This window comes from Eschrichtius robustus, chromosome 10, assembly GCF_028021215.1.
Source record: "Eschrichtius robustus isolate mEscRob2 chromosome 10, mEscRob2.pri, whole genome shotgun sequence".
Lineage (NCBI taxonomy): Eukaryota > Metazoa > Chordata > Mammalia > Artiodactyla > Eschrichtiidae > Eschrichtius > Eschrichtius robustus.
Window position 1 is genome coordinate 51,335,732 of NC_090833.1, and position 268,439 is coordinate 51,604,170.

The window sequence follows — 268,439 nt, forward strand, 5'->3', positions numbered from 1 at the left end:
TCTGCCTTTCCAAGTTTTGCATCAAATATCATTGTGACCCATAATTTCTCTTTTAATATTAAGCAAAGCAGAATCAAGTTTTCAGTTTAAAATGTTTTATTTCACTAATACAAGAGTCACTAAAAAGATATATTCTTAAGAAGAAAAAGAAAAGTACACAATAGTGCAGTTCCACTGGGAAGGGAAGAGCAGGAAAGAGAATGGTTAATATAATAATATTTAGTTTTAGTACTTCATTTAAAAATGTCTCTACCTCACCTTGTTTTCCTACTTACCGCTTTCTGAGCAATGGGTAAAATTCTGGTCGCTACTTCACCATTAATTTCTTATCAATCCATTGCCATTTTCCCAGCTGAAAGGTAAAACATCCTTTTAACCTTTAACTTTTCATTTTGAAACTACTTCAAAATAACTTACAAAAGTTACAAAAATAGTACAGAGATTCCCACATATACCCTTCATCCTGCTTCCCCTAATTTTAATATCTCACACAATCGCACCACAGTTATCAAAAGCAGGAAATTAACATTGACACAATGCTGTTAACTAATCTACAGACCTTATTCAAATGTTGCTCGCTGTCTTCTGTTTGCTCGCTAACATCTGTTTTCTGGACCGGGATCCAGCGTAGGATCTCACATTGCACTTAGCTGTCACATGCCCTACTTTAATCAGGAGTATTTCTCTGTCTGTCATTCCTGAACTTGACAGTTTTGAAGAGTGTTTGTCAGTTATTTTGTAGAATGTCCCTCAACTTGGGGTTGTCATATGCTTCCTCAGGATTAAATTCAGGTTATGCATTTTGGGCGGGAGTACCACAAACCGATGTTATATCCTTCTCTGTGTATCACTTCAGAAGGCATGTGATATCCATCCGTCCCTTTACTGGTGATGTTAACTCTGATCATTTAAAAGTACTGTCTGCCAGGTTTCTCCACCATAAAGTTACTGTTTTCCCCATTGCAGTTAATAAGTATCTAGTGGGAGATAATTTGAGACTATGTAAATATCTTGTTTTTCATCATACTTGTACTTTAGCCCACTAATTTTATCATCCATTATTCTTTTTTTTTAATTACAGCCTTTTTAGGGTATAATTTACCTAGCACAAAATTCACCCATTTTTTAAAAATTTTTTATTTATTTATTTATTTATTTATTTATTTATTTTTGGCTGTGTTGGGTCTTCGTCTCTGTGCGAGGGCTTTCTCTAGTTGCGGTGAGTGGGGGCCACTCTTCATCGCGGTGCGCGGGCCTCTCATTATCACGGCCTCTCTTGTTGCGGAGCACAGGCTCCAGACACGCGGGCTCAGTAATTTTGGCTCACGGGCCCAGTTGCTCCACAGCATGTGGGATCTTCCCAGACCAGGGCTCGAACCTGTGTCCCCTGCATTGGCAGGCAGATTCTCAACCACAAAATTCACCCATTTTAAGTGTACAATTCAAGAGTTTTAATACACTTATCCAGTTGTACAACAATCACCACAATCTAGTTTTAGAACACTTCCATCATCCCCCAAAGTTCCTTTGTGTCTGTTTACAGTCTTCTCTCCACCTTGGGCCCCAGGTAACCATTGATCTGCTTTGCGTCTTTGTTTATACAATACACTAATCTTTTTCTCATTATTCGTTTGCTTGACTTTTTACCCTTGTTCATCTGCATAGGAGCAGACTAGATAGTTTACGAATGAGAAAACTTAAATCTAACACATTGTTTGGTATTTGACACGGGACACTGGTCAGCCTGAAAGTCAAGAGAAATGATGAATCATTCATTGACGTCAAACTAAACATGGCCTTTGGAAATTCTGTATATTAGTAGGAGCTGAATGATCCAGATGCTTTAGATCTTCAATTAATTCATAAGTCTTCTCAATTAAATTCCCTTTCTGAATATGCTAAGTCAAAGGCACAACATTTGATATCTTACAAGTGTTCAGTAATTCTGATCTTATCACATCAGCGTGACTTGGAAAAATATTAAGGTCCGGAGGTTTTGTTTCTTCATTTTGTTTTGTTTGGCTTTGGTTTCTTAGTGTTATAGGTCTTCTTGGTTTGCTGTTTAAAAGTGTTTTCATCAGAGCCAGTTTAACTAACTCGATACAATATAATTTCAGGGCTAGTATGTCTTTCCCACACCCTCCAAGTGAGCATGAAAAAGCTTCATCATTTTAGAACTGCCAGCTTGAACTATATAGACCTACCTTACGCATCACTTCCTTGGGAAAGGTTTCATGACTTTCCAAGGATCGATTTGGTGTCTTTCGTGTGCTTTAACACATACAGAATCCTGTTTGCCTGATTAAAGCAGTGAGTATCCTGTGTAGAAATTATTTGTTTGCTTATCTATATCTCAACTACACTAAACTATAGGCTCTTGAGGACAGCGGCAATAGTCATCTTATTTATGTGACATGTCTATAGCCTAGTACAATGCCTGGCACATAGCAGGTGCTCATTAAATATCTTGTTGAATGAATAAATAAACGAATGAAGTTATACATACACCTCAGTCTGAATGAAAAAAACTTTTTCATTTAAAATAATGTTCTAGGGCTTCCCTGGTGGTGCAGTGGTTGAGAATCTGCCTGCCAATGCAGGGAACACGGGTTCGAGCCCTGGTCTGGGAAGATCCCACATGCCACGGAGCAACTGGGCCCGTGAGCCACAATTACTGAGCCTGCGCGTCTGAAGCCTGTGCTCCGCAACAAGAGAGGCCGCGATGGTGAGAGGCCCGCGCACCGCGATGAAGAGTGGTCCCCACTTGCCGCAACTAGAGAAAGCCCTCGCACAGAAACGAAGACTCAACACAGTCATAAATAAATAAATAAATAAATAAAAGAACGTGAATTTCTAAAAAAAAATAATAATAATAATGTTCTAATGACATTTTAACATATGTCAAACAGGATTTCATAAAACACACATCTTTAACACTTTACATTTACTATTCAGAATACAGATAATATTTTAACTTCCACATTTAAAACTGTAGTGTGGATGTTAATCCATGAAGTAAATGCTGACAAGTTTGCAAAATACTTATTGAATTTCATTGTAGAATTTTAAAATATGAATTTTAATTTATATATAAATTAAATGTCATCTTATTCTCAGATAGAAATCTGTCATGCTTAGAAGCCTTCTGTTTTAATTGGGGAAAAAATTCCATTATATAATGGTAAAATAAAGTGCAGGGAATAATCAGAAAAGTATTTATGATCTCCAGTTGTTACTGTGAATGGATCTGTTGCTATTTTTCTTGAGGCCTATGTGATAAACCTCTTATCATAATTCCTGAGGAAATAGAAATTCATACAACTGTTATCAGAATTTACACAAAATGTTTCCCAGAAGATGTGATTTTCCAGCTTAGACATCCTATGATTCAAAATCAGCCAAATTAAAAGAGCAGATTGATGGGATAAAAGAATGGGGAGAAGTAATAAACTCTTTCCCTGAAAGAATACAACCTTTTACACAGTCTTTTAAAAATTGTAAAGACTTCAACTGCTTTGTCATGACACCCCATACAAATCTTTACAGTGATTTGAGAATCCACCTGTGGATTCTATTTAGAATCAGGGAAGGTCTAGGAAGCCACAGTCAACCTCTGAGCTACCCTTGAGGGAAAAGAGTCATTGACCAAATATTAACTGTCCAGATATATTCATAGCATGGCCACACAGAAATGAGAATGAATGATCTCCAACTGAAGACAACAATACTGATGAATCCACAAACAAAATGTTGACCAGGCAGAAAAGCTTCCATTTACACAAACTTCAAAAGCAGATAAAACTGATATATGGTGTTAATAGGATATTAGTTGCTCTTGTGAGAACTCAACTAGGAAAGGGTAGGATGGGGGCTTCTGGAAGCTAGTAATATTCTCTTTCTTGAGCTGGGTGATTATTACATGGATGTGTTTACTTTGTACATTTATTGCTGTGTACTTATCTCTATGTCTCTTATACATTGAAAAAATTACTAGCAAAATAAAGCATCATCTGTAGCATTTTCCAATAATCTACTGCAGTCTCCAAGAGCTCCTAATCTAGGGAAGAGAATGCTCTGAACTATGGCCTTCCTAAATGTGGCTTGATGGCAGGATATCTAAGACTATAGTAACAATATGCTGAAATGTAAGTTCCACTGGGATAAACAAATACAACAAATAAGATATTCCACAACCAGATCACCATATGCAGAATTTACCTAGGAAATTCTGAGAACCATTTCCATGATTCTTGGATCCCACAGGATTTCTAAAGTGTTTTTGTTTGTTTGCTTGTTTGTTTTGTTTTTGAGAAGATTTTGCCAAGGAGAGTTCCCATTTCTGCCTGTGGGGACAGGAGACATGAATGAGGGAGGGCTGCTGCTTCCTTCCAAGGCTTCCAAGACACATTTTAGAGCTTGAAATGACAATTTTATTGCAGCTGGGAGACACAAGTATGCTGCCTGATGCCTGACCAAGGATGTTAAAGTGGCCTGGGACACAGAGGTAGAGGTTGTGTTGGTATCAGCCAGGATTGTCAAGCCAAGGAGTTGATAAGCAGTTTCAATGAATCGGATGTGGGCCACATGGAAAAGATCCAACCAAGAGTCATTTGGGGTCCCATCAAGTAGGGTCACTTAGAGAGTGGAGGACCCTAGCAGCAGGAAATTGGAGGGGAGCTGCAAAGGAGTCACAAGTAAACAGGAGGCATAGAAATGAACAAACCAAGTAAAATGACTTATAGGAGAGAAGTCTCTAGGAAAACAATCTTCCAAAAGACCTAAAAAGATCCAAGGAAAGAGTCAGCTTTGAATAATAAGGGCTTTCTTATACTCACCATTCCTCCAACCCCAAGAGGTCAGAAACTAGCTAGCCAGCTGTGGTGGGAGAAGAAAAGAAAGGAAAAATAGTGCAAAGTGGTGGGAAGAAGCCAACCATGCATTCTTCCCCTCCTTTGCCTCTGCAGGCTGCCAGGCTCAAGCATTCCCCAGCTGGGGGAATATTTGCCATTAAACATAAGGTGGAGTTTTGATCAGTATCTTGGGCTGGACATTCTGGTCTCAGACTAGAAACTATGTTTGCAACCAAGAACTTTGACCTAAGAGTAAGAGAAAAGTCATGGGACCTGCCCACATTCCCATACGGGATTGGCAAGGATTATCCCTGCTGAATGCACTTTTGAAGAGGCAGTGGGAAACCATAATAAAGATATGTTTTGTTTCCATTTATCAGTCATATATTCACTGGATGGGTTACATGGACATTTACATTAGTATACTCAGTTTTTATTTTTTTAATCTGTTTTTTAATTTTTTAACGAGGTATAGTTGATGTACACTATTATATAAGTTTCAGCTGTACAACATAGTGATTCGCAATTTTTAAAAGTGTACTGAATTTTTAAAAAGTTTATTGCTGAATGATGATCTGGTCCTGGACAGAGAACCATGTCAGGCTTCTAAATTCACAGTATGCCTGCTCATACAGGTTGCCTATACTAACTGACGTTTCTTCAAGCTATCCCTCTCAACTATGTTAAAATAATCCAAGCTAAAACTTCATCTGATAATAGTTTTTAATCTTATACCCTTTGAGGATATTTTCATTTTATTTGCTAAGTCTCAACAGCTTTGGTATATAACAGAATCATCTGGAGACCTTGGCAGACTTATGGAGGTCTATGCTTCATCCTATTTCAATGAGTCTGGGCCTCTGTGTTTGTTCTTAGCTCTCCAGGTAATTCTAATCTTCTCAAAGTTTGAGAACTATTGTCTTAAAAGACACAAATTGTTAGTGGTTGGGACATAGGTTTTGGGGGCGTGGCAGACAGAGCACCTGAATTTAACATATTCTACATATTACTCTCCACCAGCACCGTGCTGCTACACTGTTATAAGAATTGCAAAGATCACATGGTTGAATTGTGCCATAGTATGACATCCAATCTGTGGTCCTGCCCAGTCAGTGGTGTGTGAGGACCAGGGGACACTGAGTCAGGCAAATTTGGACAAAGAATCACCGTGCAGCCTGCTTTTCCATCTTTTGAAAGTGTCCTGGTGCTTGTCATGCTGCCTGAATCCTTACGGTAATATGTGGGGCTATAGGGTGGAGTGAAGTGACCTGGGAGGATATTGCAGAACACTGAAATGGGAAAAAAGCATTTCAAAAATGCATATTAAATTCGGTCTCGTGTTGACAGTCATCCAGGGCCAACAAAATTTCTAAAATTCTGTAACCTTGTCTGGTTTCTACTTTTGTCCAAATAGCTCAAGGTATTTAGGGAGATCGTAGTTCCTTAAAGAGAGAGAACCTACACTGGTAACATATTACTCAAAAGGGTGGACACAAATCAACAAGAAAAACTCTAAGGCTTTAATAGGCAAGTGGGACAAGACACAAATAGACACACAAGAAAAATACAACTGTATAATGAAATAACATGGAAAAACATTCAACTCATTTAACTAATAAACACATAATTTAAAATTTATTTTTAGTTGAGTGAACTTGCAAAAATTAAAAATGAATGCCATTGTTAGTGAGCGTATAATGAAAGAGCCTCTTCTTTTTTTTTTTTTAAAGAAGCTTTTTTATTTATTTTTATTTTTGGCTGTGTTGGGTCTTCGTTTCTGTGCGTGGGCTTCCTCTAGCTGCGGCAAGCGGGGGCCAGTCTTCATCGCGGTGCGCGGGCCTCTCACTATCGCGGCCTCTCTTGTTGCGGAGCACAGGCTCCAGGCGCGCAGGCTCAGTAGCTGTGGCTCACGGGCCCAGTTGCTCCGCGGCATGTGGGATCTTTCCAGACCAGGGCTCGAACCCGTGTTCCCTGCATTAGCAGGCAGATTCTCAACCACTGAGCCACCAGGGAAGCCCTGAAAGAGCCTCTTATGCATTGCTTGTAAGTTACCACAAACTTACAAAAGCCAGAATTATGTTTGTAATTTTTATTTTTTTATCTTCAACTTTTTATTTTGAAAATTTTTCAAATTTACAGAGCAGAAACTTCTACATACCCTTCATCTAGATTTATTTAGTTAATTTATTATTATTTACAATTTTATTTTAGTATTATAAACGTTATTATCATTATCATTGTCGTCATCATTGATGACCATCTGAGAGTAAGTTGCAGACATCATACCATTCTGCCCTTTAGCATAAATACGTCAGTGTACATCTCCTAAGAATAAGGCTATTGTCTTTATTTTCTTATGCAACCACGGTGTAAGTATCAAATTTAGAAAATGTAATTTTGATACAGAGTCAAATACAGAGTCAATTGGCACATGTTGCCAATTGCCTCAGTAATTTTCTTTAGGGTGTTCTTTTCTTGATCCACAATCCACTCCAGCATCCCTCATTGCCTTTAGTTGCTCGGGCTGTTTAGTCGCTTTTAAGCTGTACCAGCTCCTCAGCCTTTCTTTGTCTTTCATGGCACTGACTTTTTTAAAAGATTGGCAGTTGTTCGGCAGAATGTCCCTCAATTTAAGTTTGTCTACTATTTCCTCATGATTACATGCAGGCATTTTTGGCATAAGATTATAACTTTTGACCTAACAATTTCCACTTCTGGGAATCTATTATGAGGAAATAATAGTAAAGATGTAAAAAAACAATTTAAAAAACAATTTTAATGTTGTATCTACATGAGATGATGGATGTCCACTAAACCTGTTCTGGTAATCATTTTGTGATGTGTGTAAGTCAAATCATTATGTTGTACACCTTGCATGTATACAGTTCTGTATGTCAATTATCTTGCAATAAAACTGGGGGAAAACCCCAATTTATGGCTCCAAAGCAATACAAATGTCAAATAATAATAAAATCATAGCCCACATGTTCTGAGAGTGCATACTCGATAACCAGCAGTATGTTCTGTCGTTTATGTGCTTCGTCTTATTTAATCTCAATGAAATGAGTCTGGCAGCCTCTGTTCACTGCCTATCCAACAGTTACTCTCCCCTTTGTCCCTCTTCTGTTTTTGCAGCTCAAGAGAATGAATCAGAGTACTTCTAAGCCAAACATAATCACCCACTTCTGTTTCTAGATATTCTTTCCCTGCTTCCCATGCAGCCGAGGAGCAGCATTTGACCCATCTCTGGCTAGTGACTTCTCATGGCAGGTTTCCTGGAGGACTTCTGGGAAAGGCAGAGTTTCTCATGGAGAAAGCCTTAGCCTCTTTCTTTCTCTCTTCTTGGGGTGCTGGTGTGTGCTGTGGCTGATTGGAGTCCTGACCTCATGGCTACAAGTCCAGCTTGTAGCCATGAGGTCATAAGAGGGATAACCAACATGACCAATGGACTGAGTATGGCAGAGTGGAGGGATGGAAAGAACCCGGGCGCTTGATGGTGTTGTTGAGTTACTGACCTAGTTCCTTCCTCCGGTTTACTAGGGTAATAAAGATTAAACTACTTTTATTTAGACTTTTAGTAATTTGCTTCTGTAGACATTTCAAATAGTGATAATAATAGGAATAATTATATGTCACTTACTGTGAGAGTTTTACATTATTTAATCTTTGTAACAATTCTGGAATTGGTACCACTATTAACCACATTTTACACGTGAAAAATGTCAGCTGCAGCCTAGAATAGAAGCCCACCACTAAATCCCCCCAGGCGTGGATCAGAACCCAACTTTTCCCCCTGCAGGGACAGTGGAAACTAGGGGAAGGAGAAAGCGCAACATTTAGTGGATGCCTGGGAAATTGCCCAGACATAACAACAAACCAAGGGATGGGTAACTGATTCTTTAGGGAGAAGATGGTAGATTGATGGGAAAGTGGGTAAAGAGGCAGTGACCATATTCATGTGGGGCACTCCAATGAGGGGCAGAGGTAACCAGACCAGAGGACCAGCACCTGACTTTCTGTCCCCCATAAATCCTCCCTCTCTCCATGCGATATGACTTTGGGGAAATTGCCTAAATCCTGCTGTAAAGAACAATTTATTTCTTCATTACTGTCCAGTGTATGTGTGCTTAGGTTGAGGAAGATGGGGATGGCAATGCCAGATCTGGGAGACATAATCCTTACCACCCTGTGTCTATACTCTACGGGACAGTCCTTATCATGGATTGCCAGGTGGCAATGACCTTTATAGAAACAGCAGTCCCTTTCTGGTGGTTTTCATAGCCTTTGGGATAAAGTCTGAATTCTTTAACAGGACCCTCACATTCAGGTCCTGCCCACCTTCCAAGCTTCATTTCTTGACACCTCTCTCTGCACCCCTGGACTCCATCATACTTTTGACTCCTGGGATGGGCACTGGTGTCTCCTGGCTCCCTGCCTTTGCATGTAGTGCCCCTTCTGCCTGGAATATCCTGAATGCGCTCTTCTCTGCCTGGCGAATGCTTACTTGTCATTTAAGACCAGTTTCCATGTCACTGGGTCAGTAAAGTCATTCTTCCTCAGCGTCAATTTCTCCGCCAACACCCTCTCCACAAGAATAAATCATTTCCTGTCTGTGCTTCCTCACTCTCACGGAGTTCTGTGCAGGAAAACATTCCTGCATTGTCCCATGCAATAAGTCTCTTCTTTCCTTGGTAACGTGTATCTTGTTCCTAGATCGTGAGTTCTGGGAAGTCAGGGAACAAGTATTGTTAACGATTTTGCCCCTAGTATCATTTAGTTCAGAACCTGACGTATGGGAACCACTTGGTAAATGTTTGGGGAATTAATGGAAGGCACATAAACGATAATGAGAGAATTTATTCATTCATTCATGAATTAATCCAAGGTCCTTCTAGGTATAAAATGCTATAGTATGAATATTCCTATTGAATATGAAATAGCATTGTACATTAGAATATGGCCTAACTCCTACATTTAAAATACTAATGTACATAGTAAAGTAACCACATAAGATACATGTATATAATATGTGTGTATACAGTAGTACCCTGTTATCCAAAGGGGATATGTTCCAAGACCCTCAGTGGATGCCTGAAACTGTGGATAGTATTGAACCATATTCATACTATTTTTCCTAAACATACATACCTATGGTACAGTTTAATTTATAAATTAGGCACAGTAAGAGATTAACAATGACTAACAATAAAATAGAACAATTATAACAATATAGTGTAATAAGTTATGTGAATGCAGTCTCTCTCTCTCTCTAAATATCTTATTGCACAAATTCAATGCCTTTTCCATATTAATAAGCACATATCACATACCGTGGTCATAACTTTTGCAGTCTGAAGTGTGATAGCAAAACTAGTATGAATTTCTTTGTCCTTCTTCACAATTTCACGGAGAGAAGATTCATTCTTACCATAGATCTTAGCAAACTCAACATATGATATTTTTTCTTTCCTTATTAATTTAGGAACTTTCACTTTTTCCCTTAAAAGAAGCGCTTTACAGCTTCTCTTTGGCATATCTGGATTCCAGGTCACTACTGTTGCACTTTGTGGCCATTATTAAGTAAAAAACATTGCTTGAACACAAGCACTGTGATACTGCATATATAACCAAGATGGTTATATATATGCATACGTATAACTGACTACTGGGCAGATACACTGGACAAAGGGATGATTCACGTCTGTGGTAGGAAGAAGCAGGACAGCGGGAGATTTCATCACACTACTCAGAACAGTGTGCCTTTTAAAACTTATGTTTATTTCTTGAATTTTTCATTTCATATTTTCAGACCGTGGTTGACCGAGGGTAACTGAAACTGTGGAAAGTGAAACCATGAATAAGGGGGACTAATATATACATATTAAGGGAAAGTTTCTTAGTTTTATTCTTCTCATATTTACAGATCTCTTGTGACAATACGAGGAATGAAGTGGAGAAAATTAGAAACTCCAAATTCTAATATCTGAGCTATGGCTGGATTTAAATACTAGCACACAAATCTTTCTATATCTGTTCTCAATTACAAGATGACAATAGAGAGATCTACTTGCTAGTAATAATCTTATGTGCTAGTTTGATTTCTCAACCCAAGACATAAATACAAAACAGAGCTGGAAGATATTCATAAAAAGGCACAACTGAAAAACTCAAGAGAGTAAAAAAGGCTCTAACGTCCTTCTGAAAGACACATGAACTTGGCCACTCCCATTCAAGTTCAATTTAACAAATATTTATTGAGTGTCTGCTTTGTGTTCAATACTGGATCAGCTTTTCATCCATTTATTCAACAAGAACTTATGGAACACTTACTTTGTACCAGGCATTACGCTAGGTAATAGAGATAGAGAAAGGAATAAAACAAAAATCCCTGCACTCAGGGAACTTATATTCTAGAAGCATGAGCGATAATAAACTTGCAAATAAATAAAATATGTAGTATGTCAGATAGTGACAAGTGCTATGGAGAAAAACTATGCTGTGAAAGTTGGAAAAGGAGCTAGGGAGGGTCAGGATTAGGGAAAGGGGCATTGCGATGTTAAGTAGATGGTCATGGAAGGTGACATTTGAGTGAAAGCTGATGGAGGTCTTGAATGGCTTGCAAAATAAGGAAGGAAATGCACAAATGTCACCCTTTTCTCTATAGTCCTATGGACCTTGCATTCCACTAGGCTGTGTTTACTGGTAACGACCTATTTAACTAAACAAAGGGAGCTGTCAGACTGAATGAGACACTCCTTTAGGTAGAGGTGGAAATTGACAACTTGACTCAAACTTTAAAGGATGGGGAGAGACTGGATGTGATGTCTAGTGAGGATGGCAGGAAGAATGACATAAGCAAAGAAGGCCCCAGGCAGGAAGAACACCGATTTCTCTAGCTGAAGATCTTCCTTGCTTCAACAAAGAGGTAAGGGATAGAGTTAGTTACATGACATGGAGAAGCCACTATAAGCCAGTTGGAGAAGGTCGGACTTGGTCATAGAGGCTATAGGAAGCCACCAAAGTTAATTGAGCAGGGAAGTAACATGATGAAACGGTATTTTAGTAAAATTAATACAGTGGTAGAGTCAGATTGGATTGGAATAAGGAGAAGCTATAGGCAGGGAGCCATTTAAAATCTTATTTTTTGTCATCCAGACATTAATTTATAAGGGCTGGGTCAGAATGGAAGCAGTGAGAACAGTGATATTTATAAAGGAGTGATGTTTATATAGAATAAATGACAGGCCTTGTTAGCTGATTAGATCTGAAGGGTAAAGAAGGGGAAGAAGTCAGAGCTGACACATTATAAAGAGCAGAGCAGATGGGGTCATTCTATGACTGAGAATTCTGTGGTCCAAACAGGGTGTGACTCGCTCAGGATCACATAGTTAGTGAAAACCTGAAGCCAGAACCCAGATTTCCTGCTTTCCCCTCCATTAAATGATTCCAAAGCTTTTAACTGGCAAGTGGGAAATAGTGCCACCAACAGAAATGAGTGATTATGGAGCGACAGAAATCTTATACAGTTGGGTAGAGGAGATGGAGAGTTTCAGTTTTTTGTTTGTGGAGTTTGAAGATATTTAAGTGGAAATATCTGGGCGATTGGAAATGCCCCGTACTAGTCTGTGATCTCGGGCCAGTCTCTTAACCTCTCTGAGCCTTGGTTTCCCCAGCTGCAAAGTGAGGATAATGTTATTACTTAAGGGTTGTTATTAATTAATTAATATTTGAAAAGGGCTTGAAACAGGCCCTGGTACAAGGTAAGTGTTATTTAATTGTCTGTTGTAAAAAATAAGTAAGACGCAATGTAAAGAAAGAGACTGGCTTTCTGAGAAGGTAAGAAGAAGATATGGAGAAAACTACAGGAGAATTTGGGATAATTGATATAAGGTCTGTCATAGAAGGGAGGAATTTTATAAAGGTGAGAAACAAAATCAAATGACACAAAGATGCAGAGAAAGAGGAAGGCCTAGAGACGTCACATGGTGTGGAAAGAAGGAAGCCTTCCAGAGTGGGCTTTGGACAGAGTGGCAATTAGGAAAGAAGCCCTAGAGGGAAATTGGAGGGAGTGAGAAATGAAGCAAGGCACTTAGCTATTTTTGAAGTTTGCCAGCGATCTGTGACTGTACCCAAGAGCAGATAGAATATTTAAAAATAGGCATTTGCCTAATTTAGTGGATAACACACTCATGGTGAATTACCAAAAGGCTGTTAAGGAAATCTGGAGTCATTTCTAACCATCATTTCTAACTAAGGAATTGATGGGATGGAGGTTAATGATGCTGGCCTTACTTTCATAGTTAGGTACCAAACGCTAAGGTGAATGAGTTGAATGCAGCATGAGCTGACATAAGATGGGAGATTTTAAGATTCCTCCCCCCCCTCCCCACACACACAAAAGTTTTCCTTAATTGCAAATTCTGAAAATTTGAGATACTCTCATTACATTTTATTTATGTCTGTGTGGACACCAATAAATTTTGCTCTGTATGAAAGTGTATGTCACAAACATTCAGAAACTAAGAGAAGCCCATCTGAAAGGCTGACTGAAGATTCTAGTGTAAAACAATTTTCTACAAATCATCTATTTGTTCCCAGTTTGAAGAAGTATTTAATTGTTATTATTGAATTGTTCTCTTAGTATTTTTCTATGTAAATCTTTGCTTATAAATTCCAGTGTGGTAAACATACCTGGGAGAATTTTGAAAGTCAGAAACTCCACATTTCAAAAAGTTTTCTTTTCTTTGGATCTCGTTTCATAGTCTATGTAATGTTACACTTATGACCTGTGTCTTATACTATGCTTAAAGCCATTGATATTTGAAGTGGGGAGGGGGAGGAGAGTTACCTAACCAGCTCTGAAGAATTACTAAACTACCTGAGATAGCTGAAACCAGAGAAAGAAAGGCAGTGGGCAAGAGACAGAATTCACTTCTCAGGCACTTTAATATTAGGTCACAAACTAGGTTCTATTGAACCAGCACTATCCAACAGGAATATAATGTGAGCTACATGTGTAATTTTAAATTTTCCTTAATGAGAGCCACATTCTGAAGAGGGAAAAACAAACAGGTGAAATTCATTTTAATAATATTTACCTAACATATGCAAAGTATCGTTTTAACATGATCAACATAAAAAATCATTGACAGGCTATTTTGCATCATTTTTTCTGTACTGTGTTCAAAGTTCGGTGCGTATTTTACACAGCACATCTCAATTCAGACTAACTATAATTTCAAGTGGTCCATAGTCACATGTGGGTAGTGGCTACCTACCGGACAGTAGTACAGCTTTGAACCAAACGTATCTCGATTTCGTATTTTTTTTTAAGGGTCAACTGACAAACAGAGGCATTACATACGGAGTGCTCTAGCAGAGTAAAACTTAGAGCAAGTCGGTAAACACAGACTTTTCCACTACAGTGAGCACTGGGAGTTTTCTGATTTTTTTCTTGAGTTTGGGGCTGAACTTCTTTGTACACTTCTCGGTCTGAAGCTGAAATAAACAGGCTTGCAGCATATGCTTGAATCACAGGAAAGTGCTGTGCACTGTTTCTCCAGAGAAAAGCATTTATCTCCAGGTTTTAAAAAATTGTTTATTCCTTGCATGGACTCGTTATATTTATTTAAAGTCACCCCAGTAAGGATGACGGACATACCATTGGCGAAAGTTGGTATGTCTCCTGAAGTTTCCACCAACGTTTTTTTTTTTTTCTTTTTCTTGTTAAATTTAAGCTGCCTGCTCCAGGGCATGGTGCGAACACTTAACAAGGCCTAGCGCAAAGAATTCCAGGGTAGGTTTCCCGACCTCGCCAGCTGTGCGGGGCGGGCGGAAGGCGCGCGTTCCCAACTCTTGCCCACAGGCCCTGGCAGCCTCGCAGCTTCGGGCAGATGGAGTTTCCGGCCTCGCTCAGTGGTCGCCGGGTCATCCGCCCGAGCTCCTTTCTGCCTGAGGTCAGGGCCCCGGGAAGAAGCGCGCCGGCGGTCCGAGCATCCGGAGGGCAATTCCGCGGTGGGTCCACACCCTCCTCGCGCGCCGCTCCCTGCGCGCCGGGCCGGGCGCCGGGTGGCAGGGCTGGCCGCCGCAGCTCTGAGGTTGGGCCCTCCCCCGGGGTGATTTCAGCGCTGAAGGTGGAAATGCGGAAGTTTCCAGCTGCGACTGACAGATGAGGCTCGCGTCCCGCTCGGCACGTGCTGCTGCAGCCCTGCGGCGCGCCAGGCCCCCGCTGGGCGCCTCCCCAGACCCTACAGGCCGAAGAGCCGGCGGCGCGCCATGGCTACGCTGCCGAGCGCAGAGCGCCGCGCGTTCGCGCTCAAGATCAACAGGTAAGAGGCGCCCCGCGGCGGACTCGCGGCCGCACCGCCTCAGCTGGTGGAGTGCGGCGCCTGGGCCGCTCCGAGGGGTAGGGGTGGGGGTGGAGGTTGCCGCCGCCGGAGTCCCTGGGAGTCTGCGGGGGGGAGGGCGGGGAGGGCGCCCGAGACACGGGCCCCCGGGGCCCCGGGGCCCCGGGGCCCCGAGGCGGCTGCGATGGGGCCCTTGAGCGCGGGATGGCCCGAGGGCTGGGCTCAGCCAGCTGCTCCCCGAGAACCCCAGTCCTCCTGATGGTCCTGTCACCAGTGTCTCTTCCCGGAGCCACCTCCCCAACCCCGCCTCGCCCGCGCCACCCTCGGGGTTGACAGGTGGCCGGGCCCGGGTAGTGTGAAGGACACAGGGTTAGCAGTGCTGGGCACGCCACGGAGTTGCTCATAAACTGCGCCTTGCTTTGAGGCTGCTCCGAGAAGGGGCGAGAGAAGAAGTGGTTGAAATGAGGAGAGTTTTGCTTTGAGGCAGCTGCTTCAAAACTTCGGTTGTTCCGAGGAGGACTCTTTCCCCTCTCGTTTTATTTTTCCAGAAAAAAGTTTGGCTCCTACTGACATCGCTATTTTTATTCTCTGGTCCAAAGGAGCCATGAAGTGGAAAAAGTGATTTTTTAAATTCCCCGTTTAAATAAACAAAAAGGAATTGCCTGTGGCTGACATTTTTACATTTCTAGCACTCCAGCAAAGAACTAAGGACATAGATCCAACCCACCGTCCAATTCATAATCAAAATTGCACAAACTAAATGTAAGCACATCTACTGCTCAAAGCTCTCACTAAAGGTGCTTTAACTGCAGTTTTTCCTCCACTGAAAACTGCTGACAAGTGTTTGGAGACCGTTTTGTCGTGCCCTGAGAAATCTAGACTGTCTGGTTAAAAGATAATATGAAATTCATCCTGAAGGGTCAACTTATTATTTTACTGCCCCCATTGCTCTAGGATTGGTTAGTCTTCTTTTAGCTGAGCCTGTGAAAGGCTAGTTCCACAGTCCATTTTTGTGCTGCTAGACTGCGAAGAGGTTTCAGCCACGGGGAATTAGAAGCCCGGAATAATAAGGTGGTAAGGTCTTGCAGAGGGCATATTGAGCTTTACTGGCCATTTTATTTCCACCTGTTGTGTAGCTGTGAGCAAACCATTTCTCTCTTTTTTTTTTTTTTATGATTTTTTTTCCTCCATATTTTAAATTTATTTATTTATTTACTTATTTTTCGTTGTGTTGTGTCTTCGTTTCTGTGAGGGCTTTCTCTAGTTGTGGCAAGCGGGGGCCACTCTTCATCGCGGTGCGCGGGCCTCTCACTATCGCGGCCTCTCCTGTTGCGGAGCACAGGCTCCAGACGCGCAGGCTCAGTAGTTGTGGCTCACGGGCCTAGTTGCTCCGCGGCATGTGGGATCTTCCCAGACCAGGGCTCGAACCCGTGTCCCCTGCATTAGCAGGCAGACTCTCAACCACTGCACCACCAGGGAAGCCCCAAACCATTTCTCTTACCTTACTATTTCTTCATCTTTAAAATGAGTTTAATTATTATTGTGTACTGTGTATTAATGTTGGAGGCCGAAAGGTAGTAGTCAAAAGGCATAAAGTATATCAGGGATTTCCCTATGGGGATTTTTTTTCTGCATCGGGTTTTGTGCCTGTTGCCATGCAGGAGGGGCAGTTCGTTTGGGGGCTGAGGGAAATCAAACTGAAGTTCCTGATGGATGTACCACTTGTCATAGCTGCTGCTCTTCTATCTCTCTTCTATTTCAGGTCAGGTGGTATGACTCTGACAGAAATGTTAAGAGACTTGGGGTTGGGTGGAATTAATCTGAGGAGAGCAATAGGACCTTCACTAATCCCTATAAGGCAGTCTTGAAAGCAGCAGTGGGGTTGGTGTAGCCTGGGGGTTCAGAATAAAGGCCCTTTCTGACTTAACTTAAAATGGCATAGATGATCCTATTTGCAAAGCAGAAATAGAGACACATAGAGAACAAATATATGGATACCGAGGGGTAAGTGGGAGGGTGGGAGGAATTGGGAGATTGGGATTGACACATATATGCTGTTGATACTATTTATAAAATAGATAACTAATGAGAACATACTGTATAGCACAGGGAACTCTACTCAATGCTCTGTGGTGACCTGAATGGGAAGGAAGTCCAAAAGGGAGGGCATATATGTATATGTATGGCTGATTCATTTTGCTGTACAGTAGAAACTAACACAACATTGTAAGGCAACTATACTCCAATAAAAATTAATTAAAAAAAACAATAATGGGGCTTCCCTGGTGGCGCAGTGGTTGAGAGTCTGCCTGCCAATGCAGGGGACACGGGTTCGAGCCCTGGTCTGGGAAGATCCCACGTGCCGCGGAGCAGCTGGGCCCGTGAGCCACAATTACTGAGCCTGCGCGTCTGGAGCCTGTGCTCCGCAACAAGAGAGGCCGCGATAGTGAGAGGCCCGCGCACCGCGATGAAGAGTGGCCCCCACTCGCCGCAACTAGAGAAAAGCCCTCGCACAGAAACGAAGACCCAAGACAGCCATAAATAAATAAATAAATTTAAAAAAAAAACAAAAAAAACCAATAATACCTGTGTAACCATGACAAATACTAGTCTATTAATCCAACAAAACAAGATAATCAAAACTGAAATAAAAACAAAGATTCTAAAAAAAAAAAAAAAAAAGAATAAAGGCCCTGGCTGGAATCACATCTGCTTACCGATTGGCTCTCTGCACCAGACTAACTGTGTGACACTGGGCATGCTATTTAACCTCTCTAAACTTTGAGTTTTTATATGTTGAATGGGGATATTCATCGTAATCAATACCTACCTTGTATGACTGTTGAGAGGATTAAGGGAAATAATATACACAAAGCGCTTATAGTGCCTGGCTCAGAATAAATGTTAAATAAATGCTAGCTGGCTTCATCCACATTACTATCGGCTTCATCATTGTCGTCATCATCTCCATTGCCACCAACTTGAAGATCCTAAGAAAGAAAGGTAGGAAGGAAAGCTGAAGCTGGAGAACTTCCTGTGCAGAGACCAGTCTGGGCTGGGAACAGTGATGCCAGTAGCAGGTTGGAGCCCCCTTGGGGTTGATGTTCTTGCTCATATGTCTTCCATCTCTGTGCTGAGGATACCAGACACACCCAGTGGAACAGAATGTGTGATGCAATCTGACCAAGAAAGGCCCCACTCAAGTTAAATAAAATTTAAAAGTTTCCCTAATCCTCAGGCAAAAATAAGGATTGGATATTCCTGTTTAGGGGGTTCTATTTTCCCTTTGGAAGCATTTTGTGTACTGGGTAGAGAGTTATGCAGAGGAGCTTGGCAGAAATTATTGTTCAAAGGAATGGATTAATAAGGGCCCACCTAGTATTAACATAATGTTAAAATGCACCATTTATTGATCATTTACTATGTCCCAGACACTGTGTTATGTGCTTAACGGATTATATTGTTAGATTCTTACAAAAACCCTATGAGACTCACCTGACGTCTCATGTAGAAGAAGAAAATGAAGCTTGGAGATGTAGTTGCACAGGCCATGTAATTTGTTCAAGGCCATGCAAACATCAGAGGCAGAGCTGGGATTACAAACTGCTCCAAAGGCTGTGTTCTTAATTGGGCATGTGCTATTTTGATCCACATTTCTTAAGAATTTCCTTTAAAAGCAAGCAAGTAATTAATTTTAAAAAACACATCATTTCAGTAGCAGCATTGCAAATTGTTCTGATCAGTGTTTAACATGTAAACAAACTAAGTGTGATGTTTTGCAATTTTGAAGTTGGAAAAGAAAATATTTTCCCTTGCACGCCTGTGTACTATTCTTTTTTTTAAATAGATCAACTTACAAAAGTAAGGCAATGTTGAAATATGGCCATCAGTACATTCAGCATGGGTTCATATTTTTTCACCTTTCTACCCTGAATGATACAAACTATCATTAAAAAATGTTTGTGGGGTTAAATCAATGTGCTTCCTGTAAAGGAAATACTCAAATCTGATATATTAAAAATTTTACTTGTAAAAAGCTGAGTTCTGCCCATACCAGCCTAAAGAAAGAGTGAGCAGACTACCTTACAGTAGGAAAAGAATGTTCCTCATTGTTCCCAAATTCTTTGGCTTCCTGCAAGCGGCATTGCCCAGTCTAGGGGCAGGACCAAAGTGAAGGAGGAACCTGGGAATGCCCACCAGTGCCCATTCCCCCATGATTGCCCTGGCTCTTTCATATTCTTATGAAGCCTAAATTTCCATGTGTTGGAAATCATCATAGGATATTTTTTTGTTTCATTTTGAGCACCAAGTGTAATTGTATGATGTGATCGTATGATGTGTTACAGTTGAACATCTCTCTAGAACCCACAGCTTGGGGAGATACAAGAGAAAAGATCTACCACTGAATTTTTCTAAGCTGGAAGAGTAAAATTTAATTTCTTATAAGTGTTAGATATTTGTCTTCGTTTCAGTTTAATTGTCACTAACTTCCTGTGCACAAAGGAAAGACTACATCTGAATTAAGCAGTTCATAATTATGTTTGCGTTGGGGAATTCAGGCACTGCTGCATTAAGTGTCATAATACATTCCTTGTATGAGCACCAATTCTTATCAACTACCTTTCTTTCTTAGTAGCATTTAGGGCTTTCATGTGTTATAAAAATTATTATTACTATTCTGAAAATTCATTAAACAAAATCTTAGTTTCTTTCAAACACAGGATATAGAACTAGATCAAATATGAAAGTAATGTAAGGACCTTGGGTAAAGAGAGGAAAAATGCACAATGTAGAAAAAATATTAATGATCCTCTGGACATTAAGGATTGAAAGGGGTAAATAATAATGACTTATGCTTGTGTAATTCTTACTGTATGGCAGGTATGGGTCTATGCATATCGTAACTCATTCACCCCTGTGATGTAGGAACAATTACTATCTCCATTTTACAGATGGAAAAACTGGGCACCAAGGACTTAAGAAAATTGTCCAAAGTCACAAACATCTAAGGCCGGAGCTGGAATTCAAATGCAGGCAGCCTTGCTCCAAAATCCTCTCCCTAAACCCCTATACACCATGCTACTGTCTCAGTTTTATTATATTTATTTATTTTTAAAAATTTTTTGCTGCACTGAGTAGCATGTGGGATCTTAGTTCCCTGACCAGGGATGGAACCTGCGTCCCCTGCAGTGGAAGCATGGAGTCTTAACCACTGGACCACCAGGGAAGTCCAGTTTTATTTTAAAATAATAATAAAATAAGTAATATTTATTGGCTACTTACTATGTGCCTAGTATTGTGTTGTGAACTTTACATACCTTCATTTCATCATTGTAGAAAAGGAACAAAATGTGATGCATAATAATTATCATTAGAGAGTGATTTTGTGTAAGATAAAAACAAGGGTCCAAGAAGACAGATTGCATTTAAGAACAATCCCAATAATCTTAGAAAAAAGATACAAATGAACTTGTGTACAAAACAGAGATAGACCCACAGACATAGAAAATAAACTTATGGTTACCAAAGGGGAAAGGCAGGGAGGGATAATTTAGGGGGTTGGGATTGACATATACACACTACTATATACAAAGTAGATAACCAACAAGGACCTACTGTATAGCACAGGGAACTATACTCCATTTTTTTGTAATAACCTACAAGGGAAAAGAATCTGAAAAAGTATATATATATGTGTATATATATATATATATATACACATATATATATACATATATATACACACACACATATATATATAAAACTGAATCACTTTGCTGTACAAAGTGACATTGACATTGACAATGTAATGAGATCATAACATGACATTGTAAATCAAGTATACTTCAATAAAAAAAGAACAACCCCAATAATTTTCGGCATAAAGACCAGAACAAGAAGGAGGCACTGAGCTGTTCCTGAGAAGTGTTTGCTAATTTTGTCTGCAAAAATGATGCAAGCATAAAATATATGTATTCATATGTCTAAATGCACGTCTGCAGTGAAACAGTGCTATTCTCTAGTAGTGACGGCAGAGCAGGGTGTGGTTGCTTTCAGAAATTGCTTCATTTGTCGGATGTGTTCTAGACCAAAAACCATGAGAAGAGGCTTCAGGCAATTGAACTCAGAATTTTGGTCTTTCACATTCAGAATCATTTTTTTTTTTTGGATTCTTGGAAAAGCTCCACTTGAACTTCAGGCATCTAGTGCAATTGAAAGAACCTTCTGCCAGGGTGAGCTTTTCAATTGGAGTTCTTTGAGCTCTGACAATTCACATGTATATGTAAAGTCAGTGTTTACTTCTACATGGCAAAGAAAATATAATTATGTCATGTGGTTACCTAGGGAGAGAGGGAGAGCTCAGGGGACCAGGTCTCCCATCTCCACTCCCCACACAGAGCTAGTGATGGAATGAGATGATGTTAAAAACGCCTCAACCTTCCATCCTCTGTAACAGACAGGGATGTGACTACCCAGACTTCTTGCCGGAGGAGGCTAAGGAAAAAGAGTGCTTAGTTCTTTTCAATGGTGAACACCAGGTGCTTATTCATGTTTTGGTCAGTAATAAGTGGCTAAAGCAACAGGGATGTGCTATTCCTTTTCCCACGAATGTTCAGTCTAACTTATTACCAATCAGCAGCTATAAAGGTTCTCTAGGCTCTAGGAAATTACAACAGAGTTTATGCAGTTGTGGTTAAGTGTGGTCCCTGTGCTTCTAGAGTTTGCACTTTAGTAGTATAGTTTGCTGTATTGACAACTTGGGGGTACGCAGAATAAAAACAGAATGATATCTCTGAAAGTATATAGGAAGGCATCTGTATGCAGGGTGCGGTGAAATCAAACAAATTGGCAAAGTTGGCCTAGGGTATAAGACCATTATATTACGTCCCACTGTGTTTAGATCAAATGCAAGATTAGAAAAGCAGAAATGGCAATGGCAGAACTAGTGTTTCATCCACATTCTATTCTTTCATCCATGTTCATCATTAAAAGTGGGAAAGTACAACAAGCAAAAATTTCTATTGCCCATAAGTTATAGCTCTTAATATTTGGATGTACATCTTTCCATTTTTAGAAAAGTGAGATCACATTGCACATGTTTTATGCTGTACTTTTTAAATTTAGAAATATGAACTCTCCATGTTCATCCACATAGAGCTACATTATAATTTACATAGGCTGTATAAAATTGTGTTGTTTAGATATACAGTGATTTATTGAATTAATTCTCTATGATTGGGTCTTAAGATAGTTTCTAATTTTTTATAATAATGTACAGAGCTTGATGAACAGTTTTATGCATATATCTTTATGTGTTAGTGCAAATATTCCCTTAAAATTTCTAGAAGTGGAATTGCTTGCTTAAAGGAAAGAAACATTTTTCAAGCTTTTGCTACACATGGCCAAGTTGTTTCCCAGAAAAGTTATACCTATTTACACTGCTGCCAGTGGCCCTACAAGTTCTCATTTCCTCACATTCACACCCCCACCTGGTTTTATCATTCTTTTAAAACTTTATTAGAAATCTTGACCCCTTCTCTTCAATGTCTCTTACCTCTTCCTATTCAGCTTCTCTCCCAGATCCCTGTATGACCTCTGAAGTCATTCTTTAGGGATTAAAATAGTTGTGCAATATATATACTACCAAATGTAAAATCCTTATGGGGATATTTGGGGCTTGGTAAAATTGAATGGTTGGGCTGATTCTCCCCTGTTTGATCAGGGAGATGTAGTTCCTCTATTGTACCATACCTCAAATTAGACAAACTGGGAAGAATGGCCATGGATAGAAATGTTTTTCCCCAAATCTCTGCTTTGCCTTGTTGCTACACAGGGCAGTACTCAGCACACAGCAGACATCTTCTTTGGTGGAACTGTTTGAGTTCTCGGTAGTCAGTTCTCTGCTGTGTACTCTGAACACTCAAGAGAACTTGGGGTCTCATCAAGAAGTTACCCACCTGAGGCCCTGGATTGTTAGGGAGGCAAACTAGAGTTGCCTAAGGGGTGCTAGTCCTCATGCAGTAATTTACACCAGAATGACCATCCCCTTTCCCTTATGCTAGTGGAAAACTTGGGTTCAAAGTCCACTAGAAATGCACTTTATCCTGCTATTTACCATAAATGTTGTTTCAAGGCAATGCTGGCCATCTGTTCTCTATGGGAACAGGATTGCCTCTGGTTTGCTTTACCTACTGGTATTTTACTCTTTGATTCTAAATCACTACCTGTTCTCACAGTATCCCTTTAGAAGGGGTATCCAATTTGCCAATTTTTTAAAATTAATCTTTATTGGATTATAGTTGATTTACAATGTTATGTTAGTTTCTGCTGTACAGCAAAGTGAATCAGTTATACATATACATATATCCGCCCTTTTTTGGATTCTTTTCCCATATAGGCCATTACTGAGTATTGAGTAGAGTTACCTATGTTCTGCAATAGGTTATTATTAGTTATCTATTTTATATATAGTAGTGTGTATATGTCTCCAATTTGCCTATTGTATCTTGTTCTCTACCCAATAATTTCAATCAACTCACATGAATTTTTTGATTGCCTATGATTTTCTCTAGGCATTATGAAAAACAAAAAACCCCCCAAACTCCCAAAACAACAAGTTTATCCCCCAGAATTCAGCTGGAGTGAGCAGATTCACATAAGTGAACACAAGAGATGGTGTTTGGTTGCATGGCCAGGTGAGGGTTAAGGGCAGGAATGAAATGTTGACATAACTCAGAGGGGAAGGAAGGAGTAGCAGCCCTAGAGGGTGAGGAGGTGAGGCTTCAGCCAGGCCTGAAGGACAGGGAGGTGACTGACAGATGAAACTGGTATAGTGTGAAGAATGGGTTGGAGGGGGCTCCATGAGAGGGGTAAGGAGGCAGTTGCAGTCATTCCGATGTGAGGTGATGTCTGGGATTAGGCTGGCGTAATGAGCATGGAAAGAAAAGGGTCTGCGTCAACAGATACTTCAAGGGGAATCAGCTGGACTTGAGAAACAACTAAATATTTATTCATTGGCTCATTTCATGAATATTGATTGTAGTCGACTATGTGCCAGGCAGTGTGTGTTCTAAGAGGTGAGGATAGAGCAGTGAATAAGCAGACAAGGTTCCTGTCCTGAAAGAAGTCATTTTTCCAGTGGGAAGACAATAAAGAAATAAACCAGGAAATGAAAAGGAAATATCAGGTAAGATACGGTGCTATGTAGAGAATGTAAAAAGGGCCATGTCAGGTGTGTGGATACCTTAGGATAGAATGGTCAAGGAAGGCATCCCTAAGGAGATGAGCTCCGGCCCGGACCAGGCAGGGGAGCTAGTTAGCAAGTCCCATACCCAGGGCAAAAGTAAGGCTGATGTGTTGGAAGAAAAGAGAGCCAGTGTGTCTGGACAGAGTGAGTGAGGGGGGTGAGTGGTAGAGATGAAGAGAAAAGTAGGCAGAAAAGAAATCATAAAAAGTCCTTAGAAGCCGAGGAAAATGTTCAAATGTTATTCCAAGTGCAATGGGAAGGTTTTGGGAGCAGAGGCACGATGTGATTGACCTCTGTGTTTAGAAGATCACTCTGGCTCCCCTATGGAGAAGAAAAGAGCAGAAGCAAGGCAAGGTGAGAGGTAGTACAGGGTCCACGGGAAAGGTGATGGTGGCAGGACTGGGGAGCCGAGAATAGAGGGAGAGAAGCCGTCGGCTCTGAGACATATTTTGGAAATTGGGTTGATGGATTAGACGTGGCATGGAGGACAATGAGAGAAAAAGAGGAATCAAGATGTCTCTCAGGTTAGAGTTATGTGTGGATGTTGATGCTTTTAACAGATAAAAAAGACTGGATGAAGAACAGGCTTTCAGGCTGAATCACGAGTTTAATTGGGGACACACTAAGGTGCATATTAGAAATTCAACTGGAATTACCTACTACGTAGTTTTATTCGGGAATCTGGGGCTCAGGGGAGAGGTCAAAGCTGGATATTTAAATTTGCACATCATTACCATATAGATGATATTTTAAAATAATGGGGAGAAAGAAAATATTAGAGTTATCTTGGTAAGTTTTTTAACAGCCACAAAGCTATATGTATAGTATGATATCTTTTTTATGGAAAAGTACATATGTGTGTATCTCCCTACAGAGATTAAATAGATTGATACATGTGATAGGGAGGTGAGCGGAAGGACATGTGCTAACATGTGATAAGTGTTGGATAATACCTGGGTGTTAGGATTATTGGTGATTTTTGTTTCCTTGTATGCGACGTGTGTGGATGTATATTTGACAAGTTTTCTTCAAAGAGTGTTTTTGCAATTGGGAAAACTAAAGTTTATAAAAGAGGTAACACTAAGATTTCCATCCTGGGGAAATTGGATAAAGAGGATGCCAATGAGAAATTATGAAAATTAGGACCTTGAGTTGGTTTAAGGAGGATGATTTTGTACTTCTCTTGTAGAGTTTTGTTTAAGAGAATATAGTAGATTTCACATTTCCATATATTTGCTCTCCCTCCCTGTCAGAGGAATTTACTTTTCACCTTGTTGAAAATGATGTGGTCACTTTGAGGTACGCTTTCAGAGCTGGCCTGCCCTTTGTCATATCATTGCTTCCTATTCTATACAACCAGCAATGCTCCAGACAGAGGCTGATCTGTCAACCTGTGTCCTAGAGTAGAGACAGTTAGAGCAGAGCCACAATTGCTCTCTGGAAGTCTTTGTTTTTATAAGCCACTAAGATTTTTGGATTATTTTTTATCACAGCAAAACCAAGCCTACCCTGACTAGTACAGATGAGCATAAAATATACAGCATTTCTAATGGGCAGTTTGAGATACAAACTTGCGGCTTGAATGATAGGTCAGGATGGAAAATATTGATTAGGAAGTCATCAATAAGATGGGGCTGGGAATGAAGAATGGACACATTTTCTAAGTAGGGATGTAGACTGGGAAGAGAAAAGGAATGGGCCTAGAGGGTCACGGCTAGTTGGTGCAAGAGAAGAGCTATACAGAGAGGAGGAAGAATTTGACTAAGATGTAGCAGACTGGGGTGCTATTAGAAAAGGGAGGTAACAGGGCAGTTAAACAGGTCAGATGCAAAATTATGAGGACAAAGAAAGAGGCATCAGATTTGACTTGATGGTGATCAGTGTGAACCTCTGAGACAGCAGTTTTAGTGGAGCTGTGGGGAAGGAAGTCCGATTTCACAGGTTATGAAGGGAGTCAATGCAGAGGAAATGGAGGAAGCTGGTAGAGACCACTCCTTTCAAAAGTTTGGATCAGGCAGAGGAGAAGTGGGGCAGCGGTAACCAGCGGCTCTAACAAGGCTTTGACTTTCACACAAATATCACATGCAATGCTAACAGAGGATTCTTTCATCTTAGAGAGAAAGCACACAGTTTATTTTTTTTTCCCTATAAAATAAGTCTTACATGTGACTAAAGATATTTAAAATACCTGATACTGTCTAATATATCATAAATTTTGCTGGCACTAACAGTAATTAAAATAGTCAACTTAGATATTTTCTTCCTGGGAGATTTTGAAACTCAGTGGCACTGTTATATATTATCTTTAAGAACATGGTTATCCTTTCTGTTTTATTTTGTTTACATTTATCTTCATATGTTTGAAGTACAAAAATTATAGGAAAGAGTACCAATATTAGCTACATGTTAAACAAACCACGTGTTGTGCGTTGAGTTGTGTCCCCCCCAAAAGTTTCCTAAGTCTTTGTGAACGTCATCTTATTTTGGAAATAAGGTTTTTGCAGATGTAATCAAGTTAAGATGAGGTCACACTGGACTAGGGTGGACCCTAAATCCAATCACTGGTGTCCTTATGAGAAGAGACACAGAGCCACACAGAGAGGAGGCCATGTGAAGACAGGCAGAGATTGGAGTTATGTCACCACATGCCAAGGAACACCAAGGTCTGCCAGCAACCACCAGAAGCTAGAAGAGGCAAGGAAAGATTCTTCCCTAGAGCCTTCAGAGGGAGCAGGTCCTGCTGACACCTTGATTTTGGACCTCTGGCTTCCAGAACAGCGTGAGAATAAATTTCTGTTGTTTTAGGCCACCAGGCTCATGACAATTTGTTATGGCATCCCTAGGAAACTAATAGAGTACCTCAAAGTTTATTCACTTAAAACAACAGCAGTTTAGTGTTTCTCATGATTCTGTGGGTTGGCAGTTTGGGTTGGGCTCAGCAGTTTGGTTCTGCTGGTCCTGCTGTGGGCATCATGTGGCTGCAATTCCCTGGTGGCTAGATTGAAGCTGGAGCATCTAAGATGGCCTTACTCACAAGTCCAGGGCCCTGGGGGGCTGGCTGTCTCTCTGAACATGGTCTCTTTTCCTTCAGAGGTCGGCTCCATATTCCTTACATGGTAGAGAGGACATTCTAAGAGGATGAAGGTGGAAGCTGCAAGGCTCCTTGAGGCTTAGTCTAGAGTTCCTACAACATTACTTACGCCACATTCCTTGGTCAAAGCAAGTCACACGGCAACCCAGCTTCAAGGGATAGGGAAGTAGGCTAAGTCTCTTGATGGGAGGAGCTGCAAAATATTTGTCCATTTTAATCTATTACAGTCCCCAACAAAAAAAGTGATCATATCCCATTTCAAACTGCACATATTTAAGCCAAAGGTCTTGTCATTCTCTGTTCAGATCACAATACCCATTTCACTGGCAGAGAAACTGGGAACAGATTAAATCAGCTCCTTCAAAGTTACCAATGAGTCATGCTTTGTGAGAGACTTTTTTGGCCCATGGAAGACAGCTATATATCCAGAAGAGCTAATCACAGTCCTGCCTGGAGGCAAGTGAATAAACTTAATAACTTCCTGGGTTTCTCTTAAATCCCATAATTACGTTGATGGAGCCCAGATTGCAGAGCTCTCTAGTCCAGAGATGAAGCAGCAGTTTGAGGATATCAGAGAAAGAAGGTGCTTGAAAATTGCTATGTGTTGTTCAAAGGAGCAGGATTTGAGGCTAAATTAAATGACTAGCAAAAGGGCCAGTGAGCTCTTTATCCTCAAGAGTTACCAAATGGGCTTAGAAATTCAGTGACTGCTCTGGTCCAGTGTATGTTCTGGGCTGGGAAGAATTAATGAGAGTAGAAGAAAAGAATGGTGCAGAGAAGCAGAGAGATCAACCTGTTAGGAAGGTATATGCTGTGGTCTGTCTTAGAAGGTTCACCCTTTTATGAGTTAGGATTGCTTTTAGCTGCTGCAAGGAACAGACAATCCCGCTAAACAGTGGCTTAAATAAATCAGGGGTTTACTTATTTTTCTTGAGTAGGAAGAATTCCAGTGGTTGGCAGTCTAGGCTTGGTGTGATAGTCCAAAATACCACTGGAGACCCAGGTTCCTTGTGTCTTTGTGTTCCACCATCTTTAGTGTGTGGCTCTCATCCTCATGGTCAGAAGATGGCTCTTGAAATTCTACGCATTGAAAGAATATTGAAGACAGGAAGAAGAGGAAAGGCCAAAGAGGCATGTCAGCTAACTTTGCTCTCTTTTCAGGAACTTTCCCAGAAACTCCCACAGTGACATTTGCTATATACCTCATTGATCAGATCTGTTACTCTACCTATAAGAGAGGTTGGCAAATGTAGTTTTTATTAGCCCAGCACATTGCCACCTCCAACACAACTAGGGTTGAGTTAGAAGGAAGGGGGTAATGTCTATTGATGGGCAACTTAATGGTCTTTGCCATTGCTCCCAACAGTTGCTCTGGGGACAAATTAGTGACAGAACTTCCATTGTGGCAACATGGTGCTTCCATCCCGTTAATACTTGTAGCAGATTCAAGCTCATCTAATTCCAGGACCCTGGCCTAATGAGGAGGGATATCCAGGCTTATAGGTCTAGTATTAAATTAGCTGTTGTAACAAATAATCCCAAGATCTCAGTGGATTAACCCAACAAAATCTTATTTCATATTCATGTCATAGTCTGATGCAGGTCAGGTGGCTCTCCTCCAAGCAGTGACTCAGGGACCCAGGCTGCTTCCACCTTATGGCTCTGCCATAAGAAAAACTTTCAGGTTTTTCTGATAACATTCAGCTGTTGGCCAGGAGGAAAAGAGAGTGAAAGATTGTGCCTCCAGTTCTTAAATACCTCAACTCCAAAGTGGTCCACATTGCTTCCACTCACATCCCATTGATGAGGACTACTTAACAAGTCCATTGATGTGCAAGGAAGGCTGGGGAAGATAGTTCTTGTCCAGCAGCTACTTTCCAGCAACAAATCTTCACTGCAAAAGGGGAGCATGAATCTTTGGGGGTCAACTAGCCATCTCTGCTACAGGATCCCAATCACAAAGGAGGGGCCATTAACAAAATATCAATAAATGTATGTGTAGGCCTGGTTTGCTGTGCGTTTGGTTGATAGATAAAAGCCACGTGGTCTCAGTCACAACAGTATGAGAGTGGAGGCTGTAATGGAAGCAAACATGAAAAGCAAATGCTGAAAGCACCTGAGATTCTAGGAGGAGATAATAAGAATACAAGGCATAATTATCGTTTAAGGAAGGTGACTGATAGTTAAAAAAAATTTATTTTAAATCTAATTGCAGTCAAGGACACCAGAAGTGCTATGTACAGCTGAACACTTATTGGAAACTCTGCAGATTGACAAGGAGCCAAGTTGCTCAGCCATTTTTTTTTTTCCTGAGAACAATCAGTTTTAACACACTTTAGGAAAAACCACAAGATGAAGATATTTTTAAAGCTTTTGAGTGATTAACTTAGAATTAATATTTCATATGACAGGAAGTAAGATGTTTCGGATGTTAGAGAAAGAAGCATTCGAAAACTTTGCATTCCCACTGAGGAGAAACAATGTCATAGTCCAATCTCCACTCTGTGACAGGAGAACTTTGATGAGAAGCTGAGTCACTATACTTTTCGTGACTGGTTCCCTTTGGGTTGGTTGAATTCTCTTGTTTATTTGCCTTTTAATCGTTTTAATAATCTGTGAAATCAGTCTTCCTTATTCATGTTAACAGTTGTAGTAATAATAATAACAACCCACAGAGCTCTCACTGCAGAGAGAAAACAGGTTAAACCTTTGAGTCAGGATAGGAGGAGGCAAACAAGTCAGATTCCTGTCCCAACCCCACTGATTCCCAACAGGAGCATTTTTCAAAAGTTCTTTAACTTCCCCGAGTCTTAGTTTTCTCATCTGTAAGACAGAAATATTAATAATACCAACACCAACAGGGTCAGATGAAATAGTATCTATGAAAATGCCACATAAATCAGAGAGCACTGCACGCATTTTAATAAAACATCTGTAAAATGGGAATAGGTGCCTTGTTTCTGTGATCAGTCGATGAGGTGACATATGTCATACACCTGGCACAGGGTCTCACACTTGGTCACACAGGATCTCAGAAAAGAAAAATAAAACACATCACACTGAATATTTGAGTCACACCAGGCTCCAAATGCCCATTTTACCACTTCCTAACTAGCTGTGAGCAAGCTACTTAACTTCTCTGGGCCTCAATTTCTTTATCTGTTACATAAAAAGATAATGTACTATCCTATAGGGTTGTTATTAGAATTAAATGAGACTATGCAGAAATTACCATATACATGTTTGATAAATGTTAATTTCTCTTTCCTCTTCTCCTTTGGAAAAGGAAAGTGATTTGGTATAAATAGTTGAATTCTCATTTGCGATTAAGAAATAAGCAAATTATTTAATCCATATTAAAGGAATTGTTTTGTTTTCTGAGCAAAGTTAAATAGCAACTGCTCCTCTGCAGTTAAAAAAATTTTTTTTAAATGTTAAAAAAAAATTGTTTTGTTTTCTGAGCAGACTTAAATAGCAGCTGCTCCTCTGCAGAGAAGGGCAGCCTGAGCCTCCGTATCAAGTAGTCCTGGTGATTCAGGTTTTCTTTTGCCTGAACACAGCTGTCCTGGGCTGCTACACACACCCCGCACGGCCTTAGAAGAATTCACACATTTCAACTTTCTGGGTCTCAGTTTCTTCAAGATGGAGTTATAATAGATGATTTCTAAAATCCCTTTCAGAGCTAACATGACTTTGTTTGTTTATAAATGCTTCCCCCACTAGATCCACTCAAAAGGATGAATGCCAGGTCCCAGACTGTCCTTGAGAAGAAATTTGGGACCCAAGCCAATAACAAATGACAGCAACTTAACTATGACTTTTTTTCAAAATTCTGTTTTACTGAGAAGTAGACAGATCAACTGTATAATTTGTCTTCATTGACAGAGGAAGACTGTCAATGAGAAACTGAGAAATCAGTGGTATATTTCTTGTCACATCAGAAGGAAAGAGATAGACACAATATGATCAATGACTATTATTTTTAAAAATGAATTCTTGCATTTTTTGAGCACTTTTACCATGTCCTTCACATGTGTTACCTTGTATAATTCTCATAACAGCCTAAAAGGTTAAGGGTGTTCTTATTATCCCAAGGATGTAGATTTGGAAACTGAGGCTGTGAGGTTATACAGTTTTCCCAAGGATATAAATAGTAAAGCTGTGGTGGAAACACAGGTCTAGCTGAGACCAAACCCGTGCTCTTCACCGCTTGCTTCTTGTTACTGCCAAGCATTGCTGCCAGCAAGCCAACTTTCTTGCTGAAATAAGTTTTCATCGTGACCTTGCCGTGGAATTTATCAAGATTGTTTTTTCCATATGCCATAATATGTTTCGTTTCGCCTCAGACGAGTCAGAGGATTAACTTCCAAGAGAGACAGACTGTGTCCACTCCAAACACAACTAGAGGTAGCCTTACAGCATCTGAAAATCCTGTGCTGGTGTCTCTTCATCACAGCTTGAATATGATTTTATGGACTTTTTTCTATCGTTCCATTAGAGTGGACCAAAACAGACTTGATTTTTTTCCCTGAAATTAGCTATGAACAAAGGTGCATTTTCAAACTAAAGAGTCTTTTTTTTTCCTCCTCCATGTTATCAAAACTAGAAACAGTCCACTAAAAGCACTGCCCAGCCTCAGGGGCTTAATTAGCTCAGGGGTATAATGGATGAAACTTGATTTTTAGAAGGAGGAGAGAATGTTTGGGATGTTGGGAGGTGTCGGGAGACCTCTTTATGTTTTGGTGTAACAAACACAGTTCCATTCACATCTGGCCCCTTCAAACCGATGCCCATTCCCGTCCCCGAGTGCTGCTGACGTTATGAACTGCACCACACCCACAGATGGAGAGTCAACTGCTGTGTTCATTCTCTGGGAAGATGTCATAGTGTGGAGAAAGAGATGCCACCCTGGGGATCAGACTTGGGTTCTAGTCTCTACCACCAGTGAAATTCGAGTTTCAGATACAAAGAAGAAAGATCTGATTGATCCCCTGACAGTTCAATATTTACTAGTTGATGCGTGCTTTGTTTAATGTCAAGATTCTCAGGGTGCCCCAGTTTGAACAACAGCTGTGTTCCCAACTGCAGAGCTGTTTTTCTTTCTTCCCTACCCTTCCCCTGAGGCCTCAAGTGGCTCCAGATGAAATGGGGTGTGTGGAGGGAGGGGGAAGGGGGATGGAGTTATTTCATTTATCTCATTGCCCAAATCTAGACGACTCTGACCACAAAAGTATTTTCCATCCTACCCTCTGGAAGAGTATGTCAGTGAAAGGGACTGCTTGGTCCACAGTCCCCCTTTCTCTCCACAACTCCATCATCCATCCTCAAAGATGATGGTACCTACTACTCCAAAATCTTAACTTGTTCTTTAATACTAGCTTTCAAAGTTTTTTCACCACTGCCCACAGAAAGAAATACACGGTACATCACAATCTCCCCCTTTCATACACACAGAGCACTCTTCTCCTTTCTAGCATGTATCACAATTTGTAATCCTAAATTTGTATGATTGTTTATTTCATGCCCCTGCCGCCCCACCTGCCCCTAGTAGACTGGAGGCTTCAGAAGGGTAGGTTTTGCTAACTTTCCAATGTTTAGAGCTTAGCATAACTCCTAGCATATAGTAGATGTTTAATAAATATTTATTAAAGAATTAATAAACTAATTTATGTGGCCAGCCTTCCCCAGGTCTTCAGGGTTCCTCCATAGAATTCCATCACTCCTCTCAAGTCTAATGTTAGCTCCCAGCTATGGAGGTTTGAAGTTCAAAATTATTGGAGGTGCTTCCCCACCATAGCCCCTGAAGGCCCTACTCGTGTTTTCTTCCTAGTCCGTCTATGGTCGCTTATGACAGGTGGGCCAGTGAATTTTGAAGATGGCTGGCTGCTGCCTCACTGAGTTCTTGGGGGCAGGTGCATCCCTCCAAGGGAGCTGATGGAAGGGCTGTCCAGGGGCAGGGCAGACCTCTGGATCCAAGTCACAGGACACCTGGGTTTTCTGACTGCTGGCCATTTGTTTTGCCCACATCAGATTATCATTCTAGGTCACCCACCTTCTGAGGCTGCTTTGCTGATTGCTGACTTCAGGTCCTAGGCCCCTAAGGCCTCTCTCAGCCTGCTGTGTACAGCGTAGTAAGCCATCTTCAGCTAACAGCATGGGTAATTTAGCCTTCCAGGGTACTTGCTTTTTTAACAAAGGCAGCTCTCAAAGTATTTATAATACATCTCTAATGATGAAATCATTAGGCATCTTGAAAAACAGTGAAGAAACTGAAGGGTTCTCTCCATAGGACCCCAGTGAGGCTGACCCTACCCTACTCCTTGCCATAGGTTGGCTCCATTTGCTGTATTGCTGTGACTAAAGAAAGAAACTGGTATCTTGAAGCATCTACTCTGTGCAAAGTATCAGGCATTTTCCCAAGTATCTCTGATACTTACACAATTCCAGGTCATTGGCAGAGAAGCCAACATTCGTTGGCTAGCACCAAGATGTGGATGTTAAAGCTTCAGACTCACTAGACCAAGTGATATGGGACTTTGAGATGATTTTTCAGACAATTTAGGCAAGCAAACAAAACAACTAAAAAGGGCACACAAAAAAAGTGTGGTTTTTTGACCTACTTTTTATCTGACAGAGGCAGGAGAGGCAGAGGAAATGGACTGTAGGAATACTTAAGGGATTATTTCTTATGGTGGAAGGAAGGACAAATATATATTTGAAGCCTTTAGAATATACCTATAAAATGATTCCACTTTTCTAAGTGGTCTTGCTGTTGAATCCCGAGATTGTGGACATGTAATTCACAGGTAATTTACCAGTTTTAAAATAAGACCTTCAACAAGTCCAAGTAAGTTAGATAAACTAGATGGTGGTGCCACAGAAAAAAAAGAAATTTACCAGTATTTTTTCTCTTTGAGCATTCAGTTTAGCGTCTCCTAATTGGTGTTGAAGATCACATGTGAATATTGAGTATTTAAAAGGTTTTATATGACCTGAATATTTTCCTTTTGATGCTTAATAAAAATATTTTTATACTTACAACCAAAATAGAATATAATACTGCATAAATTAATTGTCATTCACACCTGATGTATAGAAAGAAGTACATTTCCTTATTTATCATACTATTAATTTGAATTTGCTGTTTGTTTTTTATTTTCTTTTTTAATTATTATTTATTTATTTATTTTTAACATCTTTATCGGAGTATAACTGCTTTACAATGGTGTGTTAGTTTCTGCTTTATAACAAAGTAATCAGCTATATATATACATATATCCCCATATGTCTTCCCTCTTGTGTCTCCCTCCCTCCCACCCTCCCTATCCCACCCCTCTAGGTGGTCACAAAGCTGATCTCCCTGTGCTATGCGGCTGCTTCCCACTAGCTATCGGTTTTACATTTGGTAGTGTATATATGTACATGCCACTCTCTCACTTTGTCCCAGCTTACCCTTCCCCCTCCCCGTGTCCTCAAGTCCATTCTCTAGTAGGTCTGCATCTTTATTCCTGTTCTTCATGACCATTTTTTTTTCAGATTCCATATATATGTGTTAGCATATGGTATTTGTTTTTCTCTTTCTGACTTACTTCACTCTGTATGACAGACTCTAGGTCCATCCACCTCACTACAAATAACTCAATTTCATTTCTTTTTATGGCTGAGTAATATTCCATTGTATGTATGTGCCATATCTTCTTTATCCATTCATCTGTCGATGGACAGTTGGGTTGCTTCCATGTCCTGGCTATGCTGTTTGTTTTTTAATGTCTCTTTGTCAGCTGGAGAAACAGATTATGAATTGCTATTTTATATCTTTTCACTGCTTCCACAATTTGAAAATTAATCAAATACAGCAAGCTAATGAGCCTGTAGAATTTACATGAATTTTCTAATCTTTTAATCAAGAAGGGTATTTCTGACAGGAGATCTTTTATGGTGCCTATTTGTCATTTTTAAAATATTCAAACTTGTTTTATGGCAGAGAAATCTTTGTTTCAAAAGTGTGGCAGTCTCTGGGGAAATAAATTTTTCCAAGCTTAACTTCTGTTGATAGTATTATTGTTTATAAATAAAATATTTCTAATTCCATTCTGTAGCCTCCATGTAAAGTATATTAAAAAGTTCTTTTCTGTTCCCTATAAATTAAAAAAAAAAAAAGAAACAGAGTTGAACAAGCAATCTGTGCAGACTTTGTGTTGAAGTTCTTCAGTACCTTCAGGAAAAAGAGTCTTGTGTTTGGTATAGTAATCTGGTGGACTGGGGCCTCAGGTGAGGTGGCTTTTCTGGGGGACACTGACACTGGGGTGTTACATGCTGCCACACTCACTCTCCCCCCTGGGCTTGTGTCCCTAGAGCCCCAGAAGGGAGCGCTTGGTTCTCTTGCTTGGCTATTTTTCCCCATGCTTTCCTTGACCTGTGCCTTTTATACAAAACACTAACATTGCCCATTCTATCATCTTATGGCCTGACTCATTACCAGATTTACTTGGTCAGTTTTATATTTCTTCCTTTCAAAGAAATACCATTCACTTACATCAGGTGCTCTTTTTTTCCCCTTTTCTCTGATTCAGTTATCAGGGCCTGAGGAAAATTGAGACATAAGTTATGTTGGTTTAGATTGTCCACCTTCCTATTCCATCCCTCCCTGGCTCCACCCACTTCTAGCATGTTCTGAGATTCTTATCCAGACATGGTCTGCAAGGGCTCTCTCTATCTGTACCTGTCTTTCTTCTTCTCCCCTAACCACCTTCAAAACCATCCCTTACCTGATCCGTCCTTCAATGTGAATTGGTTTGTGGCTGGTAAGCATGCAGTGGGTTATTGCTTATAGAGTTAGTTGCATTTTTACTGAGATAAAGTTATTAACAAATGCAGGGTCACTGCCTGGGGAAGCAGACCTAACTCTGGAAAATGGGACTTTCCAGAAACATCATAATCTTATGGATGGGCTTTTGTGGCCTGATACTGTTACTTCATTCTAAAGGACAGAATGAGGTGAGGGCAGAACTGAATGCAGTTTATACCTCCACTCTAGGCAGGTAGCAGGGAGGTCATGCCTTCCCAGGTCGGACCCAATGCCCCATCTTCTCATTTCTCTCTTTGTACCTGGTTGTGTTTGTAACTGTTGTCACTGCTGTATACACTTCCCTTACCTGGGACCTCACAGGATGGGGTGAAGGTGGAGGCAAAGGACTGCTGGGAAGTTGCCCAGGATCTTGGGCCAGTGCCAGGAAATGGCAAGCTTTCATGTCCAGAAATAGCCCTATGGCATGACTTTTGGGGATAGAACTGCCTACACCAGAGTATTCACATCCCAAATTTGTCACGCTGAGTTTTACTCTCCGACAGTAGCCTCTTTAAAGCAGTACAAAGATAAGTCACCATCCAAGTCTTAGCCTGCCTCTGACTGCCGTCTATTTCTCCACGCAGGTAAATGAAAAAAGAGCAGTCAGTGATGTTTTATATACTGTCAGCACGAATCTGACAGCCTCAATAAACGTCCCTTCAAAAACAATATATAACATCAAACCTTTCTTCTCTGTTCCTGGCTGGTTAGAGTGTATCACATCTGCCATGCCATTTTTGGCCTTTCTAAGTATATTCTATTACTTTTAATTATAGCATCAAAACAATTCATAACACCCTGAAAGCTTGATAAAGTTGCCATTGGCCCAAAGGCCCTCTCTCTTATTTTAGAACATGGGCTTTGTAAGGAGGAGCCACAGCTTGTGACCATCTGATCTTCCTGACTGTATTCCACACACTAAGGATCTTTTAAGTTGTCATTATGTCCTGACACAAGCATTTACCATATCTTTAGGAGCATGTGCGGTTCAAGATGAGAGGGCAAGAGAGGGCTGGGTTGTTTATTATTAAACTGACAGGGAACAGTCAAGGCTCATGCGCTACTGCTTTCAGTTGGGCAAAAGAGGAGAAATTGATTGCTTTATAGAGATTCCTTTCTGCATTCTTTAGGGAAAAATTTTCCATGTGGGCCAAATGATCAAACTGGACAATTTTGAGCTCAACAACTTTGACATTGGCTCTTGAAGGAATGAAACAATTAACTGATTTCCTTCGAGAAAAGACCATTTAGTATAATCTATCTACTCTGCAGAAAATATTCACAATAGACTCATCACAACAGGACCCTCTAATACCACATAACATTGGGGTTTTCATTGCTGGGATTCTTCAATTTAATGCTTCCCCATATTTGAGGAATAAGATTTACTTACCTGGACCGGCTGCTGATCCTTTTCTTCTCAATCCCAAATTTATTCAAGTACTACCAGTTGGGAATTAACAACATCTAAAGGACAGAAAGGGGGAGGAAAACCAGTTTAAAAAACTAATGACATTTGGCTCGGAGAGTTGGTAGTATGTGTATAATTCCAGGGAGGGGTTTCATGAAGGATGGAGAAGGTCAACAGTGTGTGATGCAACAGAAAGGTCAAGTTAGAACAGGACTGGAAAGAGGTCAGTGGCTGCCCAGTGTATCAAGGGCAGCTTCTGCACAGAAGCCTGGGAGCCCTGGATTAAGGATGGGAGGGGGTGGCGGAAGGGGAGGCTGGGTGGTCAGGGGAAGGGGAGAGATAGGGAGCTTGAGGATGAAGGGAAGGTTTTCTTTTCTGATGGAACTGAGTTGAGCAAGTTTCTAGGAAGTAGTGAGGAGTTGGGAGATGGAGAGTGCTGGTTAAGATCGTATATGGATCATTGATGAGGAAAGATCTTGAATAACATTTCTGTTCCAGGTACCTTTTCTGCCTTCTCCATTCCACATCCCCCCAAAATATTTAGTGCATTAACAGATTTTGGATTTCAAAGGGCTTCACTTTTCATGTGCTTGAGATTTGTTCCTTGGTGAAACATGAAGAGACAAAACTCTACACAAAAAAAGAGAATCATAGTTGATGAAAAATCAACCTTCAGTAGTTGCTCTTAAATCTTTTACCATTGCTAATATGGGTATTTGAATTACATTTGGAACGTATTCCAAGACTACTTACTGTGGAAGGATTAATGATGTTGGAGCTGGGTTCAAAGTCTCAATGACAAGCTAAAACCTGTTCTCTTCAGTAGTCAGATGTAAGGTTTAATATCCCTTCTTCAGAAAGCTTTCACATGCTGGGCTTTCCATTGCTAAGCTGCTGGAACAGGAAAATGCCAGAAGTTTAACTCTTATAGCAATTATGTTATGCAAGTTTCTTAACGTTTGTTGGCCTCAGTTTTCTAATTTGTAAGGTGAAGATAATACCCATCTCATAGGGTTGTTGTGAGGATTAAGTGGGCTAATTAAAGCAGTTCCTGTCAAACAGTAAGCCCTCAATAAGTGTGAGCTAGCCTTATAATTGTAGCGATTGTAGGCTTTTCTAGGTTACAAGGATTATGGATACTAATTACCTCTGGTAATGGTGAATGACCAAGTTACCTGTTAATATGAATTATTTTAAGGATACGACACAAAGTAAGGAGAACAGGAAACTACTTAGCACATTAGGTCGGCAGATCCAAGGGAAATGTTTTTGTTTTTGTTTTTCTCTTGCCAATACTTACAAACTGTAGATTTCATATGAAAATTCAGATTTCCAGTAACACTAGGCATGTTACTCCAATGATGGCCTGGAGCAAAGTAGTCCCTCACTTCTCCAGATGGGTCTGTGATCTCAGGTTTGCCAAGGTTAGTGCCAATCCCCACTACTAGTTACGGGCCCAGGGCCTCCATGTAAGGTTGTTCAGGTTACCCACCGCACAAGACACCTAGCTATGGAGCCAAATAGGGGCTGAATTCCTACAACCTGCAAATGGCATTTCTTATAGCCTAACAGATTTGGGACTCAGGGTATCCCTCTTTCCTTCTTTTCTTTATCCGCTCCTCCTTCCTCCTCTACTAGAACCACTGACATCTTTTCATTTCATGGCTTCTGCTCACCTATGGCTTCTACTGCTTTACAATTTCTGCTTTTGGCCTCCTCTTTGTCTCTATACCTCTGCCTACACCACCATGTTTAGAACGTCAACTAATTTGCCCCAAATCACACAATTAATAGGTGATGCAGCAGGATTTGATCCAAGGTTATCATTTGTTAGAAAATGATTACTATATAAGTTAACATGAGGATATTGAAGGTAAATTTCTTATTAGTTTTTTTATTAAAAAAAAATCCTATGTAGACTTCCTCGCAAAAATTAGGGCAAGGCTTATCGTTGACTTTTATTCCTAGCCAACATGCATTTAAACTACCTTGTTATTTCCTAATCTAAGGAAAACTGGAAAATGGACAAAGTTGATCCTAGAGTGCCCCCAAGGTCTTAGAGTGTCCCAGTGTGCTTTGTTCTGTCCCTGGGACAAGGGTTTGATTTAAAATGCATTAGTCTGAGACTAGCCTTGAAAACCTGATTTTTGCCTTTACTCTCCATCCCTCCTGGAAGAGGACCGGATCCCCCAGTCCCACCATTGCTTTTTGGGACTCGTTATCTTCCTCAGTCCCCTAGGCCAGCGGTCCACAACCTTTTTGGCACCAGGGACTGGTTTCCTAGAAGACAGTTTTTCTGCAGCTGGGAGGTAGGGGGGAAGATGGTTCAGGCGGGAACGCGAGCAATAGTTCAGGTGGTCATGCGAGTGATGGGGAGCGCTGGGGAGCGGCAGATGAAGCTTCGCTGGCTCACCTGCTGCTCAACTCCTGCTGTGCAGCCCGGTTCCTAACGGCCCTGGGGTTGGGGACCCCTGCCCTAGGCCCCCATGGGATGGTCTGGGCTCCATTTCCTCAGTGTCCCTGTATGAGAGTAGAGGAAATAGATTAAGCCAATATAGGGACCTGACATAATAGTAGGTTTCATTTATATATTATTCTCTCAAGTGACTAATCAATTCAACCCAATGAAACACTTCCTATAATGCTTTAGAAGTGGCGGAAATTACAAGTACAGCAAGTTACAGTTGGTCAGGTATTTTTGTCCCCTTTAAATCATAACACATTGATGTATGCCCGTTGTGCCTCCTTAAAGCAACTTTCTTAAGAAGAAAAAGACCACAGCTGACTTTCTTGAGCACTAAGAGAACTGAGTTCTCGTCCCAGCTTTGCTGCTTGCAAGGCTTGTTAGCTTTAGCCAGTGGATTAACCTCGCTGCTTGCTGACTTGTCCCTTAACTCCCTGAGTGTTGTTGACTGGTCGTGCCTATAAGCAGTGAGGCTTTGGGCAGGGAAGGTGAGCCTTAGAAAGGCTCTAAAAGTTGTGCCAAAATAAGATACTAGCAGAGCTGGAGACATGTTCAGCAGGCTTCTTGTGGGAACACCTTGCTCTTGACCAAAAGGGATGCTACAGGATGGGCTGTGTGATTTTGGCTCTGTGCCCATCACGTGGCCTCTCCGCTAGGTGCAGTGGCTTCATGTCAGAAACTTGTTTTAGATATTTTGTTTCCAAAATCTCATTCATGTTAATTACCATGTAGTAACTTCCCCCCTACCATGTTTTGTGCAGTCATCTAGTACAAAGGCATTTGAACACTTTCAGGAATTATAAATACATACTCATGCTTTGAGCAAAGAGGGTGGGTGTGGCCAAGATTTTGAGATGTGTTCAAATGCAAGAGACTTTTTTTTTGGCTGTGTTGGGTCTTCGTTGCTGCGCACGGGCTTTCTCTAGTTGCGGCGAGCAGGGGCCACTCTTCGTTGCGGTGTACGGGCTTCTCATTGTGGTGGCTTCTCTTGTTGCAGAGTACAGGCTCTAGGCACGCGGGCTTCAGTAGTTGTGGCACGCGGGCTCAGTAGTTGTGGCACACGGGCTTAGTTGCTCCACGGCATGTGGGATCTTCCCAGACCAGGGCTTGAACCCGTGTCCCCTGCATCGGCAGGCAGATGCTTAACCACTGCACCACCAGGGAAGCCCCCAAGAGACTTTTAAAACACAAAGTGTTCTAGAACTGTAGGAAGTTAAAGCTAAGAGTTATTCCTTTGTCGAAGTTCAAAAGTAAAGCTATTTTCAGGAAAATGCTTTTCCTTGTGTGTTTAATCACTGGGAACTGCATAGGAGAGCAGTTTAATAGGAACCGTGGCATCAACAGTAAGATACTTCTTAATGTAATAGCCAGACCCAGAGTAGAATTTGCAAACCCTTGGCAGACATAGGGGTGACTGAAGAAGAATTTGGTCATCAAGAATCTCACTGAGACATGCAATTCCATGCCATCACTTGGTATGGATTGAGATTTCTGAGCAAGATCATCCTTTTAAATGCTCATGGACTCTGCAGAAAATATGAGGCCAGAAAATGAATGATTCCCAACTCTTACTATTTGGTTACTGGCCAATATTCTGGCTTAGCTGAGTACATGCCTTCTGAAGCAGACCCTGTAATTATGCAGCATTTACACTGCAGTCCATCCCACTTACGTGAGCCATATAACCTTTCTGTTATTTTTTTTCCTGTAAAAAATCCTCCTTTTCCATCGTTCCTCCTTTCTCTTTTCTCTTTCTTAAATTTTGTAATCTAAAGCCCTGAACTTGTTTACATAGAGTGAGGAGGAAAATATTTACTTAGGTTATCCTGGGAACCTTGACCTTACTGACTTGTGGATAAATCATTCCCCTGCTGGAGGAAGTGGGAAATTACAGATTGGACCACAGAGACACACATTCTCCTCCTAGTTCTGTCTGAGTGAGCACCAAGTATGTATTATTACCTGAGATTTAGTGGTTGGTCTAATAGCAAGCTAAGTTTCTCTGTCAGGTTTTCCATTGGCTTTGAGGTCATGAGGCAGTCCTTCTTGTTCTCAAAGTGTGCCTAGAGGGACAGCGTCTGAACCCCTGCGACTGTTGAAAGTGCAGATTCTGGCGTTACTCAGACTCATGAATCAGAATCTCTGGAGCTGGGGCCCAGACACCTGCGTTGTTTACCAGTTTCCTAGCTGATTCATATGTACACTTAAGTTTGAGGCTCACAGCTGGAAGAAAAAGGATTCCAGGACAGAGCCAGCAAAGGAGGTGTTCAGTTTGGTCAAGTTAGCCTTGTTTTTATGTTATTAACTTGAATACCAGAAGATTTTTTTATTAAAGTTTTCTAAAAAAAGAAAAAGAAAAAAGTCTCAATACATAAAAGGAAAGATTGTCACATATGTGCCCAATTATAAATATTTTGCATAATTTTCTAGGCGTCTAAACAGAATGTCTTTAGGTCATCCTTATTATTTTGAGACTCTTTGGACTGTTTTGATTTTAAGACAAGTAATAAGAAAGAATCATCAATTAACGGAGGAAGAAAGAAATTTCTTTGTATACAATCCTTACTTTTGCCATTTGTCTCTTTAAAAAAAGTTCATGTAACTTTACCATGCATGTCCTCTAGTCTCTTCTTATTTCTCAGTATTAAGAATATACCCAGTAGTATAAATTTTGCTATACTTTTATACGGTAAGTATAGTATCATTGTTCTAATATTGCACATGGGGGAAATACCACATAAGAAACCTCTTCCCGGGAATTCCCTGGCCATCCAGTGGTTAGGACTCCACGATTCCTGGTTGGGGAACTAAGATCCTGCATGCCACGTAGCGCGGCCAAAAAAAAATAAAAGAAATCTCTTTCCCCCAAAATTAGATGAGCTAGTGTTTTTAGCCAGTATTCTTGACTTAAAATACTTCTTGGTCCATAACTCAGGCTTTGCGATTTTGACAAAGCAAATACTCTAATAACTGTCATTTTAAATAACTGTTTAGTGCACAGAATATGCTCGCAATTATTAGGAAGTAATTTTTTTTTTGAGGGTGAATACAAATATTTATTTATTTATTTTTGTAATAATTTTTTTTTAACATCTTTATTGGAGTATAATTGCTTTACAATGGTGTGTTAGTTTCTGCTTTATAACAAAGCAAATCAGCTATACATATACATATATCCCCAATTAGGAAGTAATTTAAGGGACTTTTACTTCTGCATATATCACACTAACATGACCAACACTTTAGTAAGGGATGAATAAAAACTTATTTTTCTAACTACATAGAAATTTTATTAAGGATACATCCTCAGGATTTTTATGGCAAATAGTGGATGGAACACAAGAACGAGGCTCTTTCTACCTGAGGCCAGCAGGAAAGAATATTTGCAAATTGATAGAGGGCATGGTGGTTTCCTGGAAAATGATGGCAGAAGACTGGGCCTTGCTTCCGGAATAGGATGACTGCTAAAGCTAAGTGAGTGTAAAAAAAAAAATTAAATTAAATTAAAAAAAAAAAAAAGCTAAGTGAGTGTAAATATGCCCATTCAGCAAGAAAAAAAAAAACCTGGGAGAGGAAGACTTGACTTTTTAGGTCAGAACAGGCTCTGCATCAGAACTTGACCCAGTCACCCAATTCTTCTCTATTTCAGTGTCCTTTTCTGTAAAATGGGGGTATTACTTATCCCATGGGAGATGTGTTATGAGGATGGATTTGGCTTCATAGAATATACACGATACTAGGAACTTATAGAGAAATAAAATTTAGAAGCCTCCTTTGCTTTCTGAGTGGCTAAATTGGCTTAGTTGAGATGAGACTGGTTACCTTCCCTTTTTGAACAATTTCCCCTCATTTTGGCCGTCTCCTCCCCTCCCATGAAGGCACCCAAAGATTCCCTTGCCTCAGACACCTACTGTCATGAAACCCATGAGCTGAAAAATCACTGAACACGGCAATGCTTGGTACCCACTAATGGTGCAGAAGCTCAGGTATCACTACACATTCAGATATCAGCTTCTTAAGGGCAGGGACTTTTGTCTGCTTCCCTCACTGTAGAACCTTGAACAGGTAGGTACTCAATAAATATTTGTTGAAAGTATTAATCAATGTCGGACTTCTGGGCTTACATCTCATCTTTCCTTTCTACTCTTCTCAACTAAGAGATTCTCTTCATTCTGCATCTTTCCTCACCTTGCTCTTTCTCCAAAACATTCCCCCTTCTAGTCTCCACTGCCCCTCGATTCAGAGCTTTTTCCTAAAGTAAACAATAGTTCACTATTAATAGCTTAATAACTTAGAAATAGTGCAGTTTCTTTGGTTTAAGAAGCACTGTTCCCATCCTCCAATCTAAAATAAATTTTGAGGAGATGGTTTAGGACTGGGGAAGAAGGGACTGGGGAAGGTGATTATTTTGGGGTGCATTAACAATTTGTATAAAGTGGCATGTTTTAGTTAAATCTGGCTATGTAGGAATTTAAGCATCATTAAATGAATGTCTGTTAGAATCTTGATCTTCAAATTAACTAGCTAGGCAGAGTTAGTTAGACTGAGGAAGGGGGATCAGATGGTAAAGTCCAAATTCTGAGGGAGGATGAGTACAAGGCAAGGGAAGGCTGGCAGGTGGTGCTGGGATTTGTCTGCTTCAATAGACCTGCGGTTCTCAGACCTGAGAGTGCATCAGAATCACCTGGAGGGCTTGTTAAAACACAGATTGCTGGGCCCCACCCTGGAGTTTAGGATTCAGTAGATCTGGGATGAGGTCCAAGAATTTACATTTCTAACAAATTCCCAGGGGAATGTTTTTTGGTCTGGGGACCACACTTTGCGAACCATTGCAATATAGGGCACACAAGAAGATACAACCAATCTTACAGTCCGTTTGTCCAGCACAGGTTGAGGCCGTGCTCAAGGGCAAACCAAAACTTTCTCTCTCAGTCACCTCAATAAATTAAACTAAATTCCACTTAACGTAGGAAACTCACAAAAATGGAGGGAGTTAAAATCGCTCCATTTTATCTTATGGTAAAAGGCATTTGAACTTCACAGCTGCAATTACCTTGGGTAGCAGAGGCCAGGGGGCTCTCAGGGTCTTACTGAAGGAACTGGGGCAAATAACAGATAAATCACAGATCAGAGTGGAGAAATGAGGTGCTTTTTTAACCAGTGGCACCCAAAAAGGTTTGTTGAGTTTAATTGAATCCAGATAGATCAGGAAGTGGATACAAGGGCTTAAACAAAGTGTACTGAGAACACAGTTTTATTTATAAATTGCAGGAGACTTAGAAACAAAATAATAATGGTGAAGGGGGCCCTCAAGAGACTCTTAAGATATTCAGGCTCATTCCTGTGTGTCTCAGCGGAAGAATTTACATTACTCAGTAAGTTGACACATGGGAGGTTAAAAATGTGTGTGTGTGTGTACATGATTTGTTATAAGGTTATGGCAACCACAGTACAGACACTTTGGAAAAAGAAAAGAGAATAGGGGGGAAAAACCTTTATTATCCTGCCTCTCTAACACAACTGTAAATAGTATTTCCTTCTAGTGGTTTTTCTTCTATATATTTTTTAATAGTGCACTTAAATTTAAATACATTTTTTGAGCTTACATAATCATAGTGACTAAGAGCACAGTCTTTGCAGTCAAATAGCCTTGGTTTCAAATCCTGACTCCAGACATTTCCAGCCCTGAGTTTTGCATTTGTTAAATTTGCGAAGATAACTTCAGTTTAGAGTGTTGCTGTGTGGATTCAATGGGATGGTACGCATCAGTGCTCAGCACAGGGCCAGGCATCGCGCAAACACTTGATAAATAGTGGCATGATTTTCTGTTCTCACTAAAAGGCTGTGTCAACTTTCCACAGTCCTAATAATTGGGAAGTTTTTCTCAACATTTAGAACCATATCTATTTTTATTTCATGAGTTTGGCAAAATTTTATTCCATAAATTCTTCTGTGGTTCAGACACTGCTTTGAGGATCTTTTATGAACAGCATGTTGAGAGCCCTTATTACCTGGGTTTTCTCAAAGAGTAGAGTCATCAAAGAGGACTCAAAGCTAAAACATAAGGATGACTGTTTGTGCTTGAACTGAGAGGTTGGTTCAGTTGCTCTTTAGCTAGGTCGTGTGGCTTCCCTCCAGGACCACAGATTCTGACCACACCATTGCAGGTACCACATACAGCCATCTAGGTGATGGGTTGCTAGGGAGACGGGTGAGAAACCGTAGGTGGAGAAGTATAGATCTCTCACTCCTACTGGAAAAAGAACCCCTAGCTCAAACATGGCCAAATTTACATCTGCAACCTGACCTATCATTTCTGCTCCAACCTGATTATCCAGCTGCCAACTTGACCTCCACTTGGAGTCCTTTTCCTTGGGACCACAAACTCAGTATATCTAGACCAAATCTTCAGCCTGATGGAAGGTAACCAACCATGTAGTCCTGAGTTTTACAGTTGCCCTGTAAACGAAGGGATTAACTTTGTTAGATGACAGCTTCCTGTCCACAAAAGGCAAAAAAGCTCCTCATTGAAGACCTTGGTTTTGTTTATCACATAAACAGATCTTGACTCTACAGGATAGTTACAGATAACAATAGGCAGAATAGCCAATTCATTCATTAATTCCTTAAATTTGATGGAACCATTCTGTACGTTCTCTTATATTGCTGGCTAGAGTATTAATTGGTAAAATACTATGAAGGACAAACACACAAACCCTTTGACCCAGCAACTCCACTTCTAGGACTATATTCCACAGATATATTTATAAACGTATGAATTAACACGTGCAATTTACTGAACGCCATTTGTGTTGGCAAAAATATAGGAACAACACAGGAATGTAAATTGGTGTGGCCAATTTGGAACACAGTATGGAAGTCCCTCAAAAAATTTTTAAATGTTGCCATTTGCAACTACATAGATAGGTCTCGAGGGCATTATGTTAAGTGAAGTAAGTCAGAGAAAGACAAATACCATGTGATCTCACCTATATACGCAATCTAAACAAAACAAAACAAACCATAGATACAGAGAACAGATTGGTGATTGTCAGAGGCAGTGGGTGGGGAGTGAGCAAAACTGGTGAAGGGGGTCCAAAAGTACAAACTTCCAGTTATAAAATAAATAAGTCATGGGGATATAATGTACAGTATGGTGACTATAGTTAATAATGCTGTTACATATTTGAAAGTTGCTAAGAGAGTAGATCTTAAAAGTTCTCATCACAAGAAAAAACTTTTTTGTAACTACGTATGGTGACAGGTGTTAACTAGACTTATTGTGGTGATCATTTTGCAATATATACAAATACTGAATCATTATGTTGTATACCCGAAACTAATATAATTTTATATGTCAATTATACCTCAATTTAAAAAATTGGAAACAACAAAAATATGTTAAACAGACTAGTTGAGAAATTATTGCCAATCTATATAATAGAATACATATGCAACTGTAGAAAGAATGAGGCATTCTTATGTTCTTACCTATTAAGTGAAAAAAGGCAAATGCAGATCACCAGTGGATGATAAACAGATGATGGATAAACAGATTGTGGATGGGATAAACAGATTGTGGTATGAATGGATAAACCATGAATGGATAAACAGATTGTGGTATATCCATACACAATGTAATACTCCATAAAAATAAGAATGAACTATTGGTCCACACTACAACTTAGATGAATCTCAGGTATTATGTTCTCATTTGTGTAAAGAAAATGGAGGAAAGAATATATACATGTATTTGTGTGTATACTCTATATGCACAAAAGGTACACAAGAAACTGTTATGTGGATTGTCTATGGGGAGGGCACCTGCATAATTGGCAGACAAAATTATGAGGGAGACATTTTACAGTGTTCTTTTAAAATATTTTTTATATTTAAAAATACAAAATGTTACATACTCAAAATAAAAATAGAATAGTTTATAACTATTGCTATGTCTAGGTATTATATATAATTTTTCTCTCTTTTTTTTCTTTTTAGTTTTTAATCAGTTTTGAAAAATCCATTTACTCAGCCTATGTGCAGAAACATAAAGGAGATGATGCTTAATATTATGCCATTGGCAAAAATAAGCAAATATTTAGAAAGCTAGTTTGTTTTCATTGATTTTTAGTTTAATTCCACTCTGGTGTCAGACTACCTGCTCTATATGATTTCTGACCTTTGAAATTTGTTGAGATTTGCTTTATGGCCCAGTATGTGGTCAACTTTGGTAAATGATTCACTGTGCACAAAAAGAATGTGTACCTTGTCATAAGATGTTATGTTTTCTATATAAGTCAATTAGATCAAGTTTATCATGTTCAAATCCTATATATCTCTAATTTTTTTAAATCTACATGTTCTATTGCTTACTGAATGAGGTATGTTAAAATCTTTCACTATAATTGTGGATTTGATATTTCTCCTCTTACTTCTACAGTTCTTGTTTTATACATTTTGAACCTTTATTACTTGGTACATACATATTTATAATTGCTATATCTTTCTGGTGAATTGATCCTTGAACATTTAGGAAATGTCACCTTTATAGTCATGTGTCTGCCTTAAAGTCCTTTTTGTCTGGTATTACTATAGCTACACAAGCTTTCTCTTGGCTATTTTTGCATAACTTTTTCCCACTACTTTATAAACAGTTCATCTAGGCATTTAGCCAAGAGAAATGAAAGACTATGTTCATATAAAGACTTACACATGAATGTTCATAGCAGCTTTATTTGTAATAGCCAAAACCTGGAAATAACTCAAATGTGCATCAACAGGTGAATGGATAAACAAATTTTGGTATAGTTATGCAATGAAATACTCCTCTGTAATGAAAGGGAACGAACTACTGATATACACTACAGCATAGATGGATCTTAAAATAATTATGCTGGGTGAAAGAAGCCAGACAAAAAAGAGATATATTGTCTGATTCCATTTATATAAAATTCTAGAAAATGCAAACTAATCTATAGTGACCAAATGCAAATAGGTTACCTAGGGGGAGGGAGTGGGAAAGATTAAGAAGAAGCATGAGGAAACTGTGATTGCAGTGATAGTTTCATGGGTGTATATCTACATTAAACTTATAAATAGTACACCTTAAATATGTGCAGTATATTGCATGTCAAATATACCTCAATAAATCTGTTAAAAAATAAAGTATAACTCTTGTTAAGTATATAGTTAAGCATATAGTTTTTTTTTTAATTGGCATATAGTTGATTTACAATGTTGTGTTAGTTTCTGGTGTACAGCAAAGTGATTCAGTTTATATACTGTTGTTTGTCTAGTTTATATATAGTAGTTTGTATCTGCTAATCCAAAACTCCTAATTTATCCCTCCCCAACTCCCTTTCCCCTTTGGTAAACATAAATCTGCTTTCTATGTCTGTGAGTCTGTTCTGTTTTGTAAATTAGTTAATTTGTATCATATTTTCGATTCCACATGTAAGTGATATCATACATTTGCCTTTCTCTGTCTGGAGTACTTCACTTAGTATGATAATCTCTATGTCTATCCATGTTGCTACAAATCGCATTATTTCATTCTTTTTTATGGCTGAGTAATATTCCATTGTATATATGTACCACATCTTCTTTATCCATTCATCTGTCAGTGGACACTTAGGTTGCTTCCATGTCTTGGCTATTGTAAATAGTGCTGCAGTGAACATTGCGGTGCATGTATCTTTTCTAATTAGAGTTTTCTCCTGATCTGTAGCGTATAGTTTTTTTTTTAATGTATTCTGATGGTGTTTGTCTTTTAATTGGAGAATTTAACCTAGTTATATTTAATGTAATCACTGATATGTTTGAATTATTTTCTTTTTCTTGAGCCTTTTCCTTCCTAAAACTTAGATAACTTATCTCAACTATGAGGGTAATAAAGCTTATCTACCTATTTCCCTAGGTTATTTTGAGGAGTAAGTGAGATCATTATACATAAAAGTCTCAGTATGTTATAAATCATTACAGTTTTCAGTTTCTTTCCTGGTTTTCAGAAATGAGCAAGATGAATCCCAGGTAAAATTCTGAAGTTGATGTCCATTTCCGTTAAAAACAGAAAGGTTTATACTTATGCAAATCACCTGGCACTGACCTAACAACATTGCTATACTTTGAAACTGGGTATGATGTCCTATTTCTTTAACTGTTTGACCCCCTTCACCCATTTCTTTCACCCCACACCCACCACTGGCACCACTAATCTGTTCTCTGTATCTATGAACTTGGTTGTTTTGTTTGTTTTAGATTCTACATATAAGGGAGATCCTGTGGTCTTTTCTTCTCTTTCTTTCTGACTTATTTCATCTAGCATGATGCCCTTGAAATCTGTCCATGTTGTCGCAAATGGCAAGATTTCGTTCTTTTTTATGGCTGAATAATATTCCTCTGTGTGTGTGTATAATTTCTTTTTTTAAAAACATCTTTATTGCAGTATAATTGCTTCACAATGTTGTTAGTTTCTGCTGTATAACAAAGTGAATCAGCTATGTGTATACATATATCCCCATATCCTCTCCCTCTTGTGTCTACCTCCCACCCTCCCTATCCCACCCCTCTAGGTGGTCACAGAGCACCGAGCTGATCTCCCTGTGCTATGCAGCTGCTTCCCACTAGCTATCTGTTTTACATTTGGTAATGTATATATGTCAATGCCACTCTCTCACCTCGTCCCAGCTTACCCTTCCCTCTCCCTGTGTCCTCAAGTCCATTACCTACGTCTACATCTTTATTCCTGTCCTGCCCCTAGGTTCATGAGAACCTTTTGTTTTTTTTAGATTCCATATATATGTGTTAGCATACGGTATTTGTTTTTCTCTTTCTGACTTACTTCACTCCGTATGACAGACTCTAGGTCCATCCACCTCACTACAAATAACTCAATTTCACTTCTTTTTATGGCTGAGTAATATTCCATTGTATATATGTGCCACATCTTCTTTATCCATTCATCTGTTGATGGACACTTAGGTTGCTGCCATGTCCTGGCTATCGTAAAGAGTGCTGCAATGAACACTGTGGTACATGTCTCTTTTTGAATTATGGTTTTCTCAGGGTATATTGCCAGTAGTGGGATTGCTGGGTCATGTGGTAGTTCTATTTTTAGTTTTTTAGGGAACCTCCATACTGTCTCCATAGCGGCTCTATGACTTTACATTCCCACCAACAGTGCAAGAGGGTTCCCTTTTCTCCACACCCTCTCCAGCATTTATTGTTTGTAGATTTTTTGATGATGGCCATTCTGACTGGTGTGAGGTGATACCTCATTGTAGTTTTGATTTGCGTTTCTCTAATGACTAGTGATGTTGAGCATCCTTTCATGTGTTTGTTGGCAATCTGTATATCTTCTTTGGAGAAATGTTTATTTAGGTCTTCTGCCCATTTTTGGATTGGGTTGTTTGTTTTGTTGATATTGAGCTGCATGAGCTGCTTATATATTTTGGAGATTAATCCTTTGTCAGTTGCTTCATTTGCAAATATTTTCTCCCATCCTGGGTTTGTCTTTTCATCTTGTTTATGGTTTCCTTTGCTGTGCAAAAGCTTTGAGGTTTCATTAGGTCCCATTTGTTTATTTTTGTTTTTATTTCCATTACTCTAGGAGGTGGGTCAAAAAGGATCTTGCTGTGATTTATGTCATAGAGTATTCTGCCTATGCTTTCCTCTAAGAGTTTTATAGTGTCTGGCCTTACATTTAGGTCTTTAATCCATTTTGAGTTGATTTTTGTGTTTGGTGTTAGGGATTGTTCTAATTTCATTCTTTTACATGTAGCTGTCCAGTTTTCCCAGCACCACTTATTGAAGACACTGTCTTTTCTCCATTGTATATTCTTGCCTCTTTTATCAAAGATAACGTGAGCATATGTGCATGGGTTTATCTCTGGGCTTTCTATCCTGTTCCTTTGATTGATATTTCTGTTTTTGTGCCAGTACCATACTGTCTTGATTACTGTAGCTTTGTAGTATAGTCTGAAGTCAGGGAACCTGATTCCTCTGGCTCCGTTTTTCTTTCTCAAGATTGCTTTGGTTATTCGGGGTCTTTTGTGTTTCCATACAAGTTGTGAAATTTTTTGTTCTAGTTCTGTGAAAAATGCCATTGGTAGTTTCATAGGGATTGCACTGAATCTGTAGATTGCTTTGGGTAGTATAGTCATTTTCACAACATTGATTCTTCCAATCCAAGAACATGGTATATCTCTCCATCTGTTTGTATCATCTTTAATTTCTTTCATCAGTGTCTTATAGTTTTCGGCATACTGGTCTTTTGTCTCCTTAGGTAGGTTTATCCCTAAGTATTTTATTCTTTTTGTTGCAGTGGTAAATGGGAGTGTTTCCTTAATTTCCTTTTCAGATTTTTAGTCGTTATTGTATAAGAATGCAAGAGATTTATGTACATTAATTTAGTATCCTGCTACTTTACCAGATTCATTGATTAGCTCTAGTAGTTTTCTGGTAGCATCTTTAGGATTCTCTATGTATAGTATCATGTCATCTGCAAACAGTGACAGTTTTACTTCTTCTTTTCCAATTTGTATTCCTTTTATTTCTTTTTCTTCTCTGATTGCCATGGCTAAAACATCCAAAACTACGTTGAATAATAGTGGTGAGAGTGGGCACCCTTGTCTTGTTCCTGATCTTAGAGGAAATGGTTTCAGTTTTTCACCATTGAGAACGATGTTGGCTGTGGGTTTGTCATATATGGCGTTTATTATGTTGAGGTAGGTTCCCTCTATGCCCACTTTCTGGAGAGTTTTTATTGTAAATGGGTGTTGAATTTTGTTGAAAGATTTTTCTGCATGTATTGAGATTATCATATGGTCTTTATCCTTCAATTTGTTAATATGGCGTTATCACATTGATTGCTTTGCATATATTGAAGAATCCTTGCATGCCTCGGATAAACCCCGTTTGATCACGGTGTATGATCCTTTTAATGTGCTGTTGGATTCTGTTTGCTAGTATTTTGTTGAGGATTTTTGCATCTATGTTCATCAGTGATATTGGCCTGTAGTTTTCTTTCTTTGTGACATCTTTGTCTGGTTTTGGTATCAGGGTGATGGTGGCCTCATAGAATGAGTTTGGGAGTGTTCCTCCCTCTGCTATATTTTGGAAGAGTTTGAGAAGGATAGGTGTTAGCTCTTCTCTAAATGTTTGATAGAATTTGCCTGTGAAGCCATCTGGTCCTGGGTTTTTGTTTGTTGGAAGATTTTTAATCACAGTTTCAATTTCAGTGCTTGTGATTGGTCTGCTCATATTTTCTATTTTTTCCTGGTTCAGTCTCAGACGGTTGTGTTTTTCTAAGAGTTTGTCCATTTCTTCCAGGTTGTCCATTTTATTGGCATAGAGTTGCTTGTAGTAATCTCTCATGATCCTTTGTATTTCTGCAGTGTCAGTTGTTACGTCTCCTTTTTCATTTCTAATTTTGTTGATTTGAGTCTTCTCTCTTTTTTCTTGATGAGTCTGCCTAATGGTTTGTCAATTTTGTTTATCTTCTCAAAGAACCAGATTTTAGTTTTATTGTTCTTTGTTATCATTTCCTTCATTTCTTTTTCATTTATTTCTGATCTGATCTTTATGATTTCTTTCCTTCTGCTAACTTTGGGGTTTTTTTTGTTCTTCTCTCTCTAATTGCTTTAGGTGTAGTGTTAAGTTGTTTATTTGAGATTTTTCTTGTTTCTTGAGGTAGGATTGTATTGCTATAAACTTCCCTCTTAGAACTGCTTTTGCTGCATCTGATAGGTTTTGGGCCGTCATGTTTTCATTGTCATTTGTTTCTAGGTATTTTTTGATTTCCTCTTTCATTTCTTCAGTGATCTCTTGGTTATTTAGTAGCATATTGTTTAGCCTCCATGTATTTGTATTTTTTACAGTTTTTTTCCTGTAATTGATACCTAGTCTCATAGCGTTGTGGTTGGAAAAGATACTTGACATGACTTCAATTTTCTTAAATTTACCAAGGCCTGATTTGTAACCCAAGATATGATCTATCCTGGAGAGTGTTCCATGAGCACTTGAGAAAAAAGTGTATTCTGTTGTTTTTGGATGGAATGTCCTATAAATATCAATTAAGTCCATCTTAATGGACTTTATTGTATCATTTAAAGCTTTGTTTCCTTATTTAGTTTCATTTTGGATGATCTGTCCATTGGTGAAAGTGGGGTGTAGAAGTCCCCTACTATGATTGTGTTACTGTCCATTTCTCCTTTTATGGCTGTTAGCATTTGCCTTAAGTATTGAGGAGCTCCTATGTTGGGTGCATCTATATTTACAATTGTTATATCTTCTTCTTGGATTGATCCCTTGATCCTTATGTAGTGTCCTTCTTTGTCTCTTGTAATAGACTTTATTTTAAAGTCTCTTTTGTCTGATATGAGAATTGCTACTCCAGCTTTCTTTTGATTTCATTTGCATGGAATATCTTTTTTCATCCCCTCACTTTCAGTCTGTATGTATTCCTAGGTCTGAAGTGGGTCTCTTATAGACAGCATATATACGGGTCTTGTTTTTGTATCCATTCAGGCAGTCTATGTCTTTTGGTTGGAGCATTTAATCCATTTATTTTTAAGGTAATTATAGATATGTATGTTCTTATTACCATTTTCTTAATTGTTTTGGGTTTGTTTTTGTAGCCCTTTTCCTTCTCTTGTGTTTCCTGCCTAGAAGAATTCCTTTAGCATTTGTTGTAAAGCTGGTTTGGTGGTGCTGAATTCTCTTAACTTTTGCTTTCCTATAAAGGTTTTAATATCTCCATCGAATCTGAACAAGATTCTTGCTGGGTAGAGCAATCTTGGTTGTAGGTTTTTCCCTTTCATCACTTTAAATATGTCTTGCCACTCCCTTCTGGCTTGCAGGGTTTCTGCTGAGAGATCAGCTGTTAACCTTATGGGGATTCCCTTGTATGTTATTTGTTGCTTTTCCCTTGCTGCTTTTAATATTTTTTCTTTGTATTTAATTTTTGATAGTTTGATTAATATGTGTCTTGGCATGTTTCTTCTTGGATTTTTCATGTATGGGACTCTCTGCACTTCCTGGACTTGATTGACTATTTCTTTTCCCATGTTAGGGAAGTTTTCAACTATAATCTTTTCAAATATTTTCTCAGACCCTTTCTTTTTCTCTTCTTCTGGGACCCCTATAATTCAAATGTTGGTACGTTTAATGTTGTCCCAGAGGTCTCTGAGACTGTCCTCAATTCTTTTCATTCTTTTTTCTTTATTCTCCTCTGTGGTAGTTATTTCCACTATTTTATTTTCCAGGTCATTTATCCGTTCTTCTGCCTCAGTTATTCTGCTATTGATTCCTTCTAGAGAATTTTTAATTTCATTTATTGTGTTGTTCATCTCTGTTTGTTTGCTCTTTAGTTCTTCTAGGTCCTTGTTAAACGTTTCTTGTAATTTCTCCTTTCTATTTCCAAGATTTTGGATCATCTTTACTATCATTACTCTGAATTGTTTTTCAAGTAGACGGCCTATTTCCTCTTCATTTGTTTGGTTTGGTGGGTTTTTACCTTGCTCCTTCATCTGCTGCATATTTCTCTGTTTTCTCATTTTGTTTAACTTACTGTGTTTGAGGTCTCCTTTTCGCAGGCTGTAGGTTCGTAGTTCCCATTGTTTTTGGTGCCTGCTCCCAGTGGGTGAGGTTTGTTCAGTGTCTTGGGTAGGCTTTCTGGTGGAGGGGACCGGTGCCTGTGTTCTGCTGGTTCGGGCTGGATCTTGACTTTCTGGTGGGCAGGACTGCATCCGGTGGTGTGTTTTGGGGTGTCTGTGAACTTAGTATAATTTTAGGCAGCCTCTCTGCTAATGGGTGTAGCTGTGTTCCTGTCTTGCTCTTTGTTTGGCATGGGGTGTCCAGCACTGGAGCTTGCAGGCTGTTAGGTGGAGCTGGGTCTTAGCGTTGAGATGGAGATCGCTGGGAGAGCTCACGCTGATTGATATTACGTGGGGCTGGGAGGTCTCTGGTGGTCCAATGTCCTGAACTTGGCTCTCCCACCTCGGAGGCTCAGGCCTGACACCAGCCCGGAGCACCAAGACCCTGTCAGCCACAAGGCTGTGTGACTTAGGATAGTTGGTAAATAATTCTGAATTTCAGTTTTCTCACCTGAATAAAGAATATCTGATATGCTTTCAGGGTGCAGTTCTGGGTATCTGTATAATTGCTTTATCCATTCAGTCGTTGATAGGCACTTAGGTTGTTTCCATATCTTGGCTATTGTAAATAGTGCTGTGGTGAAAATGGGGTTGCATATATCCTTTTGAAGTAGTGTTTTCATTTTCTTTGGATAAATATCCAGAAGTGGAATTGCTGGGTCATATGGCAGCTCTATTCATAATTTTTTGAGGAAACTCCATATTGATTTCCATAGTGGCTGCATGAATTTTCATTCTTACCAACAGTGCGCGAGGGTTCTCTTTTCTCCACATCCGTAACAACACTTGTTATTTGTTGTCTTTTTGATAACAGCCATTCTAACAGATGTGAGGTGCTATCTCATTGTGGTTTTGATATGCATTTCCCTGATGACTAAGGATGTTGAGCATCTTTTCATGTACCTTTCTTTTTTTGGGAAAATGTCTATTCAGATCTTCTGCCCATTTTAAAATCAGATTATTTGGGGTTTTTTGCTGTTGAGTTGTATAAGTTCTTTATATATTTTTGGATATTAGCCCCTTTTCAGATATATGATATGCAAATATTTTCTCCTATTCATCAGGTTGCCTTTTCATTTTGTTGATAGTTTCCTTTACTTTTCAAAAGCTTTTTGGTTTGATGTAGTCCCACTTGTTTATTTTTGCTTTTGTTGCTTAGGCTTTTGGAGTCAGATTTTAAAAATCATTGCCAAGACCTATGTCCAGGAGCTTATTACCTATGTTTTGTTCAGGACTTTTATGGTTTCAGGTCCTATGTTCAAGTCTTTATTTGAGTTTAAATGTACACTTCTACATTTTTTTTTTCTATTTTTTCAATCTGTCTCTTGTTTCCATAGAGGTTACAATACATACTTGACTTAATAAAATTCTAATACTAGTGTTTTTTATCATTTTATAGACAATGCGGGAACTTTAGAATATATGAACTCCATTTACCCCTCCCACCTTTTATATAATCGTTGATGTATATTTTAATTTTATGTATATTTTAAATTCCACGTTATTATCATTATTTTTTACAGTCATTATCATTTAGATTTACTCACATATTTACCCTTTAGATGCACTTCATTGCTTTCAGCACTTCTGTGCTTCCAACTGGGATCACTTTCCTTCTGCCTGAAGAACTCTCTTTACTATTTCTTTTAGTATGGCTCTGTTGGTAATAAATTCTCTCAGTTTTTGTTTTTCTGATGAAATCTTTATCCTTTATTTATGAAGGATATTTTCACTGGGTAGAAAATTCTATATTGGTAGTTGTTTTCTTTCAAGACTTTAAAGATTGACATTGCATTGGTTTTGGACTTTACTTTTTCAGTTGAGAATTCAGTTATTACTCTTACTGTTCCACTTCCAAGGTAGTGTGTCCTTTCCCCAGATGTTTTTTAAGAGCATTAAAATTTCTCTTTGGGGGACTTCCCTGGTGGCACAGTCATTAAAGAATCCACCTGCCAATGCAGGAGACACGGGTTTGAGCCCTGGTCTGGGAAGATCCCACATGCCGCAGGGCAACTAAACCCATGCACCACAACTACTGAGCCTGCACTCTAGAGCCTGCAAGCCAAACTACTGAGCCCGCGAGCCACAACTAGTGAGCCCATGCGCCACAACTACTAGAACTTTACATACGTACGTCTTGGTTATTTTTGTCAGCAAGTTTTCTTTAAATGTTACTTCTGCTCCTGTTATGTCTCTCTTCTTCTTTCGGGACTTCAGTTTACATATGTTAGATCTGTTTCTTTATGTCTCAACACATTTTTCTGGAGAACCCCTTTTTAACAACCAGTTACAAATAAAAAGCACTCAGTATTTATAGGTGTTCTTTTAGGTGATTATGCTGCCTCACTAGTAGGTGGTGATAATGGCAGGAGCAAAACTAACTTACAAGGTGATATCTGGGGGCTGGGAGAAGGAGATCGCTTAGAGAATCACTGAAGACACTGAGTAATCCTTCTTCTCTAGGCTTGCTGCAGGAATCCTCAAACACTGCAGTCATCTAATAAATATTCTTCTGTATGCAGAGGAATTTTCCAAGTGAAAGGGATCTGGGACTCCCCTGTGAGGGAGAAACAAGTTCCACAGCTTGTTAATAGGGGCAAACTTCTGTTTGTAGTCATGTTTCCACCTGTTGAATCATCTTTACAGAAGTTGTACATTTATGGCATGTCTGTTTATGAGAAGAGATGGAAAATATGAGGAACTCTAAAACTTGAAATATTTATTTTGAAACCTCAGCATGATGAACTTCTGAGGAATTCATTGCTCAAAATGTATGCATGGGGCTTCCCTGGTGGCAGAGTGGTTGAGAGTCAGCCTGCCAATGCAGGGGACACAGGTTCGAGCCCTGGTCTGGGAAGATCACACATGCCGTGGAGCAGCTGGGCCCGTGAGCCATAATTACTGAGCCTGCGCGTCTGGAGCCTGTGCTCCGCAATGAGAGAGGCCGTGATAGTGAGAGGCCTGCGCACCGCGATGAAGAGTGACCCCCGCTTGCCACAACTGGAGAAAGCCCTCGCACAGAAACGAAGACCCAACACAGCCATAAATAAATAAATTAAAAAAAAAAAAAATTAGTGAAATTTAAAAAAAAAAGTATGCATGTATGTATATGCAAGGATGGAGATAGATAGATATAGAAATAATATATAATATTATTTATAGATATATAAATAATGTATATTATTAATACATATATAATATAATATATAATATATCTATAGCTGTATATTATATATTATATAACATTATATATTATATACTTATAGATTTTGCCACAGAAATTCATTTTGTAGCCTCTTAAATTTAAAGATGTACTTCACTAAAAGTATCTGAGGATGCATCTCACAAAAAGCCTTAGATCATTTGTATATGGTCAACTCCAGGAACTACTCACTCTTGAGCCAGCTCTGTGTTTTCAGACGTTATCCATGCCCCAAACTGTGATCCAACCCTGTGTTATTTACATCATTCAGAGCTAGTTTTTCTACATACATACAGCAAATTTTAAAAACTTTATTATGGTTTTTATACAGCACTGCCCTAAACTTATAATTCAGGAAGTTTGGGGGGTAACATTCTTTCACCATTTACTTGGTGTAAATCATTTCTAGTTCTGAACAGTGCCTCTTTGGCAAGGTTTAATTATACAGTGTGCTTGTGGCTACATGCATATATATGCCACCCACAAATCTCTCTAATTATTATTTATTACCAGCTGTGTACTTTACACTTTGTAGTTGTTGAGTGTTTTATAGTCAGTTGTTAGTTACTAAGAGTAACTATATGTAAACTAAGAGTGAATTATATGTTTGCTTTTCTTTATTTCACTCCTTTCACTATTGTTTAAAACATGTCAGATTCAGGAAAACCCTAAACCTCTTTAAACACTTATAGACAAGGTTTTTTTCTTGAATCAGTTTTAAAATCCTCCCAACCATTTTGGCTGCTGGCCATACCAGCATACAGTGTGAAAGAATTTTCTTTTAGGGATGAAAGCCAGAGAGAAGCCTTCTGGGGCTGTTCGGTTTCCTAGCAGAGCTGCTGGTGTAGATGACGGTGCCGATTGTTCCCCTTGGAGAGGCTTAAGCGTCTTTGCCAGTTAGAGCTGGAAAGGTGCCCAGGAGATCGTATAGCCCAGCCCCTTCATTTTACATGTAATGAAACTAAAACCCAGCTTGGTTAACTGATGTACTTGAATTCAAAACAGCTGGCAAATGGCAAAGCTCAGGACCAAGTCACTGAGTTCACACTCTTTTTCTTTGCTCTTCTAGCTATGTCTGTTGTAAAGAAACAGGGCAGCCCAAATACTGCCCTGTTAAAATGCAGGGTTAAAATACTTGAAGTAGGAGTATAGAAACCTAATGTCTAGATGTCATGAACTGGTTAAAAAAAATGCTTGAAATGCATTTTTTTTTTTCCAATCAGACCTGTTCCTACTGATTTTTTTTTTTTTTTTCCAAAATATGGTTCCAAATTCCCCTTTTCCTGGAAGCCTCCTAAGCATTCCGAGACTGAGTTAGTAACTCCCTCCTCTTTGCTCACAAGGCACTGTGCACATTCCTGTGTATAATACATGCTTATCATATTGTATTATAATTATTCAATTATCCATCTGCCCTCCGCCCTCCCACCTACTGGACTGAACTTCCAGGAGCAGCAGCAGTGTCTTCTTGGACTTCAGTCCCTAGCACTTGGCAGAGAGTCTGGCACTGTGTGTGCCCTCAGTGTTTTTATGAATGAATGGCTCAACCAACCACTCTCTCATAGACTTGCCCCATCAGTGAATCCTATGATTTCTTGGACATAAAAATCACCTGGAGGTGCTGGTTAAAAATGCATTTTTTCCAGGCCACACCACAAGAGTGGGGCAGGGTCTAAGAATCTGCCTTTTTACTAAGCAGCTGATGATTTGATGCAAATGGTCCAGAGGCCACACTTAGCAAGCTCTGCCCAGTCATTAATTCCACTGATACTTAGTTCCAACTGTATATATCACAACAATCTGTCCATCTGAATAAAAACATAGAGCTTTGCTACCTACCCCATTCTACCATTCTGACCCCAGAGTAGGGGTGTCGACATTTGCAGAAATAAAGAAGATAATATTTATAAAGCATTTCAAGTTATTAGAAGAAGGCTATCTTAGCTCATCAGGGAAATATGATATAAATCTAGTGTCATGAAAATTATCTTAGACATGTTGAATTTGATCTGAGACTCAAATGCAGAGGAAATAAACGCCCATGTAATACCTGCATGGACACCACACCTATAGGAGCTCTTTCCCTGGTTGGGTTCTCTTATTTGTGTTCCATATCAGTAAATTTAATAGCTGATGTTTACATACTTTTTAAAAATCCCCAGTAGTGCATCTATGCCTGCATGGCACTTTATAGGTACACACTATTTTTTTAAATGATGTCTTTAAGCAACTTTGTAGGAGAAAGAGCTGAATTGGGGTAGTTACTAAACTCCCTCTATATAACCACCAGAAAGATTTCTGAACTTTCTGGTATATTTATTTATACATATATTGTTGAATATTTGTATTCAGTTCCTCATATTACTTTTTATTTGTAACTTCTTTCTTTATGTACATTTCCATACAAATATTTAAATGGTAAAATCATATTTCATGTATTTTATGCTGTTATGTACTTAGTGTTCTCCCTGATGTTGGATGCATTGGTTATTTTCAATTATTTGCTATCATATACAGAGTTCTTATGTTCATTTTTGTTCAAATTATATTTTTGTCTGTATGAATTCCATGGGGTATATTCCCATGAAAGAGTAACGACAGTTTTAGAGTTCTTGTCACATGTTACAGTATTATTTTCCAAAGACACGACACCAATATACAACCCCACAGGGGTTTTCCCACAGCTTGACCAACATGTAATTTTATCATTCCAGCCTATTTTTGCTAGTTTAAATGTGCGTAGGGCCTCTCCAGAGCTATTTTATTTTGAAGTTCTTTAAGTGAATACAAAGCAATTCATTCCACGTGTGATGATTCAGTGTTTTCATTTTAAGGACAAACAATTCATCTCCTTATTTGACAGTTTTGAAGGGACAGGTTTAATTGCCTTTTGTAGGATTGATTCTGTAGGGATAGGAAATAGGCTTGGGGCAGGCTTGACATGTCAGGGAAAAAGATGAGTTATATAGCTCTGAATCAGGAAGCTTATGTGAAGGATTGAAACAGGAACTCCAGCTGTTTATGAAGGGTTGGGGAGCAGGAACATTCTGATGGCATGATGAAAAAAGTATTGCAGCTTTGTTAGCCGATTTTACTTCAAAATGAAAACAAGAACCTGTACCTCCTGCCATTCTATGATTCTCTCACGATGCCACTTCATGTTGGCATGTTCACTTTCATGAACGTTTTCAGATATTCCCAATTCAGGTAGACCCCTCTGGTCTATGACAGGAAAGGCTTGAGAATGGCCAGAAAACTAAAACTCATTATTTGAGAGGCCCTGGGGGGAAGACCTGGAAGCAGAAATCACAGGAGCAGTCAGTCTTATCTGTGAAAAGTCAGCTCAGTCACAGAAAATGACCTTTGCTTGGATGTCTCTGCCCTTCGTGACTATGGTCACCTTCTGAAATAAGCAAATAAGTGATTGCTCTGCTGGCTTGGGTTCCTGTGATGCCAGAAACAAGATACAATGTGGTTTATGCAAGATGGGCCTTTTGTTTTGGATAGTTTTCTAGGCTGTTGATTTTTTTAGAAATGGTGACTGCCAAACTTTTCATGAAAATGAGCCTATTGAGCACTGGGGATCAAAATCTGCAAGTTTTCCTCCATTCTTGGTCATGCTAAATTCTTGCCTTCACTCTTGTCTCTGTAGAATACTCACACACACACACACACACACACACACACAGAGCACACATTTATATCTGTATCTATCAGCTTTATTTAGAAATAATTCAGATACCACACAATTCACACATATACACAATTCAATGTTTTTTAGTATATTCACAGAGTTGTGCATCCATCACCACAATTAATTAATTTTAGAACATTTTCATTACCCCTGAAAGAAACCTCAGTCCCATTACTCTATAGATTTGCTTATTCTGGACATTTCATGTAAGGAATTATACAATATGTGGTCTTTTGGTTTAGCTTCTTCAACTGAATGTAACGTTTTCAAGGTTCATCCATGTTGTGGTATGTATCAGTACTTCTTTCACTTTTTTATTGCTGAATAATAGTCCATGTATGATATACCACATTTTGTTTATCCATTCATCAGTTGATGGACATTTAGGTTATTTCCACATTTTGGCTACCGTAAATAATTCTGCTATGAGCATTTATGTATAAGCTTTGTGTGGAAGTATGTTTTCCTTTTTCTTGGATATAAACCTAGGAGTGGGTTTGCTGGGATATGTGGGAGCTCTATGTTTACCTTTTTGAGGAACCGCCAGACTGTTTTCCAAAGCAGGTACACAATTTTACATTCCCACCAACAATGTATGACTGCTTCAATTTCTTCATGTCCTCACCAATACTCATTGCTGCCCATCTTTTTTTGGTTTATCCACCCTAGTGGCTGTGAAGTGGTATCTCATTGTGATTTTTTTTTTTTTTTTTTTTTTTTTTTTTTTGGCTGTGTTGGGTCTTCGTTTCTCTGTGAGGGCTTTCTCTAGTTGCAGCAAGCGGGGGCCACTCTTCATCGCGGTGCGCGGGCCTCTCACTATCGCGGCCTCTCTTGTTGCGGAGCACAGGCTCCAGACGCGCAGGCTCAGTAGTTGTGGCTCACGGGCCTAGTTGCTCCGCGGCATGTGGGATCCTCCCAGACCAGGGCTCGAACCCGTGTCCCCTGAATTAGCAGGCAGATTCTCAACCACTGCGCCACCAGGGAAGCCCCCTCATTGTGATTTTGATTTGCATTTCCTTGATGGATAATAGACTGCTTACTCCTTATCCTAGTATTTTCTCATACTTTAAAAAAATAGAGAAAGAAAGTACTTCGGGAAATGAAGGAGTACAATTACTACGGGCTGCTGTAACTTCTCTGGGGTTTCACGTCTCATTGCATCATAGTGTAAGGGGCCACTGCTGACAAGAATGTGCTCCAGCCATTTTCTTCCATTCTTATATCCATTCATCATTCAGGATCCTGGGAAGGAGAGAGAATTGTCTTACGTTGGGTTATGTGTCCATCCCTTTGATTTGTGGTTATACCTGTACAACATGAATGTGCCAATCCTGAAAGGAAATTGAGGTGCTCTTGGGCTGGGAGAATGGATGCCACAGGTGTGGCCAGGACAGGTTTCCTGCCTCTCTGGATGCACCACATTACTAAGACTGGGAGCCAAGCAGGTCATGTCAGAAACCTCATCATGCAGAAAAATTAATAATTCTGTCCTAGCATACTTTATAATGGAGAAAATATAATAAGATTTATTTATAATATTTAAATATTTTATTTTAAGTTATAATTTTAAAAATGTGTATATCTCTTTGTTGGACATGCAGCATGTTTCAAATAGGGTCTCATTTGATCCTCAATAATGCCAGTTTCTAGTTATTTTCTATAGTGGCCTCATTGTGGTTTAAGTACCCTTTTGTGAACTAGGCTAAGAATCCAGACACCAAAGACTGACTTAATGAGAAAATGTGTTCTGAGTTACAAACAAACGACCAACAAGTGAGCGCACAAAAGTCAACCCGCTCATAATCCGGGATATCACTTGTCGGTAACTCCTGCCAGCAGGTGTGCATAGACAGTGGAGAGCGACTCTCCTCTGCTCGGTTCCCGGCTACAGGGATGTTGTCTGAGGGCTCAGCAGTGTCACTGCGGCTGACTCAAAGGATCACTCACTAGGCGTGGTTTGGAACAAATGCAGTCCTTGGAATTCCAGGTAGCATCTCAGGTGCCTGTGGGGAGGTAGAAGTGTTCGTATAACAGGTCACTGACGTTTTCTGTGAAAGCAGGCAGCGACCATAAGGGCTCAACTGCTTGAAAGGAGAGTGACTGGTTCAAAATGGTGGCTTGGGGTTTAAAGGACTCTCATCAGAGGCCAGATGTCCTCATGGGGAGAAAATGCCTTTGAATGTCCTGGGAAGAAAGAGCCAAGTGCCCTGGATTTTTTCCTTGGCCTGCAAACTCCTCCTCATGCTGTCATCCTTCCAGTATTGGGCAAGAGCCATAACTGCAGGCGTCCTGGCTTCTGTGAACTTCTCAAGAGTGTATATTATCACCCAAAAGCTCTAGTGTCTACCCACAGGCCACTGAGGACATTTTAGTCAGTTCTGCCAGTCACCCGGCTAAGGAATAAGTTGGTTTTTTTTGTTTTTGTTTTTTAATTATTTATTTATTTATTTATTTATTTATTTTTGGCTGTGTTGGGTCTTCGTTTCTGTGCGAGGGCTTTCTCTAGTTGCGGCAAGCGGGGGCCACGCTTCATCACAGTGCGCGGGCCTCTCACTATCGCGGCCTCTCTTGTTGCGGAGCACAGGCTCCAGACGCACAGGCTCAGTAGTTGTGGCTCACGGGCCTAGTCGCTCCGCGGCATGTGGGATCTTCCCAGACCAGGGCTCGAACCCGTGTCCCCTGCATTGGCAGGCAGATTCTCAACCACTGCGCCACCAGGGAAGCCCAGGAATAAGTTTTATAACATGCTATCAAAGATTGTATCTATAATTGTGATGATGTTTTAAAATAACGACTTCATTTAGATTTTTCTGTTTTAACCCAAGGTATTCTTCTGCGGAAATAAGGAAACAGTTTACCCTCCCACCAAACCTTGGCCAGTACCATCGACAAAGCATAAGTACCTCTGGCTTCCCCTCTCTTCAACTAGTAAGTATGAGCTACAGGTTTGCTTAGAGAATGGTCAAGGGCTGAAGTGCCCAGCATATACTTTTGCTTCCTGAGTCTTAGATTTTCCCACCGATACCTTACATCACCAACCGCCAGTTCCTGGTTCTGCTCTGCTTTTTGACATCAATTCCCCTCTCTCCCTCTGTCCACTAGGGCTGGGAATACAAAGTGGATCTCCAGGGACTCTGATTCTGAAGTCTCTGGACTCAGGGGACTTCCAGGCTATTTGATTTCACCCAAATTATGATTCATATTTTGGGGAGGGGAAGAATTAGCCTGGAAACTTAAAACCATTTGTAACATGCTTTTATCAGAAAAAAATGTATTCCCAAATCTGAAAAGCCAAGTTATGAACCTTAAGCTTTTTAAATAATTTTTTTGGAAGTGTAATTTACATACAATAAAATTTCACTCATTTGTAGGTGTTTGAGGAATTTGGCCAATTTATAGTTAACCTGTACTCAGTCAAGATATAGAACTGTTTCTTTACCCTAAAAAGCCCCGTCATTCCCCTTTGCAGAGGGTCTCCTCTCCCAGCCCTCAGCCAGCAGCCCTGGGCAATCACCGATACACTTCTGTCGTCATAATTTTGCCTTCTCTGGAACTTCATGTCTGTGGAATCAGACAGTAGAAACCTTCATTTTTAAAACACAGTCCCCCTTTCAAGTTGAAGATTGCCTACATTTTTATAGTAACGCCAGTTGTTGAGTGTGTATACATATGTTATGTTATTTGAGGACTAAATGCGAGGCGTGTGCCCGGTGGGTTAAATCTGACTTAAATGAGATAGTTTATAAAACCAGAAGTGAGTCTTCACTTCCTTTGTGAGAGAGCTGCAGCCTCCACTGTACTCACTTCCCCTCACAGCACAGCCCCACTTTCTTGCTCCTTCTCGTGGTTATCTTAAGGAGGTTAGGTTATTTTTTCTTTCTCACTTATTACTTCAAAACCACTTCTGCTCTTAGAAATTTTGTAACCTTCCACTCGGTTTCCTGTAGCCGCCATTTTGTCTCCTGTAACAGTTTCCACGCCGTGTAACTGTGTATCTTTTAAAGGTATGTTTACCGGAGTGATTTGTGGTTCTTTCAGTAGGATAATTTGTGTGTTGTGTCACTGATGAAATAGTAGTACTAAAAAATGTATAGCACCTTTTACTGCAAGAGGTAACTTTCGATGACAGTTCTTTAAAAAATCTACTTATGACTTCGGTGGCTTGTTCAACTGCCCTTTTTAATTGTACTTTTCCTGTCTGTTTCAGAGTCACAGATTATAATAAAAGCACACCAAGGGCATAATGTCCGTGCTTTCAGATGTATGAGATACGCTTTAATCCAAGATAAATTAGATATGCTTTTTGGTTTCATGTGGTGCTGGTATAGATTTCATTGAAAACCCAAAAAAAATTTTTTTTCAAATTTCTGACTCAGATTGTCTTCCAAAATATGCAAAATGCAGTTAAAAAGTGACTGGATACATTTTAAAATCTTAAACAAGGTGGGGGAGGTGGGGTTTGGTGCTTTGCTTCTTTGTAAATTCAGACTGCAGCTTTCTGCAGTAGTTGTCTTGAGAAATAGTGTGGGCCTCACTATTAAGAGGCTTTAAGAAAGTTTAACTCACAGGCTTTAACCCCTTAGCTACACACCAGCTGCAGCCTGAAATTTCTTCAGGAGAAATCTTTTTTATTTAAAGTCACAAATTTTAAAAATTGTTTCTTATTTTTTTTTTTTTAAAGGTGGGGGGCAGACATTCTAGGGGAAGGGGGATGGGAAAGCCATTAAACAAGATGAAGAGGATTTTTTTTTTTTTAATTTATTTATTTTATTTATGGCTGTGTTGGGTCTTCGTTTCTGTGCGAGGGCCTTCCCCAGCCGTGGCAAGCGGGGGCCACCCTTCATCGCGGTGCGCGGGCCTCTCACCATCGCGGCCTCTCCCGTTGCGGAGCACAGGCTCCAGACGCGCAGGCTCAGCAATTGTGGCTCACGGGCCCAGCTGCTCCGCGGCACGTGGGATCTTCCCAGACCAGGGCTCGAACCCGTGTCCCCTGCATTGGCAGGCGGATTCCTAACCACTGCGCCACCAGGCAAGCCCCCCCTCTTTTGTTTTTTTTAAATGCAAGGTCTGCTCAGGAAATCCCAGCACCCTAATGTTTACCTGCTGGTCTTGTTGTAATGTCAGAATGAAGTGGCTGTTCTTTCCCTTGAGTCATCTTCCCGAATGAAGGTTCCTCCAACAAAAAATCATCCACTTACATGGTGATTTCCCTTTCCCTTAAAATAATTATTTTGTTTCATAGAAAGATAATGGGACAGTTCAGGAAGATTTATTTCTGGCAAGGCAGCGGAGTAGTTTATCACCTAAAGACTCTCACCCTGAAGCACCTTTAAAAAAACTTTTCTTAAATGAGAAGCCGTAGACTGTTCATTGTATGATTTTAGACAATTGGAAAATTTGATTAAGTACGTTTTGACCTTTATTTCCCTTACCTTTGTTTATAGAACCACCATTTCAACTATCCCACATGCTGATATAAATGTTTAATTTTTAAAAGTATTTAATTGGCACCACATTATTTATTTATTTTAATTTAATTTTTATTTTATATTGGAGTAGAGTTGATTTACAATGCTGTGCTAGTTTGAGGTGTACAGCAAAGAGATTCCATTACATATATACATATATTCATTCTTTTTCAGATTCTTTTCCCATATAGGTTATTAAAGCATATTGAGTAGAGTTTCCTGTGGTATACAGTAGGTCCTTGTTGACTTTCTATTTTATCTATAGTAGTGTGTATCTGTTAATCCCAAACTCCTAATTTATCCCCCCACCCCTTTCCCCTTTAGTAACCATAAGTTTCCGAAGTCTGTGAGTGTGTTTCTGTTTTGTAAATAAGTTCATTTGTATCATTTTTTAAGATTCCACATATAAGTGATATCATAGGATATTTGCCTTTCTCTGACTTACTTCAGTTAGTATGATAATCTCTGGGTCCATCCATGTCGCTGCAAATGGCATTATTTCATTCATTTTATGGCTGAATAGTATTCCATTGTATATATGTACCACATCTTCTTTATCCATTCGTCTGTTGATGGACATTTAAGTTGCTTCCATGTCTTGGTTATTGTAAATTGTGATGCAGTGAACATTGGGGTGCATGTATCTTTTTGAAGTATGGTTTTCTCCGGATATATGCCCAGGAGTGGGATCGCTGGATCGTATGGTAGTTCTATTTTTAGTTTCTTAAGGAACCTCCATACTGTTCTCCAGAGTGGCTGCACCAATTCACATTCCCAACAACAGTGTAGGAGGGTTCCCTTTTCTCCACACCCTCTCCAGCATTTACTGTTTGTAGACGTTTTGATGATGGTCTTTCTGACCAATGTGAGGTGAAACCTCATTGTGGTTTTGATTTGAATTTTTCAAATAATTAGCAATGTTGAGCATCTTTTCATATGCTTTTTTGGAAACTGGCACCAAGTTATTTAAAACCCAATCAATTATACCTTGTTGTTGTTTTGCAAGAGGCTGGAACTTGCAGTCAGCTGGATCTGGGGTGGAGCATAACCGTCACTTATTAGTTACGTAATTTGGGGCAAGTTAAGTAACCTTGATGAAGGCTGCAGTTTCTTCATGTGCACTATGGGCATAGCAATGCTACCCCTATTAGGGTTAATATAGAGTGATAAAATAGATGCTGTGTACATAGAAGCTAATGTTGCTGTCTATGTATTTGGCACTGTGGAGACACTGTGGGAGATTTCAGGAAGATGAATAGGAGATGGTTTTGCCTCTTAAGGGCCTTATAATATATTTGGGAAGGCAGAGAATACAGAGAATCCATGCTGGCTTTGGGTGTGGTAGGTGTTCAGAGGAGAGAAAGATCCAAGATAAAACAGAAGGTAAAGGCTTGAAGGGGGAGGTTGAGAAGATTTAGAGGAGGGTTCTCAGACCTGGCTCTCATTAGAATCACCTGAGACCATTAGAAACATACCTGTGGCCTATCATAGAACAATTACATCAAAATCCCTAGGGTTGGGGTCCAGGTACCAGTATTTTAAAGTTCCATGGGACTTTAACATGTGGTCCAGATTGAGGATCATTTAAAGAACCTATATGTTGATAGATAGAAGTAGTCCAAATAGGAGGAAGAACATAAGAAAGGTAAAGTTTCTTTTGTTGTCCTGGTTGCTCTGAATTTCAGAAAATGTAGTAAGCGAGGACTACTTGCTAATCCTGTGAATATATTTTTATATAAATATAGCAGATTCTGTCATAAATCTGATAAATCAAATGAGAGGAAGGTTGTGTTTGATTCTGTGGGTATGTGTGTGTGCATGTGTGTATGTGTGGTGTTACTGGGTTTTTGTTTTTTTAACCCTAATTGTAAATGTTAGCTGTGGTGATTGTGTAAACATGCATTTTCAAAGTAGATAAAATATTTTAAAGTTTTGCATTTTTGAATATGAAGAGGATTCACCATTTAGAGTTGGTTTTATAAAACAAAATGCAATGATTACAGACTTGCCCTGGGTCTTTTTGACACTCCTAATTCTCCCATCAGAGTCCTTTGTGGCCAGTGCCAAAGAGAGGGGCTTGTGAATAGAATCACCTGTGCATCACCCATTGGCCTTGGAATTCTCCATTGCCTCAGCTATGTGAATAGGTTGGCCAGACCCCCTCTGATGCCAATCATCTATAAAGGCAAACAACTATATATTAGTTGTCTTCATTAAGATGAAACTGTAAAATATTAAAACTATTTTTCTGATTATTCAAAGTAGAAAGGAGAGTAAAGCGTACAAGAGAAGAAAGGTAGGTCTTCTTTGCCCTAAGTTAGAAAGGATTTGAGATACTGTGTGCGTGGTTAATAACTTAACTTACATTTTTATAGAGGGAAAATTGTTGTTTTAAAAAGTGAGAATAGAAAAACTTTGAAATAAAATGGAATGAATCAGCTGGATCATAACAGCTCTGGCTGAAGAGAAGGATGTAGAAAGCCACATCCTGGATATAAATCAAAACACCATGGTTACACAACATGTTTGTATATAACAGTTACGGGGGAAAGAAAAAAGGAGGTCTCATACCTTAGAAAGCATTCGTTTTTGTTTCGTGTTTAAGCTTCTCTGCAATAAAACAACCTTTTTTTTTTTTTAACCACTAAGGATGATCTAAATGGTGGATCACTTGATAAACGTGGTCTTTTTTATTTTTCTTTTGTGCTTCATCTTTCAAAGAAGTTGGACTATCCTTAGGTTTCATTGATTTCACTGGAGGGGACATGATGGAAAATGAAGATTTCATTAAAATTTTCATGCAAATTCACAGCGGAAGGCAAAATGAAAGAGTGCCACCCTGCACGCAGAGCATGAATTTCATTACTGTCACTGTAAAGCAGAGGAATCAAATCAGTCTTGGTAAGATGAGATTGATGTCCATTATGGCATGTCAGTGTCTTCCATGCCGTGGCATCAGTGGAAGATTGCCATTGGTGGAAACAGGGACGTATTCCTTAATCTAAGCCAGGAAGTACTTCGAAATATTGAAGCCAGAAGAACTTTACTGCCTTCTGTCCTGTTTACTTAAAGATAGTAGAGAGCCAAGAGGATTGCTTTACATATTCATTTATTCAGGAAACATGTATTGGGTCTCACTCTGTGCCAGGAATTGCTCTAGGAGCTGGGCATACAGTAGTGAATGTAACAAAGTGTCTATCTTCATGAGCTTACATTCTGGAATGAGAGACATAGACAAATAAGTGAATGTAGAATATCTCAAGGGGTAGTAAGTGCTTTGAAGAATGAAACGTGGATAGGGAATAGAGCGTGACACAGAAGAGAGCACTGTTTTAGATTGAGTGGTCTGTGAAGGCTTGGAGGTCTGGAAAGGAGACACTTGGGAAGAATTCTGAATGAACTTAACAGGTATTTGAAGGAAGAATATTTGATTTAGAAGGAACAGCAAGAGCAGAGTCCCCAGAGCAAGAGAATATGGCATGCTCCAGAAACAGCAAGGATGCAGATGGTGAGCTGAGCAGAGTGGGCAATAGGAGATGAGATCCAAGAGGAATCAAGGCTGGGTCATAGGCCTCAGAGGCCATGGAAGAACTTTGGCTCTTACTTGGATTAAGATGGGAAGTCACTGGAAGCACAGGCTCAGCACCATCTGAATTTTTATTATAAAGGTAGCTTATAGGGTTCTTTTTATAAAGATCACTCTGGCTGCTAAGTGAAGAATAGACTGGGGTGGGGAGGGCAGTTAGGAAATTGTCACAGTAACTCAACAAAACAATGGTGGTGCTTTGGAATAGGGTGGTGGCAGTAGAAAAGGTGAGAGGTGGTTGGATTCTGGATATATTTCAGAAGTAAAGTGGATAGGATTTTCTGATAGATAATATGCAGGATGTAAGAAAAAGAGAGAAATCAACCTTGACTCCAAAGATTTTGCCCTGGGCAGCTGGTGGAGTGGAATCGCCACTTGCTGAGATGCACAGACTTGGAAAATATGGGAAGAGCAGATTGGCAGGAAAATTAAGTAATTTTGAATTTGTTATGTTGGAGAGGCCTGTTAGATCACCATGGTGCGATGTTGAGATGTAATTGGAAAAATCAACCTGAATATCAGGGCAAAGGTAGAGGCTACAGATATATAGCTATAATTTTAAAAAGAAAGGAAAAGAAGGTATTTAAAGTCATGGGCATAGATGAGATCATATGGGAGTAAATTCAGATTGGGGAGAGAAGCTCTTTTAGGACTGAACCCTAGGGCTCTGCAAAGGAGAAGGAGAACCTAGGACAAGTCGTGTCCCAAAGGTAGAGTGACCAAGTGTCTGTTCCAGTTTGCTGGACTGAGGGGTTTCCTGGTACATGGACTTTCAGAGATTGGGACACACTAGGACAGTTGGTTCCTCTCCATGTGAAGAAAGTGTTTCAAGAAGGAAAGAGTGATTAACTGTCCAGTGCTATAGATAAACCAGGAATGAGCAACAGCCACTGAATTTGGCAACATGGAAGTCTTGGGTGACTTTGACCAAGACTCGTCTCTCATAAACAGCCAAGTTGATTTGAGGACCACCCACCACAGGGATAAACATGCATGAGGGTACAAGGCCAGGGCATTTGGAAGCATCATGCCTCTTCCCCTAGCCCCACCCAAAGCGGCATGAAGCTTCCCCAGTGTTGTAACAAAGGACCCAGGTCTTTTGTGATTACCTGTGTGATTTGGGCCAAGTTATTTAACTTCTCTGTTTTTCAGTATCCTTATTTGTGAAATATTGTCCAGATTTGTTATTTTAATCATCTATCAGTGTGATGATGGCATACTATGCTGTGCTAGGGCTACATAGATTAATTTTAAACAGACATGGTTCTGATGCTGTAGAAATTTTCAGCTTCAAAACAAATTGAATCCTACCCCGTGTCAGGGGAACTACCCCTTGATGTGCATTAGGGGACAAGGAAAAACTTGAACCCTCTTCATTAAAAATGAATATTTGTCTCTGAATAATTTAAGCTTTTAGAGTATTTATACTTCTTGTGTATTTCTAGTCTTCTATTGATCAGACATCTGAAGAAAATAGCTAGAAAGAAAGACTGCACGAATCTTCACTAGAGGAGTGTTGAAAATTGATTGAGGGCATTGACTATGTCTCCTTGGCCTAGTGCTGGACTGCTTAGGACCCCAGCGAGTATTTGTTGAATGAGTGAAAGTTGGTGTATTATTCTAGATTCAACCAGAGCAGTGGAACTGGTAGGAGATGCATCTTCATGTGTATTAAGGAATTGATTACAGGGAATTGGTTTACCCACCGGTGGTGGCTAAGCAAGCCTGAAGTCCACGGGGCATTCAGGAAGGCAAGATCACGGCAAGCTGGAACTCCACAGGCATGAGCTGAAGCCTGGAGCCCTGAACTTCCAGAGAGCCTCTACCCTCTTTGAAAAGACATCCAACTGATTAAGTCAGGCCACCCAGGCTAATCTCCCTTTTGATTATCTTAAAGTCAACTGGCTAGAGACTTTAATTACATTGGTAATATCACTTCACAGCAGCACCTAAATTAGTGTTTGATTGTATCAGTAGGTGTGCGTATGCTACAGAATAGCTGCAGTCTCCCTTCTGTCCTCCAGTTCTGGCAAGAGAAAACCCCCGTAGCCAACCACAACTAGGAAGAATACTAGGAAGGGAATTTGGAGGAATGTAGCTCTGCTGACCCAGGTTGACACATCACAAAGCCATCACAATCAAAGCCTGATTTAGGATAATTTGCAGTCTTAAGTTGTTTTGTTTTTAAAAATGGGTTTTTTTTGTTTGTTTTTATTTCGATTATTTAGGGTTTTTTCTTATATTATTTTAACAAATGATAGACATGATGTGATAATTCCTTGTATAAGATGACCTTGAAATTACTTTGGATCATACCATTTAAACTAGTCTTGAGTCTCCACTGACTAGGAGGCCACATATAACTCAGTAGCAGAGAAAACAGAAATAGTAAATTTTCACATTTGGCTTTTACGCTCCCAGGAGCCCAAGGGACTGACCTCAGAACATACCCCTCCGGCCCCATTCCCAGACTTCAGCCCCCAATGAAATGCAAAACCACTGTAAATCTCTTCAATATTTGTTTACCCCTAAATGTGTGTATGTGTTAATTGCTTAATAATAAAACCTACTCTTGAGATTGACTTCAGATAGTTTAGAGAACAGAAATCTCTTTTGGTTCCTGGTTATTTGAATATGCAAGAGGAACAACTTGCTCGGAGGCCTAGATAACGGTAGTTGGCCTCTCCACCCACTTGCCAACAGCAGGACTAGTTTACATCTCTTTTGGAATGAACAGTTTCCTCCCTTGCTAGTTTCAGCATAGAAAGGGTAGTGGTGACTCGTTATTAAATGCCGGCTTATGTGTAGTGCTAGAATGATACTCAAGAATTCTATCATTATGGCTTATTGTTATCGTCTATTCAGTCCTGAAGTAGATTCAGACCGTTAAGAGTTTATGACTTTATGATCAACTGTGTCTATTGCTTTTGGCACATTGCCGCACAGTTAGTGTTCAGTGATGACACTGTATTCTTTGTCATAGCTCCCCCCTCCAAAGATAGCATTATTTTGTGTGTGAGAAGGTGGCAAGCTTCCCCGTCTCACAGTTGACTCAAGGTCTGGGGAAAGAGGCATGAGAGTAGCTTCCTGTATTCATCTTTATCCCTTAGGGCCAACTCAGTGTCTTGCATTTAGTAGATGTTCAGCAAGTAATTGAACTTGCTGATGAAGTTCAAAAATGAAAGGGTCAGCTGTCCTTTGCCCCCCGGCTCTTCGGCAGCCTATCCTGTAGGTAACAGGTGCCAGCATCAGCCAGGTTTTTCCTATCCCCTGTGGCTTTGAATTTTAGGGACATGATAAGTATAATACTTTGGCTGGACCTAAATTTTTTTCTCTCTGATGATTTCACACAAATGCCATTTCTCTGTGGAAGCTTCTACCTACTATTGGTTGGCCAAAAAGTTCCTTCAGGTTTTTTTTCTGTTAAGATGTTACAGAAAAACCCAAATGAACTTTTTGGCCAACCCAATAGTTATTAGTGCCAGTGTCACATTGTTTCAAATGTGCTTCAATATAATTTTTCAGTATATCTTTTCAATGCCTCTGCTTGAATAATTGCTATTCTTCATGATAAATTTACATTTAGTATCACTTTAATCAGTTAATTACTTCACTATTATTACTTTGAGAAGCCAATCTCCTGAGAAGTTCAGAGTGGAACTTGTGCGTGGTGGCGGATGGATTTATTTTACTCTCTTTTAAACACACTTATCACTGCCTTGTGTTTAATTATTTCTGGAAATCCAGATTCCCTGGAAAGCCTGCAAGAGAAAACAAAATTAGGAGCCTGCCTAGGTTTGAATTCCAGATGGGCTACTTCCCAGCTATGTAAACACAGGCAAATTATTAAATCTCTAGCCTTCAAAGTCCTCATCTATAAAATGAGGGTAATAAAAGAGTGTACTTTACAGAGTTCTGGTGAGGATTAAATGAGATAATGTCTAGAATGACCTAGCACAACTTCTTGGCACATAGTGCTCAACAATTTTTAGTTCAAGGGTATAAACTTCACAGTAATAAGGTTGAGTATGCAAACAGTGCAATCTCTTCATTTCGAGTTGAAGTCATTTCAGTCCCTGCCCCTGAACTCTGTGCCGTGTTGTGATAAGGAGTGGGAAAGTCTGCTTTCTCCTTTGGGGTTGGTCTTATGTAAGTCTACAGTAGATTTTTTTTGTTCTGTGCGTGGATAATGCCTGTTGTTCCCTCTGGCAGAGGTCAGCAATGTCTTTTTGCAAACTGTCCCCACCTGGCTTCCGCATAGCCTGAACTGCAGTTCTCTGAGCCCCTGATGGTCCCAGCTGCTTCATTTTGAGAGGCCCCTCTAAGGACTGTGGTCCTCTCCTTAGCTGACTTCCAGGTCCCCAGTCAGAACCCAGGGAAAGAAACTTCCTTGTCCTCAGTCACACTTTGTGGGAGCCTTGGGGAACCAAGGGGGTGTCTGTGCTCTCTCCTACTGAAGAATGTCCTGCTGCCTTCTCTTCTGCCCCTTTTGGTCCTGCTGGCATAGGGCATTATGTAAGCCAGCCACTTCAAGGATCTCAGACAAGGAGGGCATGTTTGCTCACTTCTCAGCTTCGTCCTCACTCTTTCACGTGTCACTCAGGTCTCCACCACCACCAGGGACACAAGGGTGGGAGGAGACAGGGCAAGCCACACTTACCTTCTCTAATCTTCTTGCCTCTTCCATGGCACTTTGTTCCTCTTCTCTAACCTGGAGCCTTACATCTAGCCTGGTGTATGGTTTCAGGGCGATGAAAAACCTGTTTTGTCTGCATTTCCTTTGGATCTATCCTTGTTTCAGAGCGAGGCAGTACAAGTCAAGAATCTGGGGTGTTTGTTGGACTGATGACTCCAAATAGTCTGCCATAAATGAACACCACAGAGCTGCTGTTATTATCATTATTATTGTTATTATTATTATTACTACTACTACTACCACTACTACACATGGCAACTTGATCTAAGTGATTCTTTTACTCCCTTAAGGCAGTTGGTTTCCTAAGTCTAAGTGGATTTCACAAGCTAGAAAAAAATATTTGTTGAATTGCCAACTTTTTCTTTTATCACCTGAGGAAAATTATTTTTTAAATTACCACCTACTTCTATCATTTCTTTTATACCCCCACTATGGAAGGATATAATTGAAGAGGCAAAAAAAAAAAAAAAAAAAGGCAATCCTTTTCAAGCAAGTACATTTAGCCTTATGAAAACTCAGCCAGTTGCCCTTAGTTTGCTCATTTAACTGCAGTCAGTGAAAATTCTTCCCAACCGGCACCAGGCAGTGCAGCAGCGTTTGGAAATCACTGCCTTGGAGTGTCCCAGCCACCCAGCCTGGTTCACTGTGGGCTGTGATTACGAATGAAGTGCCTTCAAGAATCAATGTGTAGGATAACTCAGGCCAAAGAAAGCACTGTACCTAAATATTCAGAAGGACTGTCGAGTTTGCCTGAATTTCTAGAAAATTGCCTCCGATTCGCTGCTTCACTGTATTTGGGTAAACATGGCCTCAGAGATTTTGCATGAGAAATTATAAAAAAGCAGCAAAGCCTTGTGATCTCATTTTGGATCTTCTCGGGAATCCTCATCAAGATGCAATTAAGCAGAGAAAAATTCTGCCTTGGGGTGTGATTTTAATTACCCACCGTGTTCTGACTTGACCTTCCATGCTGTGTTTCTTTTCCTTTGCATATCACCACTTCTGTGTTTGACAGCTTCTCTAAAGACAGCCCCATTTAGTTGTACAAGAAGAGTGAAGCACTTCCTGGGAGGAGAGGGAGGACAGGGCATGCATCTCCTGTCGCCTTAGTGCTTTTACCCTAAACCGTGTGGGAACCTCTTTTTCCTTTCCCTGCCCCCAGCCTCAGTTTTATGACCCGGTGGAGCCAGTGGACTTTGAAGGACTTCTGATGACACACCTGAACAGCCTGGATGTGGAGCTTGCCCAAGAGCTGGGAGACTTCTCCGAAGACGACTTGGACGTGGTGTTCACGCCGAAGGAATGTCGAACTTTGCAGCCCTCTTTGCCGGAGGAAGGGTAAATTGCTTTCTTAAAATGTGGATGGGATTATGATGATCAGGGCTGTTCTTGGTTAGGGAGAGATGCCCTAATTCTGGACTTCTCTTACAAGTAACATGACTCAGATCTATCAAGATGTGCAGGCTGACTACTGTGGTACTGTCGCCTACGTGTAGATAGATTTTGAACTGGTTTGACCAGAGGCTTTGAAAAGCCATGTGGGGACTAAGCCAGTTAAAGGGCTGCAGTGGAACAAAATCAACTGCTTAAGAAGAGGTGAAGAGTGCAGGCTCTGGACCCAGACTGCCCGGGTCAGCTCAGTGACTGTGGGCGAGTCATGTGACCTCAGGAGGCCTCAGTTTTTCCATTTGTAAAAATACTGATCATTGAAATGCCTCCATTCAGGAGCATTTTAATTGTTTCCATATATGAGACTGGATCAAGTCACAAAAGTAAGTCCAATCCACATTTCTTGAGCATCTACTATGTGCTGAGAACTGGGATAAAAAGATGAAAAAGGCAAAGTTCTTTCTTTTGAAGCAAGTCTTGTCAAGCGGAAAAACAATGGGGAAAGCTCTGTAGTGTGAATATGTGAATAGCTGCTTAGGGTTGAGTTTCTACAGCGGGTTAATCGATGTGTTTACAGGTGTCAGCATTAGCCCTCAGTATCAAGTGATGGAATTATATTTATATGAAACTCCTGTTATTTCCACAGTGTAACAAGCAATGTCTCTTTGGAGGTTTAGGATGAACTTTTATTTGCATTCATCTTCAAAAGCAAATTAGGATTCACATCCTCCTGAGATTTTCAACCTTCTCCACTTCCCCAAAAAGTCCTGGAAATGAGATCATGAAACACGGCCCCTGCCCTCATTACTTGGGGATATTCCAGTTCTATTTTGGATTTTATTTCATCACAGTTTAAGAAGGTTAGATGACAGTGATAGGGTATTATTTGACCCTTTGCTCTTTGTTTAGACAGTTCTCATTCATATAGAAGAGCTGACCATATGCTCTGCTCTAACATTTTGAAGATACTCACTTCCCAGAAAACAAAATCATGATGATTCTTGGGAAACATTTTTCCCTGTTGTCAGTCCATTTATTCAGATGTGACTTTCATATAGGTAACATCTATTATTGTTACCTTTGGTAGAGAATAATTTAATTTCTTTGTGTAAAATATATGGTTAATTGTCTTCAAATGAGATCAGAATCTTGGAAAAGCCTGTTTAAAATACTTATAATAAGTTTACAGGTAGGAGGATTTTGATTTTTTTTGAAATTTGATAGAAGAGGTAATTTTTTTCTTAACATCAGTTTTTGAGCATAATATTGCCTTGTCACCAGAATTGATAACTAACACATTATCTGTCTGATGGCTTTCAAATACCCTCTACTATTTCAATCGTTGCCCAAAAGTCTTGTATATAATTAAAGCCCAGGAAAGTATCATCATCATCAGAGTAAACGACAGCTGACTCCTGTTGAACCGCAGTGCCTACCCGAGAACTTGATGTTGAGTTGTGATAGTGTAGTGGGTGCAAACCTGCACTCCCAGGTGAGTGGCCTGGGGTCAGTTCCCTGCTCTTCCACTTGCTGAGTGACTTTGAGAAAGATCTTTTCACCTCATCCCTCTGCAAAATGAAAATAGTAATAGCGTCTGTTCTATGGAGCTGATTGACATTAACTGAATTCATACGTGTAGAGGGATTGCATCAGTGCCTAGTGCAGGATGAATGGCACACAAGTGTGAACTATCACAGGTAGGTCTTATTATGTGCCAGATGCTTTTCTAAGCATTTCACACACTGACTTCATCTTCATCACAGCTCTCCAAAGGAGCACTGCACGATTACTATCACCCCTTACGGTGAGGAAACTGAGGCACAGAAGGGTTGAGTGACTGGCCCAAAGTCACGTAAGGAACGGGGCTGGGATTTGAGTAGTCAGGGCCCCGGGACCACATGTCTGACTTCTACAGTATTCCATCTAAAACTAACACACAAGGTGGGTACTGTTCTTACCCTCTTTCTACAAACCAGAAAATTAAAACTTAGAGCACTTAGACCTATTTATCTGTAGTACCAACACATTTGGAAGAACAGCAAAAAAAAAAACCCAAACAAACAAACAAAAATAACCTTTGCTACTGTGGGGAAGTAGTGATTTCTAAATTTCCAGACTCCGAAGCACTCCAAGAGTTTCTCTCATGACACACTCTATGCAGTAGACAAGAGCTGCCCGAATTAATAATCACCAATCAAAGCCAGGGCCTGTCAGCTCCTCAAAGTACAACTCCTCTTCTTCATGGCTTTCAAAAAGGAAAACATGCATGTCCTAACAAGGTTACACGTGAGCAAAAAAATATGCCCAGATTACCCTGGAAGAGACTGGTATTTATACTTATTCTTCTTGTTTTGTATGTGATTACAGCTAGTTCTACCTGTCTTGTGTCGGAATGCCTTCAGGGATAGATATAGTCTAATACGATTCTATGTAATAAAGAAAACCCACAAAGCATAAAATGCCAACGTTTGTCTCATCAAAGTAAAAATGTTACTGCCTCAGGAATACTTCAGACACTTGAAAGGATTCGATAACAATGCCCTTCCCTTTCTCAGTTGATAGGGATTTGAAATCATGCTGCTCTCCTTGGTTATGATAAAGGATTGCTTTGTTGTGTTTACCTGGTAATAACATTTTTATGTTGTTTTCCACCTCATTAGGGTTGAACTGGACCCTCACGTCAGGGACTGCGTTCAGACCTATATTCGGGAGTGGCTAATTGTGAATCGGAAGTAAGTTCATTTTTTTCCCTCTTTACATATATACTTACTTTATATGGTTACCTTTTTATAACTTTTTTAAAAAAATTAATAAACTTTTTTTAGAACAGTTTAGGCTTACAAGAAAATTGATTAGAAAGAAGTACTGAGCGTTCTTATATACTACCTCCCACACACATTTCCCCCTATTATTAATATATTGGGTTTTTTCGTGTGTGTGAGGTTTTTATGTCCTTGAATGACCATGAATATTGATTTTGGGGATTCCAAATAAATTTTAGCAAGTAGGCAAATTTGCAAATGCAAAATCCGTGAATAATGAGCATTGACTGTATCTTGTATCACTCTCCTGCTCAAACACCTTCTAAGGCTCTCTATTTCCTACTATATCAAATATAAACACCACCTGCTTGCCTTTCAAGGGCTTTAATAATCTGGCCCAACTCTTATCTATTAAAACGTATTTCCCTTAACTCCTGGAGCCCCTTCCTTTCTCTGAGCCTACGGCTCTTCCTCACTGTTGCACCACATGACTGACTCAGTCCTCCCTCCACACCTTTGCTCTTGCTGTCTCCCCTCTGGGCATGCTCTCCCTTCTTTCATCTGTCTACCCAATCCTACCCGTGGATAAAAGATCATATCAAATTTCTTTTTTATTCGTGCAGCTTTCTCTGACTAATTTATCCTTTCTTGGATGAGTCTTACTTAAGTGTGGAATATTTGGTACAACTGATGAGCCAGTGTTGGTCCATTGTTATTAACTAAAGTCCATAGTTTACAGTAGGGCTTATTTTTTGTGTTTACATTCTGTGGTTTTGACAAATGTAAAATGACGTTTATCTACCACTGGAGTGTCATACCGAATAGTTTCACTGCCCTAAAAATCCCCTCTGTGCCATCTGGTCATCCCTCCCTGGCAACCACTTATCTTTTTACTGTCTTCATAGTTTTGCCTTCTTTCTCCATGTCTTTTTGTGGCTTGATAGCTCATTTCTTTCTTCGCTGAATAATATTCCACTGCATGGATTTACTATAGTTTGTTCATCCAGTCACCTACTGAAGGAGAAAGTTACATTTTAAACACAAAGAATAGAGCCCTTTTATTTCTATTCTGATGAATTCCTGGGGGGTGGGGGTGGGGATTAATGAATGGAAATTTGGCTTCAGATTCAAAGGGCACATTTAAATTTATGACCAAGAAATAAATTGCTTGCTTGCCTTCAAGTCAAAAAGGCCCTTCTCTCCTGGGTTAATTAAATGTTCTATGACATTGTCCTGAGCTTTTTGTCTCCATGCCAATGACCTGGACAGTACCCTCTAATGAGAAGCATCTACCCACGCTGGAATTCTCAACCTGTATGTGTGTACGTGTTGGGGAGCTGGCTGGGGAGAGTCTGCAATCAGGGACACACCCCACTAGAGAAACATCAGAGAATCTGTGACAACACACAAGTAGTTTGAAATTCTGATATCCTCACCTCTCCTATACTCCAGTAAGAATTACTGTTCTGTGGGATAAATGATGAAAGACTTCGGAGGTTGGGTTTTATCCAGCTCCTGGAAGTGTGCCATTGAATTTGTGCTGATGTGTTTTGGAGTAATGTCAGTATGCATACTATTTTCAGTAGCTGAGAAAGAGAAAGCTTCACTTGTATAAAGTAATTAAGAGAAAGTTAGATGCTAATCCATCATCTGTTCTAACTTGAATAGAAAACCAAGTTTGCTGGGCAGTCAAATAAGATTATACTTTGCTGGTAATAAATAAAAGATTTCAGAACAGGTTGTTCTCATGCTTTTAAATGTTATAATTAGAGGTGCTTTCTGGATATGAAGGTTTGAGAGAAATCTGAGAAGGGACAATAAATAGAAAGGTCCATTTTACTACATTTGGTTTTTATTTTCTATTTGGGACACTGCACTTTTTCATTCTTCATGGCAATTCCCATTGGAATTTCTGTTCTCTATCTTGAACAAACTTAAAGGACTCTTTTTAGAATACTCATTGTAAAAATTTTGGAGATCATAGCAAAACAAAAAGAGAAAACAAAAATCACTCAATTTCACTATAGACAGATAACCACCATTAACATTTGATGTGTTGCCTGTGAACCACTTTTCTTTGTATATATTTGTGTAAAAATTAAGTCAGATTATAATACTATTCTGCAGCATGCTTTTTCAATCTTCACAGTAAGTGGTAACTATCTCTTTGCTATTAAATATTCTTCCTCAAGACAATTTTTAATGGTTGTATAATGTATTTATAGAAAAATTTATTTAAACAATTTTAATGTTTAGATGATCCCCTGTTTTTCAGTGTTATACCCAGTATAGCAACATTCTTGTGTATAGTTATGGTTTTTTTCCTTTGGAATAAATTCCTACAAGAGAAGTTTCTGTGTATCTAACTGTATGCACAAATTTAAGGATTTGGGAATAATATATCAGAAAGATTATTAACAAGATATGCATGAATCCTCAAGAATATTGGATGTTATCTTTTAATAAATTTCCAATTTTATTTGTAAAATGGCTGTCTTTTATTTGCATTTTCTTTGATTGTTTCAATTCGGTATCTTTTTTTCCATAAATTTGTCGTCCATTTGTAAGTTTTACTTGGTGCTCTGCTTATTCATTAAATTTGTGCATCTGTATTAATGTATTTGTCTGGTCTTGTTTATCTTTAGGGCTGCTTTTATTTGGTAAGGATATTAACCCTTTGTATGTCATATAATACAAATTCCTTACCCAGGATACTCTTTGTCTTTTAAATTTGTTTATACTCTTTTAACATTCGAAATTATTTATTAGTAAAATTTATATTGACAGTTTTCCTTATGATTTATATTTTTGCTGTCATGCTTAAAATTTAATCCATAAACCTAATATTATTTACTAGGAATTTTGGATTAAAATGTTAAACTAGACCATTAGCCACTTTGATTATTGCTTCCGTTCCCTCATGTGTCTCCATTTGTTTTTATCTCTCCTGTAGGAACAGTGGTTTTTCATATATTTGTTCTATGCAAGTTTTGTATACTTTTATTTTCACAAAACAAAGCAATGTCTGTTTTAACTTTATGTTTGGCAACATACTGAGGATGGGGATTGTCATTGGCCCCGTTATCTGCGCACTTGGGTAACGGACCAGCTTGTTTCCCAGAAATTAGCTAATGGACAGGTAGACGTGTGCAACTTCGAAACTCGTTGTCAGTTTCTGGCAAGCTTTGACTAGTGTTTAACTGAGGAAGCACCTTTTCCAACCCCACTGTTCGACCTTTTGGTGCTCTAAATCTGCTACTCTAACATAAAGGCTATAATTCCTGTTGCACAGTCCTCCCAGGATCATTCTGCCCTCACGTGCGTCCATAATATTTTATTCGTGGGGAGAATCCAATACACTATTCCAGGTGCCCTTCATCTCCCAACCCTACATACATATTCAGCTAGTTGTTTTCTATGAGTTGTTTCTATGTGGTTGCAGAATGATGGTAGAAAGAGAAAGGCAAGGAAGGTCGTGGTTCTGGTGGTGGTTCATTTCAGTAAAACCTGTGAATGGCTTCATAGATAAGCCACTACAATGAAGAAGGAGAATTTAGATTTCTGACTATTATAGACATTGACTGTTCGGGGACTGGCAGGAAGGAAAGTACAAAGTGCCTTCCTCTGCATTGCCCTTTGGGGAGACAAAGTATGGTACATCCTTCTTTTTCCAGCTGCATCTGATCCACAGAGATTCCGTCTAGACTTAGGCATTAAGTTATCTGTTTTGGTGAGTTTCCATTTTTTTTCTGTGTCTTCATAGGCAGGGAAGTTGGAGAAAGTCACAATAGTGGTTGCTGACCAGTTGTTAATTAGCAATTAATGAGCTCTCCTTTGAATTTGTTATTTTATGTGCTAAATCATGTAAGCTTGTTTTGAAAGAAATCAAGTAATAAGGAGTGTATGAAGTAAAAAGCTAGTCTCTTGCCTCACTGCTCGCTTGCTCCCTGCCCTTCTCTTCAAGTCACTCTTTTTTTCTAACTTTCTTTCAGATTTATTTTTTTATTGAGGTAACATTGGTTTATAACATTATATGTTTCCCATCTACAACATTATATTTTTACTTCTATGTACCCTACAGCACGCTCACCACCAAAACTTTCGTTTCCATCCATCACCGTATAGTTGATCACCTTTACCCATTTCATCCTCCTTCTGCCCCTTACCCTCTGGTAACCACTACTCTGTTCTGTTATCTACGTTTTTGAGGGTTTTTTGTTTTTTTCAACCCACTCTTAACTGCATGGAGGTCATTGTGTAGCCTCCCAGATCTTCTTTTCATGCCCTCACAAACATACATGAATAGTCATATTTACATAAATATTTATGTATGCAAAAATACACATGTAAATAAATATTTTACATACATAAATAATATACTTTTTTTTCAATAATGTCTTTGAAATCTTTCCATATCAAAGACCTATCCCTTTCGTTTAAAATGCTGCCTGGCATTCCAGGGGTGAAGGAAAATACCATAAATTATTGACTTTCTTACTGTGGATGTACACTGCAGTTGTCTCCATTTTCCACAATATAAATGATACCACAATGAACATCTATGCACATTTGCCTCTACACATGTGTGAATATTTCTGAAGGTAGAAATGGAACCAGTGCATATGATATAGTCTAATAAGTACTGCCAAATTCTTCTCCAGAAAAGTTGTGTTAATTTACTCCATTACCAGCTAGACATGAAACTGCCCTTTCTCCTCATATCCTTGCCAAGGCTGGATATTATTGATTAAAATAAAATTTAAATTCCTCCAATCTTATTCTAGTTATAATTTTAAACCAGAAGCTACTATACCCACTTTCATAATATTGTTTTCTATCACTGGGTTTTCTTCCTTTACCTATCCTAAAATCCCAGTTAAAGATACACTTACCATACACCCTGAAGTCCCACTCCTAGGTATTTACCCAAGCAAAATGAAAATCTGTGTTCATTAAAAAATCTGTATGCAAATATTTATAGTAGTTTTATTTGTAATTTCTAAAAACTAGAAACGACCCAAATCATAGTCAATGGAGGTAATGGATAAACAAACTCTGGTACATTCATGCAATGGAATACTACTCAGCAGTAAATTGGAACAAATTATTGATACATGCAGTAACATGGATGAATAAGGTATACTCTGAATAAGGAAATAAGACTAAACATTTAGAAAAGATATCGAGAAATATTCAGAATAATTTCTGTTTTGGGATTCCTAAATGCTAGCAAAATAAGCAAAATTTAAAATATAAATCATATTATTCACTAATATCAATTAATAAAAAAGTATTTTGGGGGACTTTTTTTTTTACTGAAGTGTAGTTGATTTACAATGTTGTTTGGTTTCTGGTGTACGGCAAAGTGACTCTGTTTGGAAGCAAATGGAATGACTTTCGAGGGTTAAAAGGCCAGGGAGACTCAGCTCACAGCTCAAATCTCAGTACATCAGTCGGTAGGTTATGTTGGCAGCTTTTCTCACAACCTAAGGTCTGTGCAGTTGGTTTTTGTTCTGTGCGGAAGGACACCAGACTCACTGAGGTGGCTAAAGTCAGGGCTGCGCCCTTCTGTGTACTTGGCCAAAGGCAGCCCTGTTGAGGGAAGGAGTGAGGAACAAATATGTGTTTTGCATCAACTGCGGGCCTGGCCTGCCCTAGGCACTGGGGATGCAGCTGTGAACGAGACAGAGGCAGCGCCCTTTACAGAGCCCAGGATCTAGGAGGGCAGAAAGCACTAGATAAGAGTTGGAAGGGGAGCACTCCGTAGTGCTGTAGATGTCTTTAATTAGATGGTTTAACTTGGTCGGGGGCATCAGGGAGGGTGTCCCCAGGGAATAATAATGATAAACAACCTTTATTGTGAAAAAAATATGTATATGTATTCTTTTTTTTTTTTTTTTAATTTATTTATTTATTTACCTATGGCTGTGCTGGGTCCTCGTTTCTGTGCGAGGTCTTTCCCCAGTTGCGGCGAGTGGGGGCCACTCTTCATCGCGGTGCGCGGGCCTCTCACCGTCGCGGCCTCTCTTGTTGCGGAGCACAGGCTCCAGACGCGCAGGCTCAGTAGCTGTGGCTCACGGGCCCAGCTGCTCCGCGGCATGTGCGATCCTCCCAGACCAGGGCTCGAACCCGTGTCCCCTGCATTGGCAGGCAGACTCCCAACCACTGCGCCACCAGGGAAGCCCCAGTGTATGTATTCTTTTTCATATTCTTTTCCATTATGGTTTATTATAGGATATTGAGTATAGTTAGCTGTGCTACACAGTAAGACCTCGTTGTTTATCTATTTTGTATATAGTAGTTTGTATCTGCTAATCCCAAACTTATAATTTATCCCTACCCCCCTCTTCCCCTTTGGTAACAATAAGTTTGTTTTCTATATCTGTGAGTCTGTTTCTTTTGTAAATAGGTTCATTTGTATCATATTTTAGATTCCACATGTAGGTGATGTCGTATGATATTTGTCTTTCTCTGTCTGACTTCACTTAGTGTGATAATCCTCTGCGTCCATCCATGTTGCTGCAAATGGCATTATCCCATTCTTTTTTTGTTTTGTTTTTTTGGCTGCGTTGGATCTTTGTTGCTGCGTGCAGGCTTTCTCTAGTTGCGTTGAGCAGGGGCTACTCTTTGTTGCGGTGCGCGGGCTTCTCATTGTGGTGGCTTCTCTTGTTGTGGAGCATGGGCTCTAAGCACATGGGCTTCAGTAGCTGTGGCGTGCGAGCTCAGTCGTTGCGGCTCGCGGGCTCTAGAGCGCAGGATCAGTAGTTGTGGTACATGGGCTTAGTCGCTCCGTGGCATGTGGGATCTTCCTGGGCAAGGGATCAAACCAGTGTCCCCTGCATTGGTAGACGGATTCTTAACCACTCCGCCACCAGGGAATTCCCTCCATTCTTTTTTATGACTGAATAATACTCCATTTTGTGTGTGTGTGTGTGTGTGTGTGTGTATGTGTATATATATATATACATATATATACCACATCTTCTTTATCCATTCATCTGTAGATGGAAGTTTAGGTTACTTCCATGTCTTGTCTATTGTAAATAGTGCTGTAATGAACATAGGGGTGCATGTATCTTTTCGAATTATGGTTTTGTCCCGATATATGCCCAGGAATGGGATTGCTGGATTGTATGGTAGTTCTATTTTTAGTTTTTTAAGGAACCTCCATACTGTTTTTCATAGTGGCTGCACCAATTTATATTTCCACCAACAGTGTAGGGGGGTTTGGGGGGACCTTTTCAAACAATTCCTGAGAAGAAATAACTATTTAAAATATTTACGAAAATGATTTTGGTTCCAGTTGCTCTAAGTGTGCAAATCATAGTGGTAAAAAAAAAAAGTAGATCCATGTGTGACCAAACTTCATTTTATCTTATAATATTTATTTTCTACTTTCTAACAGAGATCTTTGAGAGAGAGCCTCACATGGGCATTCATTAAACTTGCTAGCTTCTTCAAAGTTATTCTCACCAATATTCATTAAGCAACATGTATGTGTATGCCAAATGGGTAAGCTTTTCTAGTGTATAAAATCCTTAGGGGGCTTTCCCTAAGGATTCAAATAAAAAGCTTCATGTGATCTAATGTCCTGGCAAAAAAACCACCCAACTCAAAGTAATGGAAAATATAGGCAAACATTAAGTTGCTTCCTAAGATTACACTACCCTAAATTACAACATACTGAATTAGTGAGTGTTTTTCCTGAGAAATCCGATTTTAAGGGGAAAAGTTCCCAAAGGAATTAACTAACGTTAATTTGTTCTAAGATGGAAAGAAAACAGTGAACTAAAACCCAAAATTCACACTTGCCCTTTGCCTTTCCTAGGATGTGTACACTCCAGAGGATATTGATGTCACAGGTTCAGTGTCACATACTTCTTCATAAGGAAACCTGTGTGGGCCACAGGAATAAAAATCCGGAAACAACCTAGCTTAAGACCTTATGTGTGGTAGCCTTGGAGACCAGAACTATATCTGGTCTTTAGCTTTAGCTTTAGCTAAAGCTTTAGCTTTCTTCCTTGTGTCATAAAATGCACTTATTTCCAAGAGTGTCTACTTACAAGTGAATCCACAACCCCCAGCCAATTACAGCCATGTGCCTGCTTCCATTTTCCTCAAGTCACTTCTCTCTACGCCTCTTTCTCCATCGGGTATGGTATAGACATGAGCTGAATTCTAGGACATTTCCCCCAGCTTTAAGATTTTAAGATAAAGAGTTCATACACCATATCTGAAAAATTTTATATTAGATTTTCTCCTCAAAAGAAGCTTAAATCTGGGAGAAATGAAACTTATTTGGTTATTGTTCTTTTGCTATTTTATGCAAGTGGATGCTTTCTTTTTTGTCCTCCATTTTGTTAGAATGTTTTCTGAAGTCATTTACCTGGACCGCCCAAAGACACTAACAAATGGGCATTTTTAAAAAAATGAGTTACAGAATACTGTTAAAAATTCATTTCACAACATGTATACTCTAACCCTATATCTGTGTCACCCTCAGGATTTGGGGGTTGGAAAGCGTTAAGACTAAATGTATTCCATGGCTGTGGATTTGAAACCGGAGCAAACTGTGCTCCCCTTCCTCATTCTAGATTTAACATCTACTTCCCCATTTTGAAATCTCAGAAAGTTGCAAAGCTACCTTGTGACAGCAAGGGTAAAGCTGGCTGGAGAGGAGAGGCCCAGGGTTGGCAAACATGTAAAGATGACTCATTTCAGAAGTGCCAGCCACAGAAGTCAGAAACCACCACGGGGTAGGTAGTGAGACTGCTGGCTGAGCGCCATCAGCGACCAGAGTCCCAACCTCATTACCCTACCCGGACATCTGAGCCAAATAAAGCCATGTTCCTGTTGAGCCTATTTGCAGACAAGAGAGACATGGGCAAGTAGCCAAATGGTAGAAGGAGTATTTCTCATGAAATAAACACAACCTATTGCTTCTCCAGAGAACTGTGTTCCTTTTCTTCAAACACTACTGTTACCCATTTGGGGACAGTCCAAAGACCAAACATATTTTGAGAGCATTCTCTTTAGAGGCAGTGTCATGGAGTAGACAGAGTGTAGACTGTAGAGTCTGGGACTTGGGTCCAGATGCTGGCTCCTTATGTAATGGCTATGAGACCCTGGGCAAGTGACTTAATCTCTCTGAACCGGAGTTTCCTCAAGTGCGAAATGGGGGGAAATGTTGCTCATTTTGAAGGCTTGTTGTGAAGACTGGAAAATAATAGATGTTCCTTTTCTTCTTTTTCCTCTTCCCCTTCCTATACCCTTTTCTCTTTCTTTCCTCTCCCTTCTTGTACAATTTGGTGTGAAAACCATCAGAACAAGTTAGCCATCCATGACTCAGGGTGGGGAGTAGCTGAAGAGGACCAGAATAAGGAGTTGAAGGCCAAACACAGTGAGGAGGACACACATTTAGAAGGGCTGCCTGGCATGGAGAATCAGAACCTACATGGTGTGAGGAGGGTATCTGAGCCTGGGGCAGCCTGGCATGTGATACCAGAGCAGACATTCTGAGTAGAATGAGGGGGTGTTACATGGGGGAGAAGCCTACCACGAGGTGTCAGAGCCCAGGCAAGGGACAAGGATGTCCTTGTGGGAGGGTGTCCTGGCACTAAGTGTCAGTGCAGACTGAAGAAGACATCATGCCAGAGGGGCAAGCCTGGTGCAGGGTGTCAGAGTCAGAATATAAGGAGGGCAACATGTGTGGGCATGGAGGGCTGCTGTTAGCAAGGGTTACATATAAGGGGATTAATCAAGTAAGTAAGTATATTAAGGACAGTAGGTGTTAGATTTTTCACTATCTGAGAAGGAAGTTAAAAATATGGAAAGGAAGAAAACTGGAATGGATACTGTGATGTCAGACTGAGATTGCAAGGATCAACATGAACTCCTGGCTTTCAAAACACACACACACATACACACACACACACACACACACACACACTCCATACCTAACTCTGTTCACTGAGAAGACATAGGAGGAGCAACACCTTAATAGCAATGAGCACACCCAACACCTACATCTTGGCTTCTAAGAACCATTTTCCGCTAAAAAGAATCAGAGCTTCTTGGAGAAATGACTGATTCCAGGGTTGAGGAAAGGAAAGTATAAGATCAGCCTGAATATCTTGTGGCAGAAAGCAGGATGTCATCATCAGTGACTGCTGGGGACATGTAAAAAGATGTAAGAGCCAGCTGAAGGGATTCACACTGGTCGAATTGAGGATAATTAGAGCACCAAAATAAATAATAGAAATGGATTAAGATATGTTGAATAAAATAGGAAACTGTGACTCCATATTGATACAAATCAAACTGAAAGTTTGATGAGGAATGGGGCATTTACAACAATCAAACCCAAATGGAGGGACTTTCTAAATAATGACTGGCCTATAATCCTAAGGTCATGAAAGTCAAGGAAACACTGAGGAACTGTTCCAGAGTGAATAAGACTAAAGAAATGTGACATATAAATGCAATGCATGACTTTGGACTAGATCCATTTGCTCGAAAGGGCATTTGGGGGACATTTGGTGAAAGTTGAAAGGGGTCAGAGGATTAGATGGTAATAATGTATCAATGTTAATTTTCTGAATGTGATGGTTGAATACTAATTATGATGGAGAATGTCCTTGTTTGTAGAAGTTACACACTAAAGTATTCAGGGAAAATGGAGAATTAGGTCAGCAACTTACTCTCAAATAGTTTGAGAGGGGGGAAAGGTCTTTGTACTATATTTGCAAGTTTTCTGTAAATTTGAGATTGTTTCAAAATAAAAGGAAAATAATGTATGTTAGGTGCCTGGCATTGTAATAAAGACTACAATGCCAGGCACCTAACATATAGTGGGTCCCCTTTACCGTCCCATGCATTTATCTTGCAGCTGCCGTGAGTGTAGGAGCTATTGTGCCCAGAGACATTTGAGCAATTCACTCTACCTCCCAGCCCCTTAACCTCCCACCTTGGATTGGTGGTGGTGACCAATGCCTGACTGGCACAATAGCACTGGTGCAAGGGGTTCCATAGTCCCACCTCTTGTCTCAAAGTGGGACAGTGGGACAACTTCGCAATGTGATCCTTCCAGAGCACCCTGTGTGTCGGGCCAAGAATTTATCTGAGCTCTCATCCTTAGTTGACTCCTTCTGCTTCCCTATCTCTCTTACAGGCTTTTCCTCAAGAACACGCTCTCAAAAATCACATGCACCTGAGTCCCTGCTTCAGGCTCAGCTTCTAGGGAATCTCAACTAAGACAATCACATAGACAATCACTAAGACAATTACCAGTCCAAGAAATGTTAGCTATATTATCATCAATGAAAATACCATTAGATGCAATACCAGTGCATGTATTATAGAACTAGATACCCTTATTTTGTGGATATGTTGAATTTAAAGTCTCCTAACATCCCTGTTTCTGCTAAACTGTATAATAATTTCTATATGAGAAATTTACTTTCTACCAAAACCAAAAATAGAACTCTGAAAAGTGCTCACTTTAGGATTCCACTAGTAGAATTCTGCCCCCAAACAATTGAACACCTGAATGATGCTGTTGTCCTGGTTAAACTTGTTGCATTTCACCCCTTCCGGGAAGTCTTGATGGATATCCTTTCCCAGATGTGCTGCTAAAACTATGGTTTAGATTGGATTTGGGGATTCCAGTTTTCTAATATCTTAGTAGCAATGGTTCTCAATGAGGGTAATTAATGTTTCTGTTTTTAATTGTCTCAATGACTGGCGTGGGCTACCGCGTATCACACCCTGCAATGCATGGGGCATCACGTACAATGAAGGATCATCCCAAATTCAACATCCAACACAACAATCAAATGTCCTGCTGGACATTCAGGGTGGTGAAAAACTGGTCTGTAAATATCTGAGCTAAGCCTCTATGCCATCTTACAAATATTTTTGCACTGAATTTTTCGGGAAAACAACTATCATGTAAATATAGGGGAAATTAAACTTTGTGCTGATTAGAGCTCTACAAGAGTTTTCCCCCATTTTGGAAAAATCACATTACAGCAGTGCTGCTTTGTGGTGTTTGAGTCACCCATACAACACATCTGTTGCAGTCTGCTTTTGTAGGTGTTATATTTACAACGATTCTTCCTGCAGGCGCAAACAGCTATTTCATTATGTTCTCTGGTGTAGTTGTGTCCAAGCATTTGCATATTTACATACATGCTATTTTAGGTATTATGTTTCTTTTATTTCTCATTTATATAACAGCTGGGAGATCTTATTGACTTCTAAAAATGAGAAAGTTGATGGGTTATAAAGGTGGCATTATAAAACATTTGTTACAGAGAAAGACAGTGTTGGGTCTGACAGATTTAAAAACGCTTGTGTGAGAGGAACACGATATAGATATTTGCTTGTTAGAGTTTCATTCATTCTCCCATTCAACAAATGTTTAGAAAATATCTCCTGAGAATAAGGCACCAAAGAAGATGCAAAGAGGAATACACAGGAATCCTAGCTCTAAAGGAGTCCCTGTCCTCAGCAAAGTCATAGTCTAGTGAGAAAGAGCACATATTTAGCAGGGGAGATAAAAATTTAGACAAGTAATTAGACTGTAACATAGAATATTATAAAAACTTCTAAGAGAAATACAAACAACATGCTTTGAAAATTCAGAGAAGGGAGCAGTTACTTCTGGCCAGGTTAGGGAAGGCTTGGTGCAAGTGCTGGCCTTTGAATTGGGCTTTCGTGGGAGTGGATTTATGGGGATGGGGAGTCTGTGTGTAACAAGTCAAGAGTGGCTCAGTGATTTCCACAGCTGGATTGCTCTTTGTCACTGCATAGGCTGATGAGCCTGGCTTGCTTTCCATACTTTTAGAAAGCAAATAGCTAAGCACCTTGACAGCCAGAGCAACAAATGCATGTCATAATAAGCAATTATTGATCAGGGAGACATTTTTATGGTGTTTTGGGAGTAACTGAATGATATGCACTGATGTGTTTGAATTTTAATTGTTTACCAGTTCACTGGGAGTAAAATATGGAGTAATAAAACAGATGGTACCCCATTCCTTGATATCCCAGCTCTCCTTGAGCATGACCTTCCTTCAGAATTACCTTAATCACCCAGGATGAAAGACAAAGTCTAAGGGCTTTTATGATGCTGCTCATAACACTCATGAAATGTTTCACTGTCACTATGGGTAATACACCAAGAATAAATAGCATGTAAACAAGTTTAATTACTTCAGAGTTTTACTCTCCACCAAGACACCAAACACATTCTTAAGTTATTCTCTTTAGTTCATTAAAGATAATTACAGAGAAAATAATGCTTATAATATTTACCATCACCCAAAGGATGCCAGTAAACAGCAATACATACAAAATTGTCAAAATATATGGAAATAAGATGAGATAAACAAACAACCATGGCACCGTTGTATTCATTAGATTAACGGCCATTTGCAAAAGTCATGAAGAGAAAAGCACTATGATTTTTAGAGCAAGGACACAAAACTTTGTGCTATAGACATGAAAAAGATAAAATGGAATTCATTCAAGGCATCTTCCAGTCTAAGTAACAGAGGCAAACAGTTTAAGTAGGAAAATACATTTTTCCCAAAAGGAGAACAGGACTTTGTGCTTCTGTGTAGTTTTAATCTTTCTCTACTAAGTTGAAATCTAAAACTTTCCTCTATCCTGCATGAGCAGCACTATTTGTCTGATTTAAAAGTCTCAATTATAGAACCTGAGTGGCAAATGTCCTATAGAATTATGAGAGTGGGAGGGAACACAAGTGGCCATTACTCTACTCCTCTGCCCCCTAAGTGGGATTCAAAGCCATTATCACAGATAGCAAGGACATAAAAGACTATTCCTAGGTATTATAGAGAAATGTAATATCAGCAAGGAGATAATGGAGGAATAAAAGAGCTAACTAAATCAGTGTTTGACTGTATGGTTATGGATGACAAAGACATGTCCATAGACCAAGGGGGGAAAGCAAGGGTGGGGGGGATGGTGGTGGTGGTGAGATGAATTGGGAGATTGGGATTGACATGTATGCACTAATATGTATAAAATAGATAACTAATAAGAACCTGCTGTATAAAAACAAAAAAAAAAGACATCCATAGAAAGTAAAGCGGCTTCATTAAGCATGGTCCTCCAGAGGAAAGTAGTTTTTTCCCCTGTGATGCATTAAAATATATGAGATAGAGTTTTGGGTTCATTCCTCTGACATACTAAGATAAGTGCTTTTTCTGAAGTCCTCAGAAAATCTTATTTCACTTGAAAGGAATATTTTGCATAGGTTGAATTGAAACTAGAATAGCCCTAAAGTATAATTCTTATGATTTTTCAAATCTTATCTTTATTCCATGAATACATACATTTTAGTGCCTATGATGTGAAATCTATCCTGGACCATTGCATTAAAAGAAATCTTCAACAACACTGAGTTGTACCCTTTTTTTTTTCCTTTGCTTATAGTACCTTATTCATTGGTCTAATTTGGATTATTTGTCCACTGACAGAGACAATTGGCATATAATTGAGCCATATTCTCTAATACTATTTAATAAATATCATTAAGTAGTGGCAGATATTTACTAATTTATTGCCATAAGCCAAGAAATCTTCTAAGTATTTTACATATGAGAATTTATTTATTGCATGCAGTAGAACTGATGACCTAGGTATTATTCTAATTCTTATTATCCTGATAAGGAAATTGAGGCACAAAGAAGTAGAGTAATTTGCCTTAAGTCACACAGCTTGTAAGCTGTGGAGCCAGGACTTAAATCCATTCACTCCTGCTTCAGTGAGACCACCATCCTATAATAAACCGCAGTGAAGTATCAGCCCTTATGTTGAATGACTATTAAATGTACATACTATCCTAATTAATGCCAGGCATAATCCGAAACTGTCCATTGATTTGGAGGTAATTATAATTCATCCTTTTTAGACTAAAGTTCTGTGAGTTTTGACAAATGCATACAGTTGTGTAACCACTATTACACTCAAGATACAGAACGGTTCCACGCCCCACCCACCCCCCAAATTCCCCCAGGCCTCTTTGTGGTCAACCCCTTTCTCTACCCCCAGACGCTGGCAAGCCACTGATCTCTTTTCTGTCTCTATAGCTTTTCCTTTTCCAGAATGTCATATAAATGGAATCATGCAGTTATCTTTTTATTTTTTTCCTGGCCTCTTTTACTTAGTATTGAATACTTGCTCTGTGCCACTTGCATAACCCAACACTTCGCCCCTCCCAAAGAGTTATAAACTGTATTTGGATCATTGCTAGTAGCTCTCCTACATTTCCTGCTTTACCTGTCTTCCATTTGATCTGCCTAATAAATCCTAGCCTCATTTCACATCCCTTTACCAGCTTGCTCAGTGGTTTCCTAATAGTGTGGGAAATCAAACAAAACAGGTGCATATTTGTGTGGTTGAGTTTGCAGCATGTTTTCCAGGAAGGCTTTGAGTCATAAAAATGGGGAATACACATGTTGGTTTCTATAGTTATTATTTGACAACGTATATCTGTTGCCTTTTTTGTGATGGTCTAACTTCTTTCTCCAGTGACAGTGCTAGACATCATATTAAACCCTTTCCATAGCAACACATTTTTAAAAATTGAAGTATAGTTGACTTACAATAGTGTGTTAGCTTCAAGTGCATAGCAAAGTGATTCAGTTATATATGTATACGTGTATATATATATATATATGTTTTCAGAATATTTTCCATTATAGGTTATTATAAGATATTAAGTATAGTTCCCTGTGCTATACAGTAAATCCTTGTTGCTTATCTATTTTATTTTATTTTTTTTGAATTTTTGAATTTTATTTTATTTATTTTTGATACAGCAGTTTCTTCTTAGTTATCTATTTTATACACATTAGTGTATATATGTCATTCCCAATGACTATACTACCCAAAGCAATCTACAGATTCAATGCAATCCCTATCATATTACCGGTGCAGTTTTTACAGAACTAGAACAAAAAATCTTAAAATTTGTATGGAGACACAAAAGACCCCGAATAGCCAAAGCAGTCTTGAGGGAAAAAAAATGGAGCTGGAGGAATCAGACTCCCTGACTTCAGACTATACTACAAAGCTACAGTAATCAAGACAATATAGTAGTGGCACAAAAACAGAAATACAGATCAATGGAACAGGATAGAAAGCCTAGAGATAAACCCAAGCACCTATGGTCAACTAATGTATGACAAAGGAGGCAAGGACATACAATGGAGAAAAAAGTCTCTTCAATAAGTGGTGCCAGGAAAACTGGACAGCTACATGTAAAAGAATGAAATTAGAACACTCCCTAACACCATACACAAAAATAAGCTTATCTATTTTATGTGTAGTAGTTTGTATCTGTTAATCCCATACTCCTAATTTATGCCCCACCCCCTTTCCGCTTTGGTAACTGTAAATTTGTTTTCTATGTCTGTGAGTCTGTTTCTGTTTTGTATAGATTCATTTGTATTATTTTTTAGATTCTACATATAAGTGATATATAATATTTGCAACATTTTTTAAACACAACTTTAATGGCGTGCATGGAGTGGCGATTGAGAATGGCAGCAAAGATTTTCGGTACATAAATCATTTATTTCTATTTTTTCTTAACCATGTCCTGCCTTTTTTATTCATTACTAAGAACATTGATTTGGAGATTAAATGTTTTCCTCTATTTTTATCTTCAAACGACCTTTATTCACTGCGTCTGCACTTTGCTAGATTTATTCCAGCCTCTTACACTAGGGTCATAGTTTAGCTTCAGCTTGGAGCCAAATGCCCCACAGCTGAAATGGCCGCACCTCTGAAGTGGCATTTTCCCAGGCCACTCCTGCCTTTAATAATGAACCAGCCAGGAGGCAAGTTTGTATCTCATTACAACAGAGCCTTGTGTTAGGCCTGGTGCATAATTAGATGTGAAGAATTACAACTGGTCCTCTCTTTGCAAGATCTTTCAGCACCATGTCTGCACTTAAGCCATTAGTTTTATTTTAATCTAATGATTTTGCCTCTCTCTCTCTCTCTCCCTCTCCCTCCTTCCACACTCTCTCTTATTTAATAACAACAATGAAAGAAACCAAGGAAGTTCGGAGATTTGCGGCTTTAAAAAGACTGGATCCCGAAAAGATTTTCACAAGACGCTTCAGAAACAGACGTTTGAGTCAGAAACCTTGGAGTGCAGTGAACCCAGCACTCAGGTATTTCCTATCAACAAACACGGTTGCCAGGTTACTGGACGTTCTTCCATGGCATGCTGTCGATCTTTTTTTAAACTAATAAAAAGGCTAGACTCATAGAATATTGGAATAGGAGGAATTCTACCATTTGAGTCAGTGATATTTTTTTTCAAACTTGTTTGTAGCTATAGACATTGGTGTTCAAATGAAAATAGATAAAAGTGGAGGGGCTCTAACTGGGGAGGGGGGGAATTGGGCCCATCCCTATAATGATTCCTGCAGAGACTCAGAGGTGCCCCCAAGCCTAAGGCAGGCTGCAGTATGATTGAAAGCTCCACACTGAGGCAGCCTGTCTATCACATACCAACTCTATAACCTCAGACAGGATAACTCAACTCCCTGGGCTTCAGTTTCCTCTCCTGGAAAACAAGGATGATAAAAGTACCCAACTCATGAAGTTGTTTGAGTATTAAATGAGTTAATGTGTGTAAAGCATTTAAGACAATGCCAGCTCACACTTTGTGCCCTATAAATGTTGGCTACTGCTGCTGCTGCTGCTGTTGTTATTATTATTATTACGATTACAGAGTAGTTACAGTTTACAAGTCAGTGCTCTATACACCTGTGTTCATAGAAGCATTATTCACAGTAGCCAAAAGGTGGAAACAGCCAAGTGTCCATGGGCAGATGAATGGATAAACTAAATGTGGCATATACGTACAATGGAATATTATTCAGCCTTAAAAATGGGGGAAATTCGACACATACTACAACAGGGATGAACCTTGAAGACATTATGCTGAGTGAAATAAGCCAGTTACAAAAGAACCAATACTGTATGATTCCATTTATATGAGGTACCTAGAGTAGTCCGATTCATAGATATATAAAGTTAAAATGGTGGTTGCCAGGGTCTGGGGAGGGGTGGGAATGAGGAGTTATAGTTTAATGGGTATAGAGTTTCAGTTTTACAAAATGAAAAGTGTTCTGGAGACTGGTTGCACAACAATGTGAATGTAATGAACATTACTGAGCTGTACATTAAAAAATGATGAAATGGTAAATTTTATGTTGCATATATACTTGACACAATTTTAAAAAGATTTTAAAAACCAGTGCTCTGGTCTAATCTGTCCGTTTTATAGGTAAGAAAAATAAAACATAGAGGAAGAAGTGTGTCCAAGTTTGCACAGGACTTCTTCTAAACCAGTATAGTTTTCAGCTTCCAGGTGCCCTCATAACACAAGCATCTCGCCATGCTGAATATGACTAGAGGTTTTAAATAATACCTATTTTTCAAACTACAGTCGGGCTGACTACTTATCTCTGCAGAGGAATCAGCCATCAATTCCAGTGCTGAACCTGGTGGGCTTACTGAGGAATGGGATATCTGTATGCTGTCCTCTGTGGGAAATTTCAGGGGTTTTTCACTGGTAATTTTGACTAAATTCAGCTTTCATCATGTAGGTGACCAACTAAATTGTTCCTTGTATCAGTCAGACAGAAGAAGCACTAGGTATTTCCACAGAAGAAATTTAACATAGGGAAATGGTTAAACACATTTTGGAGGACTGCGAGAACCAGAAAGGAAAATTGAAGTCTTACAGAAATTGTAACTACAAGAAACAGCACGCCACCCTAAGCCTGGGGTCTATGGCAATGGTTCTCAAACCTAAGCTTCATCAGAACCCCCTGAAGGGCTTGTCGGAACACAGATGACTGGACCCCACTCCAGAGTTTCTGATTCACTGGGTCTGGAGTGGGGCGTGAGAATTTGCATTTCTAAATAGCATTTCCCAGGAGTTGCTGATACTGCTGGTCCCAGGACCATGTTTGAGAACCATGGGTCTAGTGGGAGGAGCTTGGAGTTATCAGAACCTAGCAGCTCAGAAGAGGGGCCTCAGAGCTAGGACTCAAATATCTGAGGAGGGGGCACAGCCTAGTCAGTGGTTTCGTCAGAGGAGAGACCTCACAGGGGCTGGGAGTCCGGACTTAGACCTCCTGGGAGAAGGAATTGCCCAGTTGGTGCTGATACCTCCAAGGAAGGTAAGATGAGGGTTGTTCTGGAAGTGCCAGAGAAACAGAAGACTAGGACCAATGGCCACAACCAAGGTGAGAGGAACAGCAGGCAGAGAGGAAGGGGTCAGTCCCTTCTCCCTCCCCCAGCCATCCAGTCTCCCTGGAGTGCTCCCTGTTGGCAGAACCTAAAGGGAGAAGTAGCAAATCAGAAATGTGATTTGCTGAGTTGCAGACCCAGCACCACAGAGCAGAGCATAAAGGGTAAATTCAAAAGGTGAGCATCCAGCACAGCCATAAAGCACACTCATTCCTTCAGCGCACTAACACAGCACTCACGTCATCAGCTGGGTTTCAGAGCCAAGTTATACGAGAGAGGTGTGGTTTTAAGTATTAGACTAATACTCATCATGGAGAGATGCTCAGTCCAGCAACATCCTCCCTTTCGATCATTTTTTTAAAAATTTATTTATTTTTGGCTGTGTTGGGTCTTCATTGCTGTGCGCGGGCTTTCTCCAGTTGCGGTGAGCAGGGGCTACTCTTCGTTGCAGTGCACGGGCTTCTCATTGCAGTGGCTTCTCTTGTTGTGGAGCATAGACTCTAGGCGCACAGGCTTCAGTAGTTGTGGCACGCGAGCTCAGTAGTTGTGGCTCATGGGCTCTAGAGCGCAGGCTCAGTAGTTGTGGCACACGGGCTTAGTTGCTCTGCGGCATGTGGGATCTTCCCGGACCAGGGGTCAAACCCGTGTCCCCTGCATTGGCAGGCAGATTCTTAACTGCTGCGCCACCAGGGAAGCCCTTTTCAATCATTTTTATGCACCTTATTGAGTGGAATTGTGAGGCCAAATGCCTGAATTTCGTAAGTTAAATATATATATATGATGTGAATCCGTGATACACATATATTTCATAAAAATTATATATAATATTGTAAAGCTTCCTCTTTTTTATTAACAAGACAATATACTATGATTATCTTTCTCTTCCAATGACAGCACATTTTTCTTTTTTTTAATGGCTGCCTAATGTTCCACTGTATGAAAGTTCCAAAATCTCGTAATCTGAAAAGTTTCTTTTTGAGGGGGGCATTTAGGTTGTTTCTATTATTTTGTTATTACAGAGTTCCAGAGATACTCTTGTCCTCACATCTTTGCTCACTTGTCCAGTTGTGGCCTTAGAATAAATTCTGAAGATAGATAAAGACATCAATAGCTCTCTATCTATCTATCTATCTATCTATCTATCTACATCTTTACATCCTTTTAAAGAGTGTTGGGAAATCCAATTCATTTTCCCAAGCATCTTACAAATTCTAAGATGAACAAAAGTATTAATTAAAGTATTACCATTGATTATTGTTAACACATTCAGTTTAGATAAAATTTATGATCTAGGAGAGTAACACTTTTATGAGTTAGACAGATGTCACCAAAAATATGTATTATGGAGATATTGTACAGTAGTATGTCCATTTAATAGTACTTTGAGAATAACATTTTACCGTAAATTTTACAGGTGTTTATAACAGATCCATCTATTATTCTTACAACATATTCTTGATTATGGTTGTATGTTTTTTGCCAAGTCTGTAGTTAGGTATCCATTTCCCAATTTCCAGGACATTTCTAGTGGAGTGAAGTGGCCACTTTGTGACTGAAATAAGACAGTTTTTTTCAGGCACACTACAGCTGAGTGAATACTGCTGGAATAGCAAACGCTCTTTTTTTTTTTTTTTTTTTTTCCTGGTGTTTATTCCTGTAACTGCTACTACAGTCCTGTAGGAAAGTGTTTCCATGCCCACATCTCTGTCTTCTGAAACATACTCTTCAGCTTTGGAGTTTATATAAAACTTAATTGGGAAGGCTTCTCACAGATGGTCTTATTGTCCAGTTTCGAAAGCCAGGCTCTGGAGTTGGGATTAGGATGAGGTCCCTTTATTCCCCAGTCCAGTCTCTGCTTTTTTAAAACGCCTTATTCCAGTTTTGTTCTGCTTGAGCACAAGACATGAGTAGGGTTCATAAGAGGTTTGGCTCCCAATCTCCAGAAAAGAACATGCCCCAAACTAACAGCAATACAGAACTGTTTTCAAACTTTTCCTCAAGAACAGGTGTATCTACATCTGATGAGTTAATTACCTGCTTCCAGGCAGGAAGGATACATTTAATTTTAGGATACTCAGTCCAGGAAGCTATGATGTGATTCTTGTCAGAAATTCTTTGAGGCCCAACTCTGCAATCTCACATTGGAGCAGTCTTGAGACATTCCAGACCCTTTAGTTCTCATTTTAGACCCACGATCTCTCTCACCAAGACATGTCTTTTTTCACAGGCAGGCCCCTGCCACTTGAACGTGCTGTGCGATGTATCTGGGAAAGGCCCCATCACTGCCTGTGACTTTGACCTCCGCAGCCTGCAGCCTGATTTGCGGCTGAAAAACCTCGTGCAACAAGTGAGTGCCGAGGACTTTGAGAAGCAGAATGAGGAGGCCCGGAGGACCAATCGGCAGGCCGAGCTCTTTGCCCTTTACCCATCAGTGGATGAGGTGGGTGTGACCATCTTTATGCTGGAGAATTTCAGTGAAGACACAGGGAGCCTCCAGGAAAATATTATTGTTTGTCATTACTGTATAGTAATGTCAGGATGCTTACTTGTGTGACTTCTGGGCTGTTCTTTTCACTAAGGCAAGCCTGTGTAACAGCAGAGCAAATTATTGATCAATCATACAGATGAGGTTCCTTAATAACAACTAGGATTTTCGTAGCACTTTACAAAACACTTTCACTGATACTGTCTCATTTAATCCTCAGAACATTCCAAGGGTCTACATGCAGTAAGCCCACTCAGCCAGTCAAACCATTAAGTTACTTGAAGGTGTGTTTTGCGGCTAATCTATCAATACATGTATTACTTAAGCCTTGATGTTCGTTAGTGCTTTGTTAAGATTTTTTGTTTTTTGTTGGAGGGTCTCTATGAACAACCAGAGAGACCTGCTTTGAAAACATTCCAGTTGAAAATAATCATAGCCGTGTTCCCAACGCATAGAACACCCAGATCTTCATTGTCTACTCTATATAGTGGAGCTGACCTGAAACAAATGGATTTAGGCTTTGCCTGTGGTCGCTCCTGGGGTCACTTTGGATGGGATGGCGGATGACTGTTATTCAAGCCTGTTCAGGCTCCATTATAAGAGGCTCATAGTCTTCCGTTCTGCATGTCAGAATATCTACATTTCTGCGTCTTGCCAGAAACGGATTACCACAATATATCTTTGCTGTCCAAATTTTATTAAAAGCTGAGTTGCAAGAAATAAGATTTAGGGAAATTTTGCATAAAAGGTATGCCATCCTTCCATGCCTCTAAGTATTTGAAATGTGATCTTTGGGTCAATCAAAACCATCAGGGAGCCTCATTCTCACACCTTGTGAATCCCCCACCCCTGTGAATCGTTTGCTTATTTGCCCTTCGATGAGCTTACTAGTGGTCAGCAAAGAAAGACAATAAGGGAAACAGCAGCTATTTGATATGATACGTCCACTGTGCAAATATTATTGAGGATATTAACCTACTCATCATGCAGCACCCGCCTCAATGAGGATCCAAAAAAAATTGTCCCTCGAGCCTTCAGACAAAGAATAATTATGCTCCCACTGAGAAAATGTGTGTGCTTAGAGATTGTCACATCTTGTAATCAGCTCCACAAAATTTGTTACTTGGAGTCAAATTTCTGTTCACCTCTACTAAATCTGGTGGCTTACTTATTGGTGTCCTGAATTTACTTCAGCTTTCTTTTTTTCTCATCCTTATTTTCCAACCACCTTGGTTTTCTCGTCTATTTATTTTATTTGCAATGGCCTCAAATCCTTTTTTTTAATTGTCAGGGGCCTCGAATCCTCTTCTGAATGAGGCAGATTAAAAATAAATATGAATTATGTGGGCAATGTTATCATCTCCATCTTCAGATTACAAAGTAAGAATCAGAGAGGTTAAATAACTTGTTCAAGATTCAGCAGGTAAATTGAATTATAGAATGGGGAATCCAAACCCATTAACTCCAAATTTTATGTTTAACTGTTTATTTATCTATATATGACTACCTGGTATATTAGCACACCTAATGGAAATCCAAAGATGACATAAACAATCACATCTTGTAACTTTTCAGTTGCCATCTACAGCTTTAAAACTTCTTACCAAATTTGTCAAGCAATATTATATCTGACTGATATGACCTTCACTTGCATTCCTCTTCCTCCCAATTCCATGATGGAGGTGCCAAAAGGTAATAAAGACCCAAAATGGACACCAGTAGAGAGAAAAAACAGTTAAAGGGTGAGGAGAAGACTTCCAGTGAGACATCAGCTCATTAAAGTCTCCTTCATGAGATTAAATGGGAGGATATCCAGGCTTGATTACAAGGATGAACCATAGACTATTTTGAAGGAATTTTGTTTTATGGTCTTTAAACAATGCAGAAACTCAATTGAGGCTAAAAGTTATGATCTAGCAGATGTCCTAATGGGGCCTGCCATACTAAGTGGAGAGGAATGCTTTGTGATTAGTGTATAGGTTATTTGGAAATTGGTAAGTCTAAACTGTTAGAGGGCTTCTATACCAGCCATTTAATGTGTTGGAGTTGTACACACAGAAATTGCATTTGTTCTTGTAATTTGTACTTTCTCGAGAGAAAGTCCTGTAGAAAAAAGGGTAGCTTTCTGGCCTACCATGAAATGATTACAAATGCTGAATTTTTTGACAACACATTAGTGAAATTATCTTATATTATTATTACTTTATTTCCTGATGAAAAAAAGTTAGAAGAGAGGTGAACTCTTACATCCAAATTATGACTGAGTATACAGGGGAGGCAAAAGTAGAATTCAACCACCAAGCTTCTATGAGGTGAGTTTTTTCCCTGATTCACTCTGATTCTATAAAAGGCATCCTATGTGTTTGATCCATAAGAAGGGTGCCACTATACTCCAAATCCTAGAGGAGTTTGCATTAGGACTCTTTTGGTTGCAAGTGATGGAACCCAACTAAAAACCAATTTTTAAAGAAAGGTAGGGACTTATTGGCTCACATAATGAAATCACAAGTAGGCAGATGTAGAGTTGGCCTCAGGATCCATTGGGTCAGCTGATGGAAGAACATCATCTCTCATATTATCCCTTTCTCTCTTACGATCTCTCACTCTCTCTCTCTCTCTGCCTTTCTCCCTCTCTCTCTTTCTCTCTCTCTCATTGTAAATATCTATCTGTTTTCTCCCAGGAAGAGGAAAACAACAGGTATCCAGTACAACTTCACATTTCCTCTTCTGCTTTATTGGCAATACATTCTTATTTCAGATAACTGTAAAGGTGCAAGAAATTCATATAGATTAGAGGAGAGTGAGGAAATACATGAATATGTAGACTTTGTTTGGAACCTGAATTAACAAACTAACTATAAAGAAAACTGAGACAGCTGGGGAAGTTTGGAACTGACTACGTATTTCGTGACAATAGGAAATTATTTTTAATTTTTAAAAAGTAATAATAGTATTATAGTATGTGTTTTTAAAAAGTCCTTATCTTTTAGAGATCTGTACTGAAATATTCACAGATGAAATTATATGATATCTGGGGCCTTGCTTCTAAGCTTCCAACACTGAATGGGGGAAGGTAGTAAGAGGGAGTATAGATGAAACCAAGTTGCCCATGAGTCGAAATTGTTAAAGCTAGGTGATAGGTAAATGTGGTTCGTTACATTCTTCTCTCTACCTTTGTATATGTTTACAATTTTCCAAGTGGAAAGCCTTCTAAAAAGGATCCCAGAGTTTTGAATCCAGACCAAAGGCAGTCTTGGAAACCCATGAGTGTCTTTACGGTGAGGTGGTTTTCCAGTAAGGGGCCCCTTCCCTTTCCGATGTGTCTGTTCTGATCACCCTGAAAATTCCAGCTTGCTCTGAGAGACTTCAGCGCAGTGTAGGCATCAGAACAGAATTTTAAAATTCTTCTGGTTGCTGTGGGGTATTTGGGATATCATTTATAGCCCAGGAAAATACAATTAGACATGGCTCTATTCCTTGCACCCTTGTGAGCTGCAGACCACTCATCAGAGTTTGTATAGCCTACTACAAGAGCAAGAATTAAAGTTCTCAGGGAAACTTGCACTGTTGATCTTTGCATGCATGACTATACTTAAGATACCGTGATAGTTCACATTTGAATGTTAAAAGTTACAATAGGGACTTGATACTTCCCTTTAAGTCCTTTGGTCCCTATGTAGTAAAATAGACAGACGTATCTCTTAAATTTGCCATTACTAAGCTTCTCTATACTTAGAACTTTAGCAAGTTCTAGCTGGACATGTCTCTTTAGAACCTACAAATTCAACCCCAAATCTCTATCGTCTGTTTAAGAAAACAGTAAACCGAGAAAGACACTGTATTATAGTTTTAATGGTTTACAGCCTCAGGTGAACTGTTCTGACTCAGATCTCAAATCTGAAACTCACGTATTTACTAGTAAAGCCTTTGGCAGGAGAAATATTCTGTGTCCTTAGAGCAGGCCAAAAAAAAAAAAAAAAAAAGTCAACAATAGGTATAAGATTTTGCATTGCCATCTGGTGGATGTTACTAAGCCATATCCATGTTCACATTTCCTTCCTTCCTCCCTCGGTCTCTTTGTCTTAAATGCTTGGCTTTCTGAAAGGAGAAAATGTTTGCTGTAAATGCTGACTTGGAAGCGTAGGGGTTGGATAATAAACTCTCCTGTAAAAGTCAATGTGTTATTCTGCGATTAGAAATAAAGCAAACGCAAGCTGTCTTGCATGGCGGCTAGCAGCCTTCCCTTCCCCGAGTTGACTTCAACTGGAGCTCTTCATGGGAATTCACTACTGATTTCTTTTGCTATGTGATTAACAATAGGAGGATGCTGTGGAAATACGTCCGGTACCAGACTGTCCTAAGGAACATCTGGGCAACAGAATATTGGTCAAGTTGCTGACCCTGAAGTAAGTACGAGCAGACACTAACCACTACATTGAGGTCTGTCTTGCCTTTCAAATACAGACTGTGTCTTTACCATCAGAGCCTGAATCGGGGAGGATCCCCGACACACTTTTAACAGTGCCCTGTGAGGTAGTAGAAAGAGCAGAGTTTGGAGTCGGCTAGTCCCAGATTCTAATCCTGCCAAGCCTTTGACAGTCATTCTTCTATGACAGGGAAAGCAAAACACTAAGGTTAGGCGTGTAGGTAATTAATTGAGTGAAGTGGCCTACATTAAGAAAAATAACGGTAAAAGCCAATGGTGTGTTGGAGTCCGCTCTAACTCCTGAGAGCTGATTGTATACTTCTCTTCCCAACTCTTTATTCAGTGAAGTCACGTTGGTAGCTTGAAATTGGCCATGGTGGAATGGTGGAAATATTTACAACATTGAACTCAGAAAATGCTACAAATTAGAGCCTTTTTTTTTTTTTTTTAGAGGCTTGTTTGTTAAACATTTACCAGCACACCACTGTTAAAACACAATGAAAAATGCAACTAAAACTCAGTCTCAGTGCCAGTGGACAATATAGAGTAGTGGGGACTGCAGCAAACTATCTCAACGGGGCACCCACTACTAGCTAGGGCCAATTCTTGCCATCCAAGTAAACAAGCCCATTTTGGTCAATTGTCTGTTTTTTTTTTTAAGAGAAGCTAGAAATCCAGATTTTTCTGCATAATTTCCTGACCTCTTAAATATTTTCTCATTTCCTTCTTAAGTACCACACATTTCAAAAAGAACATGTCTGAAATCTGGATTCATCTCATGGGCCACACTTGCTTTAGAGCAATTGTTTCCATATTTTTTGATTGTATTTAAAAGTCACACATCCTCTGCATGTGTGTATTCATTTTGTACTTGTTTATTAAATATTATATATATATTATAAAACATATATAAATGAGGCATTTTGAAGGATGAACTCAATAAATAAAAATAAATTATAGTATTTTCTTCCTGCATTCCAGTGGATTGTCTTGCCTACCTGCTGGAGTGCTTGCATGCCTCCCTTTCCTCTTTGCAGACTGCTGCTTTAGAGAATTAGTTCTTCCACTTCTTCGTAGGCTCTTTTGAAAATATTAAGTTGTGAATGCTCTACCAAGGCTAAAGTTCATAAGCATAACATTTTTTCATACCCTATTAGGAAGGTCATCCATCTCTTGAAGTCAATTCATGGACCCCTTAGGCAGCACCTGGTTTGCAATTAGAGCCTTTGGATTCTGGATTCAAGACTATGTTTCAGCCCTGGGGACTCCTCTGGGATTTTGAGTTCTTGTAAATGAAGTAGTGAGACCAGATCTCAAAGTTCCTTTGTGCCATAAATTTCTGATTCTATTGCGGAGCCTCCCGAATTCTCTGCTCAGAACACAAGCCAGCATGACTGCTTACACAGGTGTGGACATCTCTTGATGTTGTAACACCCTCCTTAAGCCAGTTCTACCAGTAGGATGGGGGGAGCAGTTCGGACTTTTTGTCTTGCACACGGAGATGAGCAGCCAATAAGTGAGCTCTGTATCAAGCAACAGGTACAGAAAGGCAAACTCTAGCCCTTGCGAGCTGACCCGGAAGGGGGAACCTCCTAGCCCTTCAACAGGAGGACTGAGTGGAAGTGGCTGATCGGTCCCCCTCTGCATTCATTGTTCAGGAAATCCACCCTATTGTCTGAGGCACTCACCCACCCACCACAGGAAGCTCATCAGATACAGCAACTATGCCCTTTGGGATTGGAGGAATTCTTCCCTGTGATGCATGACACTAAGTCTCCTAGATGTTTTCCATAAATAAATGGTAGCTCTTCTCACAGGTGGGAACACATGGTCACTAAGATAGTCATGTAATATTATTAAAAAAAAACAAATTGAGTCACTTGGATTTCTCTTGATGAAAATTGTGAAGTGTAGTTTCTAGTTATTTTTCCCCCAAACTGCCAAAGCAGAAATAAAGTAGAATCGCAGTGTTTGCTCAACGTATACTTGACCTGCTCCAGTATCTTAAATAGTATTCATACCAACATATGCCTGCAATAGAGGAGATGAACTAAAGAGATCATCCTGTCTTTCACTACTTTAAATAAACTGGATAAAAGAAAGCAAGCTCTTATAGGTAAACCTAGAATGGTTAAATATGAACAGCAAAAATTTAATGATAATGTTAAATTTTATTTGTGGTGAAATATGCATAATGTAAAATTTGCCATCACAACCATTTTTAGTGGTGTTTCAGTGGCATTAAGTACATTCACACTGTTGTACAACTATCACCACCATCCATCTCCAGAACTCTTTTCACCTTCCCAAATTGGAATTTTGTACCCACTAAACAATAATTCCCATTTCTCTCTCCCACCATTCCCTCATATAAGTGGAATTATATAATGCATGTCCTTTTGTGACTGGTTTATTTCACTTATACAGTGTCTTCAACATTTTTCCATATGGTAGGATGTGTCAGAATTTCCTTTCTTTTCAAGACTGAATAATATTCCATTGTATGCATATACCATATTCTATTGATCCATTCATCCCTTGACGGACACCTGAGTTTGCTTCCACCTTTTGGCTACTGTGGATAATGGTGCTCCTTGACATTGTTTATAAAGCATATTCACACACATTATCTTTCACAATGCTTATAACAACCCTAGGAAATGGGAAGAGCAGGTGTCCTTTCCTCATGTTACAGATAAATAAATGCAACTGGGAAAAGTAAGTAACCTGATTAAGATCCCAGAGTTAGCAAGCAGTGGGAGAGGGAACAGAGCCCGGGTCTGTCTGACTCAGTGCCCTACGAGTTTGCCATCCTGCCTTACTGCCTCATTTCCAAAGGTGCCATTTGACCAACTCACTCTTGTCTGTGGTTACCTCTGCCCAAATATTCTTCTTCAAAAGTCCTCTTTTTAGACAAAGCTATCCAATGATAAGGCCATCCTCTCACATATGCCTTGAAACAAGATTTGACCTAATTTACATGACTTCTGCAATAACGGTGATCCAGGGCCTGATTACTAGGGCTCTTAGCTGGCAGTATCATGGATTGTTAACCTGAGAAATTTGGAAGGTGAACACCTCTGCTCCATGTGCATCCTATAACGTGTGGCAGGATTATGCTTTGGGGATGCCCTCTCTTCAAACCCACCATTTCTGGGGGAATTGGCAGTTAGGGCCATATGAGAGCTGCTCTTTCCAGCTCTCTTTGGATCCACACACCTCAGTGTTTATCAGCAGTGCTCAGTGCCCTCCCTCCACCTCAGGTCAGCAGCTGCCGTGGCAGTGGAGTTAGGAAGGGCCAGATATTCACACACATCATAACCTAACCTAAAGAAAAGCAACTGAACTTTTTTTTTTGTACTAGCTGAAAAGACCCAGCCCTTAAAATTGAATAATAGAGCTTTCTATTCTAGCAGTAATCTGTAAACTGTAAACAAGACCTTTAGCTAAGAAAGACTCAATCCTCTGAAAACACAGCAACTACAATGGTAAGAAGTGCCATACTGGATCAGACCAAAGATCTGTTCCACCCACTCTCTATAGCAGGGCCACCAGCAAGCACTTTTGGGGAGAATGTACCATCCACCACGATCTCAAATGATTAGGAATTTTCCATGAACCTCCCATATTTCTCCATTAACATTCCAGTGTGATTCTCACATGCATAGAGCTACCCAAATACTTCTGAAAACAACTTACATTTTTAACCAGATTATATATCCAGGCACTTTCAGGAAGTTCAAAATTATCTAAGTTAAAACTATATGTTTTTCTCTCTTTCTCTGACAGGTTTGAGATTGAAATTGAGCCTCTGTTTGCCAGCATTGCCCTCTACGATGTTAAAGAAAGGAAGAAGGTAAGACAGCAAAAAATAGCTCAACCCTGAGGGCGTCGCATGTTGTTCATTGTCTTGGGGTTCATGTTTTCAAATCTCACTTCTTTGTAGGAAAACCACGTCAGATTTGAAAGCAAATGACCTTTGATGTGTCCAGTTCTATTGCCTTTGCAGTTTTTAAAGAAGTGACCTGGGAATTTATGTTCTTTGAAGAATCTTTAAGAGAAAGTCGGCTGGAGGTGGTAGCTTGGCTGAGATAGAGAAGTGAAATAGTGACATAAGGGGTTACACATAAAACAAAGCAATTTAAACACGGCTATGACAAGCTCAGTGCATGTAATGTTTCCTCAGTTTGGGAGTTTTTTGCGTTGTGAAACAGGCTTGTCATGAATGGAAGGCATCTTGTGCAGTGAAAGTCTAAATTTGCCATCAAGTAGAGACCTCACCAAGAATATTGTGCTTTTAATTGAAAAGATTTCTCCATGAATGTCTTAATGTTTAGTCCTTTTGTAACTCCTAGAGGAGGGCACAAATAGCAAAACCAGAGGAGACATTTCTGCCCCTCTACCCATAACCATTCAGTAGTTAAGGAAGTGTGTATACTTTGAATAAATATTAATAATCACTAAGATTTGTATTGGTCAGGGTAGGTAAACTGCTAAAACAAGGAGACCTCCCACACACACATTCAGTGGTTTAAAGCTGAATGGTTTAAATGGTTTGAAGTGGTTTAATGGTTTAAGTGGTTTAAATGATTTAAAGTGGTTTAAAGCTCAGATTTGCACAGGCATCAGAATCACCCGGAGGGCTTGTTAAAAGAGATGGTGGGCCCACCCCCAGAGTTTCTGATTCAGTAAATCTGGATGGGGCCTAAGAATTTGCATTTCGAACAGGTCCCCAGGTGATGCTGGAGCTGCTGGTCAGGGGGCCACATGTGGAGAACCCCTGGCTAGAACAAGGAGAATTTTCTGCCTTTGTCTCTTAACAATCCAGAGTAGGGAGGTGCGGAGTCAACAGTGGTCTGCTCCACTCAGGCATTCGGGAACCCAAGTGGCAGTGTCTCCTCCATCTTCAATATGTGCCCTCCCCAGTCACTCTTGTCACTGCCACTACGGCCCCCGAAAAAAGGGGAAAAGATGGTGGGGGTGTGGGGTGGTGCTGGAGCCTGGAAGTGAGACACATCATCACTTGTGCTCACAATTCACTGGAAAGAATCTAGTCACATGCTCACTCCTAACTCTACAGGGGAGGCTGGTAAATGTAGTCTCTGCCCGGGAGCCACTTCTTGGCTGTAAATCTATTAGTGATGAAGGGGAAACCCAACTCTACAGTGGTTCTTAAGTAACACTGCACCGGTGAGCTCAGGAGCACTCATCGTGACGTGCTCTTGCTCGAAATCTTTAATAGATCCTCACTACCTGCAACATTAAAAACAAACCCTTCAGCTTCCATGCCCGGCTTTCTTCAGGATGGCTCTCATCTGCTTTCTTTCCCTCGAGAGCCTAGGCAGAGTCAAGCCAGGCTCCTCGATGTTAACTAAAGTCACTCCACGTGTTACAGCCTCTGAGATGTCTGTGCTGCACTCTCTCCCTGGTTCACAGTCCCCCTCCAGCTCTGCTTGGCGGAACCTTCTTTCAAGGCCTGTCCATCTCACATGCCTCCCCCATGGAAAGCATTCCCCATCCCCCCAACTGGAAGTGACCTCTCACCCTCGGGAACTTCCACAGTGCTTTTTTGTATGAGTGTGGTCGCTAATATTTTGCTCTTACTGTAGTTAGTATGCATTTGCCTTTTCCCTCATTCTTGATGGTAAACTGATTGAGAGCCAAAGTAATGCCTTGCTTTTCTTCAATGCAGTTACCTAGCACATCACTGAAATTCAGGAGATACTGGTGGGTTAATAAAAATTTAAATGTTTCAAAGGACATCTCTCAGATGACTCAGAAATATCTAGAGATTGTGACAAAACATGTATCAGATTTTCCAGCAGCCACTGGTCATAAACCATGTCTACGGTTATACTGATTTCTTTGGTGAAACTTGGTGGGTTTTTCTTTTCCACTTTTTTTTTTTAACATGTTTAGACCATGAGAGCAATAGGTATAACTCATTTTTCATTTTGCCACTCATTTACAGATCTCAGAAAATTTTCACTGTGACCTGAACTCTGACCAATTCAAAGGATTTCTGCGTGCTCACACGCCCTCTGTTGCCACATCCAGTCAGGCAAGATCTGCGGTATTCTCAGTCACCTATCCATCCTCGGACATCTACCTAGTAGTCAAGGTAGTTCAACACAATCTGATTTGCACAGTCCGATGTTCTCATTGTTGCATTACTCCCAGTGCACGTTTACAGTGAAAGAGGTATCAGAAAATAGTACATGTCCTCTGTGAGATTTGCTTTGTTTCCCTCTCAACTTTACTCCTTTTCCTTTACAAGCAAATTGTGTTGGGTACTAGAATGACTATGGGTTTTGGAGTCAAACAGTCCTAGGTTTGAGTCCTGGCTTTGCAACTTAGTAGCTATATGACTTTGGGCAATTACCTAACCTTTCTGAGACTTAGTTTCTTCATCTGTAAAGTGGAGATAATAACACCTCCCTCAGTGAGTAGTTGTAATTACAGAATAAAGCCTGGCATGTATAGACACCCTTCCTTCTAACAAGGAAAACACCCTCAGCTATCCAGCTCTGGGAGGCTGCTGGGGAGAAAAATCTCAGATAGAGTCTCCTAATCATGTTCACATTTTTCTAAAGACCCAGAGTTAAATGTCCGAAAACCCAGGCTCTGACAGTTTGAGGTGTGGGTTCTAGTGTCCAAGCTTCACTCTCCCTTTTCATCACCATCTCACAGACTGAGTATGTCTAGTGAGAGTCAAAATCTGTGGGCAGTTCTAAGTGGAAAGACCTTTCATTCTAGGTTGTACTCTTTGCTGATGTAAGAAAACCAGAGACTTTCTCTACACACCAAAACGGCTGGTTAGAAGTTAACAGCAAACATTGAGTATTTTATCTACTTTAAGCCAGATAATTAGTCTCATTGACTCTTTACCCTCAAATTAAAAAAAAAAAAAAAAAAAGTCCTGGTGTTTTAATTTCATATACACCCAGCATTCTAGGATTGGGACATTTTCTAGTTAGCACCGTGTTTTATGTCCGTAATCTCATTGATTCCCCCATGATCCCATGGGAGTAGCATACAGATTCCAAAGACTTCAGGTGATGTGGAGGTCACTTAACAAGAGGCAGATGTCCTTCCATTCTAGCTCCCTTTACACCGTTTTACAAAGATTCTGAAAGGTCATTATAGCTTGAAGGGAACTTATTTAAGTTTTTGGAAAATAGAGTTAAAATTCTATTGCTGAAAAGACACGTATTGTTGTCAAACTTAATGTGTGTTTCATTGCAATATGACTTAGACATACAGGAAAATTAGCTTAAAGTTCACTCTAGCAAGCTGCAGCGGCTTGCAGTTACTTTTAAAATTCACTCCAGCCTGGGAAATCAAAGAAGCCAATACCAGTTCCATAGATCCAAATTTTACTTCCAATTCCAATTCTCAGTGGATGACTTTATTTTGGGTAACCCATGGTAGTCTGCTAAATATCAGTGGTTACCTATGGGTGACTATTACTTACTAAGTATATTCCAAAATTTTCAGATGAACAAATGCATTCATTTGGCAGTGATAAACATTCTCTAAATTGTCTGGATAAAGTTAAGAAATTTAAATCTACTCAGTAAGACAGTCCCTGGTTTGCTTCTCATTTGTTTTTCTTTATTGTAATACCACAGTTGTTGCTTCTTTCCCTCTAAATAGGGCTGAGGGTAGCCTCTTTACCTTAAAGGAATTCCCAGGCAATTCTGATATGCCCCTTTCCCCTACCTGCCATGGTTATGAGGACTCAGGCATTTCTTTTACATATCAATCCTGAAGGACCATATAGTAGGCTCTCATAGCAGCCGGCAGCTCCTTCTCGCAAAGTACCTGAAGTTAGCCTTGTCCAACTCAGTGAAGGGAATAGTATCTGCTGATCTGGTCGAATCTGGATCCTCCTTCCAAATTCTGGAGATCCCTCTCCTGTGGGTTCCATGCTATAGATGCAAAGTCATGGCATTCCCATTCTTTGCTTCAGGATTCTAATGAAAAGGTTCTTTATCCCTGTTCAAAGTTCATTTTAAAGACCACATTTCTATCCACTGACCTCATGGAAAAATTAGCTTCTTTCCAATTTACTGTATAAACTCCCGACCATAAATTTCAGGAGGATAGGGACCAGGCTTATCATGTTCACCACCTTGTCTCCCCAACAGCTACCGTATAGAAAGGACTCAACAAATGTTTTTTGAACGAATGAATAGGTGAATGATCGCTGACTAACAGGAAAATGGGTTAGTCTCTACCTCGAGTGTTATGTGTCCATGGCCTCAACCTGGTGCATCTCTCAGGAGGATCAGCCTTGTCTTCAGGCTATGGCAGTGGGAAGGGGTTTTTAAGTTCCTCTGTGAGACGAGAGACTTAATGCTTGCAGTCTCCCTGAGACAGATGTTCATTGAGCAGTCCCATGCCATTTCCTTTGAAACTCCATGAAACACCCTCCATCACTTGGGTGTTTCTGGTTTAAATACTTTGTACCTAATTGATCGTGCCTGTTAAGAATGTGTGCCTTTTAGGACATGTTGACCCAAACTTCTTCTTCAAGGATTATCTCAACTAATAACACAGACTAATGGGACTAAATCCATCTGTTTTTCTCTTCCACATATAAGTTAAATTAAATTTTCTTTGAGCAGAGGGTTAGACAGTTTTAAATTTCTGCTTTTTTTTCTCTTAAACATGGTGCCTAGATTTATGGCCAGCCAGGTCCTTCACCTGCAGCAAGATGGAAGACGATGCTTGACAGTAGTAATTCATATTACCAGCCAGTTAGCAAAGTGAAAAGCTGTACCATCCTACTGCTTTCAAGTTCTTTTCCAAGTCTGTTAAATCCAGAGAAGCAGCCCTAATAGGAAGTACAAGGGAGACAATTACAGATAATTTATTCTGTTCATTTATTCATTTTGTGGAAGGTTTTAGTCCCCAACCTGACTTTCACAGAGGTCATATCTCTTTTTTTACGTTGTAAGCAATAATAAACAAAATGAGCTATTCACATCCTACATATGTCTCGTGGGTTTTGTATTAAAAAATAACTTTTATTGTAGGCGTAATACATGTTTATTGTTTAAAAACAGAAAATACACATAAGCAAAAGGAAGAAAATAAAGATAGTACATAATCCCACCATACAAAGATAACTACTATTAACATTTGCTGTGTATCTATCATCCTTTTAATATGCCTGTATGATTTTTTTTACAAAACTGTGTAATGCTCTTCGTACTAATTTTTTAAATCAAAAAACGTATATTATGGACATCTGATGTCATCAAATATTGTCATAAGACACTATTTTGATGGTTGCATAGATTCCATTATACAAATGTAATTCACGCGCTTTGTTTTAATATTATTTTTGTTGGTAGATTGAAAAAGTCCTTCAGCAGGGAGAGATTGGAGACTGTGCAGAACCCTACATGGTTATCAAAGAAAGTGATGGTGGAAAGGTATGCTATTTTGAGTATTGCTAAATGGTAACATTTTAGAATAAGCAGATATTTTTCAGAAGTCTCCCATAAAATAGTTAATGGAGTTTAGTCCATAATGTGTCCCCATATGAAGCACTGATAAATTATATTCAAACAAAATAAGGAAGGGAAACTTCATCAATGACAACTTTTTAAAGAAATAAACTGTTAAACTCAGCAAATGATGATGTACACACCAATGTCTAATTACAAAACTTGACTAGGGCAAAAACGCGTCCTGTTTTCTTGGTTTGAGGCCCAGACTCGGTTGGGAGGGCCACAGACACCCCACGAAACTGAGCAGTGCCAGAGCTCCCCTAGCTTCCTCCACAGCATGGGCCACCACCCTTTCTGATCTGGATATTTGGACATTAGCTGAGACTGCTGTACATCATAAATTTATTAGTACAACATAGGTACTGAGCCATGAAAAGGACATCTCTTCTCAGCACCCATTTGCAAAAGTTTCCAACATAATTTTTAAAACATGGCCTTTTTGGAATAAGACTTGCCTAACAGCATCCTACTGCAGACTCATAAATTTCAAGTAAGATTTATTGAACTCAAGATAACTTGCTTTTTTTAATCTACCTTTTATCCTGAACTTAGAATGATTACCTTGGAAGTGTTGTCAACCTAATAAGGAGGTTGTTAGGAACCCTTATAGATCTTTCTGGCATCTTCCAAGACAACTTTGGAAAAACAGGCTCTCTTAAGAGCTTGATAGATGATGTACAAAACTTTACATCCCAAGATTCTCTCATGCGAATCCAGTGTAGCTAGCACCTAAAAGAGGTACTTGTTGATTAGGTAGTATAACAAGCCCCAATACTTTTGGGGTTTTTGTTTGCTTGTTTGTTTGTTTAGCTGAAGGTATATGTAATAATTGAATGTAGGCTTTCTTTAATTCTTTAAATTCCTCCTTTTCTATTCTGTATTTCCTTGTCAGTTGGACTTCTGGCCTGAGATGTGTTGTTTTTCTGACTATTCCCTCTTTTTAATCAGTAGGGTAAGGATTTTGGAGATGGCTGTCATATCCATGGCAGAGGCAGTTGACTTGGTGCTGGTGCCATATTGGTTTGTTTGTTTTTTTATATCTTTATTGGAGTATAATTGCTTTAAAATGTTGTATTAGTTTCTGCTGTACAACAAAGTGAATCAGCTATATGTATACATATATTCCCATATCCCCTCCCTCTGCGCCTCCCTCCCACCCTCCCTATCCCACCCCTCTAGGTCGTCACAAAGCACGGAGCTGATCTCCCTGTGCTATGCGGCTGCTTCCCACTAGCTATCTATTTTACATTTCGTAGTGTATATATGTCAATGCTACTCTCTCACTTCGTCCCAGCTTCCCCTATCCCCTTCTGTCCTCAAGTCCGTTCTCTACGTCTGTGTCTTTATTCCTGCCCTGCCACTAGGTTCATCAGTACTGTTTTTTTAGATTCCATATTTGTGTGTGAGCATACGGTATTTGTTTTTCTCTTTCTGACTTACTTCACTCTGTATGACAGACTCTAGGTCCATCCACTTCATTACAAGTAAGTCAATTTCATTCCTTTTTACAGCTAAGTAATATTCCATTGAATATATGTGCCACATCTTCTTTATCCATTCTTCTGTTGATGGACATTTAGGTTGGTTCCATGCCCTGGCTATTGTAAATAGCGCTGCAATGAACATTGTGGTACATGTATCTTTTTGAATTATGGTTTTCTCAGGGTATATGCCCAGTAGTGGGATTTGGGTCATATGGTAGTTCTATTTTTAGTTTTTTAAGTAACCTCCATACTGTTCTCCATAGTGGTTCTATCAATTTTCATTCCCACCAACAGTGCAGGAGGGTTCCCTTTTCTCCACACCCTCTCCAGCATTTATTGTTTGTAGATTTGTTGATGAGGGCCATTCTGACCCGTGTGAGGTGATATTTCATTGTGGTTTTGATTTGCGTTTCTCTAATGAATAGTGATGCTGAACATCTTTTCATGTGTTTGTTGGCAATCTGTATATCTTCTTCGGAGAAATGTCTGTTTAGGTCTTACGCCCATTTTTTGACTGGATCTTTTTTTGATATTGAGCTACGTGAGCTGCTTTGTATATTTTGGAGATTAATCCTTTGTCCGTTGCTTCGTTTGCAAATATTTTCTCCCATTCTGAGGGTTGTCTTTTCGTCTTGTTTATGGTTTCCTTTGCTCTGCAAAAGCTTTTAAGTTTCATTACGTCCCATTTGTTTATTTTTGTTTGTATTTCCATTTCTCTAGGAGGTGGGTCAAAAAGGATCTTGTTGTGATTTATGTCATAGAGTGTTCTGCCTATGTTTTCCTCTAAGAGTTTTATAGTGTCTGGCCTTACATTTAGGTCTTTAATCCACTTGGAGTTTATTTTTGTGCATGGTGTTAGGGAGTGTTCTAATTTCATTCTTTTACATGTAGCTGTCCAGTTTTCCCAGCACCACTTATTGAAGAGGCTGTCTTTTCTCCATTGTATATTCTTGCCTCCTTTGTCAAAGATAAGGTGACCATATGTGCGTGGGTTTATCTGTAGGCTTTCTATCCTGTTCCATTGATCTGTATTTCTGTTTTTGTGCCAGTACCACACTGTCTTGATTACTGTAACTTTGTAGTATAGTCTGAAGTCAGGGAGCCTGATTCCTCCAGCTCTGTCTTTCTTTCTCAAGATTGCTTTGGCTATTTGGGGTCTTTTGTGTTTCCATACAAATTGTAAAATTTTTTGTTCTAGTTCTGTGAAATATGCCATTGGTAATTTGATAGGGATTGCATTGAATCTGTAGATTACTTTGGGCAGTGTAGTCATTTTCACCATGTTGATTCTTCCAATCCAAGAACGTGGTATATCTCTCCATCTGTTTGTATCTGATTCCTTTCATCAGTGTCTTATAGTTTTCTGCACAGGTCTTTTGCCTCCTTAGGTAGGTTTATTCTGTTTGTTGCAGTGGTAAATGGGAGTGGTTCCTTAATTTCTCTTTCTGATTTTTTGTTGTTAGTGTATAGGAATGCAAGAGATTTCTGTGCATTAATTTTGTATCCTGCTACTTTACCAGATTCATTGATTAGCTCTAGTAGTTTTCTGGTGACATCTTCAGGATTTTCTAAGTATAGAATCATGTCGTCTGCAAACAGTGACTGTTTTACTTCTTCTTTTCTGATTTGGATTCCTTTTATTTCTTTTTCTTCTCTGATTGCCATGGCTAAAACTTCCAAAACTATCTTGAATAATAGTGGTGAGAATGGGCACCCTTGTCTTGTTCCTGATGTTAGAAGAAATGCTTTCAGTTTTTCACCATTGAGAATGATGTTGTGCCATATTGTTTGTTTCTGCTGTCTCTTTCCATTTTCCTCTAGAGTAAAGAAAAGATTGAAAAACTAAAACTTCAAGCTGAATCCTTCTGCCAGCGTTTGGGGAAGTACCGGATGCCCTTCGCATGGGCTCCCATAAGCTTAGCAAGTTTCTTCAATGTCTCTACCCTCGACAGGGAGGTAACTGATGTGGAGTCCATGGTTGGTAAGCTTTTCAACTGTGGTGTGAAGGGAAGGGCTCCCCAATGTACCAACTCTGAGGTCAGCTACTGATTGATGGGGGGTTGGGGGTGCAGTAAGGTGGGGGGAGTGGGCAGGAAGAAGGAGATGAATAGGATGAAACATGATTAAGACTGGAATACAAACGCTTGATTGGACAGCGATCCCCAAGACAATTACAATGAACTTTGTGGAGTTTATATATAGTAAGATTTTTGGTTGGAATTTTCTGTACAGTTTGACACTTTAAAGAGTTAATTTTCAGTGGCCATCTCTTCTTAAAAGTAAAATTCTTGAAAATAACAAGAAAATATAATAATATAGTTTATAGTGTGTTAAACAAAGCCACCATGGTTGGCTCCTAAATATAAGAAAAGCAAGGGCTTTGAAATGAAAAACTCTGGTTTCTAGCAAAATTTCCAGTTCCTTAAAGTTTATTTTGCCAAGGGCAAATGAAAAAAGTGGATACCAAAAGAATATTTAGTTACTGTTCTGATTTATTTAGCATATTTCTCTTTTTCATTACCTAACCCTTGATCTGAATTATTAATTTCCTCAGCAGTTTGGGTATGGAACTATCCAAGAGGGTTACAGAGTTTGCAAGTATATCACCCCTCACCTGTGGCAGAGTTTCTGTTTTTTAAAATGTCTTTGTATCCAGCAAATATTTATGTCTCCAGTCACATTTCTTGGGAAGTTTCTCATGCATTCCTTAGCTCTGCCACTTCTGAAATGTTGCCTTTACCAGAGGGGTGGAGGAAAAGGTATTTTGTTATTGCTGCTGCTATCCTGGAGTTATTGATGCATAATTACCAGTCAGAACTCCCAGGTTATTGCTGATTTATCAAAAACAAATCTCATTTTAGTGCATCCCAACATTCACACCACAATATGTGTGTGTGGTTTTTTTTAATGCTAATTTCTATGTAGACCCAGGTAGCCTTATTTGAAAGAGTTCTGCATAGAGCTTAAAGGACACATAAACTAGGTAGTTAAGGCATAGAGCTTGCTGGGTCCTCAGTCATCTCTGGGTCAAGGAGAAATTAACCTGACTACAGAGGCTGATTTTTAAGAAGCAACCAAAAGATGCAGTGTATTATACTGAGGCAGCATGGCAAGTTTAGGTGGCTCAGTGGTAGCAGGAAGCTCCAGTTCAGCATTATGACAAGAATTAAGGGTAAGAGGATGTTCAAAGATAGGGTTGAAATATTACGGTTCTATGCAGTTTGACCATTCACTACAGAACCCCTGAGTGTTGCAGTATAAAAGTCACAAAATCCTCACCTAAATCTCAAAAGGGGTAAGAAATAACTAAGCAGAGTATCAGGGTTCAGGTTTGGGTGTGACTCAGTTCTAATTACCATTAGGCAAGATGGCCAAGGCAGAAACTCAGTTCTGCTGCCTGGTCCACACAGCAAGAGCAGAAGAAAGCTCAGATCCAGGATGTACTCAGGCTGACCTGTACGTAGCATGTTCGGGCCACAATCCCAAATGCCTGCAGGGGCATTTGAGTACATGCCTCTCCCAATGGAATGTAAATATAAAAATAAAACAGAACTAAACACTGTTGACTAAATAAAGCTTATTATTTAGCCAGACCCTGCTCTGGCTGCAGTTCTGGACTCCTGCTACCTTGATCGCCACGTGGGAGGGCACTGTGGTTGCTCACGGGCTCTCACTATGATCAGAGGAGGATTAGGGGCTCCAACAGGGGGGTCTAAGAACAGGGATCAGGGGAGGGAAATTGTCATGCAAAACAAGAATGGCCGTGTTCAGTGTTCTCCTTCAGTGAGCTTCAACATATCTTACATACGGTAAAGTTAATAACTGCTATATATTCAAACAGAAAGGCAAACTTTAGAATGACAATTGTTTTCCTTAAAGGGAAAGGATCTGTGGGTGAGCGGAAAACTTTGTCCCAATCTCGAAGACTTTCTGAAAGAGCCTTCTCCTTGGAGGAAAATGGGGTTGGATACAACTTCAAGACCTTGACCATTAACAGCTTTTTCAAGCAGGTATCTCTTCATGTTACAGTGTGTCTGGCTTTGTCCCCTCACAATGGCATGAGTGCTGGAGCCCAGAGGGGGAGTATATGTAGTGACTAAGAGAACAAGTTAGTCAACCTCACCAAGCCGCGGTTTCATTATCTACAAAACAGGGATGATGGCACTTTCTTGATGTGGCTTTTGGGAGGGTTCGATGACATGAGATGTGTAAAGCTCTTCTCAGAGTGCCTGGGATATAACAAGTGCTAAATGAACGTTAGCCCTTTTAATCGAGAGAAGGACTGGTTCCCATTAATACAAACTATCCTATTGAACTATCATGGTCAATTCGTTTATTAGGCTATGAAAACAGTCTGGCTAAAATATCCATTTCCCCTTTGGCTTGGAGTTTCCTGGCCTAGATGTTGTCCATCTCACCCCTTTTCCACGTGCAGGCTTTCTAGAGCTGCCTGCTTCCTCACAGAGTGTGACCATTACAGCTGGTGCGCTTTATTAGCTCAGAAATCATTGAGACTACTTAAAGAATGAAGAATTTCCTAGTGTAATCAAATTCATAGAGACAGAAGGTGGAATGACAGAAAGTAGAATGATGGTGGCTAGGGGCTGCAGGAAGGGGGAAATGGGGAGTTGTTTAATGGGTATAGAGTTTCAGTTTTGCAAACTGAAAGCATTCTGGAGATCGTTTGCACAACAAAGTGAATGTACTTAACACTACTGAACTGTATACTCAAAAATGGTTAAGATGGTAAATTTTACGTGATATGTATTTTACTACCCAAAAAAACAACTTGACATATACTTGGTTTGACTCTGTTTTGGAAAATTTTCTGCAGCTCAAGCAGTTCTCATGGGGCATGTCAAGGGGTTATGTTAACAAACTGAAATGCAGAAGAGATGCTAAGGGTTCTGTGTGCCATGCCTCATGATAGAGATTGCAGGGGACTGAAAGGGTTTCTATTTGGGAAATACTCCTTCCAATTGTATTGCCTTGGGGAGCAAGGCCCTTGACTAAATAAGCCAAAGTTTTCTCATCTGTACTTAGGAATAGGACACACCTACCTACCTACCTACCTACCTACCTACCTACCTTCCTTACTGGGCTGCTGTAAGGATCAGAGCTCGTGCACACGTATCCCTCAGCAGCATGCCTGTCCCACATACGCACATGGAGTGTAGTATGTGTGCTTAGCCTTCTTAGTCAAGACAAATGTGAAGAATATGAGGATAGGAAAAAGACAGAAAGATGCTTTCTCCATCTTCAAATCTTTGAAGAAAACTTTTATTCTGTTTTGTTCCAGGGAGTAAACAAGTATCAGTGGGTTTAAGTTATAGGGGGAGGACCTTTTGGCCTGGATTACTAATGGTCAAACAGCCTTCCTCAGGAATGCAGTAAAATCCCCATCCCCAGGAGGACTGAAGAGGCTGAGAGAGTCAGAGTGGTAGAGAAAGAATATTTGACAAGAGGTTGACTAAAAGATTTCGGAGTTGCCTCGTATCTGTGAAAGGCACGTTACAATAATACTTAAAGATAAAAATCTTCTGAGAAATCTTTGGTCCCGACCCCAGGAGTGTATGGTGCATCTACTAACCCTGACTTCTCTCTTGGCAGGAGGGAGATCGCCTTAGTGATGAAGACTTATTCAAGTTTTTAGCTGACTACAAAAGATCTTCATCCCTACAGAGAAGAGTCAAGTCAATTCCAGGTGTGGATGGCTTGTCTTTATCCTCTTTGTTGTGCCAAAGCCATTTATGATTAGACACATTATTCGTGTAATGCTGCAATTTTTTGTCAAGTGAAATATAGGATTTTGTATTAAGAGTTAAGGTCTGGTTTTTTTTTTGGCCAATCTGTTAATGTTTTCTATTTTTATTAAAGGACTGATTCTGTAAATAAACATCATGCTTTATGTTTGATTGCTCACTCAGAAAATCAGATAATTGTTTGAAGAGAGGAGCCTCTTTTGTCATATTGTATGGGACTCTTAACATGAGAAAAAGTGAAAGTGAAATGCTTTGGTAGAAGGTGAGGGCGCACCCTCCTTATCCTCAGCTTAACAGCCCCCGAGGCACTTCTGCAGCCCCCTGGGGTACCAGGGAACCGAGTTTGAAAACCACTAATTTTTAGTGCTTGTAATGAGAGAAGTTACTGAACTATATACTTATGATGTGATAGTTCTGGAAGGGACTTTAAAGATCCTCTATTGTGTTCTTACTCATTTTACAGTTTCTTGCTTTTTAAGTTCTAGAAACTAAATCTCAAAAATTGTCATGACGTGCTCTTTCTCAAACTATGGGAAATTAAGTGGGTATTCCAAAATGCTTATACTCACACAACTTATCCTCAATTCCATAAAAGAAATATAGTACAGCAGTCTTTCTTGACTCCCTTGTATATAACGTCTTTGCTCAGACAGTCCTATTTTCTTTCTTTAGGCTTGCTCAAACTGGAGATTTCTCTGGCTCCAGAGACAACCAGTTGCTGTCTGACTCCTGAAATGCTGCCAGTGAGACCCTTTCCTGAAAACCGGGGACGTCCACACAAAGAGATTTTGGAATTTCCAATCCGAGAAGTGTATGTCCCTCATACTGTGTACAGGTAAGAAACAAAGGCTCTTGGAAAATTATTGAACCAAAAATTTGAGCCTTGTTTGGGTAATGCTTTCATCATCCTTTGACCTATTTTCCTACTTCCTAAGTTTTGGGGAAAATGAAATATGATGTTCACAAAACTATAGATAATTACTTTTTAAGATCAATTTTTAAAGATGATTTATCTCATTTTTTTTCACAAGAAAATGTTACTTCAGTCATAACTGGAATGTAGAATTATAGTGGACATATTCCTTCTAGAAACAAAAAAATCATCCTAGTCATTACCTTGGTTTTCCTATGGGCAGAAGGACATATTAGGGAAAGAGCAATGACTAAAAGTGTTCTGGTTGTCTAAAAGACAGGTTTTTAGCTCAAGACCAGCTCTGCCAATAGAATTTAGAGGAATGATAGAAATGTTCTATATGTGTGCTGCCCAATAAAATAGACAGTAGCCACATGTGGCCCTTCAGCCTTTGAAATGTGGCTAGTGCAGTGTAGGGACTGAAATTTTCATTTTATTTAACTTTAATTAATTTGAATTCAAATTCAAGTAGCTGTATGTGGCTGGTGGCTACCATATTGGATAGCATGGAACTACACAGTAAAGGCCTAAAAGGTTAGGTTGCCTCAGTTTCTTGGAGGCCGTTTGCATGGGGGCTCAGAGGGAGCTTGTCAACATCTGTCTGCCGAAAGCATTGCTGATCATATACTTTTATTTTTTATTTTGAGATTTTTTTTAACGCAGAGAAGAAAGTTATAATAAGCACCTTTTCTCCAGCATCTAGAAATGACATTTTGTTGTTATGTATGTGTGTGTGTGTATGTGTGTGTGTGTGTGTATGTGTGTGTGTGTGTATATATATATATATATATATATACACACACACACATATACGTATATATATATATATATATATATATATACATACACACAAACAATCATACTGGTTAAGTTGAAGTCTCCTTTATCCCCAGTCTCCAATTACAGACCCCTACCCTGCCTCTCACATCACATTGTCATGAACTTACATAGGTCCTTTCTATTTTCCCTGGTTTTACACACACACACACACACACACACACAGAGTCATGTATTATGAATCTGTGAACACTGAATGGTATTATTTTTATATTCATTTAAAATGTACATAAATGGCTTCATACTCTATGTGTTATACTGTACTACTGTACTTTTCATTCAAGAGTATGATATTTTTTCTTTTTTTTTGAGTATTGTTGTGGACTCATGAATTTTATTGATTGTGTGTTACACTCAGTAACAGTCATTATTCTTTTTTAGTTACTCAGATTTTCACAGATGTAACCAATGGGAATTCCTTAATACCTTGTATTTTAGAAATATTGATTTATATAGTGCTTTGCCATTCTTTTAAACTGCTATTTAGCGTTCCTTTCTGTGAAAAGGCCATATTTTATTTATCTATTTCCTATTTTTCTATTGATAGATATTTATATTTTTTCAATATTGGGCTTTTATAAACACTGTGCAGTGAGAATTTTTGTCTTTGTCTCTCTGTGCACATATGTAAAAGTTTCCCTAAGCAATATGCCTAGAAATAAAATTATTGGGTCACAGTGATATATATTTTCAGTTTTATTTATACCACCACTTATTTCCAAAATTGTGTCAGTTTGCAGTCCTTCCAGCAGTGTAAGAGAGTTCTGATTCCCCCAGATCCTCACTCATGCTTTCCATTGTGATGTTTGGGTATGTGGGACTGAAATGCAAAGAATTTCAGAACTCACCTAATCTAAGTACCTCTACCCCTCACGTTTTCAGATGTATAAAATTGAGACCCAGACAGGATAAGTGAGTGGTTTGTCGATGTCAAAAATGGCAGTGAGTAAAACAACAAGGTTTTACTGTGTAGCACAGGGAACTATATTCAATATCTTGTAATAAACTATAATGCAAAAGAATCATAGAAAAAGAATGTAGAATCTAAAAAATGGGTACAAATGAACTTATTTACAAAACAGAAGTAGAGTCACAGATGTAGAAAACAAACTTATGGTTACCAGAGGATCAGGGGAAGGGATAAATCTGGAGATTGGAATTGACATATACACACTACTATATGTAAAACAGATAACTAATAAGAGCCTACTGTATAGCACAGTGAACTCTAGTCAATACTCTGTAATGGCCTATATGGGAAAATAACCTAAAAAAAAGAGTGGATATATGTGTATGTATAACTGATTCAGTTTGCTGTACATCTGAAACTAACACAACATTGTAAATCAACTATACTCCAATAAAAATTTAAAAAGAAAAAAGTATATAGATATATATATACATGTATATATGTATAACCTAATCACTTTGCTGTATAACTGAAACTAACACAACATTGTAAATCAACTATACTCCAATAAAAATTTAAAAAGAAAAAAGTATATAGATATATATACATGTATATATGTATAACCAAATCACTTTGCTGTGTACCTGAAACTAACACAATATTGTAAATCAACTATACTTCAATTTTAAAAAATGGCAGTGAGAAGTACAACCAACCATTCATACAGTTAGAAGTGCACCTCTTCCTTTCAAAACTGAAGTACACATGCATTTCCCCCATTTAATCCTTTCTGAAGCAGTTCTTGGTTTTCTCTTCTCATTCCTAAATACAAAGTCAGCCAAGTCTCCCTCCTAGATCAGTAAGCATTCCTAGGATGCAGTAGTTTCCATTCTCCATTCCCTAGAGGGAGATGAAGACATGAAAATGTTTGCTTATGGGTGCTGTGTATCTTTTTAGAAACCCTATCCTATAATTGGAAAAAAGAATGCTCTTGGCATTGGAATAAACTTGCACCAAATGAATTCTATAGTTATTCAACTTCCCCTAGCATTTAATCACCCATGGGAGGCATTTACAACTCTCTCTACTCCTTGCTGCAAACATTATCCCTTAATTACATCACAGCGGGACTCAGAATGCGTTAGTGCACCTACTGATTCAGAAATGTAGGAGTGCTGAGGAGGACAAGTTTGAACGGATTACTATGGACCCAACTTGGCATCATGAGAAACAGACCCACAAGTGCAAAGTGAATATCCTTTAGCTGTTCTGTACACTGTGGAAATGCCAAGGCCACCCCCATTAAAAATCAGGTCTCTTCTCTTAGGAATGATAGAAGACAACACTTCCCTCCAGCTTTGGTCTTCTGTCTTCTCTTGGCTCCCAGGCCACCATATTTTATAGCTTGTTTAAGGGAGGAGAGTTGTGGTGAACTTGGTTCAGAATCTTACTATGTGAAAATGTCAAGGAATTGAGAGAACATTTTGTCTAAATTTCTCATGCTGTTGTTAAATTTTTAAGTGTTTCTTCTCCAGGCCTCATATGCTTTGTAGTGGTTTTGATTAGGCTGCTCTGGATAGTAACCCAGTCCTAGACTAATTCTCCCCTTTTCTCCACCACCACTCCCATTTCACAAGACGGAAATGGAAGACTCAAGTCAGGTCCGAACCCCAGGTCAAATTGGGAAGTTGACTCAGTCTACCCTTGGTGACCTCATCTTCTCATTTTTTTTTTTGATTTGTATTTCCCTTTTATTTAATATATGTCTTCTTTTCATCTTCTCATTTTTGTCAAAACTTGTAACCTCTTGACTTTTCTGTCCCCTCCTCTCCAAATCAAAGTCTCCTTTCAAGCAAAGGTCTCTAAACCTCTTTACATTATGGTACCAATAACAGGTGAGCTCTAAAGTCTTATCTCTCCCAAGAATATTATTTCAGTAGGGACAGCAGTTTCTGTTTCTTTTAGAAAAGTTTTCCTTTGACTGAGTTGAATTCTGGACATCATTCCAAGGGTTTGGCATGTAGGGTAACTTTTCATGTTGACCTTGCTATTTCCATGTCTCTAATTCTGGCTGTATGCCTTTAAGGAAATCAAATAAATGAAAATTAAGATTTACAGAGCAGATTAAATTTAGGGATAATTCTTTGTTTGATAGCAGACTCACCTCATAAATTTGAAATATGGCTTGACATAAAAAATTGATCTACCTGGAACTTGTGGAGAATATATCTATTGGGCCAAACAAGGAATGCCTACAGTGACAAAGCCAGGATTCAGATTTCCAATTTGTGTATCTTTCACATAAGCTTCAGAGCTCCCTTGAGTGGAGGGAACTATTACCTGGATGAATGGCAGGTGTTGTCTGGCCTTGAGTGTCAGTTGTGGCCAGAGTCATGCTTTACAGGATTGTCATATGGGTGGGGTTTCAGTTTAATACCATATGAATAGCACTCAGGTTCTTTACCTCTCTTAAAGGGCAGCTGCCATGGAGCCTCAGATAAAATTGGCCTGGCATAGGCTGAGCTGCCTTCCTGCCCTCAGTCTCCCCGTCCTCCGATCTCTTCAGGTGCCTCCTTTGACAGCCCTGCCCCTTCAGGTGCCCTCAGTTGGGGTCACTGTGTTGCCCACAGGGGCACCATTCATACTGTATTCTCTGTGGGTGCTGCCTGATGCCTCTACCTTAATTCAACTCACTTTGAGGAGTAATCTAGATCGGTTATAAAAGAACTGGGCCTGGCAGAGGAAGTATCCCCATGAAACAATGAGAGTGTTCGTCACTCATAAGACAAACACTCACTTTGAGGGACGAGACGAACTTCTAGAGCCAGAAGTACTCATTCTAGGAATGGCGAGCATCTCCCCAACCAGGGGCTCCGGCCTCTGCAGTGCTGTTGGCAGCCTCTGTGTGTGAGAGGCATGGGGTCAGACAAGTACACCGAAGCAGACCCAGGCAAGAGCTATTTCAAAATCACAAGCAGAAGGACGGTCATTCCGAGAGCGGAGCAGAACAGCTGGAAAAATTAGGTTGATAAACAAGATTATCCGACTCTGAGTATGGCATTCTTTTCTCCATGCCTAGATTTAAAAAATGCTTGTTGTTAGCCCAAGAACACGTTTGAACCAACTCCTGGCTGATTTTCCATGTGGCCCAGCAGCTGGTAATGGAGACTCCAGCTGCCTTCTGGTGGGAGCAGAATGAAAACAATGCGGCCTGGGGCCAAGGCCCAGCGAGACCTTTAAGGGCATTTTATCCTGTGGCAGTTACGGGGGTTTGCTCGGAAATCACAGGCGCTGAGGTTGTAATGAGCTTGTTAAGCTCCTTGCCGTCCCTGTAACTGGTGATTACATTAGAGAAATCCACATAAAGTGCGTTTTCATCTCTCATCCCAGCCCCCAAGAGCCTCTGAGGTCATTTTATCCAATTATCAGACTCGCTGTGGACGACTGTGCTTGCCGTGAACAAGCATATCAGTTAGAACATGATTTCTTTGATGAATAATTAGCTGTTTTTAGGCTGCCTCCTATTTAGCTGAATGTTCTCAGACCAGAAGTCTGCATTCTGGTCTAACAGGGAGGTGCCTCTCGTATCACAGTGGCGTTTTGAGGAACACTGCCAGGCTTGCATCCTACAGGGGCAAGAAGCACGGCATAGGATAAATGTGCAAGCTGGTCTTGAATGACTGTCTGGAGGTTATAATTTAGTGAATAGCGTTTCTAAGGAATAAACCAGAAATAATTCTGGGTGACGTGTTTAGGAAGGAGTCAGGGCGTGGAGAATGGAAGGTATCCTTGAGAGGAACTTTCTTTTGTCCAATCTGAGCCCAGTTGTCTCTCCATCCAGAGTGAATCTGTTCAGTGTTGGGGGTGGGATGGGGGAGGGGAAGAAGGGTAGTGTGCCTCAGAGTTCATTGTAGAGCTTTGTAAAAATGCAAGTGTCCAGCCCTACCTGGAGACTCCCATTCAGGAGGCCTGGGGTAGGGTCTTAAGGGTACAACACACTTCTTTGAGGATCAAAGCCTCTCTCTCCCTTTCATGGTCCCTCTTAATGAGTTCCTCCACTCATGGGAGTCATCCAAAGTCCACAGTGACGCAAGCCACGGGAAACTCAGGGGAAAGAGCCTTGCAACTTAATCCCTCTGACCTGGAAAGCAATCCTATCGTATGCCAGGATACCACGTGAAATGGATATGGCGAAGAGCAAGTGTTCAATACTTGTCTATCAGGAATCTACAACACCCAGAAAACCTCTCCATGTGAGGACGATGTTTTTTTTACGGCGTAATGCTCCTCAATGCTGTTAGTACTCCAGGGTTATTGCTAATTAATGATTAGTAGTTTATGATGTGATTGACCCTGGTCTAAATCACCATCAAAACAATGCCTTACTTAAATAACTATTCCAAATAATAACTCCCCATTCTTATTTGTTTCTTTGGTTGTTTGAATTTTATTTATTTTGGAATAGGTATCCTATTCTAATATTTCAATATTTTAAAAGTACGTAAGTGCACAGTGAAAATTCTCTCTACCATGCCTGACCTCCAACTGTAGATTCCCTTCCTTGGAGACAGTCTTAAAATATATATATATTTACACACGCACACACACACACACACACACACACACACGTATTTTATTTTCTTCATTTTATTCCACAAATATTGAGCGCCTGCAACATGCCAGGCCCTTTTCTAGACACTGGAGAAATACTAGTGAACAAAACAGATGAAAATCATGTATATTTCACAGCTCAATTCTATTTTTGACAATTGGAAACAGCCATTTTTAAAAAAAAAATAATTTGAGGTTGTGCTTTTTCTTTTTTTTTAAAATTAATTAATTTATTTATTTATTTATTTTTGGCTGTGTTGGGTCTTCGTTTCTGCGCGAGGGCTTTCTCTAGTTGCGGCAAGCGGGGGCCACTCTTCATTGCGGTGCGTGGGCCTCTCACTATCATGGCCTCTCTTGTTGCGGAGCACAGGCTCCAGACGCACAGGCTCAGTAGTTGTGGCTCACGGGCCTAGTTGCTCCGTGGCACGTGAGATCTTCCCAGACCAGGGCTCGAACCCGTGTCCCCTGCATTAGCAGGCAGATTCTCAACCACTGCGCCACCAGGGAAGCCCCCGAAACAGCCATTTTTAATCAGTTTCTTGTTTATCCTTCCAGAAATAGACTATGTTTGTACAAACCAATACAACCCTGCACTTTTCCTTTCAGAGTGCAAATATAGCATAATCCTCACACTGTTCTGCACTTTGATTTCTCATTGAACACTATATTATGGAGAGCACTTCTATATGAATACAGAGAGTGGCCTCGTGCTTTTTTACACCTGCACTGAATCTCATTATATGGCTGTATCATAATTCATTTAACCCCAGACTAATGAGCATCTAAGATGTTGCCAATCTTTTAACATTACAAATGATGTTAAAATGAAGAATCTTATATAACCTTTCACCCATGTACAAGCATATGGTATAAATTCCTACTTTTCACCCTTTAAAGGAGTGTTTAAATAACTGTTGTAAGTATAAGACAGCCCTGAAGCTCAGTCCTTGGTTTTCCTAGACTCAGTGAGCAGTTGTTTGTGGAACATGAAGCTTATTATAAACAAACACTTTATTTAGGAATAGCAGTGACAGCCCAGGCAAAATCTAATCATTTAAATTAGCCGAGTAATGGAGACAGGCAAAGTGAATTCCTGGTGCCAAAATTACCCAGATAATTAAGTTCCTGTACTTGACTCTGCTCTGGCAAGTTGGTCTCAATAATAAATCAGGAACACAATCCTCACTTTCCTCCAAAATTCAGTGGTCCTTCCTCTTTTTAGAAGAATGAAAAAACTCAGGAGGGAACAAGTTACCTAAGATTTCTTAGCAACAAGGGCTGGTTTTGCGAAGCTCCCCTTCCAGTACAACATTTAGCCACTTGAGGGCACAATTTGCTCACTTTCTAGATTCAGAAGCAGCTAGGTATCTTTCCATTTCTAAGCAGATGGAGTCGTGATTTATTAAAGGCAAACACGCATTGTAGTTTTTGGCCTTGAAGCGCAGGACCAAGAAGAACTGGGAAAGTATTTCAGCGTCCCAAGAGATCACTGTTGGCACTTTTTGCAAAGGATTTTCTTACCCTGTCAGCTTCTGCCTTCTTTCATCAGTTAAGTCAGGACCTTAGAAATCTGTCACTTTGTTGAAAGACGTGGTGGAGAGGAGGATGGAGAAATGTATCCTGTGGTCTAGAGAGACAGCAAAATCTCATTTTGGGGGCGTATTGCTCACTATACATTTTTACACATTCACCAATCCTGCCTCAAATACAAAAGTAAAAGAATGTGGTTTAGCAGTAATGAAATAGTGTTAAGGAGGTTCTGTGTACATTAAGTACAAGTCACAGCCCCTCACTAGTCTGTATTTTATACGCATTCCCTTTGAGTCCATCATGCTTTAGTGTTATTGCCTGTAAACAACTGTCCTAACCAAAAATCTTGCTCTGTCCACGTATTGGGGGTGAATGTCATTTTTTTCCCCAGAGATCCTTTACGTAGATTTCAGCAGAAAGGTTCATGAAGCATCCTGTTCTTATATGCGGTGGGAATGTAAGGTTGGTGGGGGCAGAAGCAACAGAGAAACGGTGATGAAAATGCGGCAAATCTGGGCCTGCATTTGATGATGATGATGATGAATAGTTTGCCTAGATTAGAAGGCGCTTCCTAAAATTCAAAAAGCCTCCTTTCTTTGATTTCTCTACTTCTGTTAGTTTTTTAAATTGTTATTTTAAAATTAGTTCTTTGAAGTGGCTTTGTCTTCTGATGAGATATCCTTCGGGGAATTGTTCCCTCTTATTTCTTTTTACCATTTAGGGGGAAAAAAATCTTCTCTACTTTTTAGCTTCTCATTCTTTGTTCTGACTTTACTGTATACTTTAAAGATCCACTCTTCCCATGAAGTGTTTGGCCATCTCTAAAGGAGAGGTGTTTTAACAACTCTCCAGTAATGGGTGTCCTGTCGTTTTAAGGACTCAGATACGCTGCCCTTTGCCCCTCTCTGCTGAAGTCAGAATGCCCTGGGTCGAAATATTAGATGCTGTGTCAGTCTTCCCAGGGCAAAAGTGGGTTTTGGGGTGAGGACAATGCAAGCTAGCCCAACAGCACAAAGTAAAATAGAACTAGGAGTTGGGGAGGACTGAGTTTTGACTCAGTGTAAGAAGGTAATTTTTAAAAAGCCATGGCTTATCAGTCACATATCATGTACCTTTTATAATTAAAAAATGAATTTCATTTATCCACTGGCTGAAACTATAACTTCCAAAACTGTGCTGTTGCACCTCACTTGTTTAATGTTCTTTGTTTGACAACCTTCAAAATGTAAACTGAGATCCATGCAATGGTTCAGAAATAGAAATATTACAGTTTAATAAAGATAAAAGTAGAGGAGCTCAATTTAATGGCTCATTTTAGTGATTTTAAAGAGAGTTCCATGCCTAGACTAATAATTATATATTTAGCAATAAGAACGTCTCAAAGCCCATTTCTCATCTTTTCCTGGAGTTACATTTTTTATTTTTATTTATTAATTTATTTAAAGGGAACATGCTTTTTTATTGAAGTATAGGTGATTTACAATATTATATTAGTTTCAGGCTCTGGGCACAAGAGCCCAGAGAGGGATACACTTCTTTTATATGCTCTCTGTCTTCTCCCAGAGTTGAGTTGAAATGAAACCAACTCTAGCACAAAAATCCAAAATCCGTATCCCAGCCAACAGCCAACAAAGTGCTGCCTCTTTGTGTTTCTAGGTCAGGGAGAAGTAAAGTCCATAACAATGACTGTTACTCAGCCTTGCAAATGGTCTGGGGATGGCACAGCCCCTTGTGGACTTGTCACTCTGGTGTGAGTGTGGGGAGCGAGAACTCTTCCCCTCTCCTCCTTCCTCACCCTCTGTCGTAGAGCAGGATACCTGTCCTTTGAAAATCTCACCAACTGAGCAATACTTGTCACCCTATGAATAAAGTTGATGCAGTCACCTAACGTATTTTTGAGCCCCGACCGTGTGCCAGGCACAATGCTTGGTGCTGAGAGAGACAAAGAGGAGGACTGCCTCTCCTTGGAGGTAAACCCCAGTCTCCTGGAGACACTGGAACCCCTCACAATCACATTGATCTACAGAAAGACATGCATGCAACTTTGTCCTGCAGTCACTTGAGATCTTTGCAAGTTCTCCTGCCTCCAGAACCTAGACAAGGCTTCTCTCTCACCAAGTACCCAAAGCAGGCATATGCTTCTAGAAGTTGTTGGGGACATCTGAACAATTTATTTCTTAGTAGGCCTGCTGTTTCCTCCAATTCCAATATTTTCTTGCCCAACCTGAAACAAGACATCTGCCAATATAAAAATCATCAGGAATGTTAAAGCAAGCATTTTAATCAATAGTATTGATTTATTCATTGGCTGTTTTTTGTTTTTGTTTTTGTTTTTTAATGGATAGGGGACTAGTAAAAGTTCTGCCTCAAACCCAAAGAAAAAAGTCAGCTTCAGCAACAGCAAAACTTGGAAATTTTCTGGTATGTGTATGAGTTTTTGTCAGTTGGCAGATTTGTTTTAGGAAACTATTTGCAAAGCCTGGAAAAAATGTGCTCCCTCTGTCTCTCAAAAGAACATGCAGGTTGGTTCGTGTTAGTCCTCCACGTGACAATTCTGCCTGGTGACCTTTTGAGAAACGTTGCCCAGATTTGGCATCAAAATGGTGTCTTTAAACTTGAATTTTAGGTCTTTCACAAAACCAAATATTGTTGAAATGTTTGAATATTTACCAAACATATGTTTGGTGAAGCCAAACATGTTGAAATTGTTGTTTTGTTTGGGGGAAACTTTCATTAAAAATTTGATGTTTTAAGGGAGGAGGAAGGTATTTGTGGTCGGTACTTTTTAACATTCTTCTCCTCTTTTATCTGACCTGTCACAGCCTCTTTAAGAAACATTAATTCAGTGAATAGAATCAAAACTAGAACCAAAGAAAATTTAGTTATTCATATATTTTTAAATTCTCAAGTTTTTATACTTAGTTGGTGATTGGATGGACTCCATAGAGGCTATTTTGATGTTGAGTGTTTTCCTCTAGGTAGTCATGATATTATATTCCTTAGAGCAGGAATAATAACCCTGAGATACAGTTAAGAGGCAGAAATGTTACAAGGTAAAGCATTTTTAAAGGAATCACATGTTTAAATATCAGCGAATACCTAACATATACTTTTTTAAAATGTATATACTCGTATCAGTTACCTATTGCTGCATAACCAAAACTTTGCAGCATGAAACAACAGTTGTTATCTCACAGATTATGTGGGTTATCCAGGTGTGGCTTAGCTGAGTGCCTCTGACTCAGGCCTCTCCAGAGGCCACAGTCAAGATGTCAGCCAAGGCTGGGATCACCCCAAGGGTCAACGAGGGGAGAATTCACTTCCAAGCTCACTCCTGAAGTTGTTGACAGTGTTCAGTTCCTCTTTGGTTGTTAAACTAAGGGCCTTAGGTCCTCTCTAGCTGTTGGCAAGAGATCCCCTCGAATTCCTTGCTATATTGGTTTCTCTGTAGGGCAGCTCACAGCATGGCAACTGGGGTCTTCAGAATAAGCGAGAAAGAGCGAGAGAGAGAGAAAGCAAGATAGCTTCCAGGGTCTTTTTGTAACCTAATCTTGCTGTATCCTATTGGGTAGAAATGAGTCACTAGGTCCAGCCCACACTTGAGGGGAGGGAATTACAGAGGGTGAGAACACCAGGAGGCAGGCATCATTGGGAGCCTTAGAAGCTGCTACCATAGTTCTTATCCAAGCTACCAAAAGTTGGGGCACTCCAGCTGTGTGAATTTGAAGGAGTGTGGGGAGGTGGGAAGGTGAGTGAGGGAGGGTGGATTACTTCTGCTGATGCAGAGGACCAGGCTCCTTGTGGAGAGTGTTCTCATCAGCCTGGTATGTTTTTAGGACAATATACCTCTCCCTAATAGAAAATTAACAGCTTCTTGACAGATCCTCTAAGGTGAGAAGAGTCCGCCCCTGCCCCCGCCCCCAGCCCAGCCCTCACTAACCCACACTCCAAAGAAACAAGCCTACCATGTGGGGGAACATTTTTTTCACCTAGGTTAAAGGAGATTTCCCAAGTTTTCTTAGATTCATAGTAGTAGGAAAAAACCCTAAGCTGTACATATTAAGGAATGGGGTCTTTTATCCCATTGCCCAGCATGTAGCACCTTACCCACCCCACTCCCCCCTTACACCCTACCATAGACTCACCTCCCAAGCATCTGTTAATCTATATACATATATAAAACCTATATAAATCCTCTGAGTGAAATGCAAAATGTAGCTGTGGAAGGGTGAGTTTTATAGGATGTCTGAAATGTATATTGCTAAAGTAGTTCCAATCTCTGTTCATGTAAAATAAAATACATTCTTATTAAATATTTTCTAGTCATCCATAAAAACCCACTGAAAATAGGCTAATAAACCGAGAGCTTGACCTATTTAACAAATATCTGAGCCCTCCCTAAGTGAGAATCACAAAGAATATCCAAATAACTTAGACCTTAAAACCACATCATGGGTTCCATGGTGGTAGGTGGGAGTTGAAAGAGCTGCAGTTATCCAGTGAATATTTTGACTGTGTAGTCAGTGTCAAGTTTAAGAAAGTTATAGAAAAAAAATTGTGGAATAAAAAAATCTGGATTTGAGTACTTTTCCAACTTCCACTTATTTTGTCACTCTCCCTGACACCCTAGGCAACTGGGGAATCTTCCTCAAAGCAGCGCCTCATGGTTAACAATTACCAGGTCATCCTTTTTATTTCCTTTCACCACTCACACCTACAGCCCCTAAATCTAACCTCTTTGTAAGAAGGAAAAAACTGGGTAAACTAATTCATACTAAGGTGGGAGTGAATGATATATAAACCACTTAATATGTTCAATCTGCTAAGCAGAGTTTCAAAAGAATATATGGTAACATGAATATCTTAACTGGTAAAATTTCAGCCAGTTCAACAAAGTATCTTTAAAAAAACGTTTCAAGCAAGGTTAGAGATTTATTTTTTTCTTGAAGCAGTCAGTTTTCCCCAGCATGTTTCAAATGCGTATGTATTTGTGATTCTTTTCCATGGGAATCTGATCTAGATAAAGCCTAGGATCATAAACATCCCAACTTTCCCTTTGGGTCTCTTGCTATTGAAAACTTAGCTGGACTTTTCCTAAACAAGTAAGTGGGTTTTAAGGAGAGCTAGGGTGCTTTCACTTGTTTCTAAAAGGTAACATTTTCTTTGCCCCAGCTTGAGGTCCTGCTTTATTTCATAGGAATGCTGGCTTTTCAAGCTCTCACTTAAGTGGAACTTCTTATCTATCTCATAAAAAGAAGGGATAGGGATTGATGTAACAGAAAAGGTACTCTGCAAATATAGGAGCTGTGAGCATTTAGTTAGTTCATGTTCGAAGACAGATTCTTAGTACTTAAAATACCTATGTAAAGACACCATATTTGATGTTCAAATTGTAGTTCATCAGTTGAGAAAGCATAGACCATTTTCCCTGCAAAAGTCTTGAAAATGGTGTAATAACAAGTATTAGAGTTTGGTGTTGTTTTTTTGGTTTTTCTCTCTCTCATTTGATTTCTGTTTTTGAGTGCATTATTTTAACATAACAAGACTATGGAGAGAGCATATTGGGTCATTGTAGTGTTTCTAAACAATAGGGTAACATTTTGTCTCTCGCTTCTTAACCGTATTTGCTTTTTGTGGGGGCAGAGGGTAGAGGTCCACAATGTTCAGGATACAGTACCAGCATTTACACAAAACATTGCAGCCTAGCCCACAGAGCACAGAGGTTACTAAGGGGCAAGCTGCTGCTTATGACAGCATCCCTGGTGCCTCCTTCCATTCTTGTGCCACTTCGCAGGGCAGGCAGCCTTGTGTGGATTCTGACTGGTGTCCTAGAACAAGTCTCACATTCCGTTTTTCTTGCTCTGAGTTCTGAAGATGGAACGTTCTCTTCACCCTACACGTTAGGGGTTTTCTTCCCATTTCCGTTTTTCACTGATTCCTTTGTGAGTTTGTGATTTGATCTAACCTAAAGTGTTAGAAATAGGAATAAACACAAATAATGGCATGAGACCATGGAATGACAAGACAGGAGGTAGCAAATATTTTATTTTTATGCATTTATTTATAAACATTCCCATTCTAAAAAGAAGTATGTGAGGCAGCTTATGGAGATTGTATAACAAGGAATAAAATTTCTGGGTGAAAGGAAAATAAGGAGAAGGAAATCGGTATAAATCTGGGTAAGGTTAAGGTCCTCTACACTTTCATAAAAAGTCAGCTGCAAATTTGACTTTGAGCTTCCTAGCAGCCAAAAACAAAAAACAAAAACAAAACAAAACAAAAAACCCCCTGAACTACAGGATTCATACATCTGTCAAATTAAAAAACAGACCAGTTCCCTTGGATCAGTGCTTGTCAAACTGGAATGTGCATTTGAATCACGTGGGGTATTGTTTTTTGTTTTTGTTTTTGTTTTTCTTTTTTCAATTAGCTTCCTCAGTTTTATTTTTTTAACATCTTTATTGGAGTATAATTGCTTTACAGTGGTGGACTAGTTTCTGCTTTATAACAAAGTGAATCAGCTATACATATACATATATCCCCATATCCTCTCCCTCTTGCGTCTCCCTCCCACCCTCCCTATCCCACCCCTCTAGGTGGTCACAAAGCACAGAGCTGATCTCCATGTGCTATGCGGTTGCTTCCCAGTAGCTATCTATTTTACGTTTGGTAGTGTATATATATCCATGCCACTCTCTCACTTTGTCACAGCTTACCCTTCCCCCTCCCCATATCCTCAAGTTTATTCTCTAGTAGGTCTGTGTCTTTATTCCCGTCTTGCCACTAGGTTCTTCATGACTTTTTTTTTTCCCTTAGATTCCATATATATGCATTAGCATACTGTATTTGTTTTTCTCTTTCTGACTTACTTCACTCTGTATGACAGACTCTGACTCCACCCACCTCACTACAAATAACTCAATTTCGTTCCTTTTTATGGCTGAGTAATATTCCATTGTATATATGTGCCACATCTTCTTTATCCATTCATCCGATGATGGACACTTCGGTTGCTTCCATGTCCTGGCTATTGTAAATAGAGCTGCAATGAACATTGTGGTACATGACTCTTTCTGAATTATGGTTTATTGTTAGAACGCACGCTCTGAATCAGCAGGTCTGCGACGCATCCTAACTGGCTCCCAGGTGATGCTGATGCTGTTCCTCCCTGGATGCCCTTTGAGCAGCAAAGTCAGCTCATCCAGAAGCATTTACGAAGCATGATCCCACTTAAAATATATAGCCACTTTAGGCTTGCAGGTTTCCTATTTCCAGAATATACCAAATATTAAACTCTGAGATTTCTAACTTCATTTGCACTTGATGTACTTAAAACACCAAAACTTCTAACACTGAGGGACAGTACTCACTCTCATCTTCTCAGTTATTTTAAACTTTTTAAACTTTGTTATTTTAAACTTAAAAAAAAAAAAAAACTCTTATAGTTTGCTTGGCGAAATATCCTTTAGCCCTTGAACAATTTCATAAAAGACCACATCATGATAAAGTTCTGGTGAGTCTGATTGTTGACCAAAGAAACTGTTTACTGTTCTTAGAAGCAGCAAAGGTTATGGGCAGTGGGTCTAGTATGAGTTTCAGGGCACCCGCATTTGAATTGCCCTGTGCCATTTGCCAGCTGTGTTACCTTGTGCAAGTTTTGCAACCTCTCTGTGCCTCAGTTTTATCATCTGCCTAATGAGGCTAAATAGTAGTACCTGTCATTGGTACTATTAGCTGTTATTAGAATGGTGCCTGCACATGCTAAAAAATAAATATTATTAGCTACTTTAACTATTACATTTAAAATAAATTTTCCTGGCAGTGAAATGTGACTGAAAAATAAAACCACCTCCTCAGCTTCTTACCTTGCAAAGGTACCTCAAAATGGTATCTCTAGATTTGCAATTTTCTTTGGAATGCTTGAGTAAAAGACATCAGATAACTATAAGATATTACTGTTATTTGAATTTCATTCTGCTCACATCGAAGTCTGTTGCTAAAAGGAAGTAAGAGCCACCAACCTTTTCCTGTAGTTTTTGAATGAGAGCATCCCGTTCTTACAATTGGTTTTGCTACATTTCTGCTTCAGCAAAGAGTTCATCAGTTCTTTGGCTCTGTCTTTGTAAAAAAGACTGGAGAGGGAAGGTTTTAAAACACAAGGAAAGAAAAAGAAATTACTTTGAAATTCCCAGAATAGTTAGGTTGAGAGTGTTTGTTTAGAAACCTGGAGAGCTTTTTATATAGAAAGCTGTTTCAATAGTGTTGTATCAGGAGAGGTGGGTACTAATTTACTACCCCATCTACTTCAATCCAGTGCCTATTGCTAGTGGCCTGCTATTAAACCAACATTTGCGTCTCTAGCTATAAGAAAACTAATAAAACAGAAAAACCAATTTCTCTGGTATTTTATTCTTCCCCTCTCCCATTTCAATAGCCAAGTTCCTTTTAAAACCTCCCTAAACCCAAAGTACCAGACCACATGTTAACGAAAACATATTAAGATGCACCCACTTCCTTATTAATTACATATACCCTATGTATACTTTTATAGCAATCTGCAAAGTAGGGGGGAAATTTTTTCACCTGTAGATTAAACTCAATAGAGTGACTGTTGACTAATTGACCAAATGTCGCATTTGATAAGCATTTAATTTAAAATTCATTAATTTTGATTTTGAGGTTTTACTTTTCATATTTTGGAGCTAATCATTTTTGAAGGTCTCAGGCGTTTTTTTTTTTTGGAATCCTGAGACGTTCATAGATCTTGGGCTCTGTGCCTGTCATCCTGAGAGAAAGAAACAGCCCTGCCTGTAACCCAGGCCCGGCTCAGGGTGGGAAATCATCAAACGCTTGTGAACTTGTAAGGAAATGGATTTCAGTGACTAGATGAAACTGAAGGAGTGGCCCCGCAAAAAGAGCATTTTGCCTTTCTGAGAGGCCATGGGAGAGAGAAAAAGATGGTAGAGGCTGTATCAGAAAGACAGAAAGAAAGAAACTGAGGGACACTGAAAGAGAGGCAGAGACACACACACACACGGATTAAAGACAGGGGGTGGGTGAGAGAGAGGGAGAGAGAGAGAGAGAGAGAGAGAGAGAGGGAGAGAGAGCGCGCCACCAAGAGATATACGAGAGACATAGATAAATTGAAAGATGGAGAGAGAAACCCAGAGAAATTGATCCATTCTTTAAGTAAAATGTTTTAAGATCTCACAGTCCTGCAGTGTTTAAAGTTGCATTATAAAGTCCACTCAGCTGTTTTACAATTTTGATAGGAAGAGAATCTTCATTTGTGTCATATTTTGCAGTTTACTAAGCACTTTTGGAGTATCATTGCATTTGAGACTTAACTCCAACCTTTCTATTACAGGTGAGGAAATGGACTTGTCCACCTTCTATTTGTAGAACATTTTGCAGTTTTTTAAAGGACATTCTCACCCAATATCTTACCTGGCGAGGGTCACTAATCATAGGTCTCCATACAAGCCCATCTCCCCTGGTATAAAAGAAGCTTAGGTTACAGGCATTACTGATACTCAAAAGACAGTGAAGATAACCCAGGCCACAAAACCTGCAATTCTTTTTTTCTTTTTAAAAAACATGTATTTGATATTATTACTTTGTTACAGGTTCTATAGTGAAATAACAGAAAGAAAACCAAAATTGACACCAATTCCTCTCAAAATCACATTACCTTTTTCATTTCCCCAGATCATCTTTTAGCCCTTATCCTTTATGCATATTCAGCTTCTGAATATTTACAGCCCTTTCCTACAGAATGTTTTATATTCTAAATTTTCACTCCACATTATGCAGTGAGTATAAGCCATTTAACTCACTTCGGTCTCACTTTCAAAGAGATACATAAGTAGCACCAAGGATTGTCTGACCTGAACAGCTACAGTTAATCCTTTGGCTCTCTTTGGGATTTCCAAGGCCCTGTAATATTCTCAGAGTATAGAAGGCTAGGCTTCTGGCTCTATGGCGTGACTGAGTGGTTCTCTATGTACTCCTTGGCAGGTGTGGTAGTGAGTGACACAAATATGTTTTTATTCAAAACATGGTTTAGGTTGGCATTATCAGCTACAGAAGATACGTAAGTATTTGCATCCCAAAGGATTAATCTGTACCACTACTCTTTTTAACCAGGCTTTTGCACAGGAGAAATAAGCCCAACTTGACGCATCTTACCCTTGTGGCTTATTTTCCAATCTGTTAAAATCATGGTTAACTCAAATTATCAATAACGATCTACTCACCATGATGGCACCCATCACCCTAGTCAAAGAGAGCCCACCTGCCTTGAATAACACAGCTTCCCGCAGCTTCTGCTCTAGCGATTTCAGCTTCTCGTTGAATTTCTCCCTGGGCTTCATCCCTGCAACCAGCCAGTGGAGGCCGTCTGTCCTCTTGTCGGGCTGGGGCTGCTCAGCTCTCCTCTCAAGGCCTCCTTTCATCCTCTCCTGCTGGCTGAGTTGTGTTAGAAGCTCAGCTAAAGAGGTGTTCAGAGCATACAGTTGTTTAATCAGGTGGCCAGGATGCTTTTTGCTCTAGCTTACTTGCTCCTTGAGCTCCACTCCGAGCTGGAGAAGCCTCTGGGGGAGAACACTGAACCTATGACAGGGCAGCTTTTTTTTTTTTTTTGGTCAGCAATGTTTTTATTAATGTGTATACTCAACACTTCTTTTAAATTGAAGTATAGTTGATTCACAATATCGTGTTAGTTTCAGGTGTACAACAATTCAGTTATACCTACACATATATATGTATATATATTATATATATAATATATATACCTATAAGGGAAGATAATCTGAAATGTATATATACATAATATATATTATATATAATATATATTATATATATAGTAGTGTGTATATGTTAATCCCAACCTCCTAATTTATCCCTCCCCCCAATCCCCCTTTCCTCTTTAGTAACCATAAGTTTGTTTTCTAGGTCTGTGAGTCTCTTTCTGTTTTGGAAATAAGTTCATTTGTATCTTTTTTTTTTTTTTAGATTGCACATATAAGCGGTATCATGATATTTATCTTTGTCTAGCTTACTTCACTTAGTATGATAATGTCTAGGTCCATCCATGTTGCTTCAAATGGCATTATTTCATTCTTTTTTTATGGCTGAGTAGTATTCCAGTCCATACATACATATATATGTATATAATATATATACCCCACATTTTTATCCATTCATCTGTCGATGGACATTTAGGTTGCTTCCATGTCTTGGCTATTGTAAGTAGTGCTGCATTGAACATTGGGGTGCATTTATCTTTTTGAATTATGGTTTTCTCCAGATACTTGCCCAGGAGTGGGATTGCAGGATCATATGATAGCTCCCTTTTTAGATTTTTAAAGAACTTCCATGGTGTTCTCTACAGTGGCTGTACCAATTTACATTCCTACTAACAGTATAGGAGGGTTCCTTTTTCTCCACACCCCTTCCAGCATTTGTTATTTGTAAATTTTTGATGATGACCATTCTGACCGGGGTGAGGTGATACCTCATTGTAGTTTTGATTTGCATTTCCCTAATGATTAGCGACTTGGAGCATCTTTTCATAGGCCTGTTGGCCATCTGTATGTCTTCTTTGGAGAAGTGTCTATTTAGATCTTCTGCCCATTTTTTGATTGGGTTGTTTGTTTTTTGTGATGTTGAGTTGTATGAGCTGTTTGTATATTTTGGAGATAATTCCCTTATCAGTTGTATTGTCTGCAAAGATTTTCTTCCATTCCGTAGGTTGTCTTTCTGTTTTGTAGGGCAGCTTTTCTCTTTGTTTCCTTGCACTGGATAAAGAATAGTGTAAACTGAGGAGAAGCCAAGCTGATGTTTTTGGCATTGCGGCTTTGAAAGATTTCAAGGTCCCTTGAGTTAACCTGTTTGCAGCAAAAGAAGTAGAGGATAGTCCCAAAACAGTAAAGAGCGGAGAGAGCTTGGTCAACAATTGGATCTAATAATGACCAAATTCTACAAGTTAACCTCTAACTTCCTGGAGCTGCTCAATCCCAGCAGTTTGAAAATAAGTTGAGGGGTTGTTGCTGAGTCAGTGGAAAGAATTTAAAATTTCTAAAATAGTTTATAATCAAGAGAAGCCATCTGAAGTGGCTTTGGAAAGAAAATTGTTGATGAATACCAAATGTCCTGTTCTATGTTGTGATGCATACGACTGAAGAGAAGCATTTTTGCCTGTATTTGGGGAAAGATGAGATTATACTAAATGATCTGCACTTACACTGGACCTCCACTTACACTGGAGAAACTTTCAAAATAACTTTGCTTTAACAAAGGATTCCTGTTTCAGTTACGGGTGAGCTTCTCAAAAATCATTAGATAATATAATTCTTAGGATTTTTCTCTAGCTAATATGACACTTAATTTACCATATATAAAACGTATGAGGCTGTTTATCAGTTTGTTGATCATTACTCTTATCTGGTTGAGGCTCTGTGTATCACTGACCCTGCCGGTAGATCTTCCCTTCCAAGAGAAAACACTATTATTTTCTTATATTCATTTCTTAAAAATCATACAGATTTAACAAAACATATCACTTGGCATTCTTGCCAGTAAGAACTATGATGATCCTTGGGAAATGCATCTTCTTAAAAAAATTCTTAAGCAAAGTCATTTAATGTCTCTGGGAGTCGGCTTGTGGCCTGCAAAAAGGGATGTTGGACTAAATTCTCTTGATGTTTCCTTCCTGCTCTGTACTCTGTGGAAAGTGCATTCAGTACGGGCAGAACACTGTATGCCCGTGGTGATGATGTTTGAATATAAGGGGTCAGCAAACCCTTTGGAAGCCGTGTGCAAAATTGCTGACCGGTGTTGGGGGATGTGTGGGATAGGTAGGTGGTGCCCCTGTGTTGGGATGTAGGAGAGGAGTGTGATGACAGCTGACTTGCTTATCCATTCTGGCAGGGCTACTACCATTGTGATGTACACAGACCCTTTCATCTAGCTACTTCAAAGCATTTTTACAAACTCTTGCTCGTTATTTCTTCAAGCACAGCATAAAGAAAGGTTGATTGGTGTCTTTTCAATTAACTCAAAGATGAAGAAACTGAACTATATAGAACTAAAAGGGATTCTTCCAGAAGTATACTGCATTGCAGAGGGGCAAGATAGAGAAAGTGTTCATCCCGGCTTCGTAACTGACAAAAAAGGAAAAAATCTTAGTGCTTATTTTTGGAGACTGTGTACATTAATGGCACCCTCATAATATGGAAGATCATGCAGCCATTATACTCCCCTCTCTGCATGCAGCCTCTCTCATGCAGAGAGGGGAGTATACCCCACACAGATCCCCGCATCCCAACCATGAACTGCCTTCTGCCATTGTTACTACATCCATGGCCTCTCCTGACAGCATCTGAGGTTCAACTCTATCTGCCTGCATTGAGGTTGGGGTCCCTCAGTGTGACAGAGAAAGATTTGGAAAGCGGCACTGAGACATCCATGTTGTAGAGTCAGAACAGCACTGAACTGGACGCTGTGCCCAACTGGTGGCTAATTCACGGAGTGAACTGTTACTTCAGCTCTCAGGGTCTCAGTTTCTCATCTGCATGACCATCAGATGCAGGTCCACTAGGCCTATTCGTTGGGACTTGTCCAGGGTTGTGGTAATTAGTGTTGTCACTCTTGATATTGTTGTAGCAAGGAAGATCCATGGGGTAGATTCATGGATTTATGCAAATACTGGTCCAGAAAGACCATTTGCGTACACGCACGCACATACATACAATGCACACACACAGGATGGAGGATCATTCTGGTTATGACGATGCAGAGGTTAGAGTTAGTCAGCCTGGTCTTTCCCTTTTGGTTTTTCAGTTCCTGACTACCCCAGACTTCATAAATCAGACTTTAAAATTTTTCTTCTCCTACCTTGTACTTGAGTATTGACTTTACCCTTTTCCAATGGAACAAACCTTACATGTGAGTATGAACCCAGTAGGTGGCACTGACTACATCTATTAAAGATAGGAAATTTGCCAGGTATAGTTGTATAGATCCATAATGCAAAATTCACATGTATAGCTCAGTGGTTCTCAGATGGGGGTGACTTTGCCCCACCTGGGGACATCTGGCAATATCTGGAGGCATTTTTAGTTGTCACAACTGAGTAGAGGGGAGATACTACTAACATCTAGTGGGTAGAGGCCAGGGATGCTGCTGAACATCCTACAATGCACAGGACAGCCCCTCAACAAAGAATTGTCCAGTCCAAAATGTCAGTAGTGCTGAAGCTGAAACCCTGGTATCAGTTAATATGCAAACCCTTGTAAAGTATTATGAGAGCCTATATTCACAGAGGGAAAATCTGGTCACCTGGCCCTCCTTCTTGGTCACTGCTCTCCTGGTGTCTAGTTCACACAAAGGCTGTTTTGTCATCTTGAAGCCTTTGGGGCAAGAATGTGTCCATTTGGGGAGAATGTGTTACCTAGGAGTTAGAACAGTGGACCAAGGGTGAGGAAGACAAGACATTTTCCCAGAGAACATGACACAGTTGAGTCAGCCTTTGGTGTACTGTTGACACTCAACTGCTAATAAGATCCAGAGAATTAAGGCAAGCTTGCCTCTGAGACATGTCATGAATAACATAGTCTGAAAAGGCCATTCTTATTCTTTTATTTAATGTCAGTCTTATCTGAGGGGATATAGCTTAGATAAGGTTAAGAGCATGGCTCTGGAACCAGAGTGCCTGACTTTAATTCTTGATTGCCATTCACTAACTGTATGTCATTTTTTCCCTCATTTGTGATGTGGGGATGATGCCATCAAAATACTATCTACCTATAGAATAATTATGAGAATTAAACAAACTAATAAATACAAAGTATTTGAAACATTGCCCAACTTAGGATAAGTACCTTATAAATATTAGTATCACTATTGTTTCTTTAAGTCAGGAATATGATTGAAAGTATATACATTCATTCTTTTATTCAACAAGTATTTTTTTTAGCACCTGCTATGTCCCAGGCACTGTTCTAGCTGCTGAAGATACATCAGTGAATCAAAAACATCAGATAAAAATCCCTGCCTTCATGGAGCTTACCTTTTAGTGGATTATAGTAGTAATATTGCAAACAGAAAGAAAAAATATACAAAATTATAGTCAGCCTGGTACTTGTCCTATAGTTTTTGAATGGATGGATATATTATTCATAGTTTTGTATTATGTTACATAGCTAATTGGGCTTGGAAGTTTGAACTGTCATCTTATGTAAGTAAAGAAATTTAGGGACTTCCCTGGTGGTCCAGTGGTAAAGAATCCGCCTTCCAATGCAGGGGACGCAGGTTCGATCCCTGGTCGGGGAACTAAGATCCCACATGACGTGGGACACAGCCCGTGCGACACAACTACTGAGCCCGTGTGCCTCAACTAGAGAGAGAAAATCCGCACGCCACAACTAGAGAGAAGCCCGTGCGCTGCAACGAAGAGCTGGCACGTCACAACAAAAGATCCCGCAGGCCTCAACGAAGATCCCACGTGCCACAACTATGACCCAAGGCAGCCAAAAAAAGAAAGTTAAACCAATACAGAAAGTCATACCAATAAAAAATGGAAACTACTGGGACTTCCCTGGTGGTCCACTGGCTAAGACTCTGCTCTCCCACTGCAGGGGGCGCAGGTTCGATCCCTGGTCGGGGAACTAAGATCCTGCATGCCGCGCAGAGTGGCCAAACTAAGATTAAAAAAAAAAAAATTGAACTACTACATAACATTAGAAAGGAGAAAGAGGAGAACTGAAATTAGGCCATTGTCTATGGCCATGAGTTTTGTTTAAAATGAACTGAACGTTTTGCCTTCTTAACTTTGTATCAGACATATAATTACCTCTAGGCAGATTTGCACATTCCAAGACATTCCAAGACTTTCTCAGCTGCAGCAGGCACCTCTGTCTGTGTAGCAAAACAGAGAACAATGTTGGTTATTATCAGATCACTGCAGCTGAAGAGGAAGAATCAACAGTAACTCACTCTCCAAAAGTAATTCACTTCTGAAAGCAAAAACTCCTTCAGAACAATCATCTCATGAGTGCAGGCTTTAGCATTCCCTGAAGAACTTGGTTAAAAGAAACTCTAGACCTTACTGATTGGTTCCTCATCTTTTGTTTTCCAGAAACCTTCTCTATGTCTACCCACAGAGGCTGAACTTTGCTAACAAACTAGCATCTGCCCGGAACATCACAATCAAGATCCAGTTTATGTGTGGAGAGGATGTCAGCAATGCTATGCCGGTAATGAGGGAAATAAACATTTGCCTCGAACCAGGGTGGGCTGAACTTCCCTTGCTGGTTCACACAGACAAAATCAAGGGCTGATCAGCATAGAGTGTGTGTTGATTCAGGCCAGTACCACTGATCATGTGCAGGGGCCTTTGTGGCTGGTCCAGTATTGCTCCCAGGATACTGATGGGGAAGCAGGGTCAGCCTAAATCAAAAGTCTCTTTCCCAACTTATCCCACAGTGAGCTGTGAAATTTAGAAATGCAGATCATTTTAGAAGACTGAAAAATATCATGAATTCTTTCCATGCCACCCTAACAGCATAAGAAGTAGAAAGACAGGCCCAAGGTGTCAGCCATGCTTGCCGTACTTCCAGATGTGCACTGCGGTACACATCTACCTAAGCCCCAGTCCACAACTAGAGATAAATATAATAGAAAGTACTGCCTAGTAATAATAAACATACACCATCTCAACACCTTCTAGGAGTGGATCTTCATCCTGAGGTAAAATGTAAATCAAATAATAAATACATAATGCAGTGTTCCCTAAGGAACCCAAAATGCCAGAACTTGTATATTTTTAACCATCTGCCAACAAACGAGATGGTGGTTGGCTATTACTATTTTATTTAAGCTGTAGAATTCAGATAATATACCTTTCTACTGAAGTCACATTTTTCCAGTGCTTCCATTCTTCAAATATCCACTTTTTTTAAAAAAACATCTTTTTAATGTCCCACCTACCTTCCCAATGCAAGGTATCCTTTTGCAATGGTTGTGGGAAAGAAGTCCTAGAGGAAGACTCCCCTGGTTCTCCCCACTCTCGCCCCTGGCAAATCCATCAGGGCTGCCAGGTACAGCTGTGCAGATCCTGGTGGTAGCCAAGGTACCCAGCCAGGGATGAGTGGGGGCCAAACTCCAGCCTGTTCACCACTCACCAAGCCCTGGGACCTGGCATGGGCATTAGTGCATCTAGTAGGAAGGGCTCTTTTTTTATTTACCCAAAGGTGAGTCCACTTGTGAAGTCATGTGCCTTTAGGGCTGACCCAGGCCCAAAGAGGTGTCTTTTTCTAAATACCATAAACGTGTGGCCAGTGATGGTCCTGATGACCCAAGTGACCAGGCAAAAGAGCCTGGGAAAAGAGCCTCGACCAGGGATCTCTCACGGAGGGCAAAACTCTGTAACGTTGCCCTGTAGTATAGACCTCTAGGTGAAGAGGCAGATGGAGAGAGCACTGGTTTTCTAGTCTCACAAGCCTATGGCCCTTGGTCACTGATGTAGCCACTGGGGTCTCAGTTTACCCTTCATAACCAGTTCTTCTGCATCAGTTGGGCCACTTGTAGAACTCAGCACTCTTAATTTACAAAATGCAGCTCTGTGAGACCAGAACCTCCTACTGGGCTGATGATCGTTGATTTGACTTAACCAAATATCACCGTTAATTTGGCCCTTTTTATACTGGTGAACAGGTCATCTTTGGAAGATCCAATGGGCCTGAATTTCTGCAGGAAGTTTACACGGCTGTTACATACCACAACAAGTAAGTATATTTCAGAGTTCAAAACATATGCCAAGATTGTTTTATTATCTCCTGGCTTTTCTGAATCCCCTAGGTGATTCCTCGTACCAGTATTTATAATTCAGGGACTAAGGGACAGAGGAACTCCACGCCAGTTCCCTGGTTCTATGTTGGAGAACCACAATTTTTGCCATTAACTGTGATTGGGAGAAGAACATATCTTCAAGAACCTAATATTGTTTTGAGTTTTCTGGAGCCTTCTACTCTAGTGTGATATAGAGAGGTCTTATGGTGTTCCATAAAGAAAGAAATTTCTTGCCTTGCTTTGAGATACTGGAGGGGCCAGAAACAAAATCCAGCCCTCCTTGGTCTGTCTCTTTGTCTTCTATCCATACCTGCACCACTACCTACTTTAAGAAGATTTAAGTTGACCAAAGGAGAAATGAAACACTCATTTTTATGTGGGTAAATTGAGTCAGAGAATAACGTGTAAACTGTTATTCACATTTCCAGGTAGGACATCTGTATAGGGTCAGACAAACTTGGGTTTGATCCCAGCCTGATAACCTTGGCCCATTTAAGTATTGAATACTTCTCTGAACCCACCCTCTTGGACTGGAATGAGGATTAAATGAGTAATGTATGTGAAGCCCTTAGTAAACTGCCTGGGACGTCATAATTCAGTAAAATCAGATTCCCTTTCCTTCCTGCATCCTTCATTTGTTTCCCCCAAATCCTTTGATGAGTGCCGGCTGAGCACCAGTCCCTGTTCTTGGGGTAGAGATAGAAAAGGAGGTCACAGCAGGACTCCAAACCTCATCCTCTGTCCAAATTAAGTTGTTGCATTTTTGCATTGTGTGCAGGGATTTTTTTTTTCTGGCAAAGCTTTTCGTTTGTGAGCAGCCTTATGTAAGTGAAGTGTATCCAGTGACGTAAGCTTGGTCTCAGGACTTTAAGCTTAGGAGGAGACTGATGTAAAATGAAAAGTAAAACACCAAGCAGGCGAATTCTGAGGGGCAAAGGGTCTGTGGCAATTTATAGTCAGAGAAGCCATCATTCTTGCTAAAAGTTATTTGTGTATAATGTGCTTTTGAAACAGGTCTCCTGACTTCTACGAAGAAGTGAAAATTAAGCTCCCTGCTAAGCTCACAGTAAATCACCACCTCCTGTTCACCTTCTACCATATCAGCTGTCAGCAGAAGCAAGGAAACTCCGTAGAAAGTCTCCTGGGATATTCAGTGAGTTGTTTTCAACTTGCAGATTCACTCTGCAGTTGTTGGTGCATCCAAGGTTCCTGCAGAGATAAACAACTAAATTCTATTCACTTGCTTTTTTCCTGTCAGAAGTAGCAAAATGTGCCAAACCAGATTACAGCAAAGAGCAGAGATGACTTGACTTAGCAAATGACAATTTCAGGAATGAAAGGTAGTGGGTGAAAGATATTGAAAGAATACTCATTTGTAGAAAAAGCATTACAGTGTCCATTATTTCCAAATTTTATATATATGCTTCACATATAAAAATAGCTCTTTTTTCCCCAAGGGGAAAAAGTTATTTCTTTAAAATATATAAAAGGTAAAATAAACATTGGTGTTTTCCAGATATACACACACATTGGCTATAAAGAAAAATGCTACTACTTTGGCTCGGAAAGCAGTGAATCATTGATATTACCATCTCAGGAGCTCTCAGGGAATTTAAAATCTAAAGAACTTGACAGAAATTACTGCCCAAAAGAGCTCTGGTCAATATCTAATCATCATTTAGTTGCATTTGATTTTTGTGAGCTAGATAAATTGCCAGACTTATATGCTGTAATAAATACCATTTTATTCTTTACATCATCTATTTCAGTGGCTGCCAATTCTCTTAAATGAACGTCTTCAAACTGGCTCCTACTGTCTCCCAGTTGCCTTGGAAAAGCTGCCACCCAACTACTCTATGCATTCTGCAGAGGTAACCAGCAGGCTGGCCATCACCTGTTTCCTGTCCAGCCATGGTCTTGGACCACCTTTCCAGACCCACTTCCCATTCCTTTATACATGACCAAGGATGCTCAGCATGTTTTGGGGAGCAGTCATCTGTCAGCACAGGGTGTTTTCTGAGAGCACGTTGTTCTGATAGGATGGGGGAAATAACTGGTTTTAAGACCTCATTCATTTAGATTATCACCAATTCAGAATGTTTGGTAAATACAACCCATACCCAGGCAGCATTACCTTGTATTATCTATAACAAAGGGGTTTACAGAATGGGGTATTTTAAAAAGGAAGGCAAATAGAGCTCACCTGTGATAACAACTGCTCTCACCTCCCATCCTTACAAAAGGTTCCCATGCCAGATTCCATTGGTTTCTCCTCTGGGTCAGTTGTCACAGTCTCCAGGTGGATATTGGGGCTTTTATTCCTCTAAAGAGCCCAATGTCAATACTCTTTCTCTCCTCCTGTTTCCTGTCCCACCTTTTTGCCCATACATTCTGCTGCAGTCCACCAGTTTAAAGGGAGCCCAGTGAACCCTCCGTTCTGATTGCACCAGCAGCAGCTCTCATGCTTCTCAGTCTGGTTGGTGTAGGTTTACATCAATAAGATTTATTTTAAGCAAATACCAGACATCATATCATTTCATTTATAAATAGTTCAGTGTTTCATCTTAAAAGATAAGGGCTCCTTTTTTAACCATCACAATACCATTGTCACACCTTAAAAATTAATAATAGTTCCTTAATATCTTCATATATCCAGTGATCAAATTTCCAATATCTCATTAATGTCATTTTTTTTTTTTACAGTTGTTTGTTGCGTATCAGGATCCAAATAAGCTCCATACATTGCTATTGCTTGACATGTCTTTTAAGGCTCTTAATCTATAGGTCCCCCGTCATCTCTTTTGTTTTCCTTGCATATTTCAAGTTGAATTTCCCAGGAATTTGAATTTTGTTCCAAATTTTATAGTCAACTTTCTTTCCTACTCTGACTACCCACCCCCACTCCCCAGGCTATTCCATTTTCTATTTCCTTTTTTTTTTTTTTTTCCCCCTGGAGAGAGAAGCTTCCTTTGCCCTGGGCCACAGGCATGTGCCTGAATTTAGATCAAAACTATTCTCAAAACCACCTTAGTGGTTTTGTGAGTATGTTCACAGATACTCCCTGATTACTTTTTATGATTTGGACACACAGCCCCTTGCTGAAGCCCTCAAAACCACCTTTTCAGCATCAAGCTGCACATTCTAATTTCCTTCAACACTCAATTATCTTCTTAATGCTGCCAAACAAACCTGGCTTTGGAGACAAATAAATCTTGATCCAAAATCCAGATTCTGCCATGCCCTAGCCGTGTGAACATGGGTGAATTGCTTACCCTCTCTGAGTCTCAAAGACGAAACCTAGCCCAGACCTGCCTACAAGGTTGCTGTGAACATTGAATGAGATAAAACATATCAAGCAACAAACTTGATGCTTAAGTAAATATTAGTTCCTTTTTCTACTTGCCCTAAGCTATCTTTATCAATATGCCCTCAGCTTCTCCTAATATTCTTTAGGCCTACCCTGTCCAATATAGTTGCCACTAGCCACATGAGGCTATTTAAAATGTGGCTAGTCCAAACTGAGATGTGCTGTAAGTATAAAACACAAACTGGGTTTCAAAGACTTAGTAGCAAAAAAAAAATTGTAAATATCTTATTCATAATTTTCTATATTGATTACATGTTGAAACAATAATCTTTAGGCTATATTGGGTTCAATGAAACATAGTATTAAAATTATTATCACATTAAAAAATTTTTAATGTGGCTACTAGAAAATTTTAAATGACATAGATGGCTCACATTATATTTTTAGTGGTCAGTGTTGCTTTAGATTACTGCAAACTCCAGTGACCCCACAGGTCGGACTCATTAATAATGAGTGCAAGGTCCTGGTGGAATTTGTTCACGCTGGAGACTGTCTTCCCACCTAAGGTCATAGCTACTCCTCTGCTCTGCACATTGGTGCCATGCTGGGATGCAAGACCAATGTCTTCATACCTTCAGATTCTCAAAATACGATAGAAAAGCAGGCTTTCATGTGAAATTTTCTGACATTCTAATGTTTGGCAGCTAATTCGACGGTTTCTAACACTGGGCCAAACAACACCTGTCTGTGGGCTGGATCCAGCTTTGGGCCCCAGTTTGTAACTCTGTCTGAGATAGTTCCAAAGGTCCCCACCCCGTGCACACATCCTACCCTTGCAAGTACAGTATGCTTCCTTCCATTAAAATGCAAGAGACACGAAACCCACACTCACATGGCCAGGTCTGCCAAGGCCCTCCTTACTCAGCGCTGTAGGATGACAATTCTCTTGAGATTTTAAGGCAAGAAATGGTCTCTGAGGACTACAGGGCTATTGATATATAAATATTATAAAAGTCATTTTGAGTAATTAAAGCAGGAGCCTAGAAGGACTGCTACTTGGAAACATTTTGTTAAAAGGGAACAAAACTGTAGTCACTCAAAAGCATTAAAATTTCATGTCTTCTAAAGATATTCCACACTTTGTCCTGACATTCCTGATTAATGGAGAAATCATTAGGATATTACTTTATTTTAATTCCTAGAATCAAGGATTACCAGTGCTGGATGGAAGCTTAAATTACATAGATAACTCGATTCAAACCCCTTCTTTCAGCATGAGAAAATGAAGGCCCAGAAAGTTTCATTGACCTGTCGAAGTGAAAATAATTAATTTGGTGTGAAACTGAACTTGAACCCAGGGCTCCTAACTCGAAGGCCAGTTATATTAGTTTTCCAGGGAGATTTATATTTGTATAACCCTGACATCTGCTGTCAAGTTGCTTTACTCTGCTTGTTAGTACTGAGAAAAGGGAATTGAATTGCTGATTTGTTTTCTTTTAACACAGAAAGTCCCTTTGCAGAATCCTCCCATTAAATGGGCTGAAGGACATAAGGGAGTATTCAATATTGAAGTGCAAGCTGTTTCTTCTGTTCACACCCAGGTAAGGAGTATCCAGGTCAAGTTTAAATCAGAACAGCAGGCTAATAATGAAGATGGGGTGCAGCAGAGAAACTTCTAAGGACAGTTCAATAAAAGATCAGTGAAAATCTTTGTGCCTGGATAAAACAACACCAAAAATCCCTTTTAGTTCTGTGTGGGGAATTGCAAGCCTGTTAGGTTTTATTTGTTGTTTTCATAGAAAGACCTTATAAAAATGTTGAAGCAGCTCGGCACCTGCACTGTTGGTTGAGAAGTTTCGTGGGGAGACTTCATTTAAACATTTTCCTGCTGTTGCTGTCTCATTTCCCTCTGTAATTCTGCCATTTCTCTTCCAGATTTTTTGTTGTTGTTGTTGTTCTACTTTCCCTCCTTTTCCTGCCACTGTCTGAATTTTGCATCTGCTTAGACCCCTATCTCGACAGTGTGTTTGCCTGGTATCCTTGCCTCTGCTTACAGAACATGTCAGAGTCCAAATTAATTTTTCTTCAGCTAATAATTATTGAGAGGTTCTATTTTGTGCACAACACTCTACAAAGAAATTCATAACCTGGTCTGAAACATCCGTGTCTTAGAACTTCTGCTCTGAAACACTGGATAAGAGGTTTTGCCTAGAAGGAGCTATTTGATTGTGTTTATGAATCCACTGGTGAGCGTTGAGGGGATGAGACCCATGAGGCCTGCCATCTGCCTTCCCAGGACAACCACCTGGAGAAGTTCTTCACCCTCTGCCATTCCCTGGAAAGCCAGGTGACCTTCCCCATCCGCGTGCTGGACCAGAAGATCAGTGAAGTGGCTCTGGAGCACGAGCTGAAGCTCAGCATCATTTGCCTCAACTCCTCCCGCCTGGAGCCCCTTGTGCTCTTCCTGCACCTGGTGCTGGACAAGCTCTTCCAGCTGTTCGTGCAGCCCATGGTCATCGCTGGCCAGACAGGTAGGAGGCCTGGGCGCCTGGGAGGAGGCAGGCAGTGCCGTGTTTTATGAAACACGATTTTCCAGAAGTTTCAGGAGCAGGGCCAATGTGATCTTTCTGTTGAGGATGTGAGTCCAAGGGAAACCAAGTCCACTGCTATTTTTTTTTTGTTTTTGGAGATTCCCTGGATGTTTAAAAAAAAGAAACATTAATATAGGATGCTTAAAATTATCGGGGTTTTTTTACATTAATGTGTTGAATGACTGAAGCCAATCCTTTAAATTCCATTCCTAGTAATTGATGGCTTTCTTTTACCTCTAAGATATTTTTTGTTGACTTGACCAACAAGGGAATCCAATGTTTTAAAGAAATAAGACAACCCATATTAAATGGAAGGAAAGGAACTGTCTAAATTGAAATTCAATGTGATCCCTTTTTTATTGAGATAAAATACACATACCATAAAATTCACTAAAGTGTACAATTCAGTGGTTTTTAGTATATTCATGAGGTAATGCAACTGTCACTACTATCTAATTCCAGACCATTTTCGTCAGCCTCAAATGAAACCCCATACTCCTGAACAGTCACCCCATTCTCCACTCCCCTCGGCACGCAGCAAACGCCCATCTTAAATGCTTACTTTTAACAAATGAACACTAAATACAATGTGTAAGACTTCCTTTGGAAATAATGTCATGTAGGGCCTGGGTCCAGTGGTTCTTCCAACTCCTGCGGGGGTAGACTGGCTGCTGTAGGGCATCTTTGTTTGACACTATTTTCAGCTGAGCTTGTATTATTCTGTGCTCGCCAGCCCAGCAGATATCTTTGGGTACCATCCATGCTGCCAGTACTGTGCTTACAGTTGTAGGTTTTGCAATAATAATCAAGAGCATATTGAACCTCAGAGGACTTACAATAAAATATAGCAAAGATCAGCGGCACAGGACACAAGTCCTCAAATGGACACAGCTAAATACTGTTGGGGGGATGGTGAAGACATCCATCCGGGAGGATGGGGAAGGCCCCCCAGGAAGAAGACTGCAATTGAGATGGCTTTGAAGGGGGGTTAGAGGGAAAGAAGCCAAAATGGGGGCAGTGACTGGCAAAAGCAGAGAACCAGAGTGTCTGGATCAGAAAAAAAGTAGTTCAGAAAAAAGTGTCAAAAACCACTTTTCTGGGAGTGTCAGAGAAGAAGGAGATAACACTGTAGGGCCATGGAATATGAGTAAGTTGGTGGGGAGGGAGAAATGAACTTGTAGCCTAGGACACACGGGGGAGCTTTCAGAGCTAGGGAAGAGCATGACCTCTGAATCCCTCAGTTTGCAGTGTATCCTGGGATGCGTCTTCTGTGGCTCCACAGATAAGCCATCCTGCATTGTCGGCTAACTTTTCACACATGTAGCTGTTGCCTCTCCAGCTAGATTCCTGTGGAGTGGCCACCTATCTGTGCCCTCCCTGGATTTCCTTCTACACCCTCCACATATTTGGTGCACTGCTTTGTAGGCCCCAGCTATGGAATATAGACTTGTTCACTAGGCAAAACATTCATTCACACATTTTGAGCCAATATTTGGGACTCCAGGGTGTTGGGACAGGCAGCACAGGTGGAGGCACTTAGTCTCCAAGCATTTATTGAGAACTTATCTGTGTCAGGCACCATGGAAGGCATGGTGGGGAGAGAAGAAAGCATGAGAAATGCACTTTGCTTCCAGCCTGTCAGAGAGACAGAATTTCCCACTGGAAACAGCCCAAGAACCTTGTGATTTGGTGTCACTAAAGCCCTGTACTGAGTGGTGTCAGAGGCTTCATTGAGGAGGTGGGATGGTGCTTAGCATCGAAAGGTTGGTATGATTTTGTGGGTGGGAGCAAGGAGGGCTTTCTAGGTGAGGACAGCAGCACGAGCAAAATTGCAGAAGTGAGAAGCAGACGTGTGATGGGGACAGTATAAAGATTGCCTTATTTTAAGGAAGTTGAATTTGAGCAGAAGAGGATACCAGGTGGGATAAGTAGGGTGGAGCCAAACTGTGGAGGGTTTGGAGCTCCTCAACAAGAGAGTGTACACGGTGAAGCATTGTTTGTACAGGTCCAGGGACTGACATGATACACATACGTTTTTAGATTAATCTGTACACCAAGAATCTGTATTGTTCAACAGCCCATCTCAAACCATAGTGTGCGTAAGAATGACCTGGGCATCTTGTTAAAATGCAGATTCTGACTCAGTCGGTCCTGGGCAGGGCCTGAGATTCTGCATTTCTAATAAGATCCTAGGTGATACTGATGATGTCCGGACAGACCCCACTGAGTAGCACCAGTTTACAGCGTGGTTTAGAGAGGGGAGGATGTCTGGACAGGCTCGCATCTTTGTCCTGAAAAACCACAGTGCTGGCAGAAGGAGGAAATGTGAAGTCCTTTGCAGTAAGCAGAGCTGGCATGCTGGAGCTTCCTAAAACCACTCACCCTGCCCCAGGGGCTTCAGCCTGGTTCAGCCGGTCAGTGGTCAGGACTCCTTGTCACTGCCCCAAAGAATGTTCCATCTCAGGCTCATTAAGGACTCACTGCAGGGCCGCCCATTTTTCTCTTGGTTCCTCAGCCAACTTCTCCCAGTTTGCCTTCGAGTCTGTGGTGGTCACCGCCAACAGTCTGCACAACAGCAAGGGCCTGGGCAAGGACCAACATGGGAGGAACTGCCTGCTGGCCTCCTATGTGCACTACGTCTTCCGCCTGCCCGAGCCGCAGAGGGACGTACCCAAGTCAGGTAACATCCCCCTGTTCCCCCCCGCTCCCCGAGTATGGGAGCCTGGCGGGCAGCGCACCCTCACCCCCACCCCACAGAATTCACAATAAAATTAAAAGCCCGAAAGTTATATTTTATCTTTTAGAATAAACAAAACTTACATGAATGCTGAAATTAAAAGTTCATGTCTAGATTTTTCTCTCTTGCTTTCTATCTGCCTTCCTCCCTATTTTTATATTCTAAACACTTTTTTTTCTGCCTATTTGATAATCGCTCACTGATCTTCACCCAGTCGGTACTTTCTGATTCAGTTGTGAATCCCTTCTTTTAAAAGCTGGAGAAGTGACAACACATGCCTAGGATTCTAGGATCATAATGATAAGGAAAATAATATATATTTGATAGCTGTGGTAAGCAGTGGCCCCTAAACTTTTCATTATGAAAAAATAAATCCCTTTTCTCATTCCCCCCAAACTAAACTCCTGAAATAATAATTCATTTCTCCACTCTTTTTAATTATTTATGTAAGTAATAATCAACCAGAATGTCTTGTCAGCATGATATAAAAAGTAGCATCAATAAGTTAACAAAATTCCAGGCTCTAACAAAGGAACTTGGGCATATTTATTAGTCCATGCAGCCTCATTTCAAGTAAACCTGTAATTTTAAATGTTTTAAAAAAATACTCATAATATTCATAGACTCACATAATCACCTTTGAACACACGTAAATACTTAAAGGTGAGAAACATTGCTATACAGTGTATACTGATTCTCATAAGATTCAGATGATCCCTTGGATTCTCAGATCTCAGAAATGCAAGACTTATAAAGCTGTCATCATTTAAATATTAAGAAATAAAAAATATCCACATTTCGAGCTTGTCTTGAGAAATCAGAACCTCATGGGCTGTTTCCCCATGGCAATAATAAGCTGGAGATGAGGAGCAGCCCCTGTCTTTGGATGAGGCATGTGTTTCCAGTTTACCACAGTCCTCACCACTCCCTACTGCCTTACACCCTATCTTTCCACCAAAACATTGCCTCCCTGGCCTCCCCTAGGCATTTGCTAATAAGACCCTAATTCCAAGACCTAATCTAGTGGGTTTCCACTCTACTATCTACCCCATCCCTCCTCAGTTCCTTCTCAAGTCCAATAAGTGACTCTGATCTCCTTTCTGTTGACATGTCTATACCTGGTGGGGTGCAGGCGGCCCCACTTCCCTCCCGGACCCTCGCTACCACACATACGGACGCACGTCTGCTGCCGCTGTGAGTTCGAAGCTGATGCAGGCCCGAGTGATGAGCAGCAGTAACCCAGACCTCGCGGGGACACACTCTGCAGCAGACGAGGAGGTTAAGAACATCATGTCTTCAAAGGTAAGGAAGATGTCAAACCCTGGAAAGAGACATGGGCTTTTTTATTTTTAACTAACACTTGGAGAGACAACACGAAATCAACCGCTACTGCTGCCCACTGTCTTGGTCAAATGCTCAGCTTTCAAGTTATTAATATCCTTTTCTTTTGAAGTGACTGAGATCATCCTGATGGCAGGCAAGACTGGCATTTGAAGGTATGCACGGAGTCAGTGAACTCTGGTGGGAAGTTTCTCGAGCATAGCTGGTTTAGCCCCGTGGAGTCGATGAATACCATGAGTTTTATCTTCAAGGAAAAAACTTTGGCTTTAACTGTTTTTGATGCCTAGAAAGACTGTTTTTTGTTTTATTTTTTAATAACTTGCCTTTTAGATTCATTAACATCCATAGATTGATTATCCCATGTAAGAATCCCAAAGATCAAAACCAAATTTATAAACAAAAATTGAGATCCTGGGAGGGTTGGTGACTTGCCCTAGATTGTTTCCCTCCATGAATTCTTTATGGTTTCTCATAAACTTTTTATTTTATAAAAGTTTTAGATTTATAGAATTATTGTCAATATGTGACAGAAAATTTTTGTGTACTCAATGCATAGCTTCCCTGTTATTAACATTTTACATTAGAACAGCACATTTGTCACAATTAATGAACCAATATTGATATATTATTATTATTAACTAAAGTTTATATTTTATTCAGATTTCCTCAGTTTTTCCCTAATGTCTGTTTTCTGTTCTAGGATCCCACCCAGGATACCACATTAGATTTTGTAGTGACGTTTCCTTAGCTCCTCTGGGTTGTGACAATTTCTTAGACTTTCCTTGTTTTTGAGGACTTTGACAGTTTTGAGGCATACTGGTCAGGTATTTTGTAAAATGTCTCTCATTTGAAATTTTTAAAAATTGTGATATAATTCACATACCATAAAATTCACCCTTTTGAAGTGTGTAATTCAGTGGTTTTTCACATATGTACAAAGTTACCATGAATTCTTAATCTAAATTTTCTTTCCAGTTATCTGTGGCCTCAGGGTGGCTAAGCTTTTAGAATAATGTCATTTCCTCTGATGAAGATAAATCAAACTCTCTAGGTTTTGACATCATTTCCCTTACACAAACCACCCACTTGAGACAGTATGTTGTGAGACAGGAAATCTGGAGACCAGGGTTGGGTCTCGATCTGATACCAACCAGGCCTGTGGTCATGGGCAGGTCAGTTCCTGCCCTGAGCCTGATTTTCCTCATCTCTGTAGAAGTTCTGAACCCTGGATGAATGTAAGAATCATCTATAGATCCACTCCTAGAGATTCTGATGATCTATAGGTTGTATCATATGAAATTGTTGATATTCTATCCTTTTTGACTTACAGAATCAACCCAGGGATGTGCTGGAGCTGGTTCATACCAGTTTCTGAGAGCTGATTGTTAAATTTTCAGGAACTTTCTGAACCAGTCGTTAAACGCAGACATTATTAAAAATTAAATTATATAAACTAACAAATAAGTTATATGGAAAACAAAGGTAATCTAAATGCAGTGTTCTGGAGCAGAACAGGACGTTAGTGGAAAAATTGGTGAAACTCAAAGTCTGTGGTTTAGTTAATAGTTAATGTGCCAACGTTAATTTCTTAGTTTTGACAAATGTACCATATTTATGTAAGATATTAACATTAAGAGGAACTTGGTGAAGGGTATCCAAGAACCACCTTTGCAACTTGTCCATAAATCTAAAATGATTCCCTTTTTAAGGGAGTACTCAAACCTCATCCCTTCTTAATTACTTTACTACATTTTACTGTTATCTATGTTCTTGAGGTTATTTATGCCTACTGTACGGTGGAAATACTGTACAGTGGTTTGCTACTGCACATCTCTTTGGCAACACCATATTCGGTAATGTCATGTTAACTTGAAATCAGCTATGACGGAAGCATTCACAAGCACAGAAATTGGCAGATTCTACCAATCAGCCCCTCCCCTCCGAGAGCTGGTTGTTAAGCATTTGCCAGCACACCCTGGTTCAATTTTGCATCTAAGTCCTCTTTAAGTGGTATCTTTTCGGATCGCCTAGGGGAGAAGTGGTCAGCAGCTGTTATCCACAGACTTGATTATTACAGTTTCCTTTAATGAAAGTGAAAATATTAAATTTTCTCTGTGGACTAGGTTAAGAATTTTTAAATTATTCGTAGTGAGGGGAAAAATTTTTGTCTAACCAGAAGTATCAAGCATGATCTTCCTTTCAGAAGTGGTTTTTTGACAATTTATTAAAGAGTGTTTAGGAGACTGGGTAAAGTACCATGCTAACCCACAGAGAGGCACTGTTCCCACACATTTTTTTTTCCTGCTCTTCCAATTAAGTCAGAGACTTAGAAAGTTGAAGGGACTGTTGAGCACCCGGTGGTTTTTAACTAGGATTTAACTATAGGTGGCTACGCACCAACTAACCGTGAATATCTCAGGAGCAAGTAGAAGTAGGTGTAACTTTACCTTCTTTGCTTTGTTTTATGTTTATTTTTGGCAGTTGTTTTACCTTTGTAACCAGAAAAAGAAAAAGAAAAAGAAATATGTTAACAATGAATTCTAAGCTTGTGATTTCCAGCCCGTTTGCTCATCTTCCTGGGGACCACTGTTGGTTGACTGTTGAGTCATGGTTTGTGTATTTCAGATGGCTGATCGTAGCTGCATGCGGATGTCCTACTATTGCTCTGGCAATAATGATGCTCCAAGTTCAACAACAACACCAAGGCCAGTCAGCAAAAAGGTACTGAACAGGCAGTGTGAGAATAATTTGCCCAGCCTCTCACTATGATTGAAAATAGATGCCATCAAGTACTGTCCTGTCTTGTTCCTGCCCTCCTAACACACACACGCACACACGCACGCGCGTGCACACACACACACACACACACTTTTGCAGCCCTGTCCCAGGTGCCCCATTTTTTGACCACCTAATTACCTACTAACTCAGTGGTTCCCCAACTTACCGTACATCAGAAGTACCTGGGTGGCTTGTTAAAACTGACTGCTGGCCCTACGCCTAGAGTTTCTGATTCAGTAGATGTGAAGTAGGGCCCAAGGATTTGCACTTCTGACAAGTTCCCAGCTGATGTTAGTCCAGGAACCACACTTTGAGAACCTGAGAACTGCTGTATTAGCTTCTTTTTTGGTAAAAGGAGAGCTGGGGACAATTCATCCTCAAAAAGTGAATGGCAATAATTAGGTATCATTTATTTCAATACGATTTCAAACATGAAAAGCCTTGTAATTCTTTCCAATCAGCCTTACCTACGAGTTCAGAGACTTGACAAGCTGTTAAGCTGCTCGTCAGAAAGAACTCTTTATATTAAGAGGATTCTCCAGTTGTCACGTCATGTGTGGTCCAAGGGGTGGAGGATAAAGGAACTGTCTGCCCCGAGTTTTCTCCTCTGCCAGGCACCCAAGAGTCTCACCATTTTAGTAGCTACTTAAGTTAAGGTCTTGAGTGTCTTTCAAGACCCCTATTAAAATGTAAACATGCTGATTGGAAGGATAACACAGAAAGCTCTTTGCAACAGCTCACACCACTGGGAAAGATGTGTTAAACAGGCATGGAGGGAATGAGCTTCAGCACAGCTCACTTTGGACCGGCTGAGGGAAAGATCAGGCATGAGGAGGCCCTAGGAGGGTCCAGTGCCTGCAGACTTGGCAGTAATACGGGCTCCATTTGTCTGGAAAGAGGTACCAGGAGTTAATTCTAACAGGAGGAGTAAAAGAAGATGTCATGAGGTGCTGAAAATAAATATTTCACTTACTTTAAATCTTAGCTTTGGGCTTTGCAGGGACTGGTTACAAGTACCATTTTCCTTCTTAAAAACCATGATTTGCTTACAGCCTGACTTGCTTCAGGCAGGGCCTGATTTCTTCTGGGCACATTTGCCTTGTTTTGATTTTGTTTCTGTCATTTCAATGACCAGAAGAGAATCATTTCATTTCAGAGGGAGGTTTAACCAGTGTGTTTCCTTAATAGCTCAGCAAACTGGGTTTAGCTGCTTGGCTATTTTCTGTAACCTCCAGAGCAAGGTGTTCTTGTAATAATGTTGCCTGGTAAGCAACATAAATTACTTTAAGAAGCGGCTTATCCTCCTCTAATCTCCTCTTGCCTTAAGATTCTGGCAGTCAAACTGACCTATTTTCCAGAGGTTACCTTTGAAGCTTGTGGAGCTTGTCTTCCATACAATGGGAAGATCCGGGTGTAGCGGAGTTACATCAGGGCAAGCTTAGACCACCTGCTAGATTAACACGCAGCCCTGCACCTCTCCCAGGTGGGAGAGCTTCCCTCATGTCTCACAACAGCATACAAATGTGTTCACGTGTATTGAGATTATAAAGGTTTGACTCGCCTGACAGAATGAAGTGGGACCAATGACAAGCTGAAACACTTCAGCATTCTCCATTCGTCCCCATTAACCATCGGGGGATGTAAGTAGTTTGAATACCCAGACATCTGCTCAGAGATTTTTCCATTTGTCTCCTTTTAGTTTAGCTGAGTAACTCCAATTTTACTGTGCATAAGAATCAGTAAATTGTGTTCCATGCCTACTGTACACTGTGGGTGATTTAAAGGTTTGTCAAGGGTAAGCTTTGCTCTAATCAATTTTTGCTTTGGGTGTTGACTTTAAAACTTTATTTCCACATATGCCAGTACTCTAGGATGTGATATTAGGGTGTTCAAGTAGTTTCAGCTTTCTTACCCACTGAGCAATAAACAATGAGTTCATCTGTATTTATTCTAGATTTTATGGTTGTAAAATGAATGGAATCCACAGAAAATGCCCAGACATCATTTTTGCCATCAGTTAGGGTGACCAGCTATCCCAGTTTTTCCGGGACTTAGGGGGCCCTTGGGATGTAGGACTTTGCATTTTAAGACCAGGACAGTGCTGACTGAAAAGAACGCACATCCTAAACGTTGAGAATTATGTTTTATTCGGGGACATTACCGAGGACTATAGCCCAGGATACAGTCTCTCAGATATCTGAGGGAGTGGTCCAAAGAGGTAAGGGAAGAGCCAGGATATATAGGGATTTTTGCTGAAAAAAAAACCCCATGTAGTTGAACGTCAAAAGATGTTCGTGAAAAACAGACATCTCAAGTTAATGATTTTAGTGTTTTTCTGTGTATGGGAAGATGCAAGAGTCTGGGCTCATTGAAATTATTCCTTAGTATGCATCTTAACTACCTAGGGCCAGTATCCTGTTTTTGTTCATCCTGAATTCCCCTCAGGGTGCACTGTCTGGGTCTCAGTGGCTGATGGCTTGATGGTCTGGAAACGTTTGTTGTTCACTGGAATAAGCAGGCAACATTTGTTGTTTACTGAAATGACAGGCAACATTGTTTTTGTCCACAACAGTCTCAGGCAAACTGAGATGAGTTGGTTGCCCTACCTTTAGTCTTAAACTTGTTCCCCATCAGAGCTGTTGTCAAGAGTATTAACAAGTATCCAGATAAAGTAGGGAATGGGAAAGATGCAAAAGGTGTAAAAAATCACTGTCTGCTACATTTGCAGTCAGATGACTTGACAGGGAGTGTAGACATAAAGTGGAGCATCTGACCCTGGGACAAAGAAGTATAGAAATTGGGTGAGTTCAAGCTGCTACCCCTATGCCTTTTAATGCAGACAATCTACTGATAAACCCAAACCTCGTTTCCCACAAAGCCATAGCAGGATTATAAAAACAAAAATTGTTCCATCTAGAAGGGAGTTGAAATACCATCTAGACAGTGGTTCTTTAATCGAGGTCCCTGGACCAGCCGTGACAGCATCACCCGGGAACTTGTTAGAGATGCAAATTCTCAGGCCCCACCCCAGACCTACTGAATCTGAAACTCTGGAGGTGGGCTCAGCAATCTGTTTCTTAACAAGCTCTCCAAGGGATTCTGATGCACATTCAAGTTTGAGAACCACTGCTATCAACTGAGTTTATAGATGAGAACATTGAGGGTAAGGAGAGGAGGAACAGCTAACACGTGGTCACACAGAGGGTTTACAGTGGGACCTGGAAGGAAGAGAACAGAGTCTCAGTTCCGACTGCTACCCAGGAATGCTTCCCCCATAGAATGTATTAGCTTCACTCCCCTGCCGAGGCCATTCCTTCAAACCCAGTTCTCCAGTAAGGTTTAGAAGCCCCATGTGCACAGGTTTCCAGTGACTCAGAATGCGCTACTGCCTTTTGTTTTCAAGAAAGGATTAAAAATACGCTCCCGCTGTGCCCCCTTCCTCCCTCGAAACTCCTGCCTGTGTTTGTGTGGCTCTGGGGATTTGGGATCCACACAGCCTTCTCCTACCTACTTAAAATGCCTTCCAGTCTCAGATTATGTCAGCATTGACTTTGCCATCCACTGTGGTCTAAGACATCTAGGACATATACTAACAAGCTATTACAATTGGGAAAAAAGAAAAGTGGGGTTGGCGAATAAAGCACCTAGTACAGACCATCATTACGTAAGTGCAATGTTTTTGTGTTTGTTGTCCAGCATTTCCATGAGGAGCTTGCTCTGCAGATGGTGGTCAGCACTGGAATGGTGAAAGAAACAGTCTTCAAGTACTCCTGGTTCTTCTTTGAGCTTCTGGTGAGAGTCTTGCATGTTTATATCTGTGCTCTGTAGGGCACGAAAAGCAGACAGGCAGTGAGGTTTCCCATAGTAGGAACTGACATCTTATCTACTGAGTTGCTCCTGCAGAAAACCTGGGATCATTCCTTCAGTTTTAACTCTCCCTCACCCCTCCAACCATCTTCCACCAAATCTTACTGATTCCACCTTGAAAATCTACTTCCACCTGCCGCTTCTCACCAATCTTCACCGCTCCCCGCCTAGTCAAGCTGCCATCATGTCTGCAATCGCTTCCTCTTTGCCCGCCTGCATTCACTTGTGCCCTCTGCCCATCCAATCTGCACAGGGCAACTCAAAATTAAGCAGATAACGACACTCCCCTCTGTAAAACCTTTCAGTGATTTTCAGTGTACTGGAAATAAAGCACACATTTTTCTCATGGCCTAAAAAGCCCTTGGATGATTCTGTTTCCCTTCATCTCTAACCTTATCTTAGGCCCTATTCCCCCCCTCATTCAGCCACATTGTTTCCAGTTTGGTCCTTTGAAGATGCTGAGACCTTTTCAGCCTCAGAGCCTTCTTAAGATTCTTTCCCCTGTCCGTACCTTTCATGACCCCCACATACATACACACTTTGGGAGTTCTTCTCTTTAGGTTTCAGCTTTAATGTCACCACTTCTGAGAGCCCTTTTCTGACCACCTTATACCATAATATGTCTTCCACTCTATTCCTCTCCTTTTAAACACCCTCTTTATTTCCTTCCTAGCACTTATCACAATTTGTAATTGTTTTTCTCTCTTGCCTGTTGGATTTCTAGGATTGGGGTCTATCTTCTTCACTATCTTATCTCTAGCCCCAGAACATGGCTTGGCATCGTACAAGCACCAACTAATATTTGTTGGGGGGAAAAATGAAACTTGTAAATCTGTTTACCTGCAACTTCTATCTGTTCTCTAGCAGAAAAGTAAAAGGTACAGCATAGTCTTTAATTTCAAAATAAAGAGAATAGTAATACCTATTTTATGCTAGAAGTGAAAGGATTTTGCCATAAAGCCACTAGAATAAGCATTTTGTCAATGTTGATAAATTGAGATGCATTGTGAAATGAGGTTAAATGAAAAAGGTATGAAAGCACAGACACTAACTACATAAAAATGCACATACGAACAATCTAGAGGATAAAGAGTGGGTTGAGATTTAGCGATAGAGTTAGCTTTATATTGACTGGGTTCTTTCCTCTGTGACACTGTTAAAGTGGATAATTTTTTTTTGAGAGAGGTGGTAGGATTTTCACCTGAGCTCTAGTTTATCTATGTAAGTTCAAGCCCAAGTAAAAGAGAACAATACTGAACAATAAGACATAGAGGACAAGAGGGTCAAAGGAAACAAAAATAAAACCTACATTGGGGAGGAAATGGGAAGTAGTGTGCAACAGAGTTAAAAAGAAGTGAGGCCCATGCCACAGAAGCACATCCAGGATGCAAATCCCTTAGAGTTTCACCAAGTTCCCACCCCTCGTTTGAGAAAGGTATTGCTAGCGAGATGTCTTTTCCAAACACAGTCCCAGATGCCTGCAGCAGAATCACCTAGGGTGCCTAGTGAGAGTAAAGCAGATCTGGAGCCCCTCCCTAGAATACTGAGTGCAAAGAGGAGGGGGAAGCCGGCGGTGCATGAACCTGTCTGCCCAGGAACCTTCCAAGCATGCTGAAGATCCGCTAGTCCACACCACCTCTGCTCTGTGAGGCCCGAACAGAGCTAGGGGTCTCTACATGCAGCCAGCACCAGGAGTTTGCATTCTAAATGCCAAGCTGATTCAGGTGGGTGGCTGCAGCTCACAAGTCTTGGAGCAACCGCATTAGCAGTGAGACATGAGCTTTGCAATCTGGCAGGAAGAGGCTGGCCATAAACTCTGTCTTGAGGCAAGAGAAGGATCAAAACCACCACTGTGTGCCCGGTACATCCTGTTTCTATGTACCCATCCTACCACCATCAAGTTTCTCCATAAAGAAGATTCACTCAGGTGGTAATCCATCTATAGATAATTCATACAAATAATCTTCAACTGAGTTGATCTGCCATATTGCAAATTTTAAAAGACATGACGCAAAAACTCACTTTGACATTGTGGAATCTCTTAGAAGAGAGTCCCAAAGGAAAGCAGTATCTCAGTTCAAAGATGTTTCATGTCGTTTACTCACACAGCTGCACACATATGCACACACTTCACCTAATCATTCTTAGATCTTATTTAGTAGCTATGTATTATAAGCTCTATCATGAGCAGTTATCCCCGGTGCAAAGACAGGACCCTGAGGCTAAGTAGGGGTTTGTCCAGCCCTCTCAGCCAGGGAGGGGCAGGGCCTCAGTTCCGCAATGCTCTAGTCAAAATTCTGTTCCTCTGCCATTTTGCTTCTCCTTGGAAGCTTAAAGTTACAAAACATTTTCTTAGCCTAACGTATTAACAACATGCGAAACCTTTGTATTCCGAAGTCAACTTTAATGGAGTGCTGCAATCACTATCCCATTCTCAGTCGGCATGAACTCAGCATTGCTAGCCCTAGATGGCTCCTCGTGGCATCTTAGAGCTCTCTTTCAAAGGCAAGTTTGCATTCTCTGCAAATGTAATGATACTCTGTCCTTCATATAATACCAGTGACAGCTGGCATCCCCAAGGAAGGGAAAATAATAACACCTAAAATGTGTTGAGCATCTATATACATGCTAGGCGCCCTTGTAAGCAATGTAAGCATCATCTGGTTGAATCCTCAGACGACCCTCAGGCCGGAGCTTTCCATCATCCCCAGTTTACAGATGGGGTTGGAGGAAGGGTGGAGGCCGTAAGGAGAAGTCTCCAGGTCCGCCAAAGATTTCATCAGTACCACTTCAGTGCCCCTAACTGCAGGGATCTGAGAACCATGGAACAGGTGAAAATTGCTTTGGATCTTGCACATTTATTTACTAGGACTCAGTAGGCTCAGGGAAGAAAGCAAAAGTTAAAGCTGATAGCCCTCCTTCCTCTAGGAGTCCTTTATGGTAAACAGATGCAGAAGCTGGAAAGAAAGTCCTACTGATACGAGTGCTTGGAGGGGGTTGGTTAACATGCAGATCACCCAGGATACTGACTACTCAGTCGCCCAGGGCTCTGCAGGTTATAACTAAGTCTGTCAGGGTCCTCGCAGGACAGTGTTGGCATTGCTCAAAAGGGTTAACTGAAAAGCATTTATCAAAGGGACTTTGCCCAGGGTATGTGCCAGGTTACAGAAGCAGATAAGGGTTGGTGAGGCACCCTGGGAGCAGGAGGTGCTGGAAGCCTTTCTCTCTCCTAGCTCTAAAGAAGCAAGGGTATGGAATAGTGTAACTGGGGGCAAGAGAAAGCTGAGGCAGAGAAGAGGGTCCACGTGACAAGGAGCTGGCATCTAGGAGAAACACTGCCACTGCCAGAAGCACGCTGCACAGGGATGAGGGCAGTGGAGTGGATGTGTACCTGGACCACTCTTCTCCCGCCCACTGGTCCCCTGATGGTGCCTCCCATTGGCCAGGTCCAACCAGAAGCCTAAGTTCAGGGAGTCCTGAATGATGTAGTCTATAGGGATCAGCTTCCCAGGGCTCAGAGATAGATGGAGAAGGGCAAGAAAGGGAGCTGGAGTTTGCATTTGGAGGCAAATGGAAACTCTCAGCCCAGCCAGAACTTTGCAAGGAAACCGATCTTGGACCCAGACAGGACGCCCAGTCCTCCGCGCATTGCTTTTGCATTTTTTGCCTTACAGATGCCTAGGAAGTTGTTTCAAAACCAAAACAGTTTTTTTCCCAAGAAGCTTGAGGAGAAAGGAACGACAGCCTCCTTGGGCTTAGCCAACAACCTGGGCAATTTAACACCCTTTAGTTGTATTAATGCCCACGTGCTAATGAACAACCACTTTGGCATCAGAGCTGTTGAACACAATCCTTGGGCAGATTTCACACTTGCTAATGAATAAATCCCCATGCTTCTAGAAACTGCTGAGCCAGACTTTGGGGATCCAGAGGTAAATGGTGACCCAGTTTACCCAGGACATGAAGTTCTACACCAAGGGGTTCTTGGTATCCCAGCTTTGAATGGGTCACAGAGGCCAATATGGAGGAAAATATTTTCCTGCCTTATCCCACCCTACAAATAATGGACCAAGTCTCCACTACTATTTCTACTGGGTGTTCCTCTCTTGAGATGCAAAGAACATAGTAGTTGGAAAGTAGCTGACAGTCTGGCAAGAGGCCAATAGTTGGAAGTATGGTATTGTGAGGATTATCTATTTGTTTGTAGGATGGCCAAACTCAGCAGGCAGGAGCCGAACACAACAGTGAGTTCTAAAAGCCTGGTGCTGGGGTGGGTTAGGCAGCAGGGAATCAGGAGCAGGTAGCTCTAAACAAAGGGGCCTCGTCTTCCTCGGTCCTTTGTTAGGATCATAGTGAGAGAGGCGTTTTGTCAGACAAATATTGGGTCCAGTTCCCATCTCTCATTCAGGTCTTCCGTCAAGTACATGTGACTCTGTGGGGTACAGACACTTTAGTGTGTCCTGAGCCAAGAAGGACTCTACTGTGAAGAGAAACTGCAGTTCTTACCCTGGGCTTCAGGATTTTATGTTCTTAGGTCTTCCCCAAACTGGCTGTGGCATTATCTGAACACAGAAAACATATTTACCTATCTGTATGTTTTCACTTCTTAATTTACCTCTTCTGTGTTTTGTTTTGTTTTTGTTAATCTCTGTTTATCTCAGTGCTAAAAATATTGCCACCCCTGCGTTCTTAGAAACAGAAATCCGCTGTTAGCGCTCTTGGGAGTGAAAGTCATTTTCCCATACAGTGTCTTTGTCCCCTCTTCTTCCAGCCCTGACCTAGTGGGTCACCTTCAGGCCAGTGTGGGTGGTTTAGGTTCCAGGGCCATTTCTTTATGCAGTGACTCTCAGACTAGTGTGGACACATTTATGGAAAGGGTAGGCACCTGACCACAGCCGCTCCCAGCCTTTCCCATCAGAATGTTCCCAATAGCTCTGAGCAGCTTCCAACAAGACGCAACCTCAGGCTGTATCAAAAAGGGGTGTGTTGACCCACGATCTCCTAGCCCAGGAAGAAGTCCAAAAAATAAGCATGATTTTGACTTAAAATTGGGTTAGGCATTGAGCTGGTATTGTACTAGTCATAATACAGACAATCACTGATATATAGGTTTTTATTTAAACTACATATACATTAAATATGTATTTTAAATATATAATTATATAATATAAATGTATACATATTTATGTATATTTAGCAAGCTAGTCGTATAAAACTCAGAAAATAATTTCTCCTAGAGGTAATGTTCCAAGCAGTGGTTAAGTTTCCAGCTAGCGTACTACAGAATTGTTTCTGGAAAAACTGTTCTCCTGTTCAACTGGAAACTTGACGTAAGAGGACCATTTCTCTCTTCTTCTCCTTACTGTAGTTTCAGAGGCAGAAATTACTTCAGTTCACATCAAAAAAAGTCTCATAAACAGTTCCACTTTCTGGAATGTGTTGTGTGCCATGATAGGGTGGTGCCTCAGTGGCCGTAGGGGCCCAGTGTAGGTCTGCCTTCCCAGTTGAGAGAAGGGGAGTCTTGTGACACCGCAGCTAAAGAATTAAGCTCCCTGGCTTTGTCAGCAGCAAGAAGGGAGCCCCTTGACTTGGGGTCAAGAAGGGGGCACCCTTCCCATCTCCTGCCACCATGGTAACCATCCGGGTGTCAGGAGCATTTTTCAGATCAGAGCCTGCTTGGGCAACCACCAGCACAGATAGAGTGTTAGAAAGTCCATTGTTAATGAGCTTTTCTTCCAGGCTTTCCCCCTTTCCACAGTGTACAAGCAGGTCACCAGTTTCCACATTGACATGTCCCCTATCTTCTCTGCAGGTGAAAAGCATGGCCCAGTATGTACATAACATGGACAAACGGGACAATTTTCGGAGGACTCGTTTTTCCGACCGTTTCAAAGATGACATAACTACTATTGTTAATGTGGTCACCTCGGAGATTGCAGCCCTTTTAGTAAAACCTCAGAGGGTAACTGTGTCATTTTACTCTTTACTTTCTGAAATTTTTTACCTTGGGCATATGTTATTTTCATAATCAAAGAAAAATAAGCATCATCTTAAAACAGTAATTAAAATGTAGCTAACATACTGCATGACAACTGAATGCAGTATGTTATACTGGACAGGACCCTGGGGTGGGGCTGGGGACTGCTAGCAAGAAATTACAATATGGAATTGCAATAGTTTAAATTATTGTATCAATGTAGCTACGAGAGATAATATTCTTATTCTTAGGAAATATACCCTGAAGTATTATGAGGTAAATGGGCATGATATTTGCAACCTACTCTCAGATGGTTCAGAAAAAAAATTGTATATGCAGAGAGAATGATAAAGCAAATGTAGCAAAATGTCAAGTATTGATGCGTCTAGTTAAAGGAGTTCTTTTTACTATTCTTGCACCTTTTCCTTAAGTTTGAAATTATTTCAAAGTAGAAAGTAAAAAAATATGTAAAATGAAATAAAACAAAATTCTAAAATTTGAAGCAGAATTTAAAATTCTATAAAATTTGAAGCAGCAGTGATCATTATTAATACCTTTATCATTATGAAGAATTTGTATGCCACCATACAAATACTCAGGACAAGTATTTGTACGGTAGCATACAAATACTACGGGTAGCATACTTCTCCTGTACTCAGGAGAAGACATTTCCATTTGGTTATTTCTTATGGCAAACTTTGTGAGAGCGGCAATGGTGTCTCCATTTTGGCAGGCATGAAACATGAGGCACAGTGAGGTTGATAAATTTTCCAAAAGTCACACAGCTAGCAGCAAAGTCAAGACTGAAGATTCCAAGCCCATAATATTCAGTTTCTTAAGGAGTGGTCCATGTGGAAGATGCTGAAAGCATGAGGACTTGCCACTCCATGGTAACTGTGGAAACTACCAAGTCTCCATCCATGCCAGTGGCTAGTCAGCTTGGCCTGAATTTGCAAACTGTACATGATAACAAGAGGAAAATATTTTAAAATCATATTTTCAATAGTGTCAGAGCAAATTGATTTATAATTCTGAGAATAAAGGACATAAACATGAAAAAGTGAATCCCCAATTGCTCTGAAGTGCTGTGAAAATCCCTCATAAATATGAGCACTGAGAAGTAATAGAAACAAAACCACAGCCTCAATTCATGCAAGAGTTTACCATGTATGACTCTGACTTCTCTTAGGCTGGGAATGCTGTCTAATTGGAAAAAAAATAATCCTTAAGTAAAAACTGGTTCTTCTATCCTGATTAGATTTTCTGCAACAGTCCTTACAAATTAAGAATCTATCTCATTGAAGATAGTGAATACATTTCAAGTTACTTTTGCCAAAACAATAGTTACCAGAATTGAATAAATTATAGTAGAGCAATATAAAGAAATATAAGAAATATGAGAAACCAGAATGTGGGAAAATGTTCGTAGTATAATGTTGAATGAATAAATTCAGGACCCTGTTGTAGATAGAGAATGAGCTCAATTATATACAAATAAATATGCACGTAGGAATAAAAGCCTAGAAGGAAATGTATCTAAATATTAACAGTAGATAAGGAATCACTCCATTCAACACTCATGGCATCAATTAAGTTCTAAATTATATTTGCTGTAGTTTTGCAGGGTTACCTGCTTTGCTCAGTATCTTCCAGAGGGACACTGGCTAAAAACATAGGACCTACCTCTCCCAACTTTCCCATCAGAGACCTGGGAGTTTATGACCAGGGTTTACCACCAAATGATGTGGGTGTTTGTATGTTTGTTTTTAAGGAAATTGAACAGGCGGAAAAGGTCAACATCAGCCTGGCTTTCTTCTTGTATGACCTCCTCTCACTCATGGATCGTGGCTTTGTGTTTAACCTCATCAAACATTATTGCAACCAGGTGAGTGTTCTCTCAGACCCAGCCCTGTTGTTCTGGTTCCTTCCCATCTGATGTGATGCTCATTGCCGTGGCATGCTCTTTTGTTCATTGCCAAGTTAGACAACTTGACTCTTGTACATGCTGGGTTTTGCGGTATATTCTTCAGGTCATTTGTTTTGTGCCATGGACGTCTGTAGACACACTGGTTTGTGTGGATTTCTGAAGCATTTACCAACCCAGCACAGAAGAGCCAACAAGTTAATCTATGGGAATTGAAATTTGTTAGTGATATGAGCTGCTTTCTTCAATTTAACATTTAACAGAAATTACATGACTGTAGCATTCAGTCTTTGACCAGGTATAGAATTGAAAATATGAGGTCTCTTTTCTCATATCAGGGTAATTAATTAAATTGTAGTTGTGAAATTCTGACATTAAAGAACGCTGGTAAAATCAAAGAGACTGAATTTGACCTGGCACGAAGCAAATACTGTCCTCTGGTGTATCTGTAGAGGATTATTTCCAAGACCCCTCCCCAGCTCCCCCAAGGATACCAAAATTCATGGATGCTCAAGTCCCTTCTATAAAATAGCATAGTATTTGCAAATAATTTACACACATCCTCCCACATACTTTAAATCATCTCTGGATTACTTATCATATCAAGTATAATGTAAATGCTATATAACTAGTTGCCAGTACAAATTCACGGTTTGCTTTTTGGAATTTTCTGGAATTTTTTTTTTCTGAATATTTTTCAATCCTCAGTTGGTTGTACCCATGGATACAGAAACTGTGGATACAGAGGGCCGACTGTATTTTATAATCCAGGAGCATCTTATCAGTGCCCCAGATTTTTCAAATGGAATTCTTCTTTTGTTCTCTATCCTCCTCAAACTATCCCAACAATAGAAATGTAAGTAGCAGTTATTATTGCTGCTGCTCCTTTCCTTCCATATTCCTACTTTAGGACCACCACCACTGTCCTTGCCACTAACATCTCTACCCGCCACCACTGTCTTCACTGCCACCAGTATCACCACCCACCACCTCCACCATCACCATCACTGTCACCACCCCTGGTTTCTTCCACCCCTGGACAAAGCACTGTGTTAAGCACTTTATAGAAATTGTATCATTTGATCCTTGCAAGGTGTCATTGTCAACATTTTGCAGATTATAAGACTGAAATTTAGAGGAGTTATGTAACTTCTCCAGGGAAGAAAGAGCCATGGCTACCTAACTCGAGGTACAGTAGGTTAATTACTCTGTACCTTCGATAAGTCATTAAATTTCATATCTAAGAAATCAGTGACCTTAGATAGGTCATTACATTTCTGTGGGTCTCATTTCCTCATCTGTAAAATAAAAGGATCTCCTCTCCCCACTAAAAAGACCATGACTATTCTAAAGAGACTCCTAATACGGAAGATGACTTATAAAAAGCGAATCCTAAGGAAACATCAGAAGTCCCAGGGCACCAACATCTTGTGCAGCCTGACCTCCTGACCCTGCATTGATCTTCTGTCCCTATCCCACCAGATTGGAGTGGTGGAGGAATGTGCCATTTCTCTTTGCCTCCCTCTCAGGTGTTTAGGATGGCAGGTCACTGGATGAATTGCAAATATAAATTAATATGTTTTTCAAAACTTGAAGTTGAATATATGGAAAGGAGATACTGGAACACCACTATAAGCCCAGAGTTAGCCTCTGTTAAAGAACAAATTTATCCATGACACGTGGTAAACTGTAAGGCAGACTTTATTCAGGACCATTGTGATAGGTGTAGGGACCACTGCACCACAGTTTTTCAGTAGGGGAGAGAGATTGTGTTCAACTCTGAATACAACAGGAAAAATGCCAATTTATAGCCAAGGAACAGGGTAGGAATAGTCAGTGGATGAAAAATTACTAAGAGGAAACATCAGGGGTAAACGAAGAATTCTGGCCAAACTAACCTAACAGGATTTTGCTGAAGGCAGGCCAGGTGATCATATACCACCTGGGGGATGGTGAGGGATGAGGAATTTGGTCAGATCTCAAGAGTGATCAGATATCAAGGGTGAGGGATTCTGGCTAAACTGACTTAGCAAGATCCTTGTGAAAACTGGGCCACCGAGGCTACTGCTTTGGGTCCTGACCTTTGCAAAGGATGTTTTGGGGACTGCACTTTACTCTTTCCTAAACATTGCTAAAATTATTTTTGAAATTTCTGTCTTCATGGAAGTTTCAAGGGACCTATGAAAGATGGCCACAATGTGGTCTTCTTTCAAATGCAAATATCTCGTGCTTTCACAGAAAATATAAACAGACCAATCACAAGCACTGAAATTGAAACTGTGATTAGAAATCTTCCAACAAACAAAAGCCCAGGACCAGATGGCTTCACAGGCAAATTCTATCAAACATTTAGAGAAGAACTAACACCCTCCTTCTCAAACTCTTCCAAAATATAGCAGAGAGAGGAATACTCCCAAACTCATTCTACGAGGCCACCATCACCCTGATACCAAAACCAGATAGAGATGTCACAAAAAAGAAAATTACAGACCAATATAACTGATGAACAAAGATGCAAAAGTCCTCAACAGAGTTCTAGCAAACAGAATCCAGCAGCACATTAGAAGGATCATACACCATGATCAAGTGGGGTTTATCCCAGGAGTGCAAGGATTCTTCAATATACGCAAATCAATCAATGTGATACACCATATTAACAAACTGAAGACTAAAAACCATATGATCATCTCAATAGATGCAGAAAAAGCTTTCGACAAAATTCAACACCCATTTATGATAAAAACCCTCCAGACAGTAGGCATAGAGGGAACTTACCTCAACATAATAAAGGCCATATATGACAAGGCCATATATGACAAACCCACAGCCAACATCATTCTCAATGGTGAAAAACTGAAACGATTTCCACTAACATCAGGAATAAGACAAGGTTGCCCACTCTCACCACTATTATTCAACATAGTTTTGGAAGTTTTAGCCACAGCAATCAGAGAAGAAAAAGAAATAAAAGGAATCTAAATCGGAAAAGAAGAAGTAAAACTGTCACTGTTTGCAGATGACATGATACTATACATAGAGAATCCTAAAGATGCTACCAGAAAACTATGAGAGCTAATCAATGAATTTGGTAAAGTAGCAGGATAGAAAATTAATGCACAGAAGTCTCTTGCATTCCTATACACTAATGATGAAAAATCTGAAAGAGAAATTAAGGAAACATTCCCATTTACCATAGCAACAAAATGAATAAAATACCTAGGAATAAACCTACCTAAGGAGACAAAAGACCTGTATGCAGAAAACTATAAGACACTGATGAAAGAAATTATAGATGATACAAACAGATGGAGAGATATACCATGTTCTTGGATTGGAAGAATCAACATTGCGAAAATGACTATACTGCCCAAAGCAATCTACAGATTCAGTGCAATCCCTCTCACACTACCAATGGCATTTTTCACAGAACTAGAACAAAAAATTTCACAATTTGTATGGAAACACAAAAGACCCTGCATAGCCAAAGCAATCTTGAGAAAGAAAAACGTAGCTGTGGGAATCAGGCTCTCTGACTTCAGACTATACTACAAAGCTACAGTAATCAAGACAGTGTGGTACTGGCACAAAAACAGAAATATAGATCAATGGATAGAAACAGGATAGAAAGCCCAGAGATAAACCCATGCACATATGATCATGTTATCTTTGATAAAGGACGCAAGAATATACAATGGAGAAAAGACAGCCTCTTCAATAAGTGGTGCTGGAAAAACTGGACAGCTACATGTAAAAGAATAAAATTAGAGCACTCTCTAACACCATACACAATAATAAACTCAAAATGGATTAAAGACCTAAATGTAAGGCCAGACACTATAAAACTCTTAGAGGAAAGCATAGACAGAATACTCTATGACATAAATCACAGCAAGATCCTTTTTGACCCACCTCCTAGAGTAATGGAAATAAAAACAAAAATAAACAAATGGGACCTAATGAAAGTTAAAAGCCTTTGCACAGCAAGGGAAACCATAAACAAGATGAAAAGACAACCCTCAGAATGGGAGAAAATATTTGCAAATGAAGCAACTGACAAAGGATTAATCTCCAAAATATACAAGCAGCTTATGCAGCTCAATATCAAAAAAACAAGCAACCCAATCCAAAAATGGGCAGAAGACCTAAATAGACATTTCTCCAAAGAAGATATACAGATTGCCAACAAACACATGAAAGGATGCTCAACATCACTAGTCATTAGAGAAATGCAAATCAAAACTACAATGAGGTATCTCACCTCACACCAGTCAGAATGGCCATCATCAAAAAATCTACAAACAATAAATGCTGGAGAGGGTGTGGAGAAAAGGGAACCCTCTTACACTGTTGGTGGGAATGTAAATTGATACAGCCACTATGGAGAACAGTTTGGAGGTTCCTTAAAAAACTAAAAATAGAACTACCATATGACCCAGCAATCCCACTACTGGCAATATACCCTGAGAAAACCATAGTTCAAAAAGATACATGTACCACAATGTTCATTGCAGCTCTGTTTACAATAGCCAGGACATGGAAGCAACCTAAGTGTCCATCAACAGATGAATGGATAAAGAAGATGTGGCACATATATACAATGGGATATTACTCAACCATAAAAAGAAACGAAATTGAGTTATTTGTAGTGAGGTGGATGGACCTAGAGACTGTCATACAGAGTGAAATAAGTCAGAAAGAGAAAAACAAATACCGTATGCTAACACGTATATATGGAATCTAAAAAAAAAAAGGGTTCTGAAGAACCTAGGGTCAGGACGGAATAAAGACACAGATGTAGAGAATGGACTTGAGGACACAGGGAGAGGGAAGGGTAAGCTGGGACAAAGTGAGAGAGTGGCATGGACATATATCCACTACCAAATGGAAAACAGATAGCTAGTGGGGAGCAGCCACATAGCACAGGGAGATCAGCTCGGTGCTTTGTGTCCACCTAGAGGGGTGGGATAGGGAGGGTGAGAGGGAGACACAAGAGGGAGGAGACATGGGGATGTATGTATATGTATAGCTGATTCACTTTGTCATACAGCAGAAACTAACACACCATTGTAAAGCAATTATACTCCAATAAAGATGTTAAAAAAAAAAGAATAATTTAAATAAAAGATCTAAAACAGGCTTATTCAAATGTTAAAAAAAAAAAAATCTTGTGCTTTCAAATTCTATTAGCTGGCTTGACCCAACAACTTTGTGAGTGGCCATTAAGTGATGGGCATAAGACTGAGTTCTAATCAGTTCAATTTGCTGGTGTCCCCATTGGTCCAAAATCAGCCAGTCATGCACATTGACAAGAGTACGGGTTCTGGTAAATGTTTTTACACAGAAGTCATATATTCTGTTTATTCTATAATACATAATGGTGTTCATTTGTTTCCAGTAACTGTCTAACTACAGATTCTATAGGCAAAATGCCGTAACACAGTGGCTTTTCCTAAAATGGCTGAAAATATGTGCTCATTTAAATTGTATAGTTTATAAAACTGCTCTTAAAGTGCATGAAGAGGAAGCATGGCCATGTGTAAGGATGAGATGCTTGGTTTCCTGTGCTGTGGCAGCAGAGTATTTATAATGATATATTGAGAGGTAGAAGGTCCATCAAGACCCTCCTTTCTTTACTTTGCCTTAAGAGAAGCTGTCTCTGAGTCATAGCCCGTAGAGTCTCGGTCCTTCAACTGTCAACCTACCTGAGGGAAGCAAGAGATCTCTTCCAGACTGTCACCTTTGCCAGCTTTTCATTGCTGATTTCAGGGTTGGTTTGTTTAAGGGAAGATTTTTCCTGGAAACTCTTCCAGCTTTCTCTTTCTTTCTCCTCCACTTCCTCCTCTCCCACTCTGGGGCAAACTCCTTGGCTGTTATGCAGGGGCTACATACTTTTCTAAGTAATTTGATGCCTTCATCTAGGGAACTGGTTTGAGAACTTCCCAGGGGGACCTTTAATTAGAAACCACAAAAGAACACTTGTGGCATTGAAGTCATCCAGTCCTATTCCATTAGATTTGTGTGGGCCCATGTAGGGTCAACTGCTTTCATTTAGTTTCTCAGACACAGTGGGATTTTTGTGAAATTATATTGTGTTACACTGAAGACATACCTCCAGATTATTTTTAACACAGGCTTGCCATGGTATTAGAGATTTGACAAGGGTGGGAATCGCATCCTCATTTCGGACAGCTGTTAGACTAGAATCCTTAAAGGGAACAGTAATGGATGAAAATTTACTGGGCCTCCCGGTAATGCAGACTTTGCCATCTGTTGCCCTGTCCCATTCGTTTTTATTCGATTGATTGGCTTAATCTGGGGAGAAAGGATATTGTTGTGTCTGTCAACCTCAACCGCATTCACCTTAAACACCTCTCCTCTTCTCATTTTTCTTCCCAGCTGTCAGCCAAGCTCAACAACCTTCCAACGCTCATTTCCATGAGGCTAGAGTTCCTGAGAATTCTCTGCAGCCACGAACATTACCTCAATCTGAACCTCTTCTTTATGAATACTGATACTACCCCAGCGTCTCCCTGCCCCTCCATATCTTCCCAGGTAATCGGCTAACTGAAAAAATTGTTTAAGTTATTTCATTGAAATAGCTTAGCTTAGTCATTTATTCCTGTAAAGATTGGTCTTCTTAATTAGAAGAAAAATTGAGCTATTCAAGCCAGATCAGTTGATCCAGATACACACAAGTAGGCTACCCATAATTGTGCCATCTAAGTAATCATTTACAAGCTACGTGATTGTTTTCTTCCTAGGTCCAAGGATCCCTGCTGAGGCCAAGTAGAGCAAGGAATCCATATGCACTATGAAAAATGTGTAATTCGTAGAAAAGTCACAGATCTTCCTTTGTCTGACAATCATCTTTCCACTCTAGCTTGACAGTCTCCTTTGCTCACTTCCCTTTTCCTAAACCTCAACACCATAAAATTTAAGAAATGGCAGCTTCCTTTATATTGATTCCCAAATGATCTAGTAGTGGTTTTTAACATGGATATTATATCTTTGAATGATCCTAGAACTTTCTGCTGATTCTGCTTTAGAATGGAATTCAGCTCAGGATGATTCCACCTTGAATCATATTCCAGATAATTTAGCTCTTGAAACACTAAAAAGATCTCATTGTAAACTAATCAAATGTTTTATTTTATAGAGAGTGTATTTCTAACAAGTCTTTTTCTTCATCAGCCCAGAAGAGTAACACTTGTATTAAAATTTAGAGATGAGGCTTTGACTCACATGGCCAATCTTTTTTTGTAGAACAATATTTTGCAGGTTAAGTTTGGTGGGCCCCAGATTCTACAGGATGTTAAGAGGTATTATGCAAATACAGAATTCCAAAGACAAATCCATTTTGAAAACCCTGTGTTAACAGGTTTCTTTGCAGTAGGCCATCCAAGAGTCTCTAACTTGTTCATATAAATTATAAATGCCTATGGGGTGGGAGAGGAAATGGGAGGCTGTGTATGATAAGCAGTGATTCCCAATATGACTGGACTCTGGAAATCTTTTTTTTTTCCTCCATCGATGGTTCGGGGGACTAGTGTCCTCTAGAAAAACTTTAAAGAAATGCTGTTTAATAGTCACATTCCATTTATAGGGAACAAATCAGTAGCTCAGAGCAGCAGGCAAGATTTCTTCTTCTTAGGTTTTCTTTCTGATGCATATTCCTTGAATACTAGCCCAAAGGAGAAGGCTTGTCTTAATAATTTTTTAAAAACTCTTAGCTATTCATGCCAAATGACATGATCCAGATGTGCACTGCATGACCATCTTCCTGTGAACTGGGAAAGAGCTGACTGACAAGCAGCTGTTCCAGACGTGCCAGCTCTGCCCTGGGTCCTCTCCCACATTCCCCTTCTGACTGCCCCAGCCTCACCAAACTGGAAAGGCTTTCCAGAGATATTTTGGATTCTCCTAGTGACATGTAAAGTATGCCCCCAAGATAAGAACACAGGAATTGCCCAGGACTGGTCAATCTGACACTTCCCTGCCTGACGCTGCTTCTGGTTTCCAGGCCAGCAAAATTCAGACAATGTATGTAAGCCATATTCAGAAGTGTAACAGGAGACTTAAATAAAGGTGGCAGTTTGTTACAGAGGAATCACCTGCTCACAGCCATAGCATTGGATAGAGTCCCCATTTCCCTGTCCAAATGTGATCCTAGGATTTTAATCCTCTTTGCTGGGAAAGCAGAGTGAACGCTCTAAGTCTCAGTTTCTTCATCTGTCACATGGGGACACAAGCGGTACCTGCTTCACTGCATCGTGCCTACAGAGCCTGGCCATAGCATGTGCTCAATAAATACTAGCCGTCATGATTTTAATTCCAGTTCTTGTCACTCATAGAACTGCTCCTTGCATTTCTATAGAACTCCAGCTCCTGCTCCAGTTTCCAGGACCAGAAGATTGCCGGCATGTTTGATCTGACACCAGAGTACCGCCAGCAGCACTTCCTCACTGGGCTTCTCTTTACCGAGCTGGCCGCCGCCCTGGATGCCGAAGGGGAAGGGTATGTTTCAGACATTTATAATGGAACACAAAGAAAAAAAAAAAAGTGCCCCTTACTAAAGTTTGCAGTTCAGCCTCTCTTGCTTGGCGAAAATCTCTACCATTCCCCAGTTCCAAAGAGTAGAAGCAGCCACGTTTAGAGAAAATGCTGCTATAGGAATGTGGAAAGGCATGGCGTAGGGAGAGAAACCATAAAATAGCTCTTTTCAACCTCCTGTTCTTTGAGAGGAAGTTTCCAATTCTACTAGGTTTCCCAGGGATGCTTGATTTGTGAGCTCCGTAGAAACAGGAGCACTATTTTTAGTGCGTGCCTTGGGTGATGCGTGCACACAGAGGCAGCAGCCAGGTGCCATTTGGATCCGTGCTGACAAAGGAAGTGGCCACTGATGAGAAGGTAGTTGCCCCGTGTCCAGATTAGGTTTCTTGCAAAAAGACCTTCCCAGTCTAAGAGAGAGGCCACAGGTCCAGGGCTTACACATTCTTTCACTGCTTATAAACCTGATCACCTATAGGCACGTGGCGATATCTGGACTTGAAGTCAATGAACTGGGACTTCCGTTCTTTCCTTCTTTTCCTCTGCTCCATAAGCCCAAAGGATCAGACCTGACTGGACAGAAGCAGACAATGCCTTCCACAATACTACACGTTCCATTCAGCAATTACTGAATGCCTACCATGGGACAGACATAGTTGAGTGTTGGACTATATCAGAGATATTTCAATGCACAAAACAGACAAAATCCCCTGCCCCCAGAGAGCTCACCATTCAGGGGCTCAAATCCAAGGAGCCTTAGGATTGGAAAATAATTTAGGTTCAGGCCTTTTGGTGTTCACATGAGGCCCACAGAATTGAAGGAACTTGCCAAAAGCTACATAGCAGAGCCAAGTCTAGAGCCATGGTCTTGAGAGTCCCTCCTCAGGGCCCACCCTCCTATACCACATCATCTCCCTGCCTGGGAACCTACTCCTACAATGCCTACATTCTTCCTTCCTCTGCTAAAGAACTTTCTGGAATAGAGTATGCTGACTAATGGCAGCATGGCTGTATGTTATAGATTCTTGTCTAATTGGAAATTTTCAAGTTCTCTCGAAGTGCTTATAATTTTATGACAAAAACAGGACATCCTTGTATGAAACAATTGCAGGAGCACAAGATTGTGCAACTTCAGTAACAAATGTGTCCTAAGCACTTTGCTCATACTGATATTGCCTAAGTGAATGTAGGTCTCTGTCGCCCAGCAGGTCATTGAGGAAAGTCTGATGTTCTTAGCTCTGAATTCTGCCTCCTTCCAGAAATTCAGGTGCCAAGTGTATCCTTAGAGAGCTTCATTTTCCAAGGCTTCAATTTCGTCGTCTTCTCTCAACCCTAACTAAACTCTCAATTTTCTCAGTAGAACTTTCTACTCTGTAGCTAACATAAATTTCCACAGCAACACAAAGTGCCCTGACAAATATGCTGAAAGGCGCTGAGAAGGAGGCTTATGCACAAAGAAAATTGCCTTCATACACACACACACACACACACACACACACACACACACGCTTTGTCTTAATTGTCCTTTAATAGCACGGACTTACGTGATTTCTAAAAGTACTCTTTAGTATTTTCATAAACGGTAGTTTCTATTTTCCATTTCTCTTCTAGTGAAATGTCTAGGGAAACAGCCTTTACATCTGTTTTGATTCCTCCTAAAATTGTTGCTGTTATTTTAAATACTAGCAACAGAGTAGAGTATGTTCAGAAGCCATGATGTGATTATATTCAATCAGGTAGCTACATTCTTCACACATGTACACACACACACACACAAATACACACAAGGTACCTTTTCTACCCCCCAGAGGAAACTAATTAAGACTGTCACTCCTTTGGCAACACAGTAATCCCTGATTGCGGCATTGTCAGTTACTCTCCTGGAGAGTCATTAAAAATACCATCACGGACTTTACCATGTGGGCAAAAATCTCAGAAACATCTTATCCTTTGACAATATTTCCTTTTGATCAGTACTTCCTTTGCTGCCATTGTAATTAGTAGACTCACCAACACCTGCCCATATGAGGCGCAAGGCCAGTGGGACACATCTCAATACCTGAGCTCCTGAAAAGGAGCCACAGGTCTAGTTTCTAATGGATCTCTCTGGAACCCCCCTTACCTGGGGGTATCCACAAACATCCACATATCATTAAATCCGTAGTGGTTTTCAAGAATGTGGAAATTATCTAGCATCTTTGTGTTATGCTACCAAATGTTTAAAGAATTAATTCCAATCCTTCACACACTCTTCCAAAAAAATAGAAGAGGAGAGAACACATCCCAGCTCATCCTATAAAACCAACGATACCCTGATGGCAAAAGCAGACAAAGACATCAGGAGAGAACTGCAGACAAATATGAATATTGATATAAATATTGAATATTGATATAAATATTGAATATTGATATAATATTGATATAAATATCCTCAAAAAAAGAGAAAAGAGAAAGAGAAATATCGTATGATATCGCTTATATGCAAAATCTAAAAAGAAACGATACAAATGAAATTATTTACAAAACAGAAACAGACTCCCAAACTTAGAGAACCAACTTGTGGTTACTAGGGGGGAAGGGTGGGGGGAAGGGATAGCTGGGGAGTTTGGGATTGACATGTACACACTGCTCTATTTAAAATGGATAACCAACAAGGACCTACTATATGGCACAGGGAACTCTGCTCAATATTATGTAACAACCTAAATGGGAAAATAATTTGAAAAAGAATAGATACATGTATAAGTATAACTGAATCACTTTGCTCTACACCTGAAACTATCACAACATTGTTAATCAACTATACTCCAATATAAAATAAAAAGTTTGAAAAAAAAGCATTTGACAAAATCCATTAACTCTTCCTGAAAAAAGACACTTCACATACCCTTTAGGAATATATGAGAATTTCCCCAACCTGATAAAGACATCTGTGAAAAACCCACAGCTAACATCATACTTATTGGTGAAAAACTGAATACTTTCCTTCTAAGGTCAGGAGCAAGACAAGAATGTCCACTCTTGCTTCTTCTATTCAACATTGTACTGGAAGTTCTACTCAGAGAAGTTAGACAAAAAAATGAATAAAAGGCATCCATATCAGAAAGGAAGAAGTAAAGCTATCTCTATTCACAGATGACATGATTTGTTTATAGAAATTCCTAAAGAACCCACTAAAAGAACTATTAAAGGTAATAAGCGACTCATGGACTTAAAGAATGAACTTATGGTTACTGGGGGGAGGAGTGGGAGGGAGGGATAGACTGGGAGTTTGGGATTGACATGTACATAGTGCTATATTTAAAATAACCAACAAGGACCTACTGTTAAAAAAAAAAAAAGGTAATAAGTGAGTTCAGCAAGGTTGCAGGGTATAAGATCAATATACAAAAACTAACTATTTCTATACCCCTGAAATGAACAATATGAAATTAAAAAAAAAACATTCCACTTAAAGTAACATCAAAAGAGTAAAATTCTTAGGAATAAATTTAACAAAAGAAGTACAAGACTTGTACACTGAAAACTACAAAACACTTTAGAAAGAAATAGAGAGATCTAAATAAATTGAGAGGCATGACGTATTCATGGATCAGAAAATTTAATATTGTTAAGATGGCAGTACTCCCTGAATTGATCTACAAATTCAGTGCAATTCCTCGCAACATTCCAGCTGGCCCTTACAGAAATTGACAGGCTGATACTAAAATTCATGTGGAAATTCGAGGGACTCCAATATAGCCAAAACAATCTTGCAAAAGAAGAACAAAATTGGAGGACTCACATGTCCCAATTTCAAAACTTACTACAAAGCAAAAGTAGTCAAGACTGTGTGGTTATGACATAAAGATAGATCTATGTAAATTAATGAAATTGAATTGAGTCTATAAATGAATCCTTACATTTATAGTCAACTGATTTTTTAACAAGAGTGCGAAAAAAATCAATGGTGAAAAAATAGTGTTTTCAACAAATGGTGCTGGGAAAACTGGATATCCACATCCAAAAGAATGAAGTTGGACCCCTATCTCACACCATATACAAAAGTTAACTCAAAATAGATGAAAGACCGAATTGTAAGTGTTAAAACTATAAAACTCTTAGGTGAAATCTTAAGGGTAATCTTCATGAAATTTGATTAGGCAGTAGTCTCTTAGATCTGACATAAAAAATACACCCAGCAAAAGAGATAAGTTAGACTTCATTAAAATGGAAACTTCTTTGCTTTATAGGACATCATTAAGAAAGTGAAAAGACTCCAAACAGAATGGGAGAAAATATTTGAAAATCATAGATCTAATAAGGGATTTGTATCTAAAATATATTTTTTAAATCTTACAACTCAATAATAAAAGAACAAATAACTCAGTTTTTTAAAGGGCAAAGGATCAGAATAGACATTTCTCCAATGAAGCTATGACCAATAAGTACATGAAAAGGTTTTCAACATAATTAGCCATCAGGGAAATGTATATCAAAACTAGTTAAATACCCCTTCTGTCTTAGCTCCTTTAGGCTGCTATAACAAAAATATCATAGAATAGGTGGCTTATAAACCACAGAAATTTATTTCTCACAGTTCTGGAGGCTGGGAAGTTCAAGATCAAGGAGCTAGCAGATTCAGTGTCTTGTGAGGACCCACTCCCTAGTTCACAGATGGCCATCTTGCTGTGTCACCCCCATGGCAGAAGGGGGCAAGGGAGCTCTCTGGGGTCTCTTTTATAAAGGCACTAATCTCATTCATGAGGGCTCTGCTGTCATGACCTAAAGCCCTCCCAAAGGCCCCACCTCCAGATACCATCACATTAGGAATTAGGTTTCAACATACGAATTTGGGAGGCAGGTCACAAACATTCAGTTCCTAGCACCTTCATACCCACTAGGGTGGCTGTAATACAAAAGATAGATAATAACAAGTGTTGGCAAAGAGAAAATAGAACCTTCATATACTGCTAGTGGGAATGTAAAGTGATGTAGCCACTGTTGAGAACAGTTTGGTGGTTCCTCTAAAGGTTAAATATAGAGTTACCAGATGATCCAGTAATTCCACCCTCAGGTAGATACCCAAGAGAAATAAAAAACCTATAACCACACAAAAACTTATACACAAATATTCATAGCAGCATTCATAATTCATAATAGCCAAAAAATAGAAACAACCCAAATGTCCATCAATTGATGAATGCATAAATAAAATGTGATCTGACTATGCAATGGAATATTATTCAACAACAAAAAGGAATGAAGTACTGATTCTACAACATGATGAACTTTAAACATCATGCTAACAGCAGAGCCAGGACTAGAACACAGGCAGTTTGTCTCTGGATTCTGTATGCCTCTACCCTACTTTGCTTGGTTTTCACGTCGTCACCCCATTGTTTAGGAGCATTCTGGTCAACCTCGCTTCACTATAACCTTTGGCTTTTTGTGTGGTGCCAATAGGATCAGCAAAGTGCAAAGGAAAGCTGTCAGTGCCATCCACAGCCTGCTCAGTTCTCACGACCTGGACCCGCGTTGTGTCAAACCAGAGGTGAAGGTCAAAGTTGCTGCCCTCTACCTGCCTTTGGTTGGTATCATTTTGGATGCTTTGCCTCAGCTCTGTGACTTTACAGGTAACAATGCCTTCTGTTTCCTTCTTTAGATTGATGGGAGCTCTTGCCAAATGCCCCACTAAAATGAGGTTTCTGTTACTAGCTCCAGTGCTGATATGTTTGTGTGAGCAATTCCCAACACCGGAGCTCTCCAGACTTTTTTAACATAGGCCCCAATAAGTGTATTTTTTTTTAAGGCACATAGCCCTGTATATGTTTTTCATTTAGAAATTGTTTGTTTATTCATTCACTCATTGGTCTGCTGGTATATGATGAACATTATAGACCATACACCACAAAGGATAAGATAATAACAGAAATATTTCTTTTGGAGATCCGTGCTCTAATGCCTTGAAATAAAGTTGTTCCTTTTTTTTTTTCTTTTATGAGCTTTTAAGGAAAGAAGCAGACTCGAATGAGTCTAAACACTTGTACCATGCAAAAAAAAAAAAAAAAAGGCATGATGTCTGACACTATTAGGAGATTCTGCCACGGTAGAGAAATTTTGCCTTTGACACTAAGAGGCTCATTCTAAGGTTGAAAGTCAGTATCTCCCACTTGGCCACAAGAGGAAAGGATAGATTGTCTGAAAGGCCTTTGCATACCTCCTGAGTTTATTTGCATGTTACTGTGTGGATTAGGGAATGTAAACAAACAAAACTACCCTCTCCCAAAAAAGAGCATCTTACCTGAGACCTGAGAAAGACAAGCCCATCTGCCTACCCTCCCCACAACACACACTCACACACACACAATTCTGACCACTTCAGAGTGGTTCTTGCTTTTTCCTCAGCAAAGGGAAGTTCTTAAAAATTACCTTGCTTGTTCTCTCAACTGAGGAAGGATCCCAAGGAATGCTTATTGAGCCCAGCATCCTTGGAAGCAATCATGCTCGGAATCTTAGAACCATCCATGTTTTCTTGCTTCCTCCAAATGCAAAGTGTCCTATGTGACTAAATTATTTCTAAAATCCTTGTGGTGACAATTCTTTAGCTCATAAAATGAGAGAAAAAATGGGCAGGGAAATTACAGAAGCAAGCTTGGCACACGAGATGAACCGGCTGCAGGGTGAGGTGCGTGGAGCTTCCTGTAGCAGTGCCTGACTGGAGGGCAAACGGAGAGCAGAGTTGTCTTCAAGATTTAAAGATGCAATTCAGAGCATGGCAGGTGACTTGCAGACCATTTCTAGGATTTTGCCTGGACGTTTCAAGAAAGTTTCACTTGAAGACCTGTGATTTGTTTGTTCCCAAACCAGGGAATCACATTAGCATGCATTATCCTAAGCTTCCTTGTTGATTAGAATTTTCCAAATCAGTGACTTGGGATCAAAACTTTTCAGCACTTGGTCTTTGAGCCTTTTAAGTCTCAATGGTTTCTTTATGTATGCACTGAACTTTATAGTCATGATGTAGCTGACAAGTGGGAAAACAGTGTAAGTATTCTATTATTAGAGGTAATATAGTGCATCTGTTACATATGGAATCTTTCGATTGATAAACTAATAAGAATATAGTATATTTTTTTAAAAAGATACAACTGAATTCAAATTCCAGCCTATTTATTACTATATATGACCTTTGGAAAGTTCCTCAGCCTTTTAATGCCTTCCCTTCCGTTCCTCTGTTGTAAAAATGTGATAACAATGCCTATATCTTAGGGTTGTGATAAAGATGAAATGAGAGAACTTCTATAAAAGCATTTTGGCAGCAAATGTTTCTATCCTCTCCTCTCCTTGTCTTGTAACCATGACCCTATGCACATTTAGGGGAAATGAGAACATATCCTCAAATTAATCCTGATAAAGTTATCAGGTCTTGAATAATTGCCACATGCTCTTCATTTCACCATTTGTTTAAAAACTCAACTGACTTAAAAACAATAGTGAATTATTATTTTTAAAAATTGAGTTCTGTTTTTATAAGTTTAGCAGGTGAAAATACTGTTGACACTGTAGTTTTTATGAAAAATTGAAAGTCAAAATACTATAATGTTGACAGGTCTAATAAAATTACAAGTTTTTAATGGATCAGTCATACATGTTTTAACACACTTTTCTCAGAACTGCTAAACAAATATTAATACTTTCTGTGTGTATGATTCATAATGGTCTTAAAACCAGCCTTTTAAATGGTGGGTCCTTATTTTGTTTGCATACATCTAGACCTATGTATAAATATAGATACATCTATATTACATGGATACATTAAATTAACATTTATTTCAAACATTCAATATTTAATAAATTATTGCTGAATTTGTGATAATAGCTTGTTATTCTATAAGGTACTTGTTTAATTCTGTAATTATAGGTTCCTTTCTATTTGGTCATTTGAAATATATGAATGAAGTAAAAATATCATATTATAGAAAAGTGTTATGAAAGCTTTGAATTTTTTTTTCACAGTTTGAAAAATTAACTTCTAGCCTAATCTTGTGCTGGACATTTTGTCTCTTTTATTAGACTGCCTACTTTTTCCTATAGATGATAAACAGGAATAAATAGATGATAAATAGATGCTATTTTCCTATAGCAGATAAATAATGCTAAATTTCAGGTTTAAAATTACTGTGCTGACCTTAGTAACTAAGTATCAGTCACACATGGGGCAGTGGGTAGGGAACATAGGGTAATACCATCTTTGGCTTGATGGCAAGAAAGATTTTTTTAAGACTTTATTTTTTAGAGCAGTTTTGGGTTTATAGCAAAATTGAGAGGAAGGTACAGAGGTTTCTCATACACCCCCTGTACCCACACATGCACAGCCTCCCCATTATCAGCATCCCCCACCAGAGGGGTGCATTTGTTAGAATAGATAAACCTACATTGAGACATCATAATCACCCAAAATTCATAATTTACGTTAGGTTTCACTCTTGGTGTTGTACATTCTAGGGGTTTGGACAAATGTATAGTGATACGTATCCAGCATCGTAGTATCATACAAATTAGTTTCTCTGCCCTAAAATTCTTCTGTGCTCTGCCTATTCATCCCTCCCTTCCCCCAACCCCTGGCAACCACTGAACCTTTTACTGTCTCCATAGTTTTGCCTTTTCCAGAACATCGTGTAATTGGAATCACACAGTATGTAGCCTTTTCAGATGGGCTTCTTTCACTTATTAATAGTGTTTAAGTTTCCTCCTCACCTTTTCATGGCTTAATAGCTCATTTCTTTTTAGCACATTGTCTGGATGTGCCACAGTTTATTTATCCATTCACCCACTGAAGGACATCTTGGTTGCTTCCAAGTTGTGGCAATTATGAATAAAGCTGCTATAAGCATCCATGTGCAGATTTTTGTGTGGACATAAGTTTTCAACTCCTTTGGGTAAGTACCAAGGAACATGATTGCTGGATCGTATGGTAAGACCAATGGTATTTTAATTGCAGCTGCAGATGCCCGCAGTGGAAAAAATCGTACCAATGGCTCAGATGAAGAACAAGAAGGGACCAGTGCAATTAACCAGAATGTGGCACTAGCCATAGCTGGGAATTTTAATTTGAAGACAAGTGGAACAATGCTGTCTTCCCTGGTATGTTGGTGCACATTTCTCCCGTTTATTTTTCATTTTGTGTCTTTTCCTATCCTTTAATGGGCTTGTTCCTAAATTCACCTACCAGAACCCAGCATAGAGCAGGCAGTGAGATTTCTGCCTCATTGCTTGACGCCAGAAGGAATCACTGTGAGGCTAGCAGTTGAGAAGGGAAATGGCACAGTTGAGGCAGCACACAGTCAGGCAGGGTTCTGGCAACAGCGAGAGACTCACAGATCAAATTCAGGCAGTTTCAATGGTGCTAAGTTCAAGGCTCAGAAAACCAAGAAAGGTGAACTTGGAAAATCTGAGATATTGCAAAGGAGATCAAACCAAGGCTCCCTCAGGTGGGAGGCTGGCACTGTGTTTATTCTATGTGTATATTATTCATTCTGTGTCTGCCTTAAAAAGAAGATTGAAGGAGGCCGGTCGCTTGGTAGGGTGTGTCTTAAGCTTCTTCAGCTTTTCTAGGTCCCCAAGAGAGCCTAAGCACAGTTGTTTGGCTCTGTCCTTTTGCACAGACACTATGGGCTTGAAGAGGGGCTCCTACAGGAATACAACCTCTGATTCACTTGAGGTGGGATCTACCTCTGTTCCTTGCTGAGCTCTGACAATCCTTTTGTCAAGACAGCGCTGCATCCTCCAGCTTAATTTAACTTTGCATTTCAGTGTAGGGTTCATATCTGCAGAGAACTCAGCTCAGTTCTTTCCTAGGAAGGCAGCCTCTCAACCTAATTCTGCTTTGCTGGGTGACTTTCTTCTCTTCCCTCCAGCACTTCCCCATTCCCCACACACCCCCATGAGAGTTGAAGGGCAGGAGGTAAAAAAAGAGAAAAGAAACACTGGAGAGTTGACATCAGTCATCCTACAGTTGAATAAATATGGTGTGCTTTATGACCTCTTCCACCTTCCTAACTTCTTACCAAAGTTAGCTGCCTGAGGTGGTGTGTGCCTTTTACATTGTTGTTTTTCTCCAACAGAGAAACTCAAAAGCCCAAGAACCTTCCCCTCTTAGAAGGTATTTCCTATGAAGTTATAATATTGTGTGTATATTCAATACATCTAAAGATTTCACTTCTTCTTGTAGCCATACTCAGAAAAACTAAAGTTAAAGTAATTTCGTAAGCCCTATCATTCCCATCCAGACCTACCATTCCCCTCACGTATGAACTAATACCTCACTGCAGCTTCACCACTACATTCCGTTGGATGTTAGCTATGCCACATGAATCACATATTGTCCTTTGTGTTGATTGGATGAGTGACAGAAAGTGTGCTCAGCACTCTGAAATGAACACTGCAGCCAAAGTATGAAAGCAAACAGCCTGAGCCCCTACACCTCCCCCCCAGGAGAGCATAAATTGTGGTTAAAGTCCCATTACAGAGGCCTCCACTGAATTATGCACTTGATTAATTTGCTGAGCAGTTCACGACCCTTATACTTTGGACTCTGACAAAGAAGCTAAATCTTGAACAGTTAGGGTATTTCGGGAAACCAGCCAGGGTAGTTCTCTGCTATAAGTCCAACCCTGCTGTCTCCAGCTTGAAGGAGAAATATAATACTTGAAGATCTCACAGCTGGGAAGGCCCTGTGTATCACTGAGATTGGGTTGGGGGAGGGCATGGTCAAGGTCCAGGGCGGACCACCAGACCACACTGCTCCTGAAACAGAGGGTGCCCTGGCTGAAAGCCTGGTTAGAATACTGCCCCAGGCCAGCCCCTCTGCAAAGCAGCCCAGCTCAAAAGAACGCGGCCTCCCCAGCTGGAGGAAGGCAGAGTTCCCGGAAACATCCCCGTCAAGGAAAAGTACAGTTACTGTGTCTTAGGAAATAGCATCCCTTTCAATGTGTCTGCTGCTTAGCCTCTTGTACTATGTGGATCTCCCAATCTGCCTGCTTCCAGCCCTACAAGCAGTACAACATGCTGAATGCCGACACGACCCGAAACCTCATGATTTGCTTCCTCTGGATCATGAAAAATGCTGATCAGAGCCTCCTTAGGAAGTGGATTGCTGACCTGCCATCAATGCAACTAAACAGGATTTTAGATGTCCTTTTCATCTGTGTCTCATGTTTTGAATACAAGGTATCGCTCAAGTTCTATCCTGTCTTGTCACTTTTCCCCTCTGTTTGGGCAATGGGGGCATCCTTAACTTTGTCTTATTTCTGTATTAAAGTCCATAGTCTATTTGTATATCCATAACCTATCTAGCTATGATAATTCCTCCGGCAAAGGATCTCTGCCTTCTTCAGAGAGAACCTCATTCCCGTTAACAGGATTTCAGCCTTAGGGGCATGTCTGTGTAGCACATGTCCAAACTGGCTGATGTCACCATGAAGTGTTCTGTCTTTAGGATTCTCCCCATGAACAGAGATCTCACCAAACTTAATGTCCTTCTGCTTCTGTCCGATCCAGGGAAAACAGAGTTCTGACAGAGTCAGTACCCAAGTTCTGCAGAAGTCGAGGGATGTCAAGGCCAGGCTGGAAGAGGCTTTGCTCCGTGGGGAAGGAGCCAGAGGGGAGATGATGCGGCGCTGCCGGGCTCCAGGTGTGTTGGATCGGCCCTTCCCTGCTGTCAGCAGAGCTTTGTACCCTTTGTGGGAAGGAGTGTCCTCCCCACATGATGAGTAGACACCATCACTTTCTTAAGACGTTATGGTAATAGAGACAAGCAGTTTCTGGGGTTCTGTGCAAGATGTATGTGATGTTAGCCCCATTCCTCTAAGGGAAAGCTCCTTTCCTGAGATCACAGGAACCCTGGAAATGTCCTCAAATGGCATCTTCTGTTTAAAACTTGTTGGTGGTAAAAGGTCCTGTCCAAGAACGTGAGTCATAGGATGAGATTAATGGTGTCTCCCTCAAGGCTGACACTTCTCCCCGGGATATTTGAGTAGTCTATGTAGATAGTTCTACTGGATAGTTCTGGTTCCAAGGTCATCTTCTCAAATCATGCAGGGCACTATTAGAATGGATCCAGTCCTCGCAATGGTCTCAGAGTGTTCCAGTCCTCCAGGGATCTCACCACATTAGGAATGATCTCCAAGAAGCTGAGCTCTTCTCTGTAGGATAGAGTGAAGTGTTCAGGCACCCTCAGTCTTAGTCACTGTGCTCAAGAAAAACAGAGTGACAGCTCCTTCTAGCAATGGGACACCATGGTAGGGAACTTGGAAGGAGACGAGCTTTTTCAGTGGTGGTTGGACACCCTCATTCTACACAAACACTCTCCTTTTCAGTAATTCAGGGAGAACCCCCAATTTCACTGGAACCCTGTGTTCATGAGAAATGTGCTTGCTGACACTCCAGAAGGGCAGGTGTTCTTCTAAGCTCTAGCCTGTCAATCAAAGAGCAGGTCAGCCCGGACTTGGTTGTGGGCTTTGTCTCCCACCAGCACCCAGCATGGATTCTAATTAGCCAGAGAAGTGATGCTGAGTCCTCTCAGCTGAGCTTGTTCCGGAACTTCTGGTTATCTTGCTGCTGCTAATCAAATTCCTGTCGTGCATTTCTTAACTCCTAGGGAATGACCGATTTCCAGGCCTAAATGAAAATTTGAGATGGAGGAAAGAGCAGACACATTGGCGGCAAGCTAATGAGAAGCTAGATAAGTAAGTCACTCAGCAACTTTGTGCTACTTTTACCTAAAGTTCAAAACTATTTTTCCCAGGCTACTTGTATTACTGAAACAACTACATCCTTCCAAGGGTAAGAAAATGAAACATCATTATCTGTGTAAATTCAGTTCATCCAGGGACCCAGGATAATCAAAGGTATAAAGAGTTATGATTTCCAGCCCTTAAACATTTATCACACTGATAAGCATTTAAAGAAAACTAATATTTAGCAATCTCAGCTAGCTTAAGAAAAGCTGCTGATGAGGCAGGACAGGGTACCCAGGACCACATCATTTCAATCCATATTTACACTCCAGAAATGTGTACAAAGATGTATATTCAGGGACATTTATGTCAGCATTACGTAAAATTGTAAAAAAACTGGAACATTCTTAATGCTTAAGAATAGGGAAATATGTAATGAAATATTAGATTGGCATTTAAATGTTTTCAAATCATTTTCATGATATGGGAAATGCTTATGATATAATGTTAAGTAAACAAAGCAGAACAGATACTTGTTTTTAGAGTATAATCTTAACTCTCCAGCTACACATAGTAAATACATTTTTAAAAGACTGGAAGGAAATTTACCAAAACATTAACCATGGTTTTCTTTGGGTGTTGAGAATATGTGTAAATGATGTTTTCCTTTTTATACTTTGCTGTGTGTCCTACAATGGATGTGTATTATGATATATTATCAGAAAACAATGCTAAAATGAAATGAAAGAAGAAAAATCCTGCTTGGATTGCAATATATGCTATATACATATTGCTATATGTGCAGCAATTTGGACATATGAGTGCTAAAATGAAATTGAATAGATAACACATATCTGCTGCTCCTCTTAGCAACAGGTAGCCTAATGAATCCTAGGGTTCACTGGCAAAACATTATATGGCTAAAGACACCTCCCCCCCCGCCCCCCCCCCACACACACACTTGACAAGGCATAGGTAGGGTATCCCCATGGTGTATAAAGCACCCATCATAAGGAGGGGTGGGAGATGGGGCAGACTTGAGTAGCAATGTTGTTTTGTAAATAAATATGTTACTATCTTGGTTGTTACCACAAGAATGAATCATTCTGGCTCACTTATGGGACTTCTGGGAGTCAAATTTATTTTAAAACATTAAGGAGGTAAATATTTTTATTGAATGTGTTACTTGCACGGCCCAGTTGTTGGTCTTATGAATAATATCCATTTGGTTTGGGTATTTTATGCTTGTTCTAAGTTCCCTGAACTGATTTATAAGATATATGGTTCTGAGAGTGCATAAGTTCTAGTTCAGGCAATGAAACCCGCCCCCCGCCCCCCAAAAATTAAAGAAATATTGTATGTAGTTAGCTGCCACAGAACTGCCTGGGTGGTTAGGCCATCTACGCCATGAGATTAAAAGAAGAGCCTAACAAAGCATGTTTGCCTGGGCTGTGTGAGTGGATGTTTGGGGAAACCTTTCCCTTTTGCTGCAGAAACAACACAATACTGAGACTTTCCATGCAGGGTGCACCAAACCCCTCCAGGTCAAGTCTCAGCCCTGACCTAAGGGATGGGCTGCTCATAATCAGAGCTAATGATTCTCCTCTGATCATCTTCAGGGGTGATTTTTTTTAAAAGAGAAAACATAGTAAAATTGTAACTGCTAAATTAAGCTATTTGGAAAACTTTTGTAATTATAATAGTGGTGTCTTTCACCTTTTTCTTTCAGATCACTTTTCAATTATTTTGGCTCTGTTTCTTTTAGAGCAGTCATTTTCAAGCTGGGCTGTACATTAAAATCACCTGGGGAGCTTTTAAATCTCCCAGTGCCCAGGTGTACCCCAGGACAATTAGTTTGGAATCTCCAGCAGCGGGACCCAGAAATCAGTATGTGGTGAAACTCCCTAGGTGATTCTTGTGTAGTCAAATTTGAGAACCATCGTTTTAAAAAAAATGGCTTTTTAAAAATCAAATTAGTAGTGGTGATGGTTGCATAACAATATGAATGTACTTAACTGTACACTTAAAAATGGTTAAGGCGGTAAGTTTTGTGTTATGTGTATTTTACCACAATTTAAAAATTTGGGAAAAAAAATCCAGATTAGGTCACTCTAGATCTGCACTGTCCAGTACAATAGCCAAGGTAGTACTATAAGTGAAAAATACATGCCAGATTTTGAACTTAGCACAAATAAAAGAATGTAAAATATCTCATTAGTAAGTTTTATTGTGATTGCACATTGACTATTTTTTGATATATTGGGTTAAATAAAATATATTAACATTAATTTCACCTGTGTCTTTTTGTGTTTTTTGGTGTGGCTACTACAAAATAGAAAATGACACATGTGGCCCCCATTATGTTTCTTTTGGATAGCTTTACTCTAAATCTAAACCTCCAGTAAATTAATAAAAAGTAGCTTTTAAATTTCACTTATTTTACACAAATATTATCATTTGGAGAATGAGGAAAAAATGTAGAGCAGCTTGGGACCACAGAGCCTATCCTAAGCGTGAAAACATTTTTTTTTAATTTTTAAAAAAAATTTTTTAACATCTTTATTGGAGTATAATTGCTTTACAATGGTGTGTTAGTTTCTGCTTTATAACAAAGTGAATCAGCTATACATATACATATATCCCCATATCTCTTCCCTCTTGCGTCTCCCTCCCTCCCACCCTCCCTATCCCGCCCCTCTAGGTGGTCACAAAGCACCAAGTTGATCTCCCTGTGCTATGCAGCTGCTTCCCACTAGCTATCTATTTTACATTTGGTCGTGTATATATGTCCGTGCCACTCTCTCACTTTGTCCCACCTTACCCTTCCCCCTCCCCGTTTCCTCAAGTCCATACTCTAGTAGATCTGCGTCTTTATTCCCGTCCTGCCCCTAGGTTCTTCATGACCATTTTTCTTTTTTTTTAGATTCCATATATATGTGTTAGCATACGGTATTCCTTTTTCTCTTTCTGACTTACTTCACTCTGTATGACAGACTCTAGGTCCATCCACCTCACTACAAATAACTCAACTTTGTTTCTTTTTATGGCTGAGTAATATCCCATTGTATATATGTGCCACATCTTTTTTTTTTTTTTTAATAATTCTTTATTTATTTATTTATTTTTGGCTGTGTTGGGTCTTCGTTTCTGTGCGAGGGCTTTCTCCAGTTGCGGCGAGCGGGGACCACTCTTCATCGTGGTGCGCGGGCCTCTCACTATCGCGGCCTCTCTTGTTGCGGAGCTCACGGGCCTAGTTGCTCCGCAGCATGTGGGATCTTCCCAGACCAGGGCTCGAACCCGTGTCCCCTGCATTGGCAGGCAGACTCTCAACCACTGCACTACCAGGGAAGCCCCTGTGCCACATCTTCTTTATCCATTCATCTGTCGATGGACACTTAGGTTGCTTCCATGTCCTGGCTATTGTAAATAGAGCTGCAATGAACATTGTGGTACATGACTCTTTTTGAATTATGGTTTTCTCGGGGTATATGCTCAGTAGTGGGATTGCTGGGTCGTATGGTAGTTCTATTTTTAGTTTTTTAAGGAACCTCCATACTGTTCTCCATAGTGAAAACATTTAAAACGCAGGGAAGGGACTTCCCTGGTGGTGCAGCAGATAAGAATACGCTTGCCAATGCAGGGGACACGAGTTCGATCCCTGGTCTGGGAAGATCCCATGTGCCGAGGAGCAGCTAAGCCCGTGCACCACAACTACTGAGCCTGTGCTCTAGAGCCTGCGAGCCACAACTACTGAGCCCACACGCCACAACTACTGAAGCCTGCACGCCTAGAGCCTGTGCACCGCAACAGGAGAAGCCACCACAATGAGAAGCCCGTGCACTGCAACGAAGAGTTGCCCCCGCTCGCCACGACTAGAGAAAGCCCACACAGAGCAGCGAAGACCCAACACAACCAAAAGTAAAAATTAAAATTAAATTAAAATAAAATAAAATAAATAAATAAAATTATGCAGGGAAATATTTATTCTGAGCCCTTGATGGTATGTAAGCCATAGCAATGCCCCCATCATTGTGTGAAGGGGACTCAAGCACAGCTAAGTGATTATCCCGGACCAAGAGTTTTAAGCTCGTATCAGGATGCCCCAACCCCTATGGCAACACGTTGGCCACTGGGACATCTTGGGAAAGTTAATTCTTCACACTTTCCTTTCCTAGCCACTATATTTAGGAGATACAAAATGTCTCTTTCCAGCTTCACTTGGACTTTATGAGAATGGATAAATTAATGCATAAAATGTTCCGATTCTTTAAGAAGGAACCTAATAGAGAAGCAGCACCAGGTAATTTCCCACTCCCTCGTGGCTAATAACCAATGACGTCCAGCAGGATGTTAGATGGCCTGCCCCACAGGAATGCAACCTTGCTTCCCAGTGGAAAAGGACAAAAGGCCCATACTTGACTCTGCAACCCCAAGGCAGTCTTTGGAAAGTCAAGACACTGACTCTTCCCTGACCCAGTTCTGAAACATCATCCTTTCCTAATCAAGCAGCATCGCGATTAGCCAAATTCACATCACACCTAGTCTCACCTCCTCTAGCTGTTGCCAAGCTAGGCTTCTTGGCTCAGATCTAGGCTTCTTGGCTCAGTTCAGGAGATGGCTCTCACGGGTGAAATGCAAGAATGACCCTGAAGCTTTAAGCACCAATCTGATTGGCTGACCTAACTGCTAGTAATAACCAATAATTGCTTTTTACCCTTTTTGTTATTTTTATAATTGTCATCATTATTCATAATAGGGGGGATGGGGATGGCCTGGAGACTTTACCTAGAAAGCCTTTTTAACCAGACACCAATTACAGAAGGCATCTATATTCCTTAGTTACCAGTAACCAGCTGCTTTGTTTTCACTTCAAGATTGACTCTTCAGAAGATTTCTTTACACTTGGAATATAGATTACCATCATTGGGAAATGGCCAGATTTGATATGCACTTTAATTTGACCTCTTTTTGTTTCTTAGAACAAAAGCAGAGTTAGATCAAGAAGCCTTGATCAGTGGCAATCTAGCTACCGAAGCAAATTTAATCATCCTGGATATGCAGGAAAACATTATCCAGGTGAGGACAACAGACACCTGATCTATTCAACATGAATATGTTTACTAGAATTTAATAAAGAATTCTTTATGGAAAATGGTGAAAGAAATAAACGTGATATGAAATGCTTTTTGTTTAAATGAAGTTGGGAAGTTTACCATTTACAATAGTGTCCACCTTACAAATTCCAGAGATACTTACCGAACATCCTTCTGGATTCATTGACTTGAAGCTTGCTTGGAAAGAGTTAGGTGCTTGACAGACTGACTCCCGTAGTTAAATCTGCCTGCGCATGTGCAAAGTTTATAATGCAGGTGGTGGGCTTATAGTTCAGTGTCTAGAATAGGGGTGGTAGGTTTTTTTTTTGATAGGTCAACTCCATTTGAATTATGGTTGATGTCTGTATGGGAGCTAAGATTATGACCGGGCTAGGTAAAAGGAGTGCGAAGTGTGATTAATGATGTCTGTTTTGGACACAAATTAGTGAAGAAAAATCATTTGTACCATGAATTTGCCATCCCTGCTGTACAAAAGTGTTATATCAATGTGAACTTTATAGTAATACAATTCACCATACTAATTTCATTTTCTAAGTGAATGCTTCTGGAAATTCTCAAGACATCTAGGTGATAATGGGTTTTTAGTTAACCTGAAAAATGAGTCCTTACGTGTTTCCAATGAAAAATCATTTATTAGAGGGCTAGAAGAAGAAATATTGTCGAAACATAGTTGAACTTAGTAATCCAACTTTTAAGTTATCTTTTAAAAAGTGATTATTGTACAAAAATAAAGACCAAAAGTATATGGTACCTTTGATAAAGACTTGGCATCATGTTGATTATATCTTTATACAATACTGCTTTGAGTGCTATATTCTTAACCCCAGTCCTCAAAATGTATTTGCAGTTTTCAAAGGAAGCTGAAACTTATTTATCATTGTCTTTGGGGACATTAGTCCTGCTGCAGCTGATAAATAAGCTTCTATTTAGAAACATCACTGCCACAAGCAGCCCCTAGTGTAATGGGAAGCCCACAGTTGTGGTTTGAAAGCCCACAAGAAAAGCTGTGCCTTGTATACAAGGAAAGAACATTCCAAAAGCTGTTGCCCAGGGTTGGGGGAAGGTGTACCTTATAACTTGGTTTAGCAGCCCAGAATTAGGCATAAATCCCAAATCAATTGGGAGTTTTGGAATAAAGTCACGTGGAAATAGGTCTTCAGCTCTCCTGGTAGTGGACGATACATGGGGTGCTTTCCCAAACCCTTAAGATCATAGACGGAGAGAGATGAAACAGCATCACTGTGCTAATTGCCAAGAGCACCCACCTGTGTCTTCCCCTTCAGTTCATGGGCACAGCACAGGGATTCACTGATGCTGTTCTGTTCCCCCAGGCAAGCTCGGCTCTGGACTGTAAAGACAGCCTGCTGGGAGGCGTGCTAAGAGTCCTGGTGAATTCTCTGAGCTGTGATCAGAGCACCACCTACCTGACTCACTGCTTTGCGACTCTCCGTGCTCTCATTGCCAAGGTAAACGTGGGACACTTGCTTTCTTACTCTTAATTAAGAGTTAAGATTCTCATCAATCTAGCTTCACGTTTCTTGCTTCAGGTGCACCAAAACCTGCAGACCACTGTGTTAAGTGACACTGCGGTAAAAGTCTTAAGTCTCATTAGGAAGGAAGCAGGTACACTGATTCTACAGGACTCACCATGAAGAGGAAAAACAGTGCCTCTCACACTAGAAATGTGGGCCCAACTATAGAAATTTGAAATGGCCACTCACTGAAGACATGAGAGTGGAAATCAGTTGAGCACCTTTGTTTTTCACCCTTTTTCTTTAGCACCTTATCTGAGTGAGATTCAATTCCTATACATGACTTCCATTGGTAAATCTTACAAAATGTCACGTCATAAAATGCAGAAAGTTTAGAAATACATTTCTCATAGCCTGAAGAATATAGATTTTCCTGAGGTAAAACAGTCTATTGCAGACTCCTATCTTCCCCTTTATTGAAAATCTCCGTTGATGCCTTCTATCTGGTATCTTTTACATTTAGAAAGCGGAATCCCCGGACTTTCCCTGGCAGTCAAGTGGTTAAGACTCTGCGCTTCCACTGCAGGGGGCGCATGTTCAATCCCCGGTCGGGGAACTAAGATCTGCAAGCCGTGCAGCGTGGCCGTGGCGGAGGTGGGGAGAAAAAGAAAATAAAGTGGAATCCCTCTGCTCTCAGCCGTCAGGATCATTTGCTCTTTCTTAGTCACCAGTAATTTCCAGGGAACCCAGTAAACTCAGGCTAATTCCTTCAGAGTTGGGACTTCACCAGGGAAGGCAGCCTGGCTGACCGTGCAGCTAATTATGCAGCCCTGATCTTAGCTGAGCAGTTCATAATGAGATCTTAAGTCGACTCCGTTGCTTCACTGCATCTTCTGATTCAAGTAACTCATCATCTTTATGGAGCAACGCATTAATTCTTGTGGGCTTTTTGCTTGTCCAAGCAGCCATTTCCATACTTCAACAGGCATCCAGTCCAGAAAGCGTACGATCGTGCCGAGTGATGTCTTATGGCCCCTGTGTCTCTCCTAGTTCGGCGACCTGCTGTTTGAGGAGGAAGTGGAGCAGTGCGCGGACCTGTGTCAGCGAGTGCTGCATCACTGCAGCAGCAGCATGGACGTGGCCCGGAGCCAAGCCTGCGCCACTCTCTACCTCCTCATGAGGTTCAGCTTTGGAGCCACCAGCGTAAGCGCCCAGGGCGACCCAGAATCAGCAGAGAGAGTCAATGCGAAGCCCTGGGGGAGGAAAAGTGTGCAGTGTTGCCGTTGACTTCTGCCACGTGGGAAGGAAACAGTTGGGCATGTAGATGGATGGCAGCTTTTGTTTGAATTTGCATCTAGAAGGAAACTATTAAGATTGATGAATGCAGTGGTTTCCATCCGTGTGTTTCAATAAGAAATGAACAGATATGTGTAGATTCAAGGTTGTCATCTGTGGGAAAAAAAATACAACAGAATTAGGACTTCAGAAGAGTTTGTCCTGTTTCTAAAATCTGATTGGTACCAGGATGACCTGTGGAAGAGAATTTGAAATGATCGCTATCATCTGCACCTGAGTGTTAATTGAAGCTTAGCAGCCTTTGGAATTCAGCTTTATTACAGCACAGTCTTAGTTTGTCTAGATTTTAGTATGTTCTTTTGGAATTTACATTTGTGGTCACGTTAATGAGCATGCTCAACTGATATGAAAAGATAACTTGGCCCATGGAAGAAAGGCAGGGCCCTCAGAATGTATTAGGTATAACTATTTAAAAGCCTTTAGGACATTCCTCAGAGGCCAGAGGCCCTTGGAATAGCCATACTTTTCCATGGGCCTGGAGGGAAAGGAGAAACAAAGTTGCTGCCTTCCCAGAGTCCAGAAATCTCAGAAATCTTGCCCATATAGATCCTGTTCCTCCTTGCAGTTTAAATAAAGTTCCAAGAAGAGGAATCTTGACACAAAGGGAGACATCCTGTGACCCAACTCTGTAGGAACCTTCCAGCCTTGCTGCACGGAGCTGGCCAGGTCCTCAATGAAAATTTAAAGGGAACTGACAGATTTATGTCAGGGCAATAGCCATTTAAACCAGTTAAACAACAGTATGAATCTTGAGCAAAGTATAGCTCATATTTCATTGGGAAAAAAAGGAAATGATTGAGACTGGGTTAAAGAAACACCAGAGAGTTATTGGTATCTGGCTCTACTGCCTTCAATTATCTACTAGCTGAGTGCCTCTTATTTGTTCCATCATTATTTTTTCCTGACTCAGAACTTTGCAAGAGTAAAGATGCAAGTAACCATGTCTCTGGCATCTTTGGTGGGAAAAGCGCCAGACTTTAATGAGGAGTACCTGAGAAGATCCTTGAGGACAATCTTGGCCTATGCGGAAGAGGACACAGACATGCAGACCACTCCTTTCCCCATGCAGGTAGACTGAAGAGCATGCCTTGTGTGTGATCGGCCAGTTATAAACTTGTATGTGTGTATATACACACACATACATATACATACTTATACATACATATATATGTGCGTGTATATATGTATGTAATATATAATTCCATATATTACATAACATGTAGTTATAGATTATATAATTTTTGTGAAATATATATATTATAATTATGTCATATGATACAGATAATTATATAACATATTATGCTATATATTATATGGAATCTAAGCTGAGGTCCTAAGATGCCTCCTACTTGGTATAAAAAGCCCTGATGTTCCAGAGTACAGTTGAGGGCTTTCAGGTTGCAAATAACTGAAACTAGTTCAAACTAATTTAACCAAAAAGGTGTTGGAAAGGGAAGATAGTATAACGATTCAGGACTAATTCATGGATCCCAAGGGCCAACTCACATCTGGGCCTCGGAAGTGCCTGGACCTGCAAAGGTGAGGTCAAAGAGGATCCAGTCTAGACTCCCCTCACCTGTGATCTCTCCTGTCTTAGCGAAGCCTGTCCATGGCTGCCCCTTGGACTTTCAATGCATCCTAACTTGTTACCATGGACTACAAAGCTGAGACTGTTTGGGGTGTACACTTTTTTTTGCAGGTGGAAGAACTCCTCTGCAATCTGAATAGCATCTTATATGACACAGTGAAAATGAGGGAATTTCAGGAAGATCCTGAGATGCTTATGGATCTCATGTACAGGTAAACTCTTCTGGTAAAATCAAAAGGGTGTCACTTAAGGATCTAGGGTTTGTCACTATGAAGTTCTTATGACTATAATGATCACAGGAAATGTGGGTACACTGTTTTGGCTGACATCCAAAACTGTACTTAGAAATTGGTAGAAAATCACCATTCAGAGGGTGTTGATTCATGTACACGTTTTCAGAAAGATCTCCCTAAATTAAAGGGAGGTACTTATTTTTTGAAATTATTTTCTACTTACCATAGAATGAGAGAAAAGAACTATCAACTGTTACATGAATTATTTCTGAAATGTTTTTCCACTTACATTCAGACATACATGGAAGTTTTATTTAGAAATCATATTTTACTCTGTCGTTTAAAATTTTGTCTTATAGTCCTTGTTTTAGGAGAAACTACTTACAAAGGCAAAATTGTTCTGATGCGATGTCATAAGAAGGATAGTACTTCTGTCTTCTGTTATTTTTTTGCGAGAAAAGAAGAAAATTGCTAGAGCTCCATTCAAATAGACATCATTTTATCAGGGTTTTTTTTCCCCCCATAAATCTTTAACTAAATCATAGCATCCTTGGCATCCTGCACACCCCAAAGGTGGAATGAAAACAGCTGGACTGATAGACGTTTGCCTTTTCTCTCATTCTCTGAACATGTAGGCAAAACTCTTAAAGGGAAAAAAAGTGGCCATACACCATGGAAAAACAGTGTCACTAACCCGTTGTCCTTGAAACTTTCTCAACCCATCTTCAGAATTGCCAAGAGTTACCAGACATCTCCTGATCTGCGGCTGACCTGGCTCCAGAACATGGCGGAGAAGCACACCAAGAGGAAGTGCTACACAGAGGCTGCCATGTGCCTGGTGCACGCGGCTGCCTTAGTGGCTGAATATCTGAGCATGTTGGAGGACCACAGCTACCTGCCCGTGGGCAGCGTCAGCTTTCAGGTGTGGGGCAAGTTTAGCTTTTCCTTTAATGCAATGGTTCTCAACTGGGGGCATTTGACGGTCTCTGAAGACATTTTAGGTTGTTACAACTGAGGGTGGGAAGGTGGGTGCTACTGACACTTAATAGGTATAAACCAGGGATGCTGCTGAACACCCTACAATGCATAGGATAGCGCCCACCACAAAGAATTATCTGGCCCCAAACATCAATAGTGCCAAGGTTGAAAAAACCTGCTTTAGTGTATTAAATTTGCCTCTTCTAATTGCTTTACCATCTTGGGTTTTTTAAAAAAATTATTGTTTACAATAAATGTAGAGTCGATAGGCACTTTAGACATTCCCAAACACTTTCACGTCCATGATTTCATTTGACCTTCCCCATAAACCAGTGAAACAGACAGATAGAGAAGGTATTATTACTCCCAGTTCACAGATAAACTGAGACAGCAACTTTTCTAAGGTTATTTAAACCCTGTCTCAAAGACTTGTAGTTGGCACAGTATACTGACAACTGTGAAAGTATTTTTTCTAAATATTGGAGAAATTATTTCCCTCAGGGCCCATTCCTTTGATTACACTCCCCAACTCTGTAATATCCTCCTCACTAATCTAAAATCAAGAAAGAACCAACTTGGGACTTCCCTGGTGGCGCAGTGGTTAAGAATCCGCCTGCCAATGCAGGGCACACGGGTTCGACCCCTGGTCCGGGAAGATCATGCCACAGAGCAACTAAGCCCGTGCGCCACAACTACTGAGCCTGCATGCTCGAGCCCGCGAGCTACAACTGCTGAAGCCCGCGCACCTAGAGCCCATGCTCCGCAACAAGAGAAGCCACCGCAATGAGAAGCACACCTCAACAAAGAGTAGCCCCCTCACTGCAACTAGAGAAAGCCCGCACGCAGCAACGAAGACCCAATGCAGCCAAAAATAAATAAAATAAATAAATAAATTTATTTTTAAATAAAGAAAGAACCAGATTGACCTGGGAAGGGAAAAAAAGGGCTGAATCAATACTGTCTTAGGATGAGCTGAATATTACCCATAGTTAGCAGAGGGAAGTTGTCTGCTAGGCCTGAAAATTGGTTCAGGCTGGGATGCTCAGTGGCCACTTGGACTGTTTTGGCTGAGTAGTTTAAAACAGTCTTTAGAGGAAACAAAAAATTTTACGAGTACTTTCAGAGGCATAATATGTAGAAATGACAATCCCTGAAACCTGTAACAATATGGTACAGTAAGAGAGCCCTTTTCAAGCCAGACTCACAAAGTCATTTACAAGTGTTTGGATTATTCTTGTTTGAATTTTCATGACTGATTTTATAAAAGGCTCTGTTCTCATTGTTGCTCTTCAACACAATTTTGTGATGCTGTGTGAACCAGAAAGAGAGGACAATTCAGAGTAGCTTTCCCAGGCTTATAGAGTAAGGCACAAAAACTGTTGCTGGTAGAGCCAAGAGCTTCTGATTTCCTGAATACTGTTCACCAGGCAATCTGGGTATTGCCTCATACTGCTAATTCCTCCTTTCTTATGGTCTTCAGTAACAATAGTATTTATTCTATCATTTTATTCTCAGCAAACAAATTTTATTCTCAATTCAGGAATGTTCATTATAAAGCCAAAAATTTAATTCTTATCCAAAAAGCATAAAAAAATCATCTGATTTTGAATCACATAAAAATGAAGAAAGGTATAAAAATCAATTTTAGACATATTTGCTTTTTTGTAAAATTTATTTTGGCCATATGATATTAGCAAGGATAAATATTATAAGTGCTACTCTTTCAATTACCAGAAATCTCTGGGTTTAACACTTAATGTGGAATTATATCAACCTCTTGTCTTGTTTCATTACTATTGCTTATAAATTCTTTTTAATTTGCTTATAGTAAGTCATGCCAAGGTGAGTAGAATAGTTATTCTAGAAACAACAGAAAAACTCCACATTGTCCCTACACGGGAGCATATAGCTCTATTTTTTCATAGCTCTTTATCCACGTATTCATTCTTTTAGGTGATATTTATTGAGCACTTATTCTGTCCTCATGAACTTTACATTCCAGCCAGGGAGAGTGGCATCATACAGCTAATTCTTCCATTTCTTATTCAATTTCAATTATGATAAATGCTGTAATAAAGAGGGACAAGATGCTGTGAGTGTTTATCACGTGACTCAGCCTGGGGGTCATGGAACGCTCAGAAAGATGGGGAACGGGAGGGGGAAGCAGAAGGAACTGTGAAGAATGAGGTCTTCAGAATACACAGAACATGGTGAGTTAGGTGTTCTCAGCTACAGAAGAGAAGCCAAATTATGTTGATGCTTATGAGCCAATTCTCTTTTCTCTCAAATGAGACATACCAAATCTTTTTGGAAATGTGTGCTTGCAAGTGACAGAATACCTAACCCGGACGGACCTAAGGTAAAAATGGAATTTATCAGCTTGCATGAGAGAGATGAGTCTGGAGTAGCACCTGCCAAACTGGACCTAGGGGTCCAAACAATGTCATCAGACCTCAGTGTCATCATCACTTCCTGTCTCTGCTTTCTGTTATGTCAGCTTCATTATTCATAGGCTTCCCACACTCATTGAGAGATATTTATGTTTACATCTTCCCAGGTTCAAGTCCAGGAGAATAGAGAAATGCCTCATTTGTAGCAGTTGCAGAGACAGTTTCAGTGCATCTTATTGGTTCTGACGGGGTCATATGCTCATCTCTGAACCAATCATAGTGGCCAGAGACATGGAATGCTGTGATTGGCTGAGCCAGAGCCAGAGTTGAGGTCCACACCTGGAGTTATGGATGGTTTCTCAAGAGGCTTTACTTTATAGAAGGATGAAGGAATTCTGGGCAGCATTAACTACAGATGTCTGGTGTTGATTTCTTAAATGCTGTGTGCTTTAGTTTTCAACCTTGTTCTGCTCCAGTAAAATTGAATTTTTTGAAAAGAATTATAAACTGGAGATAAATAAATCTGTGCAAGGAAAATAACTCTGAGGCCACAGAATTCCAAGGAACTGAGATCATTGAAATTCTGTGCCCCAGAGTACAATATTTATTCCACAAATGTAGATATGGATACATTCTCACATAACTGCTGTTACTTTCACCTCCCTAATTCTGAAGCCAGGAAAGTCTGCCCAGAATCTTTTCCCTCTGACGACAGCTAATAAGACTGCATAACTGCAAATATATTCCTCTACACGTGGAAAATTGCATACAATACTAACAGTATTCATTTCTTGGGTTATTAGATTCTTTCAACTGAATCTCTTGGACCTTTTATCATTTCCAATTCAGAAACATCATAATAGAAAGACCAGGTTTGAAAGAAAGGCTGGCCACAAAAGGTTCTGAAAGCCTCCTGTATTCCTAAAACTACCTTATAATTTTGGATATGAAGATACAGGACTGTAACAACTCTCTCTTCCTTGACTGCTAAGGATGAGTCACTTGATCTTGCTAGCCAGGCCGACGAGAGGCAGACAGATTTTACTTCACTAGCCAACTCTGGTCAGTTGGTAGTGGCTGAATGGGGTACCATGCTGAGAAGAATTTTGAGACCATATCCAAGCTTCAGGGAAAAGAGTACTATAATTAATTAGTTCTGTCTGCCATGAGTGTAGGCATAAAAGGAATGACAAATGTGCTACCTGTATGCAAGTCCTAAGCTACAAAGGTTTCCAGTTTCTTTTATGTTCCATACGCATTTCTTCTATATCCATGAGACAGGTTGAAGAAAATGATTCTTGACCTGTCAAAAGTATGAGAGTCACTGCCAGAGCCAGAACTGGGGTGAGGTGAGTAAGGCACATGAAGTGCAGAATTTAAGGAAGCACTCACTCTTGGGGTCAAGCAAGTTCAGGGTCACGACTTACAGGACCCTGAGAGTGAGTGTTCCCTAAATTTTGTTTTCACCTTGTTCACCCTAATCCTGGCCCTGATCACTGCATTCTCTATGAGACTTTAAACTCTATGGTTTATGTAAAAGAAAAGTTTGTAGAAAGGAACAAAATGTTTGGGGGGAGAAAAAAAAGTAGTAACTGCTGCATTGCCATAAAGATTTCATAAAGAAGACCTTCTCATTTGCAATTGTCATATGATATTATGGCCGTTCACCTAAAAGCCAAGTCCATCGTAGCAAGTACTTCGGAGGGTCACTCAGCTGGTGAAACAAGGAGCTAGTTAACTGTTTGTTGGCCTTTGGCTTTTAAAAACCACGATCCCTGCTGGACATCCCTTAGGGTCCTTTCTCTAAAACAACTCAACTATTGTTACATTGAAGTAAGTGTCCTTTCTGTATCTCCCAATAGTTAAAAAGAAAAGAAAATCTTGAGTTTTGAAGGCCACTTGTTCTGTGCATTCTTTCAAAATGAGTGGCAGCCAAAGGCTCTTCTGGGTGGAGTTACAGACCTTGTATCATCAGGGATGGTGAGGACCTTGGAGCCACGGCTTCCTCCTCCATGCATTATGGGTTCCTGTGGTGCCTTTGTTGGTCGGATTCCCCTGTTCTCCTGGCTCATACTGTGATCTCTTTCAGAATATTTCTTCCAACGTGCTGGAGGAGTCTGCGGTCTCTGATGACACCCTGTCGCCGGACGAGGACGGGGTGTGCTCCGGCCGGTACTTCACCGAGAGCGGCCTGGTGGGCCTCCTGGAGCAGGCGGCCGAGCTCTTCAGCACGGTCAGTGCACACAGCTGTCCGGGCTTCCACAGTCAGCCCGGACTCTGGTGTCGGTGCCCTGCGTGCCGGTCTTAACGTGCAGCCAGTCCCACTTCATGCTGACACCGCATGCAGGGGCGTGCAGGGGCATGCAGGGCAGGGGAGGGGCTGGAGGACTTTGACATATGTAAATTGCCTCAGCTCTCAGGGAGGCAAGAAGGCCTTTCACCACTGCAATATTCTGGTTTTCACTGCACGCTCACTGGCTGGGCAGCAGTTTCACAGTATTATTTCCATTTAACAGAGGTGGAAACTAAGCCACAAAGAGGGGAAATGGCTTGCCCAGGGTTACACAATAAATCACGAGGCATGTTCTCACTCTCTTATTTTCCCTCTCTTTGAAAAAAGGGACTCAGCTGACAGCTGAGTAATCCTCAGGATTGTCACAGACCAGGGACAGCTCAGAGAAATGTGGGAGTGGAAGCCACGGAGACTCCCCTCGTTAACCTAATCTGGGTCTAAACACTCCTAATAAGAGAAAAATATATAGAGATTAAAAATACATAGATTAAGTCATTGAGATTCAGGGCAGGGAAGAAAGTATGTTGTTCATTTTCATTTTCATAGTTTCCCTACTCCCTCAAATTTGTTTTTTTTTTTTTAATTTATTTATTTTATTTATTTATTTTTGGCTGCACTGGGTCTTCGTTGCTGCTCGTGGGCTTTCTTTAGTTGCAGCAAGTGGGGGCTAGTCTTCGTTGTGGTGCGCGGGCTTCTCACTGCTGTGGCTTCTCTTGTTGCGGAGCACGGGCTCTAGGCACACGGGCTTCCGTAGTTGTGGCACGTGGGCTAAGTAGTTGTGGCTCGCAGGCTCCAGAGTGCAGGCTCAGCAGCTGTGGCACACGGGCCCAGCTGCTCCGCAGCATGTGGGATCTTCCCGGACCAGGGCTCAAACCCACGTCCCCTGCATTGGCAGGCGGATTCTTAACCACTGTGCCACCAGGGAAGCCCTCCCTCAAATTTTAAGCCAAGCAAATATTTAATACTTCACTCTGTTTAGCTGATCCAGTTTTGTTTTCATCTTGATATTTTTCTTTCTTCTCTACTTTTCATTTCCAAGTTTCCATCCTACAATCTATGTATTTTAATTATTATTTTGACTGTCTTCTCTTTTTCCAGCTTTCCCTTTCAGAATTCACATAAAGTCCAAGATACTCTTGTTTTTCCTGGAATTCTAGAAAACCAGGTAGTTAGACCCCTAACTCTTTTCAGGCATGCAATGAACATCTGGCTACAGGAGGACCCCTGGTGACATTTAAATATGCTAAAGCTGCCTTCCTGAATTGTTCTTAGTTCCTGTTGCCAGTCTCCTGTCCTATTTTTTTCCCCAGGAAACCCCTTTTTCCAACTTAACATTATCAAATAGGACCATTTAGTGTGTCTAGTTCAGTTTGAATGCTACAACCATCCCAGAGATGCTCAGACTTTATTCCTGCTCTATAAAATATTGTGGTGCCAGTAATAAATCCATTCTCCAATGCCTAAGGCATTCTGGTTGCTCTTTTAAGTTTCCAGTGGATTAAATTCTCTTTGATTTTTTTCTCCTCTTTCCAAGGGAGGACTGTACGAGACGGTCAATGAGGTCTACAAGCTGGTCATCCCCATCCTGGAAGCTCATCGAGACTTCCGGAAGCTGACCTCCACCCACGAAAAGCTGCAGAAGGCCTTTGACAGCATCATTAGCAAGGTAGCGGGGGGATCCTGGCTAACAGGTCCTATAATCTGGCAGCAGGTGACCGTGTCTCAGAGATGCTTAGCCCTCCTTCCTCTCTAGGGAGTGATTTACCTTAAGGACATCATTACTGTAGCTCTCTCCTATCAAACGGAAGAGGGCTGAGAATAGACAGAGGACCGTAATTCAAACCGTGAAAGAAGGCAGCTTGAATTACTTTACAACCAGGAATGTGAAAATCTTAAATTCACTTAAGAGAAGTCCTAGAAATCTTTCATGGGATTTTTTTTTTTTTTTTGCTATTATTTCCCAAGTTTATTCCATAAACATTAAAAAAAATTTTAAAGGAGTGAATTCTGTTTGTATTAGCCACAGGAATAAAATGCTTTATAACCCAACAATAAAAGACTCCTGCCCTCTCATCTCAATGGATCCTCATGAATTGCATAACTAAGGAGAGGTTTTCTTATTTTGTTCATCAGGGTCACAAGAGAATGTTTGGAACCTACTTTCGAGTTGGTTTCTATGGATCCAAATTTGGGGACTTGGATGAGAAAGAATTCATTTACAAAGAGCCTGCAATTACCAAGCTTCCTGAGATCTCTCATAGACTAGAGGTAAGACAAGTGATTCCGGGTGATTGACATTGTGTACTTTACACCAACAGGTCAGAGTGGGTCATTACAACAAAACCAAGAGTCATGGATTCCTCATTGATCCATATATAAAGTTTCCCACATTGCTTGTATAATATCAAGATATTAGGTGAGATCATGAGGTACAGCAAGATAAGGATAGCTTTCCCCTAAGATTCTGTACATACTTTTCAAACTTTGTAAGTTTATATGGTGAATATTTTCAGGAGCATCCAAATTCAATCAGTGTCATGTGCTTTCTTATAAACCTTTCCAAATTTTAGTAATAGTTTTTCAGCTTGAAGTTTGTCATCTTGACTTCGAAGTCATAGGGCCAGATTATCAAATTACCCCTAGAAAATGCTGTGGTCATCCTTTTGGTGTCACCAGACACTTCCCACTTCTGACATGGAGATGCTTGACTATAGGCCCACTGTGACCTGGAACAAATGAACTCTCCCTGCTGACCAAGGGGCACCCCTCTTTGGATAATCAGAGTCAGTGTCCCATTCCATGGGCTGGCAGCCCCTATCCAACCTGCTGTTTACATTTGATCCGTAACGTAGCAGAAGAGAGCAGCATGTTCTTGGAGGAAAGGCTGGAGAAAAGGAGAAACAACACAGAGAAAAGCGAGAAAAAAAGAAACAGACGTTGAAAGGGCCAAGCACTAAGAACTCAGGAGGAAAGTTAAGGGGTGCCCTCAAAACAAAACCATCTCAGACTGAATAACTGGGGTCCCCTGAACTGCTGACAACAACCAGAGATTCACTTCTTTGCTTTCTTGCTATTGCTTTGAATTTATGCCCTTTCGTGGCTGTCAAACTTAAAACACTTTCATTGTCAAATTGATCCATCCATGCCAAATGAGACAAGAGACTTTAATCCTTACTTGACCCAAAGAAGCCATGGCTCAGAGTGGTTGGGTGACTTGCCCAAAGTCATTCAGCTCATGAGAGGAATTAGCAATTGACCCCAGGCCACTTGGTTCCCTAATATGTTTCCCCAATTTAGTACTAGAGGCATATATTTTATCTTCCTGTGCACTGTGGTTTGTCCCATTATGGGAAGCCTGGTGACCTCCAAAACCCTAGGGTACAAAAGGCTAGAAGTAAATATTTCCATGCCCCTGGAGCATCTTTAGGAAATATGATGATGTTGGTTGAATTAGATGTCAAGCATACAGTTTATAGGGAAGCATATATCAGTTTGCAATGCTGGACTTCCTTATGTTCTTATTTTTGTCTCAGGAAATGCTGAACTTGCCTCATTAGCTCAGAGGGACTTTCAGTAATCAAAGAGCACATTCTCCCTTACACTTGTTCCAAACGTATTCCACTTCTGAGAGACAAAGAGTTGCAATATAGTAAAATAACCTTTATAATCTGTTGGTTTCTCTTGCCTAGGGATTTTATAGTCAATGTTTTGGTGCAGAATTTGTGGAAGTGATAAAAGACTCTGCTCCTGTGGACAAAACCAAGTTGGACCCTAACAAGGTATGGGAAAATTGCAAAAAATAACCATCAGGCTCTGATTCCCTTTGTTCCTCACCCAAAAACATAACATGACCTCCTCTGTCTGGACTCTTCAAGTCATTTCAACGCAGCCAAATTTTTTTTGTCTACGGTTTAACTACTATTTGGTTAGGTCTTAAAGAAACAATACTCAAAGGCAGGGATCATAATAGGAGCTACCAGTTATTAAAGATCATCTGTGTGCCTGACACTACATTAGACCCTTTACTACATCATTTCATTTCATCCTCCTAAAGCTTTTTGAAATGTGTTGTTATTCCTATTTTACAGATGAGAAAAGAAAGGGTAAGCAACTTTCCAAAATCATGCAAGTGTCAAAACCAGTATTCAGACTCAGGGTCTGTCATCCTCAAACCTGCACTTTTTTTTTAAAGAAGATTCTTTTTTAAAAAACTTTTATTTATTTATTTTTGGCTGTGTTGGGTCTTCATTGCTGCGCGTGGGCTTTCTCTAGTTGCAGTGAGCGGGCGCTACTCTTCATTGCAGTGCGCGGGCTTCTCATTGTGGAGGCTTTTCTTGTTGCGGAGCACGGGCTCTAGGCGCACGGGCTTCAGTAGTTGTGACTCGCAGGCTCTAGAGCGCAGGCAATTGTGGCCTATGGGCTTAGTTGCTCTGCAGCATGTGGGATCTTCCCGAACCAGGGCTCGAACCCTTGTCCCCTGCATTGGCAGGCGGATTCTTAACCACTGCGCCACCAGGGAAGTCCCAAACCTGCACTTTTTTTTTTTTTTAATATTTATTTATTTATTTATGGCTGTGTTGGGTCTTCGTTTCTGTGCGAGGGCTTCCTCTAGCTGCGGCAAGCGGGGGCCACTCTTCATCGCGGTGCGCGGGCCTCTCACTATCGTGGCCTCTCTTGCTGCGGAGCACAGGCTCCAGATGCGCAGGCTCAGTAATTGTGGCTCACGGGCCCAGCTGCTCCGCGGCATGTGGGATCTTCCCAGACCAGGGCTTGAACCCGTGTCCCCTGCATTGGCAGGCAGATTCTCAACCACTGCGCCACCAGGGAAGCCCCCAAACCTGCACTTTTAATCACTTCTCTTTATTACCCTTCTATTAAAACCTTGAATCCTCAATTTAAAATATGTTGAAAAGCTACAAACTTCTCACTGACAGCATTTGGTGGAGGCCTTCTTTTCAGCCAAGTGCAGGGTCATTGTGCTGTTGGAGGAATGATGAAAAGGGCTTGGACTTCAGTTTCCTCACTTTTCAGGTGAGGGTGTATTCTATCTCACCCCCAGTTGGGTGTACTGCAGTACAATTCTGATGCTCACCACCCAGAGTTAGGGTCAGACTCCACCAGTTACAGGCTCGTCCTGCAGAGATTGCCCTAACTTCAGACACCAGCCTCAAGTGGGACCCCAGGCCGCTTGCACTTCTGACCAGACAAATACAAATTTGTGGGTTCCCATAGCACCTCTCAGTAGATAACCCACTAGAATGCCTCACAGAACTCAGAAAAGGGCTACACTGATGATTATAGTTTCATGATAAAGGGTACACATAGGGCAAGATCTGGGACGTATCCCAGAGTTTCTATGCCCTCTCCTTGTGGAATCCAGGCACGTCAGCCTCCTGGCATGTCACTGTGTTCACCAACCAGGGAAGTCTACCAAGCCTTGGTGTCCAGGGTGTTTACTGGGGTCTCATTACATAGGCATGGTTGATTAAATCATCAACTACATTACCGAACTCAATCTCCAGCCCCCTCCTACCCCAGCAGTCAGGCTGGCCCAGAGTCTCAGATCTCTAATCAGAAGGTCGTTCTTTTCGATGACCAGCCACCATCCTGAAGCCATCTAGGGACCCACCATGAATTACCTCATGAGAATAACAAAGACACTTCTATCACTTAGAAAATTCCAAGGGTTTTTGAAGCTCTGTGCCAGGAAAGAAGGACAAAGGCCAGATACATTCTTTATTATACCACAGGGTGATGCCTGCCTGCTCAGTCCAGCTCACAGACAGATATGCACATGAGAGAGCTTTCTAAGCTGCTGGAAATAATGCAAGTTCAAGGTATTTTTAAGGGCTGAGGGACAGAGGAGCAGTCATCATCTGGCAGGCCTGTAAAATGAAGAGTTCAAACTCTTTCAGTTCTGTCCTCCAGGATATTATGAAGATGATGCAAGTAGGGAGAAGTGTCCAAATTTAAGAGTTTGTTTTTCTACACATTTCAAAGGACTCACTCACTTCAGATACACTCCCTAATCTAGCCTGGAAGCAATAACTCTGGTAAGTAGCTGAGCTAAGCTTCACACAGAAATGTTTGACGTCTCTGAAAGACAGGATTGGCTGTGTGCCCACGGTGATCTGTGCACAGCACATGCCACGTAGAGTTACCAGTGACATCCCTGACGCGGTGCTCTTTTCTCCTCTGTTAAAACGCCCAAAGTAGGTTGTGAGAGTTTTAAATGAGAATCTGCAGCCAGAATTACAACCAGATTTCATCACACTCAGTAGTGATTTATGGTTTGAGGTCAGTGACCTCATCTGTCCATTTCAGTGGGTGGGTGTTGCAGTGACTATAGTCATTGTCATTCTTTTTTTTTCTTTTAATAAATTTATTTATTTATTTATTTTTGGCTGAGTTGGGTCCTCGTTGCTGTGCGCGGGCTTCCGCTACTTGCGGCAAGCGGGGGCCACTCCCCGCTGTGGCGCACAGGCCTCTCACTGCGGTGCCTTCTCCCCTTGCGGAACATGGGCTCCAGGCTCACCGGCTTCCGTAGTTGTGGCACGTGGGCTCAGCAGCCGTGGCTCACGGGTTCTAGAGCGCAGGCTCAGCAGGTGTGGTGCTCAGGCCCAGCTGCTCCGCGGCATGTGGGATCTTCCCGGACCAGGGCTCGAACCCGTGTCCCCTGCATTGGCAGGTGGACCCTCAACCACTGCGCCACCAGGGAAGCCCAAGGCCTTCTTTTTAAATAAGTGCTCTTTTTCATAGTATGTTTGTGTGGGTTCATGTGTTTGTGTGTACATTTTTTAAATGAAATACATGCAGTAAAATTCACTTTTTTGGTGTTTATTTCTATGAATTTTGACAAGCACATGGAGCCACCACCAAAATCAGACACAGAAAAGTTCCATCACCCCAAAATATTTCCCCATGCCTCTTTGTAGTCATTCCCTCCCTCTGTTTTCAGCCCCTGACAGTCACTAATCTGTATTCTGTCTTTGTAGTTTTGCTTTTTCCAGAATGCCACATAAATGGAATTATGTAGTGAATAAATGGAATCATATAGCCTTTTGAGTCTGGCTTCTTTCACTTAGCACAATACATTTGAGATTTATCCATCTTGTAATGGTTCATTCCTTTTTATTGCTGAGTAGTATTCTGTTGTAGGGATGTACCACCGTTTGTTTATCCATTCCCCACTTGAGGGGCATTTGGGTTGTTCCTATTTTTTGTCTATTATGAATAATGCTGCTATAGACATTTGTGTACAGGGTTTAGTGTAAACACAAGTTTTCATTTCTATTGGGCACATGCCCCGGATTGGGATTGCTGGGTCGTATGGTCAGTATAATGTAACTATATAAGAAACTGCCACCTGTTTCCTAAGGTGGCTGCACCATGGTGCATTCCCACCATCAGTGTATGAACACTCCAGCCGCTCCCCATCCTTCTCAGCCCTTGGTATTGTCAGTTTTCTTTAGTTTGGCCATTCTAATAAACATGCAGTGGTCATAGTTTTCTGAAAAGGAAAGTTTTGCTTCTTCTGAATAGCAGTTGGCAAACTCTCATGCCAAGTTTCAGTTGGATCAGCAACACTGCTAGGAGGGGCAGCTTGTGGACCTGACTTCCCACGGGCACACTCCCGTCCCTTCGCCCAGTCCTGTCTCTCATATCCCTGGCGTGGAGAGGAAGGATCGCCGATGGCTGATGTCTCGCCCGATGCTCTCAGCTTCCGTGGCTTTTGTGAGCGCAGAGGGGTGGTGCTGCCACTCTGTGTTCCGCGTGCCCCCCAGCGCATCCTGGGCAGTAGTCTGCAGACCAGCTCACCCCTTGCCTTTCCCCCCCTTTCAGGCCTACATCCAGATCACTTTTGTGGAGCCCTACTTTGATGAGTATGAGATGAAAGACAGGCTAACCTACTTTGAGAAGAATTTCGATCTGCGGAGGTTTATGTACACCACCCCCTTCACCCTGGAGGGCCGGCCTCGGGGAGAGCTGCACGAGCAGTACCGGCGGAACACTGTCCTGACCACCATGCACGCCTTCCCCTACATCAAGACCAGGATCAGGGTCATCCAGAAGGAGGAGGTAAAGGCACTGGAGGGCATGGGCTCTGGACACAGGCCACCACTGAGTGAGTGGGCCTGGGTCACCTCCCAGGATGACACACAAACCTCCTTCATGCTCCTTCATGGCAGACTCGAGTGAAAATCTAAAAAGAGATGCCTTTGAAATATTATTATGGTGGTTATCCTCTCACTCTCATGGTGCCAGGGAATCCCATTTAGGCAGCTACATGTTTTATAGCACACTTTATATGTAAGTATTTTCTATTTTAAAGTTATATCTTTAACATACATATATGTACACAATTATAATACTATGTCTTTATATTTTAATGGTAAATTTACATGAAATATAAAAGTTTACAATATTTTATATTAGATTTTTATATATTTAAAAGCTTACATGTGATTCAGGCAGCGTTCTGTTGTTAATCGTCAGAGGCAGGAACAGCAAGTGAGCAGCCCCAAGGAGCTGGTGTTGAGCTGGAAGAGGGCACCATGCCAGTCAGACAGGAGACCAGTTGTCTTCTAGCCCCAGCATCCTCCTGTGACATTGCACAAGACACTTAGCTTCATTCTGTTTCCTTATCTAAATGTTGATACAGGGAAGACCTCTTTCTTTTTTCTGGTTCCATGTGTAGCAGAAGTCTTCAAATTCATTGTAATGACACTGATCAAGAAAATGTCTCAAGCTACAGAACTGCTCAAAATTAGACATACTGTAAATATTTTCTTTTACTTTAAAACATACACATGTGCACTTATTTGTCATTCATTTTGTGTAGAGCCACAGCCTTGTCTGTGATTTAGGGTTGGCTGATCACGATTCAGCACTGTCTTTCTTGTATAAACCATATGCAATGTCCACCCATATGCAATGTCCACGATGTTCAGTTTTGGTTTCTGTAAAGCAGAGTGAGAGCTTAAAGATCCTTGTTAAATAATATAAGAGCAGAATGCTTCTGGATTTTTATGATTTTTTTTCCCCCTAGCCTTTTACCGTTGTCTTGTGCACACCTAATAAGACAGGAATCTTTTATAGCAACTTGCTTTCATGACATCTTGCCCAAGCATTAGCTTGGTTTTCATAGAAACAACTCTTCTTCTTTCCACAGCCATAGTTCACCAGTTTATGCATTACTGAATTAGATTAGGTCATTAAAATAACAAGTGTAACAGGCATAAGCAAGTTGGTGAACAAACACTGATGAGTTGTGGTGAATACACACCTCCTTGGAAGGAGCACAGGGACTGAGGTTACTGGAGAGCCACCCACCAGCTCAAGTGTTCAGCAATCACATCAGAGAGTGGTTTTCACAGAGGGCAAAGGAAGCCAGAACTGATGACTCAGCTAAGAGAAGGTTTGTTTAGAAGGCATCTGCTGTATTTCTTACTGTTTTAGACTTTTGAGCACTAGGACGTGTCGGCACAGCACAGAAATAAATTCATGGTCCCAGTAAGAGTCCTCACAATTTTTCTGGGCCATTTGTAGTTCCCTAAGAACCTCAGTGTGTTAGTTTGTTAGAGCTGTTATAACCAAGTACCACAGACTGGGTGGCTTAAACAACAGAAATTTCTTGTTTTATAGTTCCAGAGGCCAGAAGTCAAAAATCAAGATGTTGGCAGGGTTGGTTCCTTCTGAAAGACGTGAGGGAAGGATCTATTCCGGACCTCTTTCCTTGGCTTGTAGATGGCTGCCTTCTCCCTGTGTTTCTTCACATCATCTTCCCTCTGTGCATGTCCCTATGTCCAGATTTCCTCTTCTTATAGGGACATATAGGTCATATTGGATGAGGGCCCATCCTAATGACCTCCTTTGAACTTGGTTACCTCTTTAAAGACCCTGTCTCAAATAAAGTCACATTCCGAGGTACTGGGGTTTAGGAATTAAATACTTGAATTTGGAGGGGACGTGACTCCATCAATAAAATTCAGAAAAGGTCATACTCCAAGCCAATAGAATTTAGCAACTAGCAGATTGACCCTTAAGAGAATTGTTTACTAAGAATTCACCTTCAGGGTGAGTTAGAAAAGGCACACGTGATGCCAAAATCTTGTGTTATGGTGGAGAAGAAAATCTTGAATGCTGTGCTTCTAATAGCTTTCCCAATTATAAGTCAAGCAACTTCTTAAACAACAGGAAAGGAAATCTAACAGTGTAGAAAAAAACATGGATTTTGAATGTAGACATTATTGTGGTCAAAATCTGACCTCCCCACCTACGACCTGTGTCACTTACTTAACCTTACAAATCCCTCTTTGATTGCAAGGTGGAGAGAATAGGAAGTTGTTTAAAGAAGTACATCATAAATGCGTGTAAAGTTCCTGGAACATAATAAGTACTCAAGAAATGTTAGGCTCTTCCTTCCTCTTAACCTGTCCTGATTATTCTAAATTTCTCTGAAAGCCTTCTTAGCTGCTGCTTCAAACCCAGGTGTCCTCTTTGTCATAGCTCCAGGTTTGTCTATGGCTTATAAGACCTGACAATGACTTTCCTACATTTATGTCTTACGTTCAGTTTGTTTTGACACCAATCGAAGTTGCCATTGAAGATATGAAGAAGAAGACCCTGCAGTTAGCAGTTGCCATTAACCAGGAACCTCCTGATGCCAAGATGCTTCAGATGGTGCTGCAAGGCTCCGTCGGAGCTACTGTCAATCAGGTAAGCAAAACCAGCTGGTGGCAACTCCTCTGGTTCTTGTTATTTTGACTTTTGTTACTATATGTCTGCACCCTCCTTTCTTGAGGTCGATGAGGAGTCTGATCAACATACAAATGATGTTCCTAAACTTAGACTGAACGCTTGAGGAGGTCCCTTCTGCTTCACGTAACAACCCAAGGTAGACAAGGAATCCTAGAGATGAGTGGACCGTGTCTAAGGAGTACCATTTTTTGGAGAAGTTGGGGCCAGTCCTGGCAATATGATCCAGATGGAGTGCTTAGTCATGCCCAATTTAGGCAGAGTTGTTGCAAGGCTTGAGATAAATCTGAGAAGGCCTGTAGGAGAGAAGGGAAAGGGTCTAGGACATTGAACCCCTGGGTCAGTCACCAGATGAAACCAGTGTGCCAGGAGCGTTGCTAAGCAGGAGTGACCTGGAACCGGCTTCTTGGGCCACTTCAAAACAGACTGGATCTTCTCAGATCCATTAGAATTCTAACTCCGATCTCAGCACGGAGCTAATCCGGCCTCAGATGGAGGGTGTACTAGCTTAGTTCTCTCTGTCCAGTGTGGTTCCTTAATTTCAGAACCAGATCTGCACACCTCCACACGCAAAAACTCAATGAGTGCCGTGACCCTTTCCTCACTCGGCACAACTGGACTCCCCAGCAAAAATTCTCTGTCCACATAATATCAAGGGGACAGAAATAGTATTTGTTACATTTCCATGATCAGAAAATATTAGGAAGCTTTTGCTTTTGTAAGTCGCAATCTTTTAATGAAAATGGAAGACTTTATAAGCCCACAACCATAGATTACACATGTACTATGCATATCTCTGACTCAAGCCAGCAATTACGCAAAATGGTGCTTGCCACTAGGGCAACTAGACAAATGAATATGAATGGCTGGATCAAGACAATCTCTATTTTTGGAAAAGCAACTCTAATCACATACCCTTTGATGTAGTATATTACCTTTCTATATGAAGGAAAATCTGTAATTAGTAGTATTTGATTAAGGAAATACATTTATACTTTTGAATATTCTCCTAAAGCTGCGAACTCCTCCTAAGGAATCAGCATTTCCCTGAGAAGTTCAAGACCTTCCTTGATTTTTTGTTTCGGTCAAACTAACAAGATTAAATGTTCAAACTACGACCTCACTCCCAACATTTCCTCCCAAGTAATTTCACTTTCTTTCCAACATCAGTAATGTTTTTCACTTTTCCCATCAGGGACCACTGGAAGTAGCCCAAGTGTTTTTGGCTGAAATTCCAGCTGACCCAAAACTCTATCGACATCACAACAAGTTGAGATTATGCTTTAAAGAATTCATAATGCGGTAAGAGGGGAAATGGCTGGGATTTTAGTAGAGCAGTGGTTTTCAAAGTGTGGTCCCCAGGCCAGCAGCTTCAGCTTCACTTGAGAAATTTGCTAGAGAGGAAAATTCTCAGATACCGATCAGACCTACTGAGTAAGACTCTCCAGAGGTGGGACCCAGCAACCTATATCTTAACAAGTCCTCCGGGGGATTCGGATGCACGCTCAAGTTTGAGAAGCCTGCACAGAACAACACTACTTGCACTAGTAACTAACAAACTGTATGGTGCTTTCATATTTATCATCTCACATTGCAAAATAAATCTTCATTTTACAAAAGAGGAAATGGAGGTTCAGAGACGGGAAATGATTTTACTTAAGGTTACACAGCAAGTTAGTAGCAGAGCTGAGTTCAAACCAGGTCTTCTGAATCCAGGTAGCGCATACTTCCTTCGACGTGCTGATATTCCACTGGTGAATTAGAGCCTGAGAGGTTCTTGGCATTGGCAGTCTTTGTAATTTCCCATATCATGCAATAACTTATTTTTATAAATGTAAAAGACACTGCCTCAAATTGAGAGATAGAGGCGAGATTCTAAAACTAGAATTTTACAAAGGTATCAATCGTCTCTATGGCAATTCCCACTGGCAGACAGGCATCATCTCCGCTCCTGAATTCTTCAGTAGAGCTGGCTCCAAGAGCAGCCTGTTCAGGCTGGATAGGAAGTGAATCTTGGGACAAGGTCTTGCAAGCTGCTGCAATGCAGACAGGTATACTGGGACTCCTGTGGCCCTAAAAGGAATGATGATGAAGGATGTGGATGGCACCTCACCCATAAGAGAGAAGGACATCAGAAATACATGTACTAATATTTCTTTTCACCCAGAATCTTAGAGCAGCATATAAAATATAGGAATATCTTCACTTGGCAGATGGGGATAAAGGAGGCTAAAAGTTAAAGTTTGCTAAGTTCAGTGAAAACCCACCAGAATGCTAGTGTCAGGTGAGGTTCTCCTCCTTCACAGGCTTTGGTGAGACGTATGTAAATTTGCTACGTATAAAGGAGACATTCTTTGTCCTACAGTGAATCTCAGCTGCTTAGTAATAGGGGTGTGTGTGTGTGTGTGTGTGTGTGTCTGTGTGCGTGCACACTATACATATGCACATACATACACATGCACAGACAGAAATTATATTTATTAATGTTTTGTATTTGAATTGTTTCCTGTATTTCATAACAATTTTGACATTACGCAAAATCTAGATATTCTTCAGTAAAGAGTGCATTTTCATAAAACAAAAGGCTAGAAAAATATTGGGGGAATTTTTAAAGATCAGGGCTTCCCTGGTGGCACAGTGGTTGAGAATCTGCCTGCCAATGCAGGGGACACGGGTTCGAGCCCTGGTCTGGGAGGATCCCACATGCCGCAGAGCAACTGGGCCCGTGAGCCACAACTACTGAGCCTGCGCGTCTGGAGCCTGTGCTCCGCAACAAGAGAGGCCGCGACAGTGAGAGGCCCGCGCACCGCGATGAAGAGTGGCCCCCGATTGCCACAACTAGAGAGAAAGCCCTAGCACAGAAATGAAGACCTAACACAGCCAAAAATAAATAAATAAATAAATAAATAAAAATTTAAAAAAAAAAAAAGGAATGTTTTAAAAAAAAAAATTTTAAAGATCAATTTACTTTCCACGTATCTTCATATAAAGTGAAGTTATTGTGAAAGGCCCATGAAGGTGGCAGTGGCCCGGGCCTCTCTGGACCTCTGCAAGGACCTGTGAAATGTTTAATGAGCACACACTAGGACCCAGGTATGATAGTAGTTGTAGGAATACAGGAGCTGGGTATTCCTCTGCTCCTGACAATAGGACTTTTACCTGGCTAAATAACAAAGGAATGCAGCATGTTCTAAGAACTGCGGAGAGTACACAAAATATAGGGCTACAGAGTTCAGAAAGGAACAGTCAGTTGCAGTCTGGAGTGGCTAGGGAAAGCTTTGTGGGAAAACATCACTTAAACCTTGTCTTGAGTATGTAGGTGGTAGGAAGGGGGCAGCGGGAAGACAGAGGCATTACTGGGAAAGGGACCAACAGGAGCACAAGACACAGAGGCAGGGGTGTCCTTGATACGTCTGGGCTCCTCTGAGCTGGCAAGAGCAGTGCATTCTGTGTGCATGCCAGCACAGGGAGGGGAGCCTGGGAAGACAGCACTATTGATAAATGGGGCTCTGAATAGAATATAGATGTAAAAGGAAGCTTGCTAAGAGAAGTGATTTTTTAGTTAAAGTGTCCTTATAAAATCCCTAACGAACATGCATTTTCTAATTAGCTTCCAGCTCCAGGACAAGTGACTACAAAGAAAACCAGAGCTGAGTAAAACTAGTCTCAGGCAAGATACACAAAAGGAAATGGATTTTCTTAGGGATGATCCTTTAACAAAGTCATGTATTGTTAGACTTTTGATGGTGCAGTTATCTTTCTCCCCAGATGACTTGCAAAAATGTTGGATTTCCAAAATCAAATTCACCATTTACAACGTTGTTCTCCAACCCTTCCAATGATTCCTATGGGAAACTAGGCTGTAGTTCTACCTTCCCCCTGCTGGGTGGGTTGCCGCCCTGTTCTAGGAATGCCACAAGAATATCTGTCAGCGCTTCTCAAACTTCACTGTGCAAAACAAATGACCTGGGGATCTTGTCAAAATGCAGATTCTGATTCAGTAGTTCTGGGGTGGGCCTGAGACTCTGCATTTCTAACAAGCTCCCAGGTGCTGCTGAAGCTGCTGGATGGGACCGATCTTTGAGCAGAGGCTGCAAGGCTGTAGAGGTTGCTTGATTGCCGCCATCTCACATTTTCTCCTCCCTGCCCCCTCCCCGAGGGCTTCATGCGTCAGGTCCTGCCTCCTGTCACTCACCCTTTTTCCTCCCCTTTCCTCCCTTCACAAGAGGAAATGTGCCATTACTATTAACACCTTTGAACAACTATAGATGCCAGTTCATTCATTCAGCAAACACTTATTGAGCCCATACTTTGTGCCAGGCACCCTGCTACCTGTGTGCAAAGATGAAGTTCCAGTACAAATGAGACAAGGCTACAGGCAAAACAATACTTCTGCTCAGTACTTCATTGTCAAAGTCAAAGTACAGTGACTTTCATTCCACTTTATTTCACATGCATCAAAGGTAGTGGGTGAGATTGTGGTGAAGGTTGCATAACTGTATTAATCTACTAAAACTAATCAAACTGTATATTTACAAGGGTAAATGTGATGATCTGTAACTCATACCCTCAGTACAAGTAGTAGGTGAGGAAACCTTCCTTTCCTCCATTGCTTAATTGCTTCTCAAGTCCAATCAGCAAGTCACAGCTTTGTAATGAATAGAGGAATTGTTTGGTCAAGTTGTTTGCACCTGTGTGTTTTCTCCCCGGAACCTGCTATCAGCAGATATGATGCAGGAGTGGAAAATGTTTGGGGGTGAAACCGTTCCCGGTTTTGCCTTGAGTGAGCTCCAGCTTCTCAGCAGACTTGGGCTGTAGGTCGATGAGCCCAGGTTTCCAAGGTGAACATAAGTGAGCCTTCCAAGGCTGATTGCTAATAACGGAAATGTACGCTTGCTGGGTACACTGTAGCTGGGTCCTGCCCCTGGGCAGTGGCCTGTGTGACTCAGCTGTAGCGGGCCTGGATGAAGCCATAAGGAACCTGGCAGGCTGACCTGCTGCCGCTGATACCTGATGCAGCCAGTCCTGCGGCTCTTCAGATGGTTGCCAAGTTGGGGCCTGGATCCCCTTCTGAAACATCTCAGGGTTTCAGAAGCCACGATGGAGAGGTACAACATACTGTTTCCCTCCTCTGCTCCCCAGAGCACCCAGACCATTTTAAACACTGCAATCTGTGCCAGTCTGTGGTTTTAAATTTTCCTCTTACATTTCTGTCTTAGTCAGCTTGGGCCACTATAGCAAAATACCACAGACTGAGTAGCTGAATAACAGACATTTATTTCTCGCTGTGCTGGAGGCTGGGAAGTCCAAGATTAAAGTGCCAGCAGATTCAGTTCCTAGGGAGAACCCTCTTGCTGGCTTGTAAATGGCCACTTCTCACTGTATCTTCACATGGTAGAGAGACGAAGAAGACAGCTCTCTGGTCTGTTTCTACAAGGGCACTAATCCCATCATGTGGGTCCCACTCTCATGGCCTAATTTAAAGCTTCATTCTTCCTAAAGGCCCCACCTCCAAATCCCATCACATGGAGGTCACATGTGAATTTTGGGGGGAACACAAACCTTCAGTCCATAACACGTGAACTTTCTCATTCCTATAAAGACTAAGTGATTTTTAAATTCATTTTTATATTTAAAGAAAAGATAGCAGGACTCAATGGCACCAGGCCCAGGTTGCCTTTAAGGGACACAGTTTCAGATACATCAGTAGAGTTCCACCGCATAAATGGTCATAGAGTCTTAACGGGAGTTAAGATCTGTGAAGAGGAAGGAGAGGGAATTTGCCAAAGTGGCCTAAGGAAAACCAACTGTGTGTAGCGTGGGTGGAAACAGAAGCAGTAGGTGAAAAGCGATCTGAGTATTTGGTGGGAAAACGAAGCCTGAAACATTACGAGAGGTTGCTCGGGAGCAGGTCCATAGCAGGGACGTATGAAGGACTTCTGTCCCTTTTCCAGGTCACAGAGACCTGTCTTAGTGGGCCTAGGAGGCTGGGTGGAAAACTGAGAGCCAAGTGGAGCAGCACATACACACACACACACACACACACGTGCACGTGGCTTCCCCCTCCCATCCCTTCTGCAACCATTCTCAAGAGAAAAAATCCATTTCCATTACAGTGCTATCCTGTCCTCCTCTCTTAGCGCGTCTCCACCCCCGGTTCTCTTGAACAAGGTCTCGGTCCTCAGGGCTTGACGGGGCTCTCACTTCAGGGCCAGGGCACTGCGTGGGAGGGTGTCTGGGCTGACTGTGAATTCGAGAATAGTGTGCGATCGTCGGAACCACAGGCCTCTGTAACTCCTCAGGACAGAAGCCCAGGGCCCAAGGAGGCGGAAGACAGCGTAATGTGAGTCAGGCCCTAGAGACTAGCCTAGAGTCTGATCTAGGCGGACCCCACCCCCCGCCTGGGTTCTGGGGTGTTCAGCATGTCCTCAGAACCTGCTTCCAGGTGTCAGACTCGAGACTGGACACCTTCCCAAGCCCGTAGTCCCAATCTTGCCCCCTTAGGAGGAGGAAGCAGGGCCACTGTGACTTCCCCGAGGGAGGCAGCCACGCCGGCCCCTCTGGGGCCGCCCAGCCAAGGGAGGTAGAGGGGGCTCAGGGGGACAGCCGGAGGATGCAGCCGCGGCTGCTCCTGTCTGCCCTGGGGTGCGCTCCCTGCCCCCGTGGTGCCCTGCTCCTTCAGCCTCAGGCGCCTCCCCACCAGCAGCCGCGGGGGCACCCAGGACAGTGCTCCTGTTGGGCTGTCTCCCCACGCTGCGCTCCAAGAGAGGCAGGCCACGCCGCCTGCACAGCACTCCTCCCGTAGCCGCTCGGCCAGGTCCTCACACGCCCGACACCATTTCATCCTCATAAACCCACTTTATAGATGAAGGAAGTGCAGGTGAAGGAGACCACGATTAGCCCAAGGTCACACAGCAAGTAAGTGGCAGAACCAGGAATTAGGCTAGCCTTCCATTGAGACCAGCTGCCCTTGGGATCTGGGGTTTGGTAGAGGTCGGGCTGGGAGGGAGGAAATGCAGGGGACAGCGCTGGAGAAAGCCACTGGGAGGTGCCAGCCGAGGTGGCTCTGACCAGGGGACCCTCACATCCACTGCAGCTCTTCCTGTGGAAAGGCCAGATGTTCCTTTGGTACCCTGCCCCCAAATAATCCTTCCTTAACTTAAAGGGCCTGGAGCATATATATCACTCCAGTCACGGGAGGAGGTGGGGAGCCAATCCCTCAGTTTCTCCGGTATCTCTCCTCTCACTCCAGCAGCTGTGTTTTTTCACTGGACCTTAGGTGGAGACTTGCTAAAGTGTTACCAGGAAGAAGATGAGAAAGGCAGAATACTACAAATTGGGACTCCAGAGAGAATAGTTCCAACTTGAGACCAAGGCTGTATGCCTGGATTCTAGCTGGAAGGGTCAGGGTCTTTCCTAGGCAGCATTTGTGGTGTTGGGGTTATGAGTGTGGGCTCTCGGGCCCAGTTGCCTGGCTTCAAATATTCACTCTGGGACTTCCCTGGTGGCACAGTAGTTAGGAGTCCACCTGCCACTACAGGGGACACGGGTTTGATCCCTGGTCCGGGAAGATCCCACATGCCACAGAGCAACTGAGCCCGCGTGCCACAACTACTGAGCCCGCGTGCCACAACTACTGAAGCCCATGCACCTAGAACCTGTGCTCCGCAACAAGGGAAGGCACCACAATGAGAAGCCCATGCACCGCAACAAAGAGTAGCCCCCGCTCGCTGCAACTAGAGAAAGCCCATGTGCAGCAACGAAGACCCAACACAGCCAGAGATAAAACAATACGTAAATAAATAAATAATATCTACTCTGCCTTAACTAGCTGTGTGACCTTGGGCTAGTTACCCAACCTTAGTTTCCCCAACTGTAAAATGGGAATAAAATAGTAACTACCTCTTAAAGTTAGTATCAAAAGAGTCAATTCGGAGAGCTTAGAACAGGACTTGGCACATATGAAGTGACTGATGAATATAACGTTATGGGGCAAGTAGAAATCAGATTGATTTACAGAGGAAACAGACTTAACCTGATTTAAATATAGACATTGTCTGCCCATGACTTGTGTGCCTCTGTAAGGTTTGTACCATAACACACAGTGGGGCTGATGAGACATCAGCCTGGGAGCAACAGGATCCTGGATTTACATCCACCTTTGCTGTTCCCAAAGGTGTATGACTCTGGACAGGGCACTTCATCTCTTTGCATCTTAGTTTCATCAACTATGAAAAAAAAGGGACTGGAATATAAAATCTCTGACATTCCATCATCATTCTTATATAGAACAAATAGTTTCTGCACTCAGACTGGGTCTATCAGGAATAGTAACAATAATAATAATAACAATAAGTGTTCTAGGTTTTAGCTATGTACCAGTACTATTCTAAGCATTTTATATATTTAATTCCTTTAATCTTTATAAAAATTTTTGAGGTAGGCTGTTATCGCCATCATGTCACAGGTGAAGAAACTAAGGCATGGAAATGCTTAAGTAACTTGTCTAATGTCACAAAGCCAATAAGTAGCAAAGCAGGATTCAGAGGTGAGCACTCCAGCTCCAGAGCCTGTTCTCTCTAGGAAGTACATTCAGTTGGCAGTAACAGAATGGAACTAACAGTGGCTTAAATTAGATAGGAAATTATTTTTCTCTCATATAAAACAAGATCAGAGATAGGAATCCCAGAGCTGTGTGGTGGTCACATAAAGTCATCAGAGACCCTGGCTCTTTCCATTCTTTTGCTCTGCTATCCTGGTTATAGTAGATCCATCCTCATAGTCACAAAATGGCTGCTAAGGCTCTGGCCATCACAACCACATCCTAGGCAGGTATCAGGAATAGAAATGAGGAAAGAGCAAAAGGCTACACCCCTTTAAAGAGCTTTCCTAGTGACTTCATCTTATAGCTCATCAGCCATCCCTATTTATAAGGGAGGCTAGGGAATGTAATTTTCCAGGTGGGTATACCACCTGTAGTTCTGCTACTAAGCAAGAGAGGGAATGGTTGTTGATGAAGCAACTAGCAATTTTTTGGCCATACTGAGGGACTGATATGTGAGCTGTGCTGAAGGAGCATCACAGAGAAGGGAGGGCAAGAGATGCAGAGGGGGAGGGCTGCATGACCACCCTCTCTGTAGAAAAGACACCTTAGATAGAGGACTATGAAAGTTACCCCCAGCAAAACCAGGAACCATGTTCTGGAAGCACGACTTCCCACCCTTTCTAGACCCCATCAGTCTGGTTTCTGTAGGACTCTGCTGAAAAATCCCAGCACATCGACTGTAAGAAAATGCTTGTGTTCAGTGAACTTATCAACAAAGGGAGCAGCAAAGGAGGGGGCTGTCTGGAATGGTGGTGTCACTGAGTGAAAGTTGCACAGTTCAGCTGTTTGTGGACCTAATGAAAATGTTACAGATAGGACCATTTTTTAAAAATTATTTGCAATGTAGTTATATGATCCTGTGTACATTTCCCAAGAGATATGGCTCTTCTCTAGGAGGGAAACATAATGCATGGCTCTCTTTAGTTTATGGATTTAAATAACACAGTGGAAGTTATTTTAACTTTCATAAGAAAATCTAGAGAATATAATCTAAGTGGAAGGAAGAAATACAGAAAATGTCTATGAAACAATTTTATGTTATAAAATTTGTTAAAATATAAAGTTACAAAAATTCGCTCCACCTATTAATATATTTGTCTTTTTAAAACACTATATAAAAATATTTAAAAATTTAAAGTAATAAAAAAAAGAAAGAAAGAACAAAGAGAGCAACCAAACCAAAAAACAAATCCACCAATGATAATAAGTGCTAAAAACTATACTAAAAAACAAAATCACTATATATATCTATAGCTATTATGTCTTCTGATAACAAAGATCACAGAGAGTATAGTTCCTTCTTCCAAAGTTTGCAGAGTAGCCATCCCCAAGTTAGCAGTTCGCTCTTGCAGGTCTCTTGTCTGCCAGTGTTACAAAACCGGTCCTTGAAGTCTCCTTGAAGAAACTGATTTCATTTTACACATTGTGGTAGCTCATAACTGTTAGTTAAGAGGCAATAAAAAAAATAATAAGGGGTGATGTAGATTTCTCAGGATTCAAAGGCTGTATACCTCCCCTTCCTACCTCTTCCCTGAAACCTTTGATATGTAACCTTTGGTATCCTACAGTTTGCTTCAGTTAATGTCAAACTTAAAAGACAGGTGAAAATCCAGTTAAGGGCCTGCTTTTGGCTTCCAGGGTGAGTTAAATCAAGCCGTTCTTCTACAGCAGGCTGATTCCATCATGAAGCTATGGCCGTAGGTTTAATGTTGCCTAGGCCAGGTAGCTTCCCCCTGCCCCATAGCTGTATGTGTTCAGTGGTAATAGGGAGGATTTGGTAGCAAGGCCTGGGTATCCCCATAACACAATCCAAATCTAGCACCACCATTAAGAAAACAGTTTAAACCATGTTGATCATGGGAATCCTATTCATCTGAAGGAAAACAGAATCATTACTAATCATTGTACGTCACCTAAGTTTCAGCCATTATGTTGTCCCTTCAAGATTTGTTGATTTGTAAGTTCCCTTGGATAGAACAGTATAAAATAAAAGGCAAGGCTTCATCACGTTTGAATAACATGATTTTCTTCTTTAGTACATACCATACTGCATGGGAGAGACTGGAGCTGGCTTTGTAGCTTATTGACTTTGTGACATGAAGCGAGTTACTTAAGCTTTCTGTGCCTTAGTTTCTTCACCTGAGGTGTGAGGGTGATAATAGCCGACCTCATAAATTTTTGTAAAGATTAAATGAGTTACATATATAAAATTCGTAAGCACTTCAAACTCGTATGAAATGCAACCTCATTTTCTCCCCACCCTGATATTTGCATCTCAGATGCGGTGAAGCCGTAGAGAAAAACAAGCGTCTCATCACGGCAGACCAGAGGGAGTACCAGCTGGAACTCAAAAAGAACTACAACAAGCTGAGAGAGAACCTCAGGCCAATGATAGAGCGGAAAATTCCAGAACTCTACAAGCCGATATTCAGAGTTGACAGTCATAAGAGGTAAGAAGAGGGCAGGGGAGGCGTCTTCCCAGAGGATAAAGGATAGCGCTTGAGGCCCAGCAATCAGAACTGCAGAACCTCTGGGTGTGGGAGCGGGCCCTGGAATCAGAGAAGCCACCCAAGCGTGATCTGCTCTGCTTGCATCCCGCTTCTCCTGCGCCTTCTCCTTGACCTCTCCGGGGCCCCTCCATGCGGCCTTCTGCCAGCCGTCTCTCCAGGGCCGAATTACTGCCTGTGTTTCTTCCGGCACAGCGCGAAGGCATGGCCGCACTTTCCCGTATTTACTTACTTACTCCATGATTGATGTGCTTTTCTAGCGAGTGATTTTCCTCTTTAAAAGGCTAACTGTTGTTTCTTACTTCTGTTCTCTCTCCCTCCTTAATTTCAGAGACTCCTTCCACAGATCTAGTTTCAGGAAATGTGAAACCCAGTTGTCACAGGGCAGCTAAGAAAAGCTATCTTCACCCATGAAGACTGGAGGCCCTGTGACCCTGGAGAAGGACCCGCTGGAACTTAAAACAGGACATTTGCCGCACAGGACATGCCACATGCTCCTTGACCAGACAGCACTCTGGAAGCTTTGGGATGCAAGTGACCATGGAAATTACACCCAAATGGGGTCTGAGCAGATCCTGGGGCATTTGGGGGATGGAGGTGGTGGAGGATGGTTAATCAGGGGTGCCTGTGTATTTATTAAGCCATGTTTTTTCGCATAATTGTGCAAAACAAAGCATAAACAGCATCTCCTGCTGAGTGGGCAGGAACTGATGACTTCCTCCCTCCTGTATTTGAATTTAACCTGTATTTAGATAAACCCAAATTGCCCAAGGGAAAATGGACAAGTTGTCCACCAACCTATTCAGAGTGAACTTCTCCCCTCTTTATGGGAAAGGAGGGTGACCTTGCTGGAGTACAAAACATTTCCAATAAAACTGTGAGGGGAGGCCTTTCTAGAAATCAGAAGATCATGAAGGCTGGAAATGTGGGGATCGATTAATTATTTGTGAACTTGTTACCCTTTTGGTAACGGTGGACTAATTGTTGTATAGTTATTTTTGCTTTATTGTTCTATTAGGTGGTTAATTTAACATGCATTTATAGAGGAGCACATGCGAAGCACTGAGTTAGGAGATACATGGTACTCTGAGCGACCTGCCCGAAGTTGCAGATGCTGCAGTTCCTTAAATCGAAACAATTCTCCTCTAAAGCTTTGCGTTTTTTCTTATGCTCTCTCTTGCTCACTCTTTTTCTCATCCTCTCTGGGACCAAGTTTATTTTTATAAAAGGATAATATTTCTACTTTCATTTCTGAACATTGTGCTGTCCGTCAGCATGTGTACATCAACTAAAGAATATATTCAGGATTCTTTGGACAGTGTACTTTAGGAGGAAGATGAACAAAGTTATTATTTGAGAATTAAATTATATATTTTTTCGTATGACTGATTACCTTGACTGGTACTAAAAATGTAATAAGAATTGCAAGCAAAATGTTCCCCTTTGCAACTCGTGTTTTTTATTTCGACAACTCATGACTCTTTTGTAAAGCATTTCAGAGAAGAAGAAAGGTGCATGATCATGGCCTTGGTCAAACAGTGCTATCCAGGGTCACACCTCGTATATAATATTTAATCTTGGTGGTCATGAGAGAGAATTTAATTTGGATATTCCAGAACTTTTTGTTTACACCATCAGGTATGCATGAATTTATATTCTGAAAGAGGACCGTTTTGTTTTGTTTTTAAATTACTAAAGCTTACTAGTTTAAGGGGCAAACTTTTTGTTTTTTAGGCATTTGGGGCAGAACTCTTTCTAAGTATATGATATGTTTGTTTTCTTAAATGAGTACGCATGACATATTTTAATTCCATGTGTTGTTTAGTGTCTTCTGTGTGGGAGACACTGGGTGAGACCAAGGTCAAACAACATTGTCAAAGCCTCTTAGTTTAGAGAGGAAGAGCATCTGTATGTGTAGCCATAATACACAGCAGACTAGAACAGGCCCTGTGGAAGGTAACCTTTCCTGAGTGACTCCAGGGTGGCCATTATTATCAACACCTATTATATTTTGCCTTCAAACAATAAGCCTTAGGTGGTACGTAATGTAGACCTGGCTTTTAACTCTAAAAGCCCTAATAATCCTATGACCTAAAATATTCCGGATTAAATGTCCCTTGCTTTTAGATACGTGTTGTCACTTTTGATTTCAGTCTCTCTTATACTGCAGTGGGTACCACTTGCTTCACAAGTGCAAGGGCTGTGTTCACTGTTGCATTCCTATCCCCTAGCCCAGAACTCAACACACGGAAGACATTTAATAAGCATAAGCTGAATAATTAAATGAATGAATGAGTGTGAGTAGGCCTGCTTCTAGACCAGCACTGTGCAGTAGAAATATAATACAAGCCACATATGTCATTTTAAATTTTCTAGTAGGCACATTAAAAAAAAAATCAGGAAAAGAAACAGGTGACAGTAATTTTAATAATACATTTCATTTAACCCAATATATACAAAATATTATCAATTCAACATGTAATTAATATGAAAAATTATTAATGAGGTATTTTACATTCTTTTTTTCATACTGTGTCTTCAAAATCTGTATGTATGTGTTTTATATTTAGAGATTTTACACTTTACACTTAATCTCAATTAAGTCCAGCCACATTTCAGGTGTTCAACAGCCGCATGTGGCTAGTGGCTACTGTATTGGATGGTACAACTCTAGAAGCTTCCAACTTTTATAACGTGATGCCTCTGATCTGTGGGCTCAGACTATAGATAACCAATGTAGGAAGAATACTGTCTAGAGTAAGGAAGACAGAATTCTGACTGAGAGCCCACGGGCTTACCTAGAAGTGAAGCTGGTGGAGTTGGCAAGTGTGGACTGGTCAACACTGGTGTAGCTCATACTCTTTCTAGGCTAACCCTGGCTCTTTTCTCAATTCCAGATAGTTTAGTTGTTCTTTACGTAACAGTTATAAATGAAGTGGAGGCATTGCTGCACTTCCGTAAGTAACGGCATAAACAAAGAACTTGGGCATTGGTCCTCTGATTATGTATCCTAAATACGGGGTTAAGAAAGAAGCATTTCAAACATTGCTAAGAGTAAAGCACATGAGGTCTTTTGAATCCTGAAGATTGGAGAAACCTCTATGCCATGGTAGGCCTCTTGATTTTACTTTGGAAAACTCTGCAATGGAAGTTTATGGGAGAAATCTTCTGATTAGCTTCTTGCCCCTTTTCCTTTAGCAAGGTCAAGGGTGCAACTGTCACCAGCTCTTAAGAATCTCATGAAAGTGAAACATGAATATACTGCATAGACCTGTTTGGGTTTGTCATGCCACACATTGTCTTAAACTCCGTAATTCTATTCAGTAAGGAGTCCTTTCCATGACAATAGATTAGTTGTAAAACAAAAAACTTTTAGAGCTGTCACTGGTAATTGTGGTTTGCAAGTATGTTTTCAAACACAGGGAGCTTTTGTTTTGCTTTGGATGTATTTTTAAATGCCTGTTATCTCAAATGTTGTAAAGCTGCTATTGACTAAGTATCATTTTGAAAAAAACAACAAAACTAAAACTAAAGGTTCTATTATATTCCAGAATGCTGGGTATGTCCACAGTGTTTCCCAACCTTTTTCACATTCTGGGTATAAATGTTATCTATTGAGGCATAACAAATAGCCCCCAAACTCATTAGCTTAACACAACAATAAACAATATCTCAGCCAGTTCCTGTGGATAAGGATTAGTTTAGTTGGGCAGTCTGACTTAAGGTCTTGCATGAGGTTGCAATCAAGATATTGGCCAAAGCTGCCATCATCTGAAGGCTTGACTGAAGCTGGAGGATTCTATTCCAAGGTGGCTCATTCATAACACTGGAAAGTTGGTGCTGGTCATTGATGGGAGGCCTCAGTTCTTCTGCTTGTGGACCTCAGCCCCTACTGCATGAGTGCTTGCTGACTTCCCCTTTGATGAGCAGTTCAAGAGAAGCAAGGCAGTGTCTTTTTATGACCTAGCCTCAGAAGTCATACTCTCTCTTGTCTGCCATATTCTATTTTTCAGAAGCAAGGCACTAAGTTCAGTCCACATTCAAGGAGAGGAGAAGTAGGCTCTACCTTTGGAATGGAGGAGTGTTAAAGAATTTTTGAACACATTTTAAAATCACCATAATGGGGCACATTAAAATTTTGCATTTGTTGTCTCACTGGGCTAAATGGACAAAGCTACTTGCTTCTAGAGATGACCAGCCCTGGCACTCTGGCTGCCCTGAGTCCCTCCCAAAGACTAGGGCCATCAAGCTCAAGTAATATCTATAAGCAAGCTCACAGGTGCACCATGGCACACCATCTGGGAAGCCTTAGCCTAAGGGTAGTTCTTCGTTGGCAATCTTTTGTAAGGAACAGAAAACCAAACTCAAATTAGTGTTTTCAAAGAGGGTAGTGGAGTTAATTGGTTCACTTCACAGATTAACCCAGAGGTAGAATTGGTTCAGACCCAGCTGCATTCAGGGCCTAACCACCATGTCCTGGGCCCATTTTTCTTCTCTGCTTTCTCTTGTTTGGCTCCATCCCCAGGCTTTCAACAGTGGTCCCTGGAAATTCCAGGCTCATCCGTCATGACAGAGGCAATCCTGAGCCTCACAACTTCATACCACCAAGCTCCACAAAGAAAAGAGATTCTGTGTTCCAGAATTCCCAGGCAAATTCTCTGGGTTCACTCTGATTGGAATGGCTCAGGCTAAACAAGGTTCTCCCCTCTAAGGAGAAGCAGGATGAATATCAACTCAAACCACAGGGCTAGTGAGAGAGGGGCCGGTGGTTCCCCAGGGAACCAGGAAGAAAGGGAAAAAGAAGCGTAACAAACCATGGGGGCTCCCTGCAGAACATTGCTTTAAAGTAAATGCATTCAGAAGAAGGAACTTCTATGGAGATCAGGATTATAGTTTATTTCATATCATGTTCACAACCATTGACCTGGAAGCATCTTCCCTAGAAGGGGAGATGAAAGGGCTATACGGTACATGAAGGAGGACTTAGGGCTTATCCCATCCTGGAAGAGTGGGGACTGGGACAGATGGGAGTGGGAGGTTTTGCTGTACCAGTAATACATCCTCTGGAGTGTCTTGCCAAAAATGACACAAATGACCAGGAATCAGAACTCAGCTGGGAAGGGCACTGGGAGAAAAGTGAGAGCAACAGGGAAATAGAATAAGTTATGGTAGGTTTGAGTGGAAAAAGTCAAGCATCGGGCTTCCCGGGTGGCGCAGTGGTTAAGAATCCACCTGCCAAGGCAGGGGACACGGTTTCGAGCCCTGGTCCAGGAAGATCCCACATGCCGCGGAGCAACTAAGCCCGCGCACCACAACTACTGAGCCTGTGCTCTAGAGCCCGCGAGCCATGACTGCTGAGCCCGCGAGCCACGACTGCTGAGCCCACGTGCCACAACTACTGAAGCCCACGTGCCACAACTACTGAAGCCCGCTCGCCTGGAGCCCATGATCCACAACAAGAGAAGCCACCACAATGAGAAGCCTGCGCACCGCAACCCAGAGTAGCCCCCGCTCACTGCAACTAAAGCCTGCATGCAGCAATGAAGACTCAACGCAGCCAAAAATATAAATAAATAAATTTATAAAATAAAAAAAAAAGTCAAGCATCAAAATTGTGTCTCTCATCATGGTATCCTCAGGGCCTGGGCCATAGTGGGCACTCAATGAATGTTTGTAAATGACCGAAGTACTGAATGAAGGTGGCCATCAGTGATGACTTCTGTCAGACTGTTCCTCTTCTGTATCTCTCGGCTAAAAGCACCTAACAGAGGACAGACAATTAAGGTCAACTAGCCCCGGAGGAATGGCCTTCTATTCCCTCTTGACTTTACCTATTATGAATGCATGGGCAAGAATTAAGAGGATTTTTCCCCCTTTTCTGCTGTTTTCCCTTGAATCACCCTAGACCTTATCCTTAATAAAAATCACAGAGCCTAATTAAAAAGCCAGAGCTCTGATGGTCACTGCGTTTTCTGCCATGGGATTACTGAAGGAAATGTAGCATAGCCTTGGCTGAAAACTGTTTGGAGAGCTGTCCACGTTCCTGATCCTTAAGGCCTTGATGCTGCAGCACGTCTTGGGGGAGCAGTGCTCTCTCTGGAATGATGCTACTGAGCCCAACCCAGTTCCTGGTCTGATGATGATCTTTGTGGCATTAGCTTGGCAGCTAAATGGCTTCCACCTTTACTACTTTCCCCACACGTTTGGAAGACGGCAAATCACTGGTATCCAGGATAAGGGAGTGATTAGCAAGGTGGTAGAGCTCTAAAGGGTACAGCTGAGAAATCAGCTCTCTTGTCCCTTATCATTTCCTTTATGCAACAAGAGAACATGACATGGATGAACAAATTGTTCTCTTATCCAACAGGATTATCAGGGTAATTAGTAAGATTAAAAAAAAAAAAACAAACCAAAGACTATGTGACTGCCGAAAGTTTCTAGACCAAGGATCAGAAGTCCTGGTTTCTTATTCTTCTATTGTACTTGCTAGTCCTGCAACTGTGCCCAAGTCACTCTACCTCCCTGAGCTTCAGGGTTTTTCACTGCAGAATAGGGGTGAGTTGCTCTATCTTCTCCCAGCCTGCTGAGGCAATCCAATGAGACAATTACTGCATGGAGCATGTTTTGGAAACTCCAAAGTGCTGCCCCAAATGTAAGGAAACACTATTTACAATTGACACCTCCAGAAAGTTTAGCCAGAACCCCACACGTTGTATTCACTGCTGGCAACATTTACCAAAAGCAGGCCAAAAGGTGCAGGCAGGACAGAGACCTGATTTATCAGAAAATAAATGCCTGGTCTATTCAACTTGCAGTGTCAGTTTCCATGGTCTGGCCAAGGCCAAAAGCAAGGGCCTTCAGGGTAGAAGAAGAAAGGGAATCGGTGGAACGGAGAGGGCACACAGGGGCGCCTGGAAAGCCAGTCTGACCTGGCTTCCCTTCTCTAGTGCAGCGTGTCTCCAGTGCATTCCTCTAGAAGGTAAATACACGGATTCCAACAGCCCACCTGTGTCCCCCGCCTGTAAATGCTCCCGGAGGGTATCAAAGCACACCGACTTCCACTGGAAACAAAGCTACTGAGCGGCAAGTTTCCCTTATAGTAAGAAAGAAGAAAAAGAGGACTAGGCAGCCAGGACGGATGTGGAATAGCTAAGCTGACGTTGCTCGTTGAGAAGCCCAGGGTCTGTCTGCCTGCTCCATCCACTCCATCGGCTCCAGCTTTGCAGCCCGGACGCGAATGTCTCCAGATGCATATCAAGCAAAAAGTTAAAAAGGATTGCGTGGAGCCCAGAAATTGATTAGGAAACTCAACGGTCCTAACCCACCGAGAATTGAGCACAGGACGCCCCAGCAAACGTTCCAATTTAAAAGCGGCTTAGAGAAATCAAGCAACCCGCCACGCCCACGCCCCCCGGGGTGGGGGGAGGGTGGCTACTGCGTGGTTAATGCGCATGCGCGCGCATCGAGTGTTTTGTGGGGTTTTTTTTTGGCGTCAGGGGCGGAAGGGTGCTTCAGTCTGGCGGTGAGTAGCCGGAAGTTGGGAAAGGGAGATGCTGCACAGCGTCAAGGAGGGATTCGGGGAGGCTTGGGGACCATTCGTCTCAGGAATTGTGAAGCTGCCTGATAATGGAGTGGAAGTGGGAATCAAGTAAAGTGATATCATGGGAAATAGGCACAGTGCTAAAATCTCCTTCCTGGGTTCCCTCCAACTGGAGGAACCCAGAAGGTGCAGCTAAACGCGTATCTGGAGTGAAAGAGTGAGAGGAAGTGGGGCGGGGGGGGGGGGTGCCCGGGGGATGTCTAGTAAAGTCTCCTGAGAGGAACCGCCACCTGTGCCCAGGCTTGGTTTTCACCGGCCTGAACCCTGAATCTCACGGCAAGCCCACACAGTGGCGAGGGCAAGCCGGGCAGGCTTTCCTGCAGATGAGGAAACAAGACCCAGTGCCTGCCCGGAGAGAACACCTCCACTCCAGTGGGGGCATCTGTGTGCACACAGCTATGGCTGCAGTTTGAAAGGGTCCCCGCCCTCCTTTACACCTGAGCTCCCACTTGGAACCTAGCCGCAAGCTAATCCCCGCCTCACGCTTGCTTCTTGAAACTTTCCTCCCTTTCCCACCCATCTCTCATCGGCCCCTCACTCTTTGGTTTTATCTGAGTGTAAGACTGTCCGCTCCACTTGACTGGAAGTTCCTTGAGGCCAGGAGCTATCCTTCTTTTTATCAGTGGAGAGATTGACGATCAGGAAGTTCTTATCCAAGTAGACACTAGCCGTCCTGGGTAGTTAAGACAGACCTGTTCATAGTTCTTGTGGTGATTCTTATCGTGTAGACTAGACACCAGAAAATTTTAATTCTCCAACTAAATAATGCCAAGTTTACTGTTAACAAGGAGCTAGTCAAAGTCAGGTTAATAGAGAAAAATATCATTTCTTCAAATAAAACTAGATTGTGTCGTCACTGGGAAATATGAAAGTTCACTTGGTTGCAGTTGCTTGTGTTTTAGGTAATGAATGAAAAAACTCTCCCACAGCTGTCACTGGTGGGAAACTGCACTGGGATCTGATCCCCCACCAATGTCTCCTTCACTCACTAGACGGAACCTTGTCTTTCAGAGCCAACGAAACTGGGCATAGGAGAACCCCAGCACCAGCGGAGGCTGTAAATGTTGGAATTTACAAGAAAGCACCAAGAGAGGAACAAGGAAGGGCAGTTATGTATGGGGGGAAGTAGGTGGGGTTTCCTGAGAAAGGGATGAGTACACTGGATGAGGGTGTGAAGGAAGGAACTGTAAGGGGGTGAAATGGGAGAGGTGGGGTGGGGAGTACACTGAGGAGAGCATTCAAGAGATGGGGCTCTCAGTGTAGCAATCCCTCCTTCTGAGAGCCTAAGTCGACCATCTTCCCTGGAGTGGGACAGAGTCGACTCAGATGAAGTCACAATTTCTGGTTCTTCATCGCTCAGCCGTTCTGTGAGGCTAATCAACATTTTAGTAAGAGAATGCATTCTCCTAAACCTCCATTGTAGGTGGGTGTTGCCATTTGAGGTCAGGTGAGCCGTCCAGCAAGGACCAGAACTGACTCCCTGGGCCCAAGGAACAATAAAAAGAAATCTGATCCCCACACCCACCTCTCCCTTCGCTTCAATAAGAGGTAGCAAGAAATGCCTTTATGTGACTGAGAAGAAGGGGCTCTGGTCCTCTAGGGCCAAATTATATCCCCATAGGCCCAGACATGATCTTGTTCATAATTATTGGCCCTTCGTAAATAGCTGATAAATAAAGACAAGCATTCCATGAGGTTATATGGCCCACCTTATCCACAGCCCCTTGTTGAGAGCCCACCCAGCTTACAGCCCCTGGAAGGGGCAGTTGTCTCTTCTGAGTGACCAGTTTCCTGCTGCTCCCCCCAGACCATGGCTGACTCACCAAGGAAACCAATGTGATCCCTGAGAGGCAAGGCATAGCCTCAGGCTCTGAGCTTCTAACTCTCATTTTCACTTTCCTAAAGTGTGGCTACCCTTCTTTCTGGGAGATTTCTGACTCTCTACTGTCAATCCCTCTTTTTATGAGGAAGCTTAGGTGGGTTTCTGCTTCTTAGCACCAAACGAGCTCTGTCAGGACCTGACTGCTCATGGGAATGCTGGAAGAAGGAAACGGCGGTGAGGTGGATGGCCGCAGAGACTTTCCTCCTCCTCCTCCCCTTGAGTCAGCATGGCCTTATGAGTTCCTTTGGCCCGTGGAATGCAGTGAATTGATACTGTGTGAGTCCTGGCCTAGGTCTTAAGAAGCTTTCCAGCTTCTTCTTTCACCCTCTTGGGGCTGGGAGCCTTTGGGGAAAGAGATGTGGCTGCAAGTACTGGCTACATAATTTGCAGGACCCAGTGTAAAAATGAAAATGCAGGGTCTCTTATTTAAAAAGTATTAAGAATTTCAAGGCAGTGGCAGTGGTAACGGAGCATTAAACCAAGCAGGCGCCCTTCTGGTATGTGGCCCTGTGTGACTACACATGTTGCACCCTATGAAGCTGGCCCTGCTGACCACTGTGATGGAGTGACCTCACGGAAAGAGAGGACCCTGGCCAGGTCCTAGCTGTTCTAGCCATCCTAGCAAAGGTGCCTGATATGGGAGTGAAGCCATATTGGATATCTGAGACCAACTGAGCCTCCTGAGGGGATGCAGGAGTGCATTAGTGACTCCAGGCGAGCCCAGCCCTGATGGCTGAACCATAGCAAATACCTGGCTGTTATTCAAGTTAGTTAGCTAAAGCTCTCATGGCACATGGGCATGCATAGTCCTTAGGGCCACTTCCGCAGGATGGTTTGTTAAACAGTAATACATACTGAAACAGGAAGAAAGAGAATTCACAGTGACTGAACACCTGCTGTGCTCCAGGTCCTATGCTGGTGTGTTTTGTGTGCTGGCTCACCTGATCCATAAAGTAACCTGGGCTGTGATTCCTGTTGACAGGAGAGGCTACTGCAGTTCCATGGGCAAGGGATTGGCCCCCCTGCCTCACAGTCAGTAAATGACAGAGGCAGAATTTGAACCTGAGTCTGAGTGGTTCCAAGATCTGTATAATATCCCTACAGTGAAACAAAGAAAGATCCAGGGAAAGTGTACGGACCTCAGAGACTTTTGGCTAGGGATCTGATGCAGACTTCCCCAAGTTTCCTCACAAATCCCGCAGTTGAAATGTTAGGGAAATGATCATATGTGAAAGACCCCTAATGAGACACTGTCACATCACAGTTCTATCTTTTACTGTAATTCTTATGGTCCTTGGTGAGCTTAGAAGTACCCTAAAATGAGGCTTACTCTGGTTTTCTGATAGGGATGATACTAAGAAAATTTGATGTGGTTAGCTAGGGTAGTCACCACTTATTTATATGTATATTATCCCCCAACAAACTTCAGGCATCTGTGGTCATCTGAGACTGATCTTGGAATGTGTCCGGACAATGAACTTACACCTGAAGGAACAAGAGTTAATTTCAACATTCAGTTAAGCCAGAGTTAATTAAGAAGCTGAAACAGTTGTCCCTATACGATGGCATCTAACAAAAAAAAGACTTTTTATATTATTCACTGTTTTGAATTATCTTTGCTGAGTCTTCTTGAGTGTCATCAAGGGGTGAGTGAGTGTGTAGGTAGGTGCCTGACTGTCTGTCTGCCTCTGGGTGGTGAACTCATCATGCTAGGTCAGCCATGAGATCAAGATTAAATGCTAAGTCAGCCTTAAGTGACATAGTGACATTCCCTAGCACAGAGGAGAGCAGTGTGGGCTGGTGTTTATGAGTACAGCTCTACAATCAAAGACACTGAGGTTCAGTTCCTAGTCCTGCCTCTTACTCACTAGAGATTGCAGTGGACTGAATGTTTGTGTCCCCCCCAAAATTCATATGTTGAAACCCTAACCCCTAATGTAGTAATATTCGGAGGTGGGGCATTTGGGAGCTGATTAGATCATGAGGGTGAAGCTGTCACGAATGGGATTAGTATCCTTATAAAAGGGGCCCCAGAGAGCTCTCTCACTGTCTTTCAGTAGTGTGAGGATACAGTGAGAATAGGCAATCTGCAACCGGAAGAGAGTCCTCATCAAACAGAGTCTGTCCTGAACCTTGAGAGCAGACTTCTAGCCTCCAAATTGTGAGAAATCAATCTCTGTTGTTTATAAGCTACCCAGTCTATGGTACTTCGGTATAGTAGCCTGAATGGTCTTAGAGATGTGGGGCAAATTGATGAACTTTGTAAGCCTTAGTTCTCACCTGTCTAGAGAATGAGATGTGTGAGGACTAAATGAGATACGATAACCCATGTGACACATTCAGCAAGGTGCCAGGCCTAGAACGAGGGCTTCATACATTTCAGCTGTTGTTTTATTTGCTGAGCAAAAGAAGGTAAATGGGGGGCTTCCCTGGTGGCGCAGTGGTTGAGAATCTGCCTGCCAATGCAGGGGACACGGGTTCGAGCCCTGGTCTGGGAAGATCCCACATGCCACGGAACAGCTGGGCCCGTGAGCCACAACTACTGAGCCTGCGCGTCTGGAGCCTGTGCCCCGCAACGGGAGGGGCCGCGATAGTGAAAGGCCCGCGCACCGCGATGAAGAGCGGTCCCCGCACCGCGATGAAGAGTGGCCCCCACTTGCCGTAACTAGAGAAAGCCCTCGCACGAACCGAAGACCCAACACAGCCAAAAATAAATAAATAAATAAATAAAGTAGCTATAAAATTAAAAAAAAAAAAAAAGAAGAAGGTAAATGGTCATTCTTTGACTCCTCCTCCCTTTTCCCCCATGTCCTTTCTCTGAAGTGTATGTGTGTAATTTTTATGTCTTGCCCACACTCTCCATCATCTGCATTTTGTTGTCCCCTCTTGCTACCCTTCCCCCCTTTCTCTCTCTATCGCCACATTCCTTCAGCTTCCTCCCCTGAATTGGGGTTGAGCACAGGAGAGATCAGAGGAGGACAAAAGGTAGAGAGACATTGGTGTTCAGGTGACAATGCAGCACTCTGGGGCTGTCTAGACTTTCCCACCTCTGAGGATGTCACTTCCCCGGGATTCCTAATATTAGGAGAAACCTCAGCAACCATTTGATAATTTCCAAACCCCTCATTTTATTTATTTATTTATTTATTTTCTTTTCTATTTTATTTTGTTATTTTCGGCTGTGTTGGATCTGTTGTGGCTTGCTGGATCTTTGTTGCAACATGCAGGATCTTCGTTGTGGTGTGTGGGCTTCTCTCTAGTTGTGGCGTGCAGGTTTTCTCTCTCTAGTTGTGGCTCACAGGCTCCCGAGCGCGTGGGCTCTGTAGTTGTGGTGCATGGGCTCCAGAGCATGTGGGCTCTGTAGTTTGCGGCACATGGGCTCTCTAGTTGAGGTGTGTGGGCTCAGTAGTTGGCGCTCACGGGTTTAGTTTCCCCGTGGCATGTGGGCTCTTAGTTCCCCGACCAGGGATCAAACTTACATCTCCTGCATTGGAAGGCGAATTCTTTACCACTGGACCACCAGGGAAGTCCCCAAACCCCTCATTTTATGGATGAGGAAACTAAACCATAGAGAGGACCTTCCGTGGCCTCCTCACATTGTTGGCCAAGCTTGAGCAAGAGCCCAGGTCTCTCGGATTCCTAGCCAAAAGAAAAGGAGAAGGCCAACTGCATGTTCCCAACTCAACCAGGAGCTTCTGCCTTCCCAAAGTAGTTCACCTACTTTCTTGCTCAGCTGTGGAAATACCAAATTGTACCAACATTTTGACCACAATGGACTTTCATCTGTGTATACTAAGATGCTCATTTCCTGGGACAGCAATAGAAATAATATTAATAAATAATAACTGTTGCCTTCCTTTTGAGAGCTTACTATTTTCTAAGCAATGTGTTAAGGACCAACTTATTTAATGGATTTTTTTCTTTTTTGTCTTTTTAAGTTTTACATTTGCCGTATTGGAATAAATGCTTGACTTTTGAGCCAAAGTAAGCAAAAGCAAAAAAGATAGAAATGTATTTTCTAAAGTTTTTTTCCCACAAATTAGCTCTGTTACGTTGTACAAGCCACCTTTCTAAGCCCCAATTTCTCATCTGTTCAGTGGAGATATGAACAGCTATAGGGTTATTGGCTGACACTAAGCTTTCAATAAACAATAATTAGTATTATTCCATTTTGCAATTTGGGCAGGGGTTGTCAGGGAGTTTGGGTGATAGCTAAAAAGGTAAAAGACATCATGGAAAGTCTGAAAAAAATGTAATAAGGATAATATGTTTTAAATATATTATTCTCTTTTATACTCTGTGAATGACTTTTCCCCTGATCAGTTGGTGATATCTCTATGCCTTGGGGAGGTTTGAGATTTTTATAGCAGGAATGCAAAAAGAAAAAAATGTACACATCCAGCTTTTGACTTTCAAATTTCAGCTTCTAGAAAAACAGTCTTTAGAACTAAGTCAGAGGTTGTAGAAAAAGAAAAGGATTTTATAAATTCCTGTCACTCCCATTAACATATCAAAGGTCAGAAGATCAGACCTGAGCTCTAAGCCAAGGGTACAGAGGACTGAGGTTTGACATAAGGGGTGTCCTTGCTGCACAGAAAAGATGGGTTGTTTTACCTTTCCAAACTAAGAGAGTGCTATCAGAAGACAAGACAGAGGTTAGAGGAGAAAAAATGACTCATGTGTATCCTGGCTTCTCCATTCAAGGCTGAGATCACAGGTGGTAGATAAACTGAGGGAAAGGAGCCCTGAAAGGACAGGGAAACTGTATCCTCCTCCTCATGAGACTCAGCCAAGGGACTGTCACACAAGTGGCCCCTGCCAACACGTACAAAGGAGGAGAATGAAAGTACAGCATGGGCCTTTCAGCATTCAGAGGATGCCAAGATGCAACTTTCTCCAGTTGTCCCACGTTGGGGTCATCAGACACCAATCGCCTCCACTGTGCTGCCAAGTTCGACCTCAGCAAGATCAAAGTCATAAACCTGGAGTGCACTGATGGGGACGTCGGTGCCACATCTGCCCTGGACCCCAAGAGTGGCCCCCTGGGTCTGTCTCCAAAAACGGTAGATAAAGACATTGCCAAGGCAGCCAGTACCTGGAAGGGTCTGAGGATTACAGTGAAACTGACCATTCAGAACAGACAGTCCAGACCAAGGTGGTACCTTCTGCCTCTTCCCTGATCATCAAAGCCCTCAAGGGACCACGAGGGACAGAAAGAAGCAGAAAAACGTTAAGCACAGTGGAAATAGTACTTCAGATGGAATTGTCAATATTGCCAGACAGATGTAGTGCCAATCATTAGCCAAAGAACTCTCTGGAACCATTAAGGAGATCCAGGGGCCTGCTGTGTTGATGGCCACCACACTCATGGCATCATAGATAACCTCAACAGTGGTACAGTGGAATGCCCAGCTAGTTAAGAGCTGTAAAGGGAGCTATTTCAATAAAGGATCATTCGACAACTAAAACAACACCACTACAGCATGGTTATCAGGCAGAGGGTCTGCATGAGTGCTCCTGGGCCTCCTCAGCCCCAGAGTGGCAGAAGAGGGACCAAGACATCTCCACACATCCTCCAGAATGTGGGTACAGCTGAGTTGAGAGTTGGCTGCCATAGTAAGGGAGGGGCTGGCTGACTAACCTAAGCCAGTGACCATATGAGGGATGGGGCTGAGACACAGGGTGGTCTGCAGGGCCACCAAAGCCAAGGTAGGGGCAATGTCAACTGAAGAAAAACACACGTCCTAAAAGTTTCAAGTTATGCTTTATTCAGGGACCTTACTGAGGACTATAGCCCAGGAGATAGCCTCTCAGATAGCTCTGAGGAACTACTCTGAAGAGGTAAGGGAGGAGCCAGGAAACATAGGAGTTTTTGCTGAAAAAACAAAAAAAACATGTACTTGAACATTAAAAGATTACTACTAATCACAAAAAAATGACATCTCACATTAATGATGTTAGTGCTTTTCTATGGGAAGATGGAAGAATCTGGGCTCATGAAATTATTCCTTAGATATGCATCTTAACTATCTAGAACCAGTATCCTGTTTTTCTCCATCCTGAATTCCCCCCAGGGTGCACCGTCGGGGCGGCTGAAGTGGCTGATGACTTGATGGCCTGGAAACATGTGTTGTTCACTGGAATAGCAGGCAACATTCTTTGTTTACTGAAATGACGGCAACATTTTTTTGTCTGCAGCTGGGAGCAAGTCACAAGGGAAGACCCTCCAGCTCTGACTGAGCTAGAAAGAGCCACAGTTTCCCCAAGCACAAAGGTCAATAGTGCAACCAGCCAGGTACCCAGAGACATTGCTAAAAACATCAGCACCAACAGTCTTAGCTCAGGCTGCCATAACAAAAGATCACAGACTGGGTGGCTTGCACAACAGATATTTATTTTCTCACAGTTCTAGAGTTGGGAAGAACCAGCTGATTGGGTTCTTGGTGAGAGCTCTCTTCCGGCTTGTAGATAGCAAACTTCTCAATGTGTATTCACATGGCCTTTCCTTGTTTTTGTGCATGCAGAGAGAGAGTGAATGAGTTCTCTCTTCTTTTTCTTGTAAGGCCACTAATCCCATGATTGGTGGGATTAGCCACACCCATGTGACCTCAGCTAACCCTAATTACCTTTCAAAGGCTCCATGTCACATACCATCACATTGTGGGAGTTAGGTCTTCAACCTATGAATTTGGGGTAGGGGGCACAAATATTCAGTCCATGACACCAACCCTGATCACAGGTGTACAAATCTAAAGCTCACTCTCTCCTATTGCCTCAAGCACCTGCCTCTGCAATGAACCAAGGCACCATATTGGAAAGGAGGGTAGGAAACAATACAAGATTAGCCATTTACCTTAAAACAAAAACAAAAACAAAGCAACTCTTTTAAACTAAAACCTTTTTCCTCTCCAAAGAGACTAAGATACAGTTAATGGTCAGTGTGAAGGAAGTTGATGAGGAAGATTTGGTCAGTTGTAGAAAACAAATAAGCCGCATTTAACTTTGCACACTGAATGTAGTATGATAAATTTTTTACCCCATTATATGGAGGAAAAAAAAATCACCCATAACTCTATCATGCTAAACATTCATTACATCTTTAAGGTACTTCTTTTCCATTTATTTTGCACGTGAATGATTAAACAGCTGTAATGATATCATTCATATAATTTTATATGGTGCTGTTTGTAAAACTCATCAAAATCACTTTCCATGCTGCTGTGTGGTCCTCCTAATCATCAATGTTAATGAATGCATAAGCTGTTGGTTAAAACCCTTGCAGTTGCAAATAACAGGAAGCCAACTCCAACTAGCGTAAGGAAAAGGAAAATTTAATGAGAAAATACTGGGATTGCTCACTGAACGGCAAGAACCAGCCAGCCCTGAGGACTTAAGTGTTAGGGGCCAGGGGCTTGATGTCACCAGAGTTCTCCGCTGTTCCTTCTCCTTCCAGACTTCTCCACATGATGGGGGCCATGCCACCTGCAAATGTGGGACTCAGTCATACAACTCTCTGCCAGAAAGGGAGGACAAAGTCTTTTCAACAGAAAAATCTCAGGGAAAACCTTTGACCTGGTTTAGATCATGTGTGCATCATGGACCAATCACTGTTATGAAAAAGAAGGGATGCAGGGGCCCTTTCTGAGTTTGATTTTCCACTCCTTTAGTGGGGAGAAGGGAGAAGGTGGAATCTGTTCATAGAAGAAGGGTAATTAATATCTCCAACACATAAATAATTTAAACAGCCTATTGTTTTAACATTTAGATTGTTTCTAATTATTTTCCTGTTTGAAATCACTCTAGTTAAAATCATTTGCGTGTAGACGCCCTTTTCTTTGGGATTTTTTGCTTGCAAGAGAATGGAATTCATGTGTGCCAGGAGGCTAGACACATAAATACATTTCCATTGGCCACATTTTCCAAGTGGGAAGGAGAGGCTTAAGGTGATTCAGCTACTAAGTGATACTGACTTGAAAGCTTGCGTCCTGATTAAGATCAATGGATCAGTACAAATTGCAAAGGACAATACTTTCTAAAAGTATGTAAGAAAAGCTACTCAGGATAAAACCATATTAGATTTTTGTGATGACTACAGTTGAAGGAAAAGAGAAAAATCCTAATAGTCTTCCATTTCCCGTAGTGTAGCAGCTCTTTTCTTCCTGACCTTTGGCTCTCCCACAAGGAAGTTCATGACGACATTGTTTCCAGAAGCCAATACCATGTCCTCCTGTCTCTACTTGCAAGAAAATAACTGGGCTTCCAGTAAGTATAATTGGTGTTAACAGTGATTTATTATACACCTAGTTCTCCAGATGGCCCTTCATGTAGAAATTATTTTTCCTGAAAACAGAAAAATATGGAATTTCTTCCTGCTCATCAGGTTATAACAGGTCTACAATCCACTCTGTCAAAAACTAGAACCAAAAATTTTGACAGAGTTCCCTTAAGACAGAGAGAAACAGAAAAAAACACATTCCATCTGGTAAATAATTGCTGGGGTTGCATTCCTGTGCATTCAGGCAGGAGCTAACCTCTGTGCAGCATGAGGCCTTGAAAACCTCTTGGCCTAACAGGGCCATGGGAGGTAAGATCTACTTAGATCTATCCCATCCTCAGATTGCAGCCTCTGGGGTGCTGGTGCAGCCTAGACTTTCAGCTCACTCACAATCATGAGCTAGACAGACGTACGATTACTGAGAAAGTTCACTCTTAAGGTTGGACGGACACACAAAGCCAATATTCTACAAGAGTGAAGAGGGATATTTGCCAACGTCATTTTAAGGTGACCAGGGTTGCCGAACAAAGTTAAATGTAGTTCTGAGTTACCTGTCATCTTCCTGAAAAACAAGCTGGAAAATGTATCTAAAAGACTATATCAGTCTGGTGATGGAATGCTTGGGAATGGGAAAAGCACTCAGCAGTAAACAGTGAGCTATCAAAAGGATTTAAAGTAGTTAATTTGTAGCAGGTTAATTTCAGGTGGCTACTCTAGTAATGATTTTTATTCAGGAAGAATTCTGGAAGCATAGGCAGGAGAGCCACATATTAGGGATGTTGTGGGCAAGAAGGTCCAAGAATTTGGGGATCTGGGCTCAGATTAGGGGTCACAGGCTCAAATGCCTTTAGGGATCGGGCTGATAAATTGTGTGAAATGTTAAAGCATTGGCCTGGCCAAATAACACGTATCTGTAGGGTTTAGCCTGTGGGTCAAGAGGACAGGTTGCTACTCCTGGACTAAAAGATCTTTGAGCCTTCTTTGAGTTCTGGGTTTTGTTTTATGTGGAAAGAATGCCCTTTTATCTATTAAGAGCCAAACACTTGTGTTAACCTTTGTGGTAAGAGGAGGTGGGGTTGCCTAGTAGTATAAAACATGGTCTCCAACCTCTAGAACTCAAAAATATTTTAAAACAAGATATGCTCATACAAAGGCAACTAACAATTCCAGGCAAAATTACATAAAGTCCTATAGCCACTCGGAGGAAGTATTGCTAACTTTCACCTAGATTGGTCCTCAAAGAGGCACAGAATAGCCAAGGCTTGATTTGGGCGTAAAAGGATAAACCACATTGAGATAATGGAAAGTAGAGTTGTTAGGTGGTGAGAACGGGACCCCACCACCACCAAAAAAAAAGCCAAAAGGCAACCGGGCTGGGGGTGTAGAAGGGAGGTCCTTGGACCCTAGTAAAAGGCCCCTATTCCTTTCTGAGCCTGGGTCCTGTTCCTCCTCAGCCTCCAGCCTCTCCCTTACTGGGAGCTGAAGGTTTTTCCTGGGGCCCCAGTTCCCCTAGCTGGGCCCCACCACCTGCAGTCAGAGCCCTTAGAGCTCTCCTTCTATTGCCTGTTCCACACCCCAGCCCGACTGCCTGTTTGCAGACTGTCAACAGACTGCTAATCGGCCACCTGTAGGACAGTTCCCCCTGATGCTAAACCAAGGCAAATGAGTTCAGTTTTCAAGTGAAGAGGATAAGTCTAAAATCTTGACAGTCAGAAGTGAGGAGGCAGAAATCCTTCTGAGAATTTAAATTTGTCTTTGAAACTACTTAGCATTTATAGCATGCGCTTGGGGCTGTGTTCATTGCCATCAGTAACTAACAGTGACTAATTGCCCGCAAGATGCCAAAATCTGTGCTGAGCTCAGTAGATGCACGCTGACACTTGCTCCTCACAACAGCCTCTAAGGTGGGGTCCTTTATTATCCCCTCTTTAGCGATGAGTAGACTGAGCCTCATAGGAGTAAAACAACACGCCCAAAGTCATCCAGTCAATGAGGGGCACAGATTCCAACCCAAGACTTCTGTCTCCAGAAACTGACTACAACCGTTAACCATTACACAGTACAACTTCCTGTTCCTGTACCAGTGCTGTGGATGTGTCAACACACAGTCCACTGCCAGAGGCAGCTGCTGGCAGCCCACTTCCCAAACAAAGCACCCATTTGATGTGGGAACTTGTATCACCTGCTCTCCAAATCATGCCGCCTTCTCACCACATTAGTATCACCTGAGGCACAAAAAAAACTCCAACCACCTTTGAGGCCTCAGCCACAGCCCCTAGAGATTCAGATTTAATTGGTTTGGGTTTGAATCAGACATTGGTATCCTATAAGATTCCCCCCAGGTGATCCTAATGTGCAGGGAGGGTTGAGAACACAGGCAGTGAATGAGAGTGAGGGCTTGGACCTGATTTCTGTCACCATGGATCAGTTATGGCACCTGGGTGAACCTTAGTTTTCTCACCAGTAAAATGGGGATTACAGAAGTCTGTACTTTATAGGATTGATACAGGATTAGGTTAGATGGAAAAAGTGGTATGAAATGATAGATAGGTCCCTGGTCCTACCCTTAAAAGCCTCATTGATCCAGAATGAGACTGAAGTTTATAGTTTCTCATGCAAACAGAAAAGGTATTCTTCCTGCTTTCCACTCAGATCTGCTGACACCACAGGGTAGAAGAGGGGCCTGGGCAGGCACTTCTGACAACTTGCTAGCTCTTTCCAAGGTGTAAAGGCAAATGCCTTTCAGAGCCAGACAGCTAACCTATAGGTGTGAAGTAACTGGCTTACCGCTGTAAGGAGTGCTGAAATCAGGTGTGAATTGGACCTGCCCCATGAAGGTCATCGAATTCATTAAAACAACAACACTAACAATATGCTGTTGGCCAAACAGATCCATCTGTGCCCATTTGCAGCTGGTGGGCTGTCAGTTTGCACCCCTAGGGGCTCCCCGCCGCTTCTGTACAGGTGAGCTGCCGGCAGCCACTTCCCCTTCCAAGGGTTTCAAGGACACTGGCCATGACAGTGAAGGGGACTGCAGACCACAGCCAGACTGGTTAGAAGCAGACAGGCAGCTAGTGGTTAAAAATGCCCGCCTTACCGACAGCCCCTACTCCAAGCCCAGCTCTCCTCCGACTACCTGTGAGGCCTAAATTCACTCCTCTCAGCCAGTTTGCTCACATCTAAATGTGGCTAAAATCATCTTCCCTTTGAGGTGGCTGTGAGGATTAAAAGAACAATGGATGTAGAACAAGCGCTCAGCTCAGTGCCTCCGCCCTGAGTAAACACTCCGGATGTGTCGGCTTTTGTTTGATTTTGCCGTTCTTCCAACAAAGTAAGAAGAGCCTCAAGCACTATCTGCCCCTGTGCCCTGGAAGATCACTTAAACTAGAGCCATCCAGTTCATTCTAATCCATTACCTCATCCCTCCTTTGGACCTACAGTCACAAGCACTGAGAATGAAGTCTGAAAGAGATAGTGAGAGGTGAGATAAAGGGTATAAAATGACAAAAAAAAAAAAGAAGTGGAGAGTTTGTTTCTGGTTGTTCCCAGGGAGCATGGGGCAGGTGGCTCACCGAGCGGGACACAGAGAAGTGACACAGGACTCCTCCCACATCTCCGGCTTGCAATGGGCCCCCGTGACTGCTGGGCAGCACCCACGCTTGGTCAACATGGCAGGAAATGATGGACGTGTTTGAGCCTCGAGAGAAGGACTTTCTGGGTTTAACTGGGGACATCTCTCGTTTCCAAGAATGAGAATCTAGCTTGTGTGGTTCACCCCACCTTGGCATTTGCCATGGAAAAGCCAAGAAAAACAAAAGTTAGGCCTCACAAGACAGGCATGTATCCGTGGTTTGGCTCATGACAGGCCCAAGTTTGAGTTCAGAGAGGCCCTGAAAGCATGGACTGCTCCTAGATCAGCTTTGGTCCTTGGGCCTTAGGGAACAAAAGCCATTAACCCAGTTTTCAACTGGGAAACCATTCTCTCCGTACTCTCAGTCCCTGTGCTTTGGATGAAACTGGCTTTATCCCTATCTCCAGGGCGTGGGTGTGGTATTAGGGCAGGCCACCCTGAGCGTCACATTCCTCTGACCTGGTGATAGGTTCAGAAATGGGCATGTGACCCTATCAGAGCCAGAGAGATACCAGGAAAATCTGTTTATATTAATATTGACTTTATTGAAGTATAACTTACATACCATAAAATTCACCCTTTGAAGAGTATAATTCAATGATTTTTAGTAAATTTACAGAGTAACCATCGCAACAATCAGGTTTTAGAACATTTCCATAATCCCCAAAATAGCTCATGCCCATTTGCAATCATAAGGAGACTTCATCTGAGGAGTTGGTAGAGGTTCCCACGTTCCTTTGGGCTGGGCCTGTTTGCAGTAATGATGACCAGAACCTGGAGCTACAAGGTGCCGTCACAAAGAACCTGAGAATAAAGCAATCACTGCAGAAGGGAGAACTAAGGGATAGTGAGAAACTGGGTCCCGAGGTCACTGGTTGAAACTGATCAAGCCAAACATGAAGCCAGTCCTTCTCCTGGACTTTTCAGTCACATGAGCCAACAAGTTCCCTTTTGTCTTAAGCCAGTTTGACTTTGGGTTTTCCATCTTTTGCAATGGGAAGACTCAACTGACTCCAAAAATTATTGACCAGACTCTAATAACTAAAGTTGAAACCTTTGTTAAGTGGATATTCAGATAGGAATGCCCACCTTCAGATCTGTTGTAATTCTAGAATTGTTTTACCTATGACCAAAGAGCCATTTTGCAAATGAAGATTCAGGCCTGCAACGGTAAATTGCTTAACCAGGATACATACCAGAACCTGAACAAGTCCTTGACTCTGTGTAACCCTGAATTTGATCCTGTCTTTCTTCCTCAAATCATCACCACCATCATCATCATCATCGCATTACCTTTTGTAAGATGTTTAACATGTATTCTAAGTATTGTGCAACTAATAAGTCACTTAATCTTAACAAGCACCCTATGAGTAGGTACTATTATTATTCCCATTTTATAGATGAGGAAACTGAGGTCTAAAGAGGTTAAGTAACTTGTTCAAGGCCATACAGCTTGTGAGTGAGTAGCAGAAGCAGGATTTGAATGCAGCCACACTGGTGACAGAAGCCATGCTCTTAACCAGTGCACTATACTGTCTCTTGTAAATTAAAATGAACCTAACATCAGCTTTTAATCAGAGTTACATTGGTTTTTCATGCAGAGGCACTGCCTTTTTTTAACTTATATTTTATTTGTTATAAAAATAAAATGCAAACAAAGCACCCACATTTCTTCCGTATTTTATATGCCGTTCAACTATATAAAACAATTTTTATCCACCTGATTTCAAGGAGCCATAAACTTCTGTGCTTCTTACAACTTTGTTCTGTGCTTCTCAATACATATTGCAAATAAGGATTAATTGTGGCAAAAGTCTTATTCTGAGGTCTTCTTGTGATGAAAAACTAAGTGCTCTGTTTTATTAATTTTAATTGGTATTTAATGATATAGTAATTGATATTTGGTATCGTAATTTAACATGAAATATTACATTTCATATCAGTCAACTAACAAAAAAGTGAAAGACTTGGAATTTAACAGCCCACTTCTAGAAACAAAATACACTCATGAAAAGCGACATAAACCTGTCTTCTCTGTTTTCGTGAAACCACACAAAACATGTAAAGTACTTCAAAAGCCCTGAAATGCTATATAAATGTAACATACTATATTCTTTAACATTTTCACACACATTATCTCAGTTGATCCTTACCTAACCCATGTGATCAGACAAGGATTATTGGTGAATAGGCATTGTTGTTTTTAACGCAGTGCCATGGAAGGCTTTTATTTTTATGTAGGAGAGTGCCAGGATAAAGGTGGTCTTTTAGAGAATTCAGCCGGTAGATGCATATAGGAAGGTTGGGAGGAAGGGTGGGGATTGAAGGCTCGAAGAGCAGTTTAGGAGGCTGCTATTGCAAAAGCCTCAGATGCACAGGGGGTCTGTACCAGTACTTGAGACTGATTTGGATCCCAGGGGCAACAGGACTTTGTTCCAAGTTTTAATACCATTGTTAAAATCAGTGAGTCATCAATAGGGCACTGGAGAGCATAAAGGGAGTGGTAGGTAACTGGGAAACAGTGGTATGCGTGTGCTGGAGGGTGGGAGTGAGGATTGGAGGAACTGATGGTGGAACCTGGGCAAGTCTGATCAGTCTCCAAATGATGGAGGTGGGTTAGAGTCAGGCTTCTAGACCCTCAGCTAGTGATCCCTCACTGCAAAAGTCAGCCTGGTACCAACATGAGGCTTGGGGCACAGATGTCAGTAGTTTTATTTTTCTAATTCCTGTGGAATTTGCATTTTACTCCCTAATAAAGGGTGTGCCTGCCTTGGGGATTCATGCATATTTGACAAGAAATCAACATCTTCCCCATCAAACCTAGGTCCCACTTTCCTAAGCTCTCATCTCCAGGTTTCTTCTTCTGTGGCCCAACATGATTTCATAGTCATCTTATAAGGAAATGGTCCAGTGTGGCCACTAACTCCCTATGAACTGAGTACTAAACTAGTCATTCTGCTCCACGAACCCCTACAAATATGGGGGCACTCGGGGGCACAGTTCCTGGGTAACTTGTGTGCATTTTGGTTGAGGTTTTTTTCTGCCGTCACTGGTCTGCGCTCACACTGTCCAATGTGGTGGGGATGTGGAGCCTGAGAGGAGAGGAGGGCAGTGCTCCTGGGGAGAGAGAGGCTTTGGAGCAGGCAAGGAGGTTAGTGCCTCACCGGTAACAGCAGGCTTCTTCCGCCTTTGCTGCCCATTCGTGCTGGAAGAGGAAGAAATGAAACAAGCTCAAGTTGTCATTCACCCTCAGATGATTTTATTCTTACTTGGAGAGAGAAAAACCTGCATTTGAGCCCTGTTTCTGGCCACTTATGAGCTGTTTGAACTTGGATATGTGAACAGTTATGATAACATCTTTCCTGTCTCATTCCCAGGATTATTGGGAGGATGCATAAGTCAATGCATATGAAAAATGCTGCACACAGTGTCCAGTGAAGCACCAATAAGGACAGCCACTTTCAGCTGGGGTCAGGATTCTCTATTACTGCTGTCTGTTGACACCTATCATCTTGGTGTTATGGTTTCAAGTGAGAGCCTCAAGCAGTATTAAGTGTATTATTTTAAGGATGATGTAGCTTCTGGGACCATATTTTGCTTTTTGAAGACTGTAATTTTAGGGATAACAGAATACTGAAAAGGGAGTATTCTGGAAAATTGAGGACATATGGGCAGCAGAGAGATATTTTTTAAAAAGTACTAGACTGGGAGTTAGGAGACTTGATCCCTAGTCCTTCCTCTGTCAGTGATCTTGAACCACTGTGGCACCATTCTGGGCCTCTGTTCCCCTAATCTGTAAAATGAAGGTGCTTGACCCATTGTTTCCTAACTGGGATGAGTTGTGGATTCACCTGGGAAGATCCCCAAAGGTAGAGCTTTTGGTTTTTGTTTTGTTTCTTGCTGTGTTTCCAAAACTTAAAAATGTCATTGGCACAGGGTAGGTACTCAATCAATACATTTTTATTGAACAAATAAAACTTTTTGAAAATTCACAGGCCTGGGTCCACTCTAGAATCCTTGCAGTATGGGGTAGAACCTGTGTATATATATTGAAAAAGCCCGCCAGATCATTTTGTGAAGCACTCCTGGCTAAGAACCACGAAACTCAACAATCCCCAAGGTTCCTTCCACATAGTTGCCGGATTTAGCAAATAAAAATACAAGACATCCAGTTACATTTGAATTTCAGATAAACATGAAAAAAATTTTAGTGTAAGTATACGCCCTGCAATATTTGGTTGTTACAACTTAGGCTTATGGTTAGGGCAAGAGAGTGGTACCTTGAAACTGGCCCAGATTTGGAAATCAGGCAGATAATCTTGGTCTGAGTTTTTGCCCTGATTGTGCGATCTTAACAAATTGCTTAACTCCACTGGGCTTTATAACTATAGTATCTCTCCTGTAGAGTTGCTGCAAGTGTTAGAGATCATATAGGCATGATGGCTGGCACTTGGCAAGTATCTAATAAAGTTTAGCTGTTATTACTATAGTTGATAGGTTTGGTTGGTTTGAAGAAACAAAACTCAGTATCAATGAGACCTTTATTGAATATACTGTCAACTAGTAAATAGGCGTTCTGAAATGACCAAGATTATAGTTAATAGTTCTAAGACTTCCTTGGTGGTGCAGTGATTAAGAATCCACCTGCCAATGCAGGGGATACAGGTTCAATCCCTGGTCCAGGAAGATGCCACATGCCCCGGAGCAAGTAAGCCCTTGCGCCACAACTACTGAGCCTGCGCCCTAGAGCCCACGAGCCACAACTACTGAGCTCACGTGCCACAACTTCTGAGCCCGTGCGCTGCAACTACTGAAGTCTGCCCGCCTAGAGCCCGTGCTCTGCAACAAGAGAAGCCACCGCAATGAGAAGCCCGCGCAACTCAACGAAGAGTAGCCCCCGCTCGCCACAACTAGAGAAAGCCCGTGCACAGCAATGAAGACCCAACGCAGCCAAAATAAATAAATAAATAAAATTTAAACATCATTCATTCAACTAATACTGAACTAAAATAAAAATAGTTCTAGGTAGACCTGGGAAAAGTTAGAATGAATGCTGACCTTCTATCAAACAATACCTCTATGTCTGGGGGAACAAAGCATACTAAAAAGTAATAGATTATCCAGAATAAATAAAGGAAGGAAGTTCTTTCATTTCATTCATTATGAAATGTCATTTGCTTAGCTGACTTTTTCTAACGTCAAAGGTAAATATTTGCTCAGGTTTTATAGGGTCACTAGACAGAGGGATAGGTTATTGGGTAGTGGAAATACTTCAGTCCTAACCTAGTTTATCTGTCTTCTAGGTTAAAAGCATCTTCTGTTTCTAGAACTTTTTTGTTTCCAGAAACTTCTAACATATCTCCTCTGGTTAAAAAATAAACACACATGGCAATACATGTAAAATGTCCATTCAAAGAAAGCAGTTTTCTCTAGAAACATCTATTTGGACAAAATCTGTAGATAATTTCAAAATTAAATTTAAAGAGGTATGGCTGGAAAGTCAATTGACTGTTACATTTTCAACTGAGCTACTCTGATATCAACTACACACTTTAATCCTGCCAATTGTTATTTCATCGTTTATCCAACACATATTTATTATTGAGCATATGCTAGGTACCAGATACTGTTGTGCTAGGAATCCTCACTGAACAAAGCAGGGGTCAGTGAACATAATGGACCCCAATCCTTGCCTGTGAGGAGCTTGTATTCTGGGATCAGGAGAGAAATATAAGCTTGCTCCATAAGTGAATTCTGTAGGCTGTAGATGGCGATAAGTGCTATAGGAAAAGGAGAACGGGCAGGAAGATGGGACTAAGTGGTAGGGGTGGAGTGGCAATTTAAACAGCATGGTAACAGTGGGCCTCTCTGGGAAGGCGACATTTGAGGAAAGGAGGTGATGGCAGGAGCCACGCTGCTCCAGGGATGAAAAGAGTAACATCAAGCACAAAGGACCTGAAGGGGGAGCATGCCTGGAGTGCTCCAAGAATGGGCGAGGAGGCCAGTGTGGCTGGAGTGGAGAGAGGGAAAAGGGGAGGAGGAGGGGAGAAGACTAAGTAACTATTATCGTCTTAATCATGATTAAGGGCTCCGTGAACCCAACTTCCAATTTTGAGTCTTAGTTTATTTACTCTGTGACTGCAGGGAGATCCTAAACTAGTTACCTGGAATGATGGTTCTTGTAAAGCATGGGTAGGTTAGGATTTATTTCACAAAACTGTGACTGGAGAAAATCAGTATAACTTGGCGTTGATGTATGTGCTTTAACTGATAGATCTGAGTTTATATTCTGGTTTCCTTACTTGCTAGATGTGTGCCCTAGGGCAAGTTACTTAACATCTCTGTGCTTCAAGTTCCATCTCTGCAAAATGAGGCAACCAGAAGTGCCTACTTTTGAGTTGTGAGGGTTATAGGAGAGGGTCCACATAAAATGCTTAGCACAGAGCTTGGCACATAAAATGGACTAGATAAATATCATTATTATTTCTTGAAAAGTATAATTAGGAGGATTAGGCATTTCGAAATATCTATTTCAGTGTACATTTGAAATGTATATTTAATAACTAAAACATGCTCTTGCACAAAAATGTCTTATTATTGTTATGGATAGTTGTGACAGCCAGCCTCCAAGATGATCCCCAATGATCCCTGTCTCTGAGTATTTACACCCTTGTATCGTCCCCTCTCACATTGTACCAGGGTTGGTCTATGGGAGCAAAGAATATGGCAGAAATGATGGCATGCCACTTTTGAGAATAGGTTATAAAACACATTGCAGCTGTGATCTTGATCATTCTCTCTCTTTCTCTCTCTCTCTCAATCATCACTTGTTCTGGGGAACCAGCTGCCATGTCATGAGTAGCACTGTGGAGAGGCCCCCTATGGAGAGGCACCCCCTATGAGGTCCACATGACAAGGAACTGAGGCCTTCTGCCAACAACCATAAGAGTCAGACCTTTCTTGGAAGTGGACCCACCAGCCCTGGTCAAACCTTTAGATGACAAAAGCTCTCACTGGCATTTTGACTCTTAACTTCATGAGATACCCTGAGTCAGAACCATCCAGCTAAGCAGATCCCAGATTACTGACCCTCAGAAACTCTGTGAGATGATAAACTTTTATAGTCTCAAGCTTCTAAGTTTTGGGGTAATTTGTTTATGAAGCAACAAATAACTAACACTCTGTGTGTGTGTGTATATTCAACAGTTAATTAAAATTTATATACATATGTATATGTTTTAATTAACTTTTGAAAATATAGAATATATTAGATCTAATCCAATTTCTATCATTTTTCTATCACCTTTGGTCTTTAAAGATCACCATTGATCCTTGGTAGTTTATAAGCATTTATTCATTTATTTTTTACATACTTGTTATCAGTGTATGCACTCCTTTTTGTATTTGATTTTCCCCCTTAGAATCATTTCACATGTACCAACAGATTGCAACATTCTTAGCATTTTTACTGGCTATATAGCATTCCTCCCTGTGGCTTTGTCACATCATCTCAAACATTCCCTATTGCAGGACATTTGAGTTACTTTCAGTTTTTAAAATAATAACAAAATAATAGCTGGCACAATAAAAATAGTGCCAATTAGCTGGGCAATGTACTGAGAGTTAAACAGACTAAGTCCCTGCTCTTAGACACGTAAAAGACAACACAGAGGGAGCAAGCCCTCCTAAGGTACACACAGATTACAAGCAGATATTGGACACAAACGTTGGCTAAATGAGCTGCCCTTTAGGCGGGCCTACGATGGTGAGTACAAAGGAGCTGAGCCAACCTGTTTGTGAAGATAATAATAATAATAGTTTTCTAGAATTCGGTGTGTTTCCTGCTGAAATATAGGAATGACAGTAGACAATAAAACTTTTGCTCCAAGCCTCAAAGCAGAGTTTCAGAGAGGGTAGCCCTGAACGAAAGCCACTGTCCCCAGACTCTGTGTGTCTGTCTCCTCCCATTTCACCGTTCTCCTCCCCTCCTTTGGCTGTGCTTTGTCAGGGTCTGCAATTGTGACTGGAAGAAAGAAGTTGACTAAGCCCTTCTTTGCTGAAATCCAGCACGACGATATACGTACCAAGTCTCCTTTTGAACATAGCATTCATTAAAAGGCTCTTACGTAACCAGATCCTGTTAGAGAGGAGCCATCATTTCTCCAACTTGGTTGGTTCTGGTGCTCAAGCTCTGACTTTACCCACGTTCCTTACAGGGTTTTGAGGACCACCAGGTAAGCAAGCCATCTGTAACATTTAAAAAATAATTTGTGATTGAAGGGAGCTACACTTCATATATCAAGAAACATTAGACATGACTAATTCTAAAGCCTCATCAGGCTCGTGCCCATCAGCTAGATTGATGGGCATGAACCTGATGAGGTGGTTTTTTTTTTCCTGATGCGGTTTTAGGTGCAGCCCTGCCAGTGGCAGGGAGGGGGAATTAACACTTCTCTAAAGACAAGACTGAGGTTGTGTTGACATCAGCGTTCCTTATTAAGTTTCAGCTGTGATCATCCTCAACTGAATGTGGGGCAGCCTCCTTCCTTTCCCCTCCTCCCCACTCAGCGCCTCTGTCACCCATGGAAGACTCCCCTCCCTGTCAGCTTCACTAAGAGAAACTTCGTTTTTATCTTCCGTTAAAAGTTTGTCTGATGGAAAGGCTCCAAGGCTCAAAAGACAGCTCAGTTGTTTGAAAACTCCTGGGTTAGAGAATGGTGCTATGAGGTCAAGGTCAAAAGGTCACTGGGTCGGGGTTTCCTTGCCAAAGGAGAAAAAGCTTCAGTGACAATGACTCAGCTCAAAGTTATCACTAACGTGGTTGAAAAAGCAAAACAAAACAAAGTAATGCACATGCTGTCCTAGCTGGAATGATCAGTGCTGAGTTCTGGCTCTGCAACCTGGGTTTGCGTCCTACCTCCACCACTTAGCACTGTGGCTTTCTGCAGATATTTGAACCTCTTTAAAGCTCCATCTTCATTGCTCCAAACTGTGGATATAATGATGTCTACCTCACAAGGAGAAGCAAGTTCTCAATAAGTGCTATCAATTACTAAAATTATATTGTTAATTATAATAATGCTTATATTAGTATAAATATTATATAACTAAGCCTATTATTATAAGTATTATAATAGTTATAATAATACTTATTAATACTTACATCTTTCAAGTCAAAGTCTATTATATTACAGTTAATTTAGTGTATGTATTAACTCCCCTAAAGGTCAGGTGCTTTCTCAGGATTCTTCATCTTTGTGTCCTTTATAAAAATTAACTGAATGCTTTGGACACAGTAGACCCTCAATAAATATTTGTTAAATAAATAAATGTTCTAAATGTAGTGGGTCTGCAGGGATAGGCTTGTACACATAATCCCTCCACTTAGCATCCTAGGAGAATGTCATACACCTTTAAATGCTCTATAAATATTTTATAATAGTAACAATGATATAATGAAGATTATAATTATGAATAAAGATTACTCTTAGCCTAAATTTCCTGAACAAGGGTTAAGTCCTTCAGCAACATATAAAACGTATTCACACAGGGTTTCAGCCTAATGCAAACTGAACCCTAACTTACTTTGTTAAATAACTAAACCAAATGAATTGATGAGTCCTTTACCTTTCAAACAGTCGTTTCCAGGAACCAGAAGTGTGGGGCTATAGATTGAAATAAATTAGGCCTTTTTTTTCTAGATTTAGGTAATCATTATCTTACGTGTTTTCTGACAACAGTCAGCAACTAGATTATTTTACATTCATTTCCTAAGCTTTGTGATGCTTCTAACTGAATGGCAAACCAGCTAGTGAAATGTGAGTTATGAGCTTTGGGATATAGAAAGTAGCAGAGCTGGCCCTATGGGCCATTCCCTTCTGCTTCTCTACCTTAGATTCCTCCAACCAGGGAAGCTGAAGCTCTCTTTTGGAAGAGGAAACCACAGAGCCATTGGCAGAAGGTAAGTCTTCCAGACTGTGAGTCATAGACTAGCATTTTGTAATATTAATAAATGTTCCTTAAAAAGAAGATTCCTTAGCGGCAGTAAGACCTTGGGCAAGGGTGAGGGAACACACGGCTTCCCTTAATAAACTTCCAAGGTTGGCACTGGAAAAGGATCTGCAGGTGGTGGATCCAGCTGTCTCAACTGCACAATCCCCCTGCCCCCCAGTTCACCTTCCCTTTGAGGGAGACTCCCCTGTGCTGTGCTCAGGTTTGCGCCCACACTCTCTCTGTCTTACACACACACATACACATTCTTGCCACTTTGACTTCCCTTTAACAATCTGGCTTGAAGACAGCTAAAACCCCTTCCCTCACATCTCTGTAAAAGATTTGAGAATGACAAAACTTAAAATCTCAATGATAACTATGGTATACATCCATTGTAAACAAACAAACAAACAAAAAGGTGGGGGGTTGGAGGAGATGAAGAAGAGTAGAAGAGTATTAGGAAGGAAACTACTTCCAGGGCCTGCCCCAATTTTACCTGTCCCAAAGGTCTGGTACAACTTTGGTGACGTCCTGCCTGTGTCTTCCTTGCTCTCTCCTGATTTCTCTCCTTGCTGCCATGTACCTTATTGGGCCTGAGTGTATGGGACACTCTCAAGGTGCCAAATTCTTACCTGCAGTATATCCAAGGCCCATTCTCGTCCAACTCACTCTGTGAGGTTTGATCCTTACTGTAACTTGATGAAGCAGGTACAGTAGGTATTCCTTCCATTTTACAGACAAGGCGCTTGAGGCTCAGGGAGGTTAAAGAGTTGGCTGCTGGTGTTTGCACACAATTCCTAGTATATGACAGATGACTAATTGCATTACATGAAGGGCCGCAATGCAAATGGTCTGATAGAATATACCAGTGCAGATACTCTTTAACTGCAAAGTGTGTATAACTTATGGTCATGTTCATTATTAATGTACTAGATTACCTTAACTGAATCCTGAGGGAATGGGCACAGGACAAATTGGTTTTGATGGGAAAGGAGGGAGAGGAAAAGGTTCTGAACATGGGGCTGCTGCCAGTAAGACAGTCCTCGATATGACCACAGGTGTAGAACGCTGGGCCGCATGATGCCATTGGGGGTGATGTCAAATAAATAATGTGTGTGACAAAGTGCCTGAAGGAAATTTGCTGTAATCTGAACAGTGGCTATATCTAGGTGATGGAGCCATAAGCAATTGTTATTTTTCTTTATTCCTTTTTATATTTTTCCAAAGTTTTTTTCTTATAATGGTCATGCATCACTTTTATAGTCTAGAAAACTGTTAAGTGTTACTTATGTGTTAGCTTATGTTATTTTGTAAAAATATATGACTATAGGGACTTCCCTGGTGGTCCAGTGGTTAAGAATCTGCCTTCCAGTGTAGGGGATGTGGGTTCGATCCCTGGTCGGGGAACTAAGATCCCACATGCGGGGGTGGGGTGGTGGTGGGGCAGGGAACTAAGCCCGAGCGCCGCAACTACTGAGCCTGTGTGCTCTGGAGCCCACGCACCACAACTAGAGAGAAGCCCGAGTGCCGCAACGAAGAGCCCTCACACCACAATGAAAGATGCCATGTGCCGCAACTAAGACCTGACGCAGCCAAAAATAAATTAAAAAAAAAAAAATGTATATATATATAGATGACTATCAAATGAAAAACATATGTGCTTCAAAGGACCCTATCAAGAAAGTGAAAAAGACAAGCCACGTAATGGGAGAAAATATTTACAAATATATACCACATAAAGGACTAGTATCACTTATCAGATATAAGTAAAGGTCTCTTATAAAGACCAACAATAAAAAGACACATAACCCAATTTTAAAATGGGCAAATTATTTGAATAGACATTTCTCCAAAGAAGATATACAAATGGCCGGTAAGGATATGAAAAGATGCTCAACATTATTAGCCATTAGGGAAATGCAAATTAAAACCATGAGCTACCACTTACTATCTATATATGAGATGACAGTAACAACAGTCAGCAAGGATTTGGAGAAATGAGAACCCTCATAATGGGAATGTAAAATATTACAGCCACTTTGGAAAAGTGTATGAGTTCCTCAAAAAGGTAATCATAGAGTTACTGTATAGCCAAGAAATTCTACTCCTTGCTGACATACACCCAAGAGAAATGAACAGATGTGTTTACACAAACACTTGTACATGAATGTCTTAGCAGCATTATTCTTAAGAGCCAAGAAGTGGAAACAATCCAAAATGCCCATCAATGTATGAATGGATCAACGAAATGTGGTCTTATCCATACAGTGGAAAATATTAATTCAGCTATAAAAAGGAATGAAGTACTGATACACACTACAACACGGATGAACCCTGCAAATAAATGTTAAGCTTAAGAAGCCAAACCCAAAAGCTATATGTTACATGTTTCTATTTATATGAAATGTCCAGAATAGGCAAATTCATAGAGACAGAAAGTAGATTAGTGGTTGTCTGGGGCTAAGGTGGGGGCGGGGCTGGGGAGTGACTGTTAATGAGTATGGGGTTTCTTATCGGAATGATGAAAGTGTTCTGGAATTAGATAGTGGTGATGGTTGCATAACTGAAAATATATTCAAAATCACTAAATTATACACTTTAAGAGTAAATTTATGCTATGTGAATTGTATCTCAGTAGGAAAATGACTAAAAATGAAGTAAAATTTCAAATATAAATCCACTAAAAATTCAGAATCTGCCACACTTTTGATTAGGTTTGTCTCCTTTTGAGGACCTACAAAATAAATGTGTACTGACTAAATGTAAGGAAGGAGAAATAAAGGATGGAGGGCACTTTGTGCATGCAGGAGCCCCCTTGGGAATGAGTATTCTTTTCATAGAATCATAGACATTTGGGGGAGGAGGGATTTTAAAGAAGATCCATTGAATCCATATAGCCTATTCTACAGATGAAGAAACTGAGGCCAAGAAGGAGGAAAGAGTTTGTTTACTGTCACCCTGTGAGCTGGCAAAGGAATGAGGCTAAAAGTGAGATTTCCTGCCCCTATGCATCTGTGAGCTGCCCTTTGCTTGTCTTCTTCACAGACAGGGGCCATCATTTTCAGGATTTTGCAGGTGTGCTTTGCTGTGAACATGTAGGGATTTCACAGCCTCTTCTCCCCAGAGGCTAGCATCTTGTGAGGTTTGGTGACTCTTCACTGTAACCTACTTGCAAAAACACCGTGACTGCCTAAAGCCCCTCTGGGTGTGTGCTCTGCTGGAGAGCTCAGGAGGCGAGCCCCTTCCCCGCTCCCCGCTCCCCGCGCTTAAGAAAATCAGTGATTGGAGAGCTGGCATTAGTGTTCCTTGTCTTGGTCATACTTGTCGGTCCTCCCGTCCTGTTTATTCAAACCACCTTCAATTTGAAAGAAGCCTCAAGTCACAGCCTCACTTGCACCCACTTAGGTTGCTCTGAATCGAGTGTCTGACTTCCTAGCTCGGTTCTAAGCTCCCCAGGCAGGCACTGCGTCTTCTTTGGCGTCCCCCGAACACCTGCACCCTTCTGGACACGCATTCTCTCCTTTTCACTGAGGACTCCGTGCTGTATCCGAGCCGGCGCGAACGCACGGAGGACACAAGGCCGGTCCACAGACTGTCCCGCTCAGGCACCTGCAGGAAACCAGATCCCTGCA

The 268,439-nt window shown here is 40.9% G+C and overlaps 1 protein-coding gene and 1 pseudogene across 1 annotated transcript; both read left to right on the forward strand.

The window, feature by feature from the left end:
* The first annotated feature begins 14,883 nt into the window (after positions 1–14,883).
* On the forward strand, positions 14,884–235,866 carry DOCK8 (dedicator of cytokinesis 8). Its single transcript, XM_068551869.1, has 48 exons — positions 14,884–15,178; positions 65,632–65,734; positions 77,719–77,894; positions 80,606–80,677; positions 97,797–97,920; positions 102,243–102,455; positions 106,821–106,906; positions 110,716–110,782; positions 112,898–113,047; positions 116,289–116,369; positions 119,753–119,912; positions 121,811–121,941; positions 123,542–123,635; positions 124,366–124,528; positions 148,633–148,750; positions 150,210–150,280; positions 151,359–151,497; positions 152,114–152,215; positions 155,157–155,252; positions 155,948–156,182; positions 158,758–158,922; positions 160,112–160,281; positions 162,946–163,041; positions 166,795–166,890; positions 172,778–172,927; positions 174,714–174,827; positions 181,263–181,418; positions 183,241–183,380; positions 188,859–189,028; positions 192,397–192,539; positions 194,442–194,624; positions 194,955–195,087; positions 196,054–196,141; positions 201,112–201,208; positions 202,578–202,712; positions 203,769–203,921; positions 204,985–205,143; positions 205,774–205,874; positions 206,625–206,817; positions 211,353–211,496; positions 213,091–213,222; positions 213,690–213,824; positions 215,246–215,335; positions 219,399–219,635; positions 222,132–222,275; positions 223,510–223,616; positions 233,199–233,369; positions 233,758–235,866. The coding sequence occupies exons 1-48, from the start codon at positions 15,126–15,128 to the stop codon at positions 233,816–233,818; spliced, it is 6,297 nt and encodes a 2,098-aa protein (XP_068407970.1). The 5' UTR covers positions 14,884–15,125; the 3' UTR covers positions 233,819–235,866.
* Positions 235,867–247,761: 11,895 nt separating this feature from the next.
* Positions 247,762–248,328, forward strand: LOC137770942 (large ribosomal subunit protein uL11-like; annotated as a pseudogene).
* The last annotated feature ends 20,111 nt before the right edge of the window (positions 248,329–268,439 follow it).

Bases quoted from the DNA above. Each gene is read 5' to 3' on its own strand.
- DOCK8 (XM_068551869.1), top strand. From the start codon at position 15,126: ATGGCTACGCTGCCGAGCGCAGAGCGCCGCGCGTTCGCGCTCAAGATC. The intron at 113,048-116,288 runs GTAGTTCAACAC...TTTTGTTGGTAG, and splicing joins ACATCTACCTAGTAGTCAAG to ATTGAAAAAGTCCTTCAGCA. The intron at 195,088-196,053 runs GTGTGTTGGATC...CTTAACTCCTAG, and splicing joins GCGGCGCTGCCGGGCTCCAG to GGAATGACCGATTTCCAGGC.